Here is a 256,179-nt window from a genome sequence, read left to right on the forward strand (position 1 = left end):
GCAGATGATCTCTTGGCTTCCTCCACATATGCCCATCTGTTATGCTGGCATTTTGTCCATTTACATATTAATTACACTCAGCAGCTCAAAGATGCCAAGTGACCTTGCATTGAGACAGCCAGCCAGGACACTACCCCAACTGCCCTTTCTTTTGCACAATGCTCCATCCTGTGTGCCAGCCCTGTAGCTTGGCTCTGTCCCTGTGGCTACATGTGCCCCTTCCTTTTGAAAGGGGCATGTTAATGAGCAGGTTCGAAAGATGCTAATGAGGCACTGTAATGAATATGCAGCACCTCATTAGCATAATGGTGGCCACGGTGATTCAGAAGTGCGGCTTTTCGAATCGTGCGCCGCCCGTGGAGATGGGACCTACCGAAAGGACCCCCCGGTTTTCGAAAGCCGTTCTTCTGATCACCAGATAGGAAGGGACACGTGCAGACCCAGCCTGTATGTTTCTCTAAAGCTACGTCTACACTACAGCGCTACTTCGAAGTAGCATCTTTCGAAAGAGAGACATCGAAGGACACTCCGACGCGTAGCGGCTACGCCCGGGCCAGGCCTAGCACCATCGATGAGCGCCATCGAAAGAGCCAGGCGGCACGTCGAACGGGGCTGCCCCAGATGTAGAAAGAGGGCGTCTACACTTACCTTGGCCCCTTTCGAAAGAAGGGGCCAGGAAACGCTGCAGACTGGGTCACAGGGCGGACAAGCCTTTCCAGGGCCACAGCAAACCGCTCCTTTAAAGGCCCCCCACAAACACACTCAGCCTGCACAGCACAAGGCCTGTGGAGCTGCCACAAGCCCCGCAGACGCAGTGCCCACAGGAATGGACACGGACCAGCAGCAGCTCAACACCCTGCTGGCTGCCACCAGTGGAGCGGGCGCCCTGCTAGCCGCAGCACTGGTGGCCACCCAGCAGCTCCTGGCGGGGGACTTCCTCAGGGGCAGAAGGGGACACCCCAGACCATTGGGCCCTCCTGTAACACCCCCTCCCCGTGTGTTCTGCTGCCTCTGGAGCCACCCCACTAGCTCCGAATGGTGGGAGCAACTGGTCATGGGGGAGTGGGACGACAACCGGTGGCTCTGGAATTTGTGGATGCAGTGACAGACCTTCCTCGAGCTCTGCCAGTGCCCTCCATGTCCAGAAGAGGGTTGCGATCGCTGTCTGGAAGCTGGTCACTCCAGACAGCTACCGCTCCAGGGGACACCACTTCGGTGAGAGCAAGGCTGCAGTTGGGGACATCCTGATGGAGGCAAGGAGGCCCAGGCATGCACCCACTGGGGGGTGCACCCTGGGATGTGCCTGGGGAAGAGGCCTGGGGTGGGGTCATTGGGGGGGCTGGGCACACCCCACACACCCTCACAGGTGCCTGTGTCCCCTCCCTGGAGGTGGTCCGTGCACTCAATGCCATGCTCCTCCAAAGGGTTGTCCGCACTGGTGACCAGGATGTGGTCATCACAGGCTTCGGCACAATGGGGTTCCCAAACTGCTTTGGTGCCCTTGATAAGACCCACATACCCATCCGCGCCCCAGAGCACAGCGGAGGACAATTTATAAACAGGAAGGGCTACCAGTCGGTAGTCCTGCAGGCCATGGTGGACAGCCAGGGCCGGTTGCAGGACATATACTTGGGCTGGCCCAGGTGCACCCACAATGTGCGGGTCTTCTGGAACTCAGATCTGTGCTTCCAGGTGGAGGAGGGGACCTACATCCCCCAGAGGGAGATTCTGCTGGTGGCCACCACCATGCCCCTCTGCCTGGTGGCCGACGTGGCATACCCACTCCAGCAGCACGGCGGGGGAGGGGTGGTGGGAGAGGGCAGCTGAGCCCGGAGCGCCCGGTACGAGCTCACGATGTCCCTGGAGGTGGCTGTAGAGTCCTCCCAGGCTGCCCGGTGCCAGGCGGCCTCCCCCTCCTTGAACCAGAGGCACCACTCTGCCAGTTTCACCTGGCTCCAGATGGAGGCAGCGATGTGGGGGTCCTTGGCCAGCCGCCTCTGACTCGGCCAAGAGCAGGCCCATCCCAGCGCTGGTGGTGCCTCCGGGAGGTCGCTGTCCCTTGCCTCTGGGGTGCTGTCCAGGACCACGGACACGGTGAGACTATCCTGGCCCTTGGATGGTGAGGCTGCAGAACCAGGGGGAAGGGAGAAAAAGGCTGTGAGTACCAACCCCTGCCCTGTGGCCCACACCCCATGTCCCCCCCGTAGGCACTGGGTCCCTGTCCCCTGTCCCACATCTGTGGTTTTGGTGGCCCTGTGAGCAGCCCCTTGTGTGGTCCGCCTCCCCACCACCACTCCCTCCTCACTGGCAGGGTGCAGTGATGTCTGCGGGAGCAGGTTCTGATGGGCACTGGTGGCCATGCTGCTGTCCCAGGGCCCTGGTTCCGGTCGTGTATGGTGCCCGCTCCCCATGACCTGGGGGTGTGTGCCCTGTGGGTCCACTGCCGAGGTCATGGGATTCCCCTCAGGTGGGTGCCCGGCTAGAGGTGCAGAAGGGGAGGTCCAGCATCAGCTCCCCTCCTCGCTGGACCACTCCGTTGCCTCAGTGCCCAGCTCTGGCTCTGGTCCTGGTGGTGTGGAGCTGGGCAACAGTCTCATCTCCTGTTCCTCAACCTGCTGGGGCTCCTAGGCTGCGGTGTCGAGGATGGCTGGCAGGGAGGAGGTGCCCTGGGGGCCAGGATGGCCCTGAGTTTCTAGTAATAGCAGCAAGTGGTGGGGGGAGCCCCCGACCAGCTGGCCGAGTCCCAAGCCAGGGTGTAATCCTGCCACAGCTCCTTGACCTTACTCCTGACATGGTCAGGAGTGCAGACAGGGTGACCCTGGGTGGTCAGACCCTCAGCCAGCCAAGTGAAGGCCAAGTGAAGGCAGCTGCAATCTGCCACTTCCTCCCCATCACCCAGAGCCCCTCCTTCTTGCTCCAGGTCCCAGAGTTCGGCCTCACTCCAGGAAAGGCCATGCTTCTTCCCCCCCACCCAGCCAGACTCTTGTGAGCCCTGGGGTCAGTTGGAGGGGGAGCCCTGGGACCGCTTGGGTGGCTGGTTGGTCACCAGCTCTCTCCATGGACTGCTGGGGGTTGCTCTGAGGCATTCAGGGGCACCACATGTGATGGCTGCTCCCTGCACGCTCTCGGCTTCCTGACATGGGGTTTCCTAGTCCATGCAGCTTTAACAGCCATTGTGCGCACAGGCCATAAAGGCCGGCAGGGGCTGGGCAGCACGTCTCCATGTCCCAGCTGATCGCCACCATGGCGGACCCTGATCTTTTGAAGTAGCAGGACGCAGAGCGTCTACACGCGTTGTTTTTTGAAGTTAGATGTCAAAGTAGTTCCCTAGTCCTATTTTCTGGTCAGAATAGCGGCGTCAACGTCTGTGACGCCTAACATCAATTTCAGTTTCAAAGTAGTGCACAACACGTGTAGGTGCGACACGTGCTACTTCAGAGTGGTGCCTCCTCTTTCGAAGGAGCAGGCTCGTGTAGACGTGGCTTAAATGTGATCTCATCTATTGCCGCTTGCCAAGAGAGGGTGCTTACAGAGTATAAAGGCTAGTGGAATTGGACAGGGTGAATTCTCGTGGATTCCATCAGAACTCAGAAACTTTTGCTGGCTGGAATCATGTGTGATACCAGGTCCAGGATGACTCATAATCATGGTAGAGACCACCTGTTTGTCCCCTGCAATGTTTCTTTGTCTCAGAAATCCTGCACTGTTCAAGCTCTCTGGTGCAGTTCCAGCAGAAGAAGACCTTGCATGTACCTCCTTAACCTACTCAGCACAAGTCTAGATGGCGTTGTGGTAAAATCGTCGGTTAGTGCCAAGGACCTCTTAGCACTAGCTCCTGCCGGCGATCTGCCCAGAGGCTGGTGGTGAAATGGTGGAGGTTTTTTATAAAAATGTCTAGAAAAGGCCACAGATCCATAAAAGAGGGACTCCGGCGAAGCTTGAGATGTACATTATGCATGTCCCCAAAATTGGACTATTTATTGAAGGGACAACAGTGCTGCTCTGTGACAAATCTTTAATGCAGGCTGGAAAAGACAGACAGACTTCTGATGATATTTATGCCTTGGGTACTATGGTGCACTGCAGGGGCAATGGTAGGGAAAAAAATCGTTCATTTCTCTACTTGCTGACCCGGCTAAATGATCAAAGTGACAAATACGTCTTACCAGAATGGCTAAGGAATTTGACTTTTTTGACTACGCTGGGGTAAGGAAGGAAAGCCAAAGCCTCACATCTGATTGCCCACTGGAAATCAGACTCTTTTCACTGTGAACCCGTCTGTGTTTTATATATCTGTCCCTGAGTTTGGAACAATTTCTTGTATAGTGCCCTGGAACTGTGCATATGTGTCTAGTTATGTCACATTGTGGCTGACTGTTAACAGCTTAATTTTGTGATGCTTGAAGTCGTTAGAAGAACATGCGGCAATACTGGGAATGATACTGAATTTAGGCATAGACAGGTTCCATTATTTGCTATGTCCTCTGGTCTGGTATAGTTTCTTTATTTTTACTAAACATGTGATTAAGTATTCTTGAAAATGTTAGCTGCACATGATGTCCTTATGCTGACTGCCAGCTGTTACAAAATGGGTCAGTAGGAAGCTACTGTGAAATAAGAAGGACATCTTCAGCTTAAAAGACATTATTCGTCTTGGACACAGGAGTGTAAGCAATGTATTGTATTAGCCTGATTTAGCTTCTCAGTCCAGTAGCTTTTTAATGCCCATGTGATTAAGGAGCTGGAGATTTTTATAAAACAGACATGAGCTACTGGGGACATAATTGGTTGCTAGACCTTGATTCCATGAAGATGAAGCGCACGAGTGATTTGAAAAGAGGCTACAGCACAAACTTTGGTTTTAAGAGTTAAAAAAAATCAGATAGTTCTAGAGTCTTGCAGCCACCAGGGGATTTGTATGCAGAGCTGCTGACAGCCCAGATGCAGATACCAAGTGCATTAAAAATCATGAAAGCGAGAGATTAGAATTTGTGGTTGTCTTGAATGAGATAACTAATGTATCTTTTGGCAGGAAGAACTCTTAGAATGCAGTGACTGAGCACAGGCTTTGCTTAGCTGATTGATTTCAGAAAGTTCTTATTCTAGACAATTGAATTGGGAGGTCAGGGGAACAAAATCAAGCAGTCATCTGAATCTGTTCAGAACCTGAGCTAAGGCCTATAGAACTTAATGAAGGAACTGGAGAGGGGCCTTGAGGAAGAAGGATAGTCTTGTTGCGACACTGGATTAGGACTTAAGAGACCAGGTTGCAATTTACAGCCTTGCAACACACTTCCAGTGTGATCATGGTCAAGTTACTCAAGCTCTCTGTGGCTCAGCGTCCCATCTGTAAAATGGGGATTGTGCAACTCTAGTCTGCTGAAGCTAATTTTGTTTGGGCATAGAGTGCCTAGTATATGTTTGTTTGAACAGTACATAGCTTGTCAGGACCTCTGGTGCTACTGCAATACAAATAATAATTTTCAATACACTCTAGTATTAAGACCTAATCTGGCCTAATACTTAAAGAGATGCACAAATAATGGATTTTTCAGTTTAAAAAATTTGGTTTTGATCAAATTAAAAATGAATTTTCAAACTCTGTGGCAAATCACTTAGTGCGAGGTATGTTGAGCCAGTGATGAGACATGTCAATATTGCTGGAACGTTTTGATTATTCAGGATCAGTTGCGCTATATGGCAAAATTGACACAGATTATTGGATAACTTTGTCTCTACCAAACTGCGCGATTGGGCAAATAAACTATTTCCTACTCTAATTGCTGATACATCATGCTGAATGGTTTAACCTTAATTTTATATGGTTCTGAGCAGTGTTCCTTCTAATTTTGCTATCCAGGTGCACCACCACGAGACATATAAAGCTTGCTTTGGGCATTCTGCTAATCAGCTGGGCAGCACTGGCAGCTTGTCTACATTAGGGCTTCCCATGGTTCTGAAAGCTTTGGGAGTTCTTTGTCTATCTTTCCACAGTAAAGTTGTTTTAGGATTATATTCTGATTCGAGTGGATTTGTGCCTATTAACATCCCTGTTTTCCACTCAGTCTACATTTTTATTTTCCCCCAACATTTTAGTGACAGTTGATAGCATGTGTCAGAGTTAACAACATGCATAAGCACCAAGTTAAGTTAGTTAGTTAGTTAAACCCGTGAACCCCAAGTGGGGCATAGGTCATCCACAAGGCTCCTCCTCCTGGTTCTTTCTTGGGCAATGGCTTCAATCTGGCCCCATGAATATTCCAGTTCTTGTGCTTCCCTGACTGTAGATCTCCTCCATGTTATTCGGGGTCTTCCTTGGCTGCGTTTCCCCTGAGGATTCCATTTTAGTGCATGTCGAACAATGCTGGATGGGGGTTTCCTCAAAGTATGTCCCAGCCATCCCCATTTTCTCCTTTTTGTTTGGATCCCCACTGGCTCTTGGCCTGTTCGTGTCCACAGATGTTCATTTGTGACTTTGTCTTGCCATCTTATTTGTAATATGTACTTCAGGCATCTATTCAAAAACGTCTGCAGCTTCTGTGTTGTGGACTTTGTGGTGTGCCATGATTCACAGGCATACAGTGGGACGGAGTTTACATTTGAATTGAAGATTCTCAGCTTTGTTTCGACAAAGATGTTGTGTGATCTCCATACAATCTGGTAAAGTTTGTTTTGAAAGCTCTGTCCTGTGACTTTAAGAATTTGTTGTGGTTGGGAGCGCAATGAAGGCATTACTCTTTTAGAAAGAATTCTCTGGCAGAGTTAATGTACTGTAAAAAATTGCTGTACAATGCAGTCCAGGTTTTATTTCTGGTATCTTCAGAATTCTTGAGTTTTCATGGGTAAGTTCTTGCTGCTTAGTTTACTAACGGTATGTCTGGAGTTCAGGGAAAATCAACTCTGCCACGGTTGACATGCCGAGTTTGATTTATTGTGGCTGGCAGGAGCATGCTGAATTGAACTCTCAGGGCATATCCGTGAGCGTCAGCACACCTGCTCCTTGCGAGGAGTAAGGGACCTATGTGGGAGCATTTGCTGCCATCATCCTCCTGCAGTGGCGACAGCACAGAAGTACAAATTAAAGCCCGTTGACTCCTGCTATGTAATTAACATAGCTGGAGTTGTGTATCTTAATTTGACCTTCCCCTTTTGTGTAGACCTGGCTAAGACCTGACTCAAGAGTTGACAAGAATCATGCGGATTCTAGCGTAGTAAAGGTCATGAATTGCAATGGGATTGCTGCAATAATAAGATTTTACTCTGAAAGGACAGGTAGAATGTGGCACTGGACACAACTGTTGTATATGTCGTCCAGATAGAATCCTAGGGCTGGAAGGGACCTCAGGAGGTCATCTAGTCCAGCCCCCTGCTTCAAGCAGGATCAACCCCCACTAAGTCATTCCAGCCAGGATCTTGTCAAGCTGGGACTTAAAAACATCGAGGGATGGAGACTCCACCAGCTCTCTAGGCAACACATTCCAGTGCTTCACCACCCTCCTGAGCTACATCTACACGTGAAGCCTACATCGAAATAGTCTATTTCAATGAATAATGTCTACACATCCTCCTGGGCTGGCAACGTCGACGTTCAACTTCGACGTTGTGCAGCACCACATCGAAATAGGCGCTGCGAGGGAATGTCTACACGCCAAAGTAGCACACATCGAAATAAGGGTGCCAGGCACAGCTGCAGACAGGGTCACAGGGCGGACTCAACAGCAAGCCGCTCCCTTAAAGGGCCCCTCCCAGACACAGTTGCACTAAACAACACAAGATCCACAGAGCTGACAACTGGTTGCAGACCCTGTGCATGCAGCATGGATCCCCAGCTGCCGCAGCAGCAGCCAGAAGCCCTGGGCTAAGGGCTGCCGCACATGGTGACCATAGAGCCCCGCAGGGGCTGGAGAGAGAGCATCTCTCAACCCCTCAGCTGATGGCTGCCATGGCGGACCCCGCTATTTCAATGCTGCGGGACGCGGATCAGCTACACGTTCCCTACTTCGACGTTCAACTTCGAAGTAGGGCGCTATTCCTATCCCGTCATGGGGTTAGCGACTTTGACGTCTCGCCGCCTAACGTCGATTTCAACTTAGAAATAGCGCCCAACATGTGTAGCCGTGACGGGCGCTATTTCGAAGTTAGTGCCGCTACTTCGAAGTAGCGTGCACGTGTAGACACGGCTCTGGTGAAGTAGTTTTTCCTAATATCCAACTTGTGCCTCTTCCTCTTTAACTTTAGACCATTACTCCTTGTTCTGCCCTCTGACACCACTGAAAAGTTTCTCTCCCTCCTCTTTAGAGCTCCCCTTTAGGAAGTTGAAGGCTGCTATTAAATCACCCCTCAGCCTTCTCTTCTGCAAACTAAACAAGCCCAAATCCCTCAGCCTCTCCTCATAGGTGTTGTGCTTCAGCCTCTTAATCATTTTTGTTGCCCTCCGCTGAACCTGCTTCAGCAAATTCACATCTTTTCTATACTGGGGGGCCCATAACTGGACACAATATTCCAAATGTGCCGAATAAAGGGGATCCAATGACAGATTCTGCCCAAATGTTAATTGTGTCACTAATTCCTTATGGGAGAGAGAAATGAGAACAGCTTGCTGTAGTTTCTGTGGCTGCAGCAGCACAGCAATGCCATTGGGGCACCAGCTCAGAGCCAGGTGGGGGGACCAACCTGTGCATGACATGATGGGGAAGGGAGGAAGAGTGAGAGCAGACTGAGAAGAGTAGCGTCAGCAGTGCTACTGAGCACGCTCAGTACAAGCCATGCAGCAAATAGGTGATGGGAAACCGACCTCATCCACACTCCTGCCCACGTACATCACCTCGTCCCAGGGGCTATGACGGTGCTGGAAAACTCTAGGCGTTTTTGGCGTGTAACTTCGTAATTAGCTGACGGGAGCACTGTATCTGATTCCCATATAAAAGAGAGCAAAATAAGCATTAGGCCAGCTCTAATTGTAACATGTTCTGATATCTTGTGGCCATCATTTAAGGGAGACTGGTTAGCCTTAAAATTTTAATTTATTAAAATTTTATTAAAATTTCAATATATATTCTTACCTTGTCACTAACTCTGCAGAGAGAGACTGTCAGGACTCCTGGGTCCTCTCTCAGCTTTGGGAGGGGAGTAGGGTCTAGTGGATTACAACAGGGGGCAGACACGTTTGGGCTCTCTGTAAGCATCAGAATGGCCACACTGGGTCAGACCAATGGTCTGTCTAACCCAGTATCCTGCCTTCCAATAGTGACTAATGCCAGGCGTTCAGAAGGACAGAAGAGTCAATCATTAAATGATCCATTCTCTGTTGCCCATTCCCAGTGTCTTCAAATTTTGCCACCTCACTGTTTATCCCTTTTCCAAGACCATTTATGAATAACAACAGAGAGGTCTCCCTGTTAGTCTGTACTCCAACAAAACAAAGCAACAGAAATGTAGCACTTTAAAGACTCACAAAATGATTTATTCAGTGATGAGCTTTTGTGGGACAGACCCACTTCTTCAGTGGGTCTGCCCCCCAAAAACTCCTCATTCAATAAATTGTTTTGTTAGCCTTTAAAGTGCTCCATTTAGGAATAAGAACACTCAGACCCTTGAAGCACATCAGCATTTATGCTCGCTCTTTCCCCCCTAGCTTTTAAATGGAGTAGCCAGCAACGTTTTCATGACCACAGAATGATCCTTCAATTGCATGAATGACAAGCCTTTTGATAGCTTAATCCCCCGCCTCCCTCTGTTTATAAACAAACCTCCTGCCCCAAAGCAAAGCTGGGAGGAGCACAGAGCATGCGCTTCAAGCAGACCTCAGGTATGAAATCCGGAGGAGTTCAGATTTTGGGGAGACGCACAGACACACCCCCATCCACCATTAAATGGTGTCCTTCGTGTAGATGCTTCCTACATTGAAAGAAAAAAGTTTTTTTCACCATTATGTAGCTAATCCATCTGTCCAACAGGTGCTTGCTAGGTTGATAGAACAATTCTTCCATGGATCTAGTTGCATGTGCAGTGGGAGTTAAGTTGACCTAACTACATTGCATAGAGTATATGATTTTTCACAGCTCTGAACAATGCAGCTAAATTCATGATGTTTTAGGTGTAGATGAGGCTGTAGCCACAGACAAATATGAGATTTCGGACGTGATGCTCATACCATGACAGGTACATTGGTCATTGGTTCCTGGTTTACATTGTATGGAGCATACCTTGTGGCACTGAAAGAGACTATAATTTAGTCTGTGATAAAGTCAAATTAGGAACAAGCACCAAATAATCAATTGGCCTAACCTGGAACATCTGCAAACTCAGCTGAGCTATGTTGATTTACAGCAGTTGAGGATCTTCATGGCAGCTACACAAGCAGTTTACCGGAAGAAAGTGTCTAGATTGTCAGACAATCAGAAAAGAGACTGAACAGCCAATGTAAAAAGAAACCACATTCATTTACATTACTATCAAGTCTAGGGGCTCTGGTGGTAGACCAGGATCCCAGATGCAGGACAAACACATGCCAGAAAGACATTGCAAGTATGAACCAAGACACACACAGATGACAATCCTCTCCTGCCCTTTTCCCCCAGAGTCAAAGGACGAAGGCACAACTGAAACAACTCCAGCCTTTGCTTCTTCCCTTCATCTTTGAAAATGCCTTAAAAGTGCCTCAGCAGCAGGGAAATTCTGATTCACAACATCACTGAAAAGTGAGCTAGAGTAGGAGACAAACTTTTGTTTGGAATCTTTCCAGACATGATGTAACACAGGGATGGTCAATTGTGGTCAGTCACCGCCAGTGACCGCATGCACTGCTTATCCTAACTCTAGGGAACATTATTTTCTGGTTATAAAAAGTCTTTTTCTCTTTCCTACTATTGTCCTCTGTTCCAGTTAGGCAATCTTATAATTTCAGTGGCAAAGATCATGTTTCAGAAGCTGATCTGGATCTTGTAATTTCTGATGTTCGGGCAAGGTTTCAAAAGTGAGTTTGCCAGCACAGCACTCAATGTGTTCTTTTAAAACTAGTAGGAAAAGTTTAGTGAGTTTTTCTGCAACAATTTCCATTGAAATTTCATGTTTTTTTAAATTCCAGCTGCACTCTGAATTGGTCAAAACACAGCAGAAAAACTTCCACATTTCGGTGCTGAAAGCAGCAAACAAAGGATTGAAGGAATAGGCTGTATGCTAGTGAGTACTGCAAAACCATACCTTTGGCCCGAGCTGTTGCCCAATAACTGGGGTCTTGTTGGCGTGTTTCCCTTAACAGCAGAGAGCAAGGATAAGAGTCAACAGTATTTTTGGGGTGATCTTATAAAAACATGGACACAAAGTCCTGATTTTCCCTGAACACAGAAGACCAGAAGGCAGTTTCTTTGCTCAGAAATCCCCAAATCTGCTGCTCCAGCAAGCTCTGTGTCCAAGATTTGTTTCCCTGCTTCCTCACTGCACACCTATATTGGTATAAATGCTTTGCTCACGCCCTCTTCGCTCATAGCAGTCTGCAAGTTGAGCCCCTGCTGAGCAAGGTTCTCTCTGCTGAGCCCTGCCCTTTGGAATAGATGTAGCACAATTCAGCTTTTCTGTATCTCACCAAAATTACAAACATTGGTAACCAGATGTCAACTATCCCTACATTAAATACAAACATAGCTAGTGTGGGTTCCAAAATAAGTTGATTTATAATGAGCAAAGCACCACTCCATCTGCTCCATAGCTAACAAATCTCGGCAAAGCAGGCGCAAACTGTTTTTATATAGACACACTCAAGGTCTCTCCCCCATTTCAGCAACTGTAAGGGGAGCATTCCTTCAGATCCTGCTTGCACCTTCAAAGAGGGAAAGGGCCAATGTGATCTTATTGCCTAGAAAATAGACTGAAGCAGGTCTATTGCACATCTTCTTATTGGGCTGTGCTGTGGTTTGAGTAGGCAAGCAAAAATTTGGCCTCAGTTCTGAGCTGTTCTTGGCACAGCTCTGGAAAGTGGGGAAACGAGCGAGGCTGCATGTCAACTTGGCAGCTCCAGATGCTGAGACTCGCAAATCAGAGCAGTCCCCAGGCAGCTGAGAACAACCAGAGTTGGAAAGGACTCTGGTCATACTGCCTCTTTGTTGGCAAGACCCGCATTTGTTGGGGGGCCTGGGAGACTGGATCAGAACCACTTTGCCAGCGTATGGCACGAGGGATTCCCCTTCCATAAAGGTTTGAGCAGGTTTAGCTCTGGAAAGGGAACCCAGGCAAACAGGAAGGACCAGTGTTCTGCCAGGTGCGTGACAGCTTGGAAGTCTGGCAGCTAAGAGCACTTTCAGCTCGGGACAGCGAGTACCAAACAATGTTCTGATGATCATTTACAACCCCAGAGCGCAAAGAGGGGGCCTGGTGGGAGCGCTGCATCGTTACTTGGGCGAGTGACGGTCAAGGCCTCATAAGTTAGGAAAAGAGTGAAGCTCTTCGTGTCAGTCCGTGAAATATGCCAGGAGGTCAACAGCGGCAATTGCAGAGACTAACTCACTCCTCCGCAAGGCACCAGGGGAGACCTCAAGGGAGAAAGGGGTTCGTACGGAACAATCCCATCCAGGCTCCTGGGAGCCTCGCGGGGCTATCCCAGCCATCCTATGGCCTGGAGGGGGAGAGCTACCTGGTGTCAGGGGTTGCACATGGTGATGGCGGCTGCAGCATCAGCAGCAGGGGGTTGCCTTCCCCCTTGCACTCCCCATGTGGGCAGCAGGAGTGGAGCCCTGCTTCGCTCCACCCCTTCCCCCCCGCCTTCCCAGCCTGCTGCACCCAGCTTCTCCACAGTCAGCTAGCCGCCACTGCTGCCACCTATGCAGTGAACGGCGTGTGGGAGGGGAACTCCTGCTGGTGCTGCAGCTGCCGCAGGCAACCCTCCGCACCAGGTAATCCCCTGGCCCCATTGCTGGGGAAAGGGGTAAGCAGGCAGGAGCAGGGGTGGGTAAAGACCTGGGGGACTGCTGAGGGGGTTGCCCCAGGCCCCACTCCCACCTCAGGATGGCCCTGGGTTAATATTGTGGGAGCAGGGGACAATGAGCTACAGACATCACACTGTGGGAGCAGAGGACAATGAGACTCACTCATATCCCTTCTGCAGTTTTTCTAGGTGCTGGAGGATCAAGGCCTCCATGGTTTTCAGCTGAGCTCCCCACGTGGCAAACAAGTCTTTAAAACGGAAGGCCAGGCTAAGGTCCCTCACAGCTCGTGATGAAGTGGGTGCCGGAAGTACCCATGAAAACTTCCCAAAATTGGTCACTAGATAAGTTCCAGAAGATATCTGGACCCAGAGGTGCTGGAACACTTTGTACAGTGGAGATGCTGAGAGCCACTGAACCAAATTTTACACCCTGAAGGAGTCTATTTCTATCTATAAATCCATTTCCAGGTCACAGGGTACAGCAGCCTCCCTAGTTTCAGCACCTATGAGCAGTCATCTGTCTCCCAGAAAGGTTCAGAACTTGCAAGCTGTGGCAGGGACACCCACAGCAAAGGGAAAATGATAATGAACTACAACAGCAACTCCTGGCTGGCAGAATGACAACTGCCAAAAAGCAGGACAGGCCTCTGGGCTCCTGATTTAGAAGGACAGAGGTGGGAATTTTGTGAAGGTAGAAAATAAAAGGGATCAGTACAGGATTCTGGCATCTGCTACACACAGTTCCCACCAGCTTTAATTAGTAGGCATCCTTCAGTCTGCATAGACTATGGATCACGCCCTTTATAGTTTCAATTGAGGACTTCATTTACAGCATCTACTGTGACTATGAAGACCCACACGAGAGTGACAGTCCTTGCTGCATCTCTTGCAGATGTGGTGGGTGTCTGGAAAGTCCTTATTGTGCTTTCTGTGCACTCGTTTCTCCTCTGTTAGCTGTCTGATCCTCATGTCACCCTTCTGAAGGCCCTTGTGTAACCCCTGCCTCCATCTGCCATGGTCGTCTGCTAGTTCTTCCCAGTTGTCCAGCTCAATGTCTACCTCTCTGAGGTCTCTCTTGCAGACATCTTTGTAGTGCAACTGGGGGCGTTCAGGAGGTCTTTTGCCAGAGGCTAGCTCACCATACAGGATGTCTTTTGGAATCCTGCCATCATTCATCCTGTGGATGTGGCCAAGCCAGCGAAGCCGACGCTGCCTGAGGAGGGTGTGCATGGTTGGGATTCCAGCTTGCTCGAGGACGGCGGTGTTGGTCACTCTGTCCTTCCATGATATTCCAAGGATGCGCCTGAGGCAGCGCAAGTGGAACACGTTCAACCTCTTTTCCTGGCGGGCAGCTTTAATTATTGTTGTGTATATTCAGGGGTACAACTTATATTTTTTTAGCACCACCCTTCCTCCCTCTTACTCATAATTTTGTCTCTGCTTCGGGTGTTCATGAGACAGCCAACATCTGGCAGCCATTCCACCTTTCAAGTCCCTCTGCTCTTTTCCCATCTGTCCGCCTTCTCACCCACCTTTGCAACTGGGCAGGGCGCATAGCTCTTCCTGCTCCTGCTGTCAGCAGAACCCTTCAAGGCAATCTGCTGTTTGTCCCTCACCCCTGGAGCAAAGGAGTGGCCTCTGGTGAACTTAGCCTTTTATTATTTGCTGAGATTAGATTGTTAGAAATACTAAATGAGATAAGCAGACTTTTCTCAAAGCTCAGCAAAGCACTTTTGAGTCACCAAATGAAAATATCCTGGATACTTTAATAGATGAGGTTCTGAACCTTGCTACTGACTTCCTGGCAGATGGGTCCGGCACCGTGTAAACACAGGACAAGTGACAGATATGGACTGAGCATTGGGGGAGTACACCAGCACCACCTGACAGGCAGTGGCTTCAGCACTCTAGTGGCCTAATTCCTTGTCAAATTGAATAGGCAACGCACCAAAAGAGAACTTTAAGGAGGGCTTTGGAGGAAGATGGAGGTAACTTCTACAGATGTTTTGGAGAGTGCCTGCCAAACTGGTCCAGCAGCCCAGGAGAAGAGCACAAAAGGTGCTTTTTAAAAATTTTAATGGTTAGCACCATGGGCCTGCAGGAGGCAGATGAGAGATGATAGGTTGGGTGGAGATGGGTCTTGAAGAACCTTGAAAGTGAAGACAAGCAGCTTGTGCTTTATGTGATAGAGAAGAGGGAAGGTGCACACAGAGGTGACCTGGTCAAAGCAACAGGCTAGGAAAATAATCTTTGTAACAGCAAAGGGATAGATGTTGGCTAGGTCCTCAAATCCAGGTTGAGGCGTGAGTTAAAGGTGAGGTCCAGAACCTCGGCACAGATGAATGGCAAGATAGAAATGTTGTCTCCACAGATAAAAGAGGTAGGTGAACGTTTGGCTGGCCTGAGGGGTGTAAGATTAAGACCTCGATTGTAGTAACGTTGAGCCTTATAGGGTGGCTAGACATAGACAAGGAGATGTCAGAGCTGGATGGAGATTTTTAGTGTGGACTGAAGGAGGCAGGTCTGTAGTTAAAAAAGATAAAACTGAGTCAGCATAGAGATGGTTGTTGAATTTGGATTTGCAGATGGGAGAAGAGAAAAGGACCAAGGACACAGAGTCCTGTGTCACCCCTCCCCCTGAAAGTTGGAAGGGTGGGGGACCAGGATGATCCTCTGAAGAGCAAGCTGGAGGAGCAATCAGAGAGGTTGGGAATGGAGGAGAACTAGGAGAGGACGGAGTCATAGAAGCCAAGGGAGCCCAAAAAGAATATAGTTGACTATGTCAAAGGCTGCTGACAGGTCAATGGTGGAGTACGACGTCTGAGCTTTGGCTAGGAAGAAATCACTAGAGACTTTGAGAGCTGTTTCAATGAAGTGCAAGACAAAGTGGGATGGAATTGGAGGAGAGGAACTCCAAACAGTGATTACAAATAGCATGTCCCACAAAAGCAAGATGGGGCAGTAGCTGGAGGAGAAAGCCACAGGTGGATGGGACTGAGGATCTGGTATTCAGTTAAGTTGCAGAACCAGAGCTACCTCTTTTTTCTGTTGAGATACTGAGTGCTCCAGGGCATGGACTCTCTCATACTGCAGCCAAGCACTAAAAAACATAAATCAGGCCCCTGCTACTCATGAGATTAAAAAAAAAAAAAAAAGCCAGGTTATTTTTGTCTTCTGGTGCCAGAACATTTAGGCTACGTCTACACGTGAAGCCTACATCGAAGTAGCCTATTTCGATGTGGCGACATTGAAATAGGCTATTTCGATGAATAACATCTACACATCCTCCAAGGCTGGCAACGTTGATGTTCAACATCAACGTTGCGCAGCACCACATCGAAATAGGCACTGTGAGGGAACATCTACACGCCAAAGTAGCACACATCGAAATAAGGGTGCCAGGCAAAGCTGCAGACAGGGTCACAGGGCGGACTCAACAGCAAGCCGCTCCCTTAAAGGGCCCCTCCCAGACACAGTTGCACTAAACAACACAAGATCCACAGAGCCGACAACTGGTTACAGACCCTGTGCATGCAGCATGGATCCCCAGCTGCAGCAGCAGCAGCCAGAAGCCCTGGGCTAAGGGCTGCTGCACACGGTGACCATAGAGCCCCGCAGGGGCTGGAGAGAGAGCGTCTCTCAACCCCTCAGCTGATGGCCGCCATGGCGGACCCCACTATTTCGAAGTTGCGGGACACGCAACGACTACATGGTCCCTACTTCGACATTGAACGTCGAAGTAGGGCGCTATGCCCATCCCCTCATGGGGTTAGCGGCTTTGACGTCTCGCCGCCTAACGTCAATGTTAACATCGAAATAGCGCCCAACACGTGTAGCCGTGACGGGCGCTATTTCGAAGTTAGTGCCGCTACTTCGAAGTAGCATGCATGTGTAGACACGGCTTTAGTGATCACATTTTCAAGCTGTTCTGCACCACCATGAGGACTTGAAACAATTCCACAACCTGAGAGTATTAAGAAAACACAACAGAGACCACAAGCTGTGGGATCAAATCACGAGACCTGGAAACACTGCCAGGCTACATGTATGTAAAGCACCTGACAATGGGATTCTGATCTCAGTTCGGACCTCTAGCCAATCCAGTAATATAAACATCCCTGGTGCCTCCATGACATCTGGTGCTGGATTTTATTTTTAGCAGTGTTTGAAACCTACGTTAGTAAACTGGCATCACCAAAAGTCCCAATAGAAATTAAATAATGATTTGGTTTGTTCAAATGAAAAAAATACACTTTCATAGGACAATACCTTCCAAACTCAAATGTCCGGTCATTTAAAGCAGAAAGAACAGAAGTAATAAGTATTACAACAGAGAAATAAATCAAGCTCAGAGTGGCTTTCTGTGGCTTTGAGTTTTCCCAGCAGCTGGCTATCCCACTTCTTGCAATGTATAATTAAGCTTGCTGAGTTTCACAGGAAGTTTATGTGCTGAACAAAGCTACAATTAGTTGCAGCATTTGATGTGTTAGCTAGTCTAATAAAGACATACTCAAACAGAGGTCAGCTTTGATCTCAAAATATTACCCAAGAGCCTGAGTCATTGGGAACCATTCCAAGCAAACGCCAGTCAGGTTTGAAGAGAAACAGGCTGAACCAAATTAGTTTCCTATGCAATATTCTGGTAGAAGACAGAGAATATGATAACCAGGAGTGTTTTAGTGCTCCAAAGAGAATAAACACGTTAGAAAAACAGCTGTTTCAAAGGCTTGGTCTGCTTCAGGAGATTAGGTTGAAGTTAGATGACTTAGGTCAATTTTCTAAGCAATCAATCCACACTACAGGATCTGTCCTGCAGACTAAGGTCTCCTAACGTAAATTTTGGTACTTCTGATTTTCATGAGGAGTAATGCCACATTTGACATTGCATGTTGACTGTAGGGTAATGCAGATGGAGCATTGTGAATTTCGACGTTCATGGCCTCCTGGAGGTATCCCAGAGTGCCCCAGTGTGACCACTCTGGCCACCACTTCTATGACCAGCTCCCCATCCCGCTCCAGTTTGACACAGATCTGAAGGAGAATATGAACGTAGGAAGATACGTTCCTAGAGCACAAGCAAGGCAGCCACACAGACAGGGCACAGTTAAATGCATGGAGGAGAGCCATACTGGAGGAGAGGAGAGTGCTCAGAAAGTGAGAAGTCCGGACCCCGGACGAGATGCTGAAACTGATGGTGCAGGAAGCAGATCTCCTGAGGCGCCCAGTGCAGAAGCAGAGAGCCCCACTGCAGCCCATGATGAACCAGATGCTCTCTTCACCATGCTCCATACCCTACCTACTTGGCACCCCAGAACTGGGGGGCTGGGGAGGAAGCCAAGAGCAGCCTTGCATTCTACTCCCAGGGATGCTTCTGAAAGCAGAAGGCTGACATTCCCCCACCTGTGATGGCCAAACACCTCTTGCCCTTGCTTACCCTCCCCGGAAGCTCCTGCATGAACTTCTTTCCTGTGTGCTATATTTTGTCCCCTAAATAAAAAATGATTAAGCTCTCAAAACCAGTATCTTTATTGTCTGTGTTGCATGGTGATGGGGTGAGGCTCCCAGTGGTTAAAGGTCAGCACACATGATACAGGGGACACTGACCTAAGAGAAACAGACGTGGCTGTCATGTCACTGTCTGGTCATTCATAAAGCTGTTTTTCAAAGCCTCCCTGAGTAGCTGTATTCTCCTTATTGCCTGGGTGTCTGGCTGCTCCTAATTAGTGGGCAGATGATCTGCCTCGGCCTGTAACAGTATAACCAATATGGTTCTTCTACAGGCATATTGAAATGGCCTTCCTCTACAACCAAAATTAGAAGCAGCAGACATTAACTGTAGGGCTATAAGTCACATACTTGCCTTCCATTTAAATCTCATGACAATAGTGTTATACCAGGCTGTTAGGAAGGAGACCACATTCTAATGCCACATAAGAACATAAGAATGGCCATACTGGGTCAGACCAAAGGTCCATCCAGCCCAGCATCCCATCTGCCGACGGTGGCCAATGCCAGGTGCCCCAGAGAAGGAGAACAGAAGACAATGATCAAGTGATTTATCTCCTGCCATCCATCTCCTGCCCTTGTTCTGATGGCTAGGGCACCATACTTTATCCATGGCTAATAGCCATTTATGGACCTAACCTGCAAAAATTTATCAAGCTCTTTTTTAAACCCTAATAGAGTCCTGGCCTTCACAGCCTCCTCCGGCAAGGAGTTCCACAGGTTGACTGTGCGCTGTGTGAAGAAAAATTTCCTTTTATTAGTTTTGAACCTACTACCCATCAATTTCATTTGGTGTCCCCTAGTTCTTGTATTATGGGAAAAGGTAAATAATTTTTCTATATTCACTTTCTCCACACCATTCATGATTTTATATACCTCTATCATATCGCCCCTCAATCGCCTCTTTTCCAAACTGAAAAGTCCCAGTCTCTCTAGCCTCTCCCCATATGGGACCCGTTCCAAGCCCCTAATCATCTTAGTCGCCCTTTTCTGAACCTTTTCTAATGCCAATATATCTTTTTTGAGGTGAGGAGACCACATCTGCACGCAGTACTCAAGATGTGGGCGTACCATAGTTTTATATAGGGGAAGTATGATATCTTTTGTCTTATTATTGATCCCTTTTTTAATAATTCCTAACATCCTATTTGCCTTACTAACTGCCGCTGCACACTGCGTGGATGTCTTCAGAGAACTATCCACTATAACTCCAAGATCCCTTTCCTGATCTGTCGTAGCTAAATTTGACCCCATCATGTAGTACGTGTAATTTGGGTTATTTTTTCCAACATGCATTACCTTACACTTACCCACATTAAATTTCATTTGCCATTTTGCTGCCCAATCACTCAGTTTGCTGAGATCTTTTTGTAGTTCTTCACAATCTGTTTTGGTTTTGACTGTCCTGAACAACTTGGTGTCATCTGCAAACTTTGCCACCTCACTGCTTACCTCATTTTCTAGATCATTGATGAACAAGTTAAACAGGATCGGTCCCAGGACTGACCCCTGGGGAACACCACTAGTTACCCTCCTCCATTGTGAAAATTTACCATTTATTCCCACCCTTTGTTTTCTGTCTTTTAACCAATTCCCGATCCATGAAAGGATCTTTCCTCCTATCCCATGACCACCTAATTTACATAAAAGCCTTTGGTGTGGGACCGTGTGAAAGGCTTTCTGGAAATCTAGGTATATTATGTCCACTGGGTGCCCCTTGTCCGCATGTTTATTAACCCCTTCAAAGAATTCTAATAGATTAGTTAGACACGACTTCCCTCTGCAGAAACCATGCTGACTTTTGCCCAACAATTCGTGCTCGTCTACGTGCCTTGCAATTTTATTCTTTACCCACTGTCATCAGAGAAAAAGCAGATCTCAAGATGGGTAAAGAAAATTTAGTTAACAACATTTTACCTGGCAAGAAAATACTTATCAATAACTGTTTGTGGAATCCCCATTCTATGATGAATGTCTTCACTCTTCTGTTGCTTTCTGTATGATCTCTGTCTGGTTTGCAATTGTTCCCATCTGCTGTATAATTTAATTTTGCGAAGTGTAAATCAGTTAATGTGGTGAGTTATGATTGGTTAGATAATTCGGTTCCAGTAGGTTATGGTTGGTTAGTAGAACGGTACTAAAATAATTGGTCGAGGTATAGCTAAGCAGAACTCAAGTTTCACTACTTAAACTGGAGTCCAAGAAGGAAAACAGCAGGAATGACAAAGTTCTATGAAAGTGGCCTTATGCATGGGGAAGTTTTGTAGCCACTGCTGATCGCCCTATACCTGCAGAGTAATGTGGTCCCACCAGTCTGAGCTCGTTTCACAGCAGCAGAACTGGCGCTACACTGTGTAAAAAGCATCGCACACAGCCAGCATCTCCCTGTTCTTCCACTCCAGTGTTTCACTTTGGTGTATGTCCGTGCCCTCCTCGGCGTCTTCATTGCTTGGAAGGCTGCTTGGGCTCTGCACATGCTGTAGCACAATGCGGGAGGTGCTCACAATACTTACTGCAATAGTTTGAAGCTGGCTGGGTTCCATGCTAGCCTTGCAATGGTGTCTTCACAGATGAAAAAAAGGTGTGAAAACACTTTTTGCCGTTGCTTTCCAAAGGGAGAGAGAGGAGAGAGACGCATTAAGGGAGGCTGATGATCCAAACCCAGATACACCCACAGCACTTTTGTTCCGTTAGACACTGGGAGCTTAACCCACAATGCAAGGGGCAGCAGGAACTGAGAAACACATACCCAGTGCATTGCTGAGAAAGTTGAATCTGGCTACCCTAATGGGGATGCACTCCGCCAACTTCATATACCAGTGGGGACATGCACAACCAACTTTACAAAATCAAGTGCTAAAAATTAACCTGACTAAATCCAACCTAGTCTCCTAGAGTAGATAGTTTCTCATTCTCCTTCCCTTTGAACTAGGAAAGGGTAGCCAGATAGCTACAGCCACTTGTCTCCAAAAATTAAAGGAGCTAAATGGAACTACCAGGATGGGAAAGGTTACAGGAAAACAGTGAATTTACACGGCAGAGATTCAGAAGTCGCCAGGCAATCAAAAAAAATGATCAGCGCTAACATAGCACAGTTTCTGAGGACTCAGAATTTTGGGGACAGGAAATGCTCAGATTTTCTGAACTGGAAGTTGGCATGGTTTTAAGCCAACTCTTTTTGGTTTTCCTTGATACTATGGCACTGTAAGGAAATGGTAATGAGAGATGGCAGTTTTGATCATAATATCTGCCATTTCTATGCTGGTATTTTACAGCTGCAAACATCTTTGAGGGTCCTTGAATAGAATATACTCATCTTGTGGAATTAACCATCCCTGCTGGATTGCTAGTTTAGACACTGATGAACTCTAGTTGAACTCAAATCAGATTAACTTTATTGCCGCAGAGGTGGTTCTGGCTCTGTAATTTCAACATTCAGAAGAACAGTAATATTAATTGTGGCACAATCCAGCAATAACCAGAAAACAAAGTTACTTCATAATCCCCATACTTGGTTCACTGGATCATTCCTTCTCCATAGTGGCCTTCATTACCAGTCAAGTGTGAGTCTAAATTCTACATTTCCTGTCTTAAGCATGTGTTAGCCTCTAGCCCAGTTTAAATCTAGCACATGGGGTCATTTTATCAGTGTGCTATTTTCAGCACATAGTTAAAAGAGAGGCGCAATAAGAAACTACACGTTGCAGCATTGACCTTGTTGTTTTATGCAACTGTTTTTCCTTGTGCTGATAACTGTTAGTACAGTTCTTGAGAAGCAAATGTCATAGCTTGCTGACAGGGCAGATATCAGAAAAGTGCCAATTCACTGAACATGCAAGAGGAACATGTTTTACTTTCAGCAGAAAATGGAGAGAAATAGGAGAACCTCATTGCTTCTTCACCTCATGTGACTACAGTGACAGACCTGAGGTCTTATTTAACAAGGAATTGCACCCTTGAGTCAAAAACAATGATAATTGCACTTTATAGACTAACAGATATTTTGGAGCATAAGCTTTCGCTGGCAAAGACCCGCTTCCTCAGATGCATGAGTTGGGGGCTCCAGAGGAGGGTTTAAATATATGATCTTATGAAAAGGAGGGAGTCCTGGTCAAGAGGAGGGCCAGAGTTGATTAGGTCAGTTCACTCACGGAGGATGTGGCCTATTATCAGTAGCTAATGTGGAGTTGTGAGCATCAAGAGAGAAGAAACTGCTTTTGTAATTGGACAGCCACTCCCAACCTCTGTTCAATCCTTGGTTGATGGAGTCAAATTTGCAAATGAATTGCAGCTCTGTAGTTTCTCTTTGGAGTCTCTTTTTGAAGCTTTTTGTTGTAGGACGGCTACTTTTAAATCTGAGTGTCCATAGAGACTGAAGTGTTCTCCTACAGGGTTTTTTGTTACCTTTCCTGATATCTTGTTTGTGTCCATTTATTCTTTTATGTAGAGAAGGTTCAGTTTGGCCAATGTATATTACAGTGGGGCAATGCTGGCACATGGCGGTATATATTATATTAGTAGATGAAAGAACCCCGGATGGTGTGGTTGGTGTGGTTAAGTCCTGTGATGATATTGCTGCTCTGAAACACGAGCTGGAAATGGCTGGATGAAGCACATAATTTTGCTTTGTGGAGAATCTTGTAGCATGGGGACCTGAGCAGTTCCATGCATTTGCGATTTCCTCCCCACCCAAACCTGTCCTATGTTGCCCTGTCGACAGGGGCTGCAATCCCCAAGTTGAGAAATACTGATCTAGATTACTTGAGTTCCCCCAAAATACATTTTACCTCTGATTTGCCATACGCATAGACCAGTACTTCTCATTCTTCTGTTATGCCCACATCTATAGATACCATATCTATGATATGGTGTATGGGGTGTCCAGGGAGGGGTAGCACCTCTGGTGCAGGGACTTGTTGTGTCTCTTCGGGGGCAGTTTGTGCACCTTTGCTCTCCACCCGGCACCCAGCTCTCACCTGTGGCTCCAAGAAGCTGTAGTATGCAGTGGCCTCACCCCGATAAACCACTTGGACAGGTGAGCTAAACCAAGTGAGGGTAGCCGGCAAGTGTGAAACCTGTGGTGAGATAGGGAATTGCCTATCCCAGCATGCGAAGTTGGCCCCGGCGGACTGGGTGGGTGAGATCAAGAGCAAAATCCAACAACCAGGAAGGCAGCTCTGCAACACTCTGTGGAGAGCAAAGAGCATGACAAGGCACCAAAGATGGCATGGCCATCCACTGCAGCCTAGGAATCCCAGCTGTGCCGCCTTTTCGTACCACTGGAACCAGGCTTCTGAGGTCGAGAGAGTGGAACTGCCCCTGTGCAATGGCTTTTCCGCTTTAAACATTCTCCCGCACAGGTTAAGAACATAAGAACATAAGAATGGCCATACTGGGTCAGACCAAAGGTCCATCAAGCCCAGCATCCCATCTGCTGACGGTGGCCAATGCCAGGTGCCCCAGAGAAGGAGAACAGAAGACAATGATCAAGTGATTTATCTCCTGCCATCCATCTCCTGCCCTTGTTATGAAGGCTAGGGCACCATACTTTATCCCTGGCTAATAGCCATTTATTTGCCCATTCTCATCATTTCTGTCTACCTCAAAGTCCTGCAGTGATGGCGCGGGGGGTGGAGCGACCGGTGGTGTTGACCACTGGGAGTCATATCTCCAAACCTGCATGTAGGTGGCCTGTGGACTTTGGTGACTCGACTCTGACCCGGGGACGACAGAGGGAGTTCGGCAGCATCCCAGGCAACTGAGCAGGGCTTTTTAGGGAGGGGACTAGAAAAGGTGTCTCAAAAATTGCTCGTCCCAACCAAAATGGCCAGCATGCTGCAGCTGGCAGTTTTACTCTCACAATGGTTGAGAAACAGTGAAAAGAAAGATATTTGCAGCATGGAACGTTCGCACCCTCTTGGACAGGGACAATGCTATGAGGCCTGAGAGAAGAATGGCCCTCATAGCAAGACAACTGGCACGTTATATTTTTTTTAGTTTTGATGTCATCATTGGACATGATGGACTACCTACTAGGTATGTGAGCTGTGTTGGCACCAAGGTTTGTTGCAGGGATTGGTTCCAGGTTTAGAGTTACTGTGTTGTGGTCTATAGTTGCTGGTGAAAATTTGTTCAAGGTTGGCAGGCTGTCTGTAAGTGAGGACTGGCCTTCCTCCAAGGTCTGTGAGAGTCAAAGATTGTTGTCCAGGGTGGGTTGTAGATCACTGATGCAATTGAGAGGTTTTAGCTGGGGGCTGTATGTGATGGCCAGTGGTGTTCTGTTATTTTCCTTGTTGGGCCTGTCGTGTAGGAGGCAGCTTCTGGGTACACATCTGGCTCTGTCAGTCTGTTTCTTCACTTCCTTAGGTGGGTATTGTAGTTTCAGGAAAGTTTGGTAAAGGTCTTGTAGGTGTTTGTCTCTGTCTGTGTGACTGGAGCAAGTGCAGTTGTACCTTAGTGCCTGGCTGTATACAATGGATTGTGTGGTGTGCCCTGGATGGACGCGAGAGGCATGCAGGTAAGCATAGCAGTCCATGGGTTTCCAGTATAGGGTGGTATTTATGTGACCATCACTTATCTGCACAGTAATGTCCAGGAAGTGGATCTCTTGTGTGGACTGGTCCAGGCTGAGGTTGATGGTGGGGTGGAAACCGTTGAAATCACGGTGGAACTCCTCAGGAGCCTCCTTCTTGTGTGTCCAGGTAATGAAGATGTCATCAATACAGCGCAGGTAGAGGAGGGGCACTGGGGGATGAGAACTGACGAAGGGTTGTTCCAGGTCAGCCATAAAAATGTTGGCATGCTGTGGGGCCACGTGGGTGCCCGTAGTAGTACAACTGATTTGAAGGTATAAATTGTCCTCAAATCTGAAATAGTCGTGGGTGAGGACAAAGTCACAAAGCTCCACCACCATTTGTGCCTCGGTCTCATCAGGGATAATGTTCCTAACAGTTTGAAGTCCATCTTTTTGGCTGTATCTTTTCAGGAGTGAAAAGCAGCAATTTCGAAGTGCTGTGGCCGGCGGCATGCTAATGAGGTGCTGAATATGCATTTCAGCACCTTATTAGTATTCTTCAATTTGGCCATTAGCATGGCCATTTCCAAGTTTTCTCTAAGTGCAGATGTAACCCTTGTGGGATATTGCTGTATTGGGCCTCTACATCCATGGGCCCAGGATGGTGTTTTCAGGAAGGTCACCTACGGTCACACAGACTCCTAACCTTTCAAGGGCCATCCTTCCCCATGTTTCCCATCTCTGGTTACCCTGTTCATCAACCCCTCTGTTTCTATGCCAACAGGTCTGTGGCAGAGATTTAAGGCCAGATCCAATTGTAATCACTACAACCAATCAGCTAAGAACTGCATACAGCATTTTACAGCTCACCGTCCTTCCATCAGTCTTAGCCACACGTTCTGCAGCTTTGACAGTCTTTGGGGCAAGGACTATGGCTTTTTATATTTGTCCAGGACTCAACACAATGGGCCTCGGGCCAGCATTCCCTGTAAGCTGGAAGTGTCAAACCTTTTTCTCACCGGGAGCCACACGGCAATTTTTTACATGTTGCCAGGGCCGAACACAAAATAGCCCCAAACTGCTACCCCTCTGCCCTGGGCTTAACCTCCCCACCATAGCCCCAAACTAACCCCAGGCTTAGACCCAACACCCCCATCCATCCCTCTAGCCCAGCTCCTCCATGTCTGTCTCAACACCCCCACTGCTGCTCCAGCTCAGCCAGTCCATCTGTCCCTACAACTCCCCACTGCCCCTCTGGCTCACCAGTCCATCTGTCCCCCACCCGCCCACAGCACCCCAGCCCAACCCTGTCCTTCTGTCTGTCCCAACATCCTCCCATTGCCCCTCCAGCCCAGCCAGTCCATCTGTTGTCTGTCTGTCCACCTGGGTGCTGCTACCTTGCAGACGCTGCTCTTCTTGGCAAGTAGGGCCTGGAACTCCTATGGCACCACCTCAGGGTAGGGTAGACCTGGCCCTGCAGCGGCTCCTTGGTGATACTGGCCTAGCCTAGTAGGCAGTCTGCACAATGCCATTCAGCAGCACGCTCAGTGGTTTGACACCCTCGGCGGGGCTGCTGAACTGCCATGCCAGCTGGGGAGTGAGCAAATGCGCATGCGCCAAGACTACTCATTACGGGGGCCATGCAGGGACAAACCCCCACGAGGGACAGAGCTTGCATTCTCCACAGCGACCCCTGGCGGCTCCCCCCACAAGCATCGCGGCAAGGCGCTGGGAACTGCAGCGCTGTACAGGAAGTGGAGGAGGGAGCGGTGGCAGGAGCTTCAAGTGGCTCTTTAAAGAGCCACACGTAGCTTAGAGCCACCCAGCTGCCTTTTAAGAATGGCACTCCTGCCTGCTCAGTGGTCCAGCTAAAAAGGCTCATGGTCTGGATTCTGGCCCCCAGGCCATTTGTTGGACACCCCTGCTGTAAGCTGTATACTTGTGTGGCTGCTTTGGAGAGATTCAAATGCTGCCCAATTGATTAGCAGAGTGCCCACAACTAGGTTCTTTCTACTGGTGGCGCATGTTCACACATCTCAGTGCACAAAAATATTCTGCACATGGGTGGAAAAAATCTGTGTGTGGATTAAAAAGATTAGCAGGAATATTGCCCTGGACCTTTTTGGTTAAATAAAGATAACTAATAATTCATAGCTTGTGAGGATCTCATCCAGATTCCCTAACAAAGCCCCAAACCCACCCACTAATAAGGAACTCACAGATCTAACTCCAAGGCAGAGGAAGGGAAGATCACTCATCAGAGGCTCATATACAAATAGGGAGTCACTTGTGCCCCCAGGGTGGAAAGATCTTCAGGAAGTCAGAAAAGCCTGACCTAAGCTGGTCACTCTGACACTGTGTTGCGTGTACATGTGACAGTGACACCATCACATGACACGTGCAAACAGGTGGTGATCCTTACATAACTTGTTTCTCAGAAGCATAAATAGTAATACCGTAAAGTAGATGCTCCTCCTCTTACGGGTGAGATTGCTTAATCTGTGCTCAGTCATAGGAAAGCCCTGAAATGACTTGGAAAAATCACAGACCATGACCTGCTCATTTGAGGCCAGCAGAGAGATTTCTGTTAGGATTTCCAGTACAATACGAAGAAGTATGGGAGAAACTGGCAGCTTATTAATTTTGTTAGGTGACCCTGTGTTATCAGAGTAAATTACACCAAGGCTGTGTCTACACTAGACATAGTAGTCAACAGCTGATGTGCACTTTTAGCTATGCCAATTGTGTGGCTAAAATCAACTTAATGAGAGTTAATTTCTAAGGCTGTCTGTCTGGAAGGTCAACGGGAACACTCCTCCTGTTAACATTTCCACTCGCGAGGTGTTCCAGGGTAGACTTTGACCCTAGAAAGCCCCATTTCATGCATATCCAAAACAAAACCTCAGAAGAGTGACCCTGAGCAGGTTGATCTCTCCCTGGGTAGTGTGGCTGCCGGTTTAGTTCCTTATTCAGTGTGTCCATCTTCTCCAGGTGGACAGAGGCAACTCAGGAGTAGAAGTAATTAGCTCTGTTGACTTGGATGTGTGTAGAAAAGATTTTTTTTTTAACTGACATTGGATTGTGCTGTGAATTCTGGGCATGTCTTCACTACCCAGAAGATTGACCCAATCAGGGTCGATCTTCCAGGGATGAATTTCACGCACATACTACGAACGTACAAAATCAAACTATCTGGGGTTAACAGCCGACCCCTGTACTCTTCAGTATCACAAGGATTAAGGGAGGTTCGTGGGAGGGTTTCTTCTATTGACCTCCCTCTGTGAGGATGTCTAGATAAGCCAGTTCCAGATATGCCATTGTAGTAGCTGGAACTGCATATCTACAATTGACTGTAAATTCTAGTGTAGACCTGGCCTCTGTACTAACCTGTTTTATAGTCTCATACTGCCCCACCACAGCAGAATCTGTAGTTTTGTTTGTATGCTCATATTGCACATGAGGTATGATTTATCAATGAAATAACTGTGGTACCCAGAGGCACTGAGTCCTCATCTGGGGTGAGTGAAGGCTGTGGGCAGAGAGCCAGCTGGCCTTTAGCTCATGTGGTAGAGTGCAGGATTTTAGACCCTATGCTCACTGGTTCTGTCCCTGGCAGCAGCAACCCAGGTCTGTCAGTGTTACATACTGTATACATTGATGGCCTTCTGTTTATCATCAAAGTGTGCGTGTGTGTATGTAGCAGAGGAGGGTTCCTTCCAATATTTTCCATCCATGGGCAAAATAAATTTTATGTGCAACAAGGCATGTGTGGATCTGCACCACCAATAGAAACACAGGCTGCCAGTTGTGTGTGGCTGTGGGGACTCTGCTAATCAGCTGGCTGGCACCTGAATCTCTCCTGGACGGCCACCCGAGTGCTCAGCTTACAGGGAACACTGGTCTCCACCTGTGTACTGCTCATAAGGGTGGTGTGGTCTCTTGCCAGTCCTGAACAAGCCAGCCTCTGATGGGGATTTAAAAACTGGGTACAGAATTATAATGCCTACAGACCTTGGTCAGCTGCAGGCAGAACTGGACCTGCGACCTCAGGAGCTTAGTGCATGAACTAAACGCCAGCTGGCTATTAGTAAAGCATCTGTAGAGTGGACTCATTATTCTCTCTGTAAGTGTTTCAGGGCCACTAGATAAGACAGACTGTACACCACACCCAGTAGGTATGTGGGTTACAGAATCCTTACTTAACATAAATCCTATGGCCAAGAATTTCTGTGGTGTGGTAGCAGTCATTGTTCCGATCCGCAAAGAGGCTACATCACAGTCCTGGGGCATACCCAGAGGCTGTCAGACTGAATTCCAGTCCTGACTCCATGGAGATGTCCACACAAGGCTCAAATTACTTTAGCACTGTGCCTCAGGTAGGACACAGAAGGGAATTCCTCTCCAGTTACTGTATATAAAACCTGCCTACCTACAACAGTCCTGCACAAAGTACCTGTGTACCTACTCATTCATAAAAAGTCTAGCAGACCTAGCAATGAATGAAAACAAAGCACCAAATACCATTGGTAATATACAACTGTATGACACAGCTGCACCAAATACCTGTGAATTTTCTAGACTATAGCAACACTGTGCATCAGTGTTCTACATATAAATAATAATCCACACTGCAAATCTGTTTACCAGTTTTTGTAGTTAGTGTCATAATCTGTGAATTTAACTGTTAACTATCCACAGGAAAAATGTATTCAATTTTAAAAACATGGGTGGACAGTGAAGAGGCAGAGACAGAAGGGTGTCTTAAAGAGCAAAGAGACACATAAGAAATATGGGGATAGGAAGAAGAGGGTGTAGGCCCCAATCCTGAATGTTGACCTCTACAGGTGTGCTCCTTTGCTGAGTTTCAGCTGTACTGAGGTCAGAAAATAAAACGCCGGTGCACAGATCCCCTCCCTTTAATATTCTGAAGAACCTGCTGCATTTTCCTGCATTCAGAAGACTTTAAAATATCTCAAAAGAAAGATTTTAGGCATACAAAAGCAAAATACATTGTTCTCTGGACTGCTGGGGATTTATTTCTGGGGCAACAGCAGGATCTAGAGAGTTACATGCGTGGTCGCCCATGCCCATTTGTAGTTTTTTTTTTTTAAAAAAAATGAAAGGAAAAAAGCGAAGTGAACATGGGGAGAAAGGTCAAGGGAAGGAAGAGTACAGCACACAGTACGAAAACAAAAAAGCAGTCCAGTAGCACTTTAACGACTAACAAAATAATTTATGGGGTGAGCTTTCGTGGGACAGATCCACTTCTTCAGACCATAGCTATACCAGAACAGACCCAATATTTAAGGCACAGAGAACCAAAAATTGTTATCAAGGTTGACAAATCAGAAGAGCAGAGGGGCGCTCGTGGCGGGGGGGGAAGTCAAGAGTCAGATAAAGCAAAGTGTGTAGAAGAGTCCATATAATGAATGGTTGTAGAGAATTAGATTTCCAGTCTGCCTGGGAAATAATTCCTTCCTCTGTGGATCTGGAGGTTTGCTTCTGAAATGCCCTATCCTTCTGCATGCAGGGGATTGCTCCACGTTTTCCAAAACATTCTGGAGACTAACAGCTTCAGTGCAGTTTAACTACGAACAACTTCTCCCTGCCGCTCAGAACTAAATGTTCACACAAGGTTTGGGCGGGTTCGCGTCCTGGGAGCTGCAAAACGCGAGGCCCCAGACGATGCTTTTAATTCGGATTTTTTTTCCCCCCAAAGCTTCACTGTTTTTCCTCCTGTTTTCACCGATGGACGCTTTTTAATGACCTGAGCGGCCTCCCGGGGCTCTGCCCTACCAGGACGAAACAAAACCCCGGCCCTGTCGCGCTTCACAGAACAGCTTGCTGGGCTCTGAAGTGCTCCGGGGCGGCGTTTCTGTTGCGTTGGACACAGGCTAACGCGGCCCCCCTCCCGTCGCGGTCGGCACGGGCTGCTTTTACCCGCAACAAAGATGGTCTCCCCCCAGCCCGTCGTCGCACGTGGCTCGTTAGCACACGTCGCCCCCAGCGACTTCCTGCTTGGCTTTCGTGCCCTGAAGAAAGATGGCCCGTGCGCTCCCCGCTGCGGAGCTGCGGCTGCTGCCGGCGCCTTCTGCCCCGGCGGTGTGAGTGTCCTAAGGACCAGCTGACCCCCTGCGCCGTGCGGGTTGCACGGTGCGTTCGTGCTTCCAGCGGGGGGTGTCTGGAGGGGTCGCATGGGTGTGATAGTGGGTGCGGGGATGCAGGGGGGGTGCCTAGGAAACAAAGTGTGGGTGTGGGTGTGGGTGTGGGGGAGGCGATGCATTTCACTTGCCCACCTTCTGCCACTGGGAGAGGCGCTCAGGCGTACCCAGAGCCTGCCCCTGGGGCTGGGAAAGAGGCTCCCCGCGGAGCAGAAGGTGGGACAGGATTTGCCTGGGGCTGTGCCAGGTAGAGCGGTGCATTAACACCCCCGCATTCAGCTTTGGCCTGGGGGAGGGAGGAGTCGGGGAAGCTGCTAGGGACCAGAGCTACAGCATGGCCCGAGCTAGGGGCTGGGGGAGGTGTGTGTTGGGGGAGGGCTCTGGTAGTGGCCCGGGGCAGGCAGGGGGATGGGTGGCTAATGGGGGAGGGTTTCCTTTCCCATGAGGGGGTTTGCCAGGGGAGCATGTGGGGAGTGCGCAACAGGCAATTAGAGAGGTTTGGGTCTTGCCCCAGACTGTCACAGCTGTGACCAGGGGCAGCCGGACCTCTCACAAGGCCTTGTCTGAGCCGCTGTTCGCTCGCATCAACCATCCCGTGGACCCCAATCTTGCGATCCCATTTGTGTGCATAGACCAGTGCAGGCGCAGGATCCTTGCTACCAGGATTGGGACCATGGCAGTTTATATCCTGGAACACCATGCAGTTACATACTGGGTCCCTACGGCCTCTTTGTTAGAAGCTGGAAATGGGTGACAGTGGCTGGATCACCTGTTCTGTTCAGTCCTGCCAGAGTACCTGGCATTGGCTGCTGTTGGAAAACAGGATATTGGGTTAATCAGCTGGTATGGCTATTACGTTCACCCGGGCTGTGATGCAAAGCCCGGGTTTGTAAATCACAGCATGGGGCTGGCTGCTGGCTGCTGGCTGGAGCACTACAAGTTTTTTTTATCTTGGGCTGGGACTGTGTATCCCTGCTTGGAGCCAGCAGCTGGATCTGAAAAGCCTTTTTGTTCACTTTTGAGAACAGCAAAAGGTCTTGTGGCACCTGATAGCTTAAGCTCCAAAATATCTGTTAGTCTATCAGTTGCCACAAGACTTTTTGTTGTTCGGGAAGCTACAGACTAACACAGCTACCTCTCTGACATTTGTTCACCTTGTTGACGATCCCTGGGAGCACTTCTCTGTTCTGCTGCTGTTAGAAGCAGGGGAGCCCTTACACTGAAAATTAACATTAAAAACAAAGCTAGTGAAAGCAGCTGTTAAAATACAGCTGCTGGCTCACAGGGTGTGCTTGGAGGATGGATAAATAACATAGCTGGGCCAAATATTTCAACCTTTTTTCCCTCTGCCGGATAAGAAACCTGTCTTGTGTTTTAGTGAACTGGTCTTTTAACTGACTAAGAAATACAGTACTACAGGTTGGACCTCTCCAGCCCAGCAACATCTGTAATCCAGCATGATTTTAGTTACCCAGATGACCATTTATCATGGTGTGGCCCAGTTTCATGTGATCCCATAAAGTTTGTTTTGTTTTCAGCCACCAGCCCTGGCTCTCAGTGTTCTGTGGTGTTATTTATTTGTAATTTACCCCTAAATGTCTCCTAAGAGCCCTCTAAGTAGTGGAAGTGCTGGTAATGCTGCTGGAGAACACTAACCTCCATGGTTCGGCAAACTCTCTTGTTCAGCACTGGTCAGGTTCCGAGGGTGTTGGATCTGTAACTGTGGAGACTGAGCCCACCATAATATTCACAAGGTGTTCCCTTCCAGCGCACCTACTGCTGGGCTCGTTGTAAACGATGTAATAATGAAATGGGTGGATGGGTTTTTAGTTTGGCTTGCTTGTTTCAGTATAAGGAGACGGCCCTTGTGGGGTCATGGAGATGCTCTGATTGAGGGTGAATGTATGAGTAGGAGAGCTGGGGGTAGTGGTACTGAACATAAGCCAGTGCTGGGACAGTCAGACCTCTGCTGATGGGAGGATCTGAAGGAGGAGGGTCAAGCTCCCCTAAGATAGGAGGCCTAGTCAGATACCCGTCTGCTTGTGCAGGCCACACGGTGGCAAAAGTTATTTTTTAAAAATAGCCACAGAGAGGCCATATTGATAATGGCTTATTTGTTTTACGCTTCTCCAGAGCACTTAAATGCTACCAAGTGGTTCAACAGCTGTACACAGGGTTTGCTGAACTGCTGCGCCAGAGTCTGAACTATGAACTAACTCCTCCACGTGGACCCTGCTGGCAGATAAATGTTCCTTTGTGTGCGTTGATGTAGTTCTGCTTTGTAGGACTGCCTCTTTGTTCTGGGGTTAGACTGCATAGCACAGCAGAGTTCTGGTCCCTGTCTGAGACTCCTAGATCCTACAGTAATATCAATAATAATATGCCTGGATATAATAGCACTCCATTTGTTATCAGCATGCCAGTATCTGTGATGATCCACGCTTAAGACAGGCACACGGATGTTTAACACTTGGCATTATCTGTTTAACACATAATATAGCCATCACCGTATAAGATTTTAAGTTCATCTGAGAATAGACGGCAGAAACATACAAGGAGAGTGTCTTGAAGTGAGAGGAGAGAGGCAGAAATTTGATGGTGTTAGGCCCTGGGGTCGTTCATTGATATGCCCTCGTGCCTACTCTCAGCTCTACTGAAGTTACAGCCATTTTGTAAGTTTCTGTATTAATCCCCCACTCACATGCTGATAATGTTCTGAAATATTCCTCTTTGGTATGAGAATTTCCCATGCTTAGTTTCTACCTGAAGATAGACTTCTTCCTGTCTGCCATAGTTTGAGTTAAACCCTGGCAGTGACATCAGAGTTAGGAGGAGGTTAATTTAAAAAAAAAAAAGATCCCATAGTTAAAAAAATGATTCTCCTTTTTCCTTCTATTTTATGGGAATGACAGAAAAAGAGCTGAACTTTGAAACATCCAACTTGGGGCCTTTGCATCCTGTAGGGTGCATATCACCTACCAACTCAGGTCCAGTTGGGGAAGTTCAGAGCTTCACAGAAACTAGTGGAGACTTTGAGAACAATCTTTTCCTGAGGTCTTAGGGTCCCAGCCCACCATCTCCTTTGTGCTTTCTTCTGCCTTTGACTGCATTGTTCAATACTGTGTCCCTGAATCCCACCCATCCTTGGTTTCACCGACCTTCTGTCTCTCTTCCTGCCTCTTTGGACACCCTTTCTGTGGCTCCTTTGACATCTTTCTCCTCTCAGCTCCCATATGGTGTCAGAGTCCCTCAGGGCTGTGCTGATGGCCCTCTCTGTGGTGTTCCTGGATGACCTCCTTCACTCACATGGATTTAAGTGGCTTGTGACTTTCGGTGTCCAACTTGAGATATCTTAAAGGAGTTTGATTGGGAGAGAGGAGATCCCCACCAAACAGGTCCCTTTAAGGGGTCTCTAGCCAGACATCCAAAACCACCAATTACCTTTGAAAATCTTGGCCCATGTTGTGTGAGGTGGTACTTGCATTTCTGGGTTTGTTTGAATAGCGTTTATTCACTGAGAATTTGTTCTTGCCCCTTGTTCGTCATTGACAGTTGTACTTTGATTCAGAAATGTTCGGTCTCCAGCTTGGTCAGTCTTCCAAATAAAAAACAAAACAAAACAAAGTAATGATATTTGGGGGTCAGTGTGGCACCTAGCCTCATAGACTCTGGGCATGTTGGCATCATCACCCCCTTTTTACAAAGGGGGAAATCTGAGCTGTTCATGATTATCAGTGCTGTTTGCGGTTAACCCTAATTTTTTTTCAGAAGTTCTGAGCATCTGCATCTCCTGTTGAAGTGAGACCTGCAGATGCTCAGGACAAAGTTGTCTCAAAGTGAGATGCTGCCAGTAAGTGGCCCATCCTTGAAAACATGGCTGTCCTGACATGCCTAAAATCACACAGTGAGTATATTGGCTGAGTGGAAAATAGAACTTGTGTCTCCTGAGCCTGGTGTCAGCTCTGAATGCGAGATCCTATCACCGTCCTAAAATATACTTCCTGGAAGCCTTGGTACAGCATGGACAGGTGTTATAACACTCTGCTGGCTTCTGAATGGCAGCAACAGAGCATGAGGAACCCATTCATTCACATGCAGGCGTGGGCTAAGCAAGGAGGCTATTTGATTTTTTTTTTAAGTTACCTGCTTCATAATTTTTTAATAAATTAGAGCTCACATGGCACCAATCTACCAATAGGTGCCTAGTACATTGACTTGTGTAGCTCAATGGGTTGAGCATTGGCGTGCTAAGCCCAGGGTTGTGAGCTCAATCTATGAGGAGGCCATTTAGGGATCTGAGGCAAATAGATTAAAAAAGAAGTGGGGCGGTGGGGAAGAGGGATGGTGCTTGGTCCTGCCAAGAGGGCAGGGAACTAGACTCAATGACGTCCTGAGGTCCCTTCCAGCTCTGTGAGGTGTGTATCTCCATCTTTTATATTATTATTTTTCAGTGGGGCCAGCATCACTGTAAAAAGGCTGAAGGAAATGGTTTCATAACTGAGCTATTTTTATTTCCCAGGGAAGATCTACTCTTGTCCCAGGCTTGACAAACAGGGGTATATGTGTTGACTTCAAATAACATACATTGTTGGAAGGTCACACAGTTCTGGCAGCATGATCTGATGATGCAAGGAATCTAATTGACCTGCTTGTCTTTCCAGCCGGCTAGAAGGACGTGCATGACAGATGACCTCAAACACTGGCAACTTGTTTACTTCTGGGTACTACCTCAAGGATTGCTAAATCATCAGTCATCCATTCACAGGTAAAATCCAAATGAAATGGTGTGTCCCCCTCTCATGAATCTGAGAACTCGTGGGTTCAGTCATGCACACTCACTTTTCTTCTGAGAGCTGTCGCTCTGGAAGTCTGTTAGAGTGTTGTTTATAAGGGTGTGGCCAGTCACTACCTCACTTGTGTGTTTTTTCCCCTGTCCCTTCCCTACCCTCTTTTTGCTTTGACTTGCAGTCCATAAGCTCTTGCGTTCTCTTATGTTGGCACAGCAGCAGTATAGCAAGCCTGGCTTTTAGCTAATATGACTAGGGTGGAGGATTGTGGAAGAGTGGTGTGCAGCATGCAGTGCAGAGAGAGAATTTTGGCTAGGGACTCCTAGATGTACTTTTACTGGTTTGACATGTAGCACTTGAATATTAATGTCCATTCAGAATGGAGGGGACATTGGGTTTTTTTAAGGTACCCTCCTGTCTACTGGTGAGCTGCCATGTCTTCACTTTGAAGGGATGAATTGACCCAGCTGCTGGCAGAGGCCTCACTCCAGAAAAAGGACTTCAGGCATGTGCTTGATTTTAATCACATGAGCAGTCGAACTTGGCTTGTGTGCTCAATGTTGAGCAGGTGGCTCAGTATTTTCCTAGAGTCAGTGTGTTTCCAGGGAGCCCAGCTACATCAGACTCGATATATAGGCTTCTAGGTTATCCCCTTTGCTTGAGAGAAGCAAAGTTTACTTCTTTCATACCCTCTTCCTCCTCTTTGACACACTCTCTATTAATTTAATCTGTAGCTACATAATGGAACCAGGATTCTATTGTGTGATGGTAAAGAACATGACCAGACAAGTTCTTCAAGGTTTGCTTTCCTTTGGCTTTTCTTGCTCCAGAACAGCATTCGGATCTCCATAACAGTTATGTCCTGTCTGCAGCAGAGCCATGGAGGGAGAGGAAACAACTTCAAGCCACCCTTCGGAGAACAGCAGCACGCTGGACCTTCCCTCTGCTTATGATATAGCCGACAGCTTGCTGCCAGAACATAGCACTGGGACCAGTGAGGAGCCTTGTAATTCTGTGGACGCTTTTGCCTCATCAGAATCTTTAGGTAAAGACTAAACTGACAATGAATGTAAATATGCCTATTCTCTCTCTCTCTCTCTCTCTCACGCACGCACGCACGCACGCACGCACGCACACACACACACACACACACAGACAGACAGACGTCGCGTCAGTCGTTATTGTTTCAGGAAGGGTGTTGTTTGGATAAGCAGCAAACAGCATGGCTGAAGTTTGATGCAAGTGCCTCTGGCGCAGGGCAAAGCGTGGCTTACTGGAACTGCGGTATGGCTCTGTGCACCCTGACAAATAAATGCAAAGTGCACTGTGGATTCCTGATGCACGTGTGAGCAGTCAAGAGGGGGCTGTTATCTGTAATGTTTGCTGCCTTCTAATATCACGGTGCTCCTGGAGGAAGGAGTTAAAGCAGGATGGTTTCTGTTGGGTGACCTCCTGTACCGTCCTCCTTCGCCAGCAAAAAATATTACTTTGTACAATTATAACCAGCAAGAAAACATCTGTTTTGCACATTCATTCACTTTCTCATCCTCATTAAACCAGTAGGATAAGTGTTCTTTTGTAACAGTTGAAGAAACAGGCCACTGAATGACTGGTTGTGTCACATTTCTTGTGGATTAGCAATAAGATTGCTGTGGAATAGGATTGTGCTCAGCACCCGGGAGACACTGGTTAGGTTTCTTGCCTTGCTTTGTTCTGTTTCTTAAAGAGGGTGGATTTCTGCTCACTGGTCAAAAAACTGAGCTTTGGGCCAGTTCCCACTTTCAGAGCTGCACTGTTATATTTATCCACAAGGGAACACAACAGAAGTTTCATGAACAATTTTCAGTGCTGGTATTTCCTAATTTTTGAGCATGTGACTTTACAACCTGGAAGTTCATTTCACGTAACTGTTATGGATGTAGCATGTATACAGGTACTGATCTGCTCTTTTTTCTCTCAGAGCAATTCAGGCCAGTTTCTACCAGCTTTGTATGTGTTTAGGGATGAATTATTTGACATTGGTCAGAGTGCCTTGGAGAAGGTGCATTAATATACAATACTAAGATAGTTATCTAAAGTGTCATTGGTGGCCCTGCTACAGTCTTCCAAGTTCTTTCTCTTACCATGGGAGTAAATGTTCAATTGATGGATGTAAATATCTGTTAAAACAGTCATTTAAATGATTAAAAGTATACCATTGAACCAGTTAAGCGTTGGCAGGCCTGTAGATGGCAGCAAGGGCTGTTCTGGCCCAGTGTGGCTGACCATCCAACTAATTACTCAGTAAGCCTAATGCTTACTGGGTAGCTGGTTAACCTTTCATGTCCCTAGTTCAAACCTGAAAAGGCAGGCTATGTGGTGAGCTGGGTGTTGGTTGTACAAGATCATGGGTGTGGGAACAACGTGAGCAGCAAGAGAATTTGCTCTCTGCCTGGGACTGTGAGTACTGTCCGTTCTTGAAGCAGAGTTGGTCCTAGAGAATCAGACATCCTTGTTGGGTTGAGATTCTCAGAGAAAGGGATCACCCCGCCTGCTGCTTGACAGTCTCTGTTACATGTGTGCTGAGTATGTAGGAACAAACCAAATTACATTTACAGTTGGGCCTAGTAGGCTGTTTTCTGTCACAGCTCTTTTTCTGTGTCCACTTTCCACCAAAAATTTAGACTTTTAATTAAAAAAAAAAAAAAGCCTAGAGCCAAATAAAATTGTCTTTGGCCAAAAAAATTACTTTTGAAATACAGCCACTGCGATGCTGGGAGTTGGTTGTACTTCTGGGATGTGCTATGTTCCAGGCTCCCCAAGGGACTACGTGGCTGGGGCCACATTAGGGCATAACTTTGAAAGCATTTTCAAAAGGAGGGGCGACTTCAAAATGAGCAGCAGAGCAACGAGACCCAAATTGGTCGTTCCGAACTCAACTTTGAAACAATAAAAAGGGGGTCATTTTGAAAGCGTTGTTCCGCTCCTACCTTGGGATCAACACCTCGTTTCGACATCTATTTAGAAAGGAAATGTGTGTAGCTGCTCTCGTGGCCGCCATTTCAAAATGACCAGTCCCCCACAGTGCTGGCCCCCGCCGGAGCACAAAGACACCCTGGCCAGCACTCGGGGCTCTAAGGCTGCCAGCTCCGGCTGCCTTAAAGCTGCAGGGACACAGAAACCCCGTGCAGGAAGCTGTAAGTGTGCGGGCAGCCATGGGAGCACATGCTAGCAGCTGCACACTCTACAGCACCCCCCCCGAACAGCTGAAAACCGGAGACGTGGCCAGCAGGCAGGACCCCCAAGGCAGCAGGGCTCGTAGGACCCCAGGCAGCCGGCAAAGAGGAGGGGCACTCTGTGGCTGGAGGCTGGGGCCCGGGATTTCCTGGCCATCTGGGGGGATGAGGATGTTCTGCTCTGGAAGCTCAACGCGGCCGCTTTTGCCCGGCCAGCCGACAACCTGGCCGAAAGGGGACACCCTCCAGCCCCCGGACTGGCGACCAGGTGCGCTCCAAAGTAAAGGAGCTGCGCCGGGACTGTGCAAGGGCCAAGGACTCAGCCAGGCAGTCGGGGCAGCACCTGCAAGCTGCCCCTACTTCATCGAGCTGCACCAGCACCTTGGCTGCTGGGAGGCAGGACCCCCGGAATGGACCCTTGACACTGCTGAGCCGGAGGGGGAGGGGCGAGGAGCCACAACTGGGACCTTTTCAGTTTGGAAAAGAGGCGATTGAGGGGCGATATGATAGAGGTATATAAAATCATGAATGGTGTGGAGAAAGTGAATATAGAAAAATTATTTACCTTTTCCCATAATACAAGAACTAGGGGACACCAAATGAAATTGATGGGTAGTAGGTTCAAAACTAATAAAAGGAAATTTTTCTTCACACAGCGCACAGTCAACCTGTGGAACTCCTTGCCCGAGGAGGCTGTGAAGGCCAGGACTCTATTAGGGTTTAAAAAAGAGCTCGATAAATTTTTGCAGGTTAGGTCCATAAATGGCTATTAGCCAGGGATAAAGTATGGTGCCCTAGCCTTCAGAACAAGGGCAGGAGATGGATGGCAGAAGATAAATCACTTGATCATTGTCTTCTGCTCTCCTTCTCTGGGGCACCTGGCATTGGCCACCGTCGGCAGATGGGATGCTGGGCTGGATGGACCTTTGGTCTGACCCAGTATGGCCATTCTTATGTTTTTATGTTCTTATGACCTTCTGCATTACCCCCGACCCCATGCCTGGAGCCCCAAGGAGACAACGGGGACAGTGATGGAGAGTGCAGCAGCGAGGATACGCTCTATCTCGTCATGCCCCTGGAGGGCATGAGCTAGCCTGCCTCCACCTGGGCCTCTCCCGAGGCACCCACAGGTTGGACCAGGTGTGTCAGGCACCCTGGACCTTTGGGGTGGGGCCAGTCCCCACTGCTGCCAGCATGGAGCTGGGCACACGGCCAGCAGCCACGGGCCCTGGGGATGGCCACGTCACTGTCAGGGAGAGGCCCGTGCATGAGGATCCTCGCATGGGGCCAGGGACAGCCGCGCAGGGCACGAGTCATGGGAGGGTGGGCGGGGGGTGTGTGACCAAGCCCTACACATGGCCCAGTGCGGATGGACCCCGCAGCAGCTGGAATTTCCGAGCCGCCCCCATGGGCGGTGGGGTGGCCAACGGGGATGTGGCCACCAGTCCACCGTACCCAGTTGCGCAACTGACAGGGCGCCACCCTTTTCCCTTATATCTTCGTGGCGTCAATGTCCACGAGCCACCCCACTCCCCTTGATGTGTCGGGGGCCCCTGCAGCAGCCGGTGAGGGGGAAGATGCAATGCCCCCCGCCCCAGGACCGGGCACCGTGCTGGGCGGCCCTGCTGCCACAGCTGGGCAGGTGACCTTGTGGCAGCCCACACAACCGTGTGGCAGGAGCAAAACTGCCTTCTGTGGGACTGGTTGTCAATGGAGCGGGTGGCCTGGGACTAGGTCTCCGGGTACCTGGACACCCTCACCCAGGCCATCGCCATCCACCTGGCCCAGTCGCCTGCCCAATTGACATCCCCTCCCACTGCACCAGCCCCTCCTGCTATGCCCTCCCCTCTTGCTGCCCCTCCCCTTGCAGCCCTGCTCCCACCCTGCCTGAACATCGCCAAAAGGGAGGAGCTGGTGTGGTGGCTGCAGGCTGCATGCCTCCACCGGCCCCACCCTGGCGAGCCCAACGTTGCCACACCCCCCACTGTGCCCATACCTTCTAGTGTTCCCGGCGCTGTCCCAGCCCTGCAGGGGGGCCTGGACCTGGGGCATTTGTGGCTCTAGGGGCAGCCAGGGCTCCCGTCCTCCCACTCCTATGGGCAGATTACGCCCCCCGCCCCCATTAAGGTGTTCACCCCTTGCTCCACCTGTAAATAGTTGTATTGCGGCTTGGATGGGTTTGACCACTTAACTTTATTGGACAGTGTCGGTGTTGTGCATCGGGTGGGGCTAGTGAGGGACATGCATGTGGGTGGGGGTGCTGGTGGGGAGGAGGCGAGGGGTGGGTGTGTGGTGGGGGGTTGCACGGGGTGGGCCAGGGCCAAGTCACGGGGGCCCCTGAGCAAAGGCCTCCTGGAGGGCCTCCCACACACGTATCCCATCCTGGTGCACTGGCAGCACAGGACCGCATGTGGCTAGTTGTACTGCGGCACCACCTCGGCTGCCCAGCGCACCACAAAGAGCTCATGCTTGCCCTCCACGAGACTGTGGAGAGGACAGCATGTGCCCACCACCATGGGCATGCTGGGGAGGCCCATGTCCGGCGTGTGAGCAGGCGCCTGAAGGTGCACTTCAGGTGCTTGAACACCCACTCCACCGTGTTCCTGTCTGGTTGATCTGGGCATCGTATCAGTCCTGGCTCTCGATGGTGTGACCTGTGTAGGAGCGCAGTAGCCAGGCCTGGAGGGGGTAGGCTGAATCAACAACTGTGTATGGGGGCGTAGTCATGTCCCCCACCGGGAGCTCCTGTAGGGGGACGTAGTCACTCTCGGCCATCCTGTGCCTGAGCCGTGAGTTCCCCAGGATGCGGGCATTGTGGGCTCTGCCTGCCCACCCCATGCAAATGTCCATGAGCCATCTGCTGGCATCCACAAGGGCCTGGAGGACAATGGAATGATAGCCCTTCCAGTCTGTGTACTGTCCACGGCTGTGTGGTGCGGCCTGGATGGTGACGTGGGTGCTGTCCAAGGCGCCAAAACAGTTGGGGAACCCCAGCTGCTGGAACCCAGCCATGGTGGCGTCCATGTCCCCCATGCAGATGAGGGTGCGGTTGATGGCATCCATGACCTGCATGGAGTGCAGGGCAAAAGCGCGTGTGGCAGGATGCATGGGGGCCCTCTCTTCAGCCCCCCTCCACCCAGGACTTTTGTGGGTACATGACCCTGGCTGACTTCATTCTAGAAGGCTGACTCTGATGGTGGCCTTCCCCAGCCTGAGTTGGTGGCCAGCCGAGCAGTTGCTGTCTGGGGTGGCCAGCTTCCAGGGGGAGTGCAGGCCACATGCAAGTGTCCTGGTGGTGTAGTGCTGGTGCCAGCCACTGACACCCTCCATGAAGGCGGCTCTTGTGGGAGGGATAGCTCAGTGGATTGAGCGTTGGCCTGCTAAACCCAGGGTTGTGTATTCAACCCTGGAGGGGGCCATTTAGGGATCTGAGGCAAATAGGGAAAAAAAAAAAAAGGGGATGGTGCTTGGTCCTGTCAAGAGGGCAGGGGACTGGACTCGATGACCTCCTGAGGTCCCTTCCATCTCTGTGAGATGTGCATCTCCATATAAAATTGCGGAGCCAATGCTCATTGTCCCCCTTCTCCATCATGATGTGATCCCACCATTCCCCACTGGTGGGTTACTGCCGGAGGTGACAGCAGGCCCAGGAAAGATGGTGCTCTGGATGCACCATCAGGGGGGCCTGCAGGAAGCTGGCCAGGTGGCTGGTAGTCCGGAGCCTCAGATGTTGCAATGTTGATCCGCATTTCACGTGTAGTCGCTTCATATCAAAACGACTCTCTTTGAAATTATGGGTTGGGATTACCCGTTTGGAAGTCCCTTGCTAGCTTGGCTACAGCCTGTGGTGTCTCACGATGCACTGTGCCTTTCTGATGTCCTTGTGTGACTGTCACGGTTCACTGTGGCATCTCAGCGAGCAGGGAGAAAGTGGTGCATCATGGGAGACGTAGTCCAGCCAGGTAGCCTAACCCACAGAGAAGAATGGTGATATGAGGTAGCTAAACTACAACTTCTAGGAGGCGGCACTTCTGAACAAAATTTCAGGTGTTCTCTTCATTATTTGGCTGAAATTTTTTTTTTTTAAATTTTTTTCAATTTTCTCAATTAAATTGTAATTTTCCGTAGGGGGAGAAGAACCAGCAAACCCATTTTTGACTCATAATATTTCCAGATGGTTAGAATAGGAGAGGCAGACTCCACAGACGGTGAGTAGATTGGTGCAGAGCTACTCTACAGAAACTAAGCCACTCTGCGCTGGACAGGGAAAGACGGAAGGAAGTGGTCAGAGAGGCATCAGACACCAATGAGTGCTGAGCCCATGGTGGTTGATGATGATGATGACTTCACTGATTTTTTTTCTACCATGGTGAAGTCAACGTGCTGGATCCTGGCACTTGCCCTGGTATGGCAGAGGGAGAACACCGATTTTTAGAACGTAATGCTGGTGTCAGAAGAATTCTGATACATGTTATGTCATGTGATCCAGCCCGATGTAGTTGCATCATGCAACTAGGTTCCCTCTTCCCCCCACTCCCCCGACTGAAATGTTTGTGGCAGATGAATCACTTTCCTTTGAACTAGGTGGTGCTCATTTATTTGATCCCTTCAGAGATTTCCAGTTTAAAAAGTTTTGTTGTGTCCTGCATTTGCCCCAAGACCCTTCAGCATGGTATTCCTTTGTGTGTGGCTTTTGCCGATGCTGTCATCTTCAGCGGGAATGGCTACGTAGTCAGGGTGTTGGACGTTGTTAATAGGGTGTGGGGCACAGCTTGTTTTTAACCTCTGCGCCTTTCTGGAATGCGAAATCCAAACTGCTTTGAATGCAGTCCTTTCATCTCCTGTTCAGTCCTGACGCAACCAGGGTTAAGAAGGTTGTGGCAGTTAGATTAAATAGCCTGGATGAAAATAAAACTAGATGAGATGATCTGAAGAAGAGGGTCTGTCCCATGAAAGCTCATCACCTAATAAATTATTTTGTGAGTCTTTAAAGTGCTATTGGACTGCCTTTTTGTTTTGATAGTATATAGACTAGCATGGCTTTCTCTCTGTTACTAGATGAGCTTGAAAGGTCATTTGTAAGGGGGTTTGCAAATATTTTTTAAATAAAGAAAAATCTATTTCTTCTGTTTGCAGGCAAAGCTACCAATATTGCAGTGAAATTTCTGCTCAGGTTGGAGAGTTGGATAGTTAAAAGGAGGTGTTTAACTCCTTGTCCTCACATCTGCTGACTCGAGCTACTTGCTAAACAGCTCAGAAAATTGCAGTGTCAGAGATGGTAGTGTTTAAACATCAGCACCTCTACTGGTCATTCACTATGATGTTCGTGCAGAGGATAAGCACCCGTGAGCCTAGTCTCACTGTGGTGTAATAACTTATGAGGCCTGAGCAGTTTCCTTCAATTTCTAGTACAGGTTGAACCTCTCTCATCCAGCACTCTTGGGACCTGACTGGTGCTGGACAAGAGAATTTGCTGGACAATGGGAGGTCATCATTTTCTAGCGCATTACCAACACTCCCACTGCTTACTGGACTCTTAGAAGACATTTAGTGGTAAATTACAGCTAAATAACAGCACAGAACATTGAGAGCCAGGACTGATGGCTGTAAACAAACTTTATGGGACCACAGAAAACTTGGCCACATCCATGATAAGTGGTCATCCGTCTACCTAAAATCATTTCATATAATGGATGTTGCTGGACGAGAGAGTGCCAGATTAGAGAAGTTCATCCTGTAGCATTTATCTATGTCAAGGATTTCAGCTTTCGCTGTGTTTTGTCTGGTGAAAGTAGGAGCATTGGAGGAGGCCATGTGGCCTAGTTGTTATAGTAGAAGGTTTGGCTGATTAGTATTCCTGTTCTAACTTGAGCTTTGATTCATTTCAGCTATTGGTGTAATTATAAAGTGTCTGCTTGCAAGTAATATTTGTTGTGCTATATTTCCTTGTTGGTAATGTGAATATGTCAAATCAATATTTTGCTCTGCTTAGGAGATGAAATTCCTTGGACAATGTGATAGGAAGCAGTTGGTTGGTTTTAGACAGACAGCTTCTCATAGCAAAAAAGTCTTGTAGCATTTTAAAGACTAATAACATGATTTATTGAATAGTAACAGAGAAAATGCTTTATTACGTGATGGGATTTTGTGGGGCAGACTCACTTCTTCAGATCTGGAAATTCTGTTAAAAGTAAATTGGCACAAGAAGAATTTAAACAGAAGGACAGAAAAAAATGAAATGAAAACTGATGAATCAGCACAAAGGACAGAAGGAGGAAGGCTGAAGTGGGTGGAAGAGGCGAAAGAAAATTACTGCAAGCGTAACAGAATTAACAGAATTTCCAGATCTGAAGAAGTGGGTCTGTCCCATGAAAGCTCATCCCCTAATAAGTTTTGTTAGTCTTTAAAGTGCTAGAGGACTGCTTTTTTGTTTTGTGAAGTTACAGACTCACATGGTGACCTCTCAGTGTCTCATAGGTTTTCTGTAAGCCTTTATATGTGTAATCACAAGTGCTGGGATCTATGGGGAATCCCTGTGGTGAATTTGTATGGTGACTTATTTGCTCAGAACCGATTTTTCTTGAGCAGGAGTTAATGCTATTTGCGTTAATTGTGTTGGTGATTAATGTGGCATGTAAGAGGAATGTTTGATTACTCAGCACCCCCAAGATTGGTTTAAGGAGCACCGAGTTTCCAGCTGATCACACACTCACAAGACATAGAAAAAGAAAGACAAACTGCTCAAGCTAACCTGAAACTTCACGTGTATTATGGCCATAGAGGCCAGATCCTGCATTTTTGTGGATGTACAACACCTGCTGACTTCAGCAGGCGCTTTGGGTGCACAAAGAATGAAAGATAAGGCCCCAAATTCTTCTTCTGTTCGTGTTCTAGCTGCATCTGGAAGCCCTGACTGGAGTCCAACTATGATTAACACTGAGTACATACAATAAAAGTCAACCCTGACCAGAAAAAAATGCAATATAAACAAATACTTGTTTGAGTATAGTTTTCTGTATAATTTTGTGTGTGTGTGTGTGTGTGTGTGTGAGAGAGAGAGAGAGAGAGAGAGAGAGAGAAGCCATGTTGCTCTAAATACCTGAGTGCCTGCTCTTGGTAACAGCACATCTATAAAATCATTCACATCTTTTATTTCAAAAGGAGACGTCTGCTTTCTACTCGAGCTTGTTGACGCTTACGTAAGTCCCTTTGTAAATCAGTGCTGTAAAAATGCAATCTGAAGCAGCAAGTCTTAGAGCTTGAGTCAGCTGACTTGAGCTGTTGTGATTTGCACTGGAAGCAGGATAAAAATAGCAGTATAGATGTTCTCGCTCACTTTGGAGACAGGGACTGAGACCAGTCCCCTTTCTTGGCTTTCATAGCCTGTGGTCCAGCCCTAGCGGGAATGTCTACATTGCAATTTTCAGTGTGAGCCTGAACTGGGGTTTGTTTGTTTGCAGTTTAGTCCTGTCCTCAGTCTTGATTGCAGAAAGCGTAACTGCATGGACAACCAAACTGCACATCCACAGGGAACTTAAATGCCAGAGCATCTTAGAGTTAGTCATATCTCTTGGGGTTTTTTTTCCCCTCTTGTTAAATGGTGAAAATTGGTTCAGGGACTATTAGCATTATTAATTTGTATTGCAGTAGCACCTGGGGACCCTCATCACAGACCATGACCCTGTTGTGTTAGGTGCTGAACAGTGCAAGATGGTCCCTGCGCCATCAAGCTTTGCATCTGTGTATGAGACAAAGACAACAGATGGACACAGGCAAATGGGGGGAGTGGAAGGAAACAGTGAGGGCATATTGGGCAGCATGATAAGTGGTGGTATTCCCCCAGCTTGCAAGATTTAACCTATGAGGAGTGATTTGCTCTGGCCTGTACTCTGAAGAGTTTTGACTTGGAGGCTGGCACCTATGGTTTAGGCAGTGGAAATGACAGGCAGTTCTTCTAGCTCTATTTTAAATGCCATTTTTTTAGTTCAATGAGGATGGTGGTGTGTCTTGCTTCAGTGGTAATTTTTTCACACACGCTCAGGTAAAGCCAGCAGGAGTCCCTGTCTCTCAGAACATAACCTGCTTAGTGGATATGCAGATGGAGACAAAGTAATATTTTTCTAGCATCTTTCCAATTGATATTGACCAGAAAGCATGACATTCTGCTTTCAAGCAGCTGGAATAAATATTAATGTATCCTCAGTATGACTGAGTCACTAAGAATTAAAAGCATATATAACATAGGGAGGATGCACCATTTTATTGGAAGGGAAATGTGTCATAGTAGTTGGGTAATTCCATTAAACTGTTGAATCATCAAAACAGTGCTCCCTGTCACATGGAAATGTTATCAAACTCCAGATGTAAAGGCGAATGAGAGTAATATGATTTATGAGCAAGGGAGTAATTTCCTGCTGTAACAAAGATGCAGTATCTCCAGCAGAAACAGAGTTTGAAGTGAAAAGGAAATTTAAAAACACACCCACCCTCAAACTTCCTTATTTGGTAATACAGCAGTGGAGCTTAGAATATTGAAGAAGATAAAAATAGTACAGGTTGAACCCCTCTAATCCAACACTCTCTTGTCCAGAAACAGCCGTAATCTGGCATGATTTTAGTTAGCTGGATGACCACTTATCCTGGGTGTGGCCACGTTTCCTGTGGTCCGATAAAGCTTGTTTACAGCCAGAAGTCATGGCTCTCAGTGTTCTGTGCTGTTGTTTGCTCTAATTTACCCGTCAATGTCTTCTAAGAGCCCGGTAAGCAGTGAAAGTGTTGGTAATGTGCTAGACAGTACTGATGTCCTGTGGTGTGGCAAATTCTCTCATCTGCCCCTGGTCAGGTCCGGAGGTGCTGGACTAGAGAGGTTCAGCCTGTAGTTCTTTGTTCTTTTTTACGTTTCTGTTCAGAAAACAGAATGAAATTACTGTGTTTATAACATTTCTAATCTGCATTACTTGCATCTTAATATAGCTCTGTTAGGAACTGTTTCAATCCAGACAAATTGTTTTAATTTAAATATTTTAAGTGCTTTTTCCTGTTTTGATTTTGCTTATTTTTCCCCAGCAAACCCTATATGGTAAATCCTCAAAAACTGCGATTTTTGATTTGCGCTTAACTCGCATTAATGCAGGTTAAGTGCAAATGGAAATTGTCCCCCCTCCAGGTCCCTCAGCTGGGAGACCTGGGGGACACACAGCTGCTTGGGGCATGGTTTCTCCCAGCTGGGAAAAGCTGGGGGCTGTGTGGCTGCGCGCCCCACACTTCCGCCCCAGCTGCCTGGTTCCCCAGCCAGGGGAATTCTGGGAATCTCCTCAACTCCCCCCCCAGTTTACGCGAAATCCAATTTATGCGGAGGTGCCCAGGATGCAACCTCTGTGTAAATCAAGGGATTACTGTATTCTCTTTTTGACAGGGCTCCTCTCTCTTTGATGCTTTTGTGTGCATCATGATAACACCCCACATGTGCAAGGTGCTGTCCAGACACAAAGGCAGATCTGGATCTTGCCTTTAAGAGCTGAGCAGTCATAGAATCACAGAATCATAGGGCTGGAAGGGACCTCAGGAGGTCATCTAGTCCAGCCCCCTGCTTCAAGCAGGATCAACCCCTACTAAGTCATCCCAGACAGGACCTTGTCCAGCCGGGACTTAAAAACCTCAAGGGATGGAGAATCCACCACCTCTCTAGGCAATGCATTCCAATGCTTCACCACCCGCCTGGTGAAGAAATTTTTCCTAATATCTAACCTACACCTTTCCCTCTTCAACTTCTGACCATTACTCCTTGTTCTGCCCTCTGACACCACTGAGAACAATTTCTCACCCTCCTCTTTAGAGCTCCCCTTCAGGAAGTAGAAAACAAAGGGCATGGGAAGGGGATACAGCATCCAAGCTGGGATCATGGGGAAGGTTGGTGCCTCTCTAATTCAGGTGAGAAAAGGTTCTGTGTAATGAACATTGTTACAAGTAATAAGTGGTACCTTTTGGAGGGATGGGTGAGTGGCTGGGAAGATGAGGTGGGAAGGAAAGGAGACGTTATAGGGAAGAGATGTGGTCAGTGGAGCCAGGAAATAGGAGAGGATAGAAGAGAGAGGAGAGAATTGAGTGATGGAGGAATACTGGAAGATGTCAGTGTGTGCCTGGAGCAGAGGTCACAGTCCAAAAGAGTCTGATGGCTCAGTCGTCTGCTTTGAAACTGGGCTTCCAAGAATCAGTGCAGTTGGGACACCTGCTGAAGTTCTGGCCCCAGGTATAGACGGACCCTGTGATGTTGGGAGGCTGAGACTCTGAAAGCTGCTCCTGGGAACAAGACCCTTTCCAGGCTACTCCTGAAGCTTCACTGTCTGGTCATGCCAGGTACACAGGCTCCAAGCCTGGGTCCACAGGCTAATGTTTATGGGGCTCAGGCTACCATGCTAAAAATAGCTGTGTAGTCAGCATTATTGAATTGCTCTACCCTCCCTACCTCCACCCTGGCTTCAGCCCCTGGGCTCCAACCTGAGTGGCAACATCTGTACCCCTATTCCCTGTAAACTGCATGCTTGGGCGGTCACCCAGGAGAGATCGAAATGCTGCCCAGCTGATTACAGCAGCCAGCATGGTGGTGGTGCCCATGCACATAATAAAATTATTCTGCACATGGGGGGAGAAGAAATTACAGGGACCATTGATCTACTCAGCTAGCACAGCAGCATGAGACCGTGTCTGTTGGTCTGGATCGGGAGGGTCATTGCCACAGGGTGTGTAGATATAGCCATAATTGGGCTCAGAGATTTGTCAGTTTTTATTGCAATTTTTTTTTCTTTTTGGTCCTCTGTACTTATATATGTTAGTCTGTATCGGAAGTGAAATTGAGTTGAAGACGGGGTTCTGTCCCACTAAAGCTCATCATCGAATAAATCATTTTGTTAGTCTTTAAAGTGTTACATTTCTACTGCTTTGTTTTGTTAGGTTATACACGTGTGCTGTCATGGAATGTTGAAAATTGAAGGAATGGACTGTACTTTTAATACCCTCAGTAAGCCATTTAGGTCAGAGGTTCATGGCAGTATAAATTCAATGTGTTCTTTTTTTTTTTTTATCCTGTACAATAAAGGAAAACCCAGCTTGGTAGCTTAATTACCAGGAGAAATGGAATGCCAGAATATATTCTATCTCACTGTATTCATTAAGGAGAAAGTGTAATGCCAAAGATCACAGACTTTACTTGAAAGTTCTGAGCGCTCATTAGAGAACCTGTGCATATGCTGTAAGTCCAAAACAAGTTTTCTGCAGTCATGTTATCCATGCTGGTTCAAATTCGCTAAAATAGGAGGCACCCTTGTTTAGACAGTTGCCACAGTTCCCTGCACACACGATGTGCAAATGGCAGTTTAGGTGCCTAAATTCCCCCTGTATATGCACAATTATTGTGAGTTTGTGCAAAGGTAGATGCACATTGTGCGTGCAGAAATTAATAAACAAATACGATGATCAGATAGGTGCCTGGCGCGCATGTTCTGATGTTTGACCTGATCTGGAGGGATCTATATACGTAGAGTTTGTACCCTTTTTTTATCCATAAGAGAACCCTTAAGAGTCCTGGTGGATGTGAGTATTTAGACTGCTGAATCACGGAACAGTAGTTTGGTTTCTGCTGCCCTCTAGTGATCAATATTCCTGACTTTTTATACATTATGTAGTATTTGGAGGCACTGAGACCTTATACAGGGTGAGTGAAGTCTACAGTCATGACTGAGAGTTCGCTGGCCTTTAGCTTGTGTGGTAGAGTACAGGGCTTTAGGCCCTAGGATCACAGGTTCAATCCCTAGTGCCAGCAAGCTGGATCTGTTGGCATTACAATTGGTGCCTCTGGATACTACAATTAGAAGTGTTTCAAATAGAGGTATAATTACGCTGGTGGTGCTGGAAAAAAATTAGCATCTACACATTCCTGCCAGAAGCCCCAGATCCTCAGCAGTGTTCCTCGTAGGCAGTGTGCTTGTGTGGTCAGTCACAAGAGACTGAAATGCAGCCCAGCTGATTAGCAGAGTGCCCACAACTAGGTTTTGTGTTTCTGCTAATGGTGCACATTTGTACCTGTCTTGGTGCACATTCAGCACATGGATGGAAAGATTAAAGGGAATATTGATCCTTGGGTGTTGCAAATCTGTGGTGCTTGATTGATTTCAGTGGGGTTACATCAGTTTACTCCAGCTGAAGATCCTGATCTGGAAATATTTGCCAAAGGAAACTTGATTGTCCACTACTTTAGCTAAAAGGGTGTCATTTTCCACACGGTGTTGTTCCCATCACAGGCCAGTGAAGTATTTTTGTGTTTTTAGGAATAGTCTCTTAGCTTGTGCCTGCATTTCAGCCCTGTGCTTTAGAGCAGTGGTTTTCAACCTGGAATCCACAGACCTAGCCCTCAGATTTCCAAAGGACTCACACCTCCATTCAAAATGTTTTAGGTGTCCACAAATGGGGGGGGGGAAGGTTGAAAACCACTGCTGTAGAGCTTGATTACGCTGAGTGTAGGCAGGTCGGTGTTTACCCCCGAACTGGGCCTGACTTTTGAATACAGCAATCCCTTTATTTATGCAGAGGTTGCTTTCTGACCAACCTCTGCGTAAATTGAATTTCATGTAAATTGCGGAGGGGTTGGGGGAGCAGGCAGCTGGGGGAAGCAGAGGGGGCAGCCACATGGCCCCTGGCTTCTCCCAGCTGGGCGGTCACGCAGCTGCTTGTGAAACTGTGCCGCAAGCAGAGCTCCGCACCTGGGGAGCCGGACATGCGGACATCTGCTTGTGGAGCCAGTTCTCCCAGCTGGGAGAACCGGCGTTGCAAGGGGCCGTCTGTCTGGGATGGCAGCCTGACTCACGGCTGCTGCTGCTGCCAGGAGCAGGAAACCACTCCTGTCAGGGCAGCAAGAGTCAGGTTGCTGCCCCTGACAAGAACTGTTTTCCTGCTACCATCAGGGACGGCAGCCTGACTCGCAGTTGCTGCCCCTAGAGCAATGATTTCCCACTCCTGTCAGGGGTGGCAGTTGCGTTAACCTGAGACATGAACAACTGGATTGTACAAACAATGTCTGCGGATAAATGTTGTTGTAAGGCCCTTCATTACAGGGATGTGCTGTATATTTTTTTCCTTGAAAAAATTTGGGTTTTGACAAAGCCAGGATTTAGGTTTCACTGATTTTTTTTTTTTTTTTTTTTTCCTCCTGACCCAGATTTTGGCTTTTTTGGTACTGGAAAGTTTTTACAGGGGAAATAAAAGGTTCTGCGCTATAGGGAGTCACCAAGGGGCTGTGCCTGGCTGAGGAGCCAGTACTGCCTGGGTGCAGGGTTCTGTTCTCCTCCTGACCCCAGCCCCTAAGCATAGCCCCCTCCACTTTCTCCGCGCCCTCGGGGAGAGAGACAGGAAAGGAGTTTGGAGGTAGAAGACTTTTTCCACCACTGTATTTGCAGATACCCTCCCACTGGCTGCACCCATTGCATCCTGGGAGTATCAGGCACCCCTACCCTGCCTGCTGTCCTTCATTTTAGTTTTTTTTTACTTGTTTCATCTGTTTTTAAAACTGGAAACTAAACACTGCGAATGTAGGGCCTTGCGGTGTTGTCAGAGGGTTCCCCAACACAGTTGTAGCAGAGCTGGGAGTATGGCCTCTAATCTGGCAATTACAGGTTGAACCTCTCTAATCCAGAATTCTCTTGTCCAGCAAACTGTAATCTGGCATGTTTTTAGTTAGCCAGACAACCACTTATCTTGGATGTGGCCAAGTTTCCCATGGTCCCATAAAGTTTGCTTACAGCCACCAGTCGTGGCTCTCAGTGTTCTGTGCTGTTATTAGCTGTAATTTACCACTAAATGTCTTCTAAGAGCCCAGTAAGCAGTGGAAGTGTTGGTAACGTGCTAGACAATATTGACCTCCGGCAAATTCTCTCGTCCATCACTGGTCATGTCACAAGGGTGCCGGACGAGAGAGGTTCAATCTGGACTATGTTCCATCTAGTACAGACTAGATCAGATCTGAGTTCTATCTGTTAGCTCTGGCAGTGACCAGTTTAGATGCCAAAGCATGAGGTGTAAAATTCCTGCCAGAATTTTTAGATTAATTAGATTGCTGCAATTTTTGACATCAGTGTTCTATCCCTTGTCAAGGTGGTTGTTTTACTCTAGTTGCTTACCAAGAAAAGGGAACATTCATTCATGTTTTTCTTTGTTTTAAGATGAGAGTGTTGATTTTTCAGTTGCAAGCTTGATGTGAAATTGTGTTTCCTATTGATTTTTTTGTTGTTTTTATTCCCAGTGTACTCACTTGCGCCAAACATCCCTCAAGTACAATTTAAAAAAATCTCCCTCTTCAAAGCTAGTTGGAGTGATTCTGAAATATTTCAACTCTTAATGCAGCACATATACACTTGGACACAATGAGCCAGATTCTCAGCTGAAGTAAATCAGCATTGCTCTGGTGAGATTAATGCTGAAGCTCTGGCCAGTTGTATTTGCAATATCTGTTAGCAAAGTGGTGTAATTACGTCAAATATTAAATGAAGTAGAGAAGCTAAATTAGGGCTTCTATCAAATTAGTACAAGTAGATTAAGCCATGTAACATAGTAAACTGGAGATCTCTGGATAGATGAGAGGATGTATGTCCTTGTAGCCATCTGTATGCATTATAAGGAAGAAAAGTAATCATGGATTGGTTTTAAAGATGAGAATGAGATTTTGAAAGAGAACTTTATTAATCCATCTTTCAAAGATTCTTCCTTGACTATACACTCATCCCTTGCTATACGAGCACAGTTGGTTCCCAACTTTCAGCTTGTAGGTGAAAACTCATAAGAGGGACACTAAATTACCATTAAAATACATGTAAAAGTCTCTGATTGGTTCCTAGTGCTCCTAACTGGGGGAAGGAGTGGCAGCATGCAGCTTGAAAAGTAAGTGAACGTTGTGGGGGTAGGGGTTGGAAAAGGTGCAGTACCTGTGGGGGGTGCCATGGGCTGGGGGATTCTGGGCCTGCGTAGGTGTTTGGAGCAGGCGGGGCTGGGGGATGCGTGGGGAGTTGTGGGTCAGGGGTGCTGGGAGGGGCTGCAGGTTTCCTCGTGCCCTGACCAGGGATGCCGCAGCTGGCTCTGCTCCAGCTGCGAGGCTGTGGGTCTCCCCGCACCCCGGCCAGGGACCCCACGGCTGGGTCTGCTCCAGCGGTGGGGCTGCAAGTCTTCCTGCACCCTGGCCAGGGACCCAGTGACTGGAGCAGAGCCAACTGCGAGTCCCCCCGCCCCCTAGCCAGGGACCCTGCGCCTGGCTCGTATAAGCAGGGGAAGTTCAGTATTTTAGTGAACAAAGGTATGTATTTATGTCCCTCGTTTTAGCAAGTACTCGTAAGTCGAGTACTCATGAAAGGAGGGATGAGTGTACTTACTCTTGACATCTTCAGTCTTGTTACTCAGAGTGGTTCTGACTTCTCGGTGTTAGTAATTAAGTGTTTTTTGCTTAAATGTCATTCACAATTGACTATTGTACAGAAAATGCGCACTTGGAACTAAAACAGTGGTTCTCATATACACTTTGCTTTGCTTGATCGAATTCTGGGGTTCTGCCTGGGGATTTGATGGCACCGCCAAAGACTTGTTCTTTAGACCAGTGTTGCTTAAACTATGTTCTGTAGAACACTGGTATTTGGGGAACAACTCGCAGGTGTGCTGTGAGCATTTAGAAAAATAATTTAAGTATATATTTTCTGTTATTAAAACCAAATACAGTGTTACTTCTTCATTGCTATGATGCCCGATTAAATTACTTCATTTTGTTTTTGCTGTATATGTTGCTGTTTGGTTTTTTGGTCTGAGAACACATATGTTTCTTGAAGAAAATTTTCATAGGGGTTCCTCATAAAAATCTTATTTTGGGGTGTTCCGTGGTCTCAAAAAGTTTAAGAAATGCGGCTTTAGACACATCCATGCTCCAAAGTCTGCAGTTTCTCTTTTTATGTCAGTCTGCAAGGGGTGAATTCCATTCTGTCTAAAGAATTGAATTCTCTCCAGCTAGCCATCTTGTCTGCACTTAATCTTTGAAGGGCTGATTTTTGTTCTGTTGGATCCACTGAGGCCATCGCTAAGCAATCAGAGGATTGACTTCAGCCATTAAAATTGAAGCCACGTAGGACCACTTCTTAAACTGGAGGCCCAAATCAACATGCCAAGTGTGCATGCAGCTGCTAGGTTTGCAAGTGCAAATAGCATATACATTAATTTTTGGGGAAGTTCTGAGCACTGTGCTATGCAGGAGGTCAGGCTAGATGGTCACAATGATCTTTTCTGTCTGTGGAACCAATAAATCTAAAGAGACATTGCAGGGAGAAATACATGCTGCACTCTCTGCTTTACATGGCTGTCCAGGTTGAACCTCTCTCATCTGGCATCTTTGGGACCTGGCTCATGCCAGATGAGAGAATTTTCCAGACCACAGGAGGTCAGTATTGTCGAGCAGCATTGCCAACACTTGCACTACTTACTGGGCTCTTAGAAGATGTGTAGGGGTAAATTAGAGCTAAATAACAGCACAGAACACTGAGAGGCAGGACTGGGGGCTAGAAACAAACTTTATGGGACCACAGGAAAATTGGCCACACTCATAACAAGTGGTTGTCTGACTAACTAAAATCATGCCGGATTATGGAGTTTGCCGGATGAGAGAATTCCACATTAGAGAGGTTCAAGATATTGCTGAAAATCGTGAAACATCCCCTCCCCCCCATGCACCTTTGGATATATGGAGGTGTTTAAGAACATAAGAACAGCCAGACTGGGTCAAACTGATGGTCCATCTAACCCAGTATCCTGTCTTCCGACAGTGGCCAATGCCAGAGGCTTCAGAAAGAAAGAATGAATAGAAGGGCAATTAGTAAGTGATCTGTCCCCTGCCATCCAGTCCCAGTTTCTGGCAATCGGAGGTTTAGGGACACCCAGGGTGTGCGGTTGCATCCCTGACCATCTGGGCCATGGATGGATTCAATAAGAGTTTCATTTAATTCCACTAGAGGAAGTTTTGTGTTAAACCTGTGGTATCCAACCAGTTCTGAAGCAGTAGCCCCTAAAGTAGCCACCGCTATAGCGAACTAGCCCCATTTTTCTGAAAATATATTTATTGTTCAAGCCATCTAGCCACACTCAACCAGCCAAACCGCCATATGTGGCTGGTGGCTGGCATGTTGGACACCATGATTTTAAACAATCCCCTGCCAAGTTTTCAACCCAAACACTAGCACTGTACCAGTAGCTAGAGGAGGACTAATCAATGGTTAAACTCACCAACCCACTCACAAGACAGTATTCAAGGGTAGTTGTCAAGGAGGAAGGCGTGTAAGAAATTGCCATTATATGATAACTCACCAGGGTTAAGTGTGTATAAGGTTATGTGGCTATTTTTCTAAAAATAGGTATCCATGGCTCAGTCCTTCCCAATGGGAAGCAATGGGAGTGCTGCTCTTAATTTCTTTGGAAACAGGAACAGGCTCTTAACATTTTAGGCTTCAGCTATTTGACAGTGATCCTTTTATCTGGATTTTGCTGAAGTCAATGGGAGTTTTCTACTGAGTTCAGTGAGCAGTGGATTAGATCCAGAGTCCAATCCAGTAAATCTGCAGAGCATCCACTGTTTCCATTTAATTTCTCTGGGAGTTGTGGGTACTCAGCTCTTCCCAGGATTAGGCCCTTACACACATGGCGTTCAAAACCCATTTCCCCACTCGAAGAAGACAAATGATTCCAAGTATTACACACAGATTTTATATGCCACTAGCATAAGAGGCATACAGTGGCTGTTTCTGTGGCTAGATATATCTGCATAATTTAAGACTTGCCTAGTAGTTGTCTGGGAAATAAAGCCCAAATGAAACCTGATCATAAAGGATTGATATTAGTATACCTCTGGCATGAGCTCATCTTTCCAGAGGTAGTTATTTAATCTCTCCTTAACTGACTTCCCCACGGTGCAAAACACACACTGCAAACACTGCGTATAATTCATGCATTACATTTTGTAGAAGAGTAATACATTAACTTGCCAAAAAAGCTTTCATGGTGAACTAAAAATGTTCAGTTTTAAGGCCAAATTCTGCTCTCCATTACACTCACGTAATCCAACCCGACTCAAGCTGTGGGGATGGAAATGAGAACCGAATTTGACCCTTAGAGTTGCTGTAAGGAGAGAAGAGCCTTTGAACATGCGTAGTGTGGATTAAGAGTGCATCTCCTTGCCTTCAGAGGGGCATGGCACCACAGTGTATGGGGACCGATCATCGCGCATTTCCAACTCCCACTGAAGACATTAAGGGTACGGGTAGGGTGACCACATTGCCTTAGGGTAAATACGAGACATCAGCCTCCAGGTATGGGGCGCTGTGTCACATGTCAGGGCTCTTTGGTCATGGGGGCTGCTGCTGAATAGTGAGGTGCCATGGATGGGGCCTCTGCAGCCTCCTGCTGAGGGGGAGCAGATGATGGGGGCACTGCAACCTCCTGGCAGGGAAGTGCCTAGAATAGGGGCTCCACAGCTTCCTGGCAAGGGGCCTCTGGAACAGGGCAGCAGTGCCACAGAGGAACTCCCCCCCCCCACCGCCCCAGCAAGAGCTGCCTCCCCAAGGCGTGGAATGCTGGGGAATGAGGCAGCTGCCCTATGGAGGGGCTTCCTGGCAGTGGGAGCCGCCTCCCTTAGGCGTGGGGCAGCAGGAAACGAGGCAGCTGCCCTGTGGTGGAGCTCACTGGCAGCAGGGGCTGCTGCCATGGGAAGCCGTGGAATGGGGCAGCTGCCCCACAGAGGAGCTCTCCTGCAGCAGGAGCTGCTGCCCTGAAGCGCAGGGCACAGGGGAACAGGGCAGCTGCCCCATGGAGGAGCTCCCTGGCAGTGGGGGCTGCTGCCCCAAGGTACGAGTCACTGGGGACCTGGGCAGGTGCCCTGCCAGGAGGCCCCTTGGACAGTGGAGGCTGCTGCCCCGAGACACCAGGTGCCAGGAAACAGGAGTCCTGCAAAACATGGGACAATTTGCCAATTTTCTTTAAAAAGTCAGAATGCTTGTGAGGCAGCTTAACTAAGGGACTGTCCCAGGAAAACGAGACGGATGGTCACCTGCGATATTGGATGCAACAGGAATTTGAGATCAGCCCCTTGGCTTGCTTCGTTTGGCCTTTCACGGCTCTGATCTTCAAGTACATATTTTTGGGCCAACAGCCTGTTCTAGTTGGGCCGGACCAGCACCTGCTTTCTGCTCCTGTGCATAGGAGTAATTAGGGGTACAGTTCCACAGGTTTTGTTCCACAGCATGGATTGTGAGTAGCAGTGGGGTCAGGGCAAGAAGAGCAGTCACCACAGGGTGTCATCTGTTTCCATTTGCAAGGAGCAGGTGGAGCCTTTTCTGGGCCATCCCATTGCAGCAGCCAGTGCCAGAGTGCTGTCGTATTAAGGGAGGTAATACCTGCCAACCTGGTAGCTGGCCCAGACTATTTCCCTCCAATCCCAGAGGAATGGGGACCCAGAAAGGAGACTGCTCCTCTGAGTCACAATGGTTGTGTTGTTCCTAAGCTCTTGGTTGTGCATTGATCCTTTTCTTTGCATGTGAGAAGAGGCATGGCAGGGAATTCCTGCTCTAGAGGAACACGTGTGTGTTAGGAGCATGTGTGTTTGTAGGTTTCTAGTTAGATTGTAACACAGGCTATGTAAAAGCTCAGTCATTGCAGTCGCTGGTGCAAACCGTGCAATGCTAGAATTTCCAGGGGACAGAAATGCTGGCTCCTGCCAGCTGGTCTTACCCCAGCTGCTGAATAAATAAAAGGTGAAATCTGCTATGCTATATCTCAGCCCAGGGGCAAGGCTCACTCTCTGGTATGAAGACAAAGTTGCAGGTTCCCTTCCCCCGACCCCCAGTTTAGCTTTGTACCTTTCTGTGCTCTGCCTCTGAGTTTAAAAGGTGCCAGTTTCCACTAGTCGTGGCAGAGATTAATTGTGTTTACAGACCTACATTAGTGCTGTAAGTCCAACAGGAAGGAGATGTCTGCAGGCCTCTTTCACAGAGAGACCTTCTGTTTCGTCCTTCTGATTCTCCCCCACCCGAATAAGCACTACAAGATGCGTGAGTCCGGGTGGATGGTGTCCCAGACGACAGATGATTCATTGATTTCTTGCACTCGAGTCATCGCCCCTTGACACTGATGGTAGGCTGGTGCAGCTCCGCTGGTTTCAGTGGAATTGTGCTACACCAGAGCTAGTTGCACAGAATGGAGAATCATGCCAATTACGTCTTTAACTGTGCATCTGTCACAAGCCTCCCCTTCCTGAGGGTGTTTCTGGAGGGGCTGCTAAATTGATGGTCAGTGATTTATAAGAAGGTGGACCGACTGCTAGCAGCACATCTTGCTAATGTAAACTGATCTTTCAGTGGGTTCCTTGCTTGATTTCCCTTCTCCTAAGCTGAAGGGTGCTGGGAGAGGTGACAAAAGAAGACAGGAGCCTCATGAGGCGGAATATGGTCTATCTGACAGGTGTCTCTTTCCCCACTCAATGCTTTGTGTAGTTAGTCTGTGTCCCAGAGAGCTTACCATCTTGTCTGCTTGTACAGGACCTAGCACAGTGGGATCTGTGGTTGTTAATGAATACAGATACCAGCGCCTTGCACTTCTAACTCTGGCCAACTTCTTAAAGCACTTTGGCTCTTTATCAAGCTCTCTTTTGCAGGAGGAAAGCTGACAGGATGTAGGGCTTGGGAAGAGGAACACTAAATACTCTAACATAACTCTCATGGTTTAGGCTAGTACAATATTCATCTTAGTTATTAAGGACATGACAGAAAGACCTGTTCAGATTCTGGCTGTATCTAGAGTCAGCAAATAGTCATGCACAGCAAGTTCTATTCTCCGTAACATGTGGGCGGCTGAAAATGTGAGACGGTGAAATAAATGGAATTTACAACCTGAATAAATGACATGGTAGAGACGTTCTGTATGAGATGCAATATTCAGTTTAATATTGAATTCAGTAGCACATGTGCTTTAAAATTTAAATGAAGTTGACACAATTTCCCATGTGTCGTAGAATCCACAAGCCTTATAGCATTCAAAGTATTAGCATCTCGCTTATCAGAAGAACATATCCTGGGCCTTCATTGCTAAGGGATTTTTAGCAAAAGGCTTTTGTTTCACTGTATCATACCCAGGCCAGGTTTCATGGTGAATTTTATCCCTACTGCTTCCAAAGAATTTACCTTGGGTAGGCTGGTAAGTCTAGTCTTTTGTAGTTAAGTTTTTGGACTAATTTTGCTTTGCAAATCTACACGTTGTTCTGCTTCTGGGAGTTTCATTCATAAACATTCTACACTTGCAATTGGCAATTATTGAGCCATCTCCTTGGGAACTGTGTATCAGTGTAGATCCACAGATTAATCGATTGCAGTGGGGCAATGCTGGTTTACCCAGCTGTAGTTCATGGACAATGGAATATGAAGCAGCATGATTTTCCTTCTAATTTTGGTGGCAAAATTGGCAGCAGTGGGCAGGATCAGTGATTTGGGCTGAGATAGCTCATGAACATCCCAATGAGCCATGATTAATTGTTTTCTCTTTGGGGCTATGATTTAAGATTGTGGGGAGGGGTTTCCTTGGCTTTGATGGGGTTTGGATTAGCCATTTCTAAGATCTTTAGGAAGCTACTGTTGTTTGCTAGTGATGTTAACTGATAGGAAAATTGTCCTTTAGTCTTCTGTAATTCTGCTTGTATGTGTGTGTGATTTTTTTTTTTGCTGCTGTTCTTTTTCTTTCCCTGCAGAATTGCTTTCCTTTGCAGTTTTCACTATCTTGTCTCTAACTGTATCCTTTTGTTCCCACTTCATCCTTTTTTCAAACGTCAACCTTCCTCTTAAGGATATTGTATAACATGGGAACCTTCCCTATAGGGCTTTCCAAACAGCATGTACCTTTTTACACTGCTTGCCAAAAATACACACTAGATGTAATTTGTCTCCAGCACTATTCTATTTTGTATTTGTGTTGCATCTCCAAGCTGATGCATAAATTGACAACTATTATTAATTTTTTATTTAAGGAAGCACAAGGGTTTTATTGTCTTTGGTTTTTAAAGAGCTGCTGGACTGATAAGACATGGGTTGTGTCTTAAGTGGGTTTGCAATTGGCATATAGTTCTAATCTAGCCTTTGGTATGTGCTGTTTGCCATGTTTATAAAAGTGGATCTGTTACAGGCTCCTCTGGGTTATGAGTATTTAGCTAGCAGCTATGAATTCTGAAATGGCAGAGTTAATATGCGAAGAAAATCCTTTAATGCTGGCAAAAGGTCAAATGATGTTAAAAGCCAGGTGGAGAAAAGAAAATCTATGAGATCACGATTAGCAGGGAGCACAGAGATTAGGAAATGTCCCATAGTGGGAATTAACTGTCTCCTTAAAGTGGCAAGATGTAAAACGGTGGTTAGAGTTCATTGCCGCAGAAAGTAAACCCTGACTGAGCAAACACTCCCAACAACTCCTGAAAGCTTTTAGGAAGCAGTGTGGCCAAGTCATGTGATTTTTTTTTTCTTGCTAACATTGCAATGCCTGTGGGGTTTTCTTTTCGTAAAGCCGGGTTCCTGGAGTTATATAATTGTGAGAGTTTTAGCTTTAATTTGTTTGTGTGCGTGTATGTCTAGCCCTCAGGGCTGCAAAAAGAAATGCTGAAAAGGTGACATTTAAAGGCTCAAAAACAGAAGGCAAATACAAAGACCACCAATGTATTATATTTTTAAAAAGCCTCTTGTGATTTTTATACCAAATCGTGTGACTTTTATGCCTTTTTTGAAAGTTTGAGCTTAACAGCGTAGAGCAGTGCCCCTCTACTGGTGTGCCACGAAACAGTGCTTAGCGTGCCTCAGAGCTGCACGCTGGGCATGCCGTCTGCGATTCTGTGCATGCACGCCACCGCTTGGTGAGAGAAGTGCATGGTGTAGCAGCACGTCTGGGGCAGCAGCAGTGGTGGCGGTGGCTTTGGTGAGTCGCTGGCATCGATTTAGAGCAGGGGGAGGGGGTGCCTGGCTCTGGGGGAGCTGGGGGGGGGGATTGGGTTGTATGTATGGGGTGTGCTGTGAAATTATAATGAGTGCTGAAATGTGCCACGAGGTGATGAGGTTGCTGAGCACTGTCATAGAGGACACATTCCCATAGTGCCAGGAACTGGGGTACAGTAGATACGTGTATATATTCTGCCAGTTTTTCTATCTGTAGTGGACATACAGGGCTGCGTCTGCCACTTGGCGTGTTTAATCTTATTTTGATCTTGGTAAGGCTGCAGCAGACCCCTTGGGCCATTTCTACTTTATATTTATTTGACCTATCACTCTGAGGCCTCACTGTAACTGATCTGTGTTTGTCCCACACAGTACAATGCCAGCGCCCTAATGTAATTTAGACTGCTGTGATTCCATTAAGGTGATTGCTTTTAATGTGGCGGTGAGGCGATTTTGTACACGTGTATGCCAACTTCGTTTTATCTCCCCAGACCGGTGAGTGAGCACTGGCTGTTTTGTTTAAGGAAGAATAAATAAAAGATGGAGAACAGGGCTTCGTTTAGTTCTTTATGGGGTACTCTCCTGCCTCCAGACTGCTAGTGCTGATAGCTTGGAGATGGAAAATAATAGGACAGGAACATTAAAGTGGTTAAAAATGAAGAGAGATGTGTGAGTTTGCAGTATAAATAAAGTCCTTAGCTTTGCGTAGTCATGTCTCTCAGATCCATTGTTTTAGATATTACAGAAGGTAAATGAAAATACAAGAAGTCCTCAAGAATTCAGTATACTTCCCCCAAGAGCTTGATCTTATAACAGTACAATGCATCTGTGAGCATCCTTTTGTTCTGTGTTTGTTCAGTCCTTTGCAGAATAGCTTGTTGATCGATGACAAAGACTCTTCGATGCCATGCAATACAGATAAGTAACTGTACAGGTTGAATCTCTCTACTCTTGCAATATCTGTCATCCAGCATGATTTTAGTTAGCCAGATGACCACTTATTGTGGGTGTGGCCAAGCTTCCTGCAGTCCCATAAAGTTTGTTTACAGCCACCAATTGTGGCTTTCAGGGTTCTGTGCTGTTGTTTATCTCCAGTTTTTCCTTAACTCTAACTTTACTCAATGAGCCCGGCAAGCAGTGGAGTGGTTGATAATACTGCTAGACAATGTTGATCTCCTTTGTTTTGGCAAATTGTGGGTTTTGGCTCCAGTCAGGTCACAAGAGTGCCAGACAAGGGAGGTTCAACCTGTAGTAAGATGCTGGGGGATTGTAGCTCTTCTGGTGCAACTTCCCCTCAAAAAAAATCAAAAACAAAAACACCCCGGTACACAAATGGCCAATGAGGAAGTCTCTCCCTTGGATCAGCCTTAGAAACAGTTCCCTGAGTTACACCGTTTTGTGAAAAGAATTCTTTATTTCATGTTTGGACTAAGGCGTTTCTACTGTAGTTCTGCTTTTTACATGTTCTGTCCTTTTCCCCTTGCAAAGCATTTCCATGCCATCTCTGACCTTTGTGTCAATGTTGAAGGGTAAGGAATTCTCAGTGGGACGGCTTTAGATGAGCACCCTGTGCTTCAAATAATCTGGAGAAGTGTCGCACATTCCCTCTCCTGACCCAGTCTGGCTCGCCTTTTGAAGTATAGCAGATTCCAGAGGGGAGTCACTTGTAACACAAGGATCAGAGACTCAACTGACTTCAGTGGGATGCTCTGTGGACAGAAGAAGGGCTCAGCCACTCTGATTCCCTTTGCAGCATCATGACCCTTGTTGGCAAGTTGTTTTGTTTGTAAATCATCTTATTTGGATTATCAACTTCTCAGGGCCAGGTCTATATCTCTTGTTGGATGATCTGTGAATAATAAAAACCTCAAGGAGGTAATTTGGGTTAGTAAAATTAGTTGGTTCTATGTTTCTTCTAGACTGTAGTGTGTGACCTTACCAAGTTTTATCTGAAGGCAGTCCAGACTGAAATGGGTGTTTTCAACCACTTGGAAACTCTTCCAGGGTGAGTGTCTCTCTGTCTTAGATTTCAGTCACAACGACCAAGCTTGAAAGCCGTAAGTGGATGGATACCCCATGGCCTGGGGTATCTCCTAAAACCAGGTGTCATACTGTGGCTGGTTGCAGGTGGAAATAAGTGTTATGTGTGCTGCCATAACTACTTGGGTTCCTGATAACAATGAAGAGACCTAAAGGACTCCGAGGCCACAGATAAAGTGAATAATCTTAGGGCAGATGCTCTCAGACTGTGGTGGATTTTATAAAAGAGGCAAATCCTTTGCAGTGTTTTGTCCTACCTAGAAACATCACCTCAATCTCGCCAGGGTACAGCTTCAGCCGGCAGCTCATTGTCCAAGTGCTCATGAGTGGGAACCAAGAAAGCTATTTTCTTTTCATGTGATTGTAACCTAAAGGACAGGATGTTCTTGCAGAGAGACTTTTCTAAGCAATCCGATGGGTAACATGGCTCCTTACCGTTCAGCAATATTATTGCTTGAGGTAAGGCGTTAAAGCATCAATATAAAAGAACTAAATGAGATGGAACCATAGAATTCAGGGAATGGAAACAGGAAATTAAAATCTCTACTACAATTTCCTACTGTAGAAGTTAAAAAACCTCAATAATAAAATGAATCAAAACTAATTAGATGTTCTTTACAGAGACCAGGTAAGTTGAGGAACAGTTGCCAGTGTTGTTTAGGCGCTGTCTGTCTCTTTCAGGATTTCAGATGCTTTTTTTGCCTTTTTTTTTTCTGGTGATGAATAAAGACAAAGACATAGGAAATATACTCCATATAAACTGAACACAGGGGCTACATCTACACTACAGAGATCTTTCGAAAGAGCATGTCCACATACAGGAAAGCGGATCAAAAGAGCAATCTGCCCTTTCGAAAGAGTGCGTCCACACAGCCCCTGCTCTTTGGAAAGAATGGGCCAGGGATCGAAAAATCAGGCGCCATGAGGACTGCTTGTTTGAGTAAAAGGGCCTGCGGATCATCCACACATATTTTCTTTCAAAAGAAGCTTTTGAAAGGGGCCGCTCTTCCTGAAACAGGAAAGGAAGAGCGATTGTGAAAGGAGTGCTGCATTCTTCTGATTTACTTTTAAAAGAACGCTTGTGTGTATAGACATTCCGCGGGAGCTTTCAAAATAGCCCCTTTCTTTCGAAACATCCTTCAAAAGAGAGCTTGCTAGTGTAGACGCAAGCAGGGAGAAGTTTCATTTCAATCTTCGGCAGGATATAGGTTGCTTTAGTTGAAACTTCTCTATAGATATGTTACATTTTAGGTGCTGATTTCCTATGTAACTTTTTACGTAATTGCTTTTGAACACTGACGTGACTGTTAGCAAATATTCATCGTACATCTTCAATCCAAGTATTTAAATGTGCTTTACAGCCATAGGGCCATACTTTCTTCTGCCCACAACTCCCACATAAGGGATGGGGCTGGTGGAATTTCCAGTGTATCCTTCTGTCAGCATGATGTTCAGAGGTATCACAGAATTTGATCCCCACAGCCTTATGCAGTGCAAGTTTGCTCTGTCCCCCTCTTGTGTCTGGACCACATAACAATTTATGAATTTGCTTTGGCACTTGAAGATCGGGGTCTTTTAGCTCAGACTGTACGGGCTCCAGCTTTTTGGTCCAGAGAGTCCAGGATTCAGTCCCTGCAGCTGATGACCCAGCTGGGAGCACTGTGTTATCTGAGGAGCCCTAAGAGTTGCAGAGGTGTCAGGGTGGACAGAGGCTGTGTTCCATGTATCAGCTCCCAGGGCCAAGGATGGACAGGATTATGGATTCGCTTCACACAGAGTTGATTAGGGATAGTGTTCTTTATTAAGCGTATTACATCCCTGCTACTACAATTACAGTGCACACTTTAGCAAGCAAAAGCATTACAGAGCAATGTATATAAGGAGTAAAAGGCACTTGGAATGCTCACACTCCTCCTACTGTGGGGTGAATCATAGAATCATAGAACAATAGAGCTGGAAGAGACCTAAAAAAGCCATTGAGTCCAGCCCCCTGCTCTAAGCAGGACCAAACCCATCAGATCAGCCCAGCCAGGGCTTCGTTGAGGCGAGACAAACACCTCCAGGGATGGAGGCTCCACTACTTCCCTGGGTAGACCATGCCATTGTTTCACCATCCTCCTAGTGAAAAAGTTTTTCCTAATGTTCAACCTGGACCTTCCCAGCCGCAACTTGAGACCATTGTTCTGTGTTCTGCCATCCGTGACCACTGTGAACAGCCTCTGTCCAGCCTCTTTGCAACCTCCCTTCAGTAAATTGAAGGCTGTTATCAAGTCCCGCCTTGGTCTTCTCTTCTGCAGACTAAACAGTCCCAATTCCTTCAACCTTTCTTCATAAGTCATATGCTCCAGCCCCCTAATTATTTTAGTCGCCCTCCTCTGGACCCTCTCCAGTGTATCCACATCCTTCCTATAATTGGGGGCCTAGAACTGGACACAGTACTCCAGATGCGGCCTCACCAAAGCCGAATAAAGAGGACGAATCACTTCTCTGGATCTACTGGCAACGCTCCTCTTGATGAAACCTAATATGCCATTGGCCTTCTTGGCTACAAGGGCACACTGTTGACTCATGTCCAGCTTCTTGTCCTCTACAACTTCCAGGTCCTTTTCTGCAGAACTACTACTGAGCCAGTCGGACCCCAGCCTGTAACAATGCTTGGGATTCTTCTGTCCCAAGTGCAGGACTCTGCACTTGTCCTTATTGAACCTCATCAGATTTCTTGCAGCCCAGTCTTCCAATTTGTCTAAGTCAGTCTGGACCCTGTCCCTACCCTCCAGCATATCTACCTCTCCCCCTAGCTTAGTGTTATCCGCAAACTTGCTGAGGGTGCAATCCAACCCCTCATCCAGGTCACTGATAAATATGTTGAACAGAACAGGACCCAGAACCGAACCTTGGGGCACTCCACTAGAAACCGACCGCCATCCTGATATCGAGCCATTGATCACTACCCGCTGGGCCTGACCTTCTAGCCAGCTTTCTATCCATCTTACCATCCATTTATCCAATCCACATTCCTTTAACTTGCTGACAAAAATATTGTAGGAGACAGTATCAAAAGCTTTGCTAAAGTCAAGATAAATCACATCCATTGATTTTTTTCCTCTATCCACAGAGCCAGTTATCTCATTGTAGAAACTAATCAGATTGGTCAGGCATGACTTGCCCTTCATGAATCCATGCTCACTATTCCTGATCACTTTCCCCTCTTCCAAGTCCCTCAAAATGACTTCCTTGAGGAGCCCCTCCATGATTTTTCCAGGGACTGAAGTAAGACTGACCAGCCTATAGTTTCCTGGATCATCCTTCTTCCCTTTTTTAAAGATGGGCACTACATTTGCCTTTTTCCAATCATCCAGGATCTCTCCTGATCTCCACGACTTTTCAAGGATAAGGGCCAAGGGCTCATCAACGACATACGCCAACTCCCTCAGAACCCTCAGATGAATTAGGTCTGGGCCCATGGATTTATGCACATTTAGCTTGTTTTAGATAGCTCCTAACCTGTGTCCCATCTCTGTTGCGTCACACCAGGGCTGCAGTGGATGTGGCTCCGTCTGAGGGAATACAGGGCACCTCTGAGGCTGAAGTCCCTGGTGAGACTTACCGGGGGAGGATGTCATTTTCATCCTTTAGCTATTTATATGATGTGCCCGTGCTGTCTCAATGCCACTCTTAGCGTTCTCCTAAGGCTGAAGCCCAGTGGGGGCAGGGAGGGGGGTACCCTGTTTATTCGTTCTCTAGGTTCCCAGCTCAAATGCAGGTGTAAGGGCTGATATAGCCATATGGTGTTTATGTCTGCTGGGTATAAGGCTGAAACACAGAGGTGTGAACTTGATTGTACTACAGGAATGGAAACTTCCATCCCAGCCCTCAGGCCTCTTTATGTCATCTTACGTAACACCATGCTGCTTGGGGCTACACTTCTGGCTGCCAGAGCTAGAAGTCTACACCAAGGGGCTGGGGACATTCTGCAATGCAAAAGGGACGCAGTAAGTTCACATGGATGGAGTCAGTGGTTCTTTCCCCCCACAGACTTCCTGTGCGACTGGGATGTGGAAAATGCTGTAATGAGTATCCCAGCAAGCTGGTGAGATTAGAAAAATGGGTGGTACACAGTGCCATGGAAGTGGCTTTCCTCCTCAGCCATTTCCCTTCCATAAGAAGCAGAAATCTGGCAGCTTTCCTCTCCTTCCCCCCACAAAAGAGAGAGCATCTCGGCTCACTAGTACAGTGTCAGTGCTGTTGGTGTACATGGTGCTTTACATAGGGTCATGCGGCCATACAAAGGGGACAGTGGCCCAAAGAGGGCAGCTCCTGCCTGCACAGATCTGTGAGGAAAGTTTCTTTCCCTAGTGTTTGTAGGCCTTATCCCGACATCCCCTCCCACCCATAATTTTGGCAGGAAAGTCAACAAAATACACCTCCCTACATTCCTGCCCTACGATCCCCTTCTGAGGTCCCAGTAGACATTGGGTTGGATTTTCATGTCAACACCGCTACCTCCCACAATATTTAAATGCATTTGTAAGTAATACCACTGATAGCTGAAATGAAAAATGCTTCATTACAAGGAGCTTTGGGATAAGCGGCTGAAGGTTTAATGAAAACCCAGGAAGGAAATAAGGCTGAGTGAGAATACGAATTACAGCTAAGAGTGAAAAGGTGTCTTTTTTCCTTGGAAAAGCAGCGTTTCCATCTGAGGCAGATCCCAGCCTGACTGCTGCCTTTGGCAGTTTGGAAGGGACAGTCCTTTGCTAAGCTCAGCTGAGACAAAGGAGTCTGTTTTGATCTTGCATCTCAAATGTTCTCTCTCATCCAGTGAAGAAGGCGCTTTGGAACATTTAGTCCAAAGCACCTAGTTTTAGTTCTCATTCTGAGAGAACACAACTTACTTTCTCCTGTTCTCATCTGGGCTCTGTCTTTGTAATTAAAACTTGGTCTTTTTTCAAAGAGCCTTCAGGAACTCTGCTTCTGAACGTTCTCTGAGATTTTCATGGCCGCTTACAGGATTTAGAAGCGTCTTCCATTAATTCCAATGGCAGATGTGTCTAAATCCTTCCATCACTTCAAAATGTCAACCTTCAAATGTGCCAAAATCATCTTTGCACAACTGACCTCCCTGTCTGTACACATGGCAGTAAATTCTATATCAACAGGGGCTACGGAAGAAGATAACCATGTTCTAAAGAAAATACAATGGACCAAGTTCTGTTCTCAGACACGGCAATCAGCGGAGTTACTCTGGATGTACACTAGTATGAAAGAGCAGAATTTTACCCATTAAGTGATTCAAATGCTTAAGAACTTGCTTTAGATACAGGTGTGTACAACCATTGGAGGTACAGAGAGTAAGAAAATGTCTCCAATACAATCCCCCATAGAAAATTTGTCTAAATTTTCCATTCATTTTTTTAGCTCAAAAATTAAAAAAAACAAAAACAAACAAACAAACAAAAACAGCAAGACGTCAACTGAAGAGTGATGAAGAAAGGAGGCTGTCAAATTGTGAGCTCACCCTTGGTACCCTCCGTGTGGTTAGGTGTCATGCAGCAGGTTCTCCTTCTGTAGCGCTCCCTGCTGATAGGCTGATCCATCCCTGAAACCCTCTTCTCATGACTCTGCCTTCAGTCAGGTTCATATTTAGGCCCTCCTTGCCTGGAGAGACAAAGGGTCTAATAAACTAAAGTTGCATCAACATAATGCCTCCCCTCTGTTGACATCTTTCCAGACTATTCGTCTTTCCCAGGCTCAGATGGGGTTGTCCTCCTGCTCTGCTGCAGCGTAATGGCTCACGGGAGACCTACCTCAAAACTCAATAGTTCTTCTCCTCTCCATCAGGGTGTTTCCTCACTACCCCCTTCCAGTGGAGCAGGCAAGGGAACTGAGGCCTGCCTGCTCCTGGAGGTCTAGCAGAGGGAACCCGTAATGAGCACATAAGGTCTGTGTCCACTCTTCTGCTACCTCCCTGGGCTTTGCATATATGGAGATATACCTGTCTCATAGAATTGGAGGGGATCTTCAAGGTCATCAAATGCAGTCCCCTGTCTATCATCATCCCTGGCAGACTTTTTTTTCTTTTTTTAAATCTATTTGCCACAGCTCCCTAAATGGCCCCCTCAAGGACTGAGCTCATAGTCCTGGGTTTAGCAGGCCAATAGTTAAACCACTGAGCTATCCCTCCCCAAGAACAAACTACTTGTTTCCCAGTACTGCATCTTAACCATCCTACTTTCCTTATTCCAAGCCTTGGAAGAAGGCCTCTCCCACACCTCTGTCCTGGGGTTATTGTGCATCCCTCTAGGCCAGCAGTTCTCAAGCTTTTGTACCAGTGACCCCTCTCACTTAGCAAGCCACTGAGCGTGACCACCCCCTTATAAATTAAAAACACATTTTAATATATTTAATAGTATTATAAATTCTGGGCGCAAAGTGGGGTTTGGTTGGATGCTGACAAGTCTCGACCCTCCATGTGAGAGCCCCATGACCCTGTAGGGGGTCCAGACCCCCACTTTGAGAACCCCTGCCCTAGTCTTTCCCCCCAACTCTTCAGCACCAGAGCGTGCCTGAGGAGTTCTTTGCTTCTCTCTCTGCAGCTGCCTCCTCCTTATCTGAGCTTCCTCCCTTTATGTTCCTCCTGGAGCTTCTCACCTAGGTGGAACTCATCTTCACTTGGGCCTTCCCCACCCTCCAGCATCCCTAATTGAGCTCCCCAGTTCCCCTTTCGGTGCCCATCATCACAGAGTTGGTAGGACTCCGTGGTGGTGGTGTATCACCACAGAGATGTAGGCTGGCTGGGGAATGTGGCAAATAGAGGAGAATGAGGACATGAGCACAGGTGAAAATAAGTGGGTCTGCACTGTTGCGCAGCTCTGGAAGTAGTGGGCTGAGCTGTGGCAAAGGCCAGCAGGGGACTATTGACAGAGCCAGCAGGAACCTGGGTTGCAATAGGAGAGTACCTGTAAGAAAGTTTGTTACTTTCGTCCTAGACTTGAGACAACTAAACTAGGTCTCGCCTGTGGTGCTGCAGGAGCATATATCCAAAGTGGAAGGGTTGTGTTTCCTGCCTTTTGGTTTTTTGACCCCGCCCTGCCACAAAAAAAAAAACACAAAACAAAAACAAAAACCAGCTTTCCACAGACCAAGTTTCTTCAGAGTGCCATTTTCCATCGAAAAATAGCTTTGGTGGGAAATTCTTGTCCAGTCATTTGAGTTGGGCTAAGGTGGACTTTCGTGCGAGTAATAGAATGCTTCAGAAATGAACCACTTCTTTAGCATGCTCCACAGATCTGACCATATGTTCGTTATCACTCTGCTGAGCCAGGTCAATACTATCACCATTTTACAAATAGGGTTATTTGGGCTGTTGTATGAACTATACTGCTCTCTCTCCTTCTGTTTTCTTTTTCCTAGGGATTTCATGGAATGCAGGAATTCCTAGATCAGAACCATCTAGTCCCATGTCTTAGTTTCCATTTATTTTTTTTTTATTCTGAAAAGTTAAAACTATAAACGCCTGCTCTGAATCCCTGAGGCTATTCACGTAACCAAAGGAAACACATTATAGGAGCGAGCATGTTCATATTACATTGACATTCATTCCTGGCATGCTGCTCCTGAGTTCTCTCATTAGTGTGTTAGATTTCATTGTCTGGGGCTGCCAAGGTGTCATACGTTTTATACAGTTAGGGTAATAAAGCTGCTCCCTGTAGCTGTGTATTATGTTCTTCTCTCGGTCTTGTGGCAATGCAGATGCTAAAGAATTGACCCAAAAAGGGTCATACCAGCTCTGAGCAGCTAGCAAATTAAGAAGTGCAAAATTGCCGAGAGAACTTTGCTGGATAAAGTGACTTATTCTTGCAGCTTTTAAACAGATGTGAATATGTCAGTGTTTAAATTGTGTCAGCTGGATCACTGAAAAGTGGCTTGTAAAGTTCTGTTAGAAATAGAGCTAATTTTTAAGCTGTGATATTGTGATGGCGAGGAATGGCTGCCGTGGGGGTGCAGGGAAAAAGGGCAGTGGACTGCTTTTGTTTGAAGACCCTTTCCATATCTGGACCCCCTTTTCAGCCAGCTGGGACCCCCCCTCACTTAATGGCTCAGAAGGGACAGAGTGATAGTGAGCAGTGTTCCCTCTAATATCTTCCATTTGTGCGCAGAAAAAAATTATGTGCACTGAGGCATGTAGGAATGTGCACCACCTGAAGGAACATGCTGCTGGCTGTGGGTTCTCAGCTGGTCAGCCTGGGTAGCATTTGGATCTCTCCCGGGTGCACTGGTCACTCGCTACTTTGAACTAGTGTAAACATCATAGTCTCTGTGAATGTGACATCTTTAAATTATTCTTTTAGGAGTTGAGTAACTCAGTCAGAGGTTGGGGTCTGTTACAGGAGTGTGTGGGTGATGATCTGTGGCTTGCGATGTACAGATCAGACAAGCAATGGCCCCTTCTGGTTTTGAAGTTTAGGAGCGTATTGTATATGTTGTCTAAGTACCTGCCCATGCAAATAAACAGATGAACATGGATTTGCCACCTAGATGCCAGTACAGTCATGGCAAATATGCTTTTAGTTGGAGAACAAAAGTACCCACAGTCCTTCATCTACAGGGATTTGGTACTCTTGTGAGAGGCACAGCATGAATTCCTAAACTGAGAACCTGGGTCCCTGGGTCTTTTAAAACAGCAAATAAGGCTCTGGTGGTGTTTCCATAATGTATCTTTTAGGCATGTTGCATTACACATAAATAATTTTCATCCCTGATTGAGCTAGTCTTCCCATCGCTGGCTATGTGCCTATCCTTAGCCTCCATCCTACATCACACACAGTGTGAAATCCTTCCCTAGAGAAGTGGTGGCAACCTGTGGCCTCAGGGCTGCATGTGGCCCACTGGGGTTCTGTGTGTGGCCCATTAAATGTTTAGTTGACCGTTGCCCATGCAAAGGGTTGTCGGATTCTGCTGGTTTTTGTCCACGTTTTTTTTTTCCTGCCAAAGTTATAAAGGTGACAGACGTTTAAAGCAAGGGCTTGTGAAGTGAGGTATGTACTGACTGCACAGAACAATGGTAAGAGCTGTGTGCTCCCTCTGCACCCAACTGAAGCGTGCTACAGTTCAGTTGGCACACCCCACAAATTCCAGGTAGGCAAGTGTAGCCCACGCACTTACTCATGGTTAACTGTCCCACAATGTGATACCTTGACCATGTCATGGAAAGATTAAGTATCCTCTTCAGCTGAAGCTGGAAGCCAGGTAGCCTTTAGCTCAAGGGGCAGAGGTGCCTGCACTGAGCTCCAGAGGTCCCAGGTTTGAGTCTGTCTGACAGCAGTTACACAAGCACAGTTAGCAAAACAAAACTGCTGAACTCCCTTTCATATTCAAATTCGACACATTAACACATGGTTTGAACCAGGATGCAAATTTTCTGGGACGTTATAAGGGCTCTTTGGCATACTTGGCTTAATCTAACTCTTGACTTCCCCCTGCCCCACCCCTCTGCTCTCTGATTTGCTCATCTTGATAATTTTTTTTTTGATTTGTCAACCTGGATTACTGTTTTTGGTTCTCTATGCCTTAAATATTGAGTCTGTTCTGGTCTGGCTATGGTCTGAAGAAGTGGGTCCGTCCCACTAAAGCCCACTTAATAAATTATTTTGTTAGTCTTTAAAGTGCTGCTTGACTGCTTTTTTATTTTGATATCCTATCCCAGGGGACTGTCTTGATTATGACAACCTTGTGGCCTACTGAACTGAAGAAGGGCTGCTCATGTGGCCCCCTACTAGCCTAGGTTGCCCCTGACTGCTGTGGAGTAATCAGTCCATGGAACAGACTATTTTACGTTGATCAATGACATCCTATTGGAGCATGTGTATGTACGTCTCTCCCTCCAAGTTTCTGACATGTTTCTGAAATCATGCACTGATAAAATATGCCTTCATTGTTATGATACCTGATTAAATTACTTTTTTTTTTTTTTGCTCTATAAGTTGTTTTTTGGTTGGTTGGCTGTTTTTGTTTGGTTTGGGTTTTTTGGTTGGTTGGCTGTCTCTTGTTTTCGTTTTGTGTGTGACAATTTTTTTTTTTTTTTACGAAAATTTTCATAGGTGTTCCACATAAAAATAGTATTGTTTGGTATTCTGTGTTCTCAGAAGCTTAAGAAACCGTGCTGTAGTTCATATTTTCTAACATAATTCTGTATTATTACTGCTCATGAGGCAAATAAGGTCATTGTGATTACTTGTTCATGTAACTAAGACATTGGGTATTACAGATTTATAGGTGTGTCTTATGAAAGTAACGTATGTCAGGACTGAGATATCTGCATGTTTTGTGCATGTCTGAGTGTTGTTCTGACCAAGAAGTGTATAAACCTGGGATTTCAAAATAACCTCCTGTTGTAAGCTGTGAGATTGTTTTGTTGTCTTTTAAATCTTGCATTAGCTTTTCTGAGCCTGTGTGTATGGTGCTTGGGAAAAGTCTATTGTTTAACAGTCAGGAGATGTTGCCTAATAATGATAGCCGTGGACTGCAAAATGGGTCTTGTTTGTTCTGTTCTTGGCTCTTGCCCACCCACTTGGGGTTGATTTTCAAAGGCACAAGTCTCTGTGTAAGTTTTTTGTTCTGTTCTGGATGCCTGGTTGCAATTACGTATTTGGGACTCAAAAATTGGTAGTGTTCTGATCCTGTACCCCTTGCTCTGTGAGTAGTCCTGCTGAATTCAGTGGCATTCCTTGGACAAGTAAAAATGATTCACTTTTCATTCCCCATCTCATTAAAGTTGCTAAAATGTTTTTCCTGGGGGAGCTCTCCCTGGTCTGGGCTGGGATTGAATTTTGTTGCAATATCCACATGAGCCACTTCAGTTGTTTCACACCTTTCCTCCTTTGGTTAGCCATTCGACTGACAGCTTCTGCTATTTAAACGTGTCCACTAAAAGCTACATTTACCTGGGTCCCATCTTTTCTTACCCCCTGTCATTGGTCTATAATCTGACAAAGGGCAATGAGCCCTGCTGTGAGCCTGGCTTGCTCTGCCGTCTCACATCGTTTGGCAATGGAGAACAATTTCTGCAGTCTACTCTCGACCAGTTTCCCCCACCTGCATTTTTATTTGCTCTCGAAGGACTGATCCCTATGGCCAGCCCTTTCCTCCCTCTTACCCCACACATAGCAACAGAATCACAGAGCGATGTAAGAGAATGAAAAGGGATGAGCAGAGAAACAAAGAAAGTACCAATAATAAAACATACAAAGGCAGGGGGAATGTTTGGTGCTGTGAAAGTCTGGCAAGTGGCATGACATACACAGAAACAGTTGCTTTCTTCTAGCCCTGAACAAAGAGCTGTAAGAATGAGGAAAGCAGAATTATTTTCTCTCTCTGTGGAGCTGCTGGCTTGAACCTCACCAGCATGCTTTGCTGACCTCGTGCTATCTATTAAATGAAACTGTACACACATCTGCACATCTTCCCTTCCCTCTTTCCCTGCATGAGCAACCCTTAACAAGAAATTGTAGCTGAAGATGGGTGATCAGATTGGCTGCTCAGCCAGAAATAGCTGGAGAGCTTTTTGCGTTTTGAGTCACTTGAATTAGGAAATCCCAAAAGTATGAGCCTCTATTAAATAGATTTAGAACTTTTCTGAACAGGGCAATCTTCATCTAAGGGAGTGGTTTGCAACCAGTGTGCCACAATACACTGGTATGATGTGAGAACTGCCCAAGTGTGCCGTGAGATGTCATCAATTTCCTCTTGCTGCAGCTCCATGCAGAGTCACGTGGGGGGGAATTGATGATCCTATTTTTGGCGGTCACTTGATAATGAGTAGGACATCTTCATGTCACCTTCCTATTTGTGAGTCCATTAACGGCTGATCAGCCCAATTCTGGAGCCGCAGAGCTTATCACAGAAAGGAAGGGGGGGTATGGATTGGGCGTGGGTTGATGATCCCATGCCAGCTGGAACTCAAGCAAGGGTCCCTGATTCGCAGCAGGAGAAGATTTGTCAATTTCCCCTTGCAGCAAAAAACTGGGGGGTGACGATGGACACCCCCCTGCGAGCTTTGTTGCCTGATTCCCAGCTGACATGGGGTTAGTCAAGGTTAGTCAATCTCCCTCTGTCATGACTCTTTCTAGAGCCACTGGGAGGGGAAATGCCAATCCCGCAGGAGCCTGTGTGTGCCAGGAGGCTGCTGAAATGCTGCTTCTTGGCCCAAACAGGCTGGCGGGGAGCCCCTGCCCCCACTGTGGGAAGGAGGGAGGGAGAGTGGGAGTCTGCTGGAGCTGGGACGTGGTTTAAATGCTGCATCCCAGCTCCAGTGGGTTGGTGGGGAGGGACTGACATTTGTGAGCAATTGATTCAGCTGAAAAAAGTGGGTGTGCCGTGGAACTGTTGGTCTCATTGAAGTGCTCCGTGTTACTGAAAAGGCTGGGAACTACTGATTTAAGGCCATGGCACAACACCACTTCTACTGCGCTCTGAGATAGCTGATAACACTGCCTGATTCCTCCATGTAGAGGAGCCTTCATCCATTTTGATCAGATAATGTTTTGTTTTTTTATATAGCGCTGAATATCGCTTTGTTTTACTTTACAGAGATTGGTCACAACCACAAAGTTCAGGTCCAGATTGAACATTCCACAAAATTGGAAGCTAGGTTGAATTAAATCTCTGATTTTAAAGGTAAAAGCCGGACCTGGAATTGCACTTGAATTCAACCAGAATTTCAAGGGATGCTTTGATCGCCATGGTCCCAGCCTCACTCTCTTTATTTTAGTAGAGTTTAGTGATGTGTGAACACAGACTGTTTCTTAAAATGGGGAAGCAAAGAGACAAATAAGACATTTTCAGCAATTTATAATCTTTTAGATTTTGCATGTGTATGTGCAGTATATACAAATAACCTGGTCCTAAAAGATCATTATCAGAGGGGTAGCCATATTAGTCTGTATCCTCAACAACAATGAGAAGTCCTGTGGCTCCTTATAGACTAACAGATTGATTAGAGCATAAGCTTTTGTGGGCAAAGACCCACTTCATCATGATCTGGGTCTTTGCCCACGAAAGCTTATGGTCCAAAAAACTGGTTAGTCTGTAAGGTGCCACAGGACTTCTCGTTGTTTCTAAAAGATCATAAGTTGCAGAAAGTGGGTGTAAATATTACAAATATATAAAAAAAATTTGATCCCACAGGATTGAGTTGTGTCATACACCAACCTGAGAAATCAGGTGAAAAACTGTTCTCTGGCACTTGTTCTAAAACAGCTGTGGTATTAGTCATGTCCATCTGTCAATCCTTTTATTAAAGCACCACTCTGGTACAATTGATCCAATTTCCTTCACACTTGCCCCTTACATCTGGTTTAGTTCACAAGAAGTGCAAACATTCTAATTGCATCTTGGCTCTATGTGAACTTCACAATAAGAACAAATGCTGAGATGTCTGGTATTTTTGTAAAACATATAAAACAGCAAGCAAGCAAAGATTTCTTTTATGATGGAGAGAGCCTCTCATGAGGTGTGTCTTGAACATAGAAGTCAGTAGCCTGCTTGTGAAAGCCTGTCCTGAGTTGGTAATCTTTGTGGGACTAGTGTCATTTGAAAGGAGGGGTGGCCTTATGGTTAAAGCAGTAAATGGGATATGGGAAATTTGGGCTTAGTCCCTGCCTCTGCCACAGACTTCCTATGTGACCTTGGTCAAATTACTTCACCTCTCTGTGCCTCAGTTCTCTGCATGGAAATGGGTAACACTTCCTTTGTTTGCCTCAATCTCAGCAGCAGCCTCTCGAGTCAACCAGAGCACTAGGAACAAAAAAGTGTTTACTGACATTTTGGGATCCCCAAGTAAGCCTTAAATTATCCATTGAGAAAAGAGTACCATGGGACTCTCAGCATGACATTGCACTGAGCAGTAGAATCTGCCACTGCATGGATGCCCCTTTCTAACACTTCAGGCAGCTTCTATGGAGAGTTATGCAGCCAATCGGTAATCCCCAACCGATTATCCCCAACCCTGGCTTGTGTGGCTGGGTGGGGAATAAACTCCAGGGGAAAGTCTAGCTCTTGGGCTGGGTTTGAGGGCTGCAGATATCTCATGAAGTGCACAGGTCAGAAGGAGCTAACACCTTTTCTTGGTAAACATGTTCTGTATTCAGTGCTAGCTGAGCCCCTTGGTTACCTTAAAAGCAAAACAATCCAAAACAAAAAACAAAACAAAACAAAACAAAAAACCCTGCTCCAGAGATGGATGAAGTGCTGCCAGGTTGAGCAATGCTTCTGTGTTGATGCTGAGTCTTTGCTGTATGGTTATATCCAGTAACGATAGCTGGCAGCTGGTTATTTATTGCTGTAATAAGCACTGTCAAGTGAATGACAGTGTTTTCTGCTCTGCGCTGTTCTTTTCAGCTCGTTGAGGGATTTCTCGCTGGGTTTTGTCATTTATATTCACTGAGTGGGGGTTTGATCATTTTGCTTTTGCACAGTGGCTTTTGTCCCCAGGTGGGCAATGCATAAACTGGCTGTCTCTTTTAAAAGTAACATCTGTGATTATAGTGCTTCTTCCTGTGCTGATAATCTCTGGGGTACTCCTAAAGACAAACCTCAGACAGTCACTCCCAAAAATCTCCTGAGTTTTATTTAGCTATTTATTTTTCTCTGCTATTATTACATATCTTACTGCCTGGGGACCCCGGCTGAAATTGGGGTCCCATTGGGTTACACTGTCCATAATATTGTGCCTGTCCAGAAGAGTTTACAGTATAAATAGACAAGACAGCCAAAGGGTAGAAGTATAGGATGGAGATAAGGCAGAAAATATTATGTCTTTATTTAAATTGGTGGCTTCATCAGCAAATCTGTATGGTACTAGTACCCAATCTCAGAATGACTACTGCAGAAGTAAAGGGGGTTCCAAGAAGGGGGATAAACAGTACTGGGAACAGGGGAAAGCTCTCATATGAAAAGAGATTGAAATGGGTGGGATTCTTTATCTTTAGAAAGGAGATTAAGAAAAAGAGACATGAAAAAGGTGTATAAAATGGTGAATGGTCTAAAGCAGGTATTTCATGAGCTTCTGCCATCTGTGTGTCATAACAAGGGGAAAATTATCCAAATTAAAAGCAACAAGATGTCCTGTGGCACCTTATAGACTAACAGATATTTTGGAGCATAAGCTTTTGTGGACAAAGACCCACTTCGTCAGATGCATGAGTGGGCATGTTTCAGAGAAGGATTTAAAGAGGGGGTCTCAGTAAAGGGGAGGGCCAGAGCTGACGCGGTCTATTCAGTTGGTGAAAATGGCCCATTATCGGCAGTTAATGTGGAGTTGTGAACATCAAGAGAGGAGAAAACAAGTCAGTTCATCAGGGGGCAAAGTTAAAAAAGTGGCAAATTGAAAACCAATAACTGGAAATACTTTCAAAGAAAGTATAATTAGCTTGTGGAACTGACTTCCTTGGGAAGTTATTAAGGCTTAGAATTTAATGAAGTTTTAACAAAGGATTGGCCTAATGGTTAAAAGAATATCCAGAGTTTAATGGTGACAAAAATTTTGGAAGGGATATTAAACCTCATGCTTTGTGGTTTAAGTGAGTATCTGACTATTAGAGATTGTGAGACCTAGTATGTGGGGTGGATTACCTGACATCTGCCTACTGTGAGCTTTTTAGGCTTTTTCTGAAGTATCTGGTTCTGGCCAGTGTCAGAGACAACACACTGGACTAGATAGACCTCAGAGCTGATCAAGTCTGACAATTCCTATTTTCTATGTATTATGCTCATTTTACAGATGAGAAACTAAGAAACAGAGAAATTATGACTTGTAACAGATGTAGGTATCTCCCCACCTCTCCTGAGAACTAATGCAGTGTTTCACTACAAGGCCTGCCTGTATTTGAAGTAATTTCATAGCATTTTATAAAAAGTGGCTGGTGAAGTTTTTCGTTTTGCCTTTAGACCAGAGCATATAAGTGGTTTTATTTAAATTATTTTCCTAGTTAATTGAGGTGTGAAACAAGTGAGATTTGCTCAGCGCTGCCTTGCAAATTAGCAAATTCTTGATGCTCCAAATGCCTCTCCATTAAAGTGCTAAATTGGAAAAAAAAATGATTTTCAGATCTGTAATCCTTGTTGAAAGCAATATTTCAGTGCTTCTATGCAAATAGGTTGGGGTAGCCTAGTGAAAAGGTGCCAACTTCATCCTCGCTGTTGTGGCTAAAGCTCCTGTCTGGGGAAGCTAGCAACCTGCGGGGACAGCCCTATAGTTCAGAAGAACTGGCAAGGGCATCGTCTGGGTTTTCCAATTAGTCCAGGATGAGAGCTTTGTCTCTTTCAACCACTGAAGTAGTTCTGTGACTTTCGTCCCTCCACAGAGTGGCAATACTTACAAGTATAACACTTGCTAATATATCTGTTTGGTCCAGATGCCCTAGGACTGCCAGAGGCCTCAGATCTATTAGGAAACTGGAAAATGTTTGATATGCTCCCCTGGCTCTTGTCTGCTGTGTAAGCATTACGAGTGAAGAGGAATTCCCCTAACCTGGAGTTTGGTGTGAAGGCATGGGAAGGGATGTTATCACAGCCCTGAACAGAACCCCATGGCAGAGCACATTACGGAATAATAAAAATGCTTCTGTGTGTGTGCAGAATGGGGGCCCTGTGTCTGGTGTTGGTTGGAGTTGTAATACACAAAAGGGAGGTGCAAGGCAAATGTGAGAGGGTTGCCCAACAGTGAGACAGCTGTGTGAAGGGGTGGGGAGGCACAAGTGAGAAAATTACAGTTGGCTTCAGGAATCAAACCTCAGCTGCAAATCAGACCCTAGTTTTTGTACCTCCAGTGCTGGGTTTAACTCCTCCACGCAGACTTTGGTTCTTGAGAGCTGCAGTGCTTGCCAGGTATGTGATTGTACACGAGTGGAAGCAAAGGCTTCTGTCCAAGATAGAGCAGTAGTATTCTGGCCTGTCTCAGCAGAGAGCACAAGAATGGCTTGTCGGCAGAGAAGCCAACTATATGAATTCTAAGCAATCTAAATCCTGTTTCTTGATATATTTGGATAAAGAATGTCAAGGCTACATTTACAGGGGAAAAAACTAGCTACAGTGGCACACCTGCAATGGAAGGGGTTCCCCACTGATGTAGTTAATATACCTCCATGAGAGGCAGAAGAATTCTTTAGTCAACATAATACTGTCTACACAGGGCTACATTGGCTTACCCATGTCACTTAGTGCCTGTGGATTTTTCACACCTTTGGTGACAGCTGGTTTAACGTAATTTTTTAGTGTACCTCACATAATGCCAGACTTCCATTCCACCTGAATTCTCCCTTTTCCTGCACCCTACCCCATATCTCTTCCTTCCCTTTTTTTGCCCAGGGTGTTCTCTGTTTCTCCACCCGCTTTTTTGTGTTTTGGTACCCCATCATCACATATGAGAGTAACACATGTAGTGGCACCTAGACTACTTAAGCAGAAAAAGAATAAGTCTCCTTTACAGCTAAAAGGAGTTGGGCTTTTAGCTTAAACTTTAGAGCCTGGGTGTCTAACCTTTTGGCTTGCCTGGGCTGCATTGAGTGAAGAGGAATTGTCTTGGGCCGCATATAAAATACATAATATAGTTAATGTATATAAATCACATAATAATGTTAAAAGTTTATGATCTTGTGGGGCCTCATTACTAGCTGTCCAGGGCCGCGTGCGGCCCGCGGGCCGGACACGCCTGCTGCAGAGGCTGATGTACTAAATTCCCAAGGTCCCAGGTTTGACTCTGCCTCTAAGTAGTTACATGATGTGTGTGTGTAGTTCTCTGATTTATTGTTTCATTCTCTCTCTCTCTCTTTCTGCTAATATGTACAAACTAAGTTGTTTGCTTTGTTGTATTTTATTGTGTCTCTCTATGAATATTAATACAAAATTAACCATACCCCAAAAATAATGGCTCTGCTTCCTCTGTTGCCTGCCAAATGGGGTTATCTCCAGTTTAATTTTCTCCTGATGTAGTGTTAATTAAAGTTAGCACAAGACCTGACGCATAAGCAGCGTGAGCAAATCCATTTCGTATTAAACCAACGCTGTGGTGGAGGATATTTGTTACCACTGCTTGTTTAATAACATGTGTGAGTCATGCCTAGAATCGGTGGCAGCATTCCAGAAGCAAAGTTCAGTGCAGCAGGGATCTTTGCTGCCAGCCAGCTTGTGCTAATGCAGTTCATTCCTATGTCACAACAGTGTGGAAGGGGTTATCAGGGAGAATTTAAATTGGTTGCAATCTGCTCTTCAGCTCCAGCGGGTTCAAAACCAAAGTTGGGAAATGTGGGCATGGGGTAAGATTATGGACTGGTAGCAATCTGTATTGTTCCATTGCTGTTGATGGAGAGACCAGCCAAGGATCTGACTCTGAGTTCGCAGTAACAAATTTGGTCCTGCCCTTTAGGGAAAGCTACATATGGGTTGACCCTTTCTAGTCTGGCACCCTCAGGATCTAACCGGCGCTGAATGAAGGACTTTGCTGAAGCATGGGAGAGCAATATTATCCAGCAGCATTCCCAACACTTCCACTGCTTACTGGGCTTTTAGAAGACATTTGGGGGTAAATTACAGCTAAACAACATGACAGAACACTGAGAGCCAGGACTGGTGGCTGCAGACAAACTTTAAGGGAAAACTTGGCCACACCCATGAGAAGTGGTCACCCAGCTAAAATCATGTCAGATTACAGGTGTTGCTGGATGAGAGAGTGCTGGACTATGGAGGTTCAGCCTGTACTACTTTCCTCCTGCAACCAACCGTACTATTCAGAAATACATTTTCATGGTGGTGTTGCCCACTCCCCTTTTGTTCTTATGAGCAGAACCTGACAATGGAATTGTTTGTAGGGGAGTCCCATGGCTTCACCTTACGGATTGGACAGTTGAGTAGACCTGCAACATATGAACCAGATGAAACATACGATGCAATATAAAATTGGATGATGTGTCTCACTCATGCAGCACCTGTTCATAACTGATTTATATCCACAAAAGCATATGTGTAGTTTCAGCCGCTCCCAGCTGGTAACCAGCCTAAAAGCACTGAGGACATCATGCTGCTTCAATGCCTTATTTTAAAAGTAAAGTCTTCTCTTTTAGGGCCCCCAGAAAACACCCGTTTTCAGATGAATTTGCCCACTGCTGGCCCTTCACAGATGCCTGGTTACAATTCAGGAAGTGTAACTTCCCCAAAAATCTTTGTTTGGTTCTAGTTTAATACTTGAAGTTGATGTAACAGACAGAGCCTTCTTGAGTTTGCTGGTTCTCTTGAGACCAGGATAATTTTCTTTTTGAGGACAACTTGTGCATGTCTTTGCACCAGTTTTTTTCCTTTGAAACCACAAAGAAGAAGCTGAGGTTTCCTGTAGGAATCTCCTCTACAATAGAAACAGAACTTGCCGTCCAGCAGCAATACCGAGCTGGTACACAATGATTAAGCTTTCAGGGTCGAGTTCTTACAGCTACAGGCTGGATTCAGCGGCTTGCAACTTGGAAGTCAGTGACTGAGAACTGAGCTGCACTGGTGGAACTGGGAGGTGAATATGTCCCCTCGAAAATAAATTATTTCAGTATCCATCAAGAGGCCACTCCGGTTCCCTCAAAATCAATAGGAATCTTTGCACTGATTTCAGTAAGTACAGTGTCGGACCCAAGAACGGGGATGAGTAGCATTACCATGCATCTGGGGTTTCCCAGATATCACCCCCCCCCTTTTGGTCCTTCACCCATGTGGAAGTGTAACAGGGTCCACCCACTTGTGTGTGCCCCTGTGTGGCAAAGGGTTGCCACATATGGTCTTTACCTGGCCATCTGGCAGGTTCTGGGGCTGGAATCTGACTAGCCCTGTTCGCAGTGCTATCAATTCTTTGTATGAGGCTTGTGGCCAGTCTTTGGCCACTGGCCCTGGGCCTTACCCAGGTCTAAGTTCAGCTTGCACTCGGAGCTGTCTGTAGTGCCACTGGTCTCCCAGTCAGTAAAGACCTGTCTGGGTCAAGCTCCTGTGAGGAAGTACCAGGCCCTAGCCCAGCATCTTCTTTTATACCAGCCTGCTCGGTCCTGATTGGCTGCTGTAGAGACAGCAGCTCTTCTGCCTGGAGGACCCCTTTTCCGCTCCTCTTGCTGTGATGGGGTGGTGCGAGGTCTCTGACCACCTGTAGGGGAACTTATGGCTTAGTCCACCCTATCACAGGAGAAATTTTCAAATAAGGGGAAATACCCAGGAGAGCCATCTCCACATTCAAATTAGTCCCTTACCTGCATCCACAGCTACCCGATCCCACCCAGACCAGCCTACAAGGCAAGCAGAACCATTAAGTGCCTCGCAGCTGGGCCCCCTGTACTGCCATGAGGCCTCAAAGCCCAGCTAGGAGGGGTGAGAGGGCCAGGCCATGGCTCCCCTCCCTGGGTTGGGGGAGAGGCTCACAGGGACATGCTGAGTGATGGGTTGGTGTTGCACTGCAGGCCTGCACTAGCTGTCCTGTCACTATGACAGGGAGCGCTACTCTGCCTCACCTTAAGTAACGGGCCACAGGTCCCTGCTTCAGCATGACCCCAGATGTCCTTTCACATCCCAGTACACACACGCCCCCTAGCTCTCCCTAAAACTCCCTCCTGTTCCAGTACATGCACATCTCTCCAGCACCCCCAAAACCTCCTGGCATCCTGTACACATGCCTCCGGCAACCCCCAAATATTCCCTCCCAAACCACACAGACTCACCTCTCCGGCACACCTCCACAACCCGCTCCCATCCCATACACACACATCCCTCGAGCATCCCCCCAAATCCCCTCCCATCCCAGTACACACATGCTCCTCCAGGCTCTTCCTAACCCCCGTACCCTCCCATTACACAGACACTCCCCCAAAAGCGCCTCCCTTCCCAGCACACACTATCCCCCATGACCCCTTTTTCATCCCTGTTCACACACATCCATCCAGCAGCCCTCCTCAAGCCCCCTTCCATCCCAGTACACTGTGGCAGGGTGGGGCCAGGAGAGGAAAGACAGGAGCAAAAACAGAGCAGAGACAGAGCTGACAATGAAAGTAGGAGCAGCTGAGGAGTAGGCTGCCCTGAATCAATTAGGGCCACTGATCCCCCCCACTCAGGGCTACCTTTTAAGCTCTTCTCCATGCAGGGTAAGGGGAGGGTGGTTAAGGAGAGTTTGGAAGGCGAGTTAGGAGAGGGAAGGAGACTTGGAGGAACACCAGAGACCACAAAAGAGGAGAGGAGCCTCAGCAACCCAGGGCTGGACCACCCCAGTCCAGGGGACCTGAGGCTCAACCAGAGACTGTGGAGAACTGGTCAGCCGGAGGAGCCAACCAAAGGAGGGGACTTGCTGCGGCAGCTACCGACTAGCAGAAGGAGGTACCAGGGGGAGTCATCTGGGGAAGTAGCCCAGGGAGAAGAGATGTAGGGGAAAGGACGAAGGGAGACAGACTTCGCTGGTAGCAGCCATCCAGGTAACCTGGGCCAGAACCCGGTATGAGTGAGTGGGGACCGGGTTCCCCCCAGGCCACCCCTCTGCCGCAGCAAGGGTAATAAGGGTTCATATGGTGGGGCCAGTCAACTGAACGGAGGACCTGGGGCCCAGGAATGAGACTGACCCTGCCACAACACACATGCCACTCTAGCACTCCCTAACGCTCTGTCCTGTCCCAGTATGTGCACATCTCTCCAGACACTCACTCCCAATACAGTATATAACTCCAGCATTCCCCAAATACTCCTTCTAGCACCACTCTGTGTACACCACCCTTCCAATGCCAACCCAATAATGCCTCCACGTCATCTCTACTTCCCCTGCTGTGTTCTGTGTTTGAGAACCTAAAATATGGTAAACATACAGCTGGGCAAATTGGAGAAGGTTGGAGTGGTTTGGTTCAGCACCCTAAACTACAGATTTGCTTCTGAACCCTTTTTTAAAACATTTTGAAGCAGTCCCAGACATTTGAGTGGCTCACCCACAGCCTGCTTTAGACTTTCCTCAGCTAAACCAGCCCGTGCACAGGTTGTCCCAGGCCTGCCACCTCAATAGGGAAAAGCTGGTGTTTTGCTTTGTTTTTTCTCCTGTGGGAGGCTGGATGTTTGGTGCTATTTTCTCATGAGATTTTGTTTCCTGTTCAACAAAACTAGCACGTCTCAGTTTAGCTTTGGAAGAATCAACGTGTACTCTGACACTTCGTGCTCGTTGTGGTGGTGACGCTGTCACTGACAGCTTGTCCATCAGCAGCTGACTGAAGCAACAGCAGAGATTACCAGTGGACTTGGCAGAATTTGGTCACTTCCAGATAGAAAGAAATGTGGGCTGCAGTGCTTAGCTCTGGATCTCCATTTCCCAAAAGTTTGGTCCATTAGAAGAATTGGATAAAATCCTTTTCAGAGAGAGGGTCCCAGCAGTAAGATTAAGAAGCGGATCTAATCTCTCTCAAGAGTGGAAGGGTTGGCCAGTGAGAGAGGGAAGGGCCCAATGATCAGACGTCTCCATGCCTCAGTTTCCTATCTATAAATGGGAATAACTTCACTGTCCTCACGAGGTTCTTCTGAGGTCACATATCACCGACCGCCATGTGCTTAGATACAACAGACGGGGGGCCAAATAAGTACCATAGGCTAGAAAGTTCTGGATAGCTGAGATAAAGCGTCTTAGTTGGCAGTGGGGCCGAGAAACACCATGCACCCCATGGCAAGGCTAGGAAGAGGACTAGCTCCACACCCCCAGAGGAGGTGGGGCTGAGGGCAGAAGGGGCAGGCTGAGGGCGGTTAGCTCTTAGTGCCACTTGGATTGTAGTGAGCACTTCCACAGCACTTCAAAGAGCCCACCCCCACCCCCATTAGTTGGTGTCCATCTTAGCTGTGTAAGGACAATTTCATGCCAGCATGCAGTGCTGCATGTACCTTCCAGGCCATACACATACGAGCATTCTGCTGCTCTGAATGTACCTTTTGAGAATATTGGCATGTTTTGGCATGCTCCAATTCCACTCCTAAAGTTGCGATGGTTGGGTTAGCAACAAAAAAAAAAAAAAGAAAGGAGGCAGCTGACAAGGGAGCATTCTCGCCTCTCTGTTTACTCTGTGAAGCCCAAGTTAAAGTTTTGGATCTCTAGGCTTGTGTTTCATGCCAGCTGTTGTATTCACACTAGAGAATTACGGAAGAAAGAGTCTGAACCAGCATCTATAAAGAACTAAGTCATTGCATGCAGCATGCTTCCTTCAGGAAAAGCTCTGCAGAGCATAACAAGGTGAAAACCATTCTGTAGGACCCCGCAGAATTTAATAGTTTCATCCCTGCTGTTCTGTAGCCTGGCTTCAACAGATGGGATATTGTTCTCTCTTACGCATAGTCTTTCGGAGTGATAGCTATAGAACACTGTTGGTTTCATCCATAAGTCATTTTAATAGAAATTTTCCATAGAAGGGCTTTGCTGGCTTTGGGCTGTGGCTGCAGGAATATCAGTGCTCTCTTTAACGTTCAGTGGGAATATTCCCAAAAGCTCAATGCAGGCTTTAAAAAATGTCAGTGCCACAAATGTGCCCCAGCACTCTTGGTTACAGGCAAAAACTTAAACAAGAGAAGCTAGCAGTACAATAAGCCAGCCTTCATACAGCAGCATTCTCCTTGTAACAAAAGAGCTTTGGGGAATATAAGAAATACAGTATGTGGCTTTTAATCTACAGAACAGCTGCAGTCAAAGTAGAGATTGGAAGCTACCTTGGATCACTTTAGAATCAGATTCTGCCATCCTTAGGGTAAGCAATTCTTTTCTTGTGAATAGTCCCATTAAAATCAATGTGTTTACTCCCAATGTAAGGTATTACCCATTCTGTCCCTGTGAAAAGGTTTGACTTGGACTTCGTATTTATGTAGTGTTGTTTAAAGGTTAAAACGAAGAAACAAAAAACCTCTTTCCTACAACTGGATGCAACAAAGATCTTTCGGACCCACTCACAGCATATGATCTGCAGGTATCTAGTCCTTAGAACATCTCAAAGGATTAACAACATGAAAAACATCAGATTCTGAGTTTTATACAAATTGCTTGATGGCAGCTACATTGACGCTGTGTCTGTAGTTTATCAGGTTCAGTACAGGAGTAAACTGATGGAACTCTGTGACTTGAGACCTAGAGGAAGTCAGATGACAGGATCTGATGGTCCCTTCTGTCATCAATGAATAACAGTTACTGTATCAGTCACTGTTGGGTTGTGAATGTTCAAATGGGGGCAGAAACCATTTGGTGTTTTTAGATCTTCAAATCGCTACCCCAGGAATGAGCTCTCCCACTTCCTTTTGAGATTGCTGCTATTCTCCCCAGTAAGGCGAGCGTTTTTCTTCATTTCATATTGTCGGGTGTTGCCTTGATACCAGTCCAGCCTCTTTGTATGGGAGTGCCAATGGCTACTCAGCTGTTTTAGCCACTGTCCTCAGGCTGGCATCCAAGCAACTTTAGTCAACACAGTGGTTGAAATACACATGGGTGGAGGTCATCAGCATTGTCCCAGCCAGCATCGCAACTGCCAAAAGAGGTGCACCAATGGCAGTGTGCAGTGATGAAGAATCAGAACAACAAAAAAGGCTTATGTGACCCTGGTGCAAAGGGAGAGGTCATGGACTGGGGTTCAGGGAAGCTGGGTTCTGCTCCTGTTCGCGCAAGGGTTTCCAGTTTTGGTTGGCTGAATTCTTGGACATTTTGTCCCATGACAATCTTAAATTAAAAATGAACCTTTAATTCCTTGGAGACTGCCGGAAAATCCTGGAGGGTTGGCAACCCTACTTCTAACACCTGCCTGTTTGAGGGGTCTTTGCCAATTCACTGCCTCTCTATTTCCCTTCCTCCTTCTGCTCTTCCATCTAGATTTTGAGCTCTTTGGAACAGAAGCTGCCTCTGACCAACCCTAGCATAATGGTCTCCCAGTCTCAGACAATATGTGGCTCTTGCCTTCTCCCGATAAGCATTTCGCAAAGCCTATGGAGTCTCAATCTTATAGCAATATTCATGCCCATATCTGAGACACAGTAGGTAATTTCTTAGAGAAAATGACTGAAATACCACAGAAGTCATGTACAATTATTTTATGCAAATACTCACTAGCTCCTCTGCCTGTAAACACCTCTTTGATATGATTCTCTTCATATTGCTTGATAATCTGTTCCTCTCCATTTTCCTAATCTTTAATATTTTGACAAAACTTTTTAGAAAGGAAATTAAACTCTCTGTGTTCAGATAGGGAGCTTTGATTAGGCTTACTGGCATACACTATACAGCAGGCAGCAAACAATACTGATATCAGAGGGTAATTAGGCTGAGTGAGCGTCCTGAGCAGTTCTCAAGACATAAACCCTAGAGGGGGAAAAATTAATGTGCCAGTGGTCTTCATTAAATGAAGGCAGATTAAATCTGGAGCTCTGTCACAGCCTTGCTTTTACTGGTGCATCTGGTGCTGACTAATTACCTGTCTTCTGGCCATTAAGTTAATTAGTGTTTTTGGTGTATGTCTGCAGTAAAAACAATTAAAAGCTTAACACTCCTATTTTTATTTTTTGATAAATTTATAGGTGTTCTGCTTTTGAGGGTAATGTAATTTAGTTTGATGTGTATCCTAGTCCAAAGTGTTCTTGTTAGGTAGCATGCTCTCTCTAATATAATTTACCTGTATCTAGAATGCAATTTTCTTTTCAATCACCTTCTTTCAGTTCCTCGGGCTGTTTTTGTTGAAAAGTGCAGTAGCTTTTTCTCTTCTTTTTTAAAACAAATTTGTGTAAATGACTTTAAAACAAAGAATTACCATTGGTCCTGATTCAGCAAACTGCTACACACATGCTAAAAATGAAGCATGCATTTAAATGCTGTTGACTTCAGTGTCTTGTTGAACATAAAAGGACAAGCACATACTGGAGTGCTTTGCTATTATAAACACTATTTGGGAGGTAAATGCTATTTATTGGCAAATATTCTGCCATGAATCTGCAAAACAGGGTGAAATATGCCCATATGTATGTGTTGTGGGGCAGACATAAAATGGGATTTTGCTGTATCAAATAGGGGAAAAGACAAATGCTCTTGTGTGTCTGGGCAGTTTATAGTGGCTGACAGTGAAGGTGGTATTTTCAAAGAACCTTAAGAGAGAGAGGTATTCAAAGGTCTGTGAAATTCCTATCTCCTTGTGCCCACTTTGAGAAATCCTGGCTTGTGCTCCTAAATCCCTGGGCACTTCTTGAAACTCCAACATGTCATGTAGGTGGGTGCGATTATGAAAAACACTAATGCCTGATGTTACAGACTAGTTGGGCGGTGCTCAGTGTGTTCTGGGTGCCTAACTTCCTAAGGCCGCTTTGAAAATATGAGCCTATTATACAGAAGTTGTGGTTTTCTGGCACAGGACCAGATTCAGCCTGAGATTCTGCTGTTGGAAAGACAGGTGCAGTTCCCTGGCAGCAAGAAGAGATTGTAGGCCAGCCAGCTCAGATCAAATGAGTGTGTAGTGCGGGGCTGAGACTGCATGGATATTTGTGCAGCCTCTGTGGAGAAGTCGCCCATGGAGTCATGCTGAATGAAACACCAGAAAGTTGGGTAGGGTTCTGTTCTAGCTGTGGTGTGCATGCTGTGATAGAAATGGGTCAGTATGCTGCCTGCTAACAAGGTGTCAAAATAGGTTTGAAAAACCTTTTTAGAAGTAGGTGGGGATCAGAAATGGGGTCTGGAACAGCAGGAAACAGCATCAGCAGGCCAAGCTGCAGTTTAACAAACCTCTCTCCAATTTGTGGTGGAGAGGGAGCAGCATCAGCATTCTGCATAGAATTCAAGTCCACTAGCTATAGCCACATATAATTTCCTGTAAACAGCAGGTAACAATGGTCATAGAAAACCGTAACAAGCCAGATCCTCAGCTGGACGACAGACCGCCTTCTTCAGGTCTGTGAAAGTAGGCAGCTGGCTAAGCAGGTACTCTTCCCACTGCAGGTCATGTGCCTACATCTCAAGGCCAGACTTGGTGTTGCTTATCTATGAATGGTGTTATGTTTTGAAGCTATTTTGTTAATTAAATCAAGTTCCTTTCTCATGTAGCCAGGAGGCCTCACATTTCAGTGAATAATAAAACTGTTCAGAATCTCCATATCTGGGAGACAGACATTCCACATTCTAATAGCTTTTGCCTTTCATCTTGTCAACTTAATTGGTTCCCAGAGTGCTAAAAGTAACTGAATTTCATCTTGGTGGTTTAATGTAAATGAGCTTTTCATTCTCATTTTAACTTATAGCAATTCTAAAAAAAAGTCTCTTCACAGGTCATTAATCACTTCCACCAGTACATTTAAGCAAGCAGACCAATATTCACGCATGCTTCCCCATCCTGCCTTTCCCTTTAAAAATTAGTCCATAAAAACGTACATTCAAAAGCAAGATTCTGGAGTAAACCTGATGGGTTGCAAGCGCCCAGAGGGAAGGAACAGTAAGCGATGCTATCCTATCTAAAGGAACTTGCAGACTCTTTAAAAAAAAAAAAAAGCCTGGAAACCAGCTCCTTTAGCTTTTCAAAGGGCCCCTACAGTTTGAATCTGTCTAATCCTGCCTGCACAGGACCTGAATGGTGCTGAACCAGAGAATTTGCCAAACCACAGATGGTCAATATTATCTAGCAGCATTACCAACAGATCCACTTCTTACTAGGCTCTTAGAAGACATGTATTGGTAATTTGGAGCTAAATCAGAGCACAGAGAGCCAGGACTGGTAGCGTAAACAGAGTGTATGGGACTGCAGGAAACTTGGCCACATCCATGATAGATGGACACCTGGCTAACTAAAATAGTGGTGACAGAGAGGTAGCCATGTTAGTCTGTACTCCAACAAAACAGCAGAAATGTAGCACTTTACAGACTTAACAAAATGATTTATTTGGTGAACTGAAGTGAATTATCCAGTTTGCCCACAGGTTAATAGAGTAGTCATAAAAGGTCAGATCCTCACCTGTAGTAAGTTAGTATAGTACAGTGGATTTCAATCTGGGCTCTGCAGAAGAGAACTATAAGAATAAACTTTCAGATCCCAAAAAGGCAGACTGTTTTCTGATCAATCAGAAGAATGTGTATACTCCCATTTATTGGTCAAAATCTGGAAGTGTTTTAATTGCCCTAGAAGTCCATGGGGTTAGCACCCTTTCTCATGCTGCATCAAATTTGTGCCAAGCAAGTGAAACATTCATAGCTGAATTCTGTTCAGTAAGTTTTCAGTCCGAGACTTCTACAGTGAAGTCCACAAACTACAAGTTGAATTTCCAAAGGGGTCTGCAGCACCTGTATTTGGAACCTTTTTGGGGTCCACAACTGAAAAAAATTTAGAAACCATTGGTGTAACACATCTAGTCCAAAATGGTCATTAACCAATTTCTTAATAAATCAGATTTGTTTAAAAAGAAAATCAAGAGGTGAGATCCTTGTTCCACTGAAGTCCATGACAAAAGCCCCGTTTAATTCAATGGGACTAGAATTTCACTTAAAATCATCCTCATGGACAGTCAAACAGAGAATAAAGGGCTAAATTCTTCATGTAAATTGTTTGCTATGATTAGTTCTTTTGGCGTGGCTCATGGTAGATTCTGTTTAAAAATGCTGGGCTAATGAATTTGGGAACAAGATGCAATCTTTATAATCTATCATGCCAGATTGGTAGGGACCAAAAGCTGTTATCTGATTTCACCAAATACAAATATTAACTCAGTTCAATTCATACTGGGCAGGTGTCTACATTAAACATTCCATGCTGACAGCTAGCATGCATATGGGCAGCTAGCTGAGAAACGAAGGACTGAATGGTCAAGAAAACTAAACTAATCTCTTTTCCAAGAAGTGGTTCCTCTCTGTAAAGGGTCAGGCATTACGGCTGCCCATGTCAGAACCCTTCTTAGGATGGCACCATGTTTCCTCTCTTGCTTTATACACTGTAGCCTATCATAGCGTCCCATGGCCAAAGTGCATCATGGGACATGGGCCTATGAGGAAGACCAGAGGACACCAAACTACAACTCCTGTGAAGCACTTGTGTCTGTATTGCCAAATAAAATGGAGTTGGTTTGCTGGTATTTGTTTTGCTTGTTTGTTTGTTTTTAATGAAAAGCCAGATTTTTCTGTAGAAAACAGAGTTTTTGTAAGATTTCATTTATGTGGCAATCCAATTTTACATTTAAAAAATACAGGAGACCACCAACTTACACGATTTTGACTTTCGCGTTTCTTGTAATAATGCAAGTCAAAATTGTGAGTGGCGGGGAGCTGGGAACAAGGCAGCAGACTGGCTCCTGGCTTCCCTCTGCTTGCGGGAGCCAGGAAACTGATGGCAGTGCTGTGCCTGACTCTGGCCTCCCCACTGCGCATGGGAGCCAGGAACCAGGCGGTGGCCTGGCTCCCAGCTTGCTTCTGCAGCGCTGGTCAATTTCCCAGCTCCTGCAAGTGGAGGGGAGCCAGGAGCCAGGCTGCCACCTGGTTCCTGGCTCCCTGCCACTCACAGGAGCAAGGAGCCAGGTGCAGCCAGGACCAGGGGACCTGAAGGTGCCAGGGCCCCTCCCCGAACCAGTCCAGACTTAGGTGAAATTTGGCTTAAGTTGGGGGGTCTACTGTATCTGTGGAAAATGTTCCAACAGTCTTAAATGTAAGTAAAATAAGGAAAACAAATCACAGCTCCTCCTAAGCCTTCAGGGTCTGAACATGATCTGTAAATTCGTCAATCACTTTGCTCCAATGATTCTCCTACTCATTACTTACCTTAATGTAATACTGTGGCATCGCTTTTTGGAATCAAATGTTTGTTAAAAATGCATTCAAGTAAACAAACAAAAATGACAAGTAGTTTACAAAGTGATAGACATTCCCAAGATAGTAACTTTTAGATATAGCTGTTTTTTCATTGTCCTTTATGACAGATATGTTTTTTTCAGTCTCATTTTTCCTGAAGTTTCCTTGACAACTGTTTAATAATAGTTACGGCTTCACTTTCCTCAGTAACAAGGTGTTCCCTTCATTGTCTGGAGCAAAGGTAGATAGCTATTTGAGTTATATACAAAAGCCTCCAGTTCTTGTGTGTGGTATCTCATTCTTGATCAGCTGTTGTGAAAGAATGGAAGGAAGGAATGACATGGTTTTTCTCTTGGCACACAGATGAAAAGCAAGCCAAAAAAGTGATTTCCATCCCCTGTGACTTCGGAGAGTTGGAAAAAGATTTTAAAAAATGCCAAGTGGCTCATTAAATATTTAAAGAGCTTGTCTACACTAGCTCCCTACTTCGAAGGGAGGATGGTAAGTAGGGTGTTGGGAGTTTATTAATGAAGTGCTGCGGTGCATATGCAGCACTTCATTAAACGAATTCCCACCTCTTCCCCCCCGGCAACTTTGAAGTGTTAAATTTCAAAGTGCCGGCTCACGTCTAGCTGTGGTTCACCCGCCAGTACTTCGAAGTACCCCAGGCACTTCAAAGTACCGGCGGGTGAGCTGCGGTTAGACACGAGCCGGTACTTCAAAGTTGCCATGTGGGGGGAGGGAATTTGCTTAATGAAGTGCTGCATATTCACTGCAGCACTTCATTAATAAACTCCCAACGCCCTACTTACCATCCTTCCTTTGAAATAGGGAGCTAGTGTAGACAAGCCCAAAGTGTTTGAAAGTTTAAATCTTTCTTAGGCCCCCCATTACTGCAATGTCTGAACATCTCAGTCTCATGTTTTTAGCCTCTCAATGCTCCTCTAAAGCACTGAAGTTCAGCTGTCCCTATTTTACAGGTAGGGAACTGAGGCAGAACAGACTAAGTGACTTGCTCGTGGTCATGTGTGATGGCAGTAATAGAATAGGGAATTTACTCTAGGTCGCTAACCATTGGACCATTCTTTCTCCTCTTTATGTCCACTAGAGTTTTGTTTGCAAGCAAGAGAGATCCTCTTGCTGATTTTGTTCTGCTGCTTGGACATCATCTCACACCTCTCTGTGCAGGTATAAAACAAAACGGTAAGGCTGGCTCGTCAGCTGGCCTGCATGTCCGCATAGGTGCATATGGGGGTTGTGAGTCTTCGACTCTTACATGCGCCACTCTACAGCCTCACTGAACCTTGTATCTGAGCACAAAAGAATAAGCAGACACTGTCTGCTGCATCCAGTCTCCAAACCAGGGTGGAAAAGAAGGGAGCAGAGCCACATATGTACGTCTTAGTGAACTAGCCCATGATTCAGAGCCAGGAATATTTTTTGTATCAGCTCTGGTTGAAGGTGGGTTGCCCTATGCTAGAGAGCCCTAAACTGTAGCAGTAACCCAAAAACAACCTGTCAGGATGTTCCTCTGTCCAGCAACTTTCCTACCACCAATACTATTCTTGGGAAAGCAGTGTCAGGCAGGTGGAGAGACTACTTCTCTCTTTGCAGGTGCAATTTGTGGCCATTGCCTGATTTTCATCCATGAACATGGACACTTAAGCTGTGTCTACACGTGCACGCTACTTCAAAGTAGCGGCACTAACTTCGACATAGCGCCCGTCGCGGCTACACGCGTCGGGCGCTATTTCGAAGTTAACTTCGACGTTAGGCGGCGACACGTCGAAGTCGCTAACCTCATGAGGGGATCAGAATAGCGCCCTACTTCGACGTTCAACGTCGAAGTAGGGACCGTGTAGACGATCCGCGTCCCGCAACGTCGAAATTGCCGGGTCCTTCATGGTGGCCATCAGCTGGGGGGTTGAGAGATGCTCTCTCTCCAGCCCCTGCGGGGCTCTATGGTCACCGTGGGCAGCAGCCCTTAGCCCAGGGTTTCTGGCTGCTGCTGCGGCAGCTGGGGATCCATGCTGCATGCACAGGGTCTGCAACCAGTTGTCGGCTCTGTGGATCTTGTGTTGTTTAGTGCAACTGTGTCTGGGAGGGGCCCTTTAAGGGAGCGGCTTGCTGTTGAGTCCGCCCTGTGACCCTGTCTGCAGCTGTGCCTGGCACCCTTATTTCGATGTGTGCTACTTTGGCGTGTAGACGTACCCTCGCAGCGCCTATTTCGATGTGGTGCCGCACAACGTCGAAGTTGAACATCGACGTTGCCAGCCCTGGAGGATGTGTAGACGTTATTCATCGAAATAGCCTATTTCGATGTTGCTACATCGAACGATGTTGGCTTCACGTGTAGACGTAGCCTTAGTTGGTTAGTATGAGAAATGTAACTCTCCTGCATCTACTGTTTCCAAGGATATACTGACCTCCGGCACACCCCCTTGTGGTTGGTCATGACGTAGCAGGCTCTCCTTCTCTAATGCCACCTACCAACAGCTGCCATGCAATAGTCTGCCTCTTCTCTTGACTCAGCTCTCTGAATAGTAACAGAGAGGTCGCTGTGTTCATCTGAACTCCAACAAAACAAAGCAGAAGAAATGTAGCACTTCGGAGACTAACAAAGTGATTTATTCGATGATGAGCTTTTGTGGGACAGACCCACTTCTTCAGATAAATGGTTTACTTTGAAGTCTCTCTCCTTCCAGAGCGAGATTAGATCCTCAGCTCCAATCTGTCCCCCAGGGGTAGCTGCCTGTGGGTTGCTCTTCTCTCCGGTCCATTCCAGGTGTCTCCTTTATCCCTGCTGCTCTCTCCCACCAGCGCCAGTCACAAATCATAAGTTTCCTTCTGAATCTCCCCTGCTTTTTACTCCAGACGTTTTGTTTTGGCTTTGTGCTTAATTTTTAGTTTTTATACTTCATTATAGGGTTGCTAACCATCCTCCTATCAGAAGGATATTAGTTATTCATTCAGATGATTTTCTCTTATTTTACAAAGAACAAAAAATAACAAAAGACATCTAAAAACCGTAACTCTTTTAAATCAACTTTTGAGCATTACATGGGGCAAGTTTTCAGTATGAACCCCCACCCCACCCGAGACTAGCATGTATATGTTCCATCGGTATATTCCAAGCCCCAAAGTGTTCCATGGCCAAATTAGTGTGGGAAATGCTGCATTACTGGAAGACATTCCTACTATGATGAGGGTGGTATAAAGCCCTAAATATAACAGAGGGCACTCTGAAAAACAGCTGCTCTGAAGAGCTTACAACCTGAGTAGACAAGACAGGCAGCAGGAGGTGGAAGGAGAAGAGAGGCTCAGAGGTAAATGATTGGCCCAGTGTTTCACACCAGATGAGCTGAGAATAGAACCCAGTTCTCCTAAATCCCTGTCTAGCCATTGAATCTTTCTGGTGACAGCAAGAATATTGATGATGGCACACATATCTTCTTCCCTCTGAATCAGTGACATAGCATGATCCTAAAGGACGTTGTTGCTGTTGAGATAGGGGGTATATTTTCAGATGAGATGTAAAACGTCAATGTTGTCCAGTTGTGCTCCTCAAAGAGCTGTTGGAATTTGGTTTCTGGTTTCCAGATTTGACAGCTTACTTTTCTGTCTACATTCCCACCTACACCTTCAGTTGGTTTGGGTGGTGGTTTCTTAGTGACTGAAATTATTCCTGCATATATCTGAGCAAATTCGGATCCCGCAGAAAACAGTGGAAATTTTGCCATTGACTTCAATGCAAATGAAGAGTCAGCCAATAGTTTGTGCAGTATTCTGTGATCCTTGTGGATAAAGGACACTTCTTAAATGGAAGTGTATTTCCATCTGTATGGGATGAGTGCATTTAATGGGATTTTAGTAAAGGGCAAGTTTATAAAAATTGAGTAACTTTCACCTAAATCTATAAAAGGATTTAATTGTAAACTTAAGGGTAGTGTTGTGAAATTCTTCTTGGATTGTGGCTGTTCATGAATGAAGGTGCATCAGGATAGATAGCTGTGGCTGAAAAGAATTTGGTCTTACAGAATACTGTGCCCATCACATCATCACATCAGCACATGTTCGTGTGACGCTGCCCCTGGTTGTTGTCGTCATCGTCGTCGTCATCATCAACAACAACCATGGGCTCAGCGCCCGTTGGTGTCCAATGCCTCCCTCAATATTTTCTTCCATCTTTTCCTGTCCAGTGTGGAGTGGCTTAGTTTCTGTAGACTAGCTCCACACTAATCTACTATTATCATCTATCCATTCTCTGTGGGGTCTGCCTCTTCTAGTCGAACCCTCCATTATGCCAAATACCAGGGTCTTGATTTTTCATTTGTTGTTCATTCTGCAGATATGCCCAATAGCTGTAACTTCCCTTGTATAACTTCCTGCAGTAGGTTCTCTTTTGGCTGTATCTTCCTGTATAATTCCTCATTGGTGACCTTCTGCAGCCATCCTATTCTCGGGCTCTTTCTATAACAATTCTTCTCAAATGCCAATATCCTTCTCTTTGAGTCTTTTGTTATCACCCATATCTCACGTGCTGTTAAAACAAGCTGCTGAATACACACGTTTTCAAGAAAGCTCACCTAATAAATTATTTTGTTAGTGCTACTTGACTGCTTTTTTGTTTTCAAAATGCTCAACTTTGTTCCTAAGCTAATCCCTTTATTTTTCCAGATCTTATCCATTGCCTTAAAACCCACTCTTGCTTTCACAATTCTAGTTGCTATTTCCTTCTTGCAGTCTAGATCATATATTATGTTGCTCCCCAGATACATGAACTTCTCTACGTTCTCTCATTCGATCCAGTCTACACTGACCTTCGTTCCTATTTCCTTATCTCCAAATACCATTGTTTTTGTTTTATCTATGTTCATAATCAGTCCATACTGCTTTCCTTCCTCATTTAGCACCTGCACCATTCTTGCTAGCTTCTCTTCACCTTCTTCAGTGATAACTGTATCATCCACAAACGTCAAGTTGTTGATTCTCATCCCATGCACAGATATCCCTTATACTTTTTCCTTGATCTTGTTCATCGTTCTCTCCAGATGTGTGATGAAGACACTCGGCAATATCGGATCTCCTTGTCTCGTACCTCTACTCGTTCTAAACCAGCTTCCCATCTCTCTGCATGTTCTCACTGCTGCCTCTGAATTCTCGTTGATATCCTTCAACAACCATAGCAGTCTGCTATCCACTCTGTATGACTCAAACACTACTCAAGTCACTTTCTGATTTTTACTGTCAAATGCCTTCTGAAAATTTACGAAGCAATTGTAGATGTTCTTGTTTTTTCATTGAGCTTTCTCCACTATCAATCTTAGTGCCAATATCTGCTGTATGGTACTTCTGTCTTTCCTGAATATTGCTTGCTCGTTTGCTAGATGTTCTTCTACCTGCAATCTCAGTCTCTGTCAGTATCATCGGCACCTTGCCTAGATGGCTTGTTAGAGCAATCGTTCTGTAGTTCTTGCACTCCAGTGCACTTCCTTTCTTGTGTATTGTCACTAGCACGATCTTGACCATTCCTTAGGTACCTTCCCTTCTTTCCATGCTATATTACATAGTCGGTGTATTTTCTGAATCATACTTTCTCTGACATATTTGATAATTTCTCCTTTGATCTTATCATTTCCAGGGCTCTTGTTGTTCGTTAGTCATTTCATTGCTCTTTCTACTTCCTCCTTCAAAATATTGGTCTTGCTCTTGATGCTCAGGGGAGATATCTTTTAGTTGTGACTGAGAACACTTCTGTGAACAGTTAATAACACAGTCAGTTTTCACTCAGATTCCAGATATTTAGCAAAAGTAGTCTTATGAGGAGTAAATCATTGAGACAATTACTGCTTTCATCAGCATTTTGTAGATAGAAGTGATTGGAGCCCCCAGTTAATTATACTAGATATATGAATATGAAAGGAATACATATAGGTAGTTTTAACAGAGATTTTAAAATTACCTTATCTGCTACCTAAAAAGAGAGCAGGCCACAATAACTTTAATTTACAATGAAAACTTGAAGCAGGTAATTTACATATATGATTTTTGTTTCAGACAAAACCTGTGTTTGAGAATGGAATCCCTGAAGGATAGATGGTCATTTTTAATTATCATTGATTTAAGAATGTGATTAGAAGTTTTCATAATTTTATTTTTGTTGCCTGCACATGCATAAACTCTACATTGTACCATTTTGAATCTTTTTAAAAGGTTTAAAATATGAACCACCACCTTCAAGCTGTCTGTATATAGCACAGGGTCAATTCAACCAAAAATAAACTGGGAACATTACTCAGCATCTCTTCAAATATCATTGGAAAAAACTATCAGTTCTAAGTTTTCTGTGTTTACAGCAGGTATTCTAATTAATTCTTCTACTGTGCATGTCACTGTACCTGTTTGGTTACATAACAATTACAGTTTTTAATTTTGAAAATAAATTTGGAAAAAGACTATCATTTAAGCCTCCACCTGACCATGATGATTAGGTGCTTTAAAGACAGATTTTGAGACCAAATAAGTATAAATGTGCTGGAATTCAGAAGAACTGAGGGGGTCTTAATTTGCAACAGTTTGCATTCTAGCCGCCTTCTTGTGCTGTCAATAATATCTAACACATTTGCTCATAGGGATGGTCATATTGGGTCAGGCCACCAGTTCTTCTAGCCCAGTACCATGTTCTGAGGGTGGCCAGTGACAGCTTCTTCAGAGGAAATTACCAGAACATGCCAATTTTGAATACACGATTTCTGTCATCTAGTCCCAGCTTCTTAAAGTTAGAGATTTAGGAATACACCAAGAATTGGGTTGCATCCCTGATCATTTTGACTGATATCAGACCTATCCTCCATCTTGTTTTTTCAGAACCCAGTAATACTTTAGGCCTTCAACATCCTCTGGCAAGAAGTTCCACAAGTTGCCTGTGTGAAGAAGTACTTCTTTATGTTTGTTTTAAACTTGCTGCCTATTTGTTTCTGTGAGAGACTGCCAGTTCTTGTGTTATGTGAATGGAGATAAATAATGCTTTCCTATTCACTTTCTCCACGTCATTCATGATTTTATAGATCTTTATGATATCATCTCTTGACAGAATCCTTCAGTATACTGTTGGGAGTGCAACAAGGGTGCCTATTATCACCTTTCCTTTTCTTGATCACAGTGGAATGGATTATGAACAGGACAACAGATGGCCATTCAGTGGACACTTTTCAAACAGCTAGAGGACATTGATTTTGCTGATGATGTTGCCCTCCTTTCACACCAACATAAAAACATGAAAGAAAAGGTTACAACACTAGAAAAAACTGCCTCAGTGACTGCACTGAGCAGTAACAAGGGACAGACCAAGATGATGAGGATCAACCAGTCCAACAACACCACCATCAGACTGAGAGGAGATGACCTGGAAGATGTGGAGCAGTTCACCTACTTGCGGAGCATTATGGCCAGAGATGGAGGAACAGATAAAGATATCAATGCCAGGATAGGGAAAGCAACAGCTGCATTCAAGACTCCCTGTCCCATATGGGGTTCACAAATAATATCTGTGAAGATGAAGCTGTGGATCTTCAACACAAACGTGAAAGGTGTGCTCTTGTATGGATGCAAGACCTGGCGTACTAAAAAGTCTTCAAATCACAAGCTACAGACATTCATAAACAGATGCCTGAGGTACATCCTTTGCATCAAATGGCAAGACTTCATCACAAATGAGGAGCTTTGGAACAGAGCAGGATGAGAACCAATTGACATTTAAATCAGGAGAAGAAAGTGGGGATGACTAGGCCACACTCTCAGAAAACCATCATCCAGCACAGTCTGTCAAGCTCTCACATGAAACCCGTAAGGAAAACACAAAAGAGGAAGACCTCTGACAATGTGGAGAAGATCTACTGAGACTGAAGGACAACAACTGGGGTACTCTTGAAGCCAGCTAGAAGTTATGTCCCAAGACAGAGTGAAGTGGAAGAGACTTGTAGATGAGGTATTCTCCACGCAAAGTACAAGGTTTAGTAGTAGTAGTATCATATCCTCTTTTAATCATTTATTTTCTTAACATGAACAGTTCCAACCTGTGTAATTTCTCCTCTTTTGGAAGCTGTTCCATGCCCCTATTAAGTTTCATTGCCCTTCTCTTTTTCCAATCCTAATGCATCTTTGATGAGATGGGGATGATCAAAACTGCACATATATTCAAGGTGTGAGTGTACCACAGATTATCATAATGCCACAATGTAATTTTCTGTCCCATCCATCTCTTTCCTAATGGTTCCTAATATTGTTAGCTTTTTTTGACTGTCACTGCAGGTTACAATGTTTTAAAGATGTATTCCCCATGACATCAGGATCTTTTTCGGGAGTGAGAACAGCTATTTTAGACCCCATTCACATTACTTTACATTTAGTACAGTTAGGCTAAGTCTACACTGGCCGACTACTTTGAAGTAGCCGGCACAATGTCGAAATAGCATGCGTCGCGTCTACACGCGCCATGTGCTATTTCAACGTTCAAATCGATATTAAGCGGCGAGACGTCAAAATCGCTATTCCCATCTTCTGATGGGAATAGCGCCCTACTTCGACGTTGAACATCGAAGTAGGGTGTGTGTAGATGATCTGCGTCCTGCTACTTCGAAATAGCGGGGTCCTCCATGGCGGCAGTCAGCTGAGGGGTTGAGACGCTCTGTCCAGCCCCTGCGGGGCTCTATGATCTCTGCGCCCAGCGGTTCTTAAAGCCACATGGACCCGGAAACCCCGTAGCAGGAAGCTGGCAATGTGCACGCAGCAACCCTGCCACGAGGTGTCCCTGCACAGCCAGAGGGACACCATGGCAGCCAGCCAGCCTCCCAACTGCCCCCAGAGCTCTCCTCCGGGCCATCCCAGGGCTCCCAGGCCTCCAGCCAGCGGGTTAAGAAGTGGGGCCCCTCCTGGACTCACCCTGAACTCTGATACCTGCTGGGGCTCTGGGGGGAGGAGGAGGTGCTGCACATCATGGGGACCAAGTGGTGGAACACAGAGGCATTCGCCCGGCTGGCCAAGGGCCTGGCTGCCCGGGGTCACCCTGCCCGCGCTCCTGACCATGTCAGGAGTAAAGTCAAGGAGTTGCGGCAGGGTTACGCCCGGGCCCGGGACTCGGCCAGACAGTCTGGGGCTGCCCCCGCCGCTTGCCCCTATTACCGGGAGCTCAGGGCTATGTTTGGGAGGTCCAGGTCTAGGCGTACCAGGAGGCAATGCCAGCGGCCTTTCAGGCGCCCGAAGGCTCGCTTGACCACTTGTCAGGCATGGTTGAGTCGGGCGTTGTAGCGCTCCTGGCTATCAGAGAGGTGGCCTGTATAGGGCTGCATAAGCCAGGGCTGGAGGGGGTATGCCGCATCCCCCACAAGGCAGAGGGGTACGGTGGTGGTATCCCCCAGAAGGATCTCCCTCTGGGGTGTGTAGGTCCCCGCCTGCAGTTGGCGGCATGGTCCAGAATTCCAGATAACGCGGGCATTGTCGGTAGAGCCGTGCCAGCCCACGTAGATGTCCTGGAAGCGGCCACGGCTGTCGACCATGGCCTGCAGGACCACAGAGTGGTAGACCTTCCTGTTGACGTAGTGGCCACCACTGCGGTCTGGGGCGCAGATGGGGATGTGGGTCCCATCAAGGGCTCCAAAGCAGTTGGGGAATCCCATGGTGGTGAATCCCTTGACGGTCGCATCCAGGTCCCCAACTCGGACGACCCTCTTCAGCAGCAGGGCATTGAGTGCACACACCACCTGTGGGGAGGGAACATGGGTGCCTGTGAGGGTTTGCAGAGTGTGACCCCCCCCTCCTCAGCCCCCCTCACCCAGGCCCCCATCCCCAGCAGGGGGTTCAGCCCCAGGCCTCCTTATGTCTATGAGGACAGCCCCGACTGTGGCCTTTCCCACTCCAAACTGCTGTCCCACAGAGTGGTAGCTGTCTGGAGAGGCCAGCTTCCAGACAGCTATTGCGACCCTCTTCTTGACGCGGAGGGCGCGCCGCATCCGGGTGTCGTGGTGCCTGAGTGCGGGGGTGAGCCACTGGCAGAGCTCCATGAAGGTCTGCCGGCTCATGCAGAAGTTCTGCAGCCACCGTTCATCATACCATTTCCCCATAACCAGGTGCTCCCACCACTCAGTGCTGGAGGGGTAGCTCCAGAGTCGGCGGGGCACCCGGCGGGGGAGGGTGAGGAGGGCCCGATGGTCACAGGTGTCTCCTGGTGCTCCTGGGGAGGGGTCCCATTCCAGAATTTGCTGGGCAGCTGCCCAGGCAGCATCTAGAAGGGCACCTGCTCCATGGGAGGCAGCTGGTAGGGCTTCCAGCTGCTGCTGGATGTTCATGTCTGTGGGCTCGAGGTCTGCGAGGCTTGTATCACTAACGCAGGGCTGCTCGTGCAGTGCAGGCCAAGTGTATCTGGGAGGGGCCCTTTAAGGGAGTGGCTTGCAGCTGCCCAGGAAGGGCTAGTGTGCTCTGTGACCTGGTCCGTGGGCTTCCCTGGCCCCTTATTTTGACAGAGAGGGCTTGTGTGTGTGGACGCTCCGCATTGCCTTCCGGGGTGGCTCTGTTCGATGTTCCCCGGCACTACTTCGGCATTGAACATCGACGTTGCCAGCCCTGGAGGACGTGTAGATGATAATCATCGAAGTAGCCTATTTCGATGTTCTTACTTTGAAATAGGCTATTTCAACGTGTCCTAGTGTAGACGTAGCCTTAGTAACATTGAATTTCATCTGCCATTGTGTTGCCAAGTCTTGTGCTTTTGAGAGCTCCTTTTGTAACTCTTCACAGTCATCTTTGAACTTAGCTGTGGAGTAATTTTGCATGTCTGCCAATTTTGTCACCTCACTGTTCACCCCCTTTTCCAGATCATGTTGAACATGGTCCCCATACAGATCCCTTCCTCTCTCTACTCTGACAACTGACCATTTTTCCTATTCTTTGCCTGACTTTTAACCAAGTCCTGATTTACAAGAAAACCTTCACCTTTATCTCTTCACAGGCAAGGGCAGCTCCCACATTATGGTGCTAGACAATGCAGTATAGGAAGGTGGAGGGCAGTCCTCGGTGGGGAAGGAACGAGTTAAGAGCTACTTAGAAAAACTAGATATACACAATCCATGGGTCTGGATTTAATGCAGCCAAGGGCACTGAGGGAATTGGCATGTCATTACTGAGCCTTTGGCCATTATCTGTGAAGACTCTTTGAGATCGGGAGAGATTCCAGATGATTGGAAAAAGGCAAATGTAGTCGTCATCATCATCATCATCAATAACCATGGGCTCAGCGCCCGTTGGTGTCTGATGCCTCTCTCACTATTTCCTTCCATCTTTCCCTGTCCAGTGTGGAGTGGCTTAGTTTCTGTAGGCTAGCTCTGCACCAATCTACTATATCATCTATGCGTTCTCTGTGGGGTGTGCCTCTCCTATTCGAACCATCCATTATGCCGAATATTAGGGTCTTGATTTTTTGTTCATCGTTCATTCTGCAAATATGCCCAAATAGTTGTAGGTTCCATTTTATAACCTTCTGCAGCAGGTTCTTTTTTGGCTGTATCTTTCTATGGAATTCCTCACTTGTGACCTTCTGCATTCATCCTATTCTCAGAATCTTTCTCAAACAACTCCTTTCGAACACCAATATTCTTCTTTTCAAATCTTACGTTATCACCCATCTCTCACATCCATACAACATGCTGCTGAATACACGTTTTCAAGATGCTCAGCTTTGCTCTTAAGCTAATTGCTTTGCTTTTCCAGACCTTATCCATCGCCTTCAAACTCGCTCTTGCTTTCGCTATTCTAGTCACTATTTCCTTCTTACAGCCTAGATCCTACGTTATGTTGCTCCCCAGATATGTGAACTTCTCTACATTTTCTAGTTCAGTACCATCGACACTGATCGATCTTCCTATTTTCTTATCTCCAAATACCATTGTTTTTGTTTTATCAATGTTCATAATCAGTCCGTGCCGCTTCCCTTCTTCATTTAACACCTGCACCATTTTTGCTAGCTTCTCCTCATCTTCTTCAATGATAACTATATCATCCATGAACCTCAAGTTCTTAATTCTTTTCCTGTGCACAGATACCCCTTCTACCTCTTCCTTGATCTTGTCTATCACTCCAGATGTGCGATGAACATACTTGGTGATATTGGATCTCCTTGTCTCGTACCTCTACTTGTTTTTAAACCGACTTCCCAACTCCCCACATGTTCTCACCGCTGCCTCCACATTGTCATTAATATTCTTCAACAACCGTATCTGTCTGCTATCCACGCCATGTGACTCCAACCTGCCCCAAGTCACTTTCTGATCTATACTGTCAAATGCCTTTTGAAAGTTGATGAAGCAAGTGTACACGTTCTTGTTCTTTCATCGAGCTTTTTCCACTATCAATCTTAGTGCCAATATCTGCTGTATGGTACTTCTATCTTTTCTGAACCCCGCTTGCTTGTCTGCTCTATGTTCTTCTATCTGCGATCTTAGTCTCTCTGTCAGTATCATCATCAGCACCTTGCCTAGATGACTCATTAGGGCAGTCATTCTGTAGTTCTTGCATTCCAGTGTACTTCCTTTCTTGGGTATTGTTGCTAGCACAGGTCTTGTCCATTCCTTAGGCACCTTCCCTTCTTTCAATGCCATATTACATAGTTGGTGTATTTCCTGAATCATGCTTTCTCCACCGTATTTGATCATCTTTCCCATGATCTTATCATTTCCAGGGCTCTTGTTGTTCTTTAGTCATTTCTTGCTTTTTCTACTTCCTCCTTTGAAATATCGGTATCGATCTCGATGCTCAGTGGAGATATCCCTTTGAGTTCTTCAGTCAGTCTCCCTGAGACAACTGGGTCCAACTGTGCTTTGTATAGGTTGCTGCAATATTTCATCCATCACTGCACAATCTTCTCCCTGTTCATGAGCACTTCTCCGTTCTCATCTTTGATCGCCATCTGCTTTGGTTGCCATTTCCTATTAATATTTTTAATTGTCTTATACACCTCCCTGGTCTTACATTTGCCGCAATACCTCTCTATATCATCACATTGCTCCTCCAACCATTTATCCTTATCCTTTCTGGCTGCTTTCCTTACCTCATTGCATTTCACCCTATATTGCTGTTCTGCCATCTCAGAGACATCTCTTCTGATCTTCCACACTCTCTTCTCTTGAACCAACTTCAATATATCCTGGGTAATCCACTTCTTATTGATCTTTTCTTCTTCTGGAACAGTCTGCTCAATTACCTCTTCCATAGCGATGGCTATCCCTGCAACTGTCTTATCTAGGTCTTTCTCTGTGGCGATATTCATAATCTTCTCTTCGAGCACTGTTCTGTATGCATTCCCTGTTTCTTCCTCACATAGCCTCACCACATCTCTTGTTTTCTTAAACTGTGTCTTACATTTGCTTTTGAGTTTTATCTTGATGTTTGCAATCACTAGACTGTGGTCTGAGTGTATATCCACTCCTTGGAAAGTTCGGCACTGCTGTACTGATGTTGTCTGTCTTCTTCTTATCAAAATCATATCTATCATGTTCTTGGACTTCCAGTCATTTGATCATCACGTCCACTTCCTACAGTCCTTTTGTTGGAATCTCCTGTTGCAGATCACCATCTCATGCTCTGTAGCAAACTCTAGTAGTTTCTCATCTCGTTCGTTTCTTTCTCCATATCCAAACCTTCCCATGCCTCTCTCCCAACCTTCATTATCTGTTCCAACCTTCACATTCCAGTCTCCTGATAATAACACATCTTTCTTCGGTATCTCTTCCACTGTCTTTGTCAAGTCTTTATAGAATAGCCCAATCTCTTCCTCCGTACTGTCGAATGTGGGTGCATACACCTGAATGACTGAGATGTTGAACAGTTTTGCTTCGAATCTTGCTACCATCATACTTGCACTCACCAGGTTGTATCCTAATAATGCTCTTCTAGCTGTTTTGCTAAGAAGGACTCCAACTCCTGCTTCGCGCTTTGTTTCATTTCCTGACCAAATGACGTTGCAACCGTATATCTCTCCTGATCCCGTCCAATGCATCTCTGCCAGTCCAAGTATATCACATCAGTATCTCTCCATCTCCTTCCCAAGCAGCTCTAATTTTCCAGTTGCCCACAGTGTTTGGACGTTCCATGTTCCAAAGGATAGCATATCAAAACAAAAAGCAGTCAAGCAGCACTTTAAAGACTAGCAAAATAGTTTATTAGGTGAGCTTTCGTGGGACAGACCCACTTCTGTCCCACAAAAGCTCACCTAATAAACTATTTTGCTAGTCTTTAAAGTGCTACTTGACTGCTTTTTGTTTTGATAGTGTATAGACTAGCACAGCTTCCTCTCTGGATAGCATATGCGTTAGTTGTAATTTTCTTTCGGTAGCCAATTTATCGACCCAACCTCGATCGCTTGATTGGTATCGTGGACCTTGTTTATCCGGGCGACGTCCAAGCTGGCATCTTTTATCATTTAGTTGTACTGGCATCAGATTTAATTTGTATTGTTGTTTGAAGATCAGCGCATCAACACACATCTGACCAACCCTCTTGCTTCATCCAGGCTTGGGACTGGCATGGAGCTCATAGAGGTTTCATGGCAGAGTTGCAAATGTAGTGCCCATCTTTAAAAAAGGAAAGAAGGACAATCCAGGCAACTATAGTCTGGTGAGCCTTACCTCAGTACCTGGGAAAATGATGGAAGGGATCCTCAAGGAATCCATTTTGGAGCACTTGGAAGAGGGGAAAGCAATCAAAAGTAGTCAGCATGGGTTCACCAAGGGCCAGTCCTGCCTCATCAATCTGATTAGCTTCTATGATGAAGTAACTAGCTCTGTGAACATGGGGAAGTCAGTGGATGTGATATACCTTGACTTCAGCAGAGCTTTTGATACAGTCTCCCACAACGTTCTTGCCCACTATAAGAGGGATAGAAAGCTGGCTTGATGGTCAAGCCCAGTGGGTGCTGGTCAGTGGCTCAATATCTGGATGGTGGTCTGTTTCAAGTGGAGTGCCCGAAAGCTCGGTTCTGGGGTTGGCATTGTTGGATGAGGGACTGGATTGCATCCTCAGCAAGTTTGTGGATGACACCAAGCTGAGGGAGAGGTAGATAAGTTGGAGGGTAGCGATAGGATCCAGAGTATACTGGATAAATTGGAGGATTGGGCCAAAGGAAATCTGATGCGGTTCAACAAGGAAAAGTGTAGAGTCCTGCACCTGGGACAGAGGAATCCCAAGCATTGTTATAGGCTGGGGATCGACTGGCTAAGCAGCAGTACAACGGAAAGGGACCTAGGGATTGTACTTCATGAAAGGCTGGATATGAGTAAACAGTGTGCCCTTGTATCCAAGAAGGCCAATGGCATACTGGGGTGCATTAGGAGGAGCATTTTGAGCAGATCTAGAGAGGTGGTAGGGCCACATCTGGAGTACTGCGTCCAGTTTTGGGTCCCGCAGTATAGAAAGAATGTGGATGTGCTGAAGCAGGTTCAGAAGAGGGAAACAAAAATGATTAAGGGGCTGGAGCACATGACCTATGAAGAGAGGCTGAGGGATTTGTACTTATTTAGTTTGCAGAAGAGAAGACTGAGGGGTTATTTAATAGCAGCCTTCAACTTCCTGAAGGGGTGCTCTAAAAAGGAGGGAGAGAAACCGTTTTCAGTGGTGACAGACCAGAGAACAAGGGTAGTGGTCTGAAGTTACAGAAGGAGAGGAGTAGGTTGGATATTAGGAAGAACTACATCACCAGGAGGGTGGTGAAGCACTGGAATGCGTTACCTAGGGAGGTGGTGAAATCTCCATCCCTGGAGGTTTTCAGATCCTGGCTTGACATAGTCCTGGCTGAGATGGCTTAGTTGGGGTTGATCCTGCTTGGGGCAGAGGGCTGGACTCAATGACTTCTGTGATTCTATGGTTCTGTGATCTCATGGCTCCCTACTTTGTTTCAGAGCCTTTAGTGAGGGACCTTGTCAAAAGCTTTCTGAAAGTCCAAGTGTCTTTATCAATTGGATCACCTTTGTCCACATGCTTATTGATATTATCAAGACAAAAAGCAGTCAAGTAGCACTTTAAAGACTAGCAAAATAGTTTATTAGGTGAGCTTTCGTGGGACAGACCCACTTCTTCAGACCATAGCCAGACCAGAACAGACTCAATATTTAAGGCACAGAGTATTGAATATTAAATACTGAGTCTGTTCTGGTCTGGCTATGGTCTGAAGAAGTGGGTCTGTCCCACGAAAGCTCACCTAATAAACTATTTTGCTAGTCTTTAAAGTGCTACTTGACTGCTTTTTGTTTTGATAGTGTATAGACTAGCATGGCTTCCTCTCTGTTACTTATTGATATTGTGAGAGAATTTTAATAGACTGGGGAGGCATGTGTTCTCTTTACAACAAAACATATTCATCTGTGTGTCTGATCAGTCAACCAATTTACCTGGCGCTGAAGTTAGGCATACCTGCTTGCAATTTCCAGGATTGTCTCTGGAATCTTTAAAAAAAAAATCTGTAATACATTAGCTACCGTCCAGTCATCTGATTTAAGTGATAAGTTATTTATCACAGTTAGTAATTCTGTTGTTTCATATCTGAGTTCCTTCATATTGATGCAGCTCACTAAAGACCTTTTCCATAAGAGCAGAGTAAGACTTAAATACCAAAGATGACATCTGCAAAACTTTCTAATGACTGTGGACACACAGGTCCTACCCAAAGTCTGTTATATTTTAGAAGCACTTTACTTTTACCTAGTGAAAAAAGAAAAGAGAGGAAGAGGATTTCCAGGGAAGTAAGGAAAAGTGTGAGTTTGATGCTTCCCTTCTATAGCCCCTCCCCATCTAAATAAAAAACTCTCCAAATACTGTCAAGCTATGTCTACACTTGCATTCCACTTTCAAAAGAGGAATGCAAATTAGGAAAATCAAAAATGCAAATGAGGCACTGATTTACATATCTTACGCTTCATTTGCAGGAGTAGGAGCATGTCTAGCGTTGCATGTAGGAGTTATATTCTCATTTTCACTTTCAGTTTTCACTTTCTGATACTTTTAAGAGAAGATTTCTCTCTTTTTAATAGCATGTAATGAATTATAGTAATGCAATTTAAAATTGTGTTTCCTTTTATGTTTTAAAGCTGGAACATTACTCTATGACAATGCTCAAAGATGAAAGACTGTAATACAGGGAAATATGTGCAGAGATTAAGAACTGTACAGTACATTATAAACACTATTGCAAACCATTTTTGATTTTATATTCATTGGGGGCAGGTACTGCCATTTATAACGTTTGTATAGCACCTAGTATGATTTGCCCTGGACCTGACTTTAGGTGCTATTGCAGTATAAATATGAACAATTCATACATCATAAAGGCAGAGGAGACCATTATTTTCCTCTAATCTTACCTTCTGTATAACACCGGCCATAGGACTTTCTTGAGTTAGCTGCTGTTTGAACTAGAGCATATTTCTGAGAAAAACATCAAATTTTGATTTAAAAATTTTCAGTGTCTGAAAAGCCACCATGACCCTTGGTTCTTGTTCCAGTGGTTAATTACCCTCACTATTAATACTTTGTGCCTTATTTCTAGGCAGAATTTACCTAGCTTCAACTATCAGCCATTGCATTATGCCTGTTAAGTTGAAGAGCCCTTTATCATCAGATTTCTCTATCCCCAGTGGGAATTTACAAGACATCCTTTAGCCTTCTTTTTTAGTGGGGTCAGCAACCTTTGGCATGCAGACCATCAGGGTAACCTGCTGGTGGGCTGTTAGACGTTTTTTAACATTGACCGTCCACCAGCGTGGTCCAAAGCAGTTTCCAGTGGGCTATGATTCACCATCCTATATGATTCCTTTTTAGTTGTGTCATCCAATTCCCCTTTCTTTCAAGCTGAGGTCTAATATAGAATCCCCCTTTATTAGATGCCACATATTTTGAGTTAGGAAATTGTCATCTGTGATTTTTAGAAATTCCAAGGACAGTGTAGTGCAGGTAGCATTGGACTTCCACTGTATTGCTCTTACCTAAGTTCCCCGTGATAATTTAGCTTTTCCCTATACGTTATAGACAGATGCAGAAGAAGCCAATCATTCATGGCTTTAGTGTGATTTAGAGATCTATAGCAGATATCAACTCTTACCTCAGTGTGTGCTTCCAAGTTGTGAGTGACTCAAACAGGGAATGGGATATTGATAGAGTTCGCTTTCCTTTCCTTCTACCTCTGTGATCCTTCCTGACTAGGTTATAGTCACTGATTTTAAGATTCCAGTCACACCAGTATGCGACCAGGTTCCAGTCTTATCAGCTAGGTTGTATTTATGCACGCAAGTGAATAATACCAATTCCTCATGTTTACACCAATGCTAAGAGCCTAGATTAAAGAATTAAACAGCAGTAATAATAATGTATACTCTAGTTCAAGGATTCTCAAACTGGGAACCATGACTGCTCATTGCAAGGTTGTTACATGGGAGGGCACTGTCTGTCCTGTGGGGGCTGACAGCTCTGGGGTCCCGTAAATTAAATTAAAATTAAGTGAAAAACTACAGGTTTTTAATGTATAAGTGGGGTCACACTCAGAGGCTTGTTGCGTGAAAGGGGTCACCCATGGAAAATGTTTGAGAACCATTGCTTCTAGTTTATGTAAAGGGACACTCAAATCATGCACGCTTTCAGCCATTTAAAAATCACTGGAGATCCTTCTGGAGTAAAGTACCTTCCAAAGTGAGTAACAGTCAGCCCCTAAGAGCCCAGTTGTGCAATCCTTATACCTACTGATGAACACTTCATCCAAGGGCTGACTTGCAAAGCAAACTGCTGCTTACTCTGAGTAGGAGTGTCCCCATCTAACCCACTAGTGCTAAATTCTGGCACTGGGTTTGCTGCCTTTTCCCAGAGCAGTGCCCAAACAAACCACCTGCTGCGGTTATTCCCGCTGGAATTCAGCAGGTCAAAACATAACACGTTGAACTGAATTAAAAGCAGCTTTGTTTTGAGCATCTGACATGAGTAACTGTAAATTGTTATCTTGGGAATTCCAGTAGGAATCCAATAGGAAAGTCTGTTCATACCTCTTGTGTCAGTACAAGTACAGCAAGAATTCAGCTGCTGGAATTTGGCATAACTCCACTGGTAGTTTGTAGCTATGCAGAGCTGCCTGGCTGTGGGGGTGGGAATAGGGGAGCGAGAGGTGTGCGCGGAAGTGCCAGTGTACGTTTCTGCATGCAGGGGCAGAGTAGCTAATGGGGAGTAGCTTCATTCTTTGAAGTTTATGGGGAAATCAAGAATCCCATTTGGCACCAGTAACCTCTACCCTCTTTGTTGCTTTTGAGCACTACTGGTGAAGAGGTTCTCAGAAGTTCAGTTGGTGGGATTTTAAGTTTAGTGGGGTTCAGACAGGGAAAAGAGAGACCCAATTTCCAGAGCACCCTGGGGTTTCTGCGATTGCTGCCCAGCCCCACAGCTGTTGGAAGATGGTTTTTCTCTCCTCAGCTGGAGTTTGAAAGGACTGCCGCACTGAACTGCAGTGTTCTGATGAATTCCCCCCACCCCCCATGGAGATGTAGGGCCCACCACATGCAGAGCCCGCCTGCCATTTGCCATCCTTTGGGCTTTTGAATTTAGTGCAGCGTCATGGCAGTTTCTCAGATCAGAGAGAATACTGAACTTAGAGGTGGAAAAACAGTGGCCAGCCATGGATCATTCCTGTGGATTGGATGCAGGTACAAATTTTGTATCCACTGAGGGCTCCACCTGTTGCCGCATGAGCTAAAACCCAGCTGGCTCTCAGCCAAGGATGTGGAGCGGAGACTTCACTCTCCTTTTTCAGTGGTCTCAGTGTCTCTGGGGTTACACTTGTTATAATGAGAAGGCACACTTCTGACTGAAACAGCCCCATGTTAAATACTGTCATTGCGATCGTCACACCATCACTGTAGGTCTAAACTATATATTAGTCCAGCTTCCTAGCCGCCAAAATGTTTATTATCCCAATCCCACATCAGCAGAGTTGCATACAAGTGTGCCCAGGTGCCATCTAGTTAACTTATGTTATGGTACTGATGGTGAGGCAGTTTCTGCAGGTCAGATTTATTACATTAAACAAAAAATCTTAAAGTAAAGGACTCAATTTGTCTCACAGTTTTCTTTCCGTTACTAATTTAAGGTCCCTCTTTAAAAGCTATAGAGTTCTTTGGGTGCAAGATTTGCAAACAAGTGCGCAAAGTCTCAAATTCATACCTCTGCTTTGGACAGCAGGTCTGTCTCCAGTATAATTATTGTCTTTAACTAGAGAGTGGCTAGTACTTTCTATAGATTGTATAGGAGCAAAGGGGCAGTGACCTCCAAAATGGTACAAAAAACCTAGGCCCTATCTTAACTATTGGTAAGGAGTCTGTCTTCAGCACCCTATTAAGATGTTTTGACAGCTGAAATATTGTTGCACTTGCCTACCATGTGCTAGTGGTGATCAAAGCCTGTGGGCAATGGGTCAGGAAAAATTCAAATCTCCTTTCCCTAAAGATTGCATGTTTGAAATTTTCTGTAGTTTCAACTTTGAAATTAACAGCTAATGCAGCAAAATACTCAGGGCAGAGGAAAGGAAGAAAAATTTGCTGCATTCAGAAAGAAATTTCCATTTTCCCTTTGATGCAGAAGAGCAGAGTCTTTGAAAATGTTTTGACTAGACTTACTGGGAGGAAAGCTAATTAGTTGGAAATTAGACTCAGAGGGGTAGCCGTGTTAGTCTGTAGCTTCACAAATAACAAGCAGTCATGTAGCACCTTAAAGATTAACAAATGTATTAGGCAGTGAGCTAGATCTTACCCACAAAAGCTCATTACCTAATAAATAAATTTATTAGTCTTTTTAAGGAACTACAGGGCTGCTCGTGAGTTGGAAATTGCTAGAGAATTGTCAGAAAAAGCCTACCATAATTGCATGACAGTCCTGAATCCTTTCTCCACTAGTTGCTAATAGCTGACACTACACAGGCATCTAAAACTCCCTAGTAGGTTTGATCATAAATATCAGTAAACAGATCCCTGCTGACTACAAAGGGTTTTGGAACAAACACAGAACACACTCAGCCATTTTTGCACTGCTGTTCCTAAGCAGATTAATCTCTGAATCCAGTGGCTATTGATTTATGTTCTGAAGCATGGGATTTAGTTACCCTTATCACAGAATGCATAACATGCTTCTTATGATAATGTTACTCAGTTCTTTACAAAAGCCTTGCTACAGTATTTAAATTTGGTTAAATTCAGATGAAAGAGGTACATCTTCCAGGACATTGAATGCCTTGCTACATAAGGGAGGAGACAGAATATGGAAAACCCTTGCAGGGGAACCAGGTGCCATGTGTGGTGTTCTCTGAGACCTCTGCTTGCACTAGCATTGAAGACAACAATGGGAGAGGTTCAGCTGCAGAAGGGACAAGGTAACAGCATCTACACAGATCCATCAACCGCGTCTTGTGTAGACAGGGTATGGACACCACCGCTTCTCTGATATCGTAGCAGCAGTGCTTTTTTTTTTATGCTAGTACTGGACATAAACAGGTCCAGGAATTCATTGCTGGAGCATTAAAATTCCTCTTCTGTTTTTGGACTGGAGTATCATTGTGTTAGAGGAACACAATGTGATCCAGTGGAATTCACCACAGAAGCTGGCTCCCAGCCACGGGACTGTGGTGTCCCCACTGCCTCCATAGCCTATGGCTAGGGCTGTCAGTGGCACTCCGGGCCCCAGCTGGCTCTCAGCCATGGGGCTGTGGGGTTTCCCCAGCCCCAACCAGGGGGAGAGTACCAGGACATCTTTTTTCCAAAAAAAGCACTGCTTAGCAGCAACCTGAAGAGGCACAGGCCTCCCTAACAGGGAAGGCTCTCTCTCTCCAGCAATTCAGTGCACCTGCAAGCTCTTTCCCTCTGCTTTACCCTGGTGATGAACATCTGATTTCACACCCTAACTGTATTTGCTCAACAGAGTCATTAGCCTGGCTATAAACACTAAAACAGTGGCGCAAGCTGATTTGGAGAAGCAAATAATAAAGCTGCAATGCTATTGCATCATTGAAAGGAGTTCCAAGTTCAAAGCAGTTTTTTCACATGTGGACAGTGGAGACTTAAAATTATCAGTAGGGTTATAAACATGCAGAATATCCTTTTTGCTGCTCTTATATCTTGGGCAAGTAAGTTACATCACTAGCTCCTGTGGAGGCAGAACAAGCAATACACCTTCTTATCTGTCATGAGTTAAAGTGCAATGAGTAATCGTCTGAGTTTTCACCCACAGTCTGTATGCAGCATAAATAGGTGAGTAAAGATATTTAAAGAGTGTTTGGGCAAGATCCTCAGGTGGTGTAAGTCTGTATAGCAACCAAGACCCAAGCCTCTTATATCTGCTGAAACCTAACTGACCTCTCCATTGGTTTCCATGAACTCTGAATTAAGCCCTTTGAAGCCTTATAACATTGTATTATTGGCACTGAACTTCTCTGTGGAAGACCCAAGAAACTCTAGATTGGATGGTTGAAAAACTTACCCATAAGAGTGGCCACCCGAGACTTAAGTACCAAAGACCCACTGTGGTACAGGCGTGTGTCAGAAACTCAGTATCCCCTATCTCTCTCCTCCCTGGAGCTTCACCAAGAGGGAAGTATATTGGGGCAGGGAGAGAGGTTGAATTCATGCTGACTCCATTCCATTGGCCTTGTAACGGTCCCCTTCCCCATGGGAGTTTGTACCAGGATTCCAGCTGCTCATCCAGATCTTGAGCCATTGCAGAGCGATCACCTATGCCTTTCGTATGAGAGGCTTCTTCCCCCACCTCCTAAGAGAGTCACCAAGAGAAAGGTGACAGGCCTGTTCTCTCCTGCAGACAGCGTCCCAACCTTATGAGTATTCGCACCAACAGCCACAGTCTATACCGCAGGAATACCAGTCCTGGAACCTTTCCTTGCAACAAAGCCTGCTGCCAGCTTTGTCCACATATCTGTTCTGGAGATACCATCACTGGACCTAACCAGGTTATTCACAGAATCACAGGCACGTTCTCATGTTCTTCAACTCACATCATATATGCCATCATGTGCCAAGAATGCCCAGTTGCTTTGTACATTGGAAAGACTTCTAACTCCCTTAGGCTATGTCTACACTAGCCCCAAACTTCGAAATGGCCATGCAAGTGGCCATTTTGAAGTTTACTAATGAAGCGCTGAAATACATATTCAGCGCCTCATTAGCATGCGGACGGCCTCAGCACTTCGAAATTGACGCGGCTCCTTTTCGAAAGGACCCCGCCTACTTCAAAGTCCTTTTATTCCTATGAGCAGATGGGAATAAGGGGACTTCGAAGTAGGTGGGGTCCTTTCGAAAAGGAGCCCCGTCGGGACGAGCCACGGGGCGATGAGCCGCGTCAATTTCGAGGTGCTGCGGCCGCCTGCATGCTAATGAGGCGCTGAATATGTATTCCAGCGCTTCATTAGTAAACTTCAAAATGGCCATTTGCATGGCCATTTCGAAGTTTGGGGCTAGTGTAGACACAGCCTTAGACAAAGAGTTAATGGGCACAAAACAGACATAAAAACGCTCCTGATCCACAAACCAGTCAGCCAACATTTTAATGGAGTGGGCCATTCTGTTAACGACTTAAAAGTCTGCGTTTTAGTGAAGAGGAATTTTCACAACGGTCTTGAAAGAGAGGCTGCTCAACTCTCTTTTATATTCAAATTCGACACATTAACACATGGTTTGAACCAGGATGTGAATTTTCTGGGTCATTATTGGGGCTCTTTTGCATACTTGGCTTAATCTAGTTCTTGACTACCCCCACCCCTCTACTCTCTGATTTGCTCACCTTGATAATTTTTTTTCTGATTTGTCAACCCTGATTACTATTTTTGGTTCTCTGTGTCTTAAATATTGAGTCTGTTCTGGTCTGGCTACGATCTGAAGAAGTGGGTCTGTCCCACGAAAGCTCACCTAATAAATTATTTTGTTAGTCTTTAAAGTGCTACTTTACTGCTTTTTTGTTTTGGTAGTATATAGACCAGCACAGCTTTCTCTCTGTTACTATTCAAGAGAAAGCTAGTTTACTTGTGCTTTCTAGGAGGGAAGGGGGTACCATTTACCCTGCTGGATTTAAACTGACAGAGGGTTTTTTTTGGCATAAAAAATTTAGTTTTGGAGAAGTGTGAGGCCCGGTCATATTTTTAAAGACAGCTTAAGCTGTGGCTCTTCTGGAATACTGTACTCAGGAGTCTTTGTGAGAATTCAGACAGACTTTGGCCTGGTATAAATTCTGAAAAGCAGAAGCACAGGGGAAGGTTCAGTGCACTACAAGATGGGAATTATTTGTGCTGTAATTTGTAATTCACTACAGAAAGTTAAGAGGATTATCAGAACCTTCTACTGTGAGTGAGCAATGCTGCATCCTCATTTGGAAAACATCTTGTTATCTTCACTAAGGTTTGGGCCTGGGCCTTGGAGTTCTGTCTCTGTGATCATCTCCCTTTAAAAAAACTGCAGTGAAAAGAGCCCAGAGGAGGAAGGTGCTCAGGGTTATTATTATGGGACTTATGCATGATAAGATGTTTCTGCTTGTGCAAAAAGAAGCTATAGTCTGCATCAGAGAATAGAATGAGGTAAGCACACATATTTAGAGGTCACTTTTTCATATTGAATTGGTTAATGTCAACATGCATAGTAGGTACAGTCATACTAGTGACTATCAGCTTACTGCTCACATTCTGGTTAGTGATTCTGTATGTTCACAGTCAGCAACAACTCCAGTGCTGAGCTGGGGTCTCTTAAGGTCAGATACAAAGCCCATTGAAATCAATGGAAAGACTCCCACTTCATCCTATTAAGTGATTCCCATTGTATGGGGCTTTGGATCAGACTTAACAGTGGATGCTGTTGTGAACCATACATGATTATTTTATGGCTTTGGTGAGGAACAAAACAAAATCCCTATTCGTTGGTCACTTCTGCACTGGTTTGTAGGTTAAGTAGAAGAGACAGCAAATATGATCATGCTTGTTTATAAACAGGAGAAAGGAATAACAACAGAAGTCTTTTCTGATAATGTAAAGTTAATGGAACTTTGCTTTTGCTGACAAGATCATGCAGGGTTTCTGTATTTGCAGGTAGTGGCAACTGCTGCTTGTTCACAAAATTTAACAGTAAGCTACATGTAATAGACAGCGAAAAGATGGGAGCATGGGGTGTTGCAGGCAACCACAAGAATCTGAGTTCAAGTGCTGTCTGAGTTAAAATTCAGACCTAACCCAAAACTGATGGATTATTAAGTGAAAATGGACCTGCTGTCTCTGATTAGCTTTGATTTGCTATCATACTGGCCTCTATTGATGTGAAAAGGAGGCCACATAAGCTTCTGTTTGTACTGGATTAGAAATGCCTTTTTGTAGGACCAAGCTGTTATTTCATCTGAGAATTTAGGGTGAAATCAATTTGAAAGGGAAGATCAAAAGCTGGAAAGTAGGGGAAGAAGTGCTCTTGAAACAATATACGGTATGGCTATTCTGCCACCTTAATTTTAAATGCATCTCTGCACACAAATTGGGGCTGCAAACTGTGTGCTTCCATATTAAGAAAGCCCTTTATGGTGGGAGCTGAGGTTCTCTTTCAACCCGATTGCTAATTTAAGTGAAGGGTTTTGCACCACTTCATATGCCAATGAATTATAAAAGACCGAGGCCTTTTCTGACTTTCTGCACACTACTCATGTGCTCTGAAGCCACTCTGAGTGAAGAGCAGAAAGGAGTTCTGAGGCTGCCCACACAGGGATAAAAGACCTGTGACCAAGCTGCACTACTGGGGCTCAGGTTTGCAGGGTTAAAACACTGATGTGTAAACATTCAGTCTTGGAGAGTCCCAGTCCCAAACATCTACAGCAGTGATGGGCAACCTGGGCTAGTGAGTGGGCTGCATAAGTGGTCCTCCTTCATCTCAGTGGGCCTGCAGATTGTCATAACCAACACAGTCTCCTGGGATAGGGTAGTTTTGCTGACTACGCTTGCATGCCTAGAATTTGTGCAATGTGCTAATTGAACCATAGCTGCACTTCGATTGGGTACGCAGGGAGCACATGGCTCTCACAATCAGTGTTTTGGGCAGTCAGCATGCACCTCGCTTCACATGCCTTTGCTTTGTGTATCTTTAGTAATAATGTTCGGGAAAAAAAGCTACATGGATGAAAACCAGCAGAATCTGGCAACCCTCTGTGAGAGCAACAATAAACAAAATGTCTCTTGAGCCACACGTAGAACCCCAATGGGCCGTAGGTTGCCCACATCTGATCTGTACAGCACTTCTTCAGCCCCACAACCCCAGTCAGCTGACCTGGGACAGCCCTTTAGAAATTCCTTCTTGTCAGTGCCCCAGGCATTCCATGAGTTAGTTTAAAGGAAAGGGTGGACGGGAGAATGCAGTTAGTGGTGTCAGTAAAAGAGCCTTTGGTCTCTGACCTACCCATGAAGGCTACAGGTTGAACTTCTCTTGTCTGGCACCTTCAGGACCTAACTGGTTCCAGACGAGAGAATTTTCCAGACCACAAGAGGCCAATATTTTCTAGAACATTACCAACACTTCCACTACTTACTGAGCTCTTAGACGACGTTTAGAGGTAAATTACAGCTAAATAACAGCACAGAACACTGAGAGCCAGGAATGGTGGCTGTAAACAAACTTTATGGAACATGGGAAGCTTGGCCACACCCATGATGTGGTCAGCCAGCTAACTAAAATCATGCCAGATTACGAAGTTTGCTGGACAAGAGCATTCTGCATTAGAGAGGCTCAACCTGTATTTAGGCTGTGAGATGTATTTGCACTGTTGTACCTCTCCTGTTTTCACACACAACTGCAGAGTGCCTGTAATACTGTCAATCCTATATTGATAATACATAGGTGCCAGGTTGCAGATCACTCTTATTGATTTCCATGGGAGCAGGAGTGGATCCATGCAACTGAATTACATCAGAAATGTTGATCAGTAAGGAAGAATTTAATGCACTAAGAGTTAAACCAAATAGAACAGTGGTGTCCAATAGTAATTCAAGGATTGCCATGCTTATGGCTGTGGTCCTTCCATATTCACGACAGCTTCCCCCATCCCCACAAATAAATGCCCTCCCCCAGAGCCTGGCACCCCTAGAACCCTGGAACTGAATGCCGACACAACTGAAGCTGCAGGAGCGGCTGGAACTGGGGGAGTGGCTGTAGCCATAGCCAGGGGAACAGCTGGGACTGGAGGAGCCATGCGGGGGCTACAGGAGCAGCTAGGGGGCAGCTGCACCCAGGGCCAGGGAAGCAGTGGGGGCTGGGGGAATGGCCGGAGATGGAGCTGGAGCTGGGGCTGGGGAACAGCTGTGGCTGGGGCCACCAGAGTCGTGCCTGGGCTGCAGTCATGGCAAAGCTTCAGGAGCCGCACTGGGGCTGGAGGAGCTGCTACTGCTGCTGCCACTACGTGCTTGTCCCACCAAGAGGTGGGGCACATGCGCAGAGCGGGCAGAGGGCATTCCATGTGTGCGACTCTAAGGAGCCACATTTAAAGGCTCCAAGAGCCACATGCAGCTACAGAGCCCAGAATTGCCACACCGCAGTGTCCTGTTCGACACATCTGGTGAGTAGTGAACGTATTGGACACCACACAAATAGAAAGTCCCACATGAAGGCAGGGGCGGAGAATTTGAGTGAGCAGGAAAAGCGGGGCTCAGGGTGGAGGAGTGTGGTAACCCTATACAAAGCACAATTCAGTTGTAAGACACTGATTTCTATGGGATTAAGACCTGACTTCCATACAGTTAGCTGTAAGGTGCTGGTAGAATGCTGGGCAAGAGGATTCTACACGCCACAGGAGCGGAGAGATGAAGAACACAGTTCTAAAGCTAACAACAGAAAAGGGTTGAAAAAGCAAAGTGAACTGTGGAGGAGATTAGACCACGAAGCTGCATAGAGCAGAAATCCTGAGATCCACTCACTTTCCAGTTTAGGGAGTCCTGGCTTTGGCCATTGGCTGCAGAAAATCAGCAAGTTACCTGCAACTCCCTCACTTTTCCACGAGGATCCTTTCTCAGAGGATGAGGGGGAAAAGTTCCAGCCAGCACAGACAGTTAAGTGGACTGAGCCAGCTGACAAGAGAGTGAATTCTAATTCAACACATCTCCTGAGAAACTTCTGGTGCCAGCCTGTTGTGGGAGCCTGCTCAGTGTTCAAAGCTGTCCTCCCACCAGGGATGAATGCACCATTTTAAGATCTATGGGCTCATGCCTTAGGGGAACCCTTGCTCTAAGATCACTAACTTGACAGCAGTGACTAAGGGAGGCTTTTATTCCTGAGATCTCAAGGATAATTCTTTTAGTCAGCTGCAGCCTGTGGATAGTGCTCTGTTTCCTGAATGTCTAACGTATTTCAATACTTCTCTGCTTGCAGGTGCTTGTAGCCCAGATCCCGAAAAAGCGCAGCATGCAGCTACCATGCACGTTTGGCCTGAACATTGTGAGGTGGCAAATTCTAGACACTGTTCTACTACCGAGCCATTTCAGGCTGCTGGATCTAGTGAGATTCCATCCTCTTGGACATATGAGCAAGAAGTCACAGAAGACACCAGCCTGAGAAAGTCTCTAGATAGCTTCTATGAAACGTGTTGTCAGCAGCAACCCAACGGAGGGGATCCCACATACAACGCAGCTTCAGAATGGCTGTCTCTTAAAATTCAGGAGTTGACAAACAAGGATGGAAGAAAATATGCCTTGCGCAGTCTCCTCATGGCCCAGATGGTCTTGAACAGAGACGGCTCTCAGATCTTTCCAGACCACTCCAGCAATGCTTGTTTCTCAGTGCCAGCTAACGGAGAAGTGGCACTGCAAGAAGGAAAGCGAACACCAGGACTGTCAGATGATGTCCTCCAATTTCTTTTAAAACAGAATGTGATGAAGTCATAAGGCCTGATGCATGGGGTTTTGGAGGGCTATGTGAGCTGTTTGGTTTTTCTGTGTTTTTAGTAGGTGGCACCCTGTGGCATTTAACTCCTGCTCTGAGTAGAGGCGGATCTACCCCAGGAAGGCACAATCCTTTCTTGAGCCTCCCAGAGTTCAAGGAATGTGCCACTTAAAATGTAACTGGTGGTTTCATAGTTTCACTCCTGGCCCCAGACTTCAGCCTGAATTCCCCATATGTATTGATCTTGTTTCCCCGCATCTGAGTGGTGACTCTGGTGCTTACTGGATTTATTTTCCAATTCCAGCTTCTGCTGTTATCCGAATGCTCACCCTGAAACCATGGGCTAGAAGAAATGCCCTTTCCCAACCTGCCATGAGGTATCTCCATATTCCAATGGCATGGGGCACTCGTGTAGAGCCTGATCCTGTTACCTTTATACTCAGTTGTATCTTACTCCTCACGTAGCTCCATTTATTCCCATAAGACTATTCAAAGTGTGGTGCTATTTCATGTGAATTAGTGCCTCAGTATGGTCTATAATGACCACCACTATTTGGATACTAAGCCCTTATCTCTGCGTCCTCTAGGATGTCCAGCAATCAGAGATGCTTAACTTACTTGATGCCTCAACACACGTGAACAGTGTCGCGATCCTGAAAGCAATCCTTATATTGTGCCAATGCACGTAAGTTCCATGAACTGCAAAAAAACCACAAAGTGGACTGCACCAGCCTAGGCAAATATTCGTACAGTGCGCCGAGATTTGGAAGGATTAGATTAGATGTCAGTTTTACCACACACAGGGCCCTTGATAAAATATATGTCTATATTTCCATTGATAGGTGAAATTTACAGCTAAGTAGCATTTTTCTTTGCCTAAGAACTTAGTTTGCTGTGGGGCTATTTACTTTGTATATTTGGACATGGAATATTGACAACTTGTGTTTTTAGTGGTTATAAAGCTTTAAGTTTTCTTATGTTAATGTCTGTCAATTATTGCCCAACCCCCACCCCATAATTTCCTGCAACTTTAAAGATTTGAATCGCTATACATTGAAAAAATGCTTAAAGACAGATCCAGCAAAATCATTAAAAATAAAAATAGAGTTCTTCCAGACCTATCTGTCATAGATCAGAGAAAAAAAATTGGAAACTTTATATTGCACCTAGTCTGATATTCTGCAGAAACAAAAGATGATTTATATAAAACCATTATGCCACTTCCTCCTCTGGACAGACTGACAGCTGTTCCCTGTGTATGTACGTGTGAGAGAAGAAAATCTGCTTGTGATCTTACACCAGTTTAGCACTATTAGCTTTGATGGGTTTACTCATGAGAGTGTGAATTTACTCCTGAGAAAATCTGTTTCTGTCTTAGAGATGCTAATTGAAAATTAATTGGCTTAATATCAGTTATCATTTCCCCAAGAGCATTTCAAGAAGGTGTCTGTAAATACACCGGCTTAAACAAGGTGTTAAAAAGGTGATAGAGCTCTGAATACACCCGTTGGAAAATTAAGAGCTAAAAATGCTGCCTCTGGTCAGCTTGTGATATTAGTGTAGATGCCCACAGGTACACTCAAACCTGGGACTTCTGGAGCTTAGTGCAGGCATCTCTACAGCTTAAGTTAAATGCCAACTGGTTCTCATCTTAGGCTATGGAGGACTCTTATTCCTTCTGTATAAAGTGGTCTAGGTTCCAGTACATGGGACAATTAGCCACACATAGGTGTGTGGGTTACACTAGCAGAAAGGCCTGGAATCTCATGCTGATGTTTGCGGCACTAGGGAGCTACCAACAGAGGAGATACACTCCTTCCCCATGAACTATAGAGACACAGCCTGAAAAATATTTAAAGATTAGGAAGTTAATTAGTATGTTAGTGAGGCACCCAGGAAATGGGGCTCCAGGGATGTGTGCCTCATAGCGAAAGCTCTGGTGCCAAGCATATACCTGCTGCTTTACTGTTGAACTGTGGTAGGAAGCAGATAGCTGAGCTCAAGAGTTTCAGCCATTTTAAACAAAACAAAGCTGGTGCAATTAACTATGGTGCCATCTCCCCTGCACTGGTTTCTCCAGTGTTTGGTCTGTCCATTGACATCATAGAGGCTTACACCCTTTTAGGCTTTGACATTAATGGTTTCATAATGAGTGAGTTAATATTTCTAAGACAACAAGAAGCCCTGTGGCACCTTATAGACTAATATATTTTGGAGCATGAGCTTTTTGTGGGCAAAGACCCGCTCATGCATCTGATGAAGCTTATGCTCCAAAATATCTGTTAGTCTCTAAGGTGCCACAGGACTTCTTGTTGTTTTTGAAGATACAGACTAACATGGCTACCTCTCTGATACTTAGTATTTCTAGCTTGCATACAGCCCATTATCACTGATGTTATTCTATGTCACTCCTAATAGAGAAAACCTAGAGAATATTTACCTCGTCTCCTGATATGCTGACAGGTAGGAGGGAATTATACATTAGAATATTTTTTTTTGTGTACTCTTGTGTTGTACAGATTGAACCTCTTTAGTCTGGTGCACTGTCATCTGGCAACGTCTGTAACCAGGCATGATTTTAGTTAACTGGATATCTCTTTATTATGGGTGTGGCTACGTTTCCCGTGGTCTGAGTAAAGCTTGTTTACAGCCACCAACCCTCGTTCTCAGTGTTCTGTTCTGTTATTTAGCTCTAATTTACCCTGAATGTCTTCTAAGAGTCCAGTAAGAAGTGGAAGTGTTGGTAATGCACCTAGACATTATTGATCTCATGTGGTTCAGCAAATTCATTCATTTTGCACGAGTCAGGTCCTGAGGGTGCCGGACTAGAGAGGGTCAACTTTACTTTAGCTACTGCATCTCCAGAAGGGTTAGTACCTGTGCTGATGGGAGAACCCCTCCTGTGGGCATAGATAGTGTCTTCACTGAAGCAGTACGGTGGTGTAGTTGCACCAGTACAGTGTTTTAAGTGTAGACTAGCCCTTGGTTTTTCAGTATTCATGATGTTTGTCTGATTCAGAAATTCAAATAGTCAGTTTCAGTATGCATTTCAGCGCTTCATTAGTAAACTTCAAAATGGCCGTTTGTGTGGCCATTTCGAAGTTTGGGGCTAGTGTAGACATGGCCTAGGTGTTCTTAAAAATCTCACTGTTGAAGATCTGGCCATTTCAGCCTTATATATCTGCCTGTCTCCACTGTAAGGTACAGTGTTCGTTATCTGTAGAAAACACTCGCTATTGAGAGGTATTTACATCTGTTTTCTCTACTTCAGTCATTTTTGTTAAATGAAACAAGATCGCTGCAGTGAACAAACTACATCATCCTTTCCCCACTCACTGCTAATTAATTGTTTACAAATCTATTCTGGAACCTACTATATAAGCCTCCATCTCTGCTAAAAGCCAGATCATTTGCGTTACTCATCTCCTGATAAGTATCTATCTACTGTTTCTTCTTCAAAAAATTTGGGAAATACATATCTCCCGCCTCTTCGTCAAGGAGTTTAAGCAAAATGCTTTCCACATTTTAAAGAAATGGAATCCGTACTTAATTTGTGCCAGGGCTGAGCTACAGCATCTCCAGCTTGCTACATAAGTTATGAAGAGAAACAAAAATTGCTTGAGCCCCAGCACCTCTTCCATTACAAATTAAGTGCTGAATGGATGCCTGACATTTTATGCTGCTAGAAGGAAAGTGCAATAATAAATATTATAATTTGCGAGCAAGAGCACAGCTGATCTAATTTATGTCAGTGTCTGAATCTTACAAACTGATTTGCAACTATACCTGAGACGAGATATGTGGAATGAACCAATCAGTTTTCATATTTACTGAATTAAAATGTTTTGGGTTTATTGTTCTTAAAAAAATACTTGATGAAAAGCAGAGAATTTTACATGGAACTAAATGTTGACACCTTGACTCCAGTAATAGTTCCATTGGTATGGGACTCTCAGCAGTGCTCCCTGCAGCCTGAGTGCATGGGCAGCCCCCTCAGGAGAGATTCAGGTGCTGCCCAGCTGATTGAAAGAGCTCCCATAGCTGCCCACAGCTGGCAGCATGTGTTTCTGTAGTGGGGCACATCTGCATGTGCCTTGGTGTAGAGAAGAAAGTGTATAATGACCATACTGAAAAGGAAAAAAAAAAATAAGGGGGACACTGGCTCTTGGTAAAGTACTACTCAATATATTACTCCAGTACTCAGTGGCCATGTCTACATTAGTGAGATCTTTTGAAAGATCCCATTGAGCGTCTACACACAAAGTTCGTTCTTTTGAAAGAAAATCGAAAGAACTCAGCTCTTTTTTCAGAAGGGCTCTTCTGCACCTGGATCAGGAAGAGCACCTCATTGTGAAAGATTCTTCTGAAAGAAAGCGTGTGTGGATGCAATCAGGCCATTTTTTCAAAAGAGGAGTCCTCCATAGTGCCAGACACCTGGAGCCCAAAGATGCCCTGGCCAGCACCCCCAGAGCTCTGTACTTCCAGAGTCTGGCTGTTTCAAAGCTGCAGGGACCCAGAAACCCCGTGGCAGGAAGCTGAGTGTGTAGCTGGAACAAAGACAGGAGGTGCCCAGCAGCATGCCCTCACAGCCACTCCGTGCAGCCTAGAAAAGCCCCATGGCGAGCAGCCAGCCCTGCGTGACTCCTAGTGATCCTCACCAAGCCAGCTGAGGGGTCCCAGGAGTCAGTCCAAGCCACAAAGTGGAGGGCGCTCTGTTGGAGAAAGCCCAAGCTCGGACCTGCTGGGGCTCTGGCAGGAGGAGGAGGTCCTGCACACAATTGGGGCCACCCTGCCCACACTTTGGAACAAGTTTGCTCCAAGGTAAAAGAACTGAGGCAGGGGAATGAGCGGGCCCGGGACACTGCCAAGAAAGTCGGGGGCAGGGCTGGCCACCTGTCCTTATTACAGAGAGCTCCATGCCCTCCTCGGGCATGAGGGCAGTTTCCCACCCCCCAACTGTCCTCAACTTGAGGGGCAGAGAGCAGCACCAGCAAGTGAGGAGGAGACAGGGCCATCCCCAGACAAGCCGGGACCCTCCAGAGCAGCTATCTGGAGCTGGAGACCAAGCCCCATCAGATGATGATAGGTCGACCAATGGGACCTTGGTGATCACTATCCCATCAGGGTCATCCAGCTGGGCAACCTCCAGCCAGGCATCGCTGGATATTACCCTGTCATCCTCTGGTAAGTGCCCAATGCCTCACACAACGACAGGGCAGGGTGTGTGTGCCTGCCCCTGCCATGTGTGAAAATGGGCCAGCCGCACAGGTGATGGTGTGACCCTGGACACCCCACTGAGGAGTGCACCCCTGGCATGCAGGCATGCCCACAGGAAACACTCAGCAGCTGCTCCCATGGGCTGCACATGTGGCGGGGGGCTGGGAAGACCAGGCTGTGCCTAACTCACCCACAACGCATGTGGGGACTCCGCTCTGGGCACATACTTCCTACTGCCTGCTAGCCCTCGCTATCCTGCTCCCACCTGACTTCCCCCCTTCCACAATGAGGGGCCTGGATGAATGACTCATGGCCAGAGTGGGCCCCACCGTGGCAGCCCACCCCACTCCAAGGCCAAGCCCACTGCCCTCCCCGCACCTCTACCTCCCTGTGGTCCTTGCCCCATCCCAGCCCCAATGGGGCCCCCACACCTGGGGTGGGAGGGGCTTCTATGGCCACTGTGGCTCGAGGCCCCCCATCACCTCAGAAGCCTGAGGTCCCCGCATACTGAGCCCCCCCATGTTCAGGTGATCCCCACCCCTGTCCCAAGCACCCCCACTTGTAAATAGTTGTCAGGTTATTTTTCATGTTTGCAAAGTTTTAGTTTCTGTTAGTAAATGGTTTCTTTGTTCAACACACCCCCATGTCCCTTGTTATGGGGGGGAATGGGCGACGGGTGGGGTGGGGGTGATGGGTGGATGGACAAGAGGGGTGGTGGGTGTTGGGGGGCCTGGGGCCAGGTCTCTGTGACTGGAGGAAGAGCTGGGTGGCCAGCAGCCCAGCCAGGGCACACGTGTGGGTCCGGAGCTGCTGTAGGTCCATGGCTCTCAGCTGTGAGCCTCAGGACTGTGCACAGGCTCTGCTGTGCTGTGTGTAGCATGTGCAGGGAGGGGGTGTTTACATGGGGCCCTTTCAGAGAGTGGCTGGCCAGGTCTCCTGGAAGGGCTTGCCAGCCCAGTGACCCTGCCTGTGGCATTGCCGGGCCTTTCCTTTCAAAAGCGGGACTGGGGCCATGCAGCTGCTCTCTTGCGAAAGAGCAGCTCGGCCTTTCGATCTGCATTTTGCATGTGGATGTGATCTTTCAAAAGAAGATTTTTCGGAAAAGATTTTCTGGAAGAGCTTCTTCTGAAAGACAGCTGTAGTGTGATCCTGGCCAGTATGTTACTGTTTTTATGTATGTGTATTCACATGAAGATAACTGAAATTTCCATCCATTTGCATTACATTTGACAGGCTGGGGGCCCCTGCTAATTGCAGGGATGAAAAGTGAGGCCCAACATAAAAAGTGTGCTCACCCCTGCATGATACAGCAAATTGCTGGTAAATACTGCAAGCCAATTTCCACACATACACTGTTTGGATGGAATGATCAGTGCTCATACTTGCACCTTTATAGACTACCACCCAAGGACAGCATATGCACATTAATTCAACTTGAAAGGAACTGATGTCTGGAAATATTTGTAGATTGCCCATCAGATGAGACCTTACGGAGAGACAGGCTGGTAGCTTTGGCTGCCGAGGTGCCAGGAATCAGTACTGGCATGAAAAAATATCCATCTATCTATCTATTTATCTATCTCAGATGCTCTTAAAATATCCAGGTATCACTGAGCTGCACATTTCTAAATAGATGAAAGAGTAAAGAGATTCCATCTGTATTCAAGCCTTTGGGAATAAGATGAAACCACAAAAAACAAAACGGAGACAGGACAGAAACCAAGAGAGGTGGGCATAGATGCATAGTTTAATAACTTCAGGCTATCAGTTCTGAGGTTCTAAGCAGAACACACTGGAGACAGCTGAGATTCCAAGCACATGACTCAGATCTGTAATATCAACTGGAGCTGCACAAAGGAATATATAAGCATGTCCTGGGGGAATGTGCAGCTATTGCAATCTGTTGAAAAGAGGTATGTCAGCATAATAGTCAAATATGCCACTGAGATTTGTATTCTGCCTGTGCAGTGTTTGTTTCCCAATACTTAACAGTTTGTGCAAGTAAGCAATGGGTGACACTCCGAACAAATAGTGGTAGATGTTCTATGCCATGTTAGAGGGAAGACCAAACCATACAAACACACAGAGGCACACAAACATGCCATTATCCTTAGGTAATAACCATTGTAACAGGTGGCCAGCATTGCATCCTGGGATAGATCTAGTTATTTCCTGCAGGCCAAAGATATTAGACAAGCATCTCATCCACACTGAGCTAATATGTCCTCTGAGCAAACCTAACCCATTTTAGTTACGCATGCAGCTCTGCCCACATGACATTCTCATAAGCATACTGGGGAAATGTGGTCTAGGAGTGCACATCTGTTTACAAAACTGTAACTCAGGGAGTAGTTATCAATGGTGCATTGTCAAACGGGAGAACATATTTAGTGCGATCCTGAGGGGTGCTACCGGAGCCCAATCCTATTCAATATTGTTGTTAATGATTTGGATAATGCGGTAGAAATAGGTGCTTGTAAAATTTTTAGATAACATCAAGCTGGGAAGAATTACAAACACTCGGGAAAAGAGGATTAGAATTCAAAATCATGAGAACTGGTCTGCAATCAGCAAGATGCAATTCAATAAAGATATGCAAATAGCTATGTTTAGGAAGAAAAAACTCAAATGCACACCTACAAAATGGGCACTGACGTCTGTTAGAGGGTAGTACTGCTGAGAAGGATGTGGAGGTTATCACGGGTCAGAAAGTAAATATGAGCCAACAAGGTGCTGCTGCTGTATTATATTAACAGTAGTGTCATAGGTAAGACATGAGAGGCAATTGTCCTGCTTACTCAGCAGTGGTGAGGCCTCAGATGAAGAACTGTGTCCAGTTCCGGGCACCACACTTTAGGAAAGATGTGGACAAATTGGAGAGTGTCTGGAGGAGAACAGGTAAAATTATGAAAGGTTTGAAAAACTGACCTAGGTGGAAGGAGTGGAAAAGATGAGGCATGTTTAGTCTTGAGAAAAGGAGGCTGAAGGGAATCTTGGTAACAGTCTTCCCATATTACAGGTTTTATAAAGAGGGTGATCAACCATTCTCAAAGTCCTCTGAGGGTAGGAATGAAAGTGATCAGCTGTAATCAGTAATGTCTAACTTTTGTAACTATAAGGATAGTTAAGTAGTGAAATAAGCTACCATGAGAGGCTGTGGACTGTCATTGGAGGTTAAGATGGCTCAGACAAATACCAGGAGTGCTCAAGGTTTACTCAATCCTGTATCAACACTGAGAGGAATGGACAGGTGACCTCTTGAGGCCCTGCAAAGCCCTACCTTTTGATGAATCTAGGAGGCTTATATGCCTGCCCACCTCCAGGTTGTTTTTTATATGATCATCCTTTCTGCCAAGTGTATGGTAGGCTTTGTGGTTAAAAGGGTCAAAACACACAGAATTGGATCCCACTCCTATTGAAAGACCTAGCAAGCTCAGAAGTATCATAATCAAGATCATTTTTGTTCTCCTTGGTTCCCAAGGGCATGGACATTTAAGAAAATACTGCTTTGCATGGAGGATAATTAAGACAAAAAGCTTTGTGGAAAAGCAAATTAACTACACTGGAAATAAATAGGTCTGGAATTCCTAGGGGAAACCAGCATTTGTTTGGCTGGATGATAACCCAGTATTTGCCAGGCTACTCCTAATAGCTCCCATAGTTGGGCTGCCTATGCTCTTGGAGACATTTACATGCTTCATACGAAATGCTTGATATTCATAGCCTTTCTGTCCCCACGAGCACTCAAAAGAGAGCCACCGCTTTCAAATCAAAATGGATGAGAGGGAAAAATGCAGCCTTCACTAGGACAATCAAAAGATGCTGTGTTTTGCAAGGAAGGGACTCAAACTGCTGGGAGAATTTAGGAGGCCTGAATGTTTGCATCTGCTGTGTGTATTGCATGAATGGCCCAGTGTAGCATGCCTATTGGAGAAAAAAGGCTTATGCCATCTATTGCCCTCTACTACAATTTAAAGACATAAACAAACCAAAAACCCAGCATCAAAAAACCCTAAATTTTGATGTGGTGAGGAGTTCAGAATCCCGACCTGAATTTCACTTGATCCCTACTTCTGTTATGGACCAAAATAAGGCTACAGCTCCCAACCATTTCTGGCCTACTACATGTTTGAAATCTGGATCCAGACAGTGAAGCTCCAGTCACACCCCTGATGCTCTACTGAAAGGTTTCCCAAATGTGGGGGGTGCCCCCCTGGGGGGGGCATGAAGACATTCCGAGGGTGGGAGGGGTGTGAAGTGACCCAGCCACCCCTTATCATTCTCCCAACCCCAAGAAAGAGCTGGCCCTTGATTCCAGCTCTCAGCCCTGGCCATTTCACGTGGTCAGCCCGGTGCAGCCACTATGAAAAGCAGGCCGCTGGCAAAGGCCCATGTGAAGCTAGCCACCTCCTGCAAAGGTGAGTGAATGTGGGTTGCAGGGGGAGGAGGATGGGGTTAGATGGGGGGGGCTGGTGGTGCCTGGATTTGGGGGAGAGGAGGGCTTGGACGGGCAGTTCATGGGAAGCTGGGGTGACTGGCACATGGCTCAGGATGGCAGCTTGGGTGCCTGGCCCCAGTAGTGCTGGGGTTTGGGTGGGGAGCTTGGCTGGTTGGCCCTAGCAGCGCGGGTCTCAGGCAGGTGGCTCCGGCAGCAGCTGGTGGGCAGGCAGCTGGCCCCAGCAACATGGGGGCTCGGGTGGCTGGCCCTGGCAGCGTGGAGCTCAGGCGGGCGGCTAGGGCAGCTGGCCCTGGAAGCTCAGGAGGGTGACTCAGGCGGCTGGCCCTGGCAGCATGGGGGCTCGGGCAGGCAGCTTGGGCAGCTGGATGGTTCGGGCTGGCAGGTGGGCCGTTTGGACAGCTGGTGGGCCAGCCGGTGGGCCCAGCAGCGCGGGGGCTCAGGTAGACGGCTTGGGTGGGCAGCTGGCCCCAGCAGCGTGGGGTCTTGGATGGAGGTTTGGGTGGCTGGCCCGTGGCTGGCGGATGGGTGGTTCGGGCAGCTGGTGGGTGGGGCAGCATCCCCAGCAGCATGGGGCTTGGGCAGGCATCTCTGACAGTATTGGGCTTAGGCAGGCGGCCCCAGCAACACGGTGCTCAGGCAGCTGTTCATCTTGGGCTGCACCAGACACTCACAAGGAGGGGTCTGTGCCGTTAGCCTGGATGGTCCATAGTTGGCCTCCTAGGATTTCCCAACTTATGAAGAAAATGCAGCATCATCTTTCACATTAAGTTCATTTGTTTCTGCTGTTTATGATGTTAAATTACATTTTGTTAAATTTTGGGGCCAAGAAAAACTATTTGCACCTATCTTTAATTTTAAATATTTTGTGTCAATATTTTGTGTTTATTTTAAATTATGAGTTGAATTTTTTGTTAAAAGGTTGGCTGGATGCTGGTAAAGAAGAGGTGGGGGAGAATGAGAGTTTCTCAAAAATCAAAATGGGGGGCGTGATGCTGAAAAGTTTGGGAACAGCTGCTCAACCAAGATTTCTGTGTTACTTGTGCATTTGTTGCTTACACAGAATATCTGATTTATCCTATTATTCAACTAGTTCATAAACTTCAATTAAGTTTAGTGCCCAGCTGTTTTCCTCCCAGTTGCTAGAGGTGACAGACATCCAATCACAAGCTCCTTTCATTTTGATTGTACTTCTGCCTAACAGCCATTGTTGAGATTCCAGTAATGGACTAAATGGGTACTGAGCCAGATGTGTAGATCTGCTCCTCTCTCAGATGCACATGGAATAGTTTTACTGGTTGTTCCAAGCAATCATAGCTTATTGTCTTTCAAAGCCTGACCCAAAGCTCGCTAAATTCAGTAGGAGTTTCCACATGGACTTTGGTGGCCTTTGGATCAGCCCCTCAGTGTCAACGGTAGCTTTTCTTGCACTGTAGCTCCTTCTTGTTCTGAGCTATAACTTGGATGGAAGTATGTTGGTGATACCCTCTTCCCCCCCAGCCTTTCAGATTTACAACCTCATTTTTGAGGTTTTCTGAACTGTGACTCCTCTCAGCCTCTGCATTACAACTCAGGGGAAGGTTCAGACCTCCATATCAGTCAGCACATCTCTCTCCTCTGTGGTAAGACCTTTGCTGCCATGACTGATTACACCATACTTTCATCTGCAGCCGCATCTGGGAGGGCAATACCAATTCACCTCAAATTCACCAAGCCCTTATGTAGTGACTGAAAGCTTCAACCTGCATCCTGAGTGAGAGAGAAGGGTTTCTTTTTTAAAAAGAGCTTTTAGCTGTGAGCTTGGAAAGGAGTTTGCTGAGAATTGATTTGTTACTTGGTGTGTGCCCTTAATCACAGCCCTGAGAAAGGAGTATAAGCTACCACATCCCCTTTTAATCTCTACCTCTAAATGTGACACCTATTTGCAGGTGTGGCAAGTAGGGGCTGAGTGAGTCCATAGCAGCCTGTTTTTCCCTTTCCTGACCAATTATAGGGTTTGTATCCCCATCACACCATATCTTTGCCTGTCCAGTCCCACTTTCTGCCTTCTAGGCTCCTTTTAGATGCTTAGCTCAATATTGTCATGATGGCCTAGCTGGCAGAGAAGTGCTGGTTGACAAAACTTATCCCCTCCCACACTTTCCCTAGTGGGTGGAACTGATTCATGCCAAAGATCTGCGTAAAGAAGTAAAACCTCAGTGAAGAAGCACTCTGCCAGGGGAGAGCTGAACTATTCAATAAGCTGTCTCTGAGACAGACCCTCTTCTGGCATAAATGACGTAGCTCTGTTCTGTATAATGGGGCCAGGTGGGCTTCTGCCAGTGAAGATCTACCCACATATATTTTAGTGTTTTGTTGTGTGTGGGTACATCATGACATATGGTTTCTAAAATCAGCGTATGACATTCAGTCCATGCTATGTGTAAATTATTCCATTTCATTACAGAGTGTAGGCACTTTTTTGGGGTGGGCATCTATTTTCCTAACAAAAGTTAATTTTAGAAATACCACCTTGTATACCTATTCGCTAACTGCCTCCTCCTTCCTAGCCCCCACACATTTTTATTAGCTTCCAAGATATGCCAGCATTTTTCCTTACAAGCAAGAACCAGATCAATTAACAGAGAAGTTTGGAGGACAAAATGTGATTAAAGATAGTAACTGAGGCTAACTAAAACCAGAAAACTCGTGGCTGAAATGTTAAAACACATTTCAATTGATTTTGTTGTGAGGTACTTATTTACCAGTGTCTGTGAAGGAAGAAGAGGATGATCTTGAGACTAGAGCACTGGGCTAGGACTTGAGAGAGCTGGGTTAATAAATAAAACTTGTTCATTTAATATGTGAGTCTCAAAGCAATTTACAAAGAAGGGCAGTATATTTATCCCCATTTTACAGATGGGGAAACGGTAGCACAGAGAGGCAGCTGCCCAAGGTCACCCATCCAGGATAATTCCAGTGTCTAGAGTCCAGTGTTATAAACACAAGCTAATATTTCCTCCAAATATACCCAGTTCTGCCACAGATTTTCTATGTGACCTTGGGCAGGTCACTCAATCTCTCTTTACACTAGAGGCAAGATTCACTGATGCCAGTGAGGACTCACCTTGGTTTTGGGCAGTTACAGATGCTAAGACAGCAACCAATACACAGGGGATTTGCATATTCCCCTAGGAAAGGATACAGCTGTATACAATACACTTTTCTATCTTCCAGAGAGGAGGTGGTCACATATCCTAATATTACTGGGATAGTCCAGCATTTTCATATAATGTCTCAGTGTCCCAAGACCTTTTTGGGACACTTAAAATGTCCTAACTTTTCCATTTTATCAGTCAAAGTATTTTATTTTTTAGGTTTGTCCAAGAAGTGCTGCTCTATTGAGTAGAACTCACACTATTCAGCAGGAACAGATAAGCCAGTGGACCAAGCCATCAATGCAATGAACAGTATTTGGGAGTGAAAGTCAAAGGATGATGGACACCCCGAGTTGTAATTTTGATCCAGATCAGTTGCAATGGCCCTCACTCAGTGTTCCAGGACAACCTTGTCAAGGCACTGAATTACTATAGAAAATCCTCCAAACTGGGCACATGCTGAGTCAGAAAACAGCACCTTGCAGTGCTTCTTGCTGCTGTCATCTTGCTTGTCCCTTGCTGACAGTTTAAGCAAGCTCTATTCAATCCAGAATTTTGCAGCACTAGAGCTCCAGCTGTAGCTGGTTGTAGGGGTTTTTTCCCCTCCCTCTCCCCTGCAAAGTTTCTGATTAATCTGGCTGGAGATCATTCTCTCTCCTCTGGCTGAGATCATTTGGATTTGAAAATGTTAGCCTTTCAGGAGCCAGAGCTTGGAGCCGATCATTTACAAAGGGAGAGTATTACAACTGCCTGGTTTCCAGAGTCCTTGCTGATTTGGCCTGGTAAAATGAGTGGGGTCTTTTCAGTCAGACTCTCACCTACAGCTGTCTTTCCCTAGGGTTTATGTGTATGGCAGTGACTGGTTTTTTGGGTGAGTTTCTGAGGCGCTCTCCTATCTGGAATGCCTGTGAGTATATTTTCACACAACAGCTGCAATATCACACTCCAAGCTGTTACCTGGGTCTGCTGTGCAAATGCTGCTTTCATCTCAAATGCTTTCATTCTGCAGAGAACTTGGTCAGAGCCAGCTCCTCTCACATAGTGTAAACTTGCACGGGTAAATTTGACCTACTATGTTGGATGAGAATAATGGGAGAGGCCTCTTGTGTAGTGAATTAGCATAGAGGTGGGCATCAGGAGCAATGCTCCCTCTAATTTTTCCATACATAGGCAGATGTGCACCACCCAAAGAAACATGCTGCCTGCTGTGGGTGCTCTGTTAGTCAGCTGGACAACACCTGAGGCCAGGTCTATGCTAGGAGGAAAAAAAATTGATTTAAGATATGCAACTTCAGCTGCAAGAATTGCATAGCAGGAGTCAACATTTCTTAAATCAATTTTTCTTCTGTCCTCACCGTGGGAGGTTGTTGGGAGAAACTCTCCTGTTGACTTCCCTTACTCCTTTCAGCTGGAAGGAGGGCTGGTGTCAGTGGCACTTACAGCTCCCCCATGCCTATGGGCAAGGTGGTAGGGGGACTCAGCTCCCTGCCCCAGAAGGAGCGGGGCCAAGGGCAGATGGGTCAGGCTTAGGAAAGGCAGCCCAGCCCCCTCCACCACTGTGCATGGAGTGGCAGGACAGCATTCCTCAGCGTTTGAAAGGGACCCGGGGGCAACTGTCCCCTTTGCTTCTACCCCTTAACCCCTGCTGGCAAGCCTGACCAGGGCCGATAGCAGCACCCTGACTGATGTAGTGCAGCTCACTACGTGCACTAAATTGAACCCCGGAAGATCAACTGCAAGCTGGCTGATCTTCCAATAAGCATAGACATACCCCCAATCTCTCTTGTGCAAGACTGCTCAAGCACTCAGCTTACAGGGAACACAGATGAGGAATCCCATGCTCAAAGGTGGGAAAGGTGAATTCCCCTTTCAAACACAGAATGGGCATCCATAAGATATTTTCCAGGGGTATTATAACTGTTATTCTCTTCAGTTAAGTCCTTACATCACAAATAAGCCTGGAGAAAGTTATCTTCCTACCCATAGAGGAGGAAACACCTGAAAACTCAGACATTGTTGGTAATGTCAGTGACAAATTATCAGAGAGCCTGAATAAATTCTGTGGGCCACAAGCTCAGCTAGTATAAACCAAGGTAGTATCATTGAAATCAATGGAGATAGGCCAATATATACCAATGGAGGATTTGGTGGCATATTTCCAGTCCTGAACTCTACTTTTAAACCCCTGACACTTCTTCACTAAATCACAGGCAACCTCAAAGACTCAAACAACATGATAAGCATGTCGCGGGGAGGGGTGTTTCTAGCACAAATAGAGCACTCAAAAGACTTCCACTAAATTTGTGGGTGTAGCCCAGACCTTTCACACATAGGCTGCATCTACACTAGCAAGTTCGTTTGGAAAATCAGCCCTTTTTCGAAAGAACATGCTGAGCATCCACGCACCAAGTGCACTCTTTCAACCCGAAATTGAAAGAATGAAATTCTTCCAGAAGCCATCTTCCGCTCTCAGATCAAGAAGAGCACCTCCTTTGAATAAGAGCATTTGTAGACATTCTGTGGGCCCTCTTTTGAAAAAGCAGTCCTCATGACACTGGATTTTTTGATCCTCGACTCATTCTTTCAAAAGAACAGGGGCTGTGTGGACGCTCTATCGAAAGAGTGGATTGATCTTTCAATCCGCTGTCTTGCGTGTGGGTGCACTCTTTCGAAAGAAGACCTTCCAGAAGCGATCTTCTGGAAGACCATCTTTAGAGAGATTACTGTAGTGTAGACACGGGTATAGTGTTTTTAGAGCTGGGTATCCATTGCTTCCATGGCAGTAAAAAAACAATAGGAAGAAAATCATTCATTTCACTGAAGTGCGTGAGCATTAACATAAAGCAATAGATCTTTTCAGGGCTGTTTCAAGTGCAGAATTATACATGAAAACTTATTCAGATCTTTTTTAAAAAAGAATATTTACCCAATAAAATGGCAATAAATAGAATCGTTATGGTCTGTTGCATAAATATACGTATATCTGTAGAAGTGGGTCTTGCTCACAAAAGCAAATTACCTAAGATATAAATTGGCTAGTCTTTAAGGTGCTACAAGACTGCTTGTTTTTGTGAAGCTACAGATTTATACTGCTATCCCTCTGAATCCATATCTATATTAAGCCTATGGAGTTGAAATTAGCCTCTGTGAAGCTATGATGGAGTAATATTCTCATTGAAATAGCCTTGTTGAGAGCTGAAACTCTATAAATATTTAAATAAACAATTTTAGATACGTCAGGCTAGTCGTAAAGAATAAGTAGAATCTACATTATTAGCTGACAAAACGGCTGGTGCTTTGAGTTCACAGAGTGTTGCAGTAAATGAACTCTTTAGTGTTTAAAGGAGGATTAGTTAGCAGTATAAATGCAGCTGTTGAATTTGTTCTGTTTAATGGTAAATGGCACTTTAATGCTGTTTTTCAGAAGCAATTTTCTTTCTTTGTACAGACTTCTCTGACCATGTGAATGGGATTGTGACTCTGCACACCTAAACTCAGCTCCTCCTTAAAGTATTTAGACTCCTTTACTGGCATTGCCAATTTTGGATGAATGTATTCCTGGAAGTTTCATCATAGGACATAATCTTTAATTAAAGACTAACCTTTAATTTCTGGAGCATAGGAATGGGGGCTGACCGAACTGTTGGGCCAGTGGGCAAGGTGTGCGTGTGAGGGGGAACACTGCTCCATGCTCCTTGCACGGCCTTGAATGGAAGAGGTGGGACTATGGGCAGCCAGCCCTCAGTGCCACCCACAGCAGCCAGGAGTCCTAGGCCCTTTTGAATCACCAGGTTCCATGGCAGTTGCCTCATTTGCACCCACCCCATCAGAAGGCCTAGCTCCATGACTATCCTAAGAGGGTTGGCAACCCACTTCCACTAATGTGTATGTGTGTGAAAGCAATGGAAGTTGTAGCCTAAATCCCTTTGAGACATATCTGGCCCTTAATTTTCCAGGTATATGACTAAAATATCCCATGAGGCTGGAAGTACCTATATGCTCAACCTGTCTCTTTCAAAATCTGCTGAATAATTGAAATTCTGGCCCTTAAGACACAACCTGCCACAGTGGAAGCTCCTGACATATTTGGGCCTGATTCTCTTTTGGCTACCCCTGTCCCTTGTGTACTCCTTAGTGCAAACAGAGTGCTATCATTCATCTCGCTATCACTATCATTTTACACTCGCCATACACAAGTACATGAAATGTGTAAATTACTTCTCCTTTTTAACTTGCACTTCATACATTCTCACCTGAGAATGCTGGAGGCCACAGTGACTCCCTAGGGTATTATGCATGCATTTGCTCAGTGTTGTACAATTCCAAGCTCCGTGGGGGAAGCTGGGGGTGGAGGCAAGGCAGACCTGTTGTCTTTATCCTATGGCTCCCCTTCTGAGACTGTTATACCATGGAGGAGAAGTTCCAGCCACTGGCTTAGAATTCCATGCCCAATGGAGGAGCTGTGATCTTACAGGATTTCTCACTCTTGCCTTGTACAGAATTCCCCAGCAAGTTAGTCCAGCTTGACACTGGGAGAATGGGCTTATGGCTTTGAACATAGCTTAAGCTGTGATTCCAGCTATCCAAAGGGATATTTATAGCTGCTTAGCTTAATGATCGGTTCAACTGATGGAGCAGATTCTGACCACTTTTCATCATCTTCTAAATTGAAAATCCAATACACCACTTTCAAACTACATCTGGGAAGGGAAAACATACACAGATTCAAGAGGTGACAGCCCAGATGCAGGCAAGGAAGAGACTTTAAACCCAGCTCATCTAATTTGCTATTGTGATATGCCAAAAATAATACATTGGCTACGTCTACACGTGCACCCAACTTCGAAATAGCTTATTTCGATGTTGCGACATCGAAATAGGCCATTTCGATGAATAACGTCTACACGTCCTCCAGGGCCGGCAACGTCGATGTTCAACTTCGACGTTGCTCAGCCCAACATCGAAATAGGCGCAGCGAGGGAACGTCTACACGCCAAAGTAGCACACATCGAAATAAGGGAGCCAGGCACAGCTGCAGACAGGGTCACGGGGCGGACTCAACAGCAAGTCGCTCCCTTAAAGGGCCCCTCCCAGATACACTTTCATTAAACAGTGCAAGATACACAGAGCCAACAACTAGTTGCAGACCCTGTATATGCAGCACGGACCCCCAGCTGCAGCAGCAGCAGCCAGAAGCCCTGGGCTAGTGGCTGCTGCCCACGGTGACCACAGAGCCCCGCAAGGGCTGGAGAGAGAGTATCTCTCAACCCCCCAGCTGATGGCCGCCATGGAGGACCCCGCTATTTCGATGTTGCGGGACGCGGATCGTCTACACGTCCCTACTTCGATGTTGAACGTCGAAGTAGGGCGCTATTCCCATCCGCTCATGGGGTTAGCGACTTCGACGTCTCGCCGCCTAACGTCGAAGTTAACTTCGAAATAGCGCCCGACGCGTGTAGACGCGACGGGCGCTATTTCGAAGTTGGTGCCGCTACTTCGAAGTAGCGTGCACGTGTAGACGCAGCTATTGTGTGATGACCTTATTAGGCAAATTAAATTTCACTTATGTATGTGTGGCGGGGTGGGGGGGGCAGAATCTATATTTTGTTTTGGGCTCAAGTCCTCTTTTCTGTGAATAACGCACAAGTTTAATTACAAGAGATAAGTTACATTTAGTGCCTGAAGCAAGCAAACCCTGCTGAGTCGCTGTCAAGGAAGTCCATAAGAAGTTGCAGCATTTTTTAGTGTCAAACATGCTGAGAATACAATATGAAAAAATTGTTCTCACTTCAGTAGCCTCAAAGGGGGTGTCTTTCTTAAAGAACTGCAATAGGGTTAAGGGATCCTGTGTCACCTGATGGCCTGAAAACATGACCCACTGGCAGTGAGCTGACAGGGGGTCAGGGATACAGGCAGTGAGATGTTAGCACAAGCAAATGGATCCACGGGGATCCATGATGACATCAAGAAATCAGCTGAGTTTGGGGCTGTATCTGCTCCTTCTGTGTTTACCCATTTCTTCTTCTTCTGTATATATTATTTGTATTGCCAGCGCACAGGGCTGGCCCTAGCCCAGATGGTGCCCGTGAGACTATGGTAATACAAATAATAAGTAATAATAATAACTAGGAAAATATGGCCACTGTGCCACCCTCTGAATTGGTGCAAATTATGTGCCATATAGTACTTGGTTGCCCCTGTTGGTTAGTACAGGGGAGGGCCCTAATCATGGCTCTTTCCACTTCTCATGCCTCCCCATGCCTTCTAAGGCTACAGCCACACAGTAAAGTTATTTTGAGATAACAGACTTTATTTCAAAATAACTTTGTGAGCATCTATGCTATGCACACGCTATTTTGAAATAAATAATGGGTGCATTATTTTGAATTTTGTAAACCTCATTTCGAAATAAGCCATAATGGCCTCCAACGGCACTGTTTCAAAGTAGGCAGTATGGCTGCGTCTACACTACATTTCCCTTTCAGAAGGGGAATGCAAATATGGCCAATCAGAAATGCAAATGAGGTGCTGATTTACATATCATGTGCCTCATTTGCATAATGGTGGCCACTCACTGTTCTGGAAGTGCTGTTTTTGGAAAAAAATAAGCAGTGTAGATGGGGTTGATTTGAAAGAAAACACTGATTCCAAAAGAGGAATGTAGTGTAGATACAGCCTTTGTGTCTGGACATGTGATTTTGAAATAGCTGGGTGCTATTTTGAAATTCATTCTTGTGTGTAGCTGTGTTATTTTGAAATAAGCGATTTCGGACTAGCTGTTCCAGAATAGATTATTTTGAAATAACACTGCTGTGTAGACATAACCTAACAGTGTATCACTGGCAATGGAAACCTTGACCTACAGTATCTGGATTCAGAGAAGTTCAAGGACCTATACTGCAGGCATGTGACTGTAGGTGCTTTAGAGCCTTCTTCCCCTCCCTTACACCTGCTTAGGGCAGGGCACAGTAACATGTGATTGTAGTATGGCCAGATGTACTCATGTTAGTTTGAATCACACTAGCACAGGTAACAATAGCATTGTGGACATGGTGACATAAACTAACAACCAGAGTGGACCCAGGGTCCCAGGAAGCCTTTTACTTGAGTTGCTAACCTATGCTGAAACCTGTGCCATCATGTCTACACTACTATTAACTGTTGAGATCAAAGCTAACAAAGGTATGCCTACCCATGTAATAAACACTCCTTCATTTGCAGTGTAGACACACAAGTCCCTAATTCTGCATGTCTATTGCATTTGTGCTATTTGCCAGTTAGGAGATTCCTTCCCTCCCGCAAAGTATAGGGCAGATTCATTTTAACCCCTTAAAATCACTGTTCTGGGAATGAATTTGTGGGTACATGATAAAATTGACCTTGGAAGGAGTTAGGTCCCTGCATCTACCCTCGTGTGGAGCTAGTCAGGAGATGGTTGAGTATTAAAGCTTATTTCAATTCTTTGTTACTCCAGCTAGATGCCACTGTACAGATTTTTTGTGACATCACACCAGCATCAAACTAGAGTAAGCTGTGGTGAATCAGGCATAGAGGATTTTGCATAGTAACAGAGAGATAGACATACTTTGCTTTATCTAATTCTTGACTTCTCCCCCCCATCCTTCTGCCCCTCTGCTCTCTGATTACCTTGATAATAAGTTTTCTGATTTCTCACTTGATTACTATTTTTGGTTCTCTGTGCTTTAAATATTGAGTCTGTTCTGGTAAGGCTATGATCTGAAGAAGTGGGTCTGTCCCACGAAAGCTCATCACCTAATAAATTATTTTGTTAGTCTTTAAAGTGCTACTGGACTGCTTTTTTGTTTTCAAAGGATTTTGTATGTACACTACAACTTCCATTATCCATCTGTCATGAAAGACATGGAATACACACAGAAAGAATTTTCATTGTCATTAGAAGTTATGGACAATTGATACCCCTTTAGAGTTCTATCTTCCAGATATGATGGCATTACTTTTGGCTCATCTCCTTGGCACCTACACAACAAAAGGGATGATTTTACTTGTGAATTATACTATAGAGTTTTCATCCCATAAAAATAACTGACAGCCTGGCATAGATACTAACCTGCCTCCACATCTAACTGAAGGAAACAGTGTCCGTGGTCTACAGAGCAGCCTGCTGAAATCTCTCAAAACAAGATCAACTCAGAAGCAAACATGAAACTTTACTTGTCACCATTTGAAATTTCAGCTTTTTTAGGATGAGCCTTGCAGTTATTTTAATAAAGCATTTATATCTGAGATAATCCAACAGGAAAAATATTGTTTATCCATAAAGTGACAGATTGTCATGATATTATGTGATGTGTATAGCAATGAAATGAAAATTCTGACTCATCTCAAAAGCATGGGTACAATACACTGTTCATTTCACTAACAGTGTGAAAAATTGCCACAACCTATTGTAACCCTTTCACTTTAATGCAATGAAACCTCTCAGGAACAGTAACTTCAATTCAGGTCCACCTAACAGGTACATGCCTGTGAAGGTTTTGGTGATGTGAGATTTTTTGAAAAATATGATTTTGAATAACCTATCATAGAGAAATATTTGGATATGTCATGGCATGGGTTTTCCAGCACCAACCTAAAGTACCTAAATGTATTCAACCCACGTTTGTCCAAGTCAGGATAATAATCTGTATGAGTTTATTCAAGATAGAGTGAAATCCATCCCCATTTGACTCTGTTCCTAGTTCTGCTATAGACTTTATGTCCTTTGGAAAGCCATATGAATTTCTCCTGACCAGATTCTGATGTCAGTAGCAACTCAGAGTTATTCTTGACACGTATTGAAGGATCTGAGAACAACATTAATCCTTCTTGGGCTTTAGTTCCCCATCTTTAAAATGAAGATACAAAACTTGCCTACCTCCTAGGAGTGCTGTTTGGATGGATTCTTTAATGTCTGTGGAGTTCTCAGATACTGTTGAGAGGAAGGTGTTACAAAATCCTGTAAGTAAAAATAAAATATAAATAAGTCCACTGATAAAGTGGAATACAGGGCTGTAGCACAGTTTCCTCTGACTACTGCTGCAGCATATGAACTGGAATAACAGCCACTAAAACAGATGGATTAGCTCCCTACATAAATATAGATATTGTAGGCTTGTTCCAGTCCCACTACCACCTTCTGAAGGATAAAGCTATTTCTCTGGCTGCTACACACACAATCCCCTATCAATGGGTCAAAAGTGATGCAGGTGCCTTTGTGGATTCTGTGCTCAGAGGTGAATTTCAACCAGTATGAATATCAAACACATATTAAAATGGCCTGTCAGTTTTTTAAAGAAACTAGCTTATGTTGTCAAGTGGCATGCCCCTTGATAATGCAGTGCAAACACAATGACTTGGTAACAATACAAGGACAATCAGGAAATGAAATGTAAGTCAATAGGGAGGCCAAAAATCAGTTTTGACAGTAATAGCAACTATTTTATTTAAATCTTTTTCTAATTAACTGTTGAAAATGGTAATTCACAAGCTTTCATCTCATCTCCAGGGCCAGAGCCAAAGGCCACTGGAGTCAATGAGATTCTTTCCCTAGATTTCCCATAGTCAGTGATATCAGGCAACAGGAATGTTGGGGTTTCCTGAAGGGAGCATTGTTACTTAACTGACACAGGTTACGTCTATACTACAGCAATCCGTCTACAGAAGACACTGTTGGAAGAGATCTACTGGCAAAACGTCTGTCAACAGATTGCGTCTACACATAAAAGCAGATTGAAAGAGCAATCTACACTGTCGACAGACAGCAGCCAGACTGCCCAGTCCTCTTGACAGAATGGCCAGCCAGAAGCTTTGCAAACAGGGCTGTCTGGTGAACTGGAAGCCCTGTCTGTCAATAAAAGGGTCCCACAGTATCTACACTGCACTTTTGCTGACAGAACTCTATCAACAGAAGCGTTATTCCTCAACACAGAGAGGAATGCACTGTCAGGGAGGTGCTCTGTTTTGTTGAGACTTAGTCTACAAAACACCTTTTGTGTGCAGAAGCTCCCTGAGTTTTATCAACAAAAGCCCCGTTTTGTTGACGAAACTCTGTAGGGTAGACACGGCCACAGGAAGTGCTGAACAGAAAGAACACCACCCAAAAGCACAGATTGGATTGCAGTGTTAAAATGATTATAGGTTTACTTCCAAGTAATAGCTAAGAAACTGTTAACTTAGATTCAGATTCCAAAGGAAAGCACTTTGCACAAATTACAAAAGGTATGATGGAGGTCTTCCACCTTAAATCTCTAGTTAAGGCTACATTGTTTCACAGGATAAAAATAGGACATAAATTCTTGGTTTTCATTTGAAGATGGCTGTTCACTGTGAAATTTCATACAGAGTTGTGTGCTCCTGTGTGCTACTTTAGACTCTGTGAATATATCTCATTCTAGGATCATCAGCAGGGCCCTATCAAACTCCTAGCTATGCTGAATGCATCATGCACTGTGAAATATGGCATCCTGTTATGAAATCTGGCCTTTTGTGTGCTTTTATCCTATACTATACAGATTTCATGGGGGAGACAAGTATTTCTCAAATTGCAGGATCTGACCCAAAAGGGAGTTGCAGGAGGATAACAAAGTTATTATAAGAGAGTCGTAGATGGTATTGCCAGCCTTACTTCTGCACTACCTTCAGCAAAGGGCAACTGGAAAGCAATGGTTGTACTGTTGTCTCAATGTCCAGCTCTGAAGGCAGCACTCCACCAGCAGCAGTGCACAAGTAAGGGTGGCAATACTATACCTATTTTGCCATTATTTCTGTGCTGCTGCTTTTAGCATGGGGCACCGGACAGTGACATCTGTTGACTTAGATCCCAACTCCACAGACAGCAATACAGAAATAAGGGTACCATACCATGTTATCCTTACTTGTGTGTTGCTGCTGGTAGTAGCTCTGTCTGCAGTGCTGGACTCTCAGTCAGAAGCTACCCAACTCTGATGGCTGTGTTGTTGCCAACTGGAGCACAGAAGTTGGGGTAGCAGTGTCACAACCAGGCCCACTCTCAGGGGGTTGAGGGTGGGAAGGGGCAGTGCCCCAGGGCTTGGCATTTCAAAGGAACCTGGGGCTCCTGGCCACACAGAGCTGAAGCCCTGGCTCCTTTGAGTCACTGCTGGAGCACTGCACTATATGTTTTGTGCAGCTGTAAGGACTGTGGGGGTGCACTGTGCTCCAGGTGGTACAGAGGGCTGGCTGCTCTCCAGCCCTTCCACCTGAGGCTCTGCCCCTTCCAGGGACACAGAGATGCCCCCCGGCACTACTTGCCTAGGGGTCCACAGAGACTATTGGCCCTGCTAGCCACAACCTCTCATACAACTCCTGTTTAGGTCACAACCCCCTACAATTACATCATCATGAAATTTCATGTTGAAATACCTGAAATCATGAAATTTACCATTTTAAAAATCCTTTCACTATGAAATTGGCCAAAATGGACCATGATTTAGCAGGGCTCTAATCATCAGTAGAAATTGGAAGAAGAGATTATCTACTATTCTATGTTTCTAGAGTTCCCAGTAAAATGAGACCCCATACTTAATCTATGCACTAGTGTAGAAGAAAAAATAAATAGAATAGTTGTTATTTGAGGAGAATAAATTCACTCAGCTTCAAGAACTTTGGCACTCAAACGTGGGCTCCTGCAAACATGATTTAAAATGAACAAATGCCTAATTAAAAAATGGGAGACATCCCTCTAAGTTTTAATAGAAGGAGGAACCAAAAAACAACACCAGCCTCAACACTCAGCCAGCAATATTTTTGCCCAGCTCTGTTTATATCTGTGTTCAGAATTTTTCTCAGCAGTGTTTTAAAATGAGATTTTATCTTTACATTTCATGAAGAAATAATTACACAAAAGAGAGTCTGTTTAAGAAATTATTTAAAATTGCTTTTCTGGGGGTTCGTCTCCCTATAGCAGTGGTTCCCAACCTTTTCAGTAACACAGCCCACTTCAGTGGGACAATTCCATGGCACATCCACTTTTTTCATCTAAATCAATTGCTCATAAACATTACATTTATTTACATTTACTCTGGTGACAGTCTACTAGAGAGGTAGACTGTCACCAGAGTAAATGTAAATAACAGTAGTGCATATAACAGTAGTGCATACAACAAACCAAACAAGGATCAAATGCATTCACATTCCAAATCCACCCCAGAAAACACCATCTTAGATAGCAAGCACGACACATTTTCAAAATCTGCTCAACACCATGCCCGGGAGTTAATGATTAACCACTGAAAGCAGGCCGCCCTCCCTGCCAGCATACTGGAGCAAGGACACAGCTATAAGCTGTGTCCCAGCTCCAACAGGCTCTCCCTCCCCCTTGCCACAGCAAGTAGTGGGAGCGGGTTCCCTGCCTGCTCCTTTGGGCTGGGAAGCAGCATTTCAGCTGCATCTGAGCATGAACAGGGTCCTCTGGAGTTGGCATTGCCACCTCATGGTGGCTCTGCAAAGAGCCAGCACAGAGGAAGGGGGAACTTGATGGATCCTGCACCAGCTGGGACTCAGGCAGCTTTGTTAACTGAGCCCCACTTGGCAGAGGTTTGTCAATTCCCTCCCTGCAGCGGCTCTGCAAAGAGCCACAGTAAGGGGCAATTGATGACATTTAAGGGCACATTTGGACAGTTCTCATGGCATGCCATTGCGCCATGGCACACTGGTCAAAAACCACTGCCCTAAATCTTAACAAAAGAGTAAATAAGAGGCTGGTTTGGAGATAGATCATAAAAGATTTGTTTAGTATCACCTCATTCACTCACCAGGTAAAATAAGTAGCATGACTGGGGAAGGTGCCAAAACTTGATTGCTGCAAAGAGGGTTCATTTACTAGCAGGGCTGTGATTCAGGGTTCATTCTGCACTACAGAAGGGAGGCAAGATTTATGCCAAAGGGATTGGATGAAGGTGGAGAGGGAAACTGGATCTGGGGGTGGTGGGAAGGATGGGATCTGGGGTGTGGGTATGAGGAAGCAGGCTGTGTGTGTGGCAAGGGGTGGGAGTGAAGAAGCAGGTGATTAGGTGGGTTCAGAGGGAAGCACATCTGTAAGAAGTGCATAGACAAGCGAGTCTGTGGGTGGCTGGTGTGGAGGTCTGTGGGTGGTGGGGGTGGGGAAGCGAGTTTATGAAAGGCAGGAGGTGGAGAAGCAGGGTCTGTGGGAGGCAGGAGGTGAGAAGCGGGGAAGTTGGGGAGGTGGAAAAGCGGGTCTGTAAGAGGTGGGGAGAGGGGAGTGAGTGTGGGGGGAGGCAGGAGGTGAAGAAAGAGGGGGAGGGGAGCAGGTATGTGGGAGGCAAAGATAGGGAAGTGGGTTTGTGGGAAGTCGGGGAGGGGAGCAGGGAAAGATGGCGGTGGGGAAGAAGGTATGTGGGAAACCGGGGAGGGGAGTGAGTCTGTGGGAGGTGGGGAAGCACTTTTGTGGTAGGCAGAGGGAGGGGAGTGGGTCTGTGGGAAGTGGGGTAAGGGGAGGGGAGCGGGTGTGTGGAGATGGAGGTGGGGAAGCAAGGGGAGGGGAGGACAGTGGGTCTGTGGGGAAGTGGGTCTGTGACAGGTGAAGGTGGGGAAGTGGGGGGAGGAGAAGGAAGGGGAGAGGCTCTGTGGGAGCCAGGGGAAGGGGAGAGGATTTGTGGGAGGTGGAGGTGGGGAAGAGGGGTGAGGGGAGGGAGCAGGTCTGTGGAGATGGAGGTGGGGAAGTGGGGGAGGGGAGGAGAGTGGGTCTGGGGGAGCGGGTCTGTGACAGGTGGAGGTGGGGAAGCGGGGGGAGGGGAGCGGGTCTGTGACAGGTGGAGGAGGGGGAGGGGAGGGGAGCGGGTCTGTGACAGGTGGAGGTGGGGAAGCAGGGGGAGGGGAGCGGGTCTGTGACAGGTGGAGGAGGGGGAGGGGAGGGGAGCGGGTCTGTGGGGGAGCGGTTCTGTGACAGGTGGAGGTGGGGAAGCGGGGGGAGGGGAGCGGTTCTGTGACAGGTGGAGGTGGGGGAGGGGAGGGGAGCGGGTCTGTGGGAGGGGAATGTGTGCGGTGGGGGGAGGGGCCTCTGGCTCGGGCCCCGCCCTCCCGCCGGGGGCTCCGTGACGCAAGCCGCTGGTGGGATCGCGCCGGGTCCCGCCGCCCCCGCTCCCTTTTAAGTAGCGCGGCGCTGCCGGAGCAGCCGGTGCAGCAGCCGCCGGCCCGCGCCCCGCACCATGCCGCCCCTGGCGCTGCTCAGCCTGCTGGGAGCCGCCGCGCTGGCAGGTGAGTCCCTCAGCACCCTGGAGAGCGGCCCAGGCTGCCCAGGCCTCAGGCAGGCCGGGAGCTGCAGCCCCCTGCCTGAGGGCCGGCGGGCGGGGTAGGCGGGGGGCGGGGGAGGTTAGCACCAGTCCTCCCGCTGCGCGGGGTATCGTTCGTGCAGCGGCAGCAGCACACGAGCTGCGCCCCCTGCGGTGTCTGCGGCTACAGCTCCTCCGTACCCTCTGTGTGTGTGTGTGTGTGTGTGTGTGTGTGTGTGTGTGTGTGTGTGTGTGTGTGTGTGAGAGAGAGAGAGAGAGAGAGAGAGAGAGAGACCCCCTGCAGTGTCTGCCACTACAGCTCATCTGTACCCTGTGCTCTGTGCGGGGTGTGTGTGTGAGACCCCCTGCAGTGTCTGCCACTACAGCTCCTCTGTACCCTGTGCTCTGTGTGTGTGTGTGTGTGAGACCCCCTGCAGTGTCTGCCACTACAGCTCCTCTGTACCCTGTGCTCTGTGTGTGTGTGTGTGTGTGAGACCCCCTGCAGTGTCTGCCACTACAGCTCCTCTGTACCCTGTGCTCTGTGTGTGTGTGTGTGTGTGAGAGACCCCCTGCAGTGTCTGCCACTACAGCTCATCTGTACCCTGTGCGGTGTGTGTGTGTGTGTGTGTGTGTGTGAGACCCCCTGCAGTGTCTGCCACTACAGCTCCTCTGTACTGTGTGTGTGTATGTGTGTGTGTGTGTGTGAGAGAGAGAGAGAGAGAGACCGACCCCCTGCAGTGTCTGTGGCTACAGCTCATCTGTACCCTGTGTGCTCTGTGTGTGTGTGTGTGTGTGTGAGTGTGAGAGAGAGAGAGAGACCCCCTGCAGTGTCTGCGGCTACAGCTCATCTGTACCCTGTGTGCTCTGTGTGTGTGTGTGTGTGTGAGAGACGCCCTGCAGTGTCTGCGGCTACAGCTCATCTGTACCCTGTGCTCTGTGTGTGTGTGTGTGTGTGTGAGAGAGACCCCCTGCAGTGTCTGCCACTACAGCTCATCTGTACCCTGTGCGCTCTGTGTGTGTGTGAGACCCCCTGCAGTCTGCCGCTACAGCTCATCTGTACACTGCGCTCTGTGTGTGTGTGAGAGAGAGAGACCCCCTGCAGTGTCTGTTGCTACAGCTCATCTGTACACTCTGCCCTCTGTGTGTGTGTGTGTCCCTGCAGTGTCTGCTGCTACAGCTCATCTGTACTGTGCGCTCTGTGTGTGTGTGTGTGACCTCTGCAGTGTCTACCTCTACAGCTCTTCTGTACAGTGTGTGTGCGTGTCCCTGTAGTGTTTGTCTCTACAGCTTATCTGTACACTGGGTGTGCATGTGACCCCCCTCCAGTGTTTGCATCTACTGCTCATTGTGCAGTGTGTGTGTTTGTGTGTGACCCCCTGCAGTGGCTGCCTATACAGCTCATCTGTACAGTGTGTGTGTGGCCAGCCTGATCTCTTCCTAATACAAACACACAAATTTGGTCACTTTGTGGCTTGGAGGAGAAATGTGACAGCTTTTAACTCTACTGGGTAAACTGGACACAAATTAGGACAGCTGAAAGCGATTAAAATAAAGAGAAGAAATGGTCCCTATATTGGTTTAGAAATCCAGTAAATAAACCACCAAGTAATAAATATTTGGTATCTGTCTCTTCTCCAAATCTCATCTTATTAACAGGTTTAAAGTGAAAAGAAATCATTTGGGGGAAAATAATCTGCTATGTGGATTCAGTTTAAAAACCTCAGATTGGAGGGAAAAAATTGGTGCTTGTTTTTAGTTGCTGTTAATTGGGATATTCTTAAAGAATAACTAACCGAAAAATGCCCAACCAACTAGCCAAAAAACCCCTCTTGCAGCTGGAGGGAAATTTTGCCTAGATTGGGAAGTGTTTTGTCCTGGAGAATTGTGCCATCTGTTGAGATTTTGCTGTCCTTTCCATCTACCCTCCTTTAATTATTTAGACTGGCTGTGGATGGCAGCACTTTGCGTCTTGACTGAAACTGATGGATCACTTGAAATCAATCAATGGATTTATTTGATGCAACAGTCAGACAGACCTGAAATCTGGAAGAGGGAAAAAATATTAGAAAGTTTATTTCTGTCATGGTCTGAGTGTTTGTACAGTCCTCTGCAAAAGCAGGAGATGTGAAGAGCCCTGGAGATTTAGCAAGATGCTTAGAATGAAGACTATGACTATAGAGACGTGCTTTGGCAGATGAAGGTTTCTATGCAATGGGTATTGGCTAAACACAAAGTATTTCTAGAAATTTAAAGGGCAAGCATTAGCAAAATCAATGTACTCTTCATGGATGGTTAAACAGTAAAATTACATGGATGGAATTCCTGTTAAACTTACCAAATTATATTCATATGTTCAATTTTAGAGAAGCCTTAATATGTTAAAAGGATGTAGAAACATACTGTCTTAAATGGGTTTGCTAATTTAGTCTTTCATAAACTATATTCTGCTTCAAATAATTTGGGATCTGATTCCGCCAACCTTACTGTCATTGTGTAGTACCCCACACCTCCATTATTTCCAGGGGATTCCTCACAGAGTAAGGCACTACTTACGGAAAGGACCTTTTCACTGTAATGCTGGATAATCTTCCTACTTTGGCTGTTAACTACATACTTGGTGCTAAGGATCAATTTTTAAAATACACCTTTTCTTTACACTACTGAAAAGCTAATCAGCCATCTGTTCATTGTGTTTCCAGTATGACAATTACATTGATTTATCTGAAGGTTTGTGGTCTAATTTTATGCACAATGAGTGAATTAGAAGCAACTATCAAAATGTAACAGGGAATTTGTTTTTAACTTAGGAAAGCTAGTATTTTTAGGTAAAAGAGATTTTTTTTTTCATGTTTTGATTTCAAGGGCTTTTATATTAAACTTAACTCAAGCAATTTATGGAGAGCTTTATAGCTAAAACCAAAATGAATATTTTCTTATACATACTACTGAATATTATTTAGGAAATTTAGCATTAACAGTGCATATCTGGGATATTATTATTTCAAATTTAGCTACACTTAGAGACATCAAATGGAAAGCAGAGTAAACCCAGCTATAGAATTGCAATATTTTCATGAAATGAACTAGTGTCTTTTTGCTATAATAAAGCAGAAATGAAAAAGGAAGACAGAAATGAATACATTTGGGACCCTGATCCACAAGCTCACTGAAGTCCATCAGAGTTGTTCCATTGCTTCGCTGGGCTTTGGATCAGGCCTTCATTGCATATTTTTATTTGTATGTGACACCACTGCCAAGCATATATGTATGCAACTTTTTATGTTGATTGTGCAGTTTTCAAAAGCCACAGTAGTAAGTAAACTATAGGACTGGCAAGATTTTTTTAAAAGTGACTGACTGATTATTGCAATCTCCTGATGATCTTTGTTAAAAAGAACTTTTACTGAAATTTCTCTTTCACTCACAGATTGAGCTGTCATGAGTTATCAGCACCAGTGAATGTTTGAAACAAGTGACCTATCAGAGAATCTAACTATAAGGAAACTCATAAATCAATACATATAAAACTAGTATTTATGGATTTTTTTTTTCCAAACATGATGAGCACCTGCAGTTCTTGTGTTTTTAGTGGTATTTGTGATCAGGCAGCACCTTTGAAAATCAGGCCATCTGATTTTCCTGGCCTAAATATATTTGATACAGGAGATAGAAATATGCCCAAGATGTCTGTCAAGTAGCTATTAAAAATAAAGTCAAGATAGTAGTTGAAAAGTAGGCTTTCCTTTTACCTGTACATTTCCTGGTTTTATTCTCACTTCATGAAGTTGGATAGTAACAGAGAGGAAGCCATGCTAGTCTATACACTATCAAAACAAAAAGCAGTCAAGTAGCACTTTAAAGACTAGCAAAATAGTTTATTAGGTGAGCTTTCATGGGACAGACCCACTTCTTCAGACCATAGCCAGACCAGAACAGACTCAATATTTAAGGCACAGAGAACCGAAAACAGTAAGCAAGGAGGACAAGTCAGAAAAAGATAATCAAGGTGAGCAAATCAGAGAGTGGAGGAGTGGGGGGGGAAGGTCAAGAATTAGATTGAGCCAAGTATGCAGACGAGCCCCTGTAGTGACTCCGAAAGTTCCCATCACGATTTAACCCATGTGTTAATGTGCCGAATTTGAATATAAAAGCCAGCTCGGCTGTTTCCCTTTGCAGAACGGTGCGATAATTCTTCTTCAGTAACACGCATACCTTTAGGTCATTGACAGAATGCCCCATTCCACTAAAATGTTGACTAACTGGTTTGTGGATCTGGAGTGTTTTGATGTCTGTTTTGCCCCTTTGTCAATGGGAACAAAACAGACATCAAAACACTCCAGATCCACAAACCAGTTAGTCAACATTTTAATGGAATGGGGCATTCTGTCAATGACCTAAAGGTATGCGTGTTACTGAAGAAGAATTATCGCACCGTTCTGGAAAGGGAAACAGCCGAGCTGGCTTTTATATTCAAATTCGGCACATTAACACATGGTTTAAATCGTGATGGGAACTTTCTGAGTCACTACAGGGGCTCGTCTGCATACTTAGCTCAATCTAATTCTTGACCTTCCCCCCCCACTCCTCCACTCTCTGATTTGCTCACCTTGATTATCTTTTTCTGACTTGTCCTCCTTGCTTACTGTTTTTGGTTCTCTGTGCCTTAAATATTGAGTCTGTTCTGGTCTGGCTATGGTCTGAAGAAGTGGGTCTGTCCCACGAAAGCTCACCTAATAAACTATTTTGCTAGTCTTTAAAGTGCTACTTGACTGCTGTTTTTTATGAAGTTGGAGCTAAGTGTTTGAAAAGACGTGCAAATTCACAACTGCCCTGCTCTAAATCCTTGCCAAGGTCGTGCAAACATCAACGCCTCCTGAGCAGCTACAAGAATCAGTATAGAAAGCTAGTACGTGCACTATTGCAACCCAGAGTAGGCTGACTACATAGTGTGTCACACTACAGCTGTTCTCAGCTACCAGTCAGTCTCTTGGGGACTTTTGCCAGCTGGCACAAGTTAGCACAATCCAAAGCAGGGAAAGACACAAGCAGACGGGCTGTCTAATGGCTCCCCCCACTGTTGATTTGGGTTGATTTTCACAACCTCCTATTTTTTTTTTTCAGCTTTCTTGTGAATTTGATACTCATTTTATTCCTCGATGGAGGGCTAACATCACTGTGGTGTAGGCCTCAACTCAGACGTGAGCCCCTGCACTCAAATTTGAAATAGAAGATTACTGAGCAGTAAACAAATTTGCTCTCATGTTCAGCTTCCTCAGTTCCTTCCATCTCAGCATTCTCGGTTTCCCCCTTTGTAAGAATGTCATTAAACCAGTGCACACCCACCCTGTAAACAACTGAAGTGTAATAACATCAGGCGATCCCAAAAATGAGAAGTCTCGCTGGAGACCCAGACCTTGGATGCCTGGCTCTCCCCCCACTGGAGACACTTCCACTACAGCCTCTGAAGTGAGGAAAATGGGAATCAGGACTTCCTGGAGTTGTAGGGACATAAGCATGCCAAAAGCTTTCTAATTCCTAACTGTATTGCTCTGTATGTGATTTCTAACCTGTCATTCTGTAGTAACAATGACTTAGTGGCATTAATAAAGTATCCCTACCCACTGGAGACTCTCTGTCAGAGCGAATCCAGAACCTTGTGAATTTACAATCACTCCTGCCCAACATTACCTGTTTCTCCTGATGCTATGATGGCCTCACACCTTTCATGAGCTTTGGAATGTGATCTTTTATCATCTGACAAATGCTGTTGTGGGAGCATTTATCCATCCAAGAAGAGCCGGACTCCTGGAGAGATTGGAATGACAGAGTTGCACAGTGCTGGCTTGATTCTTATATTAATATCATGTACTTGCCTGCCATAAATACAGTACACAAAAAGAGCATTAATATTTTAATGTGATCAAGCGAGGAGGGTTTTATAGTATGTCCCACCAAAGTAAACTCACGTCAGTCAGATGGGCTGCTCTGCAGCTAGATTGTTAGAAAGGACATGCAACCATTGTAGGTAACAGTTCTATTCACACTGGTGCAGCAAACATTGCAAGTGCTCCACTGTTTTCTCATGGAATGAGTTACACCAGCTGATAAAGATGAAAAGAGGCTCTGAGCTGGGTCATCCCCTCTACTTACAGAGGTGAGACAGGAAGCGCCACCTCTGCTACACTGTTCTCTCCCCACTGAGGTTTGGGGGATGCCCTGCCAGTGGGACCTCAAGCCCAGTAGTCTCTGCTGTATTTTGTGGGTATAAAGGGGGCTATTGCATAGGAGCCTGCTAAGAGGTAGTGTTACTGGACCAACCCATCTCCGTACCATCTTAGCAATGCCTTTGCCCCAGTAAATGCCTCACACTGTTCAGGTTGCATTGTGCCCCTGGAGGCCCAGTTGCAGGAAGAGTTATGGCTGTTCTCCAGCCTCAGGACTGGGCTGCTCATTCTAATCAAAGCTTTGACCCTCTCCCCACTAGATCTTCTCCATGCTACTGCAAAGCTGGTGTAGACTGAGAATAAATGTGGGCTCTTAAAAGGGTCACATCAACATGAGCTAACATGCAATACCCCTCTTTACTTAGCCTTTGCATGATCAAAATGACAGTGGCTTTTCTATGTTGCCTTCTTATGCTAGAAATGTCAGTGGCAGCCACAGAAATAATGTGTGGGTTGAATGGTGTTACCAAACAACCTTAATGAAGCTCAGGTCTACAAAGTTAAAGACACACAATGCACTGGGAGAAATTTAGTCTACATTTTACACATTGGCATTTCTCAGAAATGAAGTTGCTTATCCAGAGTCACAGAATCACTCAGGAGCACATAACAAAATAGAACCCAAAAGTCTAGATTCCAGTTTCTTGTTGTCTTATGCTAGCCCACCATCCAGGCCCGCAGTTTCTTCAGACAGGCATGTTCTCTTGAATAAGAAAAGATATAATTCTGGGCTGCACCTGCAAACCCCTAATCAAACAGTCCATTTAAAGTCAACTTGCCCAAGGACTCTTGTGAGTTAGATTAATGTTGGCTTTTGTGTTGTGTGAATCTGATATTGCAAACTTCTGTTGCAGGTGTCAGTTCCATACCATTGGAAAGAGACCACTTTGAAGAAATTGTGAGTAGCCATATTCCATAAAAAAAGTGTTGCATCAAAATACTTTCCACCAATTTTTAACACTTGGGGGTAACATTTTCAAAAGCCCATAAGTGAAATAGGTGCAGTAACAGGGTAAGGCCAGAGGACTAGCGTACAAAGGGAGAGAGAGAGCTCTAAAAAGCAGAAAGGGTCCTGGCTAATCAGTTATCACAGGCAGAGGAGTAGCAGCAGGGAAGAGGCTGCTATAAATCAATTAGGGCCAGCGGGTCCTCACAGTAGGGAGGGTGAGGAGAGAGTGCAAGAGGAGGTGTTAGAAGAGATAAGGAGAGAGTTAGGCTAGGAGTACAAAATAAGGGCCCAAAATGAGTTTACACGATTTGCATTGTGCGATTGCATAACTTATTTTTTGAGGCATCTTATTTCAAAACCACTGCAGGCTACACTGCACCAGAGTTCAAAATAAGTGCTTATTTTGTATTTCCTAGTAGCCCTTGTATGAGGGCTACCAAGAACAAAACACTGCACTTGAAATAGCCTTGCTATTTTGAGTACAGTGCTCAGCTATGCGGTTTCTATTTCAGGATACAAATATATCCCAAAATAGAAAAAATACTGTAGCCTTAGTCTTAGAGAACACCAGCAAAATCAGAAGTAGTGGGGAAATGAGGAGCTCCCTGCCCCGGTAACCTCAGAGCTCATCTGGTGGCTGGGAAGGACTGGTTACTCAACTCAGGCAGCTCCTACCTGCTGCTCTTTGAGCTAGGGGGCAGAAGCCTGAACATAGAACCCATACTGCGGGACCCAAATCTTTAGTGAGACTGTAGACCAAACAGGTCTGGGGCCTTGGAGTGGTACTAACCTTGCCCCAGTGCCTAAATCCCATCAGCTTTCAACAGGTTCCTTAAACTCAAAATGATAAAAGATATTCAGGTGCTGCTGCACTGAGTGTTGCAATGCTGAACTGCCTCCAGAGCTTAACTCTCTTTCTCAAAATGGATTTAGACATGTAGGAGCCTAAATCTCCCTCCACAATAGGTTTTTGGCTCCTACATGCTAAAATTCTTCAGAAAATGTTGTTTATAAAAACAAAAAACCAGTCAAGTAGCACTTTAAAGACTAACAAAATAATTTATTAGGTGAACTTTTGTGGGACAGACCCACTTATAATTGACTGAGGATCCTAATGAAAGTACTGAAATCACTTCAGATAATTCAGAGTTAACCCTCTAACAATTAATGGGATTTGGTCTCCTAAGAGCTTCAATCTTTTTTGAAAATGAGGTTCACACTCCTCAATCAGTTAGGTGTTCCAACACTGAGCTCAGCAATGCCTTAGTACCTTTGAAATCTGGGCCTCAGTTTCTTTGGAAAATTCTTTTGTTTACTTGAAAACAATTGAAATATTTATTTGAATTAAAAAAAAGCTAATGGTGCTGGATCACAAATCTAAGGATGTTTATAAATGCAACATTGCTGAATAAGGAGGGCTGATTACTGATTCTCTGAGGAAATCCTCAGGGTTTTTTTTTCCATGGAAAACCTGAGCTCATGCAATAACTAAAATGTTTCTGGCACCCTCATCAGCTGCACCTTGACCACTGTTCAGTTCCTCTTGGTTCATTTCTGAGCAACTTCAAACAGCTGATAGGGTTTAAAATGAAGCAATGCATCACAAAAATGTTTTCTTCTATGCTCACAATTGGTGCCCCACCCCCTCTAAAATTACATTGCCCTAAGCCCAGGATAGGCAATACTTGTGTCTTAACCCAATGGGAGATTGGTGGTTGTGAACTATGAGATCAGGAGTTTTAAACTATTACAAAACCAGAAGACTATGTTTTGTTATTAGCTCCTGAAAGCCACAGGACGGTTGGGAGTATCAGGAAGGGAAGCATTCAGCATTCATACCACTTTCTTATTGTTCCTCAAGGTCCAGCTCTCCAGCAAGGAGACATCAGCAAGGCAGCCCCTCCAGCGTTCCCCTTTCCTTCTGGCCTTTACCTACATCTCATAGCCAGTAGGCATCTCCCTCTGCTAGTCCTCCTGCGGTCAGCAGCTGTGGCTAAGTGACTGTGGGATGCCAGGCGGCAAATCTCTCTTGCTAGTCTTCAGCCTTAGCCTAGAAACCACCTTCTATCTGGCAGTTTTGGTCCCCTGACCTTCCTGATTTCATCTGTTCTGACTCCTCCCTTCAGAGTTCCCACTTGCTGCCTGGCCCTCTTAATTGGCCCATGTCTTTTAAGATCATTGTCAATACGAATCCTAAATGTTGCATTATTACTTACAATTTGTATAATAGTAGTGCACAGAAGCAGAGATCAGATCATTGTGGTAAGCACTGCACAGACATGTAATAAAAGCAGACAAAAGCTAGAGAAAAATGAACCATTATCATCCCAATCCTATTGACATGGAAATGAGGAGCAGAGATGAAATGACCTGCCTAGGTGACATAGGAAGTGTCTGGTAGAGACTAGAAATGAACCCAGATCTCCTTGAATAATGGTCCAATATCAGTATAGCAAAATTGCTCTGATAATGCATGATAGGACATACGCAGAATTTAAAAAAAGGCTCACACTTGAAATGTGCTTTTCTCCAATTATTGCTTCTTCTAGGTAACACGATGTATAGTGGAAGTTCTCTCTACTGCTTTGTCTAAACCAAATGCTCCACCAATAAATCCTCTGTGCAAAGATATCCTCAAGAGTAAGTGCAATTCTAAATGAATTTGAGATGCTCACTGAATTTGGTAGATTACTTAATTTTATAAACAATTTTTATGAGGTGTTCTCATTTTACAGAGCAGATGCTTTGGCCATTTTAATTTCACATATAAGAAAAATGTCTTCAAGGTTAGCAATACTTTTAAAATGGGGCTAACTGTGTTAGCCTGGGATTCTTAACCCATTACCAGCTGGCCAGATAAGACAATACAACAAATAAATGATTTCCTATCTTTAACTTCTCTTGCAAAGCCTGTGGAAATGAGCTCTTTTGGGCTGTTCAGGACAAAATAGAGAATGCATTCCAAAATGGAGGGGGTCTGCCAGCAGCTGCTTTATTTTAAGCCAATACTCCAAACTGAGTGGCTTTGCTGATGACAAAGTGCTACACTGAATAGAAGCAGTGTTTCAACTCGGCAGGTACCAGTCTATTCAGGGGTTCATACCCAACATCTTAGATTCTGCCAGTGCTGTTTCCAGAATGCTGAGCACTGGAGTAATGCTCCAAGGAACTGAAAATTGGCCTTTCAGGTCTTGCGCTAGTAGTGATTCTCTTTGGTGTCATGGAATTTAGCACTCAGACAGTTATAAACCTGCTTGCATCATTTATTAATAGCTACAGTGAACTATGGCAAAAATTAAGAATGTGGCAAACTACAGTACTGGCTGTCTTTACAACAGGCATTTAATCTTAGAAAAATAAAATATAGGAGCCTACCTATCAACAAAAGCAGTAATAAAGTCCATGGTTGATATTGATCACAGAAGAATGATAATCTGCAGTGAAAAACAAATATTAGAATAGGCTGATTTTCAGAGCTTTTTAAATACAGCTGATCCAAATCTGTCTGAGATTTAAAAAAAAATCTAGAGTAATTTTGAGTGTCTTAATTTTTGGGTACCCAATTTGAAGACCTCCAAAGCTACCTAATTTGGATGTGACATTCAGCCCTTCATGCATTTAAGGGGTCTCAAGTTAGAAATCCAAAACCTGAAGCATTCAAAATAGTTTGTGCTTTTTGAAAGTCTTGGCCTTGAGTTACTCTTTTACATCTTCTTAGGCTGAGTGTTCATATACTTACTACTGTATCTAAGACCCAAACTGATAGCAAGCTGAACAGCTAGCATTCCATTCTTGACAACCTGTTACATATTTTCTTGTTAGCATATCTATTAGCTCTCTTTTTCTCAAGTGGAATCATTTTTATACATTTAGACAGACCTCTTTTTAGAGCACCTAGAAACACAGATGCTGCCTATACAAAGGAAGACATCTTAACCTGTGATGTTAGTCTGCATATCTTTATGATTTTCATCATGATCACGTTCACGTTGGTGTCAGTTGGGAATATCCCCACTGAAATCAACGGGGTTATACCATGCAATATGCACACAGAATACTATTATGACTGATAACAGAATCAGTCAGTCTCTTATTTAACATTTGAAAAAACCACAGACTATAGTCTCAGAGGGGTAGCTCTGTTAGTCTGTATAATCACAAAACAAAGAAAGCAGTCCTGCAGCACCTTAAAGACTAACACTAATAAGGTGATGAGCTTTCATGGGTCTTTCCCATGAAAGCTCATCACCTAATTTACAATAGTGTTAGTCTTTAAGGTGCTACAAGACTTGCTTTCTTTGTTTTATCATTGACTATGTGCTTTAAGTCTAATAACTACAGGATCACAACTTGGTATGACTTTGGTATTATATATTCAAAATCCTTAAAAGATTTTTGTTTGCTTGGAGTAAAAAGTTCATTCTGTATATCAGTCATTTTATTTGGTCAACTTGGAATGGCTTTAGGGTGCACGAATTTGAAAAGTTAAAGGACTGACTGCTAAGCCTCTGCACCTCTCATTGACTGTAAAATGAGCTAAAAGTGCTTAGTATAAGCGATGGTTGAAAACACTGGCAAATTATTAGAAAAAAGTATGGCAATTTATTTTTTAGAAGGTTTGACCAGCTTTAAAATAAATTTTTTTTTGCATAAGAAGCCAAGCTGATCAATTTAAGAAAGCGATAACAGAATTGGGTTAACATTTTTAAAATAACCTTTCTGTTTTTGTAGGCAGCAGGCATAACAAAGCCGAGAAGAAAAATGAACATGAGGAGCAGCTTGAAGTGAGGCATTTGAAAGACCTATCAGAAGATGAAAACCATCAGCATGCAAGTGTAGAGGAAGAGGAAGGTCAGAAGGAAGAAAGTGAGGAAGAGAAACACCATCATGAGGAGGATGAGAGCAGGAGTGAAGAGGACAAACACAATGGAGACAATCGTTCTTATGAGAACAGACTCCATAAAGGAGAAAAAAAGCACCATTTGGACATAAGAGGTGAGGAGGAAGAGGATGACGATGAGACTAGCTATAAGAGAAATAACCACAGTGTAGAAGGAAGCAAAGAAAAGGAGCATCATGCTGAAGACTCAGGAGAGGCAGAACATGAACTTCCAGACAAAAAGTCTCACTCTGGAGCTAAAAGCATGGAAGAGTTCTCTCCTGGGGATGATCAGTACTCTGTGGGCCATAAGTACTCTGATGAAAAGATGAGCAGCAATGAAAAGAGAAACCAGGAAAGTGAGGAAGATGAGGAGGTGGAAGAGGAAGAGCAAGAGGAAAGCAGTGAAAGATATCACCATGAGTCCAAGGAACAGCATTCCTACCAGTACAAAGGGCATGAGGAATCTGAGGAGAATGAAGAAGCTGAAAAGAAAAAGCGATACTACAGGCCAAAACATTATGACAGAAAGCACAGAGTGGGTGACTCCTCCAAAGAGAGGCAAGACCACCATGGTGAGAAAAGGAACTCACTTGAGGAATCCCATGAGGAAGGCAACCGATTCTGGGATAAAAAGAGCCATGACCAGAAACATCATTATAAAGAACCACAGCATCATAGTGAGGAGAAGAGGAGAAATTATTATGGGGAACACATCTCTGAAGATGCGGAGAAGAGGCATGCTGGCCATGAGACCGAGGAGTACAGAGAGCTGGGGCATCAGAACAAGGTGAACAGTGAAGAGGAAGACAAGAGGCGTCATATTGGTGGAGAAAGTGAGGAAGAACAACATGAGCAAAAGAGGTACCGTGATGAACCACGTGATGCGGTAAAACATCACTATGAGGGGAGGAAACACGACAATGAAGGGAGTGAGGAAGATGTGGATAAGCACCACAGTCACAACAACAGGGATGAGAAGAGACATCATGGTGAAGGCAGACACCACTTACATGACAGGGAAGATGAAGAGAGAGACAACCTGCACAGTGGAGAAAGCAAAGAACAGTCAACAAGGCACTACAGCACTGAGGAGTGGGATGGTGAGAAGAAAAGGCACTATCTTGGCTACAATGAGGAGGACGAAGAAATAGAAAAGAGACATTACAGTGAGGATCAGAAACAAGACAATGAGGACAGTATGGAGAAAGCAGGGAATGGTGAAGGTTATAAGAGTCACTTCATCACAGAGAATGCCAGAAGGGCTGCAATTCAGCTCAGTCCCTTGTACCAACGCCTACCATGGAAAAGCAGGCATATTGACAAAAAGGACAACATGGGGGACCAGATGCTGGAGAGAGAACAGGAAAGCAGACCCAGCCTGAGTGAGAAGACTCTCTTCCCTCAATATGACTATGACTGGTGGGAGAAAAAGCAGTTTCTGGATGGTCTGAATCATGGGCACGGTGAGAAGAGGAACCTCGGAAGACTCCGCAAACTTGATATGAAAAGACAGTATGACAGGATGGATCAACTTGCCCAGCTTCTGAATTACAGGAAGAAATCGGCAGAATTTCCAGAGCTGTACAATTCTGGGGAAGACCTAAAAAACCATCCGATGATCAGGAGTAACAAGGCAAGTCTCAGCCAGAGGCCTCTGACAGAAGAGGAGGTACGTTTATGGATTTCAACAAAAAGCTAAGTGACACTGATTCTCCTTAATGAAAAACTCATGATTTAGCTCCACCTACAAGAATATCAGCAGAATCTGAGGGAAACATGACAAAAGTGTACTGAATATTCATTAAGGCCCAGATTCTCAGCTGATATACATCCACATAGTTTGACTGAATTCAACAGAGCTCTGATGATGTGCAAGGATGTTGTATGATCAAGCCAGTTGCCATGGAGTAAATCCATGTTTTAAAATTATGGTATTAATCTGATCTCCTGGACAGCCAATTTTTGCAGCATATCCCCCTTCTGTTCTACGACACATGGCATACACTGGGCATCTAGGAGATTATTGAAGAGAAAGCAGTGCTGTGAAGCCAAAGGCAAAGTGACTTCCACAATCTTATAAATTTGCACTTGCAGTGAACACTCAAACTCACCATTCACTTTAGATATCTAAATAACAGGCACTGACTTCCTTTCTGGGTGGGAATTTCCACCCTTGCTCTGTTCCACCAAGAATCTGCCCCAAGTCCAGCCCTTTTCTTAAGGCCCCACTCCCATGCCTTCTGCCCTACTTTTTTTTTTTTTTCTTTTTTTAAATGTTTTTTGTTGGTGGGTGCGCCAAACTCAGAGCACCCAGAGTTGGTGCCTATGAACTAAATAACTTTACATCAGTATCTATGGTATAAAAGGTACTTATGAAAGTAAACAGAGGGAACCTACAAGGGAATCCTGCAGCTAATTAGGTATTTTTATGGAAGGGAAAATTGGCAAGTTATGTAACTACTGTACAATAATTATCTACCTAAGCTATTTCCTTATCTTGGTACAAATACAATCCTCACCATAGTATCTTAGTGCCCCACAACAATTTCAAAAGCAACAAGTAACACCAGCTGCATAATCATCCTAGACATTTAAAATAATCATTAAGACATCTACTTACAATCCTTACTCCAATATATGACCATTCTCAGCACTGCTTACAAGAGCGGGGAATGCAAGTGTTTTTTGTCCACTGGCAAGTTTGAAAAGTGAAACACCATTGTGGGTCAAAACAAACTGTTTTGAAATTTTCAGTTAAGCTCACTTTGTTTTTGGCAACTCTTAAATGTTTGCCTTTTAAAAAAACAAGACTGACAAATTTTAAGCACTGTTTCAAACAAAAATTAAAACATTTAATTTTGAAAATGGCAAGAATAAATTTTTTTCTAAACTTCAGGGGAGCGGGGAGTGGTTTTGGAATTGGTGAAGCCAAATACTAATTTGCAAAATATTTTGGTGTTGCCAACTGTGCATTTTTCCACTGAAAAAGGTGGCCGGTGACAAAGGTCACCAGCAACTACTCCTTACTCAAGCAATAATATCAGTGAAGTTAGAGTTTTGCCTGAGTAACCACTGCCGATGGGCTTTCTCTAGGTCAAATAGAAATTAATTCAGGGGAGTTCTATGGCTTGTGTCATGCAGGAGGTCAGATTAGATGATTCAGAGTCATGCCTTCTGGCTTTATCACCTCTGAATCTATAATTGAATGGAGGTGTGCTTCAGTAAACATGCCCTAGGCTCTATTTTTTTTGTAACACAAAAGAACATTTCTCTATCTGTTCCATGCTCTAACATGATCTTGGTTTCAATGTTTCATAGGAAAAAGAGCTGGAAAATCTGGCTGCTATGGATTTGGAACTGCAGAAAATAGCTGAGAAGTTCAATGATAACAGGAGGGGATGAAGACTGGGTAGAGTGGTGTATTTCAAAGCTAAGTGTAGCTTTACTTTAAAATACCTATATTTCTCAGTAATTCACTGCCAATGAAGTGCTATTTACTCTAAATAAGAAATGCAGTTCACTGTCCTCTGAAGCATAAATGATTTACGCAGCTGGAAATGTCTTTAATTTGCAGTTATGCTATTGAGATCCGACTAGCATGAATTCTAGTATATAAACTTACATGTAAGGCAGTTATTTTAATATGCTTGTGAAAATAATTGTGTTAGTGTTCTTCAGAAACATATGTCTCAGTTTGAAATAATAAAAATACTGATCTTGGACCAAAATCCTTCTTCTTGCTTGACTTGTTTTGGTTTAAATTTTGTGGCCATTTTTAAATAGCCTAGATCGGACAAATAGATCTAAATACAACATTGAAATGTAGTTCCTGGATGTTATTTCTGAAAATTAAAATAGGAATACACTCATTTTCTTTATATTCTAGATAGCAAGAGCATGTATGGTAGAAGTGTGAAAGTTTGCACCAATTACTGAAATTTATTGTCAGTAAATTAGCTACTATGTAAATATACACAAAAAAAGTTATTGTATCACCAAATACATGGGGCTTTATTTAAGCAATTCATAAACACTTGAGTGTGTTAATACATGCACTGTTTTAGAATGTAAAACTAGGACCAGATTATACCATTCTTCTTCAAATGGCGTAGTTTTTCACTCTGGGAGTACTCCCATTAACTTAATTTGTGCAAGTAGGTGATTCCTGCCCCTCCAGGCATTGTAGGAGTTACATCATCTCAGCCATAATTTCTCAGTAATTGGATCCCTCACAGACACACCACACAAGTCATCCTGTGCACACAAATGCCAAATTAGAATGCATATGGATTACGAGGATTCTACATTGTTGTGTTTTAGATGGGCTAAAGTACCTCAGTGAATGAGTAACTGGTACAGAACTTGGACCTTCATAATACAGTCTGGATGCATCTACACTAGAGTTTTGTAGACAAAACTTGTGGTACATCTACACCCAAAATGCATTTTGTCAACAACAAAAAAAACTGATGCTCAGGGGTCCCTTTTGTCGACACAGCAGATCAAAAAATCTGTCCGCTTTTATGTGTAGACAGGATCTGTTGACAGAAGTTTTGCTGGAACATCTCTTCCAACAGTTACTTCTGTAGACAGATGCTTCTAGTGTAGATGTAGCCTCTGAGTCCTTGCAAAGAGCAACCAGTAAGAGGGTTGTAGAAACATCTACTCATGAATCATATGGCACCACACAACAACATAAGGAATTTTCCTTTGTATAGCTTCAGCTACTATTTGTATCTTGAGCTCATGTTTAACAAGAATTATCTAAGTGTTTAAAAAAAAACTTGCTGCGACAATGTCTCTTTTCACTGTATACCATGGGGGAGGGATACATGCAGGCAGTATATTACACTTTAAATAAGTGTATCACAGCATACGCTCTGCTTTGGACTATTTTAATCCAACTAGCCACCTGCTTGTTAAATTATTTCATCCTAAATCTAAATGCAAAGCAGTTCAGAGCAAAACCACCTTTTAAGATCCTCCTCCTGCAAACATTTAGGCATATGCTAGCTGCACTGAGTTTAACAGGACTACTCAAGGGCTTGAGTCTATCCCATTTAAGTCACTGAGGGCAACTCCTTAATTCCATTGAAAGCAATGGCAGTTTCGCCATTGACTCTCAGATGAGGAGCGGGATTTCACTGTAAAATGTGTCACTGACTCCAATAGATGCAATATCTACGCATTTGGGGTCTGCAGGAAGAAATGCATGGTCTGTATGAGTCTTTCAGAGCTCTCCACTCCCTTGAAATATACAACATAATGCTCTCTCCTCCACTTTTTACACAAGAAATGAATCTTTGCCAACAGCATCAGCTATGAGTAAGCAGTATTTTACAGAAGCTTTTACCAATATGACAAATCCCCACCCCCTCATTTCAGTATTCAATCAAACCAAATTCTAAATTGTTATCCCTGTCTAGTACGGAATATAAACAGTCACGTTCATTATTGCATGTAACATTATAATTAATTGAAGCTGTGCTTTAAAATAATTTTATTTAAATAGTGATTCCTGTTGATAGCAACCATTACACATAGGCTGGGTGTACATGGCATGGCTTTCCCAGCAGCTCCATGCTAATAAACAGCCTCAAAATTGCAACTAGCTGCTCATTAGCATGGTCCACAGCTCATTAGCATAGCTGCACGAGAGCGGTCTCAACAGAAGGGGGTACCAGCAGTAAAGAGGCTGTGTGGACATCCCCTGCTGGCAAAAAGCCCTTCTGTCGCCAGACCCTCATGCCTCAAACGTTTGAGGCACAAGCGACTGGCGACAGAGGCGGGTTTAGCCGACAGAGGCAAGTCCACACAGTCTCTGCAGTGTTGGCACTCCCTTCTGCTGATGCTGAACTCTCACGGGACTATGGTAATGAGCTTCAGGAGTATGCAAATGAAATGCCATTTGCAATCCCGAGAAGTTCATTTTGCATAGCTCTGCTGGCAGCAGTGCTGGGGGAAGCACCGGGTAGACATAGCCACAGTGTTAGGAATGTGCGCTATGGTGAAAATATGATCATACAATGTAAATATGAGACTGCGCCACAACTTACTGAATGTGTTCTGTGAATCAGTCTCAAAATATAGGTAAACACAGTAAAACTATTTGCAATGCTAATGATCATAAGGAACAATGCCCTAATACTTTAGCTAAAAACTTAACAATTCAGTCTGTATTTAATACACAGAATGTTCAAGTCTGCCACAATGTTATGGGTGAAAAACTAGCAGCACTGAATAACCGCTCTTGTGGGAAACTATTTATAGGGCTCCAACCCTCCTCACCTCCAAAACAAACCAGCCAACTAACTAATCAGCCAAGGTTGTGGTAGCTCTCAGGCCAGCAACTCACTCTGTGCCTTCAAAATTAAATAGAAGCTCACTTCTACTCTCTGGAAAGTGCCAATTTCAACTGGCAGTCAGCTAAACACTGCCAAGCAAAAAACAAAAAGAAACCCCCATTTTTTACAGAGCCAGTTCTGTTCAATGACATTTTTTTCTCCTGTCAAAACTCAAGTTTCTAATTCCTGTCAGAACTCTAACTTACGGTAGTAGAGTTGTTTAAAGAAAATGCTAAATGTAAAAAAAAAAAAAAAGTATTTTTCACCTTTTACTCAAACTTCCGCAAGTAAGTTTTTGACAGGAAAAGGACTATTTAATTTAATTACAAACATGTGGATTATAGATCTATTAGCATTCAAGCTGCAAAGCAACACACCAGCTCACTCAGCTCACCAACTGGCCACCAGTAAAGATTTCACACATATCTTGACAAACATGAAAGTACTAGACCCACATTCCTCCGGTTCTCGTAACATGCACAGTATTAACTCTTGGGGAAAAAGGAATTGTGGTGAATTTCAAAATGAGGTAATGTGGTTCAGTGACAGGAATTAATACGCAGACTGTCAGACAGAGAATCTAATGCAAATGAGATCAAGCTAATCTGAGGCATCTGGTTTTAAACAAGTAACTTCTCTCTGTTCACATTGGTTTTAAACAAGTAATTTCTCTCTGTTCATGTCTCTCTCTCTTCTACAGCCAATTTTTGTCACTGAACTACATGTTACAAGTATGAGACAGATATATCATCAACATTAAATCCTGTTTCTCATGTTTCAAACAGTGGTAATCCACTATCAAAGGTTAGGTTATGCAATCAATGATAACCTTAATATTTATCACTTATACACAGATTTATGCCTTTGCAGTACTGGAAAGACTTCTCATTAAGTATCTCAAACTCATTGGAGGTGGCTGATAGATAACATTTATGTCTTTCAGATAGGAAAGCTGAGGCATATACCAATAGAGCTTTACATCCTGTGATGCAGGATGTCAACAGAGTTAAGATAACTAATGATCTCAATTTCCATCCCTGTGTCCAACACTCTGGGCCAGATGACCTCACTTAGCAGTAACATATGCATAATAATTTTAAGTAAGGCTGTCAATTAATTGCAGTTAACTAAAAAATCATGAATAATTAGGGTTAAACAACAGAATATTAATTAAGTATTTTACTCCATTTTCAAATATATCGATTTCTATTACAATAGAGTATAAAGTGAGCACTGTGCACTAACATTTTTATTACAAACATTTTGTACTGGACAATACACAAAAATAGCATTTTTCAATTCACCTCATACAAGTACTGCTGCGCAAACTACCATTAAAGTGAAAATTACAAAATATAGGGGGATTTGTTTCATAACTGCACTGAAAAACAATGCAGTGTAAAACTTTAGCACTTAGAAGTCGAATCAGTTCTACATCTTGTTCAGCCATTTGCTAAAACAAACCAATTTATTTATATTTAGCGAAAATACTGTTGCTTGATTCTTATTTACATCACCACCTGAAAGTACAAATAGGCATTCATATGGCACTTTTATAGCTGTTGTGCCAGGTATCCTAAACATTCAAATGTACCTTCATGCTTTGGCCACCATTCCAGAGGACACGTTTCCATGCTGATGACTCAGTAAAAATAATGCACTAATTAAATTTGTGACAATACTCCTTGGGGAAGAATCTCCTATTCTGTTTTACCTGTATTTTGCCATATATTTCATGTTATAGCAGTCTCAGATGATGACCCAGCACATGTTCATTTTAATAACACTTTCACAGCACAGTTGATGATACAAAGAATGTGAGATTTCTGAAAATAGCTACAGCACTCAACCCACGTTTTAAGAATCTGAAGCATCATCCAAAATCTGAGGGGGACAATATCTGGAACATGCTTTAAGATGTCTTAGAAGAGCAATGCTCTGATACAGAAAGTACAGAATCACCAAAAAACAGACAATTCACCATCTGCTGGTGGCACCTGACTCAAATGATGAAAATAGCATGCGCCTGTCCACTCAACTTTGGATCATTATCAAGCAGAACCTGCCAACAGCATGTTCTCTGGAACGATGGCTGAAGCACGAAGGGAAACATGAATTTTTAGTACAGCTGCATGTCAACATCTTGTGATTCCAGTTACAGCATCATGTGAATGCCTATTTTCACCTTCAGATGACATTGTAAACAAGGAGCAGGCAGCATTATCTCTTACAAATTGGAATCAAAATTGTTTGTCTGAGCAATTGGCTGAACAAGGAGAACTGAGAGGACTTGAAGGCATTATGCTAAAATGTTATATTGTTTTATTTTTGTACCAAATACTTCATTTGTAAGTGCAACTTGCATGACAAAGATTGTACCACAATACTTGTATTCAGTGAACTGAAAAATGTTTTAAATGCAAATATTGGTAATCAAAATAAAGTGAACACTTTGTCTTGTGTTGTAACTGAAGTCAATATGTATGAAAATGTAGAAAACAACCACAAAACATTTAAATAAATGATATTCTATTCTATCAGGTTAAATTCAGCAAGCACAGTAGTTCTCTCCAGATAACTAAAAGGACAGTAAGTCACATATTGGAATTTTTTTTTGTATTGATTCCTTGCTATTTGTAATACTTTAAAACTTCTGAAAGATTAGAGGAAACCATTCTCTTCATTACTTCACTTTGTCAACATGACAGCACTTTCTGCAGTCAATTTCCCCATTTCCCCAATCTATTCAATGTCTTCTAGTATGCATAGGTCTTTTGGTAATAAGAGAGTGAATTTTCATAAAATAGGAAAATATGAATTAAAGGCATAAACTAGCAAAGAGACCTGTAGGCAGCAAAACTCAATCAATTGTAGTTATTTTACTCATGATAAATACATACATAACAACTTTTTAAAAAAATGCATGCATTTATATTTGATTGGATTATTAGCTAGTAATATCCCAGGAAGGGTTGCCCTTATGTCTAACAGTGTGCAACACTTTACATTTTAATGCAGCCAAAATATTTTTAAAAAATACATGCCTGAAATATAGCTTTCATCCCTGAGCTATGATTTTCCATTAGGATCTGGAGCACTGGAATCAAGCATAGGCCTACTGATTCCAGCAGGAGACCCATGGATCTAGCAGTCCAAGCTATTGGATCCTGATGTAGGATTTGGCTGTTTCTGTGTCACAACCTCCAATGCCCACCATACCCAACAGCTTTTTCTCCCACTGCAGAATAAAACTAAATGTCTCTTTTCAGAAGAAAATTGTTGAGTGTTTAATTGAAATGACAAATGCGAAGTGTTTTGTAAATTACAAAAAAGTCTCAAACACACAATAGAGACAAAATAGTTAAATAAATATGGGAATTTTCAAGTTTGTTACATTAAAAAGAATAAAAATCAATACAAATCCAGCTTCCAAAAACAAAATATGCAATACTAATAGAAACATTTTAAACATTTGGTATATTTAATTTACCAACATAACACCTGAAGTTTTTCATGTCTTCCTTTCAGAAACAAGGAACCAAGATGTGAGAATTTGGTTTTAATATCCTTCTCTTTCTTTTCATTTTTGCATTATAAATAAAAGTGCATGATTTTGTTGCATTTTTTCTGTTTTGCTTAAAAAAAATCACTTAAAATGGCAGGGTTCTGTATTTGAGAAGGGAAACAGATTGCTATACAAAATATTTTAACCTCCTGTAGATGTAAAACAACAAGAAGCTAAATTAGTTATCTTAATTCAAACCCTACCTCTGAAAAGAAATTCAGTCTTATTAATTTCTGCAACAACCATTTAAGATGGTTTTATTAATCCACGAACCTCACCCAATAGTTTCAATCTCAATGTGAACAGAAAAATGTTTCTGAAGTTACTGGATTGTTAATGTCTCTGTTGCTTGACTGTGTCAACAAAAATGTTCTGACATACGGTAGCCGCTAAAATTTTTTTCCTTCCTGTCATGTTGTTACCAGAGAAAACTGACAAAAATCTTCTCTACAGTACGACTCTGTTTCTGTTGACAAGTGTGTAACAGGTATGTTTTTCTTTGTTGTCAAGACCACGAAAAATACATCAGACATGTTACTAACTGTAAGACTCCTGAGAACTAAAAGTACATCAATTCTTCAATGTTAACAATGAAGCTCTTGAAGTTTGCGCTTTTTAGATGTTGGCTCTTCAATTTTCTGTGCTTCTAAACTGCTGGCATCAGACTGGATCTTCTCCATAGTCACACTGATACCTGACAGAAGGTATCCCCCACCTCCACTCATCATCAGTTTTGGATGGCTGCGATCTGGCAACACCTTCAGAAAGAAAAAAACCATTTTCAGTGAGTCAGTTTCTGCCTGGACATGTTTAAAAAAAAAAAAAGAAAAAAATTTAAGTAAAACTTTTAGAGCCATAAACCCAAAGGAGGCTGGGGAGGTTCATTTGTATTATGCAAGGAAATTTCATTTTTTGAGGACTGCCACTCATTTTTCCAGACTTTGGAAACAGAAATACACAGAAGTGTGTGTTGGCCAGGGTGACTCCTGTGGGGGCAGGGGAGGTTTGAAGATTTGTCATGAAGTTATAAATTCATACATCCAGGTACATAAAGCAAAAAATTACTGAATGCATCAGATTCCTCGGTGTTCCCAATCACTGGACCTCTCCAAAAAATTATCCAAGAGCTTCACTGGTCAAACATTCCATATTACTTACATTGCAAACACAACATCAGCCTGTTGCTAGTTTCCAATTCTATCATTTCCATCCCCAGTGAAATACCAGAATGGTAAGAAGCTTCAAGAAGGATTTTATTTTTACCAAATAAAACTAATTTGTGTGTGAAATATCTTCATTATCAGATATTATATTTCTACTTTCATAGTCTAAATCATCTCTAGACTCCCTCAAACCAACACACAGAAATTCCTCATTGACTGCAGCTAACCTATGTATAGACAGAGTCAATAAAATGCAGGATTCTCCTTAGCAGATGAACAATCTGCTTATAAATCAAAGAGATGTTTGTGCTGATTTAAGACTAAGAAGAGCCTCAGGGTTGTACTCAACCCACCCCCATTTTTGCAATAGGAAGAAAAAGAAGAAGCCAAGATGGATGCTTCTCTTGTTTAGCCCCATTTTTCACCATTTGGGTACAGAGATATGAGTCTTCTTGATCGTTTAATTTAGGGAGATATGTCATGTACAACAGTACTCAAAATGCTGACTTCTGACATTATTGTAGATATGCTGGATTGGAAGGGATTTGAAAAGGTATCCTAAGTCCAGTCCTCCATGTTGCAGCAGTACCAGGCATATGCAGATCATCCCTCTCAGGTATTTATCTAATTGGTTATTAAAAAGCTCTAATGACCTGGATTCCACAACCTCCCTTGGTAACCTATTCTCATATTTAAGTACAGGTTGAGTTTCTCTATTCTGGCAACATCTGTGGTCTGGCATGATTTTAGATAGCTGGATGTCCGCTTACCATGGGCGTGGCAACTTCGAAGTGCCGGCTTGCGTCTAGCTGCGGCTAACCCGCCAGCACTTCAAAGTGCTTGGGCAACTCCTAAGTCCCTTTACTCTTCAAAATTTTGAGGAGTAAAGGGACTTTGAAATTCCAGCAGGTGAGCCATGGCTAGACGTGAGCCAGCACTTCGAAGTTTAACTCTTCAACGTTGCCGCGGGGGCGAATTTGCTTAATGAAGTGCTGCATATGCGCAGCAGCACTTCATTAATAAACTCCCAACAACCTATTTACCATCCTCCCTTTGAAGTAGGGAGGTCGTGTAGACAAGCCCCGTGTCTTAAATACAACACTCCTCTTAATACATCCCAGAATGCCTTTTGCCTTTTTTTGAAAGGGCATCATACGACAGACTGATATTCAGTGTGTGATCCATTAGAATCCCTAGTTAGTTATTCTCCATTTTTTAGTTTTGCACTTGATTTTTCCATTTTAAATGAGGACATTGCACTTGTCTTTATTGAATTCTGTTTCTCTTAGACCAATTCTCCAATTTATCAAGACTGTTTTGAATTCTAAACAAAATCAAAGTGATTGCAATCTCTCCCAGCCTGATGTCATCCAGAAATTTTATAACCTTCCTTTCCATTCCTTTATGCAAGTCATTAATGTAAATATTGATAGTACAGAAGCCAGGAGAGACCCCTGTGAGACTCCAAGGCCATGTCTGCACTAGCCAAAAACTTCGAAATGGCCATGCAAATGGCCATTTCGAAGTTCACTAATGAAGCGCTGAAATACATATTCAGCACTTCATTAGCATGCGGGCGGCCGTGGCACTTCAAAATTGACGCGGCTCCTTTTCGAAAGTCTTTTTACTTAGCATGAAGACACAAGCAAAATAGGCATTAAACACATCATCCTCTTTGCTAGCATCTATTTTTAGTTCTCCTCTGCTGTGAAGTGGACCTACATTTTCCTTGGTCCTTCTCTTACTTTTAATGTACTTACAGAACATCATCTTCTTCCCTTCATGACCCTTGCTATTTATATTATCCTCCTAACACTGCAGGAATCAGGCATAAAGAGAAGAGTCTGGATAAAACTACTAATTCCTGAGAAGTTGAGCGTTCAGTACTTTTTACAAGACTGCATTTCCCTGACACAGGCACTCCCTGCAGCTCTTACCTGATAATTTCGTAGCCAGGTTTCAGAGAGTTTAAGATTAATAACACCACCTCTTTCTCTCAGCTTTGTGTAACATTCTAATAATGGCTGGAAGAAAACAAAAAAACCAAACCAAAACAAATTAACTAAACTTGTCTCAAACTTAAGATACAACAGTATAAATACACACACACACACACACACACACACACACACACACACACACACACACACACACACGAGAGAGAGAGAGAGAGAGAGAGAGAGAGAGAGAGAGAGATTTGATTTACCTCTTTGTATTGGCAATACACGACAAAAGGCCTAGATGGAGCAACAAATTCCAATAAAGAAAGTAACAAAGGAGTTGGATGGAACCTGCTGGCTACAATTAAGCTGTAATACAAAATTTTAAAAGTTAGTTTTCTGCTTCCCAAAAGGGCAAAAGACTTGTTAAAAAACCATCAATCAATGTCTTACTTTGCTAAGCATATAAAATACACTTTCAATTACTATTATCAGTTCTCTAGAAATGTATTTCCAGTTTATTAATATTTTATAGACATTAAGGTCATTGGTTTTAATATACAGTAAGGTCTCAGAGTACCTGAGGATTCCATTCCATTCCATGCACCCTTGTGTAAACCCGGATTTCGCGCAAGTTGGGGTCTGGCTTTTTCCCGAGCAGAACACATGCTCTGCAGCTGGGGAAGCAGCAGAAAGGTAAGTTCTGGGGTGGAGGGACAGTTGGGGAGAGTTAAGCCTGGCGGTGGGTTGGGGCTGTGGGAGGTGGGCAGGGGTGGGGGCTAAGCCTGTGGGTTGGGTTAGGGCTGCAGGGGGGTGAGAGGTGGAGTTGAGAGCGGGTGGTGAGCTGGGCGAGGGGGGCAGGGAGTTGAGCCAGAACCAGAGCCGTGCCTGGGTGGTGAGCTGGCAGGGGCAGTTGCACCAGAGCCACGTGGGTAGGTGGGCAGGCAGCTTGTGAGCCATCGGGGGGGGGGGGGGGGCAAGTGTCGCACCGGAGTTGTGAAGGGCGGAGAGTGGGGTGGGCAGGCAGGCAGCTTGTGAGCTGGCCGTGGGTTGGGGGTCACACCAGAGCCATGGGGGGCGGGGTGGGGCTTGTGAGCTGGCAGGAGGGTTGCGCCGGCAGGGGCGGCTTGAACCAGAGCTGCTTGTAGGTGGTTTAAGCAGGGCTGGGGAAGGGGGTGAGGGTCAGACGTGTAAGAGCAGGGTCACTGAGTTCGCATACCCCGAGACCTTACTGTACTCTTTGTTAAGCAGCTGTTTAGTTTCATTTAATTAATAATTTTAAAACGCTAGATTTTTGTATTTTTTCACTGAATTCAAGTTTAAACCCAAATGTAGCCTGACATAAATCCATATATACAATTGTCATCAAGTAAATAAGAAATGTGTCATTCACCATTCTGTAACATGTTAAAAAATTAAGACTCTGAATAAAGCTATGTTAAGCTGTATAACCACGTAAATAACCAAGTAGAGATACAATGTAGCTTCCTGGTTATAAAAAAAAAGTACCACAAAATTTAAAGTAAAGGCTATACTTGGTTGCAAATCAACATATTTTAATGCTTATATTAATTAATGAGAAAGTTTATTTTCCTAAAGAAAGGTTCAATGTGTACAAAGCATACCAAGATTAAACTTATGTCAATCAAGGTTTAATGCTTGCTGATTTAAATCAATCCACTGCTGTGTCAGTCCAGTAACCCCTTGATTTAATGGACCAATATGGGGGGGAGGGTTGTCTGTTGTCCCCCAAGGTCCTTGATATGAGGTTTACTACCCCCACACCAGGCTCCTCCATCTCCAGTCCTCCTACACGCCAAAACAAAAATATCCTTGACTTTCCAGAGCTGGGGCTGGAGGAGAGGCTGTTTCGCCATGTGCGGCTGGAGGAGCCTCCACTGCACTGGAGTGGCCACACAGCTGTAGTAAGTCCTTTAGCTTTTTTTTTTGGGGGGGGAGGGAGAAGTGGGGTGTTGGGCTTTTACAAACCCCAGCAGACTTTGGGAGCAATGGGGTTGTCCTTTGTCCCCAAAGTCCACTAAATTGGGGTCCATATTTGAGGCTTTACTGTAATCTTTAAAATAAAGTTTATGTAACAAGAGCATCACAACAATTTACCTCCCAATAACTCCAGTTATGTAAAGAACTAAAATGCTTCTTTTCTTTCATTGGTATTATTCAATATGGACAAAAGTGTTCTAAGTTTGCTCATGTTATTGCAGTCTTTTTATCATATGCCTTGCATGTTGATTAGTAACAGAGAGAAAGCCATGCATATGAAGAAGTTTCTATGCCTGCTGTGCCTGTCTGTTCATCCAAAAACAGCTCTACACTAGGAGATAAAATTCATTTTAGATACACAAATCCAGCTATGAGAACTGTGTAGCTGCAGACAACATATCTAAAATGGATTTTTTGCTGCTATCCCCACAGTGGGAAGTCAATAAGAGAAACTCTCCCATCGAATTTATAGTATCCAAACACTACCTTAAAGTTCCAATTCATTACCACCTTGTTCTTCAGTAAAGACAACAGTACTGGAGATAGAATTTAGGTAATCTAACAGGAGGAACAGACAATTTTGATGCCCCATGCCCAGATCACTAAAAATGAGGCCAAAATAGGGGGAAAAGGGAAGTGATCACTACTACATTCCAGCATATAAGCCCTTTTGCTCTGCAGACAAGCTTACACAGGACAAGGACTTCCTTTCAGATGCAAAGACTGTGAATTCTCTTTGAAAGCCATTCAGTGCAGAAATTAACTAAGCATGGCTTTAAAACAGAAGATACCCACGTCTTATCTAGTAGAATTTGGAGTCCTGTGCTGATACTATGACTTGCTGCTACAAAAAACTCACCCATCAGCATTTCTCTCTTCCAACAGAGCAGCAGTTTCCACCAATTTTCTCCTCCTTTCTTGTTGTTTTCTTTGTTTTTCCCTAATCTTTGCATACAAGAACAGAAACAACACTAAGTGACACTGATAAAGTAGATAGTTCATACAAACATAAAAGCTGTTTTACTTTGTGCAGCTCCATTGTCTTGAATTTACAAAATAACTCAACACTCTGAAGCTCAGAGATACAAAAAGACTATTTTGGTGGTCCTGATTCAGGGGCACACAGGATTTAAATCAAGAAATAATATTGTACAACATTTTTCCCTTTCTTTCCTTTTTCACAGTTACCGGACAGTTTTAGAACTGCACTTCGCGGACTATTGTAAGCTTCTCTAACATTCTGATTCATTTTCTCCAGATTACAATATAGTCTCACTACGCACAGTGATTTCCAGGAAAAGCTAATAAAGATATCTTACATTTTCTTTACTTCCCCTTTCTTTGTTCTCTTTATATTCTGCATCTTCAGCAGCAAGGTCCATTGTTTCCTGGTCTTCTGTTTCAATGCCCTCCATAACTGCTTCACTACTGGATTCCTCTTCTGTTTCCTGTATCAAAGTTGTCTTCTCCTTGACTGACCCATTGCTTTCTTCCTCCACTGGAACATTACACTCAGTCTCTGAAGTTAAAGTCTCAGAAGAAAATGTTCCAGATACAAGACTGTCCACTTTGCTCAGAGGGAACTCATAAAGAGTTTTGAAAAAAGATTCTGGAAATCCAAAACAACTCGTGGCTGCTCTGACAGGTCCTCCTCCTGGGTACATTTGAATAATAGATCCATAACCTTTGAATACAAATAAATAAAAGCAAATGTATAGGCAATCAGAGATAGATCTTGAGCTCCTTGAATACATTAGAGTCTATCACAATGCTATTGAGAACATCACCAGTGCAGGTCTGGGTTCAAATAGGAATTTAGAAATAGAAAAATAAGCTACTTAATATTAATGTAATCTACGTAAAATTTACTGCATACGCAGCTGTGGCACCCAGGAAAGATGTGGACTGCCTTGCTGAACGGTTAGTAAGTCACAATTCAGAAGGCAAAATGTATCCCTTTTGTAGGCAATATGTACTTGTTAAGCAAGCCTTTAAGGTTAGCTGTATTCTATCATGGTATTCAATCAGTTTGCAGCAGTAACTCATGCTAATGAAACTGACATTATAAAAATGTTTCGAACTATTAAAGGAAGCATGCAATTTTTATTTGGCTACTTTTTTGTTTGTTTATTTCAAATGGTTTGGATAACCTGACTAATTTAAATGAGGTTCAAAAACGCAGTGAGAGATACAGGCTCTTCAGTATCAAAATTAATGATAAACAATTGATAAATGTCTGTGGTAGAATAATTCATTGAAAATTACCACCTCCTCATTTCCTCTGCTTCAGAGAGAAAATCTACATACCTGAAACTTACTGGGCAGGGCTAGGGCTGCAGAATTATCACGGTAGGACAAGAGTCATGGATAGCATGATTCCCATTTGTCTGTGATCTTTTTCCATAGCCAAGAATCACCCGGCATAGTGGTGCCACCTGGTAGGGCAAGCCCTGCCTCCCCGCTGGCCCCATGTCCCTGCTTCAGGTGTTGCAACTTAGCATTTGGGGCAATAGCACTATGCCAATTTGGCATCCTGGACCCTCTGTCATGATGAGAGGGACTAAAGCCTGAACTGCACTGTAACCCTGCATACTAGGTCCCAACCCTCAGAGCAGGGCACTGAACTTAGCCCGATGGGACATGAGCCACAGGAGCTATCACAGGGCAAGCTCTCTCTCCAGGCCACCCACTTCACTGGGCTGGGGGCGCCGGGCAATTCTGCTCCATGTGGTTAGTTTACCCCATCCCCAAAGCACAAGGAGACATTTACTGTGGATACTCCCTGATTTTTTATTAAATTTAGTAGCCCATGAATTTGATAACATTTATGGGGACTAACACTTCACTTTACTGATAAGAAATGGGCAAGCTGAATTTTTTAAAGATCATACTTGACAGCACTTCCTCAGAAATAAATTTTGGAAATTATGAGGTTTTCTCCCTTGCTTCCCTGCTAATATTTATAAAGGTCTTTTTCAGTCTTGCAGGGTGGGGAAGGACAAAAACTTCCCCCCCACACTTGGGCCCACTGCTGCCCCTCAAATTTCAGATTTACTGCTGCTGCTATTGGTAACTTCCCTCTTGGAAGGACTGGGGAAGAGTCTGCAGATGGGATCACTAAGCCATTTTTGAAAGAGGTGCATGAGACAGGAACTGAAATGGACAATCAACACACTATCAAAATATACAAAATGCTGTAATAGAAGTAAACAAATTGAAAAGAACATATTTTTCTGTTTTTTCAGTTGCAGTAACCTCACGTATGACCTTTTCACAATTAAATGTGATTTTCAATTTGACTGTGTCCCACTAAATAGCACAGAAAGCACATACAAAACATTAAGCATTGTTTTAAACCAGGGTGAGTGAATACTGGCCTCCCAGCAGGATCTGGTCTGCTTGGGTTAGTCCCTGGTGGGCCCCCACTTCTGTATTTACCTGTATCGCCACAGGTTTGGCGCAATCACAGCTCTTGTTGGCTGTAGATCGCCGTTCATGGCCAACAGGAGTCGCAGGAAGTGGTGTAAACCAGGATACCACTTCCTGCTGCTTCCATTGGCTGAGAACAGTCATCTATGACCAACGACAGCTGTGACTGCCTGACACAGGCGGAGGTGCAGGTAAATATAGTGGCAGCCTGCCAGGGACTAACCCTGGCGGGCTGTTTTTTTATTGCCCACCCCTGTTTTAAACTAAAATGAAGTATTATAAAGAACTGTAAAATAAAACTTATTGCCTCAGTTTGAAACAAGCATTGGTTTCATTCACTGCTTGAACCACTGTACTACTTACCTCCCATTCGCTCCATTATGGCGCCCAGAACCAAGCCCGCACAAGTTTCCATCACAATCATTTTATTGCCAGCTCGGATATTTCCCAAAGTCAACATTTGAGCTAGAGTATCATATCGCAAATGGCTAGAAAAGAAATTTTTCTTTTACTTTCAATGCCAAATAGCTTTGTCTAGGCTTAAAAATGGGCATCAGTCCATAAAGCTGTCTCCAGCCAGAGGCAGGTTAGAAAGGAATTGTTCCGGAACTATACCAATGGCAATGAGGGTCGGCGTGTAGGAGTATACAGTGAAGTCTGTTAAGATGCACGGAGAACAAAGCCAACAGGCAAATAGAAGCAGTGCGGCATTTAGCATACAAAAGAATGCTTGGTGGTTGTACGAAAGGTAGGAGATGAAATGTTGAATGTAGTGACATACTGATCTAAACATGTACTCAATCACAATGCAAGGTCTTTCAAGTTATTATATAATTCCATGAAATACATTTCAAATCAGTTTTGTAAGGACATGAAGTGTCTTTAAAAGCCATTTTATTCCCAATAATGCATAATCTGGTAATTATTTTTATAATATTTTCAATTCTCTCTCTCTTTTGTGCAAGAATATCTAGATGCCCCCATCATTAATCAAGGCCCTATTGTGCTAGGTGTATACGGCTACGTCTACACACGAAGCCTACATCGAAGTAGCCTATTTTGATGTGGCGACATCGAAATAGGCTATTTCGATGAATAATGTCTACACGTCCTCCAGGGCTGGCAACGTCGATGTTCAACATCGACGTTGCGCAGCACCACATCGAAATAGGCGCTGCGAGGGAACGTCTACACGCCAAAGTAGCACACATCGAAATAAGGGTGCCAGGCACAGCTGCAGACAGGGTCACAGGGCGGACTCAACAGCAAGCCGCTCCCTTAAAGGGCCCCTCCCAGAAACAGTTGCACTAAACAACACAAGATCCACAGAGCCGACAACTGGTTGCAGACCCTGTGCATGCAGCATGGATCCCCAGCTGCGGCAGCGGCAGCCAGAAGCCCTGGGCTAAGGGCTGCTGCACACGGTGACCATAGAGCCCCGCAGGGGCTGGACAGAGAGCGTCTCTCAACCCCTCAGCTGATGGCCGCCATGGCAGACCCTGCTATTTCGATGTTGCGGGACGCGCAACGACTACACGGTCCCTACTTCGACGTTGAACGTCGAAGTAGGGCGCTATTCTCATCCCCTCATGGGGTTAGCGGCTTCGATGTCTCACCGCCTAACGTTGATGTTAACATCGAGATAGCACCCAACACGTGTAGCCGTGACGGGCGCTATTTCGAAGTTAGTGCCGCTTCTTCGAAGTAGCATGCACGTGTAGACACGGCTTACATGTAATAAGAAAGTTAGCTGGAACCTAAAAGAGCTTACAATGTGATGAGAGTTAACAGGTGGCTCAAGTAAATGAAGGAGAAAATGGAGGGGAAAAAATAATAAAATTTAAACAATCATGACTAACATAATAAGCAGCAGTCTCGTCAACAGTCTCAATATTTTATGGCTTCTTTATATGATTAAAAACAATGGAAAAAGTCCACGTTGGAAGGAAAATGCAAAACTATACTATACATTTGTAGGTAATTATTGCACTATAGATTTAAATTAAGTCAAATGTGGCTCTGTTTGCTTTCAAGCCCAAATGCATTTTTAAAATTTGGAAGGCTTCAATAAGGTAATACTTTTATTAAAAAAAAAAAAAAAATCATTTAAAAAACTATAAGAACTTTTCCCTTCTTTATTTCTGCTACATGGTTCCATATCTTGGCTCCTGACTCACGCAGGACACAACCGCACCAGAAAGCAGGAAGGAAAGGTCATCAAAATGTGCTCAGTAGAAACTGAGACGATTTATGTGATGAGTTAAAGAAGTATAACTGGTCTCTCACAGATGTTTTACTTTTCTTACCCAGTCCAATGGGATATTAGTTCATATCTGCTCCTTCAATTATTTTTCATTATTTAGAAGTTTTATCAGGAAAAATATGTACAAGTATCCTTAAAAAATATGTTTCCATTCATACGTTAAAAATGCATCACCACATTATAGTGAAAAAGGAGTAACTTACTTGATTTTCCCAGGTTCCCTTGCATAGTACATTGTTGAAAGAATGCGGGTAGATGGCTTTACAATTGTAATAACTGCCTCATATCTGTAAGTAAAAGCAGAGTACCATTTATAAAAGCTCAACAAGCTCAAGTACCACTAAACCTCCTAGTTTTGTAAACATAACTTACTTTTTCTTCTTCTTCTTTATGTACTTATCTTGGGCAAATTCTGTTTTGTCTCGAAATGTTGTACTGTTCTCTATTAATTGTTGAACTATTTCCTGGAGAAAGAGATATTAAAATGTATTTTATTTCATCCAGTTATTCCCCATTTATTTCATTAACAATATACATTTTAAAGAGAAGTGTGAACATAAGAAATATTTCTCACTCACTAAAGATTTATGTGCACAGTTGCCACTAATACCAGTGTAAATTTGCAAGGTAAATTCCTGCTTATTACTGGCACAAAAGTACTGTCAACAATACTATGCAATTGCTAGTGGAAATTTAAAAGACATACAGCACAAATGTAAAGACACTGTTTCAAGAAACAGTGCTAACTCAAAAATTATACTGTGGAAATGATGCTCTTTGGGACAGGCAAAATGAAGCAGTGATCCTGAAAGCTGCTACTCCACTAAAAATATGTCAATCTATTATTGTTAACAGTAACATCCAAGGTCACTGTAATGGAAATAGGAAAAAGAGTCAGTTTGTTTACTTTAGGCAAGGGATAACAGTGTATATTGTCAAAATTTCCTAGTTTTTCCTGTAGACTCAGTTTCCTCTGCATGACTCCCATGCAAAGTAATAGTGAAAAATATTTTTAAAATAGGAAAATATAAAACTTAAAAAAAAAAAAAAAAAATCAAATCACACAAATCAGCATGGTATCCCAGGGCATGGATAATATTTGAGACTACTTTCAGCCCACTATTTTTAAAAAAACAACAACTAGATTTCAAATTAATCGTGTCCCTTCAATGTATTTTGGAGGATGAGAGTGGCAGGAGAAAGATTAATTTAGGGATTTTGGGCAATTTGTTTTTAAAACATTGTCTGAAGTGACAACAGAACCACATTCTAGTTTCCAGTAACATGCACACATGCCATTCATAGCTATATAAAGAAACTGGTGGAAGCCTGCTACCTGAAGATAAACATCTAGACATAAACACTACAGAAAAAAATAGTTGAATGGGAAAAGCCTGTGCTAACAGTGAAAAATGCAATAGAGACCAATTTCTATCACTAAATCTGTAATTCTGTAAAACATGAGTAGATTTCTTCTTCCAGAGTATCAGACCATCTGTGCCACTCTACCATCAGCCAAACGTATAATAAAGCAGTTGTACTTTCATAAGAACTCTGCTCTGTATTGGGCATCTAAATTAAGTGGCCAGTTTTTTCCAGTAGTACTCATGAGCTTTCACTGAGAACACTGCCATATAGACAGCAAAATAAAGTGTCAATTCACAGGGAGCTGAGTTCTTCTGAAAAATTGAGTCCCAACTGCGATTGCTGATCAGTGTTCAAGATCTGGTACTCTCAGAGAACAATCTTTTTTCATCTCTAATTTAGGAGACTCTGCGAAAACTTGACAAAAGGAAATGCAGCTCACAAAGATTAATACATTTTCTACCACTTCAACTGCAGTTTCATGAAGGAACACCACCTATCAAGGCTAATACCACAAAGTAAAAAAGTCTATAGCTAGACTTCAGAAATCAGTTACTCCAACCAGGTTATTTGAATAAACTATATTAACAATATAGCACACATGGTACAGAGAAACTGATGATACAAAAAAAGCAATTATACACAATGTGTCTTTTATCACTGGTGAAAGTTAACAGAAGTTATTAAAGCTCTCAAGTTGATTAATGCATTCCTTTGGAACTGATGCATATCAACAGTTGCACAACAGAAAAAACAACTGTTCAGTCCTTATCTATTATGAGGCAAGCAAACAAGCAACACAAGAACTATTCTGAATAACTGTAAACAGGAATCAAAACAAAAAGCAGTCAAGTAGCACTTAAAACAAAAAGCAGTCAAGTAGCACTTTAAAGTGCTACTTGACTGCTTTTTGTTTTGATAGTGTATAGACTAGCACGGCTTCCTCTCTGTTACTATGTAAACAGGAATGTACAATTGGACTTTGTACCAGGAGAACATAATAGATCTCCCCAACACTACTAGAAAGGAAACATTGGAAATTCGAAAGTTTTTTTGTAAACAAAGAGGAGGTCTACACTGCAATTAAACTCCCATGGCTCCTTCTGTCAACTGACTCAGGCTCCCAGGGCTGTTTAATTGCAGTGTAGATGTTAGGGTTTGGGCTGCAGCCCTACATGGATGGTTACAGACCAAGAACATAAGAACAGCCATACTGGGTTAGACCAAAGGTCCATCCAACCCAGCGTCTGGTCTGCTGACAGTGGGCAATGCCAGGTGCTCCAGAGGGAGTGAACCAAACAGGTAGCAATCCCTCTCCTGCCATCCATCTCCAGCTTCAGACAAACACAGACTAGGGGCACCAGTCCTTACTCATCCCAGCTAACAGCTATTAATGGATTTAACCTCCATGAATTTATCTAGCTCTTTTTCAAAACCCAGTTATAGTCCTAGCCTTCACAGCCTCCTCTGGCAAGAAGCTCCACAGGTTGACTGTACACTGTGTGAACAAGAATTTCCTTTTATTTGTTTTATACCTGCTGCCCATTAATTCCATTTGGTGTCCCCTAGTTCTTATATTATGGGAACAAGTAAATAAGTTTTCCCTGTTCACTTTTTCCATACCACTCACAATTTTATATACCTCTATCATATCTCCCCCCAGTCTCCTCTTTTCTAAGATGAAAAGTCCTAGTCTCTAATCTCGCAAGATTTCAGACCAAGCCCAAATATCTACCCCATAACTAAAAACCCCCATGAATCTAAGTCAGCTGACATGGCCCAACTGCAAGTGTTTAATTACAGTGCAGACATATCCAAAATGTATATGGGAGAGGTTATTTATTAAATACTTTTACTTCCCTTCATCTGTTGCTAACAGAGTATAGAATCTGGTATTCCCTTCTTCAAGAAAGGGAAATTAACATCTTGATAATGTTTAATTTTAACATTTAAATACACAAATGCATACAGAAATAAATTTATCAGTGAAGTCTGCTTTCTCGGTATGATCTGTAAGTATGTGGTACCATATTAACATTTATATTCCTAAATCTTTCTTGGATCTCTGATCATTATATATCATTGGGTGATCTTTAATATATATCTGTACTAAGAAAATATTGTCTAACTTTATTTAAATGAAGTTAAAAACTGAATGAAAATAGTGTGCACATTATATGTTAACTTCAGTGTTCTAAGTGTCCTCCATTTCTTTTAACGTTATGACAATTCTGAATGTCAAAAGCTCACAAGTTATTTTCCTCTCTACATGTACGACTGTCAACTTAAACGAAAGACTTCCAGAAAATGCTGTCCTTGTAAAAATACATTGAGAAAGTATGTAGGAAGGAAAAGTGGCAGACAGAATGCCATAAAGAACAAGTATGGAGTTCTATGTTTCTACTAAAATCTAAAACACTGTCCCAATTCATAAACTCAAATACAACTATCAAGTTAGCACAGAAATGACACCAAAGTCTTAATGTTACCTGTCCTTTAATACCCTTGTCCTTCAAAGCCTTTATGTCATCATGAGTCAGTTTTTGAGACCTTCCATCGTCAACTATGTTACGATTATCTGTACCTGCTTCTTTTGTTTCTAAAGAAAAAGGATATAGATTTGTAAAATACTCTAGCTCTAAATATTTATTACTGCAGAAATGTATGGTTTTAATTTAACAGAAAGCAGACCTCCAAGGACACAATCCACACATAAAATGGTTTTATATAGTTTCCTATACAATCAGCTAAACATATTACATCAAATAAAGCAGGTATTCACCCATGTTAAAGATCATGTGTCTCACACTAATATTAAAAACCTCTTTCTTCACAAAACTATTGTAACATGAACATGGCAGGAATGCACCTTGTGGCAAACAAAATACGGCTGCTGAGAGTTCACAACATTTTTAATAGAAAAATAATCTTTCTGTTCTCAGCAAGGAAGCCAATTACTTGGCACCAGTCTTTTCCAGGCACAAGTCAATTCTGTCCAATACCTGTGGTTGACTCTTCCATCTTTTTCTTTGGCTGAAGGCTCCCACCACTAGACACCTCAAATGTTGTTCCATAGATATGTCCGATGGCATTATCCAGATAGAACCACTGCTTTTCAAAAATAACTTTTCTGAAAGAATTTTTAAAACTAAATTAATAAAAACCAAACGTTTCTGTATCAATTTACCCAAGAGACTAGGAGATGTGTTAAAACCTAACTACAATTAAACATACTGTAGTAAAATTCAAGTTAAAATATAATGACCTATACCTGTAGTAAATAAGTGCGTGTTATACCACTATCCACACTTCAATACTAGCATGAAACTGACCAGGAGTGCAGCTAGATTAAACAATTGAAGAAATTGAGATTAAGTATTATTAAAGAACTGACTGGCAATGTAACACATTAGGATACAGGCAGTCCTTGACTTTACAACATTTGACTTATGTACAGCACACAACATTTCTGAAGTGACACGCTGATTCAGCTTAGGACAACTGATTCGACTTTACGAAGCTCGGTCTCGCAATGGAGTGGACTGCAGTTCTGAGTTACGACTATTTGACTTACAATGCAAGTTTCAGAAATCAAGTATGTCTGTCTGCATAGTAATGGGAGGTGTTGAATTAGATACTAGAATAAGAATTGGGTCAAAATTGTCAGTGTGAAAATGTAGGAATACAGCCCAAATAGGGTAAATTTGAGGCCTGTCACTCAAAGGAAAGATGAGTGGAGACAATCCATAAATCTGGATGAGTCTCTTCAAAAGGATTTTAGCAATGATTTGGAGAGAAGGTCTAAGAAATAGATAACACATCAAAAGACTAGTTTTCCCAAACACACACCCAATTAAGTGTTAATCATCATCTTCCTATAGGCAAAATGATATTAAGCGAAGCTTGCACTTTGGTTTATCCTTGGAGATTAAAAAACAAAAAAAAACAACAAACATCAAAAGCATTCCCTGAAGCCCTCCTCTTGAAAGCTGATCTGTGCAAATGGACCCCTAAGACAAACACAGCCTCACTAATTAATTTAGCAGTGTACCCACCTGTTTCAGTGTCACACACAAGTCAATATCCAGACTTGTCTCTTTCAATGCCAATGAAACTAAAAGTATGACCAAATTTTCATATATAGGGAAAGAAAAAGATAAATTCATTGATATTCTCATTCTCCTTCACTTGGAATTTGTAATTCACATAGATTTAAGTTTGCAATGATTACTGTATTTCCAAATGCAATCAAATATTTGAATTAACCATGAAAAAAAGCAATAAAAATATTCTGCCCAAATACAAGATCTACTTGTGTATTGATCTTAATACCAATGAAAAAACTATTTTAGATAAGCAAGTAAAATACCATTATTCACTTGCTCCATGGCAACAGGCAATTAGAATTTTGCACAGTTAAATATTCAAAAGACTATGATTTAACAAAAGCCAGACAAATGATGATGCATTTGTAGGCAGAATAGCTACACAGAATTCATAAGCCTGAACTCAGAATGATCGTTGGATTTGCTGACTCTTATCAGTGTGTGAAGTAAAATAACCTGCTTAATGCAGAAATAATTTAATTTCCTGTAGCAATATTGATTCTTTTGATATCTTGTGCTTCCATTTATAGTTCTGGGTGGCACTGGAGAAAAGAATCGAGGCAATTAAATCTAAAAAACATCTACGACTTTTGGGATTTAACAACAGGTTTTCATAAGAGCTGTGTAACAGTAAGAAATATTATTTTAGAGTTCTTGGTACATGTTGGGCCTCTCTAATCCGACACCCTGGGATCTGACCTGTGCCAATGAGAGAATTTGCCAGACCCTAGGAAAATCAATACTCTCTAACAGCATTACCAACACTAACTGCTTACTGGGCTCTTGAAAGACATTTAGAGGTAAATTAGTTCTAAATAATAGCACAAGAACACTGAAAGCCAGGACTGGTGGTTGGAAATAAACTTTATGGAAAACATGACCACACCCATGCTAAGTGACATCCAGTTGACTAAAATCATGTCAGATTATGGATGTTGACAGATGAGAGCCTTCCAGATTAGAGCAGTTCAACCTGTACTTGGCAGTTTTTGAACAACACAAAAGTCCACACTCATTTGTAGGACTGCAAGAGCTGAAGACACACATGGAAGTAGTCTGAACACATATTCTGGTGTGTGGCATTCTTCACCGTATGGCACCACCTCCTCCACAAGGAAGAGATGTGAACATCTTCACCAAAATAGTGGCATCTATACTCCACAAAAAAGTGATAGCTTTCTCCCACCTCCTGAAAAGAAGTGACAGAACTGAAGCAGTCTCTCAGCACAATCAGGAAGGTATCACTGCATCTCCTTTGTGTCGGGTATCAGAGAGGTAGACAAGTTAGTCTATATCTTCAGAAGCAACAACAAGTCCTGTGGCACTTTCATGCTCTAAAATACCTGTTAGTCTATAAGTTGCTAGAGGACTTCTTGTTGTTTGTATTTCCATCAAAGCTGACATCCTTTTGCTATGCAAATACCTTCCCTGTAAGCAATTCACCTCTACTCTTCATCTACTTTGTATAGATTTACCAGACATAAAGTGAATACAAAGTAACTAAACAAATACGGCAAATTCAGGGATATCCACTTTATATCCATGGGTATCAACCCAGATGTCGATACAGATATCCTCAGCTCATTTTTTTCAGATGCAGATACAAAGTTTTGTATCCATGCAAAGCTCTAACTGTAAGGTCTCCTTGTACCTACTTTTTTTTCCCTTATAACCAGAAGACATCTTGCCCCCAAGTAGGACTGGGTGTAGTCCTACAACCTGGTCGCTACAATAGTCCAGAGTTACAACTAAACTGCAAATTAGAGCTGGCCCTGAGTCCACTCTACCAAAGCAGGAGCCACAGCAGCCCCTGACAGCCACAGATTTGTGAGGGTTCACAGCCTCCTTTTTCTTGGTCCCTGCACTAGGCTCAGCATAGCGATGAACTGATGCTTACATGTCAACAGATGCAACACAACATTGATTCGCATGCAGTCAGTTCATCCTAGGAAAGGTAGTTTATAACCACAGCAACAAGAAACTTACAAAAATAAAAATCTCAGCCCTTTCAAAGAAAAGATAGCTACTAGGTCTTGGCAAGTTGATTTTCCAAGCCCTGCTTCTTGGTAATGAAAACTTTCCTCTTAATTAAATAAGTCTAAGATAACTATGAAGTTTTTAGTAATTGATTTGAAATAATCAGGACTGATTTCTTCCAATGCTTTTGTCTACAAATTTAAGAATGATATATAAACTCTTCGTAATACTGGTAGGGTAACAAGGTAAGTAGCTCATCTACAGACGTTTGAGAGAAGGGAAATAGACTCCAGGAATCCTGCTCACCAGTCTTCTGCTCTAACCAGTTATCTGCATTAACAAAGAAGGCAAAAGGTATTACACATAAAACCTGCCTGCTGGATGTGGTTTCTCTCCTTCCCGTCACAGCCATATCAAATGTACAACAATGGTTTCCAAACATTTTCACACAGTGACCCAAATATGAAAGAGCAAATCTAACTTGTAATGTGGCAAGAGCCCGAAAAACTGATTCTCTCAGGCTATGTCTACACTAGAGTCATCTGTTTACACAATAACGTTTGCCCACGAAAGCTTATACTCCAAAATAACTGTTAGTCTATAAGATGCCCCAGGACTTCTCGTTGTTTTTGAAGATACAGACTAACTTGGCTACCTCTCTGATACTTGTCTACAGAATAGAGACAGAGAGAAAGTCTTGATTAGTCTCTATTCTATCAAAACAAAAAAGCAGTCATGAAGCACTTCAAAGACTAACAAAATAATTTATTAAGTGATGAGCTTTCATGGGACAGACCCACTTCTTCAGATCATAGCCTTACTGGAACAGACTCAATATATAAAGCACAGAAGTCCAAAAATTGTTGTCAAGGTTGGCAAATCAGAAGCACAGGGGGATGGTGGGGGTACAGAAGTTACTGTCAGAAGAGACGTTCCGACAAAACTTCTGTCAACAGATCCCGTCTACATGTAGAAGAGGATCCATCTTTTGATTTGCTCTACCTGTAACCCTCCCTCCCCTAGGCATCTACCCAGTGCTTTGTTGACAGTTTCCAATGACTAACTACAGTTTGGCTATATCTCCACTAGAAGCATGTGCCAGCAACGGCCCACTGCAATTTACATTGGCCAAACTGGACAGTCTCTCCGTAAAAGAATAAATGGACATAAATCAGACATCAGGAACGGTAATGTACAGATGCCTGTGGGGGAACACTTCAATCTCCCTGGACACTCAGTGGCAGATTTAAGGGTGACAGTTCTGAAACAAAAAAATTTCAAAAATCAAATGGAGAGAGAAATCTTTGAGCTGAAATTTATCTGCAAATTTGACTCCATTAACCATGGATTAAACAGAGACTGTTAGTGGCTCGCAGCTTACAAAGGCAGTTTCTCTGCTCTGGGTGCTCATATCTCCCCATCAGACTCTGACAAAGGCTCACATCCCCCTGTCTGTTCTGACTTGTTCTTTCCTCTTTTGATAAGTGCTGTTGATACTGGAACATTTCCACCTTGCTGAATAGACCTTGTCAGTTCTGGCCCTCCCTCTTACTGGGACCCCTCTGAAACCACCCCCCCTCCCTCTTTAAATACCGTCCCTCTTTAACCACCCTCCTTCTTTAAATACCCCTCTGAAACCACCCCCCCCCCCCCCCACTCATGCATGTGATGAAGCGGGTCTTTTTCCACAAAAGCTTCTGCTCCAAAACATCTGTTAGTCTATAAGGTATCACAAGACTAACACAGCTACCTCTCTGATACAAGTCTTCTTGTTGTTCTCAAAGCTACAGACTAACACGGCTACCTCTCTGATACTAGAAGCATCTGTTGACAGAAGAATATTGACAGAATTTCTGTCGACAGATTGCATCTATTCACAACTTGCTCTGTTGACAGAGAACTGCCAGACTGCACTGCCCTCTGGTGCCAGAAAGCAGAATGGCAGCTCTGCAAAGAAGGCTGCCCACCAACCGGAAGCCCTGTCTATTGACTGACGTGGCTACACTGCATTTCTGTTGACGGACTGTTATTCCTCAAATTTTTGAGGGATAATACTGTTGAGGCAAATGCTGGATGAAGTGGGTCTTCACCAATGAAAGCTTATGCTCCAAAATATCTGTTAGTCTATAAGATGCCACAGGACTTCTTGTTGTTCTCGAAGATACAGACTAACACAGCTACCTCTCTGATACTTGTCACCATGCAAGGCACTGCATTCAGCCGTATTGAGTGGAAATCCATCAACCTCATGAAAAAACTTGCCCAGATACAAACAGACATCAGCTTCCTCTCCAAATGCAGACAGAAGGACATCAAACCAAAAGGACTGAAAGTGAAAAAACCACTGAAATCAACATACTACACAGATTATAGTGAGAAATTGTGCCACACATTCGCTAAGAAACTGAGGAACCACCTGATCAGCATCCTGTACAGCAAACAGGAAAACATCAAAAAAGAGCTCTCAAATCTGGAGACCCTCATTAAAAAAGAACCTTCCAAATAAACCTCCACATGGCTGGACTTTATTAAAACACGACAGGAGATTTACAACACACATTTCTGTTCCCTACAGAAGAAAAAGGACTGTAAACTATCTAAACTCCTACTTTCCACAAGGGGCCACAATAGTGGTACCCTTACTCACCCAGCAATATTGCCAATCTATCCAAGTACACACTCATCCCGGCAGAAGAATCTGCCCTTTCTTGGGGGCTCTCTTTCTGCCCCACCACGCCCACAAACTTGATGCAGTTCTGTGGTGATCTGGAAGCCTACTTGTGCTGTCTCCGACTCAAGGAATATTTCCAACACGACACTGAATAGTGCACTGACCCACAGATACCCTCCCACCTACGGTACAAGAAAAAGAATTACTCATGGACTCACCCTGATGATCGAAAGGACAAACTGGACATAGAATTCTTCCACCAACATGCACAGGCAGAAATTGTGGAAAAGTGGCATTGCTTACCCCATAACCTCAGCTGTGCAGAACGCAACGCCATCAACAGCCTCAGAAACAACCCTACCATTGTTTCCAAGAGGCCGACAAAGGAGGTGCTGTTGTCATCCTCAATAGGACAGACTCCCAAAAAGACTACCAGGCAACTCTCCAATACCACATTTTACAAGCCGTTGTCCCAGGATCCCACTGAGGAATACACAAAAACAAAAAAAAAACAAAAAACCAGCATCTGCTCAATACCCTCCCTACAAAAACACAGGAACAAATGTACACGGACACACCCCTAGAACCTCAACCAGGTTTATTCTACCTGCTACCCAAGTTCCATAAACCTGGGAATCCCGGATGCCCCATCACCTCCAGCATTTGCACGCTCACCGAAGGACTGTCTGGATACGTGGACTCTCTACTTAGCCCCTATGCTACCAGCACTCCCAGGTTTCTTCCAGATACCACTGACTTCCTCAGGAAACTACAAGTCATTGGTGACCTTCCTGAAAACCCACCATGGATGTAGATGCCCTTTACACCAATATCCCCCATGAAGATGGACTCCAAGTGTGAGGAATATTATCTGTAATGAGATCAAGGCACAAATGGTGGCGGAGCTTTCTGACTTTGTACTCACCCACAACTATTTCAGATTTAAGGACAAGTTATACCTTAAAATCAGTTGTACTGCTATGGGCACCTGCATGGCCCCACAGTATGCCAACATTTTTATGGCTGACCTGGAACAACGCTTTCTCAGTTCTCGTACCCTAGTGCCCCTCCTCTACTGGTGCTACACGGATGACATCTTCATCATCTGGACCCAGGGGAACGAGGCTCTAGAAGAGTTCCACAGTGATTTCAACAGTTTCCACCCCACCATCAACCTCAGCCTGGACCAGTCCACACAAGAGATCCACTTCCTGGACACTACTGTGCAGATAAGCGATGGTCACATAAATACAACCCTATACTGAAAACCCATGAACTGCTATGCTTATTTACATGCCTCCAGCTTCCATCCAGGGCATACTACATGATCCATTGTATACAGCCAGGCACTAAGGTATAACTGTATTTGCTCCAATCCACCAGACAGAGACAGAGACAAACATCTACAAGACCTTTACCAAGCTTTCCTCAAACTACAATACCCATGTAAGGAAGTGAAGAAACAGACTGACAGAGCTAGACAGGTACCCAGAAGCCACCTGCTATAAGACAGGCCTCGCAAGGAAAACAAGAGAACACCACTGGCCATCACATGCAGCCCCCAGTTAAAGCCTCTCCAGTGCATCATCACTGATCTGCAATGCATCCTGGACAACAATCCTTCACACTCACAGACCTTGGGAGGCAGGCTTGTTCTCGCCTACAGACTGCCTGCCAAACTTAAACAAATTCTCACCAGCAACTATAGACCACAACACAGTAACTCTAAACCTGGAGCCAATCCCTGCAACAAACCTCGCTGTCAACTCTGCTCACATATCTACACCGGTGATCATCATCACAGGACCTAACATCAACCACACCATCAGGGTGCCTTTAACTGCACATCTACTCAAAAATGAAAGAACAAAGTCAGTCATGTCATCGTGGAACAGGTGTATGAGCTTAACAAATCTTCTCGGATAGCCAAGTTTTGACAGGATAATCCACTGGGCTTCTCTGTGGATGGTGTGAAACACCTTGGTTGGGTCTACAAAGACAGCGTACAGATCCAAGTTCTGCTCTATGCACTTTTCCTTGACCTGATGAATAACAAAGATCGTCTCAATGGTGCTGTGGCCTGGGCGCAAACCACAGTGTACCTCTGGTAGGTTCTCCTCTGAGATGCTGGTGATCAGATGGTAGAGGATGACTCGAGCCAAGATCTTCCCACCAGTACAGAGAAGGGAGATGCCCCGGTAATTTCCACAGTCAGCTTTGTTGCCCTTGTTCTTTAAGGGTGAGATGACTATGACATCCTTAAAGTCTTTCGACATGTCATCTTCTTCCCAGATGCTGATCAAGATGTTGTGAAAGGCTTCAAGTGACACTGGTCCTGCCACTTTGAAAATTTCAGCAGGGATACCGTCCATCCCAGGGGCTTTGCCAGAGCTGGTCTGGCTCATTGCCTTTTTGACCTCGTACATTGTAGGGGACAGGTCAAGACTGTCTGTTGTGGGTTTCCGAGGGATCTGATCTAGGGCCACAAAGTTGACAATGGAGGGTCTGTTGAGAAGGTTGCTGAAGTGCTTTCGCCACCTATTGTTGATGCTGTTCTTCTCCCTCAGAAGGGTCATGCCATCCGCAGACAGGAGAGGTGTAGTACTTGACTTTAAAGATCCATATATAGCTTTAACAGCACTGAAGAACATCTTGGAGTTCTTCATGTCAGCGTAATATTGGACTTCATCAGCTTTACTCTCCCACCGTTCATCTTGCATTTTGCAAAGTGCCGTTTGTGTCGGGCTCTGAAGGTGTTTGAAATGCTCACGTTTGGAGATTGAGGACTGATCATTTTGCCATAGCAGAAATGCGTTCCATTTTTCCTCAAAGATCTTCATGATGGCTTTGTCGTTTTCATCAAACCAGTCTTGGTGAACTCTCTTTTTCAATCCTAGTGTTGAATTGGCTGACTCAGTCACCAGGGTTTTGAACCGGTCCCACTTTTGTGTTGGGTCTCCAGTCAGAGGTCCATGGGACGTCAGCACTTCGTCAAGGCAGGCTGCGAATTTCTCACAGTGATCAGTATGTTGAAGCTTCCCAATGTTGAAGGAGGGTCTGACAACCTCGAGCTTCTTGCGGTGCAGTGGTGTAATGTGCAGCATAAGGACTGACCTGACGAGTCCATGATCAGTCCAGCACTCAGCTCCCTGCATGGCCCAGGTGATCTTAACATCTCGAATGTCCCACCTGCAACTGATGACACAGTCAATCAGGTGCCACTGTTTTGATCTCGGGTGCATCCTCAGATCCATTTGAGATATCCAATGGTGTGAAGGAAGGGTGCCTGCTAGCCCCAGTGTTATTCAACCTCTTTTTCACGTGCACCCTCAGCCATGCGGTTAGGGACCTGGACCATGGAATCTACATAAAATACAGACTTGATGGGTCACTTTTCGACCTTCGACATCCATATGCTAAGACCAAGACGCTTGAGAGGCTCATCCTTGAAGTCCTTTTTGCTGATGACTATGCACTTATGACACACATGGAATCTGATCTCCAGCTCATCGTCAACAAGTTTGCTGATGCTACTCGCCTCTTTGGTTTGACCATCAGCCTAGGAAAGACCGAGGTATTGTTTCAACCTGCTCCAGGACCTGCTGTTCTCCTCGCTTCAATCTTAATTGAAGGAACAGCGTTAAAAACAGTAGAGGAGCTCAAGTACCTTGGCAATGTGATAACCAATGATGGCTCTCTTGACAAAGAAATCAATGCCAGAATCTGCCAGGCCAGCTGGGCACTAGGATATCTGAGAGTCCGAGTGTTGAATCAGCACAATATCCGACAGTCCACTAAACTGAAAGTGTACAAAGCTGTAGTCCTGACCAGTCTCCTGTGTGAAATCTGGACCTTGTACAGAAAACGTATAAAAGTGCTGGAGTACTCCCACACACACAGCCTGAGGTCAATACTGCACATTTGATGGCAGGACAGAGTTACAAACCTGGAAGTTCTGGACAGAGCAGGAACCACAAGCATCAAAGCCATGATTCTGAAAGCCCAGCTTCGCTGGACAGGGCACGTCATACGAATGGAGAAGTCAAGAATCCCTAAGCAACGCCTCTACGGTGAGCTCTCCCAGGGCAACAGGAATCAAGCTAGGCCTTGCAAGAGGTATAAAGACTGCGTGAAGGCCAACATTGCTCATGCTGGTTTAAAACCGGATCAGCTAGAGCAGCATGCAAAAGACCAAACAGGCTGGTGTACTCTTGTACAACACACGTATGATAACTCTGAAGAGCAGCAACGTGTACGCCTCATTGATATTCATGAGAGGAATAAAGCAACAGCAGCTGCACCAACAGAGCCAGGACAATTCCCTTGCCCCCGCTGTGAACACCCATGCCATTCAAAGCTTGGACTCCTAAGCCACATGCGAGTCCACAACTCGTGAGCCTGTGCAAGCTCAAGACATCATCGTCGGACATGACGGACTACCTACAGTAATACAGTACTCATATTTTATATGCCATCATGCACCAGCAAAGCTCCATTGCAACTTACACCGGCCAAACTGGACAGTCTCTACATAAAAGAATAAATGGACATAAATCAGACATCAGGAATGGTACCATACAAAAACCCTGCAGAACACTTCAATCTACCTGGACACTCAGTAACAGATTTAAAAGTAGCAGTCCTACAACAAAAAAAAAAGTCAAAAATAAAATGGAGAGAGAAATCTCTGAACTGCAACTCATCTGCAAATTTGACTCCATCAACCAAGGATTAAACAGAGACTGGGAGTGGCTGACCTCTTACAAAAAGCAGCTTCTCTGCTCTGGATGTTCACACCTCCACATTAGAATCTGACAATGGGCCACATCCCCCCAACTGATCTGACTTATTTTCTCCTCTCTTGATGTATATTACTGATAATGGGCCATTTCGACCCTGACTGAATAGACCTTGTCAGCTCTGGCGCTCCCTTTTACTGGGACCCCACTCTTTAAATACCCCTCTGAAACCACGCCCCCCCCCCACACATGCATCTGACAAAGCAGGCCTTTGGCCACAAAAGCTTATGCTCCAAAATATCTGTTAGTCTATCAGGTGTCACAGGACTTCTTGTTGTTCTCGAACACACAGACTCACATGGCTACCCCTCTGATGCAAGGCAAATGCAGAGTTCTGTCGAGAATCTGTCAACAGAATGCTTTAAGTGTGTTGACGCTCCCTGAGTCATGTCAACAGAAGAGGCCTTCTGTCGACAAAACTCTCTACTTTAGACCCAGTCTATGAGTGTAGACGCTCCCTGAGTTCTGCCGACTGAACTCTCCAGTGTAGACACTGCCTTTGTGTTTAGATGCTCCACAAGTTTTGTCTATAAAACCCCAGTTTTGTCTACAGACCTCTCAAGTGTAGATGCAGCCACAGTGTTCAACAAAAACTTCTACACACTCAACACTTTCCATTACGTTTCAAGCCTTTACAGTTGAAACAATAATATTTTAAATTTGAATATACGCTAATGCGGTGATATATTCTTAAATTTGCAGTCTGCTCCAGAGGCTCTATAATTATTCATACCTTCATCAAAAAGCTCCAGAGCAAACAAAGTTATGCTAATTTTTTTCTACTTCTGCCATTCAGAACTTTGGGGCTATCTGAAAACTAGAAAGAATCCAATATGTACTTCTGTATTACTGCTTGGACAGACTGTGAATTGAGGCATATAGCGCAGGAAAGGTTTTCTAAAAGTGAAACTGGGGTAACAATTTTTTCACCTCAGCCATCAAAGCCAAGACACTAAGGCAGAGAAAGGTTTAGTAGCAGAGCCTGTTCCCCATGCAGCTCTCCAGACATACACATTTTCTGCAACCAGAAGTGTCTATGGAAGCACTAGGAATAGACAGAGAAAGATCATTTCTCTCCCTTGCTACAATCAAATATGAGTATGTAAAATATTTCAAAGTTATCAGACAAACAGCTGGCTATCAATATGAGGATGCAGACCCCAAACTTGGGGCAACTAATCCTCAATAGCTGCAGGGAAGAGGGGTTGATTCACCTTTGCATTCCCACTGAACAGTGGGTACCTTCCCGGCACCCACTTTTACTCTCCCTCTCTGACTATTAAATGCCCAGGGGCAAGGAAGAAAGACAGGGCAAGACTGGGAGGATGAAGTAGAAAAGCAGTATTGATAGAGTAAAGTTTGGTGAGTAAGGAAGGACAACACGAGACACAGGTAAGGGGGGTGGTATATCTATACTAGAACATCTGTCTACAGAAATTACTGGTGAAACACAACTGCTGACAGATCCATCTACACATAAAACTGGATGGATCTTTTGATCTAAGTTGTCTGCAAAAGGGCCCCCTAGAGCATCTACGCGGCGTTTTGTTGACCGTTTCTGATGACAAAACACATTTTGTGCGTACACACGAGTTTGTCGACAAAACTCTCGCGAGCGGATGTAGCCGGGAAAAAGGCAGAGACCAGCGCTGAGGGAGTGAGACAAGGCGTGGAGGACGAGAGAGGGGCCAGAGGAAACAGACCCGGGACCTGACGGAAAAGATGCATTTTATTAAGGGGTTGGGCCGTGACTCCAGTTATTTCGCCCCGGCTGGAAGATGGGGGGCCCCGCCACTGGCCCTGCGGGCGGCTCACCAGCGCCCGGCCGCGGCCCTTGCAGGGCGTCACCAGGGCCGCGCTGAGGGGAGGCTGAGCCGCGCCCCGTGAACGGTTGGGGCAATGGCTGGATGTCGCCGGGACACGCGCTCCACACTCACCTCCGCCGCAGCACTGGCACCGCCTTGAAGACCTCGTCCCGCTTGAGCACGGCGCAGTCCCCCTCGCGGATGCGCAGGCCCGGCTCCGCGCTCTCGTCCATTGCCCCGCGCGCCCCCCCGCAACCCCCACTCTACCGTTGCCGGCTCCGTGTGCTCACCTACAGGACCCTCGCGCCACTTCCGGGGGGGGGCGGGAAACGAGGGGGACAGGCCCTGTGAACCCGGACCTAAGTTCTCATTGGCGGCGGCCGGGTGCGCAGGCGCAAATGTTGTTTCGCTCTGCTCGCAGGGGAAAGGAGAGAAGGGACACGGAAATATCACGTGACAGGCGACGCGCTATGCCTTGGCCGAAGTGTTCGCCCTTTAACCAATGAGAGAAGGAGGCCGGCGGGAAGTCTCTTTCTGTAACTACGGCAACGTGGTGGGACGGCGCGCCGACCCCACCCGCTTCTGTGATTGGTTGTGCCACCGGAAGTGGAAGTCACACCAAATGGCGCGAAAATAGAAGCGGTAGTAGAGCGGATAAGCTGTGTCGGGGCGGACTGAGGTGAGTGTTAGGTGCAGTGTTTTCGGCCCGTAAGTGGGATGCCGCGAGCAGCGCGTGTCGCTCCGAGTACTTGAACAGGCAACGCTCCACACCGGCGATTGTGCCAGGGGCCGCAGTCAACCAGAGCCAGGCCTTCAGCAATCGCCGGCTAGCCCTGAATGCGGGGCCTCCTGCTGGACAGTCCTGGGCCGCCTCTGCCCTTTGAGGGGTTGGGTTTGGAGCCTTGGCTCTGCGATCGGGACGTGATTTTCCTGGCAAAGGTGGGGCCTACCCTGGTCTCTGACAGGGCTGACCTGCCCCTCAAACTAGCTAGGTTGCTGGGAGGTGTGAGAAAACCAGTTCCTTGAGCTCTGTAATGATTCTTTCCTTGACCTAGCAACTGCCAGTGAAGTGAGTTCTCTTTGCTGGCAGAAGGAAGCTGTTCCATCTGTCTAGGAAAAATCTGTTCTATGATTGGTGTTGCTCTTAAAGTAACAAACCTTGAATCGCTCACTTGATCACTGTCCTCCTGGATATACTGCAGAACTGACGAAACTTTTGGATTAATACAAGGATTGTGTGAGTAGAAGTGACATTACTTCCTCAAGTAATGTCCATGTGATAAGAAAACCAATTATTAAATGTTCCTGTGTGGCAACTTTTCTGTCCATGGAAAAATGAACCCTTTTCCCCTCCTCCTCCTATCTCAGCTTTCATTGAAGAGGGTATCAGGTCACAGGATTCAAGAACTGAATTCGTCTGTGTTCTACCAGAACAAAGATGCTCAGCCTTTGTCTTCAGTTTGGGTTTGGATAATAGAATCTTCTCATTTTTAGATCAGTGTTTCTCAAAGTGTAGGGTGGATCACAACGTGTTTGTTCTGAATGAAAGTGAACATACAGATTTCTACACTGTTTTCCAGCCTGCAAGTTTTCATTTTTTGAAGCCAGTTTCTAGCTGTTGTGGTTGCAGAGAAAAATTTCAAAACTGAAGCAAATGGAGTCATCTTATACAGCTACCCTAGTCTGCAGAGATCCTGAAAATGCCCCTGGGTGAACTGTCTCATGCATTTCAATATGTGCTTCATCAGATGCCACTCATGCTATGTTAAATGTCAGCTTTATTATATATGTGCTGCTCATCGAAGCATATGTAAATGGAACAGAGATGTATTAAAAAATACAGAAATGTTTCCATATATCTGCATGGGGGTACTATTTATATGTATCAGAGAGATAGCTGTGTTAGTGTGTATCTTTGAGAACAACAAGAAGTCCTGTGGCACCTTATAGACTAACAGATATTTTGGAGCATAAGCTTTTGTGGGCAAAGACCCGCTTCATCAGATGCATGGGGGGGGGGGGGCGGGCTGGGTTTCAGAGGAGTACTTAAAGAGTTGGGTCCCAGTAAAAGGGAGGGCCAGAGCTGACAAGGTCTATTCAGCAAGGTGGAAATGACCCATTATCAGTCGTATGTATCAGAAGAGGAAAAACAAGTCAGATCAGACAAGGGGATGTGAGCCTTTTGTCAGAGTCCAATGGGGAGATAACACCCAGGGCAGAGAAGGCTTTTGTAAGGGGCCAGCCACTCCCAGTCTCTATTTAATCCGTGGTTGATGGAGTCAAATTTGCAAATAAATTGCAGCTCAGAGATTTCTCTCTCCATCTGATTTTTTGAAATGTCTTTGTTTTAGGACTGCTACTTTTAAATCTGTTACTGAGTGTCCAGGGAGATTGAAGTGCTCTCCCACAGATTTCTGTACGTTACTGTTCCTGATGTCTGATTTATGTCCATTTATTCTTTTATGTAGAGACTGTCCAGTTTGGCCAATGTAAATTGTAGTGGGACATTGCTGGCACATGATGGCATATCAGGTCTGGATGCTGCTGCATAGCTGGAGCCAGTGGTTGTTGGCACAGCGCCTGGCTGTCTGCTGTACTGTTCTTCTGGCCGCTCTAAGTGCTTGCTGGGTACTCTGGCTCGGTGAGCGTTTGTACTCCAGGAGTGCAGCACGCTTCTTTTCAATTACTGGAATCATGTCATCGGAGTTAGCTTCAAACCAGTCATTCGTGTTTCTAGCTCTTCTTCCAAACACCGACAAGGCCGTGTTGTAACCTGTATCCCTCAGATGTTGCCATTTGGATGTCCCATCGGCGCCCCCAGGGCTGCTGCGCAGATTTTCCTGGAGGGTCTCTCTGAACTTTTCAGCTTTCTCCGAGTTTGAGGAAAAGAGGCTGAACGTCTTCCACTTGCGCTGCCTCAGGTGCATCCTTGGAATATCATGGAAGGACAGAGTGACCAACACTGCCATCCTCGAGCAAGCTGGAATCCCAATCATGCACACCCTCCGCAGGCAGTGTCGGCTCTGCTAGCTTGGCCACCTCCACAGGATGAATGATGGAAGGATTCCAAAAGACATCCTGTATGGGGAGCTAGCCTCTGGCAAAAGACCTCCCGGATGCCCCCAGTTGCGCTACAAAGATGTCTGCAAGAGAGACCTCAGAGAGGTAGACATCGAGCTGGACAACTGGGAAGAACTAGTAGACGACCACGGCAGATGGAGGCAGGGGTTACACAAGGGCCTTCAGAAGGGCGAGATGAGGATCAGACAGCTAGCAGAGGAGAAGCGAGCGCACAGCAGGCACAATAAGGACTTGCCAGACACCCACCACATCTGCAAGAGATGCAGCAAGGACTGTCACTCTCGTGTGGGTCTTCACAGTCACAGTAGACACTGTAAATGAAGTCCTCAATTGAAACTATAAAGGGCGCGATCCATAGTCTATGCAGACTGAAGGATGCCTACTACTGATGGCATATATTATATTAGCAAGTGTGCAGGTAAAGGAGCCCCTGACGGTATGGTTGATGTTAGGTCCTGTGGTGATAATTGCCGGTGTACATATGTGATCCGAGTTGGCAGCGAGGTTTGTAAGAGGGATTGGTTCCAGGTTTATAGAGTCACTGCATTGTGATCTATAGTTGCTGGTGAGAATTTGTTTAAGGTTGGCAGGCTGCCTGTAGGTAGGGACAGGCCTGCCTCCCAAAGTCTGTGAGAGTGAAGGATCATTGTCCAGGATGGGTTGCAGATCACTGATGATGCATTGGAGAGGCCTTAGGCAGGGGCTGTATGTGATGGCCAGTGGTGTTCTCTTGTTTTCCTTGCGAGGCCTGTCTTATAGCAGTTGGCTTCTGGGTACCTGTCTTCCTCTGTCAGTCTGTTTCCTCACTTCCTTAGGTGGATATTGTAGTTTGAGGAAAGCTTGATAAATGTCTTGTAGATGTTTGTCTCTGTCTGATGGATCGGAGCAAATACAATTATACCTTAGTGCCTGGCTGTATACAATGGATCATGTAGTGTGCCCTGGATGGAAGCTGGAGGCGTGTAGATAAGCATAGCGGTCTGTGGGTTTTCAGTATAGGGTCGTATTTATGTGACCATCACTTATCTGCACAGTAGTGTCTAGGAAGTGGATCTCGTGTGTGGACTGGTCCAGGCTAAGGTTGATGGTGTGGTGGAAACTGTTGAAATCACTGTGGAACTCTTCAAGAGCCTCCTTCCCATGGGTCCAGATGCTGAAGAAGTCATCAATGTAGCACAAGTAAAGGAGGGGTGCTAGGGGACGAGAACTAAGAAAGCGTTGGTCTAGGTCAGCCATAAAAATGCTGGCATACTGTGGGGCCATGCAGGCATCCATAGCAGTTCCACCGATTTGTGTATGTGTTCGCTGGACTAATAGGAAGAGCACAGAACTTATATGAATTAGGGTACATAGACTTTTAGCAGCACATGACGGGTCACAGTTAGTTTCATTTTTCTTTCAAAAGTTTGGGAAAAATTGTCCTTTAGGTTCAGCTTTTTATCTCCCAACCTAACTGTACATAAGAGAAGGTATTTACATAATCTATACCATTATGGTATCTGAGAACATATTGCAATTTCAACCTAGTTGAAAGTACCAGCTGAGACTATAAAGGAAGAAAAATACATTTTGCACTTGTAATCATTATTGTGAGCAGGCTGAGCAGCCAAACAACGTTTTATAGAATTTGCCAGAGTTAATCTCATACCCATATTGAGCAGTAACATACCTATGTGTGTAGCCATTCATTCTTCCATTATCTCTTGTTTACGAAAGGGAGAATCTTGAACTTGTTCTACGTTAATTTTTTAAAAGACATGTCTATATACTAATAATGCTTGGTTAAATTATTATAATCACTAAGTTATACATATTGACAATTTAATTCAAATTTTGTAAATTCAGGCGCATGGCAACATGAGTAATGAATTTAGAGGCAGAGGATCTGGACGAGGAAGAAGTGGCTTTCAAAGTTGGAGAGGAAGATGGAGAGGAAGAGGAGATGGAGGAAGAGACTGGAAAAGAAACACTGGAAAGTCTGAGCCTGGTAAATTGAGTCTACCTAAGAGATGATCAGTAATCTCTAGTGTTAGAATAAAAAGAGACAGCATTTTCAAACAGCCTGATCTTGTGTGCAACAGCTGCAGCTGTTTGCTTACTAGTGCCCACCAAGAATAAAGTTTGAAGTGGTATTGTATTTACACTGCTTTATCCAACTTAATTTTCATATTTTTCAGCACAACCCCGATTAATTCAGTCAACATTGGACCAGATTATTCCATATAAAGGCTGGAAGCTTTATTTTTCTGAAGGTATATTTTAAAATTAATTGAATTTACTTCCCTTAATCCCCCGCCCCCTGACTTGTGTATTATAGGAGGGGAAATAAATTTCATGGACAGGTGGGACATCAGATCAGATTGACAGCTTCCTTCTGCACCTTCCTACAGTACGCATTGACGACTGATGATTTAATTTCATCAATCAACTCCTTGATATTAGTAATGCAGTAGGTAATGTTGTTGTCCTTCCAGCACTGTCTGAGAAAAAGTGTTTTATCATCTTCCAGTGCATTAAGAATCTGAGCGAAGGTGCGGCTGGTGTAATAGGCTCTAAAAGTAGCAATCACGCCCTGGTTGAGAGAATCCATGTTAGGAGACAGGAAAACCACTTGCACGTAAGGGTGGGCAAATCGCAGAGTGCCAGCAGTGGCCTCGGATGTTATCCAAGATGAGTAGCACTTTGAAGGGCCACTCTTTGGATCATAGTTATTTTTCTAGCTCTTGGACAAAGCAGTTGTGGAATCAGTCCAAAAATATATCCGCTGTTACCCAAGCCCTTTTGTTTGAACTCCAAAGAAATAGTCAGACTGTCCTTATTCTTTCCCTTTCGTGCTCTGGGGTTCAGTGTTTGGTGAAACAACATAGGTTTCACCATACAGTCTACAGAGGCATTGGCGTAGAGGGTAAGTCAGCCTGTGTTTTGCTGCCTTGTAGCAGCCTTGCTCTGTCCTTTCCTCCTTGGAAAGGTATGTTCCTGTGAGCATCTTTTTCCAGAATAAGCCAGTTTCATCAGCGTTGAAAACTTGTTGGGGTTCATAACCCTTTTCCTCTATGATTTTAAGAAGTTGTGAGGGATAATCTTGTGATGTGTTATAGTCTGCTGATGCTGCTTCCTATGACAATTTCACATTATGTGAATGGTGCCTCTTGTTAAATTTTGAAACCACCCCCTGCTTACAAGAAATGAGGCTGCATTGCCTTGGCTTTCTTTCTCTTCTCTTGATGCTTCTGAAAAATGCTTCCAGTAGCTCAAAGCCATTTTCTGAATCACAGCACCACGTACAGGTGCTCATCTCTGTGCCACGTCCTCGGTCCAAATGCGTAATGCCTTTCCAATTTTGGGATCGCAACTCTCACATGACATCTTTGCATACATTGGAGTACTTGCAGCAACACTGCCCCTTACGTTTTGCTTTTTTTTTTAAAAAAAAAAAAAAAAAAGCACAGTCCACTAACTAATGCCATACAGTCTAACTCCTGAGGCTGCAGTGTGACCACTTGCCAGTTTACACAGTAATATGACTTTCTGGTTTAATGTCATTGCCTGTTTTCCCTTCATAGCCTCTTGATCACTGTCTGCATCACTTGCTTTTCTGAATCAAATGCTTGGGACAGTGTAGTACAGCATAGCAAGGAGCGATGAACAATGTTGCAGTGAACTGTGAATAAGTGAAACCAGGAATGGTGAGGCCTTCCTGTACTTTTTTTAAGGTGCAGTAGAGGAAGAGGAGAACAAAAAATGTAAATAATTTGGTTCCTTAAAAATGACAGGAGACATGAGCAACTCCTCCTTTTTTCTGTCCTTCTTTGCTTATCCGGAGCAGTAGTCCTAAGCAGCATTGTGATTTCTATATAAGACACTGATGTTTTTGGATATTGGTTCCATTCCAAGATCCTTCGTGTTGGCTTCTGTTACAGCACCTTTGAAATATTATGACATCTAATGGAGAAGATCCTGGAGCGTGTATGGACCCTGAAAGAGCTGCTTATTCTCACTCAAGGAATCTATCTCCAAATCAGGTGTACTGCTGGCAAGTGATGCCAGGGGCCAAGTGTAATCTACTGCTCATCTTCCACCGTATTCCAAAACAAACTTGAATGAATAACTTGTAATCTCTGTGTGGGCTGAGGCTTGGAAATGCTGTCTAATGTAAAATGTACTCCATCCAGTGTCGGTTAAACCCAAGCCGAAATATTGAACAGATTCGTATGACAAACAGTTGGACTGCAGCTCACAAAATCTACTGAATCTGTAGTCTGCTGGAGATGCAATTACTCACTGGAATGCCTCGCTATTCACCTTGTTTTGATTCTGCCTTGTGATAGTCCCCCATGTGAACAACCATTTGCACTCCACAACTCAGAGGAATTAAAATACCCTTTTTCTTACGTTTTGCCTGATTTTGTTTTGAGATGTGATCCCATGTCATCTTGGCTAAAAATATGTATCCTAAAGCCTTAACTTAGAAAGACCGGAGTATTGGTGATATATTCCCCAGTCTTGGAGCACAAACAACATAATGGGGAAAGATACCACCCTTTCTATGAAATGCTGCAAGACAGCATCATGATGGCATAAGATCGCTACAACCATATTTTATTCTAGGTGCAGGTCTTATAAGTTGGTAGATCATCATTGGCATCCATTCCCCACCTGACTTTCCTTTCCCTTCTGTGCCTGATTAGCTTTAATGGTATTGTGAAGAACAAAAAAATTATTCTATCCAGTCCTTTGAGGAAAGGTAGCTATGCTGTAGGTGCTAAAGAGAAAGGTGCGAAAACCATCGGTGTGGAAGAAGCCTCATAGAAAGATTAGTTAAATACCCGTATTGGATGAATTTGTTTCTATAATAAACACTTTTTACAAATAAAGCACATCCTGTACCCATGTAGATCAGTGGTCCTCAGCTGGGGTACACAGAGTTCTTCAAGTGAATACATAAGCTCATCTAGATATTTGCCTAATTTTATAATAGGCTACATAAAAATCACTAATGAAGTTGGTGCAAACTAAAATTTCATGTAAGAACTAGTTTATACTGCTTAATGTACTATCCACTGAACTGTAAGTACAATATTTATATTCCAATTGATTTTGAATTAAGAAAATATGCAGTTTTTCAATAATTAGTGTGCTGTGACACTTCCATATTTTTGTGTCTGACTTTTATAAGCAAGTAGTTTTCAAGTGAGGAGAAGTTTGGGGGTACAAAAGCCAAATCAGATTCCTGACAGGTATACAGTGGTCTGAAAAGGCTGAGAACCATGGATGCAAGACAATTATTCCTGGGCTATTTATTAATGCAGTGTGCATCTAACTAGGTTATGACGACAGCTCTCCTTTTGTCCAGAAGATTCAAGCATTTGAAAAGTTTTTCATGCGTCACATTGAACTTTATGATAAGGTAAGACACCCACAACTGTTGCTATAGTAGCATAATTGATAAGTATATATATATATTTTTTTTTTTTGTCTATGTTTAATCAAAACCTGTGGTTTTATCTCAGAGTGAAATGTGTTTTATAACTTTAAATATTTTGTAGGATGAAATAGAAAGAAAAGGGAGTATTCTTGTGGATTACAAAGAACTTGTACAGGACAAAGAATTAATTGAATTGATACCAAATATATCTACTGAATTAAGGGATATGCCTCAGAAAATACTGGACTGCATGGGTTTGGCAATACATCAGGTAAATGTAGACAACAAATATGTTAAGTAGTAGGATGTATGTATGTAATTAGGGCTTGTACTTTAAGTTTTAAACCACATTTACATGGAGGACCAATGCTCACTCATAAGGGTTTTTAATCAAAAACAAACATAAAATTATCACGACTATAGAAGTTTCATTTGGAACTTATTTATTATTACATTTAGAAAAAAACTTTTTAAAAATTTAGTTTATTCCTAAAGGTTGATAGTTTTGTAGATACTGGCTTTCAAAAGATGTGAAGCCCAAGTAAACATTGCAGGACTGGGCCTTAATTTTTAAAGGAAAAGCTGGTTAAGGTATCAAGTTTCCTGGATCAAAGATTGAACTAATTTACTATAATTAAGAGTAGCAATGGAAGAAGAAAATCCTCTAAATATTAAATTTTTCTGACATAAAAACCTACTGCTTTACTGAAAAATAAGTTCCTCTCTCCTTCTCCACATCCTTTTTGTGTGTCTTACAGCATTGTATCTTGATAATACTTTGGGTTTTCTTTGCACCTTTCACTTGCAGTCTCAATATTATTCAGTCACTTTCATAAGCTGTACCTCATAACAATTTTGTTTTTTTAATTTCCATTTTTAATGGGAAACTATCCCACAGATGTTGAAGTAATTGCTCGAAGTCACACAGGTAGCCCATAGCAAAAGTGTGAATAGAGTCTAGATCAGGGTCTCAAACTCCCACCTGTAGGCCATCTCCAGCCAGAGTCTTTGCTCAATCCATCCTGGGACTACTGCTAGGGTGGGGAGGGAAACTGTCCATTACAGCCCCCCCAAACTCTACCCTTTCCTTCCATGGTCACAACGGTTGCACCTCCCCATACTTTCTGCAATGGCAGGAACCGTAAGGGATGCAGAATGCATTGGGTGAGTGCACTAGGTAAGTGCACTCACTCCACTGTGCTCTGCGTCCTCACAGCTACTGTTGCTGGTGGGTCTGCTGCCAAAGTGCATCACCCTGCTCCCTCCACTGATCCTTAAGCTGTATCCTTGCGGGTGGGTGCCATGGGCGGGGAGGGGCTAGGCAACGGCATGAAAGGGCAGGATTTGGGGCACAATAACTGACAGCCTTCCCTCTCTGTGCCCTCACAGGAGTTCTGGGCTGTATTGCACAACTGCTCTGGCCAGGGATAGCCTGCAGGCCAGGAGTTTGAGATCCCTGCCCTAGATCTTGTTCAGTGCTGTGCTCTCAAAAGGCTAGCCACCGTATGCTGGTTCTGCAGTAGCAGCAAATATGCCCATAGATCTGCCGAGATTAATTATACCAGTATATACTCATAGTTTAGAATTAGAGATTACTTTAAGCACTAGCCAAGAAAAAGATCTCAGGTATTTTTTAGGAACTATACAGGTAAAATATAACAGTCCTCAGGCTTGTAAGATACTCAGCTGAGCCACGCAAGTCCTTAGGCCTGAAACAGGTTGGCATGATTGAATATAAGAGAACCTTGTACGTGTAAAGTGATATGATTATAGTAAAAGATATGTTAAGGGCTGATGTGCTGGAAACTGTGCAGCAATAGCTGGAAAATATGCTGCAATGAGCCATTTTGTACTGTAAGATGCCAGATAGTAACATTTGGGAGGATTCTTTTGTAACCTCAAGTTGCTGTGATACCTCATTGACGTAATTAAGGAGAATAAGTGGAACTGAAAGGATAGCCAATGAGAAATGGAACACAGCTAAATTAGAGGAGTATTGAAATATGGATAGGGAAAGGGAGATTGGAACCCTTATGCATATGTATAAGCCTTAGCAAGTGTGAGCATAACTCAAGATACAAAGGTGTTGTCTGGGAGTAGATGCATGGGGCGATGCCAAGATGACAGCCACAGATAATAGCAGTGATGTTGAGGGAGACAATAATCGACACTCCAAGATCTCCCAGCCAGAGATGTGAACACTGAAAGTCACAGAGCTGAACGCTTTGCACTGTCTCTCGTCTGCTATCCTATTTCAGTGTTATGGGATTATTTATCTTCTGAGTTAATTTGTTAATAAGGGGACTTATCACAAGTTGCAATTGTTTCTCATGTGTTTTAATGATTTTGATGATGTAGATGTCAGGAAACCAAAACATTTTTGACTACTGTGATCAAAGATATTAATTATTCACCAATCCATTGATGAGGCTAAACTGTGTAAATTTTTATTAACAAATGAATTTGATAATTTAAGCTCCATTTAAAATATGGAAGAAAAAATCTATGGTAGTTCAATGGAAAAGTACGAATGCAGTAAAATAATGCTGTTGGCTATGTTTAGTAGTCAGTGAGGCCTTCTACAGAGTTATGTAAAGGTTTAAAATTGCTGCATTGGACCAGTTGCAGGATAAGGCAACAAAGCTCAACTGCAAATGAACTATCAAGCCAAACCCAGGGGAAAGAGAGCCTTGTTAAAGAAACATTGTAAAGATTGTGAGTTCAATACTATTCCCCATTCCTTAGAGCTGGTTCTTTCTAGCAGGCGCTTTCTTGTCTATCTAGGTATTAACTAAGGACCTGGAAAGGCATGTGGCTGAACTACAGGAACAAGAAGGCTTACCAATTGATGAAGAACCTATAATAAATGTGCCACATATTCATGCAAGGTAAAGGGTGTTCTGTATTGTTTCTCTTTTAGGATTTGAAAGATTCATTTCCCCAGCATATGCAACTCACAATTACTATGAAATGTTGGTTCCTTCTGTGCTGTAAGACTTTGAAATGTGTGTTAACCATGGCTGGGTATTGCTGTGTTGTTATGGGTCCCTATATACGGTAGTTTCTGCAGACTGGGGCCTTAGGAATATATCTCAAAAAGAATGAAATGTTTGTATGCTATTATGTGTTCTCTTGTAGTTTGGCAATTTTGAACATTAGAATTTGACTGGGCAGCCCTCAACTCTTCCTAGGCTAACAGGAGTTAATGGTTATGCTATGTATTCTGAAAAAAGGTTAGATTTACAATAAAATATTAGATTTGTGCTCTGTTGATTAAAATCTTTTCTTTGACTGTACTTCTGTTAGTGCTGTGCATATTTGATAACAAGTTTTGTTCTTTAAGGGTAACCAGAGATGTGAAGTTGTGTGGTAACCTTTTTGTTTAGGATATACAACTATGACCCAGTGACTCAACTGAAGAATGTTCGGGCTAGTTGTTATGGGAAGTATGTTGCCCTGCGTGGTACTGTTGTGCGTGTCAGCAACATTAAACCTCTGTGCACCAAGATGGCCTTCATATGCAGCACATGTGGGCATATTCAGAGTTTTCCTCTGCCTGATGGAAAATATTCCCTCCCCACAAAGGTAATTTAAAATACTTTTATCTTAAAATTTTCTTCATCTTTGCGATCTCTTGTGTTTGGAGACTGTAAACATGTGGTATTTAAAAAGTGATAAAATGGATTTAATATATCAACAAAAAAGATTTAATATATCAACAAAATCACTGTGCATTCCAATGTTACTGTAAATCTTCATGTGAAGTAGGAATTTTAAAAAGTTTCCTTGATTTTGGCTTCCATTAAAATGGAAAACCGAAAGCAGAGAAACATCTTTGATTTTAGAAAGAATGTTTCCCTGCTCTCTGAACCCATCCCCACCTGTTTTGGAAAGGGCAGTTCAGTGTTCTGACTGAATTCAGACATTCTACTTACGGCTAGAGCTGGCTGGATAATGTAACTACCTTCCTGTGAAAAATCTCAAGATTTTTTTGGGAGGTGGGGAATTTTGTCCCAAATTGTAATCAAGAATAAAAAATCGAAATCTTTTTGCAGAAAGGGATTTTCCAGAAAAATTCCATTTCAGGAGTACCAAAATGGGATTTATTTCAATTTTCCAACTGTCCCACTGCAAGGTTTCTGGCAGGAGAGCTGCTGCCTGCGAAGGCAGTGAGCTGGGTAGTTCGAGGGCTGGCCAGCTGCATATATAATTGGTATCATAAGAACATAAGAATCCTGCACAGTTGTGGTTGTGTCTACACTGGAGAGAAAAAAACAAACTTGCAGCAGTGATGCTAAAAATAGCCATGTAGAGGTTTATGCCTGGGCTGGAGCTCAGCCTCTGAGGCGGAAGGAAGGGGGTGGGTTTCGGAGCCTGAGCTCCAGTCTGAGCCAGAATGTCTACCTGGCTATTCATAGCACCACAGTCTGAGTCTGCAAGCCTGAGCTCTAAGACTTGCTGCTGTGGTATTGTTTGGGATGGGATCTGGGGGAGGTGAATGTGTAGACCAGTGTTCCCACTAATTTTTTTCCATCCATGTGCAGAATAAATTTATGTGCACTGAGGCATGTGTGGATGTGCACCACCAATAGAAACATGTGCTGCCAGTTGTGGGCAACACTGGGCACTCTGCTAATCAGCTGGGCAGCATTTGAATCTCTCCTGGGTGGCTGCCCAAGTGCCCAGCTTACAGGGAACACTGGTGTAGGCACACCTCCAGAAACTGGTGAGCTGGGTAGTCTGGTACATTGGCAGTCATGCGGTCTGTGAAATCCCAGTTGTCCAGCAGGCTGCCAAGGAACTGAGGAGTTACAGGTAGCCAGTCAGGTAGGTAGGTTTCTATGAAACCAGCCATTTGACTTCTTTCTTAAGTTTTGATAGAATCAGTGTATTTTCATGGTACATTTAGATTTTGTTGAATTGGCATTTGCCAATGGAAAACTTTTGACCAGATCTCTTCAGGACTTAGAAGAAACTGGAAAGAATAAAAAGCCTGAAATACTAAGACCCCACAAGACATATATAGAAAATAATAATAAGGTAGCTGCGTTGTTGTTATAAATAATAATAATAATAGCATTTTTTTTTCCTCTGAGACTTGAAAATAAAAGTAAGACACACAAGATGCAGTACTTAGACTGCTTTTTCTCCAGTGCCTCTAATTAGAATACTAGGCATTTAATGACTGTGTGACAATTTTTCATTAATTATACCCATGGTATTTAATATCTCTAACATTAAATGTAAATTTTCTTTATGTATGCTATTAATGAGCTTCATACAGAGTACTGTGGGTTTTTCAAAATCAGATGAGGCACCTTAAACTACATTGTAATAAAGAGAATAATTTTCTTTACATCAAATCTGAAACGGAATTTATACTGTTACAGTGTCCTCTGTCTGAATGCCATGGACGATCATTCATTGCAGATAGAAGCTCTCCTTTAACAATTACAGTGGACTGGCAGTCTATTAAGTAAGCAACCTTTCACTAGCATATTGAGGTTAGCATATTTGAATAATATGAATACATTGTATAAAAAGATACATTGATCAAAAGAATATGTTACAAAAGCTTAGTTTCACCACAGCACTATTCCATATTATACATTTGTCCTCCTCAGTGTAATAGGTTAATTGAAATTCTGATACCTTTGTTGTGAACTGTTGCAGGTCATGCTATGAATGTGATCATGTCCTTTGTAAAGTACCTTCTATAATGAGTGACCTACAAGGAAAACATCACCATGTTTGGCTAGAAAGGCATTGTTGCATGACATCTGTCAGCTTAGGGAGTTGAATAAGCTGTACTGCATTTGGTTTAAAGTTGTATTGAAGAAACCAGAAGGTGACCTGAATAGAAGTAAAGTGCACACGTTTAAATTGTTTCCCAATTTCTCTGCTTTCTGCATCTAATCAAGTAAATGTACTTGTGATCTGTGGCCAGGATTGGCTTTGTTGTCTGTCTGGTACAAGAATAGAAGAAAATTGGGCCCTTAAGTATTACTGTAATAAAAATATATACCATAAATGTTAAATATTCTTTCCAATCTAAACAAATCAAACCTATTTCTGTAGTTGTTTTTTTTTTAACAATTGTTTTAGAATGATGTACAATTAAGAGCTTTCCCAAATGCTGTGCTACTTAGGTCCTAGTCCAGCACAGCTGAACTTTATGCACTTTGAGTTTGACTTCAATGGGGCTGCTCAGAGATCCAAATCCTGGCCCCACTAAAGTGAATTTGACTTCAGAGGGGCTGGGATTTCACTGTGGCTGCATCTATGCTAGCAAGTTCTTTCAAAAGATGTTTTGAAAGAAGGGGGAGCGTTCGAATGATCCCGTGGAGCATCTACACACACACAGCGTTCTTTTGAAAGTAAATCGAAAGAATGTGGCACTCCTTTCAAAATTGTTCATCCTTCCCTGTTTCAGGAAGAGCGCCCTCTTTTGAAAGCAACAGAGAGGGAGCCATGCTAGTCTATATACTATCAAAACAAAAAAGCAGTCAAGTAGCACTTTAAAGGCTAACAAAATAATTTATTAGGTGAGCTTTCATGGGACAGACCCACTTCTTCAGACCATAGCCAGACCAGAACAGACTCAATATTTAAGGCATAGAGAACTAAAAACAGTAATCAAAGTTGACAAATCAGAAAAAAATTATCAAGGTGAGCAAATCAGAGAGCAGAGGGGTGCGGGGGTGGGGATTCAAGAATTAGATTAAGCCAAGTATGCCAAAGAACCCCTATAATGTCCCAGAAAATTTGCATCCTGGTTCAAACCATGTGTTAATGTGTCGAATTTGAATGTGAAAGAGAGTTCAGCAGCTTCTCTTTCTAAAGCAGACTGAAAATTCTTCTTCAATAAGACGCAAACTCTTAAGTCATTAACAGAATGGCCCACTCCATTAAAATGTAGACTAACTGATTTGTGGATCAGGAATGTTTTGATGTCTGTTTTGTGCCCATTAACTCTTTGTTTGAGAGAGTTTGAAGTCTGTCCAATATACAAAACATGTGGGCATTGTTGGCACATGATGGCATATATGATGTTAGTTGAGGAACATGAGAACGTGCCCGTGATTCTGTGAATAACCTGGTTAGGTCCAGTGATGGTATCGCCAGAATGGATATGTGGACATAGCTGGCAGCAGGCTTTGTTGCAAGGAAAAGTCCCAGGACTGGTGTTCCTGCGGTATAGACTATGGCTATTGGTTAGAATTCTCATAAGGTTGGGAGGTTGTGTGTAGAAGAGAACAGGCCTGTCACCTAGGGCCTTCTGGAGTGTGGTGTCCTGGTGAAGGATAGGTTGTAGGTCTGTAATAATTCATTGCAGTGGTTTGAGTTGGGGGCTGTAGGTGATGACCAGTGATGTTCTGTTCTTGGCTTTTTTGGGCCTATCTTGGAGTAGCTGGTCTCTGGGGATTCATCTGGCCCTGTCGATTTTTGTTTTTTTATTTCTCCTGGTGGGTATTTTCAAGTTTATGTATATTTGGTAGAGATCTTGTAGTTTTTGGTCTCTGTCACTTGAATCAGAGCAAATGTGATTGTACCTAAGGGCTTGACTGTAAACAATGGATCTAGTTATGTGTGCAGGATGGAAGCTAGAAGGGTGTAGGTAAGTATAGCGATCAGTGGGTTTCCGGTACGGTGTGGTACCAATCAGGCCATCCTTGATTTGTACTTCAGTGTCCAGGAAACGTATATCTTGCGTGGAGTAATCGAGGCAAAAGTTGATGGTGGGGTGCAGATTGTTAAAGTTTCTGTGGATGAAAGCTTCTTTCACAAGAAAGCGTGTAGATGCTCTGCAGGCTTTTCTTTTTGAAAGAGCAGTTGTTAGCCGATGGCCAAGGATGTTTGGTGAGGTGCCAGACTCTCACCTAATGGCCAGGCTTTATAGCCAAAAACGGCCTAGGTTCTTTGATTGTTTTGGCTGCTTTACAGTAACCCAGGGGAAACAAGTCAGGCTTATGCACAAACGGTTACCAAAATTTATTAAACTAGATTCTAATCATGTGGTTACAAAATTGCTAGTGCCTACTTATTCAAATGTATAGATGTTACACACACAAACAAGTTACAACACTGAAGCCACGATCCCAAAGAAAGAAAACAAAGTATAGAGCTCTATTTCAAAATATGTGTACACTAAAGATAGGAGATCAGGTGTGGGTGCTTCTTACCCTCTTTGCATCTCTCGATTCCAGTGGTGCCAAGCCAGGATCGGTCACTCAATTCCGCGGAAAGACGAATAAGGGACAAGGCTTAGGGACCCCTTTAGCTGCAGAAGCCTTGGGAGGCTGTCACTTATCTGACTAGCAGATAGATAGTGAAAAGCACTCAAAAATCATGGTGCTGTAGGTCCCATACTTACACCTCTGTAATCCTTTATTCTCTTTCTCCTTTCTTATGCCAAATTGGGGCTGGTCTGTCTGGGTGACGCCAGCTCTTGCAAGAGTAGTTTACACTTGCAAAGGAGAGAAACAATAAGTTTCGACTACTGGACATTCCTTTTATTAGGGTAAATATTTTCCCACCTAGGATGTTGGTGTGTGTGCATCAAGTTGTTAGTAGGGGCTAAGAGCCATGTCTGTCACAGCTTCTCTGTCTGCTGTGAGCCTAATCGTTGTATAAGTTCCCAGAGGCACACTGTAGCAGCACACCTGTGCTTTCTCACAGCTTCAAAGGCTGTGCTGGAATTTACGTTAAGTGCCCTGTTGTTTTGGCTCCCTTGTTTTCCCAGCAATGCTGGTCTGAGAGGGGGCTGGCTGTCTGGCTACAGCAGTCCTCATGGGGCCTTATTTTTTTTTTTTTTTTTTTTTTTTTGATCCCTGGCCCATTCCTTCAGAAGAGTGGGGGCTGTGTGGACACTAGGTTTTAAAGAGCAGGTCACTCTTTTGATCTGCTTTTTTCTGCGTGGATGCACTTTCATAAAAAGCTCTTTTGAAAGAGCTTTTTTCGAAAGATCTCTGCAGCATAGATGTAGCCTGTAGGTAAAATTTAAACATAAGTATGTAAGTGTCTGCAGAATTGGTGCCCTAATTTGTTTGCATTGTGGTCTTGGGGCTTTTTGGGCACAGTGTACTCCAGGATAAGACTTCTGTAGTAACCTAACAGGTAGCTGTTATCAGGGCACTGAGTAACTTCATGTCTTTTGCCTTCCTCATTTCAGTCTGATGTCTCAGAAGCAATACTTTACACTTGTGTAACCCTGCCTTTTCTTCAAATAACATGTTAAAAGACTGTAACTTGTTTTATAGTAAACTACAAAAACTACACCAACGTTAAGGGTCTGACTTCAACCCATGAAACCAAAAGCGTGATTATTTTTACTACTATAAAAATACACAAGGAAAAGGTCATCTTGCTGCTCAGCAACAAATCTGCTTACTAGGTATAATCTGTGACTAAGCCAAGTTCTTCCTTCTTTAGGTTTGCTATTCTTATGCTTTGCCTTTGCTGTGAAGCTGAGGAGATAGGATCAGACCTGCAATCACAAGGCAAGGGGCTTAGGTCTCCTTTTCAGGAACACAACAGAGGTGACAGTACAAATTGCCTACTAGTGATTGCCACAGGTGGTTTCCAGATCTCCTGCTTTACCTAAAATAGAGTACAGAAAATGCTTGAAAAGATTCAGATTGATCTTTTTGTTTATCTCAGTTGGAAATCTCCACTTTTTCCAGGAACTGTTCTCTCTCCATCCCAACCACGAAAATGGTTGTCATGCAGCTCCTCTGCAGCCTTTGCTCTAAGAAGCCATTTTTGCCTTCCTGCTCTGACTTCCAGTTTCAGCTATATTGACATTCTGCACCCAAATTTTATAGATCTGAGTATTAAAATTTTTGAAACAAGTTATTGTGAGTAATGAGCTTTGCAATAAGACCCTTTTTTCCTCTTTTAAATTGCACTCTTTTTTTCATTGAGGAAAGTTATACCCTGGTACTGAGAAACGTTAATGCTGTTAACGTTTCAAAGAGTCCACGTCTACACAAGAAGCATCTGTCGACAGATGTCACTGTTGGAAGAGATGTCCTGGCAGGACCTCTTCCAACAGATTGCATGTATACATAAAAGCAGTTGTGGGGGCGGGAGTTGCACTGTCAGTGGAGAGCAGCCAGAGGGCCCAGCTCTCTCTGGACAGACAGCTGACCCGAAGCTCTGCAAACAGGGCAGTTGAGGAACCAGAAGCCCTGTCTGACAAAAGGGGCCCCAGAATGTCGACACGGTTGTTTTCTCAACAGTACACTGTTGGGAGAGGTGTTATACCTGAAAGGAGAGCAGTATAACACTGCTGGCGGATGTGCTGGGTTTTGTTGATATACTGTCGACAATGCACATTTTGCATGTAGATGCTCCTCGTGTCCCCCCCCCGCCCCAGACAAAAGCCCAGTTTTGCCAGAAAAAGCCTCTCATGTAGATGTGGCCAGAGAGAAGGGATCAGAAGAAAGAGAAATCTTTGGTATTTACAAATGTGTAACATACACACCCTAGAGTTCATTTAGCAAGATTAAGTGCAACATGATTAGGCAAAAACACTAACTTTTCAAATATCACTGTAATATTTAGATTTATTTAAATGGAAATATACTTAATTTTGAAGGCTATAAAATGAATAACATTTCTAATGAGTTAAAGATGGGTGAGGAATATTTAAAGGATATAGAAAAGGGAAAGAAGTATAACACTTATTTTTATGTAAGAGTAGTAGTAGTAGTAGTAGCATCCTTCAGTCTACGTAGACTATGGATCACGCCCTTCGTAGTTCTGTTTGGCATCCTTATTTGCAGCGTCGGCTGTGACTGTGAAGACCCACATGAGAGTGACAGTCCTTGCTGCATCTGTTGCATATGTAATGGGTGTCTGGCAGGTCCTTGCTGTGCTTTCTGTGGGTTCGCTTCTCCTCTGCTAGCTGTGTGATCCTCAACTCACCCTTCTGAAGGCCATTGTATACTTCCTGCCTCCATCTGCTGCGATCGTCTGCCAGCTCCTCCCAGCTGTCTGGCTTGATGTCTTCTTCCCTGAGATCTCTCTTGCAAATATCTTTGTAGCGCAGCTGGGGGCATCCGGGAGGTCTTTTGCCAGAGGCTAGCTCACCATACAGGATGTCTTTTGGGATCCTTCCATCATTCATCCTGTGGACATGGCCAAGCCAGCGGAGCCGCCGCTGCCTGAGGAGGGTGTGCATAGTTGGGATTCCAGCTTGCTCAAGGACGGTAGTGTTGGACACTCTGTCCTTCCACGATATTCCAAGGATGCGCCTGAGGCAGCATAAGTGGAAGACGTTCAGCCTCTTTTCCTGGCGGGCGTACAGGGTCCAAGTCTCGCTGCCGTAAAGGAGGGTGCTGAGGATGCAGGCTCTGTAGACTTGCATTTTGGTGTGAGTGTACAGCTTGTTGTTATTCCACACTCTCTCACTGAGTCTGGACAGAGTTGTGGCTGCTTTACCGATCTTCCTATTTAGCTCAGTCTCCAAGGACAGGGTGTCAGTGATGGTGGACCCGAGGTAAACGAACTCGTGGACGACCTCTAACATATAGTTGTCAATGCTGATTGATGGAGAAACAGCAACATCCTGAGCAAGTACATTTGTCTTCTTTAGGCTGATGGAGAGCCCAAAGTCCTTGCATGCTTTGGAGAACTGATCCAGCAGCTTCTGAAGTTGGTCTTCTGTGTGTGACACAACAGCAGCGTCATCTGCGAACGGCATCTCTCTGATGAGGACTTCCTGCATCTTAGATTTAGCTTTCAGCCTTGCAAGATTAAACAGTTTCCCGTCAGATCTTGTGTGTAGCAAGATGCTCTCTGTTGAAGATCCAAAGGCATGTTTAAGGAGGAGTGCGAAGAAGATCCCGAACAATGTCGGAGCAAGGACGCATCCTTGTTTGACGCCGCTCCTGATGCTGAAAGCATCCGATAATGTGCCATCGTATTGGACAGTTCCTCTCATGTCATAATGGAAAGACTGGATCATCTTGAGTAACCGCGGCGGACAGCCTATCTTGTGGAGCAGTTTGAACAGTCCATCCCTGCTGACCAAGTCGAAGGCCTTGGTTAGGTCGATGAAGGCAATATAGAGTGGCTTCCTCTGCTCCCTGCATTTCTCCTGTAGCTGCCTCAGAGAGAAGACCATGTCGATGGTAGATTTCTCTGCGCGGAATCTGCACTGTGATTCAGGATACACCCTCTCAGCAATCTTCTGGAGTCTGCCGAGGATGACGCGAGCGAACAGTTTACCAGTGATGCTTAGGAGGGAGATTCCACAGTAATTGTTGCAGTCGCTTCTGTCTCCTTTGTTCTTATATGTAAGAAGAGCTACAGTAATGTACAGTGGAAATTATTATTTATATTTTGGTAGCACCTAGGCTGGGATGGGCAAACTTTTTGACCTGAGGGCCACATCTGGGTAGGGAGATTCTGTAGCAGGCCCTGAATGTAGGGCTGGGACAGGCAGTTGGTGTGCAGTGTGCAGAAGGGGGTCAGTGTAGATGGTTGTGGCAGAGGGTTGGGGTGGAGGAGGGAGTTCAAGGTGGGGAAGTAGGAGAGCAGGAAGGGTTTGGGGTGGGCATTGCTTTCCTAGGGCATCCCCCAGTCAGTGGTGCTGTTGAGATTAAAGAAAGCATCCTGCCTGCCCTGGCCCTACACTGTTCCCACGAGCAGCTGGACAACCAGCAGTGGGTCCTGTGGGTAGTGTCCTGGGGGGACAGGAAGCTCTGCATGCTTACCTGTAGGCACTGCCCCACACAGCTTCCATTGGTCAGTTTCCTGTTCCTGACAAATAGGAGCTGCGGGGAGAACACCTTCTGCTGCGTGCAGCACGTGGAGCCCTCTGCTTCTCTTCCCAGGGGCTGCAGGGATGTGCTGGTTGCTTCCAGGAGTGTGGCATGGGATCCTGGCAGGCAGGGAGCCTGCCTTAGTCCAGCTGTGCTGCTGAACAATCCTAAAGGCTGGATTTAATGCCCTAATGTGGCCCTTGGGCTGTAGTTTGCCTGTCCCTGATCTAGAGACTACGCTCAGGTCTGTATGGACAAGCCCTGATGTTTTCTCTGTGATGGTAGGAAAACTGTGATGGCTGTTTTGTAACCCAAGATTATACTTGGGGCTGCTACAGTAAAGCTAGCAACACTGATAAAATCACAGACATGTTATTTCTGTCTCTGATAGTCCATCCAGACATCTCTTTAGTCTGGTGTTTGCTTTACTCTATCAGGGCTCTAATATAGACATTTTTTGAATACTTGACCCAGTTGCTGTAAATCCATTTTTGAGTTAGCGAATGAAAATGAGATACAGTAGCACCTTATGCAAATAATTGAAAACATTTGCACAAGTTGAGTGTAATTGGAGCTCACTAAGTTGTACATCTTAATCTAGAATTGATAAAGTTACGGCCCTTCGCAAACAAGCTTGGAAGTGTGAAACTGAAGTGCTTATGAAGTCCCTGGTCCTGGAAACACTTAACTTTTAGAATTTCACAACTTTCACTTAACAGTTCTATTTCCAGTGTTAATTTGTATTCTCCCTTCTAATCAAATAAAAAATAATTGGTTTGAAGCATAAATGTGAGGACCTTTATGTAAGAACTTAAATAGAAACACTGCAGACTGGGCATTGATATACTGTGTATTTTAGGGTTCAGGAGCTCATGTCAGATGATCACCGAGAAGCAGGTCGAATTCCTCGCACAATAGAATGTGAGCTGGTTCAGGATCTTGTTGATAGTTGTGTCCCGGGAGATACCATCACGATCACAGGAATTGTTAAGGTATCAAACGCTGAAGAAGGTACTGTTCGAATTTTTGGTTCGAATTTTTTCTAACATCACCTTCTGAATCTGCATGATGCTGACCGAATGCTTACTCTTTGTTCTCTAGTTGTTGGTGTGTTTTTTGTCTTAAAGCCTAAAGTCACTAATTCGTTGCATTTTGTTAGAAGTAACTGAAAGGTATAAGGGAAAGAGGTGTTGAACAGATAAGCCTCTGTAGCAAAAAAGAAAAACAGAATATGCCAACTGGAGGAAAGCATTATGTGCCTTAGCATCTCCTGATTTCCACTGACTCTTGTGCTGTCTGCAAAGTGAGTGTCTTGCAGCAGCTTTCATGGTCAGTTAAGGATGAGGAATTGTGACTGAACTGTCTACGCAGACTTTTCATTCTAGCAAGTCAGTTGCATAGAAGGATCTTCTATGCACTAGTACAGGAAACTGTTGAGATGGAATCCATTTCCCAGATTTCTTTCTAGAATAGTCACATTGAGGTTAGCCATTTGACCATTTTTCATTGAAAGGAGGTTATCAAGATTTTTTTTTTAAAAGGCAATGTTAAGGGAACTGTTCTGGCCAAACAGTCTTTCACAGCTTGTTTCTTTCTGTTTGAAGAAACCTTACAAATGCTCAGTTCCGAAACTTTTGAAAATCTGTAATGGAGAATGTTACCAAGAATTGTCATGATCAGTTTGTGAGCCTAATTTTTTTTTATAAGAGATAAATAATTTTCTGTGAAGGACACAATGTTTATTTTTTAACAACATTTTCTGTCTTTTCTGTTATAACCTTGGTGTTTTCCCTAAAAAATGTTTTAAGAATAAAATAGCGTAGGTGTTTTAACATATTTGTTTAATTTTATAGGAGATCAGGCTAAGCTAGCTGTTGTAAAGAAAATGAAAACATACCCAGTTCAGAGAGGCACAGTGCTCTCTGTTTAAGTATAAATAATGAATAGAATAAAATCGATCATGTATTGCTGTCAGGCCCTGATACAGAAAAGCACTTGTGCCAAACTTTAAGTAAATGATCTTCTGGGCTTTGTAAAAGGGGGAAGGAATCTCAATGGCTGTGGCCACACTAGAGAGTGATTTCAAAATGGCTTATCCCTATCCGTTACTTCGAAATAAGCCATTTTGAAATAAGTGGCACAGAAGCGACTACACATGAAATGCGGATCAACATTGCGATCTGCAACAATCGAAATGACTCCGAGTCATTTCGAAATGGAGCGGCTGCGCAGCCACAGCTTCACTTCAAAATAACAGGGCAGGAAATGATGAGGGCAGGGTCACGTGGCTGACAAACCCTTCCTGGAGCACAGGTGAGCCAATCCCTTAAAGGGCTCCTCTCAAACACATCCCCCGTGCACAAGCTGAGGACCCTGGATGCTTGCAGCACGCGACCTCCAGCACAGCACTTGGCAGAGCCTTGGTTAGCCACCACACCACTGCCTGCTATGGACCCGCAGGACTTCACTGATGGGGACACCTTGGACATCGTGGCCAGCCTGATGGCCATCCTGACAGCATACCATATGAGGCTACATGCTGCCTGACACATGGCCAACTTCCTGCAGGCTCCCACCACGGTGCATCTGGAGCGCCCCCTCTTCCAGTCCTGCCGTCGATTCTGGCAGTACCCCACCAGCGGGGAATGGTGGGATGACATCGTCTGAGGAGAGTGGGATGACGACCAGTGGGTCCGCAACTTCTGGATGAGTTGGGCCACCTTCATGGAGCTGTGCCATTGACTGGCACCAGCACTTCGCCACCAGGACACCCGCATGCGGCCCGTGCTCCCCCTGGAGAAACGAGGGGCCATTGCTCTGTGAAAGCTGGCCACCCTGGACAGCAACTGCTCAGTTGGCCACCAGTTGGGGGTGGGAAAGGCCACCATCGGGGTCGTCCTCTTTGAGGTAAGGCACCCAGGGCCGCACACCCACAGCGGGGTCCCGGGGAGTGGGGCCCCCATATGCTACCACACACTTACGGGCTCCTGTGCCCTCTACCCTACAGGTTGTTGCTGCCATCAACAGGATCCTCCTGTGCCACCTGATCTGCCCGGGGGACGTGGACGCTGCTATGGCCAACTTCCAACAGCTGGGATTCCCCAACTGCATCGGTGCACTGGACGGCACCTACATCACCATCCGGGCCCCACCACACAGCTGGGGATGGTACATCAGTCGTCCTCCAGGCCCTCATGGATGCCCAAGGACATTTCACCGACATCTGTGTGGGCTGGCCAGGCAGGGCCCATGAGACCCGTGTCATGTGGAACTTGTGGCTCGGCTGCAGGATGGCAGAAGGCACCTACATCCCCCCACGGGAGCTGCCGGTGGGGGATGTGACCATGCCCCCATGCATTGTCGCCGATACTGCCTACCTACTCCAGCCTTGGCTAATGTGCCCCTACACGGGACACACCAGTGAGAGCCAGGACCTCTTCAGTGCCTGCCTCAACCACACCAGGAACACCATGGAGTGGCATTCGGCCGTCGGAAGGCACGTTTCGGGTGCCTGCGGATGCGCGTAGAGGTAGGTCTGCCCAGCGTGCCCGCAGTCATGGGTGCCTGCTGTGCACTGCACAGCTTTGTGGAGAGCAAGCAGGAACTCTTTGTGGCACACTGGGCAGCTGAGGCCGTGCCACACTATGAGCAGCCAGGTGAGGTCCCGTGTCTCCAGGTGAATCGGGATGGGGTGCGCGTGCAGGAGGCCCTACGGGGGCCCCCATGACCTGGCCCCGCTCATTCCATGCAACCTCCCCCCCGCCCCCCTGCCCATTCTCACCCCTGCCCCACCAGCACCGCCCTTGCCATCCCCACCCAAGGCAGGACACATACACCATTAAATAAATTCAACTGCTATGTTTGGACCAGAAAAAACGTGACTATTTACATGGCGGGGAGGGGTGGACTATATACATGGGGAGGTGGGGGGCCTCAATCCTTCGTTGGAGTGGCTGGTCGGGAGCTGCGACAGCCCCTGGAGCCATAACCACCCTGGGTCCAGGGACCACAGTGGGGCCATGTTGGGGCAGGTGGGGCTGGACCGGGGTATCTAGGGGCGTGGACTTGCGGGGAGGACGCGGGGGAGCCATGGACGGGCAGGACTCGCCTGGCCACAGCCAGAGCACCAGCTCCCGCCAGTCGGCTGGGGTCATGTTGGCTGGGAGCAGAGCTACAAGGGCCCGGGGGGCAGAACGGGCACGAGAGGGGCTGGGGAACAGGGATGACCTGAGGAAGAGTGGGGTGGCAGGGAAGAGGGGGAGGCTGGGGCGGAGGGGGGTGGTGGGGAAGAGGGGGAGGGTACCGGGGAGGAAGCAGGGCTGGGGCAGAGGGGCGTGTTGTGGGAAAGGCCATCCACTGGGCGGGTGGCTGGACCAGGCAGTTGGCAACAGCCTGGGTCAGGGTGTTGAGATACCCGGCCACCTGCTCCATGGAGAGCCATGCCTGCAGCAAGTGGTTCTGCTCCTGCCATGCAGCCATGTGGGCTGCTGCCAGATCATTTGCCCAGCTGTGGCGGTGGCTCCTCCCACCACGGTGCCCGGTCCGGGGAGGTGTTGCCCTTTCGCCCTCCTCTGCTGCTGCCGGGGCTCCTGGGCACATCCAGGGGACTGGGGTGGCTGGCAGATGCTGAGGCTGTGAAGACATAAGGTGAGAGGGTGGTGCCCCATCATTCATGAGCCCGGGTACCGTAGGCCAGCGGCCTTGTCCCCACCACCATCCCACCCTGCTTGTGGTGAGGGGCTGTGGGGCAGCTTGTCTTCTGTGGGGTCCGTCAATGTGGGGCTGTTAGAGTGGTTGCCCCAGCCCTCCCAGGCTTCTGACCCTCATGGCAGCCCATGGCCCCATGCGGCCCCACCCGGCAGTGATGACTGCCGTCCCTGGCCTGTGGCCCTGTGCCCAGGCCCGTACTGGCTGTGTCAGGGACCGTCCCCTCCCCCACATGACCAGTGCACCCCATGGCCGGTCCTACCTGAGGGTTCCTCGGGTGGTTCAGGAGAGGCCCGGGTGGAGATAGCCCGGCTAGGGCCTTCAGAGGGCTCGGCCATGCACAGTGGTCCTTTGCTCCCACTGTCGCTGTCCCCGGTGCCAGCAGATACTTTGGGGCTTGCAGTGGTGGGGGGCATCGAGGGTCCTGGCTGGGGCTCTTCACCCTGCCCCTCCAGCTCCGCCATGTCCAGGGTCTACCTGAGTGGAGCAGTCTCCCTGGGTCTCAGCAGCTGCTGGAGCTCCCTGAAGTAGGGGCAGGTGGCCAGTGCTGCCCCGATCGCCTAGCTGAGTCCCTTGCTCGGGCATAGCCCTGCCGCAGCTCCTTCACTTTGGAGTGGATCTGGTCGCATGTCTGGAGCGGGTGGCCCCTTGTGGCGAGGCTGCTGTTGAGGCGGGCAAAGGTGTCTGCATTTCTCTTCCGCCCCTCCATGTTGAGCAGGATGTCCTCCTACCCCCAGACAGCCAGCAGGTCCCGGACTTCAGCTTCCAGCCAGAGGGCTCCCCTCCTCTTTGGGGGCTGCCCAGAGCCCTGGGAGCCCCGCTCCCGGACCCGTTGGCTCCACGAGGATCCTGGGGGCGGGGGGGTCTTGGCTGCTGGCCATCGGTCTGTCCACAGTGGGGTGTCACTTTCTGAGGGTTGGGAGTGTTGTCTGGCCACATTTTGCTCCTATGGCTGCCAGCACACTCTCAGCTTCCTGCACGGGGTTTCTGTGTCCTTGCAGCTTTAAGGCACCTGCAGCTGACAGCCATAGAGCTCTGGCTGCTGGTGGGAGAGGCTGGCTCTGTGGAGGACTTTTCATTTCAAAATGGCAGCCAGGGAGCAGCTACACACACTTAATTTTGAAATTAATATTGAAAGGAGGCATTACTCCCAACATGGGAGTGGAATAACCATTTCGAAATGAACACCTTTTAATTTCTAAATTAATTTCGAAATCAGCAATTGCTGTGTAGTCGCCCTCCTGCTCATTCTGAAATTGCTCCTCATTTTGAAAATTATTTCGAAATGAGCTGCTAGTGTGGCCACAGCCAATGTGTCATTAGAAGTATTTTTATCAGGCTTTGGAGAAACATTTGTTCAAAAACGGTTTCCACTAAATTGTTCTTGGGCTCTATCTTCCAGTATTCAGGAACTAACGTTGTAGGTGAGATTTTTGTAATTGCTCTACAGAATGTTATCATTACAGATATGTCACAGGTGTTAATTAGCGCATGGTTTTTAATATTTCTGAAGTATTTTAATGACCACTTTACATAACCCCAATAATTAGAGATGAAAGTATGGCTTCCTACTATTGACAATCTTTATAATCTAACAGGAGCATCTAGAAACAAGAATGACAAATGTATGTTCCTGTTGTACATTGAGGCAAACTCTGTCAGCAACAGTAAAGGACAAAAAGTCATGAATTCTGAAGATGGGACTAATCACAGAGTGTGCATGGAATTTTCACTTAAAGATCTTTATGCTGTTCAAGAAATTCAAGCTGAGGAAAATCTGTTCAAGCTAATTGTTAAGTATGTTGTCTTTTTAGCAATTTAGGTACGAAAACACCAAAGTTTTTCCCTTCTTGTACTTTCAAGTGTGTTCTTCATTATTTGCTGTTCTACGTCTTGATCTTGCCAAACCAGTCAATCTAAGACAAGTAACCTAAATGAAGTACACTCTTGTGGCTAATATAAACATGGTACCTATATCATTTGTTGGTCACAAGGTGGGAATTGAGGTCAATTAAATACATTTGTACTTGTAATTACTTGTTGAACTTTAATTTGCCTCAGAATATAAATATTGTACTTCAAAAGAAAAGCGTTCTTATAATATGTACATATGCAGGTTGACACCTGTGGTATTTTTACTTCTGCCCTCTTCCTTTTTTCTCTGTTTTTCAACTGCTGCGCTTTACTTTTTAAGGTCTGTGAGAACATTGCCTTAGCAGCTTTTCTTACCTTGCATTGTCCTATTCTGTAGTGGCCTATGACCTCTGCAATTCTGGGGGTTGGTGAAGAAGGGGAGAATATGAGAGCCAAACTGAGTGCATGAGGCAATGCAGGATCATGACATACCATTGGAGAAGTCAAGGAAGCTGTGGCTAAACCTGTGCAATATAAGTTTCCTGCAGCTTCTAGCACAATTGAGCAATCAATGTAGAATGATGAATAGCTATTAGATAAGAGTTGATGCAACAACCATGGTGTAATAGGTTCTCATTTGTGTGCATACAGACCTAAGACGAGTACTGCTCTTTTTATGATAAGCATACCTGACTGTCCAAAAGTGCCAATAATTTCGACATAGCATTACAAAAATAAAACCACCCCTGGGTTTTTTGGGAATTGGAAAAGAAGGTGAATTTCTATGGAACTTGTTGCAGTACAGAAGCTAGTTTTGTAACTGAGATGGGCCAACTGCTCATTGAAAGGTAATAAGGGTTTTGTATTAATCACAAACTAATGTCAAATATCTTGGTTTTTTCAGCTCACTTTGTCCTGCTATCTATGGCCATGAAGTAAGTAATTCTAAGTACTCTGCTTTCATTATAAATTCAAACTTCATTATAAATTTGCCCCAGTAAACTTGCTAGACATTTTAAAGGTTGGCAAGGTGGTGGGGAAAAATATTTTAAAATAAGTTTATTTTGAAATAAATTTTCTTTTTACTATGTCAAAACATCCATAGAAACCCCCAAATGAAAAATAGGTAGTTCTTTGTGCAATGGTGGGAGTTCAGTCCCCTGTAACTTCTTTTCTGCAAGACACAATGCTTGCTTTCTGTGTCTGAATTTACTGTGAAGCAATTGTTAGTAATGGTAGCTGTTTTCTAATTCTGATTAATATTTGCATATCCCATTATAGATTGTTAAGGCGGGTTTGGCACTGGCATTGTTTGGAGGGTGCCAAAAGTATATGGATGACAAAAACAGAATTCCAGTGCGAGGAGACCCACATCTTCTGGTGGTTGGAGATCCAGGACTGGGAAAGAGCCAGATGTTGCAAGTATGGGTTCATTTGCTATTAAATTTAGCTGTAGGAGAGGGAATGCATTTTTTTTTCCTTTTGACTCAGAGCCTTTATGTATACCCAACCATTTGTTCTATGCTAATGCCTAAACTGGAAGCATCTGTTCACAGAAGATACTATTGAAAGAGGGCCATGTCTACAACAGAGAGTTTTGTAGCCAAAACTGGGGTTTTCTTGACAAAACTCATGGAGCTTCTACACATACAATGTGTTTTGTAGACAGAAGTTGTCAACCAAAAAGCTGTCGACATTCTGGGGGCCCTTTTGTTGACAGAGCAGATCAAATGATCCATCTCCTTTTATGTGTAGATGTGATCTGTCAACAGAAGTTTTGTTGGAACATCTCTTTCAACAGTAACTTCTGTAGACAGATACTTTTAGCGTAGGCATAGCCAAGATGTTCATAAACATAATTTTTTCCAGAAATTTCTTTTTTCATAAATTTCTGAAGAGATTTAATGTTCTAGAGTGTAAGACAGCCTCTTACCTATTAGAGACCTTGTATAGAGTACAAATAATCCCACATCCCACTCATACTACTCGGAAATATACTTATGCCTTCCTCCAAAGCATTTAGAGCTGGGCACCATCAGAAACCATGCGCTAGACTGGACAGACCTCCAGTTTGATTCTGTCTGGCCATTGCTATGTTGTTTAGCTGCATTTCATTGATGCATTATGCTGTATTTGGGTGGGAATTTTTAATATCTATTTAAATCTGAAGTGCTTTGTTGTTTCAAAAATAATATGAATGCAAAATTATTTTTACTATAGGTGATTTAATCAACCCTTATAATGCTTTACACCTAGTACACACAAACTAACGTCAAGAGGCATAGTAGTAGGCATCCTTCAGTCTGCAAAGACTATGGGTCGCGCCCTTATAGTTTCAATTGAGGACTTCATTTACAGCGTCTACTGTGATTATGAAGACCCACACAAGAGTGACAGTCCTTGCTGCATCTCTTGCAGATGTGGTGGGTGTCTGGCAAGTCCTTAGTGTGCTTTCTGTGTGCACGCTTCTCCTCTGCTAGCTGTCTGATCCTCATTTTGCCCTTCTGAAGGCCCTTGTGTAACCCCTGCCTCCATCTGCTGCGGTCGTCTGCTAGTTCTTCCCAGTTGTCCAGCTCGATGTCTACCTCTCTGAGGTCTCTCTTGCAGACATCTTTGTAGCGCAACTGGGGCATCCGGGAGGTCTTTTGCCAGAGGCTAGCTCCCCATACAGGATGTCTTTTGGAATCCTTCCATCATTCATCCTGTGGATGTGGCCAAGCCAGCGAAGCCGACGCTGCCTGAGGAGGGTGTGCATGGTTGGGATTCCGGCTTGCTTGAGGACAGCGGTGTTGGTCACTCTGTCCTTCCATGATATTCCAAGGATGCGCCTGAGGCAGCGCAAGTGGAAGACGTTCAGCCTCTTTTCCTCGCGGGCATACAGGGTCCAAGTCTCGCTGCCATAAAGGAGGGTACTGAGGATGCAGGCTCTGTAGACTTGCATTTTGGTGTGAGTGTACAGCTGTTGTTGTTATTCCACACTCTCTTGCTGAGTCTGGACAGAGTTGTGGCCGCTTTTCCGATCCTCCTATTTAGCTCAGCGTCCATAGTCTTGGGGTTTATGATAACATAACAAATAGTACTTTGACACAAGCATGCAATTAAAAATGACTCCCATTTTCTGCATTATTGGATGTATGTATTGTGGATATTCAGTTAATAGCTATTATACTCTTGTTCATATTAAATAGAAAAGAACAAAAAGTTCAGACGTTTTTCTCATTGGTAGTATTTTTCTTGTATAAGAAGTTATAATTCCATATAATATACTTTTGTGACTTTTACAATATGTAATTGTTTTCCATAGGCAGTGTGCAATATTGCCCCTCGTGGTGTTTACGTTTGTGGCAATACCACCACTACTTCTGGCTTGACTGTGACTCTGTCTAGAGATAGTACTTCTGGGGATTTTGCTTTGGAAGCTGGTGCTCTGGTGCTTGGAGATCAAGGTGAATTATCAAGCAACTAAATTGAATGGACAAATGTATTAGCTAAACATTTGGTTTAGATTTTCTTTCAACCCAATTAATTTTTAAATCTTAGCACTGGATATTGAATCTAGGATTAATGCATGATGGTATTGCTAACTACAGGCCTTACATTAACTTTCTTTTCAAAATAACTTTATTTTGAAGTATAAGATCTTAAGAAATTTGTTCAAAATGTGATTCTTCACTTTCTGCTGGTATCCTCCCACTTGGCTTCCTCTTGGTGGGACATGGATGCCCCAGTGCACTCCACTGTTTTTTGTGGACTTGGTCAGGCTTGGTTAAACTCTCAGTTGAGACTGGATGCCTGAAGTTAGGCTTCTGAGAATTGGAGAAAGTCCTTATTTACGTTTCTAAATAAGTAGCCAATTTTTCAAAATCTCTGCATGCCCGTACATTTGCTTGGGATATACTGGGTGCTTAGCACTTTTGTAAAAGAGGCCTCTAACTTAGGCAGCCCTTTTCTTTAAAAACTAAACTAAACTAAAATAAAAAAATCTTAGCTCCAACTTTTTGAAATGAAAGCTCAGATTCTGGAAGGCAAGTTGGTAGTCAAGAGGAAATGGACTGTCCAGAGACCCCTCGTGAGCCAGACCAATTTGATCCCTGCCTGTAATACTTGTCTGTCCAAAGTTGCATACTCACCAATAGTGCCCAGTGGCACCCTGGAAAGTATTCTAGCCATGCTAATGAGAACATTGCAGTGAGTGGACTTTGGATCAGGCCCAAGGTGTAATGTTGGATCAGTCACATATATTTGGCCATAGAGCTGTGTGTTTTCTGATTCATTTTATTCAGTGTTAATTCTATTTCCAGGTGTTTGTGGAATAGATGAATTTGATAAAATGGGAAGCCAACACCAAGCCTTGCTGGAAGCCATGGAACAGCAAAGTATCAGCCTTGCTAAGGCTGGCATTGTTTGCAGCTTGCCAGCTAGGACATCAATCATTGCTGCAGCAAATCCTGTAGGAGGACATTATAACAAGGCCAAAACAGTCTCTGAGAATTTAAAGTAAGCACTTTTTGAAATGTTAATGGTGTAGCTTGCAAGAGGATGTGTTTTTTGTTCAAATAAGTTTGTGAATAATGCTCTGGTTTCCTGGAAGATGAAAGTAGGTTTAGTTATTATATTGCTTTCTTTTTTGCACTCAACACAGATTTGTTTCTTGAGTTGTACTCACGAAGCAGGGAAATAGTGACTGTACCTATTAAGTTCCATTGTGTCTGTACGCAATGTATTGTTTTTTTTCTAGAATGGGGAGTGCCTTATTATCCAGGTTTGACTTGGTATTTATCCTGCTGGACACTCCAAATGAAGATCACGACCATTTGCTTTCTGAGCACGTAATGGCAATGCGAGGTGGGAAACAGGCAGTGCACAGCAGCGCTGTAGTGACTCGCACCAACACACAGGATTCAAACACCTCCATCCTTGAACCAGTCTCAGATAAACCATTATCAGAAAGATTAAAGGTAGAATTTTCTCCTCTGATTTTTGTTTTACATCTCTCCATCCTGCATCTCCCACTGGAATTAGTTTAGCCTGCCTGGTGCTTCTGGATCTCAGCAGTTTCCCCTCTACTTTTTACCTGGGGAACCAGCTCCAGCCTGAAGGAGCTTGGAGGCATCCATAGAAAGTCTCCACGCTCCACAATTACTTCCAGTTGCCTGCATTGGCAGCTCTTGCAGGGTAGATGGTGGTAAACTGTGGCATGCCTAGCCCCATGGACCACCTTTACAACACTGTCCTACCACAGTGTGCCTGTCAGATTTGCTCATTTTTTTAATTTGGCATTATTTTGCTGTCAGGGATGTTGGTTCCTTCCTTCATCTACTAATGCAATTTCTTGGATTCCCTTGCTTTCTTTGCTCCTCCCCGCCCCTTCTTTTTCTCTTTCCAGCTTTCACCCTGCTTGTTCTGCTCCTCTGAACTCCTGCTCTTGCTTCCTTCGTCGTCTCCTTCATTTCGAGCCTGGTTTTTCTACTTAAGTCTTATTGATTAACTTCCAAGTAACTGTGTAATTATGTTTACCCTGTCCTCACTTGCCCCTTTGTTTTTTTCCTAGTGTGTTTTTTGTCTTCAGCCCAGATCCTGTAATGAACTGTGGGTGGCTATCTGTGGGTCACCATATGGGCATAGAGATCCATCTGGATGGGGTAAATTAGGTAATCAGAACTCTTCAGGGACTGGGTAGTAACAGAGAGAAAGCCGTGCTAGTCTATATACTATCAAAACAAAAATGCAGTCAAGTAGCACTTTGAAGACTAACAAAATAATTTATTAGGTGAGCTTTCATGGGACAGACCCACTTCTTCAGACCATAGCCATACCAGAAGAGACTCAATATTTAAGGCACAGAGAACCAAAAACAGTACTCAAGGTTACTGTTTTTGGTTCTCTGTGCTTTAAATGTTGAGTCTCTTCTGGTATGGCTATGGTCTGAAGAAGTGGGTCTGTCCCATGAAAGCTCACCTAATAAATTATTTTGTTAGTCTTTAAAGTGCTACTTGATGGCTTTTTTCTTCAGGGACTGTGTCTTACGATATGTTTTTATAACACAAAACTTGTTTTGTTTTGTTTTTTGCCATAAAATTATATCTGCCAGATTTTAATCTTAAACCACACTGATGATTTGAATGAGTATCTTTGTGTAGTCACCTTTATAGTATTGCTTATTGCAAAGAGCCCTTTTGAAAGGGGACTCTTAATATTGCCCTGTTGAATTTTGGCACTTTCACTTCACTGCAGATTAGAGGTTTGTCCAGAAATGACCAAACTAATATAATTTATAACGTCTCCCAAATGAGAACTGAGATTTGAGTTCATAGGAGAAAGACCTGTGTATAAAACAAAACAAGACAAAACAAAACTATTGAATATTGCAATCCTGTAACTTAAATATAGTCCATGAATACGATGTATTTGTAATTGGCTTAGGTCATGCCGGGAGAAAACTTTGATGCCGTTCCACACCAGCTATTGAGGAAGTATGTAGGATATGCTCGACAGTACGTCCACCCAAAATTATCTCCAGAAGCTGCTCAAGTCCTCCAGGACTTTTATCTTGAGCTCCGGAAACAGAGCCACGGAGTAGACAGCACACCTATCACCACAAGGCAACTAGAGTCCTTGATTCGACTTACAGAGGTATGCTTGCAGCTACAATCTATTTTTGTTTCTGGCACCCTAAATATTTAATATAGCCAGAAACTTCTGACAGCTAATGTGACCTCATGTTTTTAGTGAAAAGGAGGGTCTGTATGGCCAGTCAGCGTGTGGGTGGCTAATGCACTGTAGATGTACACCCCAGTTTGCTGCACAGTAACTGGCTGCATAAAAAAGCCCTTAAATTCTCACCCTCAGGAATGGAGAGAGAACAGACTACCCAAGGGAGGCTGTGTGCAACTGATTTATGGTTCCCAGCCTGCTTTTGTTCCCTCTGTTTTCCGCTCATCAGAATTACTATAGAGCCTTGTAACAACTCGTTCACAGAAAAAAAAAGTACCCAGTCATTGTATTTGATAGTATTCCAGCCTTTCTTTCAAAATATCTGCAGAGAATCCAGGGTGCATTGGAGAAAACCAGAGGAAAGAGGCTCAATGCGAACCTTTTAAATTGAAACCTATGACCCTTTGTTTTAGGTCTGTGCTTTTAGGCAAGGCCAACAGAGGCAATAAGGTATACACAGATAATGTATCTTAATTTTTATACCCTTTATGTGTTCTGAAGAGATTGAGTGGAAGACACAATTGTTTCAGCTTATTTGTCCCTAAAATCCATTAGTCTCTGGCTCGTTACCTAATAGTCTTTTGATGACATAGCTCCAGCAGGGATAGTAAATTAAAGCATCTTTTTCCATCCCAAACCATATTTTAAGCCCTTTTGTAAAAGGAAGGGCAAACTGGGATGCTAGATGGATATTTTGGTTCTTGCTCATGGACCAAAATAATAATAAACTACATAACTCCCAAATTTATAAGGCAAAATCCTGATGGCTCTGGCTGGTTGCAGGAGGTGCTTAAAACCCAAACAATTATAAAAGGAGTTGTGAAGGGCTTACAGAGCTTTTCCATGATAGAAAAATCTCCCAGGCTGGGAAGTTGCCCAGCCCTCCATAGATCATATGTCATTTTCTCCCCCTGCTGTATATGATAATAGACAGAGGAGCAGGATTCAAGGATGCCTACCTGGCTATTTAAAAGAATCTTCCTTGGCAGTTTTCAGGGGGACATCTTCCATCCATACCTTATAGCTATTGCTATATATTTTAACGCGCTGTTCTGATACTGTTAGTTATGATTTGTTTCTGTCCAGAGAATACCATGTAAAAAGCAAATCAATGATTTCCAGATCACAACTCATTTAAAATAATTCTAAAGCTGGCAGAATTGCTACTTACTTATAGTGCCTTATCCTGTAAATATTAGTTAGAAATTCCACAGAAGAATGTGGATGTGTTTGCAGGATCAGTTCCTAAGTATGTCGTCAGAGCTTGACATAATCATTGTAATTTTAATGATGGAGACTATACCTTTGTTATATAGTGGTTATCATATAACTTCAGCTTACTTCTTAAATATGTATTTTGTTTAAGGCACGATCTAGGTTGGAATTAAGGGAAAAAGCAACTAAAGAAGATGCTGAGGATGTAATTGAAATAATGAAATACAGGTAATGTAGAGTGTTAAAATCAGAACAAAAGTTGTATGCCTTTTTAAAAATATTATTTTTCTTCTTGTCATGAGATAGAGACTGCTTAGATGGTATGGTTCAGACCATTGATATTTGTATACAAAATTCTATAGCCTTTGTTTTAAAACTGTCCACCTTTTGGTTATGGCTGAATAAGGTAAAAATGTAGTAATGTACAACACTCTGATTTATGTTAATTTTGTTATGTGGATTATGACCATTATAATTATAGAGAACTCAAAGAACACTGACACACTGGAGTGCAGAGAAGATTCAGTCCTTTTTTGTCTGTGAGCAAGAATATACTTTTAAATACTTTTTGACTCTTTCACAGGCTGAACTCTTGTCAGGAGCTGAATAGAGACAAAGGTGGTTCAGAAGACTGCAAATGAAGGTGTCCAAATTGCTAGTTTCACTCCTTGTGGAAGGAATTGTAGTTTGTGGGCCCATTTGGAGATCTGAGACTTAAACGACTCATTCTTCTATTTTTATATTTCTGAAAGCTAGCAAGATGATGCCCAAACAATTCATTCATTTCTGCCTTTACCTATTCATGATTCTCAGTTGTTTGTGTTATTTTAGCATGCTAGGAACTTACTCTGATGAATTTGGGAAATTGGACTTTGAGCGTTCACAGCATGGTTCTGGGATGAGCAATAGATCGCAAGCGAAGAGATTTGTTTCTGCCCTCAACAATATTGCAGAAAGAACCTACAACAACCTCTTTGAATTTCAACAGCTTCGGCAGATTGCAAAAGAGCTACAAATAAAAGTAAGGGGAGAAATACAAATTCTCTTGAAAAACTCTTTAGGAGTCATAATTATCAGCTGAAATATTAAGTGAAGAAATTAAAATCAAACAATAGACAAGTACCATTTCTCCCTACTAAGAGGGATGAGCAAAACACTTTTATTGTTCTGAGCTTTGTTGTTGATTCATTTCCATTGTAAGCTGTTTCTATTGTCATTAGGCTTGCTAACTGCATCAACAAGAACTAGCTTTGCTGCTGTTAAGGTTTGTTTCAGAGCTGTTTGGTCAAGGACAAGTTAGTTGTAGAAAGCTTTGTGTCCTCTGGCTCCAGCACTATCTTTTTGGTCTGTTTTTGTACAGAGACTAGCACAGCGAGGTCCATGATGATGCATATAATTCTTAATGATGATAATCCTTATGTATCAGAGGGGTAGCTGTGTTTTAGTCTGGATCTATAACAGCAACAAAGGGTCCTGTGGCACCTTATAGACTAACAGAAAAGTTTTGAGCATGAGCTTTCGTGTGCACAGACTCACTTCATCAGATGCTGGTCATGGAAATCTGCAGGACCAGGTATAAATAAGCCAGAACAAGGCTGGGGATAACAAGGTTAGCTCAGTCAGGAAGGGTGAGGCTTGCTACCAGCAGTTGATCTGGAGGTGTGAACACCAAGGGAGGGGAAGCTGCTTTTGTATTTAGCCAGCCATTCACATACAAAAGCAGCTTCCCCTCCCTAGGTGTTCACACCTCCAGATCAACTACTGCTAGTAAGCCTCACCCTTCCTGACTGAGCTAACCTTGTTATCCCCAGCCTTGCTCTGGCTTATTTATACCTGGCCCTGAAGATTTCCATGACCAGCATCTGATGAAGTGAGTCTTTGCTCACGAAAGCTCATGCTCAAAACTTTTCTGTTAGTCTCTAAGGTGCCACAGGACCCTTTGTTGCTGATAGTCCTTATGATCACTCCAATTTAGGCCCTACAGTTGTGCCTGCCGTGCTGGAAACATTCTTGAGTTTCTCTTCTTCGTTCTAATGCCTGCATGTTTTCATTCCTGTTCCAAACTTTTATAACATGAAGGTACTGCTAATCAGATGAGAAGCATATCAAAATCACATAAAGCAGCAAGTACAATATCTTGTGATCTGCAGCTCACCTCATACACATTTGATTTTTCTCTAAGTAATTGCTAGCTAATTCTGTGTTTCACTTCATGATTAAATACCTGAAACATCCCGACTGCCTGACCCCACCAACTTCGAAATCCCTATCTGATAGGAATAAGGGGATTTTGAAGTTGGCGGGGTCCTTTTGAAAAGGACCCCCACCTGGATGAGCTACATGGGAGTGAAAAGCAGCAATTTTGAAATGCATATGCATTTCAGTGCCTCATTAGCATTCTTCGAAATGGCCATTAACATGGCTATTTCAAAGTTTTCTCAAAGTCTAGACACGACCCCATATGTAAAATATTTTGCCACACCCTGAATTCCACCTCTTTTCATAGCAAGAAGACCTAAGGTGAAATGCTGACTCCACTTGAAGGCAATGGGAATTTCATCATAATTTCAGAGGGGCTGGAATGTCTCCCTAGAGTGGGGTTTCCCAAACTTTATATAGTTGGGACCTGTGGTTTTTTTTATTTTTTTTTTTTTTTTTTGTTTAGTACCTTTTTTTTGTGGCCCAAAAATATAAACGCATATAGAAAGCAAGCAAGCAGGCAAAAAAGAAGCAAGCAAGCAAGAAAATGAATATGTTTTCACTGTTTATTATTTATTCACAATAATAATAGTACATAGCGATAATCTGTATATTTTCTAAGGATGGTGTGTTTTTTTTTGTTTGTTGTTTTTGTTTTTGTTTTTTTTTCCCCCAGTGACTGGTACTGAGCCACCGACCACACTTTGGGAAACGCTGCCCTAGAGCTCTTCTTTGTTGAGCCAGGAAAAGATTGTCATGCATTTTTGTTTGTTTGTTTGTTTTTAAATCTACATTTCCTCTCTCCCTTAAACTTTCTTTTCCATTATTTAAAAAAAAAAAACAAAAACCCTTTCCTCACAGAAGAAACGTTCCTTCTCTTCTGTCGTGAAACTTTGATTTATGTATATTTCACTAATTTTCCACGTGGCATAAACAGGAGCATCTTTGATTTTGATGTTTATAAACTGTACATTTTTAGACAGATATAAATAAAGCAAAGAAAGATACAATTCACTTTTACTTAGTCTCCAAGTGAACCAAAGATATGTGGGGGAAGATAAACCCATTCACACAAATTTCCTTTCTGTATTTCCAACATATCATGTCTCATATGAAACAAGGTAAATATTGCTTTTCACACTGAAGAAACATATTTCTCTTTTTGTTTTTCTTCCAGGTACCTGATTTTGAAAGCTTCGTTGGTTCTCTAAATGACCAAGGTTATCTTCTGAAAAAGGGTCCAAGAGTTTATCAGCTTCAAACAATGTGAAGGACCCACCACAATGACAGCAAATGTTCTTGATGTACAGTAATTATATTTGAAATGGACTGGTGGCTATATTACAGCAGGGTCCATTACCAAATAACTCGCACTCTACTAAGGATATTCCCCAACAATTCTACAGATGCCCAAAGCTGCAGTTAGCTGATATATGACAGTCCCAAAAGAACTGCCCTTTAAAAGTAATATTTTCAGGAATGAATGACAATACCATATTTACTTCCAGAAGTGTTATCTGAGAGGATGATATTTTGTGCTGCCATTTGGAGGTACTGTAGTTCAAATAAGAGTTATTTGAGATGAGGAGCTGCATCAACATAGATAATAGCAAAAGGAGACTATGTATTTATATTCATCTTATCAAAGGACATTCCTGAATTTTACTTCTAACTGAAATAGCTCAAGGTGCCTCGTATTACCTTAAAATGAAAAGAAATGTTGTTAAAACATTATTTTCTCAATCACAAATGGTAATATTGAAAAGAATTGAGAGTAATCCAGATGTTGGTAATGTAACTGAACAGTTTTAGCACTATTTTGAAATGTTTCCATGAAATATGTTTTTTTCATGCAGATGCTCCATGCCATAAAGTTTTAATGAATGAGGAATTTGATTTAAAAGAATGAATTTTATTTAAAGTTCTACTTTTGCAGCTTACTGTTTAAAGATCTGTGTACATTGTATTTAAAATGTTTGGAAAAAATTAAACTCCAGTTGTACATATTAAATATTGCAGAGGTGAAAGAATGTATTATATACATACTTAATTAAGCTTTATATTAAAGACAAATTTGGGATTTGGTCAACAAGTTAAGTGACCTGAAACGTTTAACAACAGCAAAATGGAAATTTTAAGCACTTTTGTCATTAAAATAACTAAACATTTTGTGCATACAATATGTATATGCAGTATCTATGTTAAACTGACTTAAAACAAGGACATGCCTCAAAAATGAGGGGGGGGTGGGTGGGTGGGTGGGTGGGTGTGTGTGTGTGTGTGTGTGTGTGTGTAAGACCTGCTGTTTTCTTAGTCATTCCTCTCCTTGAATACAAATGCAAGATTGAGAATGTCTGAAATGTTACAGATTGAGATCCCAACAAAGATGACTGTTTTTATCAGAAAGGTGAATATGAAGGCTGTTAAGACTTTGTTTCTGATCTTTTCTATCTTTCTTTGTGTTTATGAAGCCGATTGTTGCTTATTTAAGAGGAAGCATTGATTTTAAACAAATTCAATAAACTTTCCTCAAATGTTGTCTTAAGACGAGTCCTGTGCCTCTGAAGCTCTGTGCTTTGAGATTAAATCCCAGAGTGTGCAAGAAGAATTTAGGATCCCTTTACCCAAAAACAGTTTTAAAGCTCTAAGCCTACAAAGGGATCAAACTGGGCAGCTCCTCAACTGCCACAGAAAATCAGTATGATTACTGTAGATGTAGGCATCTGTCCAGGTAAGAACCTATTTAAGAATCAGGACCTAACAGAAAAAAGGCAATAAGAGGTCATTTCATTTATAGGTCTTCATTTAAAAGCAAAATGAAAATAACAGTGTTTTTATGACGTTTTACTAGCTTGAACTTAAGGCTGGAAATCCTGATTGTTCTGATTTCTATTTATTGTGTCTGACCATTCCCTGCTATTAAAGAATCCCTGTGCGGTATGTCTGCTCTACTGAGGCTGTGTCTAGATTACAGTGATTTTTCGACAGAAGTTTTTTTTTTGTTTTTTTTTTTTTGGGAAGATATCTTCCAACAAAACTTCTGTTGACAGGTTGCAGCCCAACTGCCAAGTGAATTGTAAGACCAATCTGCTCTGTCAATGGAGTGACTGGACTACCCGCCGGCTGTATCAGTAAATGGACAACTGGAAGCACAAAAGATGAAGCTGCCTGGTGTTCCAGAAGCCCTGGCGATAGAGGGCCTCCCCAGAACTTCCAGACCGGCTTTCTGTCAACAGATCTCTGTTCTCAGAGGTGTTATGCCCCATGGGGAGTGGGATATGAGTGTCAACAAAAGTGTAGCGTTCTATTTACTGTTGACAGAATGTCTTGGGAATCTGGATGCTCCTTGGGTTTTGTCGTCAAAATGCCAGTTTTGTTGACAAAACCCTCTACTGTAGAGATAGCGTGAATGTCTAGTTCAGGAAGTGAAGACCCATTTAATCTGCAGTTATCAAATATCTTAATATTTTGAGTGCATATAACAAATCAGCCCAAAGAACTGCAACATTCTCCTACTGTATGATTTTTTTGTTTGTTTGTTTTTCTGTTTTTCGAGAGGCTACTTGTTGCTGTAGCAGGTTCCAGTGGCTTTTGTCAACTGGCCATTGACACGAATGTACTGTAACCCATCCGTAGGCTACCCCATAAGTAAATTATCTGTGCTTCAATTCAGAAGCTGATTCGTCAGTTGTGGTGTAGTTAATGGAGAGACAAAAACTGTAACCATGAGTATGTTTTAAAGGTCTGATCAAAAGCCCATTGGAGTCAGAAAATGACTCCTGCTGACTTCACTGATATTTGGATTGCATTCTTATAATTTTTGAGCCCAAATAGACAAGGATTTTCCCAATTAAAATACCTGAGTAGCACTGAAAATTTCCAAGAATCTTTAAGTAACTCACCTTTGCTTCAATATCAAATCTCTCTGGTATCATACAACAATTGGACTTGAGATACCCAAGGCAAAATATATGAAACATAGGAAATAACAGATGGGTCCTAATATGCACATTAGTTCTTCATTAGCAATGAATTTCAAAGGTAGGTTGGCTGTTGCACACTGGGCAATTGCAGCCATTAAATTGCTGCTGCAGGCTTTAAGAACAGTGGCAGGTAACACATGCCTATGGCGCTGGGAGGCCTTTGTGTGTCACTCGGTCAAATACAATTTTATCAATTTTTACACATTATTTGGAAAACAGCAGAAGGGGCTTGATACCAGGGCTTTGTGTGACTGACCTTTACATCTGTACATGCTCTAAAAGCTTACCAGCTTACCATAAAAATTGTAGTGCAATTAAAAGGATAAGCATTCTCATTCTCTGCTGGGAACACTCCCAGCATGTCTAGGGTGTAATATACACCGTAGCCATTGTAGTAAAAGTGCATTTGTGTGCACAGGTTGAGCTCCTAAATCATCAACCTCATATTCTTAATTTAAAACAGTCTTAGAGGGGTAGTTGTGTTAGTCTGTAACTTCACAAATAACAAGCAATCCGGTAGCACCTTAAAGAATAACAGTTTTATTAGGTCATGACCTTTTGTGAGTTAGATCTATTTCTTCAGATGATTGAAGAAGGGAAAAAATAGAATCCAGGGTTTATATAGCAGTGAGGGAGAGGGGAAGGGGGAAAGTGTGGGGTGGGGGTTACCCTTATCACTAGTGGCACCAGTTGACAAAGCAAATTAAGTAGGATGTGTCCCATTCCTGCAAATATCAAAGGTGGAGAAATGGCCCTTGTAATGCACAAGATAGATGAGATTCTCTGTTAAAGCGGAGGTTAAATGTGTCAAATTTGCAGATGAATTCCAGTTCAAATGTCTCCTCCTGTAATCTTTTAGTAAAATTCTTTTCTAGAAGAATGACTAGTTTTTAAATCCATTATTGAAAGTCAAGGCAGGTTTAAGTGTTCCCCTACAGGTTTGTGTGTGTGTTCCTATTCCTGATGTCTGATTTATGTCCATTCATCCTCTTTTGGTGCAGAGACTGTATGAGCTGGCAATGGGGTTTGTTGTAGGGGTAGGTTAGTGTTTGTGATAAGGTGTGTGGCTGCTGGTGAGTATTTTCCTGAGATTAGATGGCTGTCTGTAGGAGAGGACTGGCCTGTCACCAAGGCCTGTGAGAGTGAGGGATCGTGTTCCAGTAGAGGTGGTAGGTTATCCATGATGTGCTGGAGGGGTTTAAGCTGGGGACTCTGTCCACATGTCTATGGAAGTGACACAATCACAGGACCTAACTACATCAGCCACACTATCAGGACTCATACACCCACACATCCACTAATGTGATACATGCCATCAGGTGCCAGCAATGCCCCTCTACCATGTACATTGGAGAAACTACTTTAGGCATTACTCTTTGTAGCCTCTAAGGTGCTCCAGGACTGCTTGTTAATGGTGCTGATTGGTGGATAGAGCCCTAGACTTGAATTTGGGAGAGATGGTTTCTGGTCCAATTTCTTTGGCTTGCTGGTTGACCTTGAGCAACTTGCTTTCCCCTCTCCATCTGTACAAATGAGGCCAGTATCATTTAACTATTAAATACATCTGAGACTACAGTGGATCTACATGCACTGCCCAAAGGTAAGATGGCCACTCAGAATGTGGTACCCATACTGGGAAAAGCTGACATCAGGCACAATGGAGAATAACACAATCTTACTGTTTATAAACATTTGCCATTTCTGTAGAATACCAGGTGTGAGGCTCTAATCTTTGCATGTTCTCTCTTGCTAGCGAAGAAAATAATGTGATTTGAAGAAGTCACATGCTATTTATCATTAGGCAATGAGATATTTTAGAAACAGTTCAATGCTGTCATTGACTCCAGTGAGGTCAGCCATCACTTAGTCATGCTCTCATACACCAATTAGGTACCAAATTGTGACTATGTCTCTGGGTCTGCTCCTACATTTGGTGATTTTTTTACTTTTGGGGTTGTCATTGGGCCTGTCCAAAAGATTCTACAGGTTGTTGTTATGGTTACCAGTGTCAGATAAATGGAAAGAGTAGGGCTCCTTTGATAGTTTTATCTAAAATAAAAAAGGTTTTGTTTCCTTCTTGATTTATTTCAGCTGTCCTTTGGGAAAATGATGGGATATTAATAAGTACCAGATTAAGTAATTTTGGTTTTCTGAAGTTTATTCTTTCTGAGCCTAAAGTAAGCATCTATGAGATGAGCAACTGTTCTGGGAGTATCTGGGGAATTTACGGAATGCGCTACAGAAAATATCAGCTAGACTTTTGGTGAGAAGAAAAGGCATTTAAAGTAATTTCCTCAGAAAAAAACTCTCCAACACCACAGTTTACAGACATCTCTCCGCTGATCCCACTTTGGAATTCCAAAGGAAATTACAACAACTACTGAAGGAACTCCCTGCTGCTACTCGGGACCTCATTCACTTAGACACCATCTGAGCCGCAGCCTGGATTATTTTATTTACTTCCCAAAATCCACAAACCTGGAAACCCTGGACGCCCTATCATTTCAGGTATTGGCACCCTTACCACCGGACTATCCAGTTACGTGGACTCCCTCCTCAAACCCTATGCCACCAACGCTCCCAGCTATATCCGAGATACCACCGACTTCCTGAGGAAATTACAAAACATCGGAAAAGTTCCTGATAATGCCATCCTAGCCACAATGGATGTAGAGTCTCTGTACACTAATATTCCACATAAAGATGCATTACAAGCAATCAGGAATACCATCCCTGATGCCACCACAGTCAATCTGGTGTCTGACCTCTGTAACTTTGTTCTCACACACAATCATTTCCGTTTTGGGGACAATTTATACCTCCAGATTAGTGGAACTGCTATGGGCACCCGCATGGCCCCACAATATGCTAATATATTTATGGCTGACCTGGAACGATTCCTCAGCTCTCGTCCCCTGTTACCACTCCTCTACTTAAGATACACTGATGACGTCTTTATGATTTGGACCCATGGTACAGAGGCTCTAGAAGAACTCCACAGAGACTTTAACAATCTACACCCCACCATCAACTTATGCCTCGATTACAACATGCAAGAGATACATTTCCTGGACACTACAGCACTAATCAAGGATGGCCTGATCAGTATCACACTGTACCGAAAACCTACTGATCGCTATACTTATCTACACCCTTCTAGTTTCTATCCTGCACACGTGACTAGATCCATTGTTTACAGTCAAGCTCGTAGGTACAATTGCATTTGCTCTGATCCAACTGACAGAGACCAAAAACTACAAGAACTTTACCAAATATTCATAAACCTGAATTACCCACCAGGAGAAGTAAAAAAACAAATCGACAGGGCCAGACGAATACCCAGAGACCAGCTACTCCAAGATTGGCCCAAAAAAGCCAAGAACAGAACACCACTGGTCATCACCTACAGCCCCAAACTCAGACCACTGCAACGAGTTATTAAAGAGCTACAACCTATCCTTAAAAAGGATGTCACACTCCAGAAGGCCCTGGGTGACATGCCTGTTCTCTCCTACAGACAACCTCCCAACCTCATGAGGATCCTCACTAACAGCCACAGTCTATGCCCCGGGAATACCAGTCCTGGAACCTTTTCGTGCAACAAAGCCCGCTGCCAGCTTTGTCCACATATCTTCTCTGGAAATACCATCACTGGACCTAACCAGGTTACTCACAGAATCACGGGCACTTTCTCATGCTCCTCTACTAACATCATACATACCATCATGTGCCAACAATGCCCAGATGCTTTGTATATTGGACAGACTTCTAACTCCCTTAGACAAAGGGACAATGGGCACAAAACAGACATCAAAACACTCCAGATCCACAAACCAGTTAGTCAGCATTTTAATGGAATAGGGCATTCTGTCAACAACCTAAAGGTATGTGTGTTACTTAAAAGGAATTATCGCACCGTTCTGGAAAGGGAAACAGCTGAGTGTGGGAGCACGAGCACCTGGTGGCCGGGCCTCACTCGCAAGGCAGAATGACCATACACTCCATCTTGGAATGCTATCATACAGCGGCGGGAAGGTCTGAAGTCAGGCCAGGAGAAAGAAATCAGAAAGTTGACAAGTAGTTGGAGAGTCCCCAAAGAGAACATCCTGACAAGCAGATAGTAAGCCCCCAAAGAGAACAGCTGGGGCTAGTAGCTGGAAGCCCCCCCAAAAGAGAACATCTTGGTTGTACAACATCAGAGGGTCTCAGGGGAGGTTCAGAAAAAGACCAAGGACAGAGGAAATCTTGTAACATGTTCTAACAGGCCGGGAGGATAGAAAGCCCAAATTAGGTAACAAACGCTTTAATTGGCCAGGTATCGAACCCCCAAGTAAGAAACAGTATAAAAGGTGATTTAGGAGGAATAAGGGGGTGGGCTCCTGGACACAAGGCGGAGGCTAGCAACTTCCAGTCCAGACAGCAGACCCCGGCCTGATCACCCGGACGTCACCACCACGAAAGGTCCCAACCAAGCCGTATCTCTGACTTGAAGGGCCGCTGTAACGTAGTTATTGGTGAAATGTGGGAGCATTGGATGTTATTGGTAAGTCACATGTAATTATATATAGTTATATGTAACCTAGTATTTAGCTTATGCCAACTAAATAACTATATATATATATATATAACAAGTGTTAAGTAATTGTAGTTACGAATAAATGAATAAATCACTATTGGTAAATACCACTAGCTGGTCTAGCTGGGTCTGTATAGAGAATTATTGGGACTTAGAACAGCCACAGGGCATTGTGGTGTTCACAATCAGAGTGTTATTGTTCCTGGTACTCATAATACTGTGGAAACCTAGGTTTTAAAGTGAATACACTGAATCACATATTGCTGCTACGCTATATCAGGCTGCTATAAAGGTGGGGTGGTTGGTCCTGGGCCACCCGACTCCCCCCGCTGTATCACACCCCACGTGCACCCACGGGACCCGGAGTAGGTCGGCACATCGTCATGGCGTCACGGACAGGAGGTCAAGGGTCTTATCCCTTGGGACGTGGATGCCCGTGGGAGTCAACAGGGAGGGAGTCAAAGCCTGAGGAGTTATTTTATCATGCTCAGTTCCATAAATTGGAAACCGAGCAGGGCGGAGAAGAGGGACTTGATGTATGTCTGTTTGATAAGGGGGATGACAGAAAGTATACTATGAGAGTGTCAGTTGAGGGACTGGCTTGTGTCTTAAGAAAACACCCAGGGTCGAGGTTTTATCCCAGGGAGGAAAAGAAGCAGTTGCAGTTGGAAGGGATACAGAAACCGCTGGATCCCAAGCAGAATCAGATGCATGCTTATAAAGTGTTTTTAGGATGTGTAGAGAGAGCTACAAAATAAAAGAACCTGTGGTTTCCGAAATATGCCTTGGAAGACGGGGGACAAGCACATAGGTTGCTGGTAGAGACAGCTGAGGAGTGCTGGGAAGCGCGAATAGCTCATAAAGTAAAAGCAGATGATCATGACCCAAGGCGATTGTTAAAAATCGTGGCAGAGAAATTTGTTAAGTTGTTATGCACCCTAGACACGTCAGAAGGATTGGCTAGGTCGTTGGTCAGGGAACAGGAAAAGGCATCTGCTCTGGAGAAAAAACCAGGAGGACTAGGGGAAGTAGAGAAGGGGGGCACCCAGCTCGGGGAGTCAGCTCCTCTGAGAGAGCCACCCTCCCCATATCCCCCAGAGGTGATTGAGTCAGCGGTCCCCTCAGCCCCGACGTTGTATCCAGATTTCAGGCAGCTGAAGGAAAAGGGGGAAGGACCGAGTAGCATAGGAAAAGGGGAACGTGAGCAGACTATGGCTGAAGGGACAGGAGTAGTACAAGCATTTCCTATCGCAGTCACACGAACAGAGCATGATCAAACCGGGGGAACAACTACTAAGATTGTGTTATGGACCCGTACCCTGGGGGAACGGAAAGAGTTATTAGACAGCACTAGCAGAAAACCCAGTGAACCGTTGCCTCAGTGGTTAGGTCGGTTAGTATTACAGTTTGGATCAGATCTAGTAGATAAAGAAGAGGCTAGATATTTAGTGCGAAACTCTCGATGGTCAGGGGGTGTTGCGAATAGCCGGGAGATAGAGGATAACACCCAATGGCCCGTCACTGTCCCAGCTGTCGTCTCCTTGATGACAGAAGGCACGTTACAAATGTTTAACATACCGCTGGGATCAATTAGGACTGAGGAGGAGCTGATAAATACCATTGCTGGCATGTCATTTATCATGTGGCAAGCTCGCCAACACCCCTTAGGACTAACAGCAGCTCAGGCTAACAATCTCCGTCCTTATTTGTTTTTGGCAGACCCGTCTCAAGTACCCGTTAGTGCAGTAGCTGTTGAAGGGGCTGGTGAGGCAGCAGGGGTTACAGCAGGAGATCTCATGTGGCTGCAGACAGTAGTCAGACGTCCTTTGGGTACTTTGTTTACGGTCACAGGCAAACTCAAGTTTCCAACAAGCGTAGGGGAAACAAAAGTCCTAGCAGCAAGCGAGAGCAGGCAGAACCGAAAGCAAGGAGAGGGAGAGCAAAAGTTTTCCCCCCTTGAAAGGACAGTATTTGGGTTCTTGCTGAATAACAGCAATCTTACAAGAAGTGAACTGAGAAAATTGAGTCCGGAGGAGCAATTCACCTTGGCAAAATCGAAGGGTTTTGTCCCTTATGGAGACAGTGAGAAGGGGAAGAATGGGGCAGACGACAAGGCAAAAAACGATTAGGGGTTGCTTCAGACAGGGCCGTATCTGAAGTAACCGAGCTTAATTGAGACACAAGGCCCTACACTAAAATACATATAGAAGGGGAAGTAATCAGATTTTTGTTAGACACGGGTGCACAGGTTTCAGTAATTAAGCCACCTGTCCCACACACTAAATTAGGGAAAAAATTATGGGTCCAGGGACTGCACGAAGTAAAAGCCGCAGAAATGGCTATGGTTAAGGTTAAAAGGGGTAATAAATTTTATAAGATTAAAGCTATTATAGGGCATGAAAATTTACTAGGGGTAAATGAGATTCGACGACTGGGCCTGAAGACATTAATATGGCAGGCCTTACCAGTAAAATTAGAAAGTGCTTCAGTGCATAGTCCAAAAGTAGTTAACGGGAGTCCATGGAAGTTCAAACTAATTCCTACCCCAGAGGAAGGGAAAGGGCATATAAGAACTTTATTAAAGAAATTGCTGTCAGAACAAAAAATAGAGTTAGTACCAGAGTCAAGGTTTCTGTCTCCCGGGTGGGGAATAAGGAAGCCGAGTGGTGATGGGTACCGGCTGGTGGTGGATTACAGACAGGCTAATACACGAGTAGAAAGGGTACAATTTACAACACCATATACCTTACCGGAACTCTGGAAGATGTTACAGTCTAAGAAACTGAGATATGGGGCGAGTATTGATCTTAAGGACATGTTTTTTCAAGTCCCCCTAAGGGATGATCAGGGCATCTTAAACTTTTCAGTGTTAGGGAAAATATATAAATGGAAAGTTTGCCCTCAAGGCTATGTTAACTCCCCAGCAGTGTGCAGTTTAAAGTTGACGGAGACTTTAAGTAAGATAAAGGAGGAACCGGGAACGGTTGTGTTAAATTATGTAGATGACATTTTAGTTGCCGGAGAGGAGAGGGAAACCACACAAAGGCTTCTAAATAAGGTATATCAACAGTTAAAACTGAATGGATGGCAGGTCAGTGAAGATAAGTCGTCCAAGGTCGTGCAAACAGAGTTCTCTTTCCTGGGCCTGCAAATAGACTCTGATGGCATTAGGCCAAGGGAAGGAAAAGACAGACGATTAAAGGAGTGGGAAAATAAGCATCCTGAGAATAAACAACAAGTACAACAAATCTTAGGAGAATTAAACTATATTCGACAGTTTCTCCCCCTAGAAATTAATTGGGCAATTAGGCTATTGCAGAAAAAAGTCACTAAGAAACACCCATTTTATTGGACCACAGAGGATTCAGAGGCGTTGACAAAACTTATTGAAGTTAGTAACCAGCCGTTAACCCTATCCAGGGTGAAACAGGAGATTCCTATAACTATATGGCTGGCATGGACCGCAGACCATTTTTTAACCAGGATAACTCAAAGGGGCAAGATAATACATTTGGAGCAATGGAGCATAAATGGATCAGAACGAAACTATGGGCCGTTAGGGAAGCTGTTGTTGGGACTTGCACACTTGCAATTCTGGTCAAAGGGGCACGTAGGAATTATAGAAGCTCCTTTAATAACTGCATTAAAATGGATTACACCGGACTGCCCCGCCCCGGATTTTTCCGGGACCCTGCGCACCTGGGCACAACTAACAACACAGGCCCAATATTTTTGGGGAAATTGGGAGCTTAAGGATCAGATTAATGAAATGGAGGATATAACTACCCGCCCTGTGTTTTGCGAAGCAGTAGGGCAACCGTGGATAGTTACAGATGGGAGCACAAAGGGAGGACAGGATAGAGCAGCAATGTACTGTGTAAAGTGTGAAGCTGTAGAGGTTAAAGCATTGCCTTTCAAGCACGGAGCTCAGCATGCAGAAGCTGAGGCATTCTTTATGGGTGTAGAACATGCATTAGAGAAGCATTCACCAAAGGAGGGGTTAATTATGGGAGTTGATGCACACTATATCATCCTTATAGCTACGGGTAAGGGAACTGCAGATTTAAATCGAGACAGGTGGAAAAAAATGTTACAAAGTGTGAGGGAAAGGTATCACCGAGCATATATAGTGCATATACGGTCCCATAGGCCAGATACCTACTGGGCTCATAAATTTGTGGACGAACAGGCACAACAGCCCATTGCAGTAGGGGCTAATAAGGTTCCAGAGGAGGAAGTACAATGGTTAGCAAACTGGTTACATAATGAATGGGGACATTATGGGGCTAGAAAGAACTATCACCGATACCAGCAGGAGATAATGGGGAAAACGGAGATACCGCTGAATATTTGGGAACATGCAGGACGGCAGTGTTTTGTGTGTCAATCAGAAAAATCCATGGGGACGATCGCCCATGACAAAGGTGCTTTTGCAGCTGAACAATTCAAACCGGGAACAGTTTGGCAGGTTGATCTAATGGGACCATTAGAAGGGGCCTGTCAATACCCCAAGGGGCTGGTAATAGTCGATCTGGGAAGCAGACAAACATGGGTCTTGCCCTTGCGAAGGACAACAGCCAAGGAGGTAATAAGAGGCCTTGAAAAGGCAGTGGCACATTGGGGAATACCCACAGAAATTCAAACGGATGGGGGACCACCATTCACTGCATGCTAACTAGAACAGTGGCTTACATTTTATAACATCAGACATCATGTTCATTTACAATACCATCCCCAAAGCAATGGTGTGGTAGAACGAAAAATAGGGGTACTGAAATTAGGAATTAAAACAGAAAACAAAGGAAAAGGTTATAAGGGATGGGATTTAATTTTGCCAAAGGTACTTATTAATTTAAACCAGCAAACATCAAGGTGGCCAGATTTGCAGCCCAAAATCCCAATGCCGTGGCAAGGAAAGTTTGCGGCAGAAGAGTCAGTATGGGTTCATATACCCCAATTGAAGGGATCAATCCCAGAGGAGGGAAAGATAATACGACAGGCCCAATACCCTAATACCTATTGGGTAACTCGCTTACAGCACAAAGGGGAAGTGCTGGTGCATCACAATTGGCTTAGCAGAAGATAATTTGTAACATATAATCTAACCATATGGCCAGGATAATTTTCTGAGCCTAATGTGTTTTATTACAGGTCAGCCTAATTCATGCTGGGAGCGGCAATCCCGTATGGAAATCGGCAGCACGAAACTCCACCAATACTGTTGAATTATGGGCAGCTGCATTCGCAGTTTTAGCCAATGCCACTGAATGTGTAGTTTGTACTAACAAAGTACCCTCTGCTAATGAGGCTCCATTTCGATTGGACCCTGTGTTTATGAACAGTTCTAATTTCAGTTCTACTAACCTCGGATATTTCCCCGATTATCAAGAAAGAAATTCCAGAGCAAGTACACTTATAACGTTGGCTATAACGGATACCCCTGCCCCAGAAGGAACTTTTTGTTGGGACTTTCCGCGTTTACATGAGACAATATATCGATGTATTGGAGAACAGCGAGAAGATTACAAGCCAATTTTTGTTGGGTTTCAACAAAACTGTAATTTGACGCTTTTGCTGTTTGAGTTATATAATCATTCAAATATAAATGTAACCGATAATTTTGTTAACAAGAATAATACCCATTGGTTATCGCTTGCAGATGTGTGTAATAATGATAAGTCGCATCCAGCATTTTTTGCAGCCAACGGGGTTTTTCGGCAATTGGATATGGTTGAACGGGGGTGTAATATTACCAAATACTCCACTAAGCACTTTAATGCTACCATCATAAACCCCATGACGTGTTTGGGTCACTCACCCAAAAGTAAGGCCAAAAATATGCAAAATCAGGGTGTGCTGGGCGGATGCCCATGGTGGCACAGGTTTAATAATACACGGCCACAGGCCAAAGTTCCCGACCACTTATTGGCACATAAGTGGATAAAACAAAACAGTTTACCCCCAGCCTGGTTTTGGATTTGTGGGAGTCAGGCTCATTCAACATTGCCGAAGTACCCTATCGGTCGCTGTACTATAGGAAAACTAGCAATTTCTGGTGGCACCATTTATACCAGAAAGAATTCCGAATCACGATTTATAGGCCGGAAAAAGCGAGGTTGGACATCGGATGGTTGGGTTGCTTTTAAAACTTGGGTATCAAAAACAGCCCAAGCTATTGTTAGCTTTAATCCATTAGGTAACCTAGTTATGCAGGAGCAAATATTAGCTTTAGGCATAAGTACAGAACATTTAGGGAATAGAACTGCAGAAGCATTAGGGTTAACAAATGATAAAATGGAAGAAATTCGTACCTATGTTATGCAAAATCGCTTGGCATTAGATTATTTACTTGCTAAAGAAAATGGGTTTTGTGAATGGCTAGGTAACAAGTATCCACAATTTAATGGACAATGTTGTTTTGAAATTAAGTCAGTCAAGCAAAATGTAAGTGATATAATCCAGGATATAGAACAAATCGGTCAACAGGCCAGAGAGGCGGCATCTTGGTGGGACAAATGGTTTGGTGGTATCCCATCCATATTTGGATTGGGAGGGTTAAAACAATTATTTTGGTCTATTTGCATAATACTCATAGCATTATTATTTGTCGTTTCTTTGGGGTGTCAACTTATACGCAGGATAACCTCAATAGGGACTCAGGTCAACTCTCTCGCCCTCCACGCAGATACTGAGCCGTTGTTAGCTGCTGATAGCGGTAGTGATGTGGAGGTATAGGTCCTGCTCGCTCGGCCACGGCCAAAGGGGCATGTGGGAGCACGAGCACCTGGTGGCCGGGCCTCACTCGCAAGGCAGGATGACCATACACTCCATCTTGGAATGCTATCATACAGCGGCGGGAAGGTCTGAAGTCAGGCCAGGAGAAAGAAATCAGAAAGTTGACAAGTAGTTGGAGAGTCCCCAAAGAGAACATCCTGACAAGCAGATAGTAAGCCCCCAAAGAGAACAGCTGGGGCTAGTAGCTGGAAGCCCCCCCAAAAGAGAACATCTTGGTTGTACAACATCAGAGGGTCTCAGGGGAGGTTCAGAAAAAGACCAAGGACAGAGGAAATCTTGTAACATGTTCTAACAGGCCGGGAGGATAGAAAGCCCAAATTAGGTAACAAACGCTTTAATTGGCCAGGTATCGAACCCCCAAGTAAGAAACAGTATAAAAGGTGATTTAGCAGGAATAAGGGGGTGGGCTCCTGGACACAAGGTGGAGGCTAGCAACTTCCAGTCCAGACAGCAGACCCCGGCCTGATCACCCGGACGTCACCACCACGAAAGGTCCCAACCAAGCCGTATCTCTGACTTGAAGGGCCGCTGTAACGTAGTTATTGGTGAAATGTGGGAGCATTGGATGTTATTGGTAAGTCACATATAATTATATATAGTTATATGTAACCTAGTATTTAGCTTATGCCAACTAAATAACTATATATATATATAACAAGTGTTAAGTAATTGTAGTTACGAATAAATGAATAAATCACTATTGGTAAATACCACTAGCTGGTCTAGCTGGGTCTGTATAGAGAATTATTGGGACTTAGAACAGCCACAGGGCATTGTGGTGTTCACAATCGGAGTGTTATTGTTCCTGGTACTCATAATACTGTGGAAACCTAGGTTTTAAAGTGAATACACTGAATCACATATTGCTGCTACACTATATCAGGCTGCTATAAAGGTGGGGTGGTTGGTCCTGGGCCACTCGACTCCCCCCGCTGTATCACACCCCACGTGCACCCACGGGACCCGGAGTAGGTCGGCACATCGTCACTGAGCTGGCTTTTATATTCAAATTCGGCACATTAACACATGGGTTAAATCGTGATGGGAACTTTCGGAGTCACTATAGGGGCTTGTCTGCATATTTGGCTCAATCTAATTCTTGACCTTCTCCCCCACCCCTCCACTCTCTGATTTGCTCACCTTGATTATCTTTTTCTGATTTGTTCTCCTTGCTTACTGTTTTTGGTTCTCTGTGCCTTGAATATTGAGTCTGTTCTGGTCTGGCTATGGTCTGATGAAGTGGGTCTGTCCCACGAAAGCTCACCTAATAAACCATTTTGCTAGTCTTTAAAGTGCTACTTGACTGCTTTTTGTTTTGAAATCATGCAAGATTATGGATGTTGCCGGACGAGAGTGTTATGGTTTCGAGAGGTTCCACTTGTAAAAACTAACTGAAGGAATTTCATTTTTCATTCTAAAAGTTATGTCTGTTACAGAAATTAAACATTGTTGATGAGATAGTGAGCCTAATATAAGGAATTTCTGAAACTTTCTGTTGAGAAGGAACTATGTTAATTTATCGTATTTCTTATAACTTGGAAAATTAAAAGTGAACTACAAAATTGTTATATTATACATTTCAGTCTTTTGTGAGATTGAGTTCAAAAAAGGTCACAGATCGAGATTGAGCATATCTATTTAAAAAGAGATTGATTCTCTAATTTATTGTTACAGTTATTCAGCTCCAGAATGCTCAAGTTCTAAGTGTTCTTAACATAAAAGACAAATATTTGATTTATGCAAGTTTGTCTCATTCTTCTGTTCACTCTAGGAAGATTTCGAGTATTCTAGAAATGTAACAGATTTTCTACTGACTTTTTAAAACTTTAAAACATTATGAATTGTACCGTATCTCACTGGGGACTTAGCTTTTTTTTTTTTTCCCCTCATTTGACCAAGCCAAGATTTCACATTCTTTCAGAAGAGCTTCAGTTGAGTGCAGTTCTGTTCTCACAGTCTGCTTAGTAAGAATGGCATTGTGGGGTTTTATGGTTATTTTCCCAATTATTTCCAAATCAGCTTTTCTTAAATAAGTAGTACTGAAGGTTTTTTGGTTTTGGTTTTGTTTCCCCGGCCCCCAACTCCCAGGTTTGAAAGCTCAACCTTTTGCCGGGAAAGTCAAAACTGGGTTTTTTCCATTTTGTCTTTCCAGTTAGAAAGAGCAAATAAATCTTTGATGTAACTTGTGAAAACCTGGTGACGTCAATTGGTTTCTTTACATCTACTGCTTGTTGAGTATATCTGAAAGAACTCTATACCCTATTTATCAATGTTCTTGTTTCCACTGGTCCTTGGAAGAATCAGCGAGTAATTTCTTAGCGAAAGCTATTTGATCAGTTTAAACAATCTATTCATAGTGTATTGTTTGAATGCAATTTTATTTTTCTACTGTGCGTCTGAAAACTTTGCTCTTGTGTTCTCATGAGTGACAGCAACCTTTGCCCCCCTTTTGTGAAACTAGAAAGGCCCTGATTTTGGAGTCTTTCCCACTCTATAACACAAATGCTGTGCTTTTGCTTTTTTAAACATTTAAAAAAAAAGAACTCACTTTGGGTCTAGCTTGAAACTTCTTAGCTGCTCAAGTATTTACTTAGGAAAAGCAGAATGACAAAACTTGGCCTATCAGTATGATATCCTAAACTATTAAGTGGCTGAACAACACTGCCATATATCAGAGTCCTGCTTCCTTTCATCTACCATCACTTAGACTTTGTCCTCACCCACAACTATTTCAGATTTGAGGACAAATTATACCTTCAAATCAGTGGCACTGCTATGGGCAACTGCATGGCCCCACAGTATGCCAACATTTTTATGGCTAACCTGGAACAATACTGCTTCAGTTCTTGTTCTTGTCCCCTAGAGTCTCTCCTCTACCTGTGCAACATTGATGACACCTTCATCATCTAGACCCATGACTCTTGAAGAGTTCCACCATGATTTCAACAGTTTCCACCCCACCATCAAGCTTAGACGGGACCAGTCCACACAGGAGATCCACTTCCTGGACACTTCTGTGCAGATAAGTGATAGTCACATAAATACCACCTTATACTAGAAAGCCGCAGGCCGCTATGCTTATCTAGTTTACAGCCTCCCTATGGCTTTTAAACAACAGGTTGAAAGCCACCCATCTCGTCTACACTATTTTTATACTGATATACTTATGTTGGTGAGGAATACCTATCACTTCTATTCCCAGGAGAATAAGCTACACAGCTATGCACATTTATATTAGTGCAGTTTATGGTGGACGGGATTTAGTACTTCAAATATCAATGAAGTAGCTGAGTTAGTCTGTATCTTTGAAAAAACCAAGAAGTCCTGTGGCAATGTCAGTTAGTGTTTAAGGTGCCACAGTG

General features: G+C 44.4%; 3 protein-coding genes across 8 annotated transcripts; 2 read left to right on the forward strand and 1 right to left on the reverse strand.

The window, feature by feature from the left end:
- The first annotated feature begins 29,966 nt into the window (after window positions 1-29,966).
- CHGB (chromogranin B) lies at window positions 29,967-165,800 on the forward strand. Of its 6 annotated transcripts, none has more exons than XM_074989330.1 (7): window positions 29,967-31,042; window positions 35,761-35,864; window positions 36,759-36,931; window positions 157,094-157,137; window positions 159,738-159,828; window positions 161,920-163,703; window positions 165,389-165,800. In XM_074989330.1, the coding sequence occupies exons 1-7, from the start codon at window positions 30,890-30,892 to the stop codon at window positions 165,470-165,472; spliced, it is 2,433 nt and encodes an 810-aa protein (XP_074845431.1). In that variant the 5' UTR covers window positions 29,967-30,889; the 3' UTR covers window positions 165,473-165,800. The 6 variants fall into 6 exon arrangements, with proteins under 6 accessions (XP_074845431.1, XP_074845430.1, XP_074845432.1 ...); XM_074989329.1 differs by having other exon boundaries at window positions 29,978-31,042; window positions 161,920-163,739; XM_074989331.1 differs by having other exon boundaries at window positions 30,937-31,091; window positions 161,920-163,739.
- Window positions 165,801-166,077: 277 nt separating this feature from the next.
- On the reverse strand, window positions 166,078-199,796 carry TRMT6 (tRNA methyltransferase 6 non-catalytic subunit). Its single transcript, XM_074989336.1, has 11 exons — window positions 199,631-199,796; window positions 187,143-187,270; window positions 186,630-186,739; window positions 183,148-183,239; window positions 182,979-183,062; window positions 180,876-181,000; window positions 178,403-178,767; window positions 177,943-178,028; window positions 175,349-175,451; window positions 175,080-175,166; window positions 166,078-172,737 (listed from the first exon to the last, which is right to left on the reverse strand). Exons 1-11 carry the CDS (start codon window positions 199,729-199,731, stop codon window positions 172,564-172,566), a joined length of 1,455 nt encoding a protein of 484 aa, XP_074845437.1. The 5' UTR covers window positions 199,732-199,796; the 3' UTR covers window positions 166,078-172,563.
- Window positions 199,797-200,106: 310 nt separating this feature from the next.
- On the forward strand, window positions 200,107-238,905 carry MCM8 (minichromosome maintenance 8 homologous recombination repair factor). Its single transcript, XM_074988391.1, has 19 exons — window positions 200,107-200,177; window positions 204,425-204,566; window positions 204,757-204,831; window positions 207,904-207,986; window positions 208,126-208,275; window positions 210,789-210,892; window positions 211,391-211,589; window positions 213,395-213,480; window positions 221,634-221,785; window positions 227,083-227,278; window positions 228,240-228,270; window positions 228,617-228,757; window positions 230,640-230,781; window positions 231,637-231,832; window positions 232,074-232,293; window positions 233,759-233,968; window positions 235,416-235,492; window positions 236,096-236,285; window positions 238,641-238,905. Exons 2-19 carry the CDS (start codon window positions 204,437-204,439, stop codon window positions 238,731-238,733), a joined length of 2,475 nt encoding a protein of 824 aa, XP_074844492.1. The 5' UTR covers window positions 200,107-200,177; window positions 204,425-204,436; the 3' UTR covers window positions 238,734-238,905.
- Window positions 238,906-256,179: the final 17,274 nt, after the last annotated feature.

The sequence above is a fragment of the Carettochelys insculpta genome, chromosome 3 (genome assembly GCF_033958435.1).
Source record: "Carettochelys insculpta isolate YL-2023 chromosome 3, ASM3395843v1, whole genome shotgun sequence".
NCBI classification, from domain to species: domain Eukaryota; kingdom Metazoa; phylum Chordata; order Testudines; family Carettochelyidae; genus Carettochelys; species Carettochelys insculpta.

Coding starts and splice junctions, on each gene's coding strand:
- MCM8 (XM_074988391.1), top strand. CDS start 204,437: ATGAGTAATGAATTTAGAGGCAGAGGATCTGGACGAGGAAGAAGTGGC. Junction 208,276..210,788: donor TGGGTTTGGCAATACATCAG/GTAAATGTAGAC, acceptor TTGTCTATCTAG/GTATTAACTAAGGACCTGGA. Junction 227,279..228,239: donor CTGTTCAAGCTAATTGTTAA/GTATGTTGTCTT, acceptor TGGTTTTTTCAG/CTCACTTTGTCCTGCTATCT.
- TRMT6 (XM_074989336.1), bottom strand. CDS start 199,731: ATGGACGAGAGCGCGGAGCCGGGCCTGCGCATCCGCGAGGGGGACTGC. Junction 181,001..182,978: donor AGGGAACCTGGGAAAATCAA/GTAAGTTACTCC, acceptor TTTCTTTTCTAG/CCATTTGCGATATGATACTC. Junction 175,167..175,348: donor TGTATTGCCAATACAAAGAG/GTAAATCAAATC, acceptor GTTTTCTTCCAG/CCATTATTAGAATGTTACAC.
- CHGB (XM_074989329.1), top strand. CDS start 30,890: ATGGTCTCCCCCCAGCCCGTCGTCGCACGTGGCTCGTTAGCACACGTC. Junction 157,138..159,737: donor GAGACCACTTTGAAGAAATT/GTGAGTAGCCAT, acceptor TGCTTCTTCTAG/GTAACACGATGTATAGTGGA. Junction 163,740..165,388: donor GGCCTCTGACAGAAGAGGAG/GTACGTTTATGG, acceptor AATGTTTCATAG/GAAAAAGAGCTGGAAAATCT.